Below are 259,704 nucleotides of genomic sequence, written 5' to 3'. Positions count from 1 at the left end.
TTAACACCTTCAATTGTACCTGGAAGCAAACAGGCAGCCACTGCAGCTCACGAACCAGTGGTGCAACATGGGCCGCTCTAGGGGCTCCAAGAACTGCCCAGACTATCACACTCTGCACCAGTTATGGCCTCCAAATGTTCTTCAAGGGTAGCCCCATAAAGAGTGCATTGCAACAGTCCAAATGTGAGATGACCAGAGCTTGGGTGACTGAGTGCAGGGACTCCTGGTCCAGGAAAGGGCACAATCTTGCTGTTCAAGGCAGTCTGAATCTTGTACACTAATTTGCTCTGAAGTTAATCTGGAGTGAATGATGATACTTTGCTTCTTCCAGGGTTGCTTGCCATTATGAAGCCCCCACTTTATCAACCATTTTATCCAATTCTGGGAGACTATAGGTTCTAGAGTGCCTCCTTGGGCATGAAGTCAGCTAGGTGACCTTGGTCCGGTCACTCTTGTCAGCCCTAAAAAGGAGGCTGTGGCAAACTACTTCTGAAAAACATTGCCAAGAAAACTGCAGGGACAGTCTTGGTAATCACCAAGAGTCAATACTGACTTGAAGGCAACCCCCCCCCCCACACACAATCCTTGAAAACTTAATTAAAACTCCTGCCTGAAATTCATGAATAATTGCAGCATTAAAATTATTCTCAACCCTTCACAAACATTATCAGGCTTCTCTCAGGATGAAGGCTACATCCTGTGTGAGATCACATGTTATGGGCAGCAGGAAGCAAACAAAATATTACCTTGAAAAGCTAGAGAATGGCTAATAATTGTCACAGGCAGCTAACAACCCCTTTACCAAAAGAAAGAAAATTAGGATTATTTGACAATATTCTTCATTTTGCCTCCTTCTCCTCCCCTTGTCAAAAATAAAGGCATTCTCTAAATTTGTACTTAATAAAGATAAATGTATCGTGATCCCTTGCTTCTTAAGAAGAATAAATAATAACAGTCAGCATCAGCAAGAGCATTTGGCAAGGACATGAGTATTTCAATAATTAAGTCACTATCCTTTTGCTCTGAGCATGTGTCCGATTGATATTGGAAAGGAAGCAATGAGAGTCTGCCTCACATGCAGTGGTTATCTCCTGTATGTCTTTTAGGACTGATAAAACTCTGTTAAACATTGATTATAGCAAATCATCCAGAGCTTTACTAAAAAAATCAATTCTGTAAGTGCAAGCAAACCAGGAATATATAATTGAACAAATTATCAGAACAGTAATACAGAATATAGTAATTATCAGCACATGTAGAAACTCAACTTTTTCCTCTTGCTAACAAAAATAACAATAATATTGGAATGTTCGCTACTGGAAACTGAGAGGAACGCAATACAAATTGATGGATTCACAGAGCATATACTGGGAGTAGGAGATAGATTACATTAGTAATCATGAAATTTGTAATCATACAGTGGTTGTGAAAATTATGAAGTGATTTCCTTCTATTTCTGTTGCCCAAATTTGAGATAATTTGCTAGAACAAATCAGAGAAGGAGTGTTATGATAGCCTAGGGCCTTCATTCCAACAGAAAAGCCATTCTGCAATTAAACTATAACCTGTAAATGAAAATGAGAAACTTCTGATTTCTACATATCATACTCACTGAAACCACAAGTTCACATTTCTTTTCTCATTAACAGAAGAGTGATGAAGCCTCCCATTACAGACCAAAAGTATATATATGGAAAATTCTGTTATATTGATTTCAAGGTGGGTTATATTAATTCCTGAAACCACAAGTGTTCTTGGATTATAACTATCACATCAGATTTCACTGATTACTTATACCAGGGGTAGGCAACCCAAAACACTCAAAGAGCCACTTGGACTCGTTTCCCACAGAAAAGAAAACCACTGGGAGCTGCAAAACTTTTTTGATATCTGAAATGAAGATAACACTGCATATATCCTTTTTTACCTTTAATATATGTGTGTGTGTGTGTGTGTGTGTGTTTGTGTGTATGTATGTATATATATGTGTTTGTGTGTATATATATAAAATAAAGGTAAAAGATATATGCAGTGTTATCTTCATTTTAGATAAGTTTCTTTCTCTTTCCTCTCCCTCTTTCCTTTTTTCTTTCCTCTCCCCCTTCTCCCTTTCCTTTTTCTTTCCTCTCCCCCTTCTTTCTCTTTCCTCTCCTTTTCCCTTTCCTCCCTTTCTTTCTTTCCTCTGCCCTTTTTTCTTTCCTCTCCCTTTCTCTCATTCTTTCCTTTTTCTTTCCTTTCTTTCCTCTCTTCTCTTTCCTCTTTCCTCAATCTTTTTTCTTTCCTTTTTCTTTTTCCTCTCCTCTTTCTCTTTCCTTTCTCTTTCCTTTCCTCAATCTTTTTTCTTTCCTCTCTCCCCTCTCTTTCCTCTCCCTTTCTCTTTCCCTCTTTCCTTTTTTCCCTCCCTCTTTCTCTCCCTTTCTCTTTCCTCTTTCTCTCTTTCCTCTCTCTTCCTCTTTCTCAAATTTCCTCTTTCTTTTCTCTTTCCTCTTTCTCTCTTTCCTCTAACTTTCTCTCTCTCCCTCTCCTCTCTCTTTCTCTGTCTTTCTTTCCTCTTTCTCTTTCCTCTTTCTCGGGCGGGGAGGGGGAGCAGGACGGGAGGCAGCAGCTCCGGTGGTGGCCACTGCTGCATCATCAGGGTTCCCCGCTGCCATCCCGGCCTGGCTGCTGCCCCCGCTGATTCTTCAGCCGAATGGGTGTGGAGGGGGGGAGGATAGGAGGCAGCGGCACGGCAGCATCATCGGGGTTCCTCGCCACCGCCCCGGCCCGGCTGCCACCCCCGTGTCCTCAGCTGAATGGGCGTGGAGGGGGAGCAGGATGGGAGGCAGCGGCGGCACAGCAACACTGTTGGGGTTCCTCACTGCTGCCAAGGCCCAGCCACCGCCCTGCCACATCCTCAGCTGAATGGGCGGGGAGGGGGAGCAGGACGTGAGGCAGTGGCTCCGGCAGCGGCAGCATGGCAGCATCGTCAGGGTTCCTCGCCGCTGCCCCCGGCCTGACTGCCGCCCCCGCTGGGACTCCGTGCTGCCCGGCCTCGTCCTCTGCCCATCGATGGAGCCATGGTGGAGGCAGTGCCCACCTGAACCGCCTGAGGAGCAGCAGGAGGAAGGAGAGGAGGAGGGCGAGGAAGCAGCCACCCCAGCCAGGACTCCATGCTGCCCAGCCTCATCCTCCGTCCATCAATGGAGCCATTGTGGGGGCTGGTGCTGCGCGACCCCTGCCAGCCCCTCTGCCAGCCCCTCTGCTCACCCCCCCCCAGGCACCCCTCTTGCTCCGGCGCCCACCTGAACTGCCTGGGGGGCAGCAGAAAGAAGGGGAGGAGGAAGAGGAGGGCAAGGAAGCCGCTGCCGGCACTGGGGCCCAGGAGGCGGCTCTCCTCTCCTACCTTTGCTGCATCTCCTTCTTCCTTCCTGGAAGCCTGGACTCCGGTGCGCCTTCCTGGCCAGCGGGTCCAATGGTCGGGCTGGCTGGGGATTGCAGGGGCTGGTTTCCCTTGGTTCAGCAGAGCCTCCAGCGGGCTGCTCCCAGCAGGGATCCCGGGGCTTCCCCGGGCGGCTCCAAGGCCACGAGGCCCTGGACGCGCTTCTCCCAGGGGGTGGGGCACCTGGGCGCAGGGCCAATCAGGAGCCCTGCAGGAGGTAAGTCCGCCTGAGAGAGAGAGAGAAGGGAAGCGAAAGTGTCTCTCTCTCTCTACAAATGGCGGAGGAGGCTCCGGAGCCGCAGGTGATGGCTCAAAGAACCGCATGCGGCTCCAGAGTCGTGGGTTGCCAACCCGTGACTTATACTATTTCTAAGCACATCTTAATTTTAATGTAAACCTTCAGGTAATCCTTGAGTTATGACCATAATAGAGCCTGAGTAGTTTGCAATGGCCGTAAAGAGAGTCAGTCATGTAACTGATACAATTTTACCACCTTTTTGCAGTGGTGATAAAGTGACTGCCATGTCATAAAGTGACTGCAGCACCCGTAAAGGAAATCCAGGGTTTGATATGTGCTAGTTTTGCTGAAAAATGGAAATTAATGTGTTTTGGGCAAAATCATTGTAAAATGCAGTAACATGACCGTGGGATATTGCAAATGGCCATAACTATGGCCCAGTTGCTGAGGGCCCTAAGTGCATTCATGTAAGTGGGGAGGGAGAGTGACTGTTCGAACTTCAAATCTGCATGATAAGTATCCCCTTGTAGGACCACTGGAACTAAGTGACATAAATTGAGGATTACCTATACAACACTTGTGACAAAGGGCAGAAAGTGCTTACAGGAGGCAGAAGAATGGGCCAAGAACAGAATTGTGGAAAAATGGTTTTTCAGTTTGCAAACTGAAAATCACTTCCGATTGGCAGGACAGAGATAGGAGGAACATAGAGATCTCTAGGAGAAAATGTTTGGTTTGCGGTCTAAAGAATTTGCTAAAAGTTGCCAAAGATTTATGATATAAGCAGCTGCTATATGAATCTCAAGAAGGAAACCACCTAAAACCAAAGGAGACTTTCAAAACCTTGTGTGTCCTGTCATAGCTCCAACTTCTAAAGCAGAGTTTTTCAAATTTCCACTAAGATGTGAAGTCCTTCAACTCTCACAATTCCCCAGTCAGCACATCTTGAGTTGCCAAGTTTAAAAAACATAGTTCTAAAGAAATCCACCTTATAGTATTTTCAAGGAAGGTCCTCTGAATGTGTCTTGTGACAGTTTCAGCAGAAATATAACTGATATCTTTAAAAACAAATTGCTACACTTCAGGTTTCTTCAGAAGCATCTCCAACTCTGTCCTTTTGTACTTGAGTTGTAGTGTTAGATGGCAGTACATAAGGGATGGGGTTTGCATTGTAATGGTGCAACCCACATTTTGTCATTTGTTCCCCTCTTCTCCATAGGTATCCACGAACCTCATGCTCATCGTCGGTTGTTTAATATCCTTCTATGAACCAGGAGTCTCTCCTCAGAGTATGGTCAAAAAAATCAGGATGATGCCAATATGGTGTGATTTTTTTCATATGTATTGCACATCCAATACACACAAAAAGCAGGCAGAGTCTTGATTGCATTGTACCATCTGCCATCTTCTTTTTGTTTTTAACTCACACTGGCAAAAAAGGAGACTTAAGATCTGCAAAACAAAGTTGTGATTTAACACACAAAGGCAATAGATGATAACCTATTATTATCACAATAGTCAGAACTGCTATCAGGATCATTGGAAATGGACTCTACAAAACTCCCAATGGGTAAATGTCTAGTTATTCACATCCACACAATAAGCTCACATCTGGTCTTTGATACTGTTGGGGGTGTAAATCCATTGTCTCTGACTTTTCTGCACCTCGTGATGTACTAACCACCAGGAGGCAGTAGGGTGTAGTTAGAGAGTTAAGGATTGACTCCTTCCCCTTCTTTCTCAATCAGGTTGCTAAACTGAGGTTCTGCCTTTCTCCTCTTGTGTTAGTGTAGAGCAGATGCTCTTGGATTCTCCTGTTGGAATGCAGGCACTAGGCCTCTAACTATACATAAATCTTTGTTTTACAATAGTTATAAAACCTGCTTCAGTACTGATCTGATTAGGATCTACTCTCAGGACACTCACAAAAAAATGCAATGTTTCAACCTCCAACCTAACATACACAACATGAAAGCACATGGCTCAGTTGGGATTATGTTATAGCTGGGAAGAAATCTTTTTGTATTGGATCTTCCAAAAAAGGTGCTAAAGCTAGGCCAGGTGAGGGGTTTTACCTCCTGGATTGTCCCAACACTGTCTTCACTCCTGATCAGTTTGCAAATAAGAGTTGTTATCATTATCGTTCTAGCCCGACTTTGAAAAAAATCTAGAGCTCGGAAGCCAGCTCTGACCTATTAAAATGCGTTGGGTGGGCAAGCAACTGGACTTACACCAGGCCATTCTATCTTTCCTGGAGCTGCTATTTTTGTGCGCAAGCTGCATCCTGCTTATTCGTCTCACTGTGCAATGGACAAAGAGCGGGCTCTCCTTCCGTAGGATATTGTACTACAGTACATCACCGCAACACGCTACCTCCCTCCCACACACCCTTTGTCCCCGACCTGATGCAACTCCCAGGGTGTATGTGCACCCACGCGGAGACGGGAGCGCGCGCCCACACGCACTCTGTCTCTCTCACACATCATATACACACATACAAAACGCTCGGCCAATCCCTGCCCAGCCTTCGCAGCCAATGAGGCAGAGGGAAATGCAGCGGGCTGCCAAATCCGGGGTCTGTTGCTAAGGCCAAAGCAAAATGAGCGGGCGGCTCTTCCCCAACCGGGCGGGGGAGGTAAGCGTTTTCTGCAGGCGCCGCGTTGCGCCTGCCCGCTCTTTGCAAGCCCGGCGGGGCCGGGGTAGAGTCGAGATGTGCAATCCGCTTCATTTAAGTACTATAAACCCCGGCTTGTGCTGCTCGTAGCCTGGGGGGGGGGGGGGAAGACCGAGATTTTCGTATGCGGGAGACCGGGCCTCGGGAAGTTGCGGGATTCGCCAATGCTGCTGCGTCATTGCTTGAGCGGGGCCTCTGAGTATGAGCCGAGGGCCATCTGCGGCTCAAATGAGAGGATAACTTGTGAGGTGCTTGCAGTGTGACGGGCTTGGCTTAAGCTTGCAATGCAATGTCTAGGAATATAGCATTCATCCTATAATAACTAAAGGCGCTATAAAAGAAAAAAACGGAAGTGAAGAGTTGTCAGTGTCATTCGTGTACATGTAAGAAACTCACTAGCCAACGCCAAAATGGTGAAGAACATTTCTGCACCAGTAGGAGACCCACCAGAAATTGGGAGATTGCCAGCACCAGGCTAGAATACTTAACCCCCCCCCCCAAGGGCCCATCAACAGTGTTACTATTCCAAAATGTGTCAGCCTTGACATACATTGAAACTGTCATATGATGCAGCTGATTTAAGGGGGGGAAATCATTCATGGGAACAACTAAGGACCACCTAAGTCTGTTTTTAAGCATGGGCTGGGGAGGAGTTGAAGACACGGGGACTTACCAAAATAAAGAGATGAGCAGCATGAGGAAGAAGATCCCAAATAAACAGAGGGCGGAAAACAAAAAAAGGAAGCTGGAGAGGAAGAGAGAGAGAGAAAAAAATGGCTGGCAGAAGAGAAGAGGAAGGAAAACAACCTTAGAACCTAAAAAGAAAACTTAGAAGGGATCCAAGGTTACAGTCTTGCTATCACTTGATCTTAGATTTAAAAAAAAAACCTCTTACTTTAATGGACGCCTGTCTTAGACAAAATTGGGTAACTATGGGAATTTTATGACTTACGGATTTCAACTACCAGAATTCCTGAGTCAGCTGCAAGGAATTTGGGGGAGGGACCCCACAGTTTATAAAGTTGCCAGAGTTGGCCACCTTGCTCTTAGGGCTGCTTTTTGGCATTTCCTTAGTAGCAAGCATCCATCAGAGCTCTTGGATAGTTGTAAGAAATACCCTGGTGACTCAGGCACATTGATTCTCACCCAACCTTGGCTTGAGTGAGAATTTAGAACAGCGGTTCTCAACCTGTGGGTCATGACCCCATCTGGGGTCGAACGACCATTTCACGGGGGTCGCCAAACATTGCAGTCCGCCATTTTTCCTTAGCTGTGCTACTCCCTTTTATTCTATTGGCTTTTGAAAGCCAATAGAATAGACTCTCTTGAATAGAGTCTAATTCTATTGGCTTTCAAAAGCCAATAGGAATTGTCCAGGCTGTCTCTGCCCTGCTGAGCCCGCCAAAAGTCCCATTCTGCAAACGGTGCTGCAAGTTGTCTGCAGCGAAGGCGAGCTGTCTGGAAGTTTCCACCCCTACCTGCTGAGCAACTACTAAAAATGTAAGTAAAAGAGGGCCAGGGGTGGGAGGTGGGAGGCTGGCGGGCGCAGGGAGGGTTGCTGGCGCGCGTGGGGCCCGGCGGGTGCCTTACCTCCCTTGGGCTGGGCCAGCTGGTGGCCCAGCTGGTGGTCACCCTGCGCCGTCGCTGCCCCTTGCCAGCTACGCCTCGGCCGGCGCAGGGGGCAGCACCACGCATGCGCGGCACTCCTAGGCAGGGAAAGTCCTCGACTTACGACCGGCTGGGTAGTCCTCAACTTACGACTGGTTGAGTAGTCCTCGACTTACGACCAGTTGGGGGTTGCGACCTTAAAAAGGTTGAGAACCACTGATTTAGATGCAGTCACAAAACCAGAGGAATTTGCAGGTTACAGTAATTTTTTTTTAAAAAAGCTCAAACTGGTTGCACCATTGCAACCACCATTTTGACTTTTTTGACCACATCCTGCAGAATTCCCCACACCAAACCCTAAAGCATGAGAGATCTGAACCATGGGTGAAGTTTAAAGTCAGGGAGGAAAATGATTGATCGGATAACTTACTTGTTTTTCCTGAATGTAAAAAGATATATTCATATAAATGATGAACTCCATATAATTTTTTCCAGAATGTGACATTAAGGAGAGAACCAAACCAGCATAATAAAGATTTAGACTTCATTAGAGGCACAGCAAAGTGGCACAATGTAATTTTTGTTTCATCTTTGTCAACCATCAGGCTCCAGCTGTTTCTATTTTGATAGAAAGCGGCTATGCTGCAAAGCCGAAGCTCCAAATTTGGGGTACCAAATATAGTCCCATAATATGCAAAAGACAGGTATGTTTTTGAACTGCTCTGTGTTGCTGAATATTTCACATTAATTATTGCTTGGCATTGCTTTATACATAGGAAGTAAGGTGAAGGATTGGGAACAAAAATGGAAAGTTGACATTGGTTCAGGTTTCAGGTATTACACAGAAAGCCTATGGGCCTTTGTTACACTCAATTTATTTACTAAATTTAGATTAGCACGAGTAATCTGCATTTATGCAAATCTAAGTTGAAAAATAACTTCGAAAGTGGGAGGCAAAATCAAAAATAACAATTTATCAAAACCTGATAGAGGAACCAAAAGTGATGGATTGGAATAATCGTGACTAAGAAGGTGGATCTAGAACTTTATCAGGATGGACATGAAAACTACACAGGTGGACTGAAGAATGACCAGTCACAAGGTAGAGTCATGACAACAGGTCATATACCAGTCTAGGCCTTGACCAGCCAGAAGTGGAAGAATACTTTGATCTGAAGGAATATTTGTACTCAGGGTTGAACTGTAGAGTCCTTGGTGCTCTCTTAACTTGTTTTTTTTGCAAATGTTTCATTACCAAAAAGAACTACCAGATTCTCTCCTACCAACACTGATAGGGTAACCACTAATATATAATAAGAGAGCAAATCCCTCTCCATATTAGCACTAGTGATGTTACATAGTTTGGTAATGAAACATCTACAAGAAAACAACAAAGCTTAGAGAGTACCAAGGACCCTGCAATACTTTAATCTTTAATACTTTAAGTCCAAACAAGATACCAAGTTCTAACTTAAGGGCTCCTCAATCTTGGGGGGGAAATCAATACTGAACCTGGGTTTTGATTCTCTTGCTGCTTTGTCTGTCCTGGATTCTTCAACTGTTTGGCCAGACCATCTGGTTAGAACCTATAATTTATGGATGAAGATTCTTGTTAAAACTAAACATTTGTTCTGAGTACTTTAGCATAAGTACTTGGTTTCTTTCTCTTTCCCTGTTGCTTGCCCTTATTTGATTTATGAACAAAAGTACAGATAGTTTAAAGATAGTGATTTTTCTTGTGGTTGCTAAAACCATACACTTGCTGCAACATACTTCTATAACTCAAGCAGTTGCTAAAATGGTTGGAAAAAATAGAAATGTTTTCCTAAACATTAAATTGCTATTTCCTAAACTGTAAGCCCACTTAAAGATTCAAAATCCCAGCATCTCTGGAGAGTTCTGTGAATGCTGTCCAGCCTGATTCCAGATAGCATACCTAGTTACAATAATATATTGTGCTGAGAACATTTCCTATGCTTCTGCTTCTCCCTACTCTTAATATAGTTCATCTTTGGCCACATAATTGGAGTTTGGCATGACCATCTTGGAATTGTGGCATAAAAAACATAGGGGTGATCAGTCCAAAAATCAACAGGTCCTAGAAATTTGGTTAAAACCAAAATGCACAAATAGTTTGTGCTGAGTCTCTGTATCAACAGAGGCACAGATTTGGGAGAGGGTTCTCCTGATCAGAAAAAAGGAGAAAGGTAAGATGATGATGGAGAGCAGTTGGGGACCAGGGAGTTGTAGGAGTAGAAAAAGTGAAAGAGCCATCTTATTAATTTGCCTTTTGGGAAATGTGTTCTTCATGCTTGGCTATGCTCATTCTGACAGCCATTTTGTGGGCGGACCTAGAACACTTGTTGTAAACACCAAATGGGTTCACCACCCAAAAAAGAATGACTGCCCCTTGTAGAAAAGAGGAATGTCTTTTCTCACCAATCCTTCATTGTCAGTGTTGGAAATATGTTAGTACTGCAGAGAAGTCTGTTTTTGCAAGAACAGATTGATGGAGGGTGGAAAGAGAGGCGAGCAAACTGAAAGCTGGATCTGGTGAGATTGCTATAGTTATTCTGGCCCTCATAGCCTTAATTTCTCCATAGAGGAGACAGCTTCTACAACTCTGATCAGGACCATCTGGAAACATTTGGATTGCATTAATTAAGCCATTAAATAACTAAGAGCCTAAGATTTTGTTTTTACATATTTTATGAATTCTTGTATATCATCTCTAGATGTTGAGATCTCAGTCTGTGTTCTGCTTTGAATAGATTTTAGGACATATCTTTCCACAACAGGCTATACCATGGCTAGCAAAAACCATGATTTACAAAATTAACTAGTTGGTTAGGTTTCATAATCTACTGAACTAAACTCTAATCAGACAAGCTATATTCACATGACATCCTGATGAATTGAGCCACAAAGTCAACCACATTATATCTTATTATGTTGCACAAATACAGCTTTATTGTATTGCCCCTACTTCTCTAATGCTACAAAAAAAAAACAAAATGACAAAGATACAGATTTAAGATTTTTGAAATACATCCTTTTCATGAAGGATGACCCACATGGATTTTTACTAAGCTGATGGATTTCAATCATTGAAACCTTGTGCCAAAGAGTAGATAGAGACCACAATATATTGCTGAGAAAATGCATTCCTCTTCAGCTGCTGTAAAGAATGCACCAGAAAACTCAGAGACAAAAGGAAAAACCAACAAATGGAAAACGAGGTCATTGTCCTAGTTTATACAGTATTTTTCCTTCAGTTGCACCAGTGCTTCATGTTACAGTATTTTTTTCCTCAAAATACAGCAGCTACAAGATACAAATCAGAAATCATACCTACTGCAAGAGAATAGGGCAATCGGATTTCACAAAAATACAGGTAGTCCTTGACTTAACAGCCATTTGTTTAGTGATTGTTCAAAGTTACAACAGCACTGGAAAAAAGTGACTTAGGACTGTTGCAGCATCCCCATGACCTGACAAGTAAAGTCAATGGGGAAACCAGATTCACATAATAACCATGTTACTAACTTAACAACTGTAGTGATTTACTTAATAACTGTAGCAACAAAGGTCATAAAATAAGGCAAAACTTATTTAGCAATTCTGAGTTCAATTGTAGTCGTAAGTCAAAGACTACCTATATTTGTGGGGGGGGGGGGAAGCAGGAAACAGTAGTTGGCTGCAAATAAATATGCATCAGTAATATGAAGTGGCTGCAAAAAAGGCAAATACAATTTTAGGTTGCATCAACAGATGGTAGTCTTCAACTTACTGTTTGTTTAATGACCAAAGTTACAATTGGCAATAAAAAAAGGAAACCAGTCCTTACACTTACAACCATCGAGGTATCTCCGTGCTCACATTATCAAAATTTGGGTGCTTAGCAACCAATATATTAGCAGTTGCAATATCCTGGGGTCATGCGATCATCATTTTTGACCTTCCCAGCTGGCTTCCAATAAGCAAAGTCAACAGGGGAAGCCAGAGTTGCTTAATGATTGCATGGTTCACTTAACAAACTACGTGATTTGCTTAAGAACTGTGGAAAGAAAGGGGGTGAAATCAGCCGCAACTCACTTAACAATTGCCTTGCATAGTTATGGGAATTCTGGACCTAATTATGGATGAGCTCTAGTATCCATATCACTGTATTCTATGTTGTTCAAACATGACCTTGACAATTGAGGCAGACACTAGATTTTAAGAAGGATTCCGTCAACACAGAAGGAGTGAAGGAACTGGGACTGTTTTGCCTTCTGAAGAAAAGATTGAAGGATGGGGTATGATAATACCCTTCAAAGATCATAGGGAAGGTGGTTAAAACCGCTGCAGGACATCCAATAATAAATTTTAGTCATAGGAAGGGAGTCTATGTGAGTGATAGGGAAAACATCTTAACAGTAACTGCTGTTGTGCAGTGTAGATAGTTGTCCAGAGAAATGGTGTGCTCTTCCCCTTCACTTGATGTCTTCAACAGCAGCTAAACTCCTATGCTCAATCTGAATGAAAGTGGATCTGTTCACTGTCTTCCATTTTCATTCATGATGATTTCCTAACAGTCTTCTGCCCGTTGGTTGAGGACCATTCATTTCATGTCCTCTGAACTTATCAGTGTCACCAAATGCACGCAGTCCATTTTTACCTGATGTACCCATCCAGATTAGGGCCCTTCCGGTTCCTTTGCACGAAACTTTAGAGCAGTGATGGCGAACCTTTTAGAGACCGAGTGCCCAAACCACAACCCCAAACCCACTTATTTATCACAAAGTGCCAGGGCACGCAAAAATGGGCCACCATACTGAAGGTGCAAAAACGGCCGTGCCGTGGGGTGCAGATACAAGGCGCTGCACCATGCAAGAATGGGGCAGGGCTAGTGAGTATCATGCAGGCACTAGCCCCACCCCAATTGCAGCACATGCATGCTCGCGGCCCCGTGCACGCATGCACGCATGTAAAATGCTTCCCCCTCCCTTTTCTTCCAGTCCACCAATCAACAATGGTTGGTGACCTCTGTTCTACCACCTCTACTCGATTGCTAGTTGGCCACTTCGCCTCCTTTGTGCTGGGCGGGGCTCCTGCTCCGTGCAGTAGTGGTACCCTGATGCACCTGCTGCTGGCGGCGGTGGCACATGTGCCAACAGAGAGGGCTCTGAGTGCCGCCTCTGGCACACGTGCCATAGGTTCGCCACCACTGCTTTAGAGTCGGACCAAGGGGTTGTTTTTTTTTACTGTTTCTTTGCTTAAAGGTTAGTGGATGAATTGATTCCTGTACTAAACTTATAAATCCTTACAAAACAAAGCATCTAAAGTCTGAGAATTAATCAGAAAATTCAGCACTGACATAAGGGAGAAGAGAAAATGGAGAAGGGACAGAATGTCAGCCCTTTGAGATAGCCCAGAGAAGAAACTAAACCCATGAGTACTAATACTGTCTTTAGTGTAAGATTAAAGTCTGAAGGCACTTCCCCCTCTCCCCTGCCTTTATGTTCCAGAGAATTAGGGAGGGTCCTGTCTAAGATGATTTCTCCACCCCATCTCTGCTTTGGACTCAGATTTTGTTTATCAGACCGTTTGTTTAGGCTGAGTTCTTTCTCCTGTTTCCCAAGGTTATTTTCACAGACCATTACACAGAAGCAGAGGAGGGAAAAAGTCTCTTAAGATTGCTCAGGTTTATTCAAAGAGTTTCACCATCTGTTGCAGAGTTTCTTAATCTTTTTCCAACAGGGTCAGGTGGAAAGTTGGTGCTGGAAAAAATAAGAAGCCATGATAGAACAATCCAACCTAGCAGGTGATGCTGAATCTTCTTCCTCCCTTTTTCTGTAGATATCTCCTCTACCCATCTCTCTTCCTGATTCTTTCTCCATAAACGTAATCCTGGACTCACAACCATTTATTTAGCAACCATTAGAAGTTACAACAGGACTGAAAAAATTGACTTACAACTAGTCCCTGCACTTTTGACTTGTTGCAGGATCTCTGTGATTTGTGTGCTTGGCAATCAGCAGGTGTTTATGATGGCTGCAGCATTCTGTGGTCATGAATATCACCATTTGTGTCTTTTCCAGCCAGCTACCAACAAGCCAACCAATAAGGGAAGCTGGATTTGCTAACGATTGCCTGATTTACTTAACAACTGCAGCAAAAAAGGTCATAAAATTGGGCATGATCCACTGGACAACTTGAATAAAATTAATCTGAAAGAAGGTTTGAAGAGGAAAGTAGCATGGATCAAAGAAGAGGATCCTATATTTTAGGAAAATACACTTTTATAGAGGTTCATGGTGATCCATAGTCATCAGGTCATGGTTGTCCGAAGGGTGCTTTTTCAAAAGGCAACTGGACTTTGCTTTTCCTTGAAGACGTTTTGCTTCTCATCCAAGAAGAAGCTGAACTGAAGAAGCTTCTTGGATGGGAAGTGAAACGTCTTCAAGGAAAAACAAAGTCCAGTTGCCTTTTGAAAAAGCACCTTTGGGACTTTTACAAAAGAAAATATATCAAAGCAAAATAAGAATCAGTGCATCTGAAATGGATACTTCCTAATAGGAAGAAAACAATCTGTCAGAGACACTTTAAATTGGTTCCTACATTGACAAGGTTGCTGGACTTGATGGCCTTAAAATAAAATCAAATTCTTTGATTTTATGAGTTTGAGAGAGAAAAATTCAAACCAGCTTTGCTCAATTAGAATACCAAAGACCTGATATGTTACGATTAGCATTTGATAAACAATGACACAATCTGGTTGTCTTTTCTGAGGAAAGTGGCACCTCAAATACATCAGCAATTCTATTCACAACATAATTGCTGTTTATTGGCTTTGCCTTATAAAGGTTTCTTATTCTTGCTTACACAAGGCATCTTACATAATTTGAACTTCTTTTATTTGAGGTGGGGGAATGTACAAAGCCATGCTGGGTTTTCTCACAGATTGCAAAAGCGGATACTGTCCAGACTTTTTTCCTACTTGTTTGCATCTTTCTTCTGAATCAGCTTGAAAGACAGAATGAAAAGCCAGCTGTAGGAATAATAAGCATGCTGCAGTAAAAGTAATGCACGTGCAGTGATGCGTAAGAGCACTTTTCCTCTTTTCTTCCTGCACAAAACAATTACTCATTCTGAATGGCTGCAGCAAGATTAAAAGAGCAAAAAAGAAAGGGGAATTAATTTGTCTCTCTCTGGCTGTGTTCACACAACATGATTAACCCAGTTAATCATATTCTGAGTTTGCACAATACATTGAAAAGTAAACAAATTAAATAGGTTGGATTTCCAACCAAGGTACACCCCAAGAGAAGAATAAAACATTTACCAACGGGATTTACAAATTAATTTGTTTGGTTTTTCACTACTACTGACCTGGTTAAGGACATACTCTCTTGTTTTCACTGCTCTTGGGCAGATTTTGTTCAAGAGAGAACAAAATTAACTCATTTGTGGAATAGATCCAATGGCCGAGTCCATCTGTCATATTTCCTTCTTCAGGAGCACTGTGAAGGGTGAGCAGCCTGTGGTCTTGGGACCATATGTAGGTCTTGGCTTAATTTAGCGTGCCTCGTAGTATAATTTCAAGCATCCTTCCCAGATTGCTGATAGGAATGATTAATTCTTTGGCCAGCAGCCTGCCATTTAAGGAAAAAAAAAAGGAAAATGTAGGAAAGGAAGAAAAAAGTTGGTGTCTGGAGAAATTGAAAAGGTGTGGTGATGTCAGATACTTTGGTATTGTTCTCTACCAATTGCTTACCTGCTTCCCATTATCAAGGGAGGTGGCTTATCCACAGATTTTTTTTTGTGAGAATGGAACTTTTTTTTAAAATGGAAAATAAGGTGATCCATTACTGAAAATTGATTCTCAGGTAATAGGCAAGACTGAGTTACTGGGACAGTTTTGGGTCAAGAGCTTGAAATAAGGAGAGAGTGTTAATCCAAATCTTTTTGGGCACAGAAACTAATCAAGAATCAGCCTAATTAGCAGGCAAAAAGCATACAGTACAGGTAGTCCTTAACTTACGAGCACAATTGGGACCAAAATTTCTGTTGTTAAGTAAGGCAGTTATTAAGTGAGTTGTAGGCAATTTTACAATCTGTTTTGCCATGGTTGTTAAGTGAATCTGGATTCCCCCATTGACTTTGCTTGTTGGCAGATGGCTGAGAAGGTTGCAAATGGCAATCGTGATCCCGGGAACCTGCAGTCATCGTAAATACATGCCAGTTGCCAATCACACCACCGTGGGAATACTGCGACAGTGAGGACCAGTTGTAAGTGACTTGTTTCAGTGCTGTTGTAACTTTGAATGGTCACTAAATGAATGGTTGTAAGTTGTGGACAGCCTGTAGCCCCATCACCCAGGCTCAAATCAGATGGAAGTAGAAAGAGTATAATACTAGTTTTCAGCTGTCTTCAGATTTGCAGACCCAGTGGCTGCTGCACTGGGTCAAAATGGCCACATAGGAGCAGACTGCTTCCTGAGGAGAGCTGGTTCTGTTGTGTCCAGTTAGAAGATGTGTCACCTCTTGCCTTGTGAGTGGTCATTTCACCATGTACCTTCTGGCTTGATTGACTGAATTGGACACATCTGATGGTTCCTTGGTGACTCCAAAGAGAGGACCTTGGCAGAGTTTCTCCAGCTGATGTCTCTCAGCTCTCCCTTAGAAGGCTGGAAGAGGTGAAGCTCTCAAGTGGGTGTGGGAGAGGAACTGTGATGAATCATCATCATGATAACATGGCTGTATTTAATAAATGGCTTTTGTAAATGCAAGAAAGGAGGAGAGAGATGCAGAATGTCTTGACACAGATTTGCTTGAAGCTGAGTGGCAAAGATTTAACTGTTTCTCCTCAGGCTAAAATTATTTCTCAGTTTCCCAGAAGACGGAGCTGTTGCCTAGCAACTAGCAAGGTAGAAGTTCCTTTCTCTGGGCCTAGTTAAGAAGGATGGCCCTGCTTCGTGGTCCAGAGGAGAAAGTTGCTTTATTGCGGGGGGGGGGACCCAATGGGATGGGGGAAGGGGAATAGAAAGTGATGTTGTTCTTATTGGAAGGTGTATTCTGGAGTGGACCATGAATAAAATACAGGGGTGCAAAAATGAGCACCTGCTTATATCTTATATTCTTTATATTGAAATAATAACAGCAAATGAAGCATAGCATTGTGAAATCACCAAGATGTTAACCCATTTTTTTGTTTATCTTTCTGAAAAATTAGCTGAGAAAGGGTCAGAAAGACTTCCATGGGGCTGTCTTCAAAAATTATTGGGCCAGCTTAAGAGCTTTCCTCAGGGACCCAGGGAGCAGAGCTAAAGTTCAGATACATTCACGTGACTGCAATTTGTTCTTCCGATAGATAAATAAAACTTTGAAGCTGGCAAGAGAGACAAATAAACATATAGAGAAATAAAAAAGCAAGCAAGATTTATATGAATGGAACTAGATCTTTGGGAAGCATCTTCTATCACATTTTTAAAGCTGAGCAGCAAAACCTAGTGACCTTTTACATGAACTTGAAGTTATTGTCAGCTAGTAAGGAGGCTATATAAAGACCAGAATAAAACAGGCAATGGAATCCCCTGTGACAGGCTATGGAAGTGAAAGTTAGAGCATGATAGAAAGAGTATTGATGCTTTTGATCTTTGGTGTTGGAGAAGACTTCTGACAATATTGTGGCAACCAAGAAAACTAACTAATGGATCATTGAATAAATCAAGCCAGACTTCTCACTTGAGATATAAATGACCAAGTTGAGATTACCCTGTTTTAGACACATTATGTGAAGACCTAGCACTCTGGAGAAGGTTATAATGCTGGGAAGGGTGGAAAGAAAGAAGACAGCAGTAAAGTATATAGGCTCAATTATGGAGTGATAGATACATCACTGGAAAATTTGAAGGATCAGGTTTGGAACAGATGTGCTGGAGAAAATCTAAAATACTATGAGGTTGCTAAGATTCAACACCAATTTGATGGCACCTAATGAATCAATCAGTCAATCAATCTATCAAAGGAAGGCTACATAGCAATCATCTGATTGCCCTGGACTTGTTGCTAGAAAAGGAACAATTAAATTTTGGCATGATCCTAATTAAAAATTGCAGTGTAGTAACTCATAGATGATAGATTTAGTGTAACCTGCACAACAAAACCAGCATTCTGCATGTGCAAATATCTTCAGCTATATTTTCCAGGATCTTTTATAAACTGGGAGTGCAGTGGAAAACAGATTATCCAAGTCAAAGTAGCATATAAATGAATGTGCTAATGGTGGAGTGCATGCTAGATGGGCAGGACTTGACTTTTGCAAGCATATATGTTGTTGCTCACATACATATCCAATCAATACTAACAATACTATCCACCATATTGTGGGTCATTGCACTATAAATTACAAATTACAAATGGTAAGCATGTTACCCTGAAAGCTGTGCAGCACTTTTTAATTATATTGTTAGGATGCATCCTAATAATCTTAGTTGCTTCGGCTGCCCTTTCTGATTACCTCCCCTGCCTCAAATTCTCTACATCACTCAGCTTCTGATGTACCTTGCAACCTTGACCATATAAGGAGGCATTTCTCTGGGCTGAATTCTCTCTCTCCCTCCGCCTCGCTGTGCCCTGGTCAACACTGGAGTTTGGAGGATTGCCTGCAATCTGATCCCAACAGTGATGTTGGTTTGGTATGCTTAATGTTAAGGCTTCTAATGTTTGCAAGAGAAAAAGCTTTCACAACTTTCTGTTCTGCTGCTGGTATAACAATGCAGTTAAAAATGTGCATATATCGGGTTTCAAAAACAAATCAATTGATGGCTGTAATGGGATTGTAGATCTTACTAACCAAGAAAGTGGTTGAGCTGAAATGCATTTGGCTGCCCTTTTGAAGTCTGTAAGCTTCGTCAGGGCAGCCAAATGCACTTCACTGTCTTTGGTATAGAACCGAGGATGGGTTTGTGCTCATTTTAATAATTCTTCCTTCTATGGGAACATAATGGGAAAACTTTGTTTCACTGTCACCTCCCTTTCTCATCTCTCTGGAAAGCATTATGGAGAGATGGGGAAAGAAAAAAAATAGGAGAATGGACTGGAATCAAGCTTAGCTGGGCCACCTTATTTTTACTGATAAGCCTGTACTTTTTCTTTTTATTCCCAACTGGAGCCACTCCTGGTGTGAGGACAAATTTGTCTGGAGGAAAAGTTGGAGAAGGTTTTAATATTCCTTCTTCCCCTTTCAATCAATGAAGCACTCCACTGAATATTTGTTCATTTAATGCCTATATTATTTTTACAAATGTGGCAAACCTATCCAACACCACCCTCCTCCTATTTTCCCTACAACAACCCTGTGAGGTGAGTTGGCTGAGAGAGAGGGACTGACCCAAGGTCACCGAACTGGCTTTCATGGCTAAGACGGGACTAGAACTCACGATCTCCCACTTTCTAGCCTAGTGCCTTAACCTACTCCTAGATCATACCAGCTCTCTTTGTTCCAAATTTCTTAGGATTTGATCTCATGTCTACCAAATGGGGCCCGGGATTTGTATGCAGCCCCTGGATTGCCATGCCTCCAGAAGTTTAATCAGTCCATTCATTTCACAAAGCATACTATGAGAATAAAACCAAGCCCCTTAGGAATACCTAGACTAGAGGGAGATGTTTAAAGGACAAAAAGTGCAGATTCAAGAGGCTGCGAGTGATGTTTATTAAGGAAATGTGCTCTGATACATATTTATATATACTTCCTTCTTTAATATATTTATTTTCTCCCTTCCTCCACCTTTTTTCCTCTTTGTACTTTGTACATTTTCATATTTTTATTAATTTATTTTAATTTTTTTATCTTTGTACTTTTAAACTTCAATAAAGTTATTATTAAAGAAAGGAAATATGTTTTGATAAAATACGTGCTCGAACCTTGTTGCCACTTCCTTAACATCCTTAACAAAGAAGATTAGAGGGCTGGAGACTAAAACATGTGACAAACAGTTGCAGGAATTGGATGTACCTAGTCTAGCGAAAAGAAGGACTAGGGATGGCATGATAGCAATGTTCCAATATTTGAGGGGCTGTCACAAAGAAGAGGGGGGGGTCAACCTATTTTCCAAAGCACCAGAAGGCAAGACAGAAATGATGGATGAAAACTAATCAAGGAGAGAAGCAACCTGGAACTAAGCAGAAATTTCCTGACAGTGAGAACAATCAACCAGTGGAACGGCTTGTCTTCAGACGTTGTAGGTGCTCCATTGCTGGAGGCTTTTAAGAAAAGATTGGACAGCCACTTGTCTGGAATGGTATAGGGAAGTGATGGCGAACCTTTTAGAGACTGCCCAAAAACTGGCCCCGCCCCTGCTCCACCCTCTGCCCCGCTTGCCCGCAGTTCCACTCATCGCCTCCAGGGCTTGCCGCAGATCGCCCAAGCAGCCCAGCAGCGCCATGACGGCCACGCCCTCTGCCCATGCCCCACAGCATCAACGGGGCATGAGGGCATTGTCTACACTGCCTTGGCTGCGCTGCTCCACGTGGGCCTAGCTCGGGGATGACTCTCCTCCAGGGGGGCTGCTGGTGAGGAGGGGGGCGTGGGGGAAGGCAAGGCTGGGGCAATGGCACGTGTGACCACAGAGCGCTCCGAGTGCCGCCTCTGGCACCCGTGCCATAGGTTCGCCACCACTGGTAGAGGGTCTCCTCTTTGAGCAGGGGGTTAGACTAGAAGACCTCCACGGTCCCTTCCAACTCTATTATTCTGTTATAGTTTATTAACTCAAAGATGTGATTTATTGGGAGACTGCTATTAGGAAAAAGTCCGGCTTCTTTAAAGTGGCATCAAGTCCTTTCTGAAATACCTTTTCTGCTTTGGCTCCAGTTAGCCCGCATGGGTATGGAGTAACAGTGACATCATCAAGCAGACTTTGCAATTACCTTTTTGCATCCCAGGATCTGATGCAAGTATGTAGATCACAGTGTTCACATGATGACATTGTCATTCATGTATAGCCAATTTCCTCCCTTTCCCGAAAAAAGGCATATGAGCTCTACTCTCCACCCAGTCATAAATTGGAAGAAGTTACATGGGCATAATATTTGCCATTCCCACTGCTGATTCCTATCCTGCCTCCTTTGCTCCTGTGTCTGATAACTCCTCTGACTGGTGCTGTGTCTGATTATGTGTATCCAAAACGTGATAAGCAAAATGACTGTTTAACTACTGCAGCTTTGTAGCCCTCCCTCTTTCATAGTCACTAGCAAGTGGAGAAAACTTTGCTAATGACAGGACTGGATCAAAAATGGGGTCAGTCTAGTTGCTTGCCCATCTCTTGGCCCCTCCTCTTACACCCCATTTTGTTATCACCAAGTATCTTTAAAAAACAAAAGAAAAACCAGACCAGACTCCTAAAGGTGGCTATTTCACAAGCAGCATTTTCATTTAGGGCTTCTCTTTTTTCCCTTATATGGGAAACTTCCAGATTTCTTCACGTTTTGTTCATGAGACAGTTGGATCATTTGGGGGAGGGGTCTTGGTCAAATTCTTTTAATATTATATTAGTTTGTTAATGCTACTTCCTTGTTGCCCCCCCCCATTTATTGTTATGCTATTTCAAGCTCCAACAAATAGTTTTCCTTACATTTACATACAGCAGTTGCAAAATGGTGGTGGTAAACGTTTGAGTTTAACATTTTTGTTTTAACTAAGAGGTAACTGTGAGCCACCCAGAGTTACCCTATGGTAAGATGAGCGGCCAATAAATTTTATAAATAAATAAAAATAAATAAATCTCAGTTTAAGGGGGGAATTCTTCTAAACTAACTGGAGGTGTTTGTGGGGAAAGACCAATCCTGTTAAGAAAAGATGCTCAGCGATCTTTTCCTCTTTTCTTACGTTCTGAAAAAGAAAATAAATACTGAACTTGCATGATTTTTTTTTTTAAAAAAATAGTAACATCATGTAGAGGTTTTAGAGTTTTATTTGGACGCCTGATTACAATGATGCCTTTACGAAATGGAATATATGGGAGATTTTAAATGCCCATTTTCTATACCCGACTTATGTATCTAAAAAGGTCTTTATTTCTTGGTGGCCTCTTCAGGCTTCTTGGCATCTGATGGAGGGATCTGGGCATGGGCTTCGAAAGTGACTGGGATTGTGATCTCTGCAGACTGAATGGCTGGTTTGGGCAAGGGCGCCTCTACTGTCAGCAGGCCATCTGGGGAAAGCGATGATCGGACCACGGATGCGTCAATGCCAGGAGGCAACCTGTGAAAGGAAAAGAACATCAGAATGGTCTGGGAGGCTTATGAGGTTCATCAAAATGACATCATAGGGCTGTTTTCTTCCTCTGAATTGGGCATCTGTTGCTGAATGACCCTTTCCCACAATCAGCAGAACCGGTATAGAGAGATACCAGCAAATTATTGTTTGGCAACTTCTGGAAGTCCTTTGGTTTCCTATCCCCCTGGTAAATCTTGACTGTAAAAGAACCTCCAGATTGCCCTTCTTTTCAACAAGCTATATTCAGGATAGTTTGAAAGTGGCTAGTAATAATCCTGAGGAGTTCAAGATACCAAAGACTAGGATTAAAAATAATTGCCTGTCTTAAACTATAGGTAGCCCTTGACTTCACAACCATTCATTTAGCAACCATTCAAAGTTATAGTGGCCCTGACAAAAGTCACTTATACCTGATCCTCACGCTTGGCAAAATTTGGGAGCTTGGTTGAAATGTCCCGGGGTCATGTGATTGCAATTTATGACTTTCCCAGCCAGATTCTGACAGGCAAACTCAATATAACAAATGTATGATTCACTTAACAGCTGCACTTGACAACTATGACAAAAAAGATCTTAAAATCAGGTGCAACTCACTTAACAACTGCCTTGCTTGGCAACAGAAATTTTGGTCCCAATTATGGTCAAAGATGAGGATTACTTGAATAGCAGATTATGTAGCAGTGCAAATCCCTTCATCCCCACTCCTCATATAAGGGAAGTAAGGAAGATGTTCTTCTCTTAAATTGAACAGGGAAATATAAAGAATCGACACGCTCTGGTCTCCTTTGATTAAACAAGGTCATCCATTGGAACGCTAGAAGTGTTTCTCCTCTCTAGTGATGTCTGTCTTCTGGAATTTGGCTCCCCCTGTGATTTGGATGGCCTCCATTCAATTTTTTTTAGAAGAGCTGTGAAGACCTGGCTCTTCACCCATACCTTTGGCAAAAGAGAGCAAGACCTCTCGCTTCATCGCACTTGCCTTCTTTTACCTTTTTTATCTTGTATCGATTTTCTTGTAAGATTTTGTTTGATTGTTGTTTTGCTACTTCTCTCCTCCTCCTTGTTTTGCATAGGTTTTAACTACGCTGCAAACTATAATTTCATAGGGCACACGGGTCCAGAAACACCTCCCATTAGACATTGAGAAAGGTAGGAAGAGGTATGGTATTAGATGCCTTCTAGAAATCTGATACATTCCAGCAATGCCCTGATCTATGGTCCCCAACCTTTTTGACTTGGTGGCCCAGCCAGGCGGGGAGAGGGGATGGTTCTGTGTGAGTGGTAGGTGCGTGCACAAGTGCGCACAGCTCCACTTGTACAGCCCAGTTTCGAACAGGCTGCAGACCACTAATGGCTGCGACCCATAGGGAACCATCTTCTATGGTCAGGGATAATGGGGCTTGGAGTCCTATGAGATCTGGAAGGCCACTGATAACCCACATTCTCTCTAAAGATCTCCACTTGATATTATGTCGGTATTTTACAACATTTGAAGTATTAGATAGGATAATGTAACTATCTGGTATTATATTTCCTCCTGTTGAGAATCATGATAAAAGAAAGGAAAAAATAAAACTGCCTATATAATGATCCCTTTATAAAATACTGCATGTGTGGTTGATGTATTAAGTGAGCACAATTCTGTTCACTCTGCTATAGAAATACAAGAAGTAAAAGAAGTTTCAGACAGGGATATGCAAAATGTTTAAGGGCCATTCTCTCATGGAGAGGAAGGAAACCAAGGTTGCAGGCTTATTTCTTTGCACAGCTGGGGAGGTACATTTAGAAGACGCAAGAGAGGGTGTAAAGCAGGGGTATCCAACCTTGGCAACTTAAAGACTTGTGGAATTCTGGGAGTTGAAGTCCACAGGTCTTAAAAGTTGCCAAGGTTGGACACCCCTGGTATAAAGCATAACTTTTCCTGGCTTTCTGCACACCCAGAAACCTTTCAGTTCAGCTGCAAGCAGATATTTATTCAGCAATAGCAATTAGTAATAGCACTTAGACTTACTGTATATACCACTTTGCAGTGCTTTACAGCCTTTCTCTAAGCGATTTACAGAGCCAGCATATTGTCTAGGTCCTCATTTTATCAACCTTGGAAGGATGGAAGGTTGAGTCAACCCTGAGCTGGTGAGAATCGAACTGCTGGCAGTTGGCAGAATTAGCTTGCAATACCACATTCTAACCACAGCCTCACCATGGCTCCTGTATTCTCTGTATTCAGAGAACATAATGGAGAGGCAAATTCTGTGTTTGCTATTGCTTCCATCTTTCTAGCATGCAGGGATCATCTGGAGAGTCATAACATCTACTTACGTGTATTTCCTTGTGAAACATCTGGAAATGAATCCGTGTTCATCTTGTCTTTCTTCATGCTTGCCTGGAAAAGAAAATACCTCTGTGACAGAACCATCCATGCTTTCCAATTTAAAAAATGAATAGATTTATGTAGTCCATTTTAGACTACAAAGACTATTCTGCATAGTTCATGTAGACTGTTCTGAAAAAGGCCTATAAGACTGACTTCCCAACCCGTGGCCTGTGGTGGCCAGTCACTCCCAGCTGCTTCCAGGACATGCCTGCAAATAGCTATTGGAGGTAGTAGCTTTCCCCTTCTTTTGTTTTTCCCAACAAAAATTAGTTTAATTTTATATAGTTATTATTCAGAGGAGTACAATTAAGCAAAATTGTGCCTTAATTTTAGTAATTTTGTGTGTAATGGTGTTGGGTAAGACTCCTCCACTTAAAAAAAAGGTTAAAATAAATGAAAATTTAAATGCATAAATGTCTTCTTGGAAGAGTATGAGCAGAAGGTTCCTTGCTGAATTTGGGGAGAATTCTTTGGAAGAGTCAGAAGCTGTAGTCACAGTACAGGTAATCTTCAACTAATTAGCAACCACAATTTGGATCAGAATTTCCATTGTTAAGCAGGGCGGTTAAGGGAGTGATGCCCAATTTTACAACCTTTTTGCCACTTTTTAAAACCAAATTCACTGTGGTTGTTAAGTGAATTATATGGTCATTAAGCAAATCCGGCTTTCTCCATTGTCAGAGGCTAGCTGGGAAGGTCACAAATGGTGATCACATAAGCAGAAGACATACATGCAACCATTGTAAATGCATGCCAGTTGCCAAGAGTCTAAATTTTGATTTCCTGACCAAAGAGATGCTGCAACAGATGTAAGTATGGGGACCTGTTGTGAGTCAATTTTTCCAGTGCCATTGTAATTTTGAAGGATTGCAAGTCAAGGACTACCTATACATTCATCTTGCCTTCAAAGAATCAGTCAAGGTCCTGCTGATTGAACTGTTATTTTTTTTCTCTTTCTGCATGACTGCTGCTGAATCATCAACAGCAGTTTTATCTACAGACCATAATAGGCTTGTTTTAAAGCCCAAAAGTATTTTAGAAGGTTGTTTTCAGGTCACTTGGCTACTCTTGCTACCATATAATCAAAAAGGACAACTATACAGTTCTCTTGGCAACAGATAAAGTACTTTGTCATAGTCTACTTCTGAGATATTTTTCAACTTCCAAGTATAGCATCTGGATTACTGGGTGGTCTCCCATCCTATCACCAAACAGGTCTTTTCCCATTTATCTATTCAAGATCAGCCAAAGACAGCTACGGGCTGCCTCTGGTTCATATAAGAATTGATGTACTGTGGCTTAAAAACAATAAAGAATGCTTGTAGTAACTATAGTGCAAGAATTGTAACTAACATAGAGGATGATTGATTGGACAGGGATGTCAATGGGAGGTGGAATTTAAAAAATCAAGATAGCAGCCATGATCACATGATCAAAGCCTCACCCCTGTTTTACATGTATCATGTCTGGTGGAGTTTTAAAAAGGGGCAGGGCTTCCATTGCACAATTGTAGCCACCATCTTGATATTTTGACAACCTCCCCAGATCAAAAATTCAACATGGCTGCTGTCATTACATGATTGAAGCCCTGCCCCTTTTGAACAAGGCACATTGCATTGGTTGCTTCAATCACATGATAATAGACTCTGCCTTAATTTTTTTGACACCCCGCCCCCCCCCCTCCGAAAGCCTCGCTTGGTAAGCAATTACTTTTATAAGCATTGAGACAAAAATGTGTCTATGATGTGATTAAATGACTACACTGCTTGGCTAACTTGGTCTTGTAATCTTTTGAAACTCTTTGAGTCAGCGCACTTTAGCAAAAAGCGAGAAATATATTTTTTTTTTTGCCTTAGAGAATGATTTAAATGTGCATGTTGAGTCCAAGAGACCTATGTTATAGGGAAGTTGGATAGTATACTTCAAAAAAGTCTATCTGGAACCTAATCAGGTCCCTTGATTTTAATCAAGCATGGAATAGGCCAGCTGCAATCCAGCTGGCAATGGAGATAGGGAAGTGAAGTTTCCCAGCTATGCAATTTCTTTGTTTGCTTCCTCTGCTCTCAATCACCTTTGTTCTTTTTATCTCTGCTCGTAGACAGAAGAGTGGCATTGCACAACTGCTTCTGACAGAACCACCTCTACAAAAGATCCTGCTATATGAACCATATTTGTCTTTAAGATGCAAAACTATTTGTTGATCCTGCTACAATAGACTAAATCAATGTCAGAAGTCCCCAGTTTTTAAAACAGGACCAATAGACTTTAAACTCGCTAAGCTTGGGCCAGTTTGTTATTTGTTTTGTTCCCTGACTTAGTGCGTGTTGAGTCTACCAAACTCTTTGGCTGGTTTATTGATTGGTTGTATTGTGGACAGAAAAATGAGATAGTTCAGTACTAAATTCATAGTGTTGTACAGACCACCATAGAATTTGGTATTAGATAGCCAGCTGGGTGACCTTGGGCCAGTTCTTCATTCTCAGACCTTGGAGAAGAAAGCAAAGCACTTTTGAAAAACCTTGCCAAGAAAACTGCTGTTGCCTCTAGTCAAGGCTGACTTCAAAAACACACAGACACAAAAACAAAAACTTTTCAAGGCTCATAGACCCGGAAGCCATTACATTAATTTAAATGGATTTGCACTGTATTTTGCTCAGCTATGATGATCTATGTTTCTGCTTATATAGTTGATAGGCTAATATAAAGCCCTGTTTTCCATAATTTCAACAATGTTGTTATGGTCAACCCAAGGCTGCAATCTCCACTGAAGTCCCAAAGAAGTCCCATAAATGTCTTAAAATCAGCAATAACAGCAGCCCCATTCTCTCCCCCTCTTTTTTCTTCCACTTTCTAGAGGCCTCTTGGAAAAACTAAATTTTAAGGGGCAGATGTGGGCCATTCAGCATTTTCTGAGTGCAGGAAAAGACGATGTTGTCCACCATCACCTCCTAGGCCATTTCCAGAGTGTTTTCCACCTGCAATCCAAAACTTATTTTCTGACCCAAGAGGGGGTCTCCAGTGCTTTGATTCATTCTACCAGCAGCCCAAACTCTGATTGGCTGCAGTGCCTGGCATTTCCCCCTCCCCTTGGTCACTGCCCTGCACAGCTGTTTCAACCTGGGCTTGTGGGCTGCTCAGTTTATTGCTGGTTGACAGTTGTGGATTTTTAAGTAACCTTGCAGCTGATCCAGTAATGTCCTAGTAAATCAATGAATCTAACTCAAACCAGGCTTAGAAGCATGTGCACCATTCAACTTTGATGTCTCTCTTTTGATTTCTGCCCAGGATGGGTGAAGCGTGTTTCTCTTTTGTCTGGCAGTCGAGTCATGGCAATTGAACTTCTTTTCCTGTTGGTTTGAAATGTTTTTGCTGCTTATCCAAGTACCTTCTTCAGCCTGAGCAAGTTGGTTAGGGAAACTCCGTACTCACTGTGTCCTCCAGGGAGGTTTCATTTCTCACCTAATCTGGATAGACTCCTTAGGTGAGTAGATAGTCATTGGGATGTAAATGTTCCAACTCCTAAATCCTTTACCTAGGTGGGTTGTTAAGTTTGGCCTCCCTCACATTCCCTGTCAAAAGTAGGATTTTTCTACTTTGCTTTCTATGAAGCTGAATTTTCAGTTCTTCATTGCTATCAAGTTTCCATGGAGCCAACAGGGAACACCTTGTTTGCTTTGAATTGGGAGCTATAGTGCTACAAATCTGGGGGGGAGGGGAGAGAGAGAGAGAGAGAGAGAGAGAGAGAGAGAGAGAGAGAGAGAGAGAGAGAGAGAGAGAGAGAGAAGACCAATAGCAGTATCAAAGGAGCTAGTGTGAAAATAGGCGTGAAAATATGTGTACAAACATCTGAGAAAGCAAAGAAAAAGCACAGGGATTGGTGAGATGGGAACAGTCCCTAAAAGGAAAAGATGGACACGGGTAGATTGACCCACCCAGGACCCAGCCAGCAAGGATGGAAAGAGCCAGCCCCAAAGGATTGACCTAGCAGGTCTTCTAGTAAATGCAGGTAATCATGTGTGTCCCAGGATAATGTTGCAGGATCCAATCTGAGTTGGTCACTGGAACCAAAGGTTTATTCTTGCAAGCTTTTGGGCTTGTGCTACAGCCCATCGCCAGGGAACTCCGCTCTCTTCCTGATATGTGCGCTACGGTCTTCTAGTGGCAATAATCTGAGCACAGGTTGCCCCCATTGTCAAGTTGGATTGGAAGGTCTGAAGTTGGCTGGAAGAATAGTCAGAAGCAACTGGGGAGAGAAGCAGCTTACAGGTAGTCCTTGACTCACAACCATTCATTTAGCGACCATTCAAAGTTACGATGGCACTGAAAAAAGTGAGTTACGACCAGTCCTCACACTTATGGCAGGTGCAATGATCCAGATGCTTAGCAAATGGCTTGCACTTACAACAGTTGCAATGTCCTACAGTCACATGATCTCCGTTTGCGACCTTCCCAGCCACTTCTCTCAAGCAAAGCAAATGGGTAAACCAGCAGGGAAGGTTGAAAGTCGCAAATACACAAGATGCCTCGCTTAATGACTGCAGTGATTTGCTTAATTACTGCAGCAAAAAAGTCCTAAAATCAGGTGCAGTCACACGATGCCTCACGTTTTTAATAAAGCAATATCGTGAAATTAAAATGCGATCTTTTTATAGCACAAAAACCTACTGGAGCCAGAGAATGGAGCTTCTTCATTATGTCCTGTTAAAAGCATGTTGAGCACTCGAAGAGCCTTCTGTACAATCCCGTAATAAGTCTCTTGTGACCGGTCTAGCAAAAGTTGTTGATGAGGCTTTCTAAGAAAAAGGACTGCTGGCTTCAATTGACTAAAACCTTAAACCAGTCCTCAAAAAGGCTCATTGATTGATTGGTTCATTTACAGCTCATTTTTTTTCCCCATTTGAAATACCTTATCTGAATGCACATTTTTGCTTGACCAAACTTGGAGACTGCTGCTGTATTTCAAGTATTAACGATTTTTTTTATACCTCATGCAATTTTAGTATCTATATTATTTAAAAAATAACAAATCCTATTTCTAAAGGATGGGTCAATACAAAATGCTCCAATAAAGTTTATCTTTATAGGAAAAAAGCTAACAAGGTGTGAAAACTTTAAAAGGATAGAATTTAAGAAGTAAATAGGGCAAAGGAGTAGAGCCTGCGTGGTATAAGGCAGTTGTATTCTTTCAGATTTCTTTCAATATAAATTCCATAAATAAAATAAATAAAAAAATAAATATAGGTGTGAGGGGTCCTTGGTGCTCTCTGACCTTGGTTGTTTTCTTGCAGACATTTCATTAGCACTGACGATGTTAGCTAGTTTGGGTAACGAAACGTCTGCAAGAAAACACCAAACTCAGAGAGCACCAAGGACCCCTCATTTCAATCCTGAGATACAAATATTCTCCTTTACATATTGGTGTTTATAAGTGAGATGTTAATAACTACACTATCAAAGGAGAAATATTTTTAAATGAATGGATTAAGTGGTTAAAGACAGATGATTAATCAGCTCAACATCTTCTCATAGTCAATAATCCTACAAACAATGGAACCTCCACACTGGGAGGCTGTTTATCTCAACTATCATTTATGAAGTGTAAACCTCTGAGCACTCCTCCTTACGCGCCCCAAAGCACTGCACCAACCATTAATGACCTTAGAATTTGGCTCAAAATCACTGGTCTGTGCTGCGGGAACAGCTGAAGAACTGATTTGGAGAAGGGAGATGTTTGAGAGACCTCAAGAGAAGCTACTCACCAGTGATTTCTACTACACCATCCTTTGTCTTCACCATCAACTCTTCCGGTGCAAAGTGGTTGACATCCAATGCCACTTTCCAGCTATCTGAAGTCTGCCGGATCTCAGAGATTCCACTGCTCAGCTGGCGGTTCAAAGCCCGGTTGTAGGCAGGGTTGGCCGCTGGTGAGCTGACGACGGGAGTAGCAGCCACCGGCTCTGGACTTGAGCTGATCAGAGGTCGTACGTAACCTGGCCAGCTGGTGGTGGTCCCTGCAGACCACTTGTACCAGTCCTCAGGAATCAGTGGCATCCCAAAAGACTGGTCCAAGAGCCTGCTGCCTCTGTACCAGTCCCAGCTGGGGCTGCGTAGAAAAGTGAAAGGCACTTGACGTTCCGACATGTCCAGTTCCAGAGGCGTCCTAAAACTCTCTGCCCAGATCTGGAGTGTGAAGATCTACTCCCTCTAGCTGGCCCTTATCAACACACAGCTAGCTATTTTGGGACAAGAATCCCAGTTCTCTATTAATGGAAATTACGCTTGGCTGGAGGAAGTTGATGAATATTACACAGGTCTCAATGACATTCCCCCTGTGCATTTGTCATCCTCTGTGCTCTCGGTTGGGGAGGGGAGCAAGGAGGGAGGGAGGGGGAAAGGAGAACCATTCCCATTGCAGCACTGCAGGGGCCCAAATTCCAATCTTGCCTTTTTGACCTCAGCAGCCTGAAAATAAAGTAAGAATAACTAAAATAATTATTGGAGTACAGCAAAAATTACCCCATCTTCCTTACAAAACTGGAACTTTCAGGACAGAGTGACCTGGGTTGTTTATTTTCACCCAGTCTCCTTTTTAATATACTTTTTTTTAAGCATATAAAACAAATATCTGAGCTATGTGCATGCTAAAATGTGCATAAAACTGGTGAAATGAAATGTTTTTTAAATTTCAAAAACAAAATCAGTAGGGATTACTCTGGGGAAAGGAAAGGAAAGGAAAGGAAAGGAGGAAGGAAGGAAGGAAGGAAGGAAGGAAGGAAGGAAGGAAGGAAGGAAGGAAGGAAGGAAGGAAGGAAGGTAGGAAAGAAGGAAGGAAGGAAAACTTTGCATTGCAGGTTGGGACAACCACCAGAAAGGCTCTGCTTTACTTTTCGTGACCAAATAGGCCTCCATCTAATACAGAAATCTATAGCGGAAGATCTTTAGCTCCAGGAAAAGTGACATGAGAGGAAAATTTCCCAAATATCCCATTCCCAGCAAGCTAAAAGCAGCAACTTTTATAACTGTGTTAGTAAAGATTCATACACTAATGCATACCCAATAGCTCCTAAATAATTTGCTACTGAGTGCTTGGACTTTTTCTCTGATGCTTGTCAGTCAGGCTTGTTGCCTTCTAATTAAAGGGGTTAAAACATAACAGTAGATAACAACAACAACAACAATAATGTTGATGATGGTAATAAAGTTGGAAGGGACCTTGGAGGTCATCTAGTCCAACCCCCTGCTCAGGCAGGAAACCTTATACCATTTCAAATGACTGTCCAGTCTCTTCTTAAAAACTTCCAGTGTTGGAACATTCACAGCTTCTGGAGGCAGGTTGTTCCACTGATTAATTGTTCTAACTGTCAGGAAGTTTCTCCTTAGTTCTAGGTTGCTTCTCTCTTTAATTACTAGTTTCCATCTGTTGCTTCTTGTCCTGCCTTCAGGGTGCTTTAGAGAAAAGCTTGACTCCCTCTTCTTTGTGGCAGCCCCTGAGATATTGGAAGACTGCTATCATGTTCCCCCTCGTCCTTCTCTTCATTAAATTAGACATACCCAATTCCAGCAACCATTCCTTATATATTTTAGCCTCCAGTCCCCTAATCATCTTTGTTGCTCTTCTCTGTACTCTTTCTAGAGTCTCAACATCTTTTTTACATCATGGTGACCAAAACTGGATGCAGTATTCCAAGTGTGGCCTTACCAAGGCATTGTAAAGTGGTATTAACACTTCACGTGATCTTGATTCTATCCCTCTGTTAATGCAACCTAGCACTGTGTTGGCTTTTTTGGCAGCTGCAGCACACTGCTGGCTCATATTTAAGTGATTGTCCACTAGGGCTCCGAGATCCCTTTCACAGTTACTACTGTTGAGCAAGGTACCACCTACACTATACCTGTGCATTTGGTTTTTCTTTCCCCATATTACTTAACATTCATTCTCTCAAGCAATGCTGGTTCTGAGAATAACCCAGCATAATTTGGGACAGAATTCAATTCTGAATTATTAACTACTAGTTGATGGTCAGTTGTCTTCATGAATTATGACTTTGCTGAACACATTTTAGCACCTGGATTAGAAAAGTCTGAATGTCACCCTCTTTTGATCTAATTAAGATTTGGGACATAATCCAGCAATCTCTTCCACAAGCATCAAAGAAATGAATGGGAATCAGGGCCAGCCCTAACATTTGGCTGAAGAAAGCAGCTTCGTTGGGCCAGAAGGTCTTATGTGACATGAAAGAGTAGCACATTTGAGCCCTTTATTTATCATTGTGTTCTTTTTTTAATGCCAAAGTGGTCAGAAGTGCTTGTGAGATCTTGTGTTTCATATATCCAAATTAATTGCTTGGTTCTAGGCCCTGAATTGTGAATACTGTAGTTGTAAATGGAAAAGTGTCATCCATTGCTCTGCCATTGGGAGCCAGTCTCTTACTGCTTATTTCGTTTGACCCATGACTTAAAAAAGCACTCAACTGATAACCCCATAGCTCATTTCTTTCAGACTGTGCCCTCTCTGCTATTTTTCATAAGGTTCCAAGCACTTCATTTCAGACTTGTCCCTGAATAGCTATGATACATTCATGAAGCATTGCCAAATGATAAGTAGAGTCAGATCTAAGTGAAGAGCAAATAACTATTGAAGATGGGGCTGGCCCTACCATTAAGCAGGTCAAGGCAGCTGTCTCAAGTAGCAGATACTATGCTGAGATGTGAGATGTTTGACAATTGAGCTGGGGTGCCAAGTAGATGGCCCTGGATCTGCAGCCATTCCATGTCTGGTCATGTTTAGTCAACATCTCTCCTGATGAATTGTTGGACTAGGGAGTCAAGGGTGGTGACTTGTCTTTCCCTGAGCAGTAAAAGGTCTTGAGGCTCTGGAGGGAGATGAAGATCTTTCACGCCTTCCTAGTGACTATGAGTCATCAAATGGAAAGCAGCCACTTCAGAGGGAAGAGACCCACCTTATCTAGCCAAGATTGTCCCTAGATGATCCAATGGCCTTTCTGGCACATTCTACATTTTTGACTGTAAAGAATGACTTAGCCTGGTGGTTAATAATATAGTCCATTACCTCCCAATCCCTAAAGGGAAAACTTTCTAGAGTAGGTATGTCAAACTGCCAGCCCATGCCGAAACCACACCCACCCATTGCCGGCAATGGGAAAAAAGTCGTGATATGTCACGCGACGTCATGTGATGGTCACGAGTTTGACATACCTGTTCTAGAGAAATAGACTAATTGAGAGGGAGGTGGTTTGTAATCGAAATAATTTGTATTTGACTGCAAGGAGGGAATAAAACACCTGGGGATTGCCTTCAGGTCAGAAATATAATAGCTGGTTACCCTTGATGAGACAGAGAAGGCAGATAAAAATGTGGGGACAACCGATTTCTATCCTCTACTTCCATACTGGAACAAAGTTATTCCATGCTTTTTTTTTAAAGTGATTTATTAGATTTGATTCTCCTTCATAAAATATATTCCCACAACATCCATCCCTTCCTGTTTCATTGTTTTTCATCCACTAAAGCCAACAAATGAGAGATTAGGAAGGGGGAGGAAGCATTATTTTGAGTTTGGGGGACAGGGGTTGAAATAATTCTTTGCCATTCTAGGTTATTAGATTTGCTGCCCTAAATGAAAAAAAAAAAATTCTGTGTTGAGACCACTGGCCACGGTCTACTGTCCCCCTTACAAGGTCATAATTGCTTAATTCCCATTGACAGCAGTTGTCTTTCTGTACCCTGTTCTTCCACTCCACCTTCTCTACTCCAACAACATTGCCTTGTGTACTTGCATAATTGCAACTTAAACCCATCTAAATCCCTCATCCTACTTTCCCTTTATGCTCTTTTGGCAGGGCAGTATAAAAGAGCTTTTAAAGAGCTCATGTTTAATTAAGGATTGGTTTCCTAGAATTTATATCCATCTAGCAACTTTGTCTTTTTATCCACCTATCCTGATGCATCTATCTATCCATCTATCTACCTATCTGGCAGCTGCATCAACATAATTCCAAGATACATACGTATATGGAGAAAAAAAGAAATATAGAAAATACAGAAAAAATCTCCCTGATATTGTAAAGGGGAAAAATAAATTACAAAAATTCTTTCTTTCTTTCTTTCTTTCTTTCTTTCTTTCTTTCTTTCTTTCTTTCTTTCTTTCTTTCTTTCTTTCTTTCTTTCTTTCTTTCTTTCTTTCTTCTTTCTTTCCTCTCTCTCTCTCTTTTTCTCCCCTGCATGATGAACGCTTGTGAGATGAGTCCTCTTGTGTTAGAGATTATCCTGCAGCTGGAGTGAACTGTGAGTCACTAGTGGACAGGGAGCCAATTTTCCGTGCTTGGTTGCTGATGGTGTTAATATATTCTGGGGAGCAGCTGCTGAGGGGCATACAAATGACATACTGATTTATAAATTCATTTTCCTTAAGCTGCTTTTTTGTTGTTGAAAAAGAGTGGGCATGCTTGATCCCTCCAGGTCTAATACAAAAAACAAATAGCCAGTTCCCAAGCAAATTTTTACAGATTATGATGTAACAAAACAATTGATGGGTTTTTCTGTGACCAGTTGAGACTCCTAATAAATTGAGTAGAGAATCCATTTCATTCTCTAGTTCTCTACTCTTTCAGTTTCTCTTTCATGCAACTATCAGTATTTTCCATCCCATGAAGAATACATGCGCGTACACACACACACACAGAGGCAGATGACATGGAAGATTTACACTTTTTTCCTCTACAAATGAAGAAGTATTTATAACCACCATAATTTAACAGAAATCAGTATGATAGCCAAAGGAGGATAGAATCATAGACTTGTAAGGACGCATTTTGAACAGTAACTCCAATCTCCTTTAAAGCACCTGTTTCACCTCCCCAATGAAGGAAAATCCATATGTCTATAACTGAATGCAGTATTGAACTGCTCTTTTGGTTTTCCCTCTGATATTGAACTGGGGTCTGCTTTCCTTTCTTTTAAATCCATTACAGGTAGTCCTTGTTTGGTGACTACCTCATTCAGTAACTATTTGCAGTTCCGACAGTGATGAAAAAGTAACTTTACCACCAATTTTTTCATTTACAGTCTTCACAGGTCTATAAAACAAAGGAAACCTGAAGTAAAATTGTAAGCACAGATGTGGTTTCACTTGGTGATTACTTTGCTTAATGACCAAGTTGTCAGTTGCAATTGTGCCCACTAAATGAGTACCTGTATTCTCTCCCCTACACATTAGAAAAGAGGTTCTTGGCTTTCTTATGTGTGCTTTCAAGTATTTAATGTGTTTGAAGAGTATTAATATATCTCATCTCAGTCTTTTCAAGACTAAACATTCCCATTCTCTCAGTTTCTCTTTGTTACCTTTATTTTCCACCTCCAGTAATTGTTATTGCCCTTCTCTGAGTATGTCTTAATGGGATGCTAAAAACTGGGTACAATTCTCCAGGTGGGTCCAACTAAGGTAGAGTAAAGTGGCACCACTATTTCCCGTGGTTTAGAAATTATGCTACCTTTGATATAGTATAAAATTGCTGGGAATTATTTGAAGCCACATCACACCATTGGCTCACCTTCAGCTTGCCACCAATATTCCAAGTTTTTTTTTTCTATCCAAAGAGCATTACCAAACCCATTATTACTGATTCTATATCGGGACCTTTCATTTTTCTTTCCTAAAGGTGATGAAGCTTGAATTTCACTCTGTTAAATTTCATTTTGTTATGTTCAGTCCATTTCTCTTGCATATTGATTGACTTGAATTTTATTTCCGTCTTCTAAAATATTAGTTTTCCTTCCCCATTTTGTGTTGTCTGCCGAATTGATTAGTATTCCTCCCGTTTCTTCAATTAATAACAACATCGAAGACTACAGAAATTAAGCCCTAGCCTTCTAGCACTCCAATCATTCCAGTTTGATGAGAAACCATTAATTAGCATTCACTTAATAGGATTCTCAAATCAGCTGTGTTTCCACTTAATTGTCATGCCATCCAGCTTACTAAATAGAACATTGCCGGGCATTTTATCAAATATTTTGCTGAAATTGAGTACCTTTTTCTAATTATATTAAAGCACAGGGAAGCAGGCCCTGATAATGTTTCCTGCTGCAAACCCATCATGTTTTCATCCCATGAATGAGATTACCTCACCTCCTTATTCCAGCATTGTCCAAAGACAGGCTTGAGGTGTGCAAACACTGTTAAGGTTTGTCACCTGTAACCTAAAAAATGTCAGAATTAATTTCCACAGAATCAGTGAAAAAAAGATAGCACATCTGGCCGTTATAAAAATAGTGAATATCTGGAGACAGATAGGCCCACTCAGGAGCAGAAACCAAGCAGTCTACTTAGTGAGGGTGGGAAGGAAAACTCAGCGCAAGAGAATTTGAATGCTGTTTCTGTAGATGCAGGTAATCCCCGACTTACAATTACCAAATACCTGAATTTTGAGCGCATGACTGTGGGGAATGCTGTGATGGTTGTAAATGTGAGGACTGATTCTAAGTACTTTTTTTTCATGTTGTTGTAACTTCAAATAGTCAGTAAACTGTTAAGAACAGAATCAAAGGCAATTAAATAAGGCTGTGATTGTAGGTAGTCTTTAGCCTTCTGAAAATGGACTTCAACTTGTAGAGCAAGGCTAAGTTCAAAGCATCTTTGAAGATGGCAAATAGCATCCCTCTGATCTCACTAGGCAGATCCTATCTTCCATGCAGCACCATCTGATTCCCACTAGGCTTTAAAGCAGATTAGAAAGTTGATTATGTCATGGACAGACTAGAGAAACCAGCATGATTTTGGGGGGAGAGAAAGTAGATGCAGCAGCAACAGCTGCTTACATGCAAAACAACTTCCAGCACATACCGGTATGTAGAAAGCGTAGACTTCATCTCCTCCTGCTGGCCAGATGTGCACACAGTAACAGAGTGTGTTCTGTTTTTCAAAAGCCAATTCTCTATTCAAAGGCAACTGCTGGAATGGGTTAGATTTGCTACATCTACCTGTCCAATCCAGGAATACTCTTTTGAGATTGGAGCTGAGCTGGCAGTCCTTTCATACACAAATTCATCCCTAGTTGTACCAATTAAGTTTTCCACTTCAGTTTCACTCCCCAGTTTACATGAGGGGGGGGGGAATCCCTCTTGTTAAGCCTACTAATTTATTGCTAACCTGTTGCGGGACATGGCAAGAGCTAGCCTGAGAGCTGATCTTATTTTTATTTACATATATATTTTCCCTCACTGCAGTACTCAATTTTTAGCCCATTACTGGATTTGAAAAACATGACCAATTAACACACCTTAATACAGCTTCTCACAACCTAACAATTTTCTGATATATTAGAACCAGATGCCTAAATAAATTTATGTGAAAGTTCCAAGCTTATTGTGTTGCACAAATGTATCTATGTCTTTATCACCTCTAGTTTATCTTGCTGCATGAATTCTGCCATAATATCTTGCACTTTTCCAGGTGTTCCCTCTAATATGAGAATGGTGATACAGTTGGGCACGTGGAGGAGATAAGCAAGCAGTCTCTAGTCACTGGCATCCTAGTACTCTATATTTGTGCTTTTTCCTACAGAAATCTCCCACCCACCAGTGAAAAAATTGTATCCTCTCTTTATAGAGAACATGGTACAGTGCAGCAGTGAATTCATTCTTGTGTTTAGCCCAACATTTTGTGTCAGCCGAGAATCAGCTGAGTACTGCACATCCAAGAAACATCTCTGCAAGAAGGGCAGGAGGACAATGGTTTGAATTTTTAAAACCTTGCCCACGTAGAAAGGTGACGAAGTCATGACATCACCACAGGGGCATGTGAGATCTTTAACCAATTTCTTTTTTTTAATTGTACTTTTAGAGATGTATATGACCTATTGGGAAGTTATTTGACTTCCTTCTTGGCTGCCAAATACAGTGTAGAAGTCCTTTTAAGTTTTTAATCAACTTTAATTAAATCACCTCTCATTTATTTTATTATGCTTCCAACACTGATGTGCCAAAAACCCTCTTTTCTATATGAAAGAAATACTATAGCAAATGTCATTTCAAGCCAGAACTGAATAGCAAATTTAGGACAATTGAAAGAAAGGAATTTTCCATCCAATCTTTAATATATCAAACTAACAGCCGTAAGATGTATCGAGTATTGGATTAGTTAACTTTGAAATAGTAGTAGATAAATTCATAAAACGTGTTTGACTATTAGTGGCTATTCCTTATATTGACTGAACCCTTTGCTGTGCTGAGGCAGTATGTTTGAGCTTCAAATGCTTCAACTCATTAGGCCTTCTCTGGCATCTTCAAAAACATCTGAATGGCCCCCTTTGGCCACTGTATGCTGAGCTAAGTGGACTTTTGCTCTGATTTTGTAGGATCCTCTGTCCTCATTAGTATGAATGTGATGAAACTTCTATCTTCCAGAATGCATGGCGGTAATGGTCTCCTAGAAGACAACTGAGTTGGTGGATATTTAAGTGGATTCATGAAGTTTTTTTCTCACATTTTAGATACAAAAAATGTAGCCAAATTCCCCTTCTGTGAAAAGAAGTGAAGAAGGATGATACATTCCTATGTGATTAGGCCTCATTTTTCAGAGTCTTCTCACTATCTTTCCATCACCAGTCTGAGTGAGGGCATAAAGTCTTTGTTAAATAAGCTTGTGGATTGCTCAGTGATAGCGTGATTGCCTCTTTTTTCCAGTTAAACTTGGTATCTTTAATTTTCACCTTGAGTATTGTCTGCTTCTAAACTATTCTTAAAAAACAAAAAAAAAGGCTATTTTGTAGTTCTTATTCTTATTTTTTTTTTTGCTTGTTCAGTGTCACTTTGAATTTGAGCTTTCTCTACTGGGGACAATGTGAATGTGATCAATCTTTCATATAATTTCCTCCTGATTATTTTCATTCACTCTGATGAGAAGCAATTGTTTTCAATTATTATTTCTTTGAACAAGGAGAAAGTATTAAAGAAATTTTCATGGACATGATGTTACTTACTGTATGAGAATAAAAAGTCTCTGTAATTGCAAAATTATCTTTATTTTTGTGATGTGTCTTCTTCCTGTTTTATAAAAAGTTCACTTGAGGCTTTTTTAAATCAGATCAGGAAGGAGGGGCACTTTGGGAGACTTCGAAACAGCACAGATAGGGTCACTGAAAACAAATGTTCTGCTTTTACATAACTCAATAAAACAAGATTTTTTAAAAATGAAAACGGGAAGAAAAATTTGGGAATCAAGTGTTTTTTGGTAGTGTTACCATGAATATATTTAATAATTCCACCTATATACAAGGGGGGGGGGCAAAATATGTATTCAGAGCTGTATGAAATTAATGTGAACTGAGCTGATGGCTAGACAAGATATCAACTATCAGGGGTTCAACTAGACAAGAATACCTATCAATGTTTTCCTTTGTCCAAAGAAGTATAATTTATCTGAAAAATCTGTCGCTATCCCTTCACTTTTTTGAAAGTGAAGGGATAGCCACAGTCTGAATTCATTTTGGAGTTGAAGCAGAGATGTGATATCTTAAAAGTTTAGTGACTGAGTCACCCGAAATTACTCAACTTAAATATTCTGATAAATAATGTGCCACAGATGTTGAAACAATGTCAAAAGATGTTCAAATGGAGTGGCTTATTTATAGGTTTTGTTGTAGAAATAATTTATATGTTTAAAGATGTCTTATAATCCTGACCAAAAGCAGTCTTTAAAGAGAGATATTTATGCAAACAATTTTATAATTGCAGTTGAAAATTATTCATTATGTAAAATACCTTCCTTTTTCATTTGGGATAAATCCAAGTCCTACTATAAAATGTTTGAAGTATGAAATCTGAGATATATGCTGCATTTAGGAAGCTAAATACTTGAAGTAGAAAGATATTTTTTCCCAAGAGGCTTCTACAAACAATTCAGAAGTGAAAGCTATTCAGTAAAGCTTGCTTGGAAACAACAACTACAACAAAAAAGTTATTAAACTTTTATTTTCATTTTTCAATGATACTTTTGTTTATCCCAGGACTCTGATGTAAACAATTTTTTTTGTTTTTGTTTTTTAATGCGAAGGCTTTATTATTTGGTTGTTATTTGAAATGAAAAAGCAACATTCTTTCCCAATATTTAATATTTTCCCCTACTTTTTAGAAATTCACAATCTGCTAGAGGTGTTTTAATTTTGATTAATAAAACTTCAAAATGTGTAATGGGACAGAAATAAGTGATCAAGAAGGATATTTTTAATATTGGTAAATGAATGATTTAATAATAACTATTCTGCTTTTATTAATTACTATGGCCTTATGTTCGATATATGCTAGATCAGTGGTTCTCAACCTGTAGGTCGGGACCCCATTTGGGGTCAAACGACCATTTCACGGGGGTCGCCAAACCACGCTGTCCGCCATTTTTTCCCTTTTCCCCAGCTGTCCTACTCCCTCTTATTGGTGGCCACACCCACTTGGGGGTCACCACAACATGGGGAACTGTATTATGGGGTCACGGCATTAGAAAGGTTAAGAACCACTGTGCTAGATGGTCCAGATGTTCTACATTGAATTTTTTGAATATATATTTTTTAATTTAGCTGTGGATCAGAGATTTTAGAGATTTTGTTAGACTGTAATTCTATTCAAACTAAATTTAATTCCTGTACATGGAGAGCATTAGAAGATATTAAAATGTAAGGGTTTGCCTTCTTCACAGCAATAATATATATCTGTATATATATTCCAAATTACATCAGATTTGTTCTAAACTTGATTATTTTTAGAAGCATGATTCTTAGTTAATCAAATAGATGATTATAGGTTCTGTTAAAATATCCAATCATGGTCCAATAACTTTATCAATTATTATGAGAAAAGAATCTTACTTTTGGAAGATAGTATTTAAAACATTTTATAAAAGAGATGAAACTTTAAAAAACATTTCTTAAATGTGAATCTCTCGATTTTAATGGGGGTTTGGGAAGATTTTTAGGCATGTATTTAAAGGAATATTTTCATTGATGTATTATTGTATTATGTGATGGAAAATGAAATTAAACAGGAACAATAAAAAACTAAGCAGGAATGTTTGAAAATAAATTAAGGAACTTTTAATTTATGCTATGCTTATATAAAGTGTTTATCTGTCAGGAATAATTCCTTTTATCTCTCAATTGGAACAATAATGCACTTGATACAGAATATTAACTGAATTGCATAATAAAAAGATACTGAGAACGAGGGGAAAGATCTGGTATAATAAATTATTGTTCTCTTGTCTGAAACAACAAGAAAAATTTCTAGTATTAAGGATGCTCAGCCATAATTACACAGAAGAAAGTTAATTAAAATAGCTCTTATCTACGATTACCCATGGCCACATTGTTTAGCTAACAGTCTTAATTTCTACATGAAATAAAAGATGTTATTAATCCAGGCAAAACAGGAAAAGTTCCTGGTCCCTGATTGTTATGGTATTGGTTTTCCAAAAAGCCATTAAAACCTGGCTCCTCTAGATGCAGGGCTTTTCAACCTTTTCAGATTGTGCCACTTTTAGGACATGACAATATTTGACTACCATTGTCTCGACCTAGCAGCCCTGCGGCTCCTGAGGACTCTCTCACAATAAGTCCTGAGCTGCGCTGCTTTGGCTCGTTCCCTCCCCCTGCTACATATAAGGAACGGTTGCGAGAATTGGGTATGTCTAGTTTAACGAAGAGAAGGACAAGGGGGGACATGATAGCAGTATTCCAATATCTCAGGGGCTGCCATAAAGAAGAGGGAATTAAGCTATTTTCCAAAGCACCTGAAGGCAGGACAAGAAGCAACGGGTGGAAACTAATCAAGGAGAGAAGCAACCTAGAACTAAGGAGAAACTTCCTGACAGTGAGAACAATTAATCAGTGGAACAGCTTGCCTCCAGAAGCAGTAAATGCTCCAACACTGGAAGTTTTTAAGAAGAGACTGGACAGCCATTTGTCCGAAATGGTGTAGGGTTTCCTGCCCGAGCAGGGGGTTGGACTAGATGACCTCCAAGGTCCCTTCCAACTTTACTACTATTATTATTATTATTATTTGGCTAAGCTGGGCAGGGTCACATACCACCTGCCAAGGGCCAATGTACCACCAGTGGTACATGTACCACTGGTTGAAAAGCCCTGCTCTAGAGAGCCTTGGAATAAATTAGTGATGAGTGAAACTCTCCTACTGTGGATGTGGATATATATAGTAGGTAGTCCTTGACTTATGACCATTCTTTTAGTAATGGTTGAAAGTTACAGTGCACTGAAAAAAGTGACTTACTAGATCAGTGGTGGCAAACCTATGGCATGCATGCCAGAGGCGGTACTCAGAGCCCTCTCTGTGGGCACATGAACCATGCCCCAGAGATGGCAACCATCCCTCTTCAACTAGCTGCCCGATAACTCGCTAAAGTCTCATGTGGCCGGATACATCCCAGCACGGCTGGTTTCTTCCGTTCCGTCCCTCCTGGCTTCGCATGCTCTCCTTTTCCCATGGACAACCCACTGCATCGCCTCCTCAGCTGTCAGTCAGCCGTCCAGCTCAGAGGCAGCTTCTCTGAACTGCTGGCGGCAGGCTGCAGAGCCCCACAGTGCGCCGGTCAAGGGGCCGGCAGGCTGTGGCTGCTGATGGACACTGTCAGCCCCCATGCACTCGTTGCCCTCTGGGCTGACGGTATCAGGCAGCAGCCGCCCCGGCCCCTGCTTCACCTTGCCCTGTGACAATAGCACCCCCGCCCTGTCTCGCCTTGCCTCACCCTGCAGGAAGAGCCTCCTGCCCACCACCCCACCTGCCAGAGACCCCCTGGATCTCCAACCCTGCCTGGCCCCCACAGGCGTCCCTCCCCCACGAGCAACATTGAGTGACCACGCCTACATTGGCCACACCCACCCAGTCTACCATGACCACCGCAGCCACACCCACCCAGTGGGCCATGCCCACCTAGCACCCAGTGATAAATAAGTGGGTTTTGGGTTGCAGTTTGGGCACTCGGTCTCTAAAAGGTTCGCCATCACTGTACTAGGTGATCATATGATCACCATCTGTGACCTTTCCAGCTGGCTTCTAACAAGCAAAAATGTGCTTAATGACCGCATGATTTGCTTGGCAAGAAAAATCATAAAATCAGGCATGACTCACTTGCCAACTGCCTTGCATAGCAACAGAAATTCTAGTCCCAAATGTGGTTGTAAGTTGAGGACTACCTATAATGATTTTTTGGGTCAGTTGCTTTGTTTTCATTTGTTTCATTAGTTTTATTTTAAGGGTGTGATTTTTCTTATTGTGACATACTTAAAGTCAAGTTAGATTGACTATAAATAAATATTTTTACTTTTATTGGAAGCTTATAAAAATGAGTTTTGATAATTTTTCCTAACTTCTTCTAACAAGGTCTATGTAACTGGTACTTGCTTGCTAATTCTGCAAATAATTATCCAATTTCCTTGTTAAATATATTTCGTTAAATGCCAAAATTTTGATTCTGAACCCAGACTACAGACAAAATTATCTTTGTTTGCACAATATAATATCGTAAAATGCTAACATGACTCAAATAGACCAGCAGATATTTTAGATATACTTCTAAAAAAATTGGAATCTGTAGCTGGCAGCCTAGTTGGACATACAAAGGTTATTTGATATTGTGCAGTGGAAATTTCTGCAGCTGATGTTGGCCCAGTATGGATTTATTGATAATTGTTTTCAATTAAAAAGGGTATCAGTTATTAAAATAGCAAATAAGTGAAAACTTTCCTTCCTTCACAAAACAGGGGTTTCAACTCTCTGCACAGAAAGAAAGAGGTAATTCTCTGCACAGAAAGAAAAGGTAACGAACAAGCATTTAGTGTCCTGAAAATTACTTTATATTGGTCTCTCATTTGAAAGTAGAGTAGTTGTTGGAATTCTTGTGTTGTAACTTTCACTTTCCTTCTAATAAACGTGTTTTCACGTTCCACCTTTTCAAAGCAGCCAGCTTCCAGCTCCTTTGGCAGCTCCTTCCATTGTAAAATATGTGCAAGAATCATAAAAAGATTTTACCATCGACTTAGATATATAGAGAAATATCATTTGCAAGTAAAACTAAAGTTCTCATAGGAATTCATATGTTGTAAACTCTACTAATAAATATTAATAACTAAAGGGTAGGAGATTTCCTCTTTGGAGTAACTAGTTCTTGTCTAAACTCCAGGCAATAATATTAATCAAAGCTCTTAGATTTGTTTTATTGTTATGTCTGTTTCAGACTGCAGTGAAGAAGTCCTTTTTAAAATAAAATGTGGTATTCTAATCCTTCATCCAAGATTATCACAAATAGAATTTTCCTCATATTTTTAATATTTTGTTTTGACCTCATCAAGGATCAGAGACGTCCATGAAGTGGGAAGAAATGAGGGAATGAGTATTGTGCTATTGTGATTCAAGCTTTAGTCCTTCTGTAAATGCATGGTGACATCATACACGCATATAATATGAGCAGATGTTAGATTATGATGGTGCAACATTCCTTTCATCATTTTGATAAAAGAATTGGAACCTGCAATAAAGGATATACTTTTATTGAGGATCTGCCTTCTCTCCATCCTCTTATATTTAATTTGATATTGAGACTATTGTTCAGGCAATAGAAAACCCTGCACCAATTATTATTCCATACTGATATCTTATTGTTACGAAAGTTGTGTATCAGAATTCATTAATGCAGTAAAAAAAAGTTTGGAAAGTTAATAAGTTACTCATTTAGCTGAATTAAATATAAAGAGTTTATACACTTCCTATAAACTCTTAAGATATTTATGGAAATTTTACTTGCTGTTTAGATTTGTTTAAATATTTCAGAAGAAATATTCTTAAATTTTTTCTTAGCTTGCAGATATAAATGTTTGAACATGCTTAAATATTCCAACAGATTAATATTGATATAGAAATTTGGTTTAAAAAACCCACAACCCTCAGTGAGTTTACTGGACAGCCAGCATACTCATTTGTCTAGCACAGTGGTTCTCAACCTGTGGGTCGGGACCCCATTTGGGGTTGAACGACCATTTCATGGGGGTCACCAAACAATGCAGTCCGCCATTTTTTCCCCTTTTCCTTAGCTGTGCTACTCCCTTTTATTCTATTGGCTTTTGAAAGCCAATAGAATAGACTCTCTTGAATAGAGTCTAATTCTATTGGCTTTCAAAAGCCAATAGGAATTGTCCAGGCTGTCTCTGCCCTGCTGAGCCCGCCAAAAGTCCCCTTCTGCAAATGGTGCTGCACCAGTTGAGTAGTCCTCGACTTACGACCGGTTGAGTAGTCCTCGACGTACGACCGGTTTGGGGTCAAGGCATTAAAAAGGTTGAGAACCACTGGTCTAGCAGTAGTTGGGAAACATATGCACACACACGTACATATGTCATTGGCTCTTAATGAATGTTGGATATTACTCAATGTTGATTCAGCCTTTCATTCTTCCGAGGTCAATAAAATGAGGACCCAGATTGTTAGGGGCAATATGCTGACTCTAAGCAGAGAGGGCTGTAAAGTGGTATACAAGTCTAAGTGCTATTGCTACTACTACCTGCCACTGACTGCAAAGGACTTCTCATTGCAAAGTCTCAGGTTCCACTCCCCATTCTATATCTTTATGGGTGCCTTCCAGGATTTTGGGGAGGAATTCTTTGCACACATATCTGGATATACATTTGAGTAAAGAGTTCCTGGAAATAGTCTTTGGCAATGAGTCAGGCCACTGAGCGCAGTTTTGCCTACAGTGACTAGCAGCGGCTCCTCAGTTGCAGATCATGGTTGTTTCCTAGCTCTTTCTTCAATCAATGCTACTGAACGTTGGGCTTTTCTATGCAAAGTATGGTTTCTCCCACTGACTTATGGCTTTTTGTTGACATTGTCCCATTGCTGAGCAAGGACTCTATTTCATCACAGAGATTCCATTACAATATAGATATTGTACATTTTATTATAATTGAACCAGATCATTGAATCTACAGCTTAACTCACAATCTAGAAAGAGAGAGAGAGAGAGGAAGAGAGAGATTTTCTACAACATATTTTGTTCCTGTTTGCTATTTCTTGCAGAGACCGCCAATGAATGCTAGGAAGACTGAACATTTTCCCTGATAAACCATCTTTTTCTATTCATTACTGCTGGCTGGGCTTTGTTGTTATAGAAAGTAGAAAACCAGAGAGAATGCACTGCACTGTGGTTGCAGTCCTTGTTAACTTGGTTTAGAAACTGCTGCCCATTAATCAATGTTTAATATTGTCATATTGGCTATAGAGTGCCAACCCACACAAAGGCCGTGTGTGATTTAATGGGAGAGGTTTTGACCAAACTCCTTGTCTGCCCTCCTTTCCCAAGCACTTATAAAAAAATTCAGAATATAAATTGTTGAATGCTAATGGGGGATTGTTCCGCAAACAGAGAAGCCTCAAGTCATATTTTTTTAAAAAATGGAGCCTGCTATTCCTTTCATCTTGTCAACTGAACCAGACTTTCTTTTATGTTATAATTGTGCCTGGCAGTGCTTGATCTCGATAATCCTAGGGGTACTTGGTGTACCACTTAAAAACAGAGATAAACAGAAGTTTTCCTTCAAAACATTTTCAAACTCAGACTGACTAAACAGGTTCAAAATGATAAAGGTTTCAGTGCCAGAGGAAGAACTATTTGGCCAAAATATATTGTCCATTGTCAATCTATCTACCATCCCCATCCCCCAATATTACTACATTGAATTTCAAAATACTATTTTGGAGACTAAAATTTAGCTATTAAAAGTCAAGGGCTCAGATTTGGAGGGTCTGAGCCTAAAAAAACTGGAGGATGATAACAGACTATAAATTTGTATGACAAAAATTCTTTCAAAATGTTTACCTTATTTTGGCTTTGGAATGGCCATAGGACAGAATTAATTGCTCCAGTTTCTACAGGAGCAACTTCTGGAGAGAAACCTTAAAACTAAATGGGATGATTTGCAGATTTCATATTTATGAAACAGAGAAAATCTAACCAATAGAGCAGTGTTTTTCAACCTCAACAGCTTTGAGCTTCAACAACTTTAAAATGTGTGGGCTTCAACTTCCAGAATTTCCAGCAGGCTGTCTGGGAAATTCTGAGAGTCAAAGTTCACATACCTTAAAGTTTCTGAGATTGAGAAGTGCAATAAAAATGCTTCCACAGATGTGCTTGACCCATCATTTTATTTTTATTATGCTAACAAAGGATCGACCAATATTTCTGTTCCTCTATCCTGCATGTCTTCAGCTATTTTAATATTCAATTTGTCAGATTACTAGTCCTCATTATGTCTATTTTTAGAGCTATCCTTTGACTTGATAGAAAAGGTTCTTCAGAGATTTCAGAGGCTTGTCAAGGAAATCCTATAGATGCATATTTCTTCCCCCCCCCCATGGTAACTAATGCCTTACAAACCTCTGGGCCATGACCCACAAGTGGGCTGTGATGTGTTTGCATCCGGGCCATGGAAACAGGCGAGCATCCCCACACGCGAGCAGTGGGCGAGCGCATGCATGTACACTCCATTTCCGTGAGCAATAGGTGCCCATGCACACTACTGGTGCAAATGGAGCTGCGCAGATGCACACACTTGCTGGCCGCTCACGCAGAATCATCCCCTCTCTCCCTCTGCCCCCGCTGGTCCGCAAGACTGGAAAGGTTGGGGAACTCTGCCTTACAACTTGGCATGATCAGGGACAGGTTAAGTTAATCACTTGGGAAGGTGCACTTTATGCCCATATGTGCATTTTGCATTAAAGCTATTATTTGTATACTGTAAACTTGACTGAGTTTTGACATGGTTTGCAAGGAAGGTATCTGGTTGTGCCATCCTGCTAAATTACATTAGAGCCAATTCCAGGACAGCTCACCTGTACAACTACCATAGCAATTCTCAGTCTCTCCCTCTCTCTTCTGGTTTTGTTTAGCTGATTGAAGAACTTGTCATCCAAGTTCAACAGCTTGACGTGTGTAGATTAATATTCATACAAAGTGCTTGTCTTATACTACATCAGGCTGATAGTCCGCCATTTCCAACAACCCTTGGGCTTTTCAGCCAGCCTTTTGTTATGGGGCAGATAGTATCACATGTCAGTTCATACTATTTGTCCAGCTAGCTCTTCATTGTTTGCTCTCAGCAACAGTTCTCCAAAGTATTAGGAAGAGAAAAGTCAAGAACTATCACTTGGACCTTTTCAACAAATACACCTGAAATCAAATTGGTTTCTGCAGATGGCAGCATCTATCAGGAGGTGCTTGGCATCTGTTATTGTTGGCCATATCAACAATTTCAGGGTGTAGCAATTAGGCTGTGGCTTGTTTCAGGCCCACAGAGGTGGATCCTCTTTTAAAAACTGAAAATCCAGTATTCATCTCTGCATCCTTCCTTCCTTCCTTCCTTCCTTCCTTCCTTCCTTCCTTCCTTCCTTCCTTCCTTCCTTCCTTCCTTCCTTCCTTCCTTCCCCATACATCCACCTCAATTTGTGACAGCTATCAGAGTTCTTCTTCCCCGATAAATATGACAGAATTATCCCACCCATCTCCTTTTTGTCCAAATAAATTAAACCCCAAACTTCAGTTGATACCAAAATTGAAATAAATATCTGCAAGAAATAAATTAAAAAGTCAACCCCAAGGAAGAATCTTCTGTGAGCTGTTTGTTAGGAAAATAAGAACAAGAAATTAAAAATGTCCCCTCCCCCGCTTTTCTTCCTTTTCCAGCATCCAAAGTTCTTTGCTGGAATTGAAATTTGTTCATTTGTTCTATTTATCTTATGGAATCGTAGGTGCGTTAATCCTCTGGAAAATTCTTTCTACCTTTTACTGGTAGAAATTAAATTTAAAGAATGCAATGAGAGTAATGTGCCTCTCCTCCATGTAAACAGCCATATATTTGGGTCCTTGCCAGGAAAGACTTGATCCACACCAAAATGTCACATCCTATTTGAGTTTTTTATCCTATCTGTTGCATTTCCGAAAGTGGCTTCGTGGTTTTCCCTGGAGCACATGGGTCCTGCCTACAGAATTTCTGACTCCCCACATAAGGTTTGGGCCCAAATTCATCAGGCCCTTGCCCACGGGACGCATCTAGCATCTCCAGGAATGCCAGGATGAGTCCCTGAAGGGACCAGAGAAATGACGAAGACAAGCCCTAGTGGAGGAATTAAGCTGGGCCATGCCTGGAAAAAGGGGAGGGAGACAGGATTGGAGAGAAAGCTGAACCAGCTCATTCCTCAAAGTGGCTGGCAGGAATTGCTCAAAATCCAGTGCTCTCAGAACTGCTTCGGCTGTTGTAGCTTGGACTGCGGCTCTGGGTGCGAGTCCGGCTCCTGCTGCTGCTGTAGCTGTCATAGCTGCGACTGCGGCTGCGACTGTAGGAGTAGCTGGTAAGTGAGCTGGAAGAGGAAGGGCTGGGTCGGTAGTAGGGGATTGGACGCTTCCGAGCACTGGGAGAAGAAAAAGAAAGAGAGTCTCATACCCTGGCAATAAAATCATCATAATAATATATGCAGTGAATGGAACTGAAGGAGGGAGGCGTTGGCTTTAGCACAGAGGACAGCTTTAAAACTTGTAACAGAAGGATTATTTTTTTTTAATGTAATGCAAAAAGCTGTGGAAAAGATGATCCAAAGCTCTTATTCTAATCCTAAATGTTCTTAACTAAAATGGTTAAAAAAAACCTCCCAGAACTGCTAGGTTGAAATCTGTATGTTTGTGATGTTTAAAAAATAAAATTCAAAAGCTGTGCTTGTTATCATGTTTTCATTTATAGCAAGTTCCTACAAAAAGAGTGCAAAAGAGACAGACTGAAAACATCCTCACCAATTGACAAAAGTTACTAATGCACAGCACTGATGATCATAATTTTAACCTTGAATTCTTAGAAGTGTTTTGTCAAGTCTACTCACTTCCTATTTATTTTTTAAATTGAAATTTCTTTTCTAAAAGACAGTCAGATGGGATATACAGTAAATAAATATGATAATATGTAGGAGTCTTCTAACAGGAGTTTTAAATGTTCAATTCATAATTTATTTATTTTTTAATGCAAACAATGGAAAATAGAATTTGCAGCCATTTAAGATTAAACTAGAGAATTTCCAGATTTGTTCCTTTTTATCTGGTGTGATCAGAGTAAGTGGAATTGTAACTCCTCCTAAATACTTCCTCTTATTAAACTGGACCCTTCAGTGCTAAAGCTGCAGCCCCACCAGTAGTTAGTCCTGGATTAGCCAGCTAAAACAACCAAATGTGAAAGAATTAATAATGTTTGTGATTTGCTGGAGACACTGGAGAATTAAAGCTGTAAGAAAACAGAGGTTAGATGTTAGTTAGAAGCAGACTTTTTCCTGGAAGCAGCACTGCCTCACTCTAAAGAAGTGTTATTTCCTGGCCAAAAGCCCACCCATAATTCTCCATAGAATTAAAGTCCCAGGAGACACAGTAGACTAACTATAAATATTGACTCCATCCCAAGCCAGGATATATATAATTTAAATATTATAATTTCAAGCCTGTTTGTAACTCTTAGAAATGTTATGGGAGCAATTTTCTTCTAGTTTCTTCCCAGAACATTATGAGAGGAATAAATAAAATACAGGAAATTCTCAGCCTCATATTTGCATCTGTCCTGTGGTAGATGTAAAGAGAATATTAATTTGTGCTGAAAGAATCACTGATCTAAACCATGGGATCTTGAATAAAGGCTCAGTAGAAACAATTGGGAGTATCCTGGATCAAGCATGCCATGACTGCATTGAATAAAGCAAATGAGTGAATGGACTGTATACTGAATATATTGTTAGATTGGTGGTGTGTATTTACATTCACAACCCTTCTCTGGATGTTGATGTTTGTGTGAAACTACCTTCAGTCACTCCAATAAATCTTCAGATTCCTCCAGTTTCAGATAACCTGACACATGGCACCTCAGAGTAATTCTGAACTTTTTAGAATCCGCTTGAATTTCCATTAGTTTTCTGCGTGGCGGGCCAGATTAGATATCTCTACTGAGGGTATACAAAGAATATCTTTATTCTGGATGTATCAAAGATTTCCACTAAATCTAGGCTTACAATGTTGTTATGCTGCACAATGTTGAGAAATAATATATCTCTCTTGGACTGGACCCAAATTAATGACTAATCAATGCTGCAAGATGAGGCCAAATTGCTTAGGCAGACTTGATGTATATTAAATCGCTCCCAATTTCAGGGTGATAGGAAATCAATTAGGTTTTTGCTGAACATAGATTTAGGCCTAAGGAACTCATCTGATGCCCTGGAAATGCTTGGTGTATTATAGTGATTAAGGTATCAGGCTAGAAACCAGGAGACTATGAGTTTTAGTCCCGCCTTAAATACGAAGCCCTCTGGATGACCTTGGGCCAGTCATATCCTCTCAACCCTAGGAAGAATGGCAAGCGACTTCTGAAATCTTTCCAAGAAAACTTCAGAAACTAATCCAGGCAATCGCCAAATGTCAGTACTGACTCAAAGGCACATATGTATCATCTTCAGCAATAGACATTTGTTAGAGAGTATTTTTCATATGAAAAAGGAGTGGAAGAGAAAATAATTCTTTATACCACTTCAAAACTTACCTCTCTTTGCAATGTTTTGCCCTCACTGACTATGAAAATAAACCAGTCAAGGATCATGGAATCAGCATTATGTCATGGTGGCAGATTTAATTTGACATGTGATGAAATCACACAGCCTGATCAGAAGGAGGGCATGTTTCCTATTCTTTGAAATTCAAAACATTTCACCCTTTTGACAAATTGTCACTATAGCATGGAGACAGAGAAATTTCCCAGGGGGCAATTTTTAGAATATTTGAAAAATGTAGCCCTTTTTTTCATCCAGTCCTCTAATTTTAGAGGACAAGGAAAAAGTCCCATTCTTCCCATCTGCAGCCAGATAAACTTCTCCTGATGTCGAAACGTGAAGGTGAAGCAATACCCTGTGGAGAACATGAAATGTGTGAGGAAGATAGGAGGGACTAGAAAGAAACCAGCCACTTTCATCAAAACCAAGCCCATCTATAATTTTCTCATGCTATTAGATACCAATCAAAGCAACACTTGAACTATTAGATGTGCCCATCATCCTAGCTTCATTATTAATGAGAGAGAGAGAGAGAGAGAGAGAGAGAGAGAGAGAGAGAGAGAGAGAGAGAGAGAGAGAGAGAGAGAAACAGAAGTGGTAAAGCATAGCTCTACAAATCTTCACAAAGTGATGGATTCAAGGACACACAGCAGATTTCTGATGGAAGGGAATGTTACCATGGTAACCCAGCCCTGCAGCTATGGGCTTCACTTGAAGTTTTTTCAGGAAGAACCTTGAAAGAGGATGGAAAAGGAGAAATTTGCATCTTTAACTGAGAGGGGAGCAAAGCAGAAGACAGTAAGAATGTGGGGGAATTGGTAGGTAAAGGGAATTACATTTGCACAAGAATAATGGACACGATAGAGCTCAGTTGTCTTTTAGATTTTACTAAAGGTTTTCATCAATTTATGAAGTTGAACCATCACTCCTTCCAATATTGAGTTTGAGGGAGTAGTGATTATTAAGGAAGTAATAAGAAAGTGGCTTTTAAAAATTTTGCATTGTAAGGGGTCATGTTTGCAGAAATAAGTAAACTTCTGAATCAAAATATTTATTTGTAAATAAAAATATAAATAAATTTATTTACGTCTATTTATATGCTACCCATCTGCCCGATAAGTCGACTCTGGCCAGCTTATATTATTTGATTAGAAAAACTCCCAAATTCCTTGATAATAACCTATGACAGTGGTGGCAAACCTATGGCACTCAGAGCCCTCTCTATGGGCATGCGCCATGCCCCAGAGATGGCAACCGTCCCTCTTCAACCAGCCGCCCACTAACTCGCCGATGTCCCACATGTCCGGATGCATCCCAGCATGGCTGGTTTCCCTCCCTCCCGTCCCATCCCTCCTGGCCTTGCATGCTCTCCTTTTCCTGGGCACGACCCACTGTATTGCCTCCTCAGCTGTCAGCTGTCCATCCAGCTCAGAGGCAGCTTCTCTGAACTACTGGTGGTGGGCTGCGAAGCCCCAGAGTGCGCCAGTTGAGGGGCTGGAAGGCTGTGGCTGCTGGCGGACATCATCAGCCCCCATGTGCTCACTAGCCTCACCTCGCCTTACCTCACCTCGCCTCACCCTGCAGGACGAGCCCACCTTGGCCACACCCTCCCAGTCTGCCATGACCACCACAGCCATGCCCACCCAGTGGGCCATGTCCACTGGCACCCGGTGATAAATAAGTTGGTTTTGGGTTACAGTTTGGGCACTCAGTCCCTAAAAGGTTCGCCATCACTGACCTATGAGTTTATAAAGTGCTGGTGGCAACTAGGAAGAAGAGGCAGAGGGGAGGGAAGTTAATTTTAAGGCACACTTCCCCAGTCTGATGCCCTCCAACTACGCTGGAGTAAAAACCCATTATCCTAGTCACACTGATTTTCAGTCAGATAGATCTGGAATAATCTGAGTTTGGAAAGGCAACTAAAGGAATTACATCAAACCAATATTCTGAATGAATGAATTAGCTTTACATTTAACTCATGGTTTGCTTCTGTGTAACTTGAAAAAAACCCAAAAGAAACTGGAAGGAAGAAGGAAAAAGCAGACTGACTGACTCTCTTAATAACCATCTTGGGAATATGGGCCCCCGAATATGTTTCCTATGTATTTTCTACAGAGAAATGCAACTGACAGGTTAATGCAGGAAGTCACGGTCTGTCAGACATTTCAGACTAAAGCTATTAAGGCAATGTTTCTCAGCCTTAGCTGCTTGAAAATGTGTGGACTTTTTTTTTTTTTAAGGAATAGAGAACTTAGTACAGGTAGTCCTCGACTTACAACCATTCATTTAGCAATTGCTCAAAGTTACAACAAAACTGAAAAAAAGTGATGTACAACTGGTTCTCATACTTATGATCACTGCACTATCCCCAAAAATCACATCATCCAAATTCAGGCACTTAGCAACCATTATGTATTTACAAGGTTTGTAGAGTGCTGGGGTCATGTGATTGCAATTTGTGACCTTACCAGCCAACTTCCAACAAAGCACAGTCAATGGGGGAAGCTGGATTTGCTTAACAACTGTGTGATTCACTTAATAATTCTTGCAGAAAGGATCATCCAATCAGCATAACTCTCTTAACAACTGCCCTGTTTAACAACAAAAAAATCTGGTTGCAATTGTGGTTATAAGTCAAGAACTATCTGTAAGCCAGGCAAAGCAAAAGCTTTTCTAGACAAAGAACTTAGTAAACATGCAGGAACAACACTTGGACTCAAATACATGTGCAAATTGTGAACATGGTCAGGTTTGAGGCTCACTGCTCTTTGCAATTAGACATTATAGCAGAAGCAAGTTCTAGATAAGAGTGAAAAAAGATGAGACCCTAGTTGTCTCTTCTGCTGGAAACTCTAACATCCTTTACCCCAATAGATGTCTGAATGTATCTCAAGCCCCCAATGCCTTCTCCTCTTCCCCTTTAGATGCTTATGTTTCCAAGCTATATTTCAGAGATGAAAAGATTTCAAATGCTAAATAATTTAAATAAAATGTTTCCCTTAATGCCAATATTATCTGTATAGGCACGTTATCAAAATGTTATACAAATTTCTGAAATTATAAGATGGTAACTTTCAGCTAAATTTCACATCTTTCCTTGTTTAGTCTCAATACTAGTTGAACTTTAATTCTGAAACCACTCCCAAGATTTATTTTGGAAACTCTTTCAATTTTATTTATTTATTTATCAAATTTCTATACTGCCTATCTCACCGAAGTGACTAGGTGGTTTTCAAACAATATTTTATTAATGCTGAGATATTATTCTGGCTTTTCTTTTATAATGATTTTATTCTGTAGAATCTTCCCCAAACACACAGAGATGAATTTGCCAGATGCAAATTTCTTGGCTTAATTGTACTAGTTCCCGTTATTAATGACAACTTTCTTCAACATAGGCTGGTTTTTATATAACTGCGACTGTAAGTACAATGTTTTCAGATGTATGTATTGTTCTTTAGCTGCAAACATTAGATTGAAGAATATTAATGTTATCAATCTTTTAGAATACTTTTCACTATGAAGCAGATCATGTAAACCTGTTTCCAGTGGAATTTGTCAGTGCTAGGTATATGCTGCATTGTTACCTCTAGAAATGTAGAAATTTGGATATTACAAATCAAGGATTTTTTAAATCACTAGATAGAACCATATTTCTGAACATTTTAGAGAATGCCTTAATTATTCTGAAATCAGTTTGTATTGGTACACTTTGGATGTTCTCAGATCAGCAGTTATCTGCCATGAACTCTACAAGCATATTATTTCATTTTTCAAATTTTTATTCTACATTTTGTTTGAAAAACAATTCTACGAAACTCAAAAGCTTTTTTTCAAGATCTGCTGTAAATAACAAATTTTGTCCCACGTGTTCAGGGGCTTATCATAGGAATGGAGAATCTAATATTTACCTAGTGATTCTTCTAGGCTCCATGAAACTTGGAGAATCACGCCTTCTCTTTCTGATGGGGGAGTAGCTGCGGGAACGTCGTCGGGCACGGGTTGTTTCTGTGTCACTATGACGTGTTCGTGGCTCATTGTCCTTCTCTCTAGTTGTTGAAAAAAAACCCACATTTAAATGCTACTTCTATACATATTTTACGACACTCTGGACTTGAGGAGTTCAGGTTATGAGATTGTGGTCAGCCTGTGCTATGCACTGTAGGTGAAATAATAATCAAGTTCCCACCAGGTCTAGAAACAAATCCACACTATAACACAGATATAACACTTATTTTACACGTTTACATCTCTCCTTGCTTATAAAATATTAATGTTACACTGCACTGCAGAAGGCAAATATTCAACTATTGCTGGAATTGAAAAAAGCAATTTATTTCTGAATGTCAAAAACAAAACAAAACCAACCTCCCCAACCTTCCAATATTTTTTTAAAAAGCAGCATCTTTAATAGATTTTAATCCTCAATAGACCCAGCGAAAATGGTACAAAAGAGTGTGCAAGTTTGGAACTCTTTAAAATCTTCATAATTTCTGGACTGCAGAAATAAAGGAACTGAGCAAGTGCTTTGGTGCTGTAGAATTTAATAAATTTAATTTAATTATCTGAGTTTCGTTACATGACAATTCACTGAGTTTTGTTACACCACAATCCATCCAATGCGCCTCTAATTCACTCTAGAGCCATTGTTCCTTTTCCCTGCATTGTGCTTACAGCCTGATGGAAAGTAGGAGGCCAGATTCGCAAGGAGGAGGGGGGTGCATTCCAGAGGGGTAAGAGGCAACTCAGTTCAGATAGTTTATGTGAGAGAAAAAGGGCAAAGACAGCCCCTTACTAATAGTACTCAGAGTATATGCTTGATGTAGATAGTAGGGTGATTCAGTTTGGCAAGATTCTGTGTATAGGTGTGGAACAATAAAGAAGTCTGCTTGGTTTTGAGGCCTGACACAGCCCTTAATTTCCAGAACAGCAGCAGGATCTCTTCTTAATGGACCCTAACTCACACTGGATGACCATGCAACTCACCAGGAAGGGCTCTGTTAAACTGCAATTACCATTACTTTCTCCATTCTGCAAACTGAGAGGAACAGGGCACAGCAGACCAAATATATTTATATTCTGAACCAAGTAATATGTGTACAGGTATTAACTATGGCTTGGAAGCAGCATCATAAAGAGTCCTGTATTTGTTCCTCAGCGTGTTGTGTATGCATAATTGCTAAAAGCAGAGTTGACTTTCTCACCATTTTATATACTTCAAATCATAGTACGACCAAAGAAGTTTTAAAATCAATGAAAAGGTATGCATTAAAAATGCCCCTAAAGTTTATTTATTTATTTATTTATGAGACTTATATACCGCTTTAAGTGCAAGCACTCTCTAAGCGGTGTACACTAGTAAGCAATGTATATATATATTTACATTGCCCCCAACAATCTGGGTCCTCATTTTACCTACCTCGGAAGGTTGGAAGGCTGAGTCAACCTTGAGCCGGTGAGATTTGAACCGCTGACCTGCTGAACACAGTCAGCTAAAGTGGCCTCAATCAGAATAGAGCTGGAAGGGATCTTGGAGATCTTCTAGTCCAATCCCCTGCTCAAGCAGGAAACCCTATACCATTTCAGACAAGTGACTGTCTCCAGACCTTTAGTCATCTTAGTTACTCTTCTTTACACTTTTTTTTCAAAGTCTCAACATCTTTTTTATAATGTGGTGACCAAACTGGATGCAGTATTCCAGGTGTGGTCTTAGTAAGGCTTTATAAAGCTGTATTAATATTTCATGTGATTTTGATTCTATGCCTCTGTTATACAACCAAGGATTGTATTAGCTACTTTGGCTGCTGTCGCACAATGCTGGCTCATATTTAAGTGATCGTCCACTAGGACTCCCAAGGTCCCTCTCACAGTTACTGTTTTTGAGCCAGGTTTCACCTAACCTATACATATACCTTTGGTTTTTCCTTCCTAAGTGTAAAAATCTTGCTTTTCTCCACATTAAATTCCATGTTGTTGGATAGGGCCCATTGTTCAAGTGTGTCAAGATCTGTTTGGATCCTTAGCTTGTCTTCTGGAATGTTGGCTATTCCTGCCAGCTTAGTGTCATCTGAAAATTTGATGAGTTCCCCTTTTATTCCCTCATCTAAGTCATTGATGAAGATATTGAAGAGTACTGAGCCTAAGACGGAACCTTGTGGTACTCCACTGCTTGTAGATGTAGACCATTAGGGATGACTCATTGAGTATAATTTGTCAAATCCATCTGATGGTGATGCTGTCTATCCCACATTTTTCTAGCTTACCAAGAAGTAGGTTGTGGTCTATTTTGTCGAATGCCTTGCTGAAGTCTAAATATACTACGGTATGTCCACAGCATTTCGCTGGCCTATTAATTTAGTTACTTTGTCAAAGAATGAAATAAGATTGGCTTGGCATTAACTGTTTTTAACAAACCCATGCTGGTTTTTAGTTATAACTTTATAACTAGAACTATCACCTTCCCCCCCACCCCCACGCAGCCTCCATACCTGCTGCTTGTTGTTTTTTTCTGTGATCCGGATCGAGTCCTGCTACGTCCAGCTCTCTTCTCCCGAGATCGGGATCGTGATTTTGATGGAGACCGGCTGGAGCTCCAGGAACTGCTTCGAGATACACTCCTCCTTCGTACAGAGTTGTGCCTGGAATGTTTGGCTGAAGTCGGAGAACAACTATGTGGTCTTCCCCGGTGGTGCCTCTCTTTTGTCCTAAAAGATGCACTGGGTTAAGATTTAAATGACCTCATGTTCAGATCCATGCAAAGGTACAGATACAAAATATGTTACCTTGTAAGGCCTAGGAACAGCCTGCTGGATTAGAATACAGATCTATCTAATTCAGTTCCCACTTCCTGTAGTGGCCATAACAGCCCTGACTTGCACCCTCAGCTGTTTATAAGTTTTCACCCATTGAATATGGAAGTTCAATTTTGTTATGGTCAAAAGCAGTTGATAACCTGGTTTAGTTATTCAGTATATTACTCCAGTGCATTATTCTTGCATATTTTTTTCAGATACTGCACTGGAGTAATATACTGAATAACTAAACCAGGTTATCAACTGCTTTTGACCATTGAACTTCCATATGTCAACAAAAAAAGACACTGCTATTTAGATCTATTTTCCCTAATCTGGTGGCTTCAGATATGTTGGGATACCAACATCCCAAGATTTTCAATAGAAAATGTTGGTTGTTGGAGTCTCAACACATCTGGAAAGTACCAATTTAGAAAATTGGCATTAGATTTGTTTTAGAAGAGATGCAAACCCAAATACAGATATCTTATTATCTGTACATGCCATTTGCTTCACTCCACTTTGCTTTCCAAAGAACTGATATGAATTCTACTAACTTTGTGAACAGAATGGGATATCTTATTTAAATAAAACCCTTAGGTTATTATATGGTCATTAGAATAATCACTCAATGGCTGCTGAATACTATTGTGGATTTCTTTCCCACGAAAGGAAAAGCCTGTTGTGAAATTCTCTATCAATTTCTTCCATAGAAAGACATGAGTTGTCATGTCAGAAACAGATATGGGAAGAAGATGGACAATAGGGCCTGTGAACAGCCACTTCCTTTTTTGATTCTGCCTGTTTTCTTGATCTAAAGGTTATTTAAACCTGGTCAATAACCAGAGTAAAGCACATTGATTTTGAATAGGCACCCTTCAGATGGCTATAAAAGCTTTGGAAAAATTAATGGAAGAGAGACTTGTAGAAGTCACTTATGACATTGCAGTGTTCTCAGGATGGATATGTTTGCAGGATATACTGTAAACTATTGGTCACACAGTCAGCCAGATGTTTAGACTGCATTTGACATTTTTGTCCACTAATGACATGGTATAGGCAGATGTTGTTTAATAATGTTGGAGATATTGTTGAAGGATGAAAGCTTATTATTATTAATATTATTATTGATCATTGCACAGTCAGCCAGATGTTCAGACTGGGTTTGGCATTTTTGTCTACCTATCGAGTCCAAGGACCTGGGATAGGCAGATGTGGATGTTTGATGGTGCTAAAGATATTGTCACAGGATGGAAGCTATTCCAAGTAAAGCTGCCTTTGGAACTGACTAATGGTGAATTTGTCAATGCCAATGGTGTTCAAATGGTGCTCCAGTTGTTTTGGGATTGCACCCAAGGTGCCTATTACTATTGCTTGCCTTTGCTTGCTTGCCTTTGCCACAGTCATTCTATTTCTATATGTAAGTCTTTGTATTTTATCTTCTCCAGTTCTTTCTCTTCTCTTCTATATATTATTGTTATTATTTAAGATTTAATTTGCAGTTCAATTCACAGTCTGGGACTGGTAAAATCTTAACAGTTCAAATCCTAACCAAGGATATTATTGTTGTTGTTGTTGTTATTTCAGAGAAAATGAACTAGTGAATATGTTGGATAGAGAGGATGGAAGTGAAGAAGCCTGTCATCTTGTTTGTGGTCGTGTTGGAAATTTCTCACTGGCAGATGAAAACATAGGATAGTCAAAAATGTTAGGAGGTATGATAGCGATATACATATCACCAAATAAGGGGACAAAGAGCATACATATTTATATAAAAGTGCACATACTAATTTGTTTGAATAGATTTAAATATGGAAAGAATGAATTCTGTCACACCATCATTCATTCCATTGTGCCACCTAAGGCACTGTAAAGCCAACTCACATCTCTCCATTGATCTCATTAATGGCTCTTTATAAGGGTATTTTATCATGGTACCAGAATTAGAGAGAGATGGAATTAAGAGTTGAGAGAGCTCTAAAATGAATACGATGTAAGAACAACAAAAAAGAGGATACCTAATGAAAAACAGAGTGAGGAAAAGGCAGTCGAGCAATCTAATTTTCTTTTGATAATTAAGCAGTTGATGTCAATGACAGTTGACACATTTTTTAGACCTGTGTTAAGCTTTCATGTTGGAATTAAATTCTAACAAAAAGGGAAAGTTCCTTTATAAAGCTATTCCTGTTCAGTTTTGGGGTGAACAGAGCTGTTTCCATCAGCAGGATGTAGAACAGAATTTTATGTTAAGTGACATCTGGTGTGCGAAGGACAGGAAGAAAACAGAATATTTCAAGATTTACAGCATACCTATGCTTTCTGGGGAACTTTTTATCTTAGGATGGCTGAGATATATCCCACTATAGATGCAGGATATTATCTGCTAGTGGTAGTACTTGATTATTAACAATTTAAATCTATCTTACTGTGGTGATGGACTGATCAGGTGACCCATATGTCTTGACAATCTGCTGTCCAAAAACTCATTGAGAGACATTGCAAATCTCTTCTTTGTTTTCATTATTCTTTTTCTTTAAACCAGGCTTGTTCTGGCCATTGCTCTGAATAATGTAGTGTCTTTGAAAACAGGATATACTTTACATAAATTCCTTTCAAAAGCAATTTTAAAAAGTTTAAGAACTGTAATCAATCTTCAAGTTTTTTTTTTCCAAAACAGATGGTCTTTTATTTTTGGGGTCTGGAGTACACAAAGCCCATTTTTGCAAATTTCTTCTGACTCCAGGAATGTGACTTACACAACAAACATTTGCCAGGCCACATGGATAACTCAAAATGTTTGCCGTCAAAAGCTACCTATTTGCTATTGAGATACAGCTAAACTCAATCCCAGATAGAATCTAATCCAAGGAGGTATTCCTGACTACAGAGTTGGATGCTTGAATCGAACTATTCATTCATGCACTGAACTAGTTATACATGCACCACAATTTTGGCTCTTACGTTTTCAGATGTACCCTGTGGTTCTTTTCTGCCCCGGTTGCTGCGTGGTATTGATGTGAATAGGTAGACCCTTCTGAGTCACTGCTATATCCTGTATGGCTGACCGACCAGGATGATTCCTTGCTTGCAGAGGTTTTGGCCCTGCGACGCCCTTTGCGCTTGTGTTTTGATGTGGATCTGGTGTGGCGCCTGTGGGAGGGTTTGTCTCCTCCAGAGCATCTCCCTGGGGATGTGGACCTCCGGGCGGTCTTGGCCCCATGTTTGTTCCCCCTGCTTTCTTTGGCGTGGAGCGATAGGGTTTCGGTCTTTATGTGCCCTTTGGCTGAAGGCGACAGGGAACCTAACCTCTGGCAGAATGAAAAAAAGGGAGCGAGCAGGAGGGGGGAAAAGAAAGAAAAAAAAGGAGAGGAGAGGTTTTTAAAAGAAACCCCCCACCAACAAGGAAAGCTGCAGTTCACAACGGCAATGCACAATGATTGAATAAGGCAGGCTACACAGAAACTACTCTGCACCTCGATCCCCTGTTCAATCTCTCGTCCTTAAACAACGCAGCTCATGCAAATCTCTGGCATGCAAAACAAAAAATGAACCAAAACCAAATGAAAATAGGAGGGAAAGTTCAATCAGGAGGAGGGAATCACCTTGGAAAAATGAAATTACATGATATATAATTTTTTGTAATGATTTTAAATGATATTTAAAAAGAGAGAAAGGGGAGGATGTGGATGAGGGAATATTATGGGATGAAGAAAGGATTAGAAACAGGGGTCCAAGTGTTCGGTTGGATTAAAAAAAATAATTTATTTGTTGGTAGCCAATCAAGGAGTAGAAGAGAAGACAGAAGCATGAGAAGGAACATGGTGGTGTAAATGATGGAAGGGGAAGGGGATGGTAGGGGGAAAAACAAATTTTAAACAAAAAGGAAACTCCACAAATGTCATCAGTACTGAAAATAAACAAAGAAAAGTTTCTGAACCCTTCCTGGGTTTTGAACTTTGTGCAGAGTCTCCACCAGCGTTCTATTCTCTTTTATTTCTCTTTAAATTTCACTTTATAATACTTTTGTTAAATTACCACTTTTTTAAAGTCCCTCTTGGTTAACGTCCACTTACCAAGAAAGTGGCATTTCCTCCTTTAGTAGGTAAGGTATGAAGAGAAGGGAAAAGTTGGGCAATATAAGTGAATCATTAGATTGACAAAAATGCAAGAGAGAAAGAGAGAGAAAGAAAGAGAAGAAGAGAGAGAAAGAGAGAAGAAAAATAAAAAAACAAAACCACCTTTGTCTCCTAGGGCCTTGCAGCAAACAATTAGGGAAAGGAGGGAAACAATCTCTTCATTCCTCTCTCTGGGTAAATTGACAACACTGGACTTCTGTTTGGCTCTTTTTTAAAACAAAAAACCCACCAAGTCTTTGTGCGTTGACCTTCTTCTCACTGAGAAGCAATGACAACATGGGGTAATGAGGATTTATAATAGATCTTTGGAGAGTTGAATATGGTTGGTGTCTTCCTAGCACAACCCAACCAATAATGCGGTTTCCATCCAGATTTGGAGTCTGAGAAATTTGTAACCCCCAGACTTGAAGCAGGAAGCCCACCTTCATCTTTGTCTACTGAAAATTTGAAGCAGTTTCTCTCCTTATCCTGACAGTTCATTCTGTCTCTGACTCTGAGCAACCAGGTCCCCTAATTCAGAACTCCTCCTGTCTCAAAAACCATGCAGACAGGGAATAGTGAAAATTGTGCATTGAAAGAATGCCATACTGGTGACATCCATTCAACTCTGCCATTAGCTTTGGTTATCACCCGATGTATTTTGAGAAATGTTTCAGAAGAACAGCAGTGTTCCTTCATTTCTCCCTTTCATCTAATCTAGTTCTGTTGTAGGTTGATGGATTCTCCTTTCTTTAGCAGAGGAAAATCTTTCCCTTCACTACTGCATTACCCCTTTTAACTTTAGTCATTGGAAAATTAGCCATGGATTTGTATGGAAACACGTACTTTAGGAGATGGACTTTCCCCCCCACAAATAAAAAGGTATATAGCCATAGCAGATATTTCTCAAATGTCATTTTTGTTCTAAGAAATATTGTGATACAGAAAAGCTTAATATGGATTCCGTGCTATTTCAGAATTCTATCACTATGAATAATGCATTAAGACAGAAGAAGCTAGGCTGACAGAGATCATTACCAAAGGTCATGGACCAGCATAAACAGAGATCATTAGGTTCTCTGTACTTCAAGCATTTATAAGCTTTTTACCAATGTTACATAGTATTTTTTCCTAGGAAACCCTGATTATTGTAATTTCCCATGAATCTTCAGTCTCACCCTTCATAGAACAGTTTCAAAAATCCCCTCATTAGAATAAAAGGCTGTACCAATGTAAATTTTCCTTGAACAATTGAATGGCAGAATGCAACTGGATCAGATAACAAATCTGTTTTCCTAAAATAGCTTAATGGTTTGTTCAAATTCTTTGAACAAGCAAGGTAAGGTATCGCCTAAATTTATGAATCCCTGATGAACTTTGCCTCAGTCATGTTAAGCTGGGTAGGTTTACAAACATCAATTTGCTTGATTATAATGATTAAATACACTGTGCAATGCCTTATTCCCATTAAAACAAAGCCTTATTTTCCATGTTTCTGGTTAGTTTTTCCAGCCAGCGAAATGAAAATAGTAATAAGCTTAACATAGTGCCTTCCCTAAAACGGCCGTGCTGGATGAGGAAAATGAATGTTGCAGTTCAGCACATCTGGAGGGCATCAGGTTAGGCAAGGCTGATCTATAGCTATCATGCTGCCGATAGGAACCATTTAGGGCTTCTCTTGGCCAGAAAAGGCCTTCACATTATTATCAAGGTTATTTTAAAATGGAATTAAAAACAAGTGTGTGGCTTAGTACTACAACCATATATCACAGATTATCTGAAAATGTCTCAACTAACATGGCATCCTATGATGAAGTTCTATCTCTGAGTTATTCTTAAAGAAGTTCAAAATAATAGGCACCACTGGGCACTATTTGACTCTGAAGAGTCTGGTATTATGGTTAAGGAGCCAGACCAGAAACAAGGAGACTGTGCATTCTAGCCCTGCCCTAGGCATGGAAGTATACTAGTTGACTTGGGCCAATCATTCTCTTTCAGCCCAACTCACCTATCAGGATAGTGGTTGTGAGGGAAATAGGAGAAGTAGTAATATATATATATCATCTTGAGTTATACAAAGACAGGTGGGATATATAGTATCTCAAATGAATAAATACATTTCCCACTTCTGAAGCCTGCCAGATGCCCTTGGACAAGTATATTGTTCAGGCTAAATTTGATAAATAAAGATGTTTACAAATAAGACCTTGTTCAGAAGTGATGGCTAGCGGGTGACTCTCTGGTGGGCAATCAAAGAGAATCTTAAGGATGACTGTGAGGTGAACAGTGAAGGAATGAGGCATATTACAAAGACTGCAATTGTTCACTATCTAGTAACCAATATAGACACAGACAAAATGATTGCAGGTAAAAGAATAATTACAAGGAAATGTAGTTTCCAAGATGTTTGGCATTTATCCTAAAAATGGATGTTATTATATTTCCCAAGATCCAAAGCTGGGATGTTATGTTGTGGGGATAAAGCCCCAGGAAAGCAATGAGGCAGAACTACTGAGGTCTGTAGTACTGTCAAAGCATTATGAATTTTGCATATTCATATTTAATCATAAAGCAGAAAATTATGAACTTAATGCTTTTTTGTTTTTCTTACAGTAAGAGAACTGAGAACTGAAAACAGCAATGGACAAAATGGCTTTAAAGGATTCTGCTTTACGAAGTGCTACATATTTACAACAAAAACAAGGAATGCTACCTATTGCCAAGAGTTTCTACTTGGTATTTTAGGGTCAGGAATAATTACTTTTAACTCAAAAGAGGCTCTATTTTGCATCTGGTAGGAATTCCAGGATCAGGTGGGAAGTTGAAAAAATATTTTGGAAAAAGCCATAGCAATCCATTTCTGTAATGCTAACAAGAAACTGCATGGGTGCTGTCACCAGACATTGATCTTGACTCAAGGGCATCTTTTCTTTTTTATATTTTTCCTCAAAAAGGACTTGCTTTTTAAGGCTTCAGAAAGCTAAAGTTTGGGAAATAGCTTGAGAATATCACCTGTCCAAAAACAAAAAATCCAGGCCACCAAATCTTTAGCTTTTTTGGCTGAGGATGTAGGCACAATAGACCAGTGCTTTTTTCTTTAAAAAAAAAAAAGGTGCCGTAACTGACACACCTCATACAACCTGCCTTGCTTACCCTACAAGGTCCCATCCAAAAAAGGTGCCGGAACTCTGTTCTGGGCGTTCTATGAGAAAAAAAGCCCTGCAATAGACTATGGGCAACACCTGGAGAAATCTCAGAAGCTGGATATGGGAATATGGAGAAACTCTGGGTCAAAAGGAAGGAAGGGACTTCTCCATGTGTTTCTGTGATAAGCACAACTTCTGTAGTGGAGAAAACTGCTAAACTCAGTGAAACTCTGGGGACACACAGAGAGAAATTCAGTGCACTTTTTGCAAAATCTTCAAATATATTAATATCTAAGATCCGTGATCATGTAGACTTGAGTTCATCATACTGAACTCAAAACATTTTTGGCACAGGACTTGTAATGTGTGGTTTTAAAGTCACATTAAATGTGAATGTATATATTACATTTTAAAAAATCTTTAAGGAATGAGGACTCTTTTGATTCTTTCTTCATGTTCTACCAATATTAAAATTCTATGTGATGCTAATGCAACTCTGTCATCTCAGATAGTCTAACCTAATCTGGTGAGCTGCAGATACGTTGATGGGGTATAACTCTGAGCATGGACTTGCTAGAACGTAGTACATTTTTGGAAAATATCAGGTTTGAAGTTCTTAAGTCAAAAGATTATTTGTGTAGTCCTTCAACATTTCACTGATCGAAATAAGGAACCACATTCATGTATTTGAAACTCTTTCACAAAGAACTTCCTTACTCATAAAGCGTTACTGCAGTTTATCCTTGGTATAGCAATATTATCAATTTTTCCTTTCTCCTTTTCTTTTATTCTTGTTTAACTTTCTAGTGAAACATTTAGATTTAATTCATAGTATATCTTTAACTGATGATTGCTAAAAATGTCCTTAAAGATCTTCAGTAAGGGAGAGACTGATCCTCTGAATAATTGGTTCCATTGTCAATGATTTTATCTTCAATAGTTTTCTGTTACTATAACTGTAATTTTCCTTCTGTAGCTTAAACCCCCTCCTCAAATCTACCTCAAGGAACAAGTTTCTATTTCTTGGTGATAGTCCTTCAAGAATCTGTACAGCAGTATTTCTCAACCTTGGCAACTTGAAGACGGGTGGATTTTGGCTGGAGAATTCTGGAAGTTGAAGTCCACACATCTTCAAGTTGCCAAGGTTGGAAAACACTGCAGTAGAGCATTAACATATGCACAGTCGCTGTTTTTTCACTAAGCTAAGTATGCCCTGTCCCTTTAATCTTTACTTGTTTCCACATCCTTTGCTATCTGCTTTGAATTCGCTGAACAATAAATGATAAATAATAATTGCAAATGGATCTTAGTAATACTGAAGAATTATAAAATATATATACTATGGATCTTGCTGGAAGCAAATTTAAATATTTCATTACCAGTTGATCTCTGATGGAACAAGTGCTGCTAATTATGACAGGCTACCATTTGTCCTTTCCTTAAAAAAAAAAACATCTACAGTGGGTGATGAGATATTTGAAGGGTCTCTTCCATCATTCTTTAATTAAACTTGTAAACCAAACCTGTTTATGATGTTCAGTGGTGTAAAACTACTCCAAAAAACAGCAGGAATAATGCTTCCATTTTCTAAAATGTCCTGCCATAGATACATTATGCTTATTAAAAATTAAAGGAAGATAGAAGATACTTTTCCCTACTTTTTCAGAGTTAACTTGTAACAATCTTGGGAAAGGGATTGGAACTTTAAAAATTGTAACACAGTTTGCATGCATCTATGAAAAGGAAAAATATCCTCTAACTAATCCCAAAAGAAAAACTGGGTAATGATTTGATAACTGGAACATTGGGAAAGGATTGAAAAGCATTTAGCAAGCTTGTCAGGATGTGAAAGGATTCTTTTTCTCTTGGACTCTGTGAATTTCAATCACCTGAATTTTATTCCATTGGCAAAAACATGTATGTCATGTCTCAAAGTAGGTTGCAGGGTTGGCTGTAAGATGGGCAGCTATATGAATGTTTTAAACCAATCAATTAATAAGGTCAAAATGGCCTCCCAAATGGCAGTGGTTGCAAAAGGACATGTCTAAATGTTGCCTTTTGCTTTTGGGTTGCTGGATCCTAAGGAGCTCTGCTGATTAACATCAGGGGGCTGGTCAATGGCAATCCTGCTGAAGGGGTTTGGCCTGGGCTCAGCTGGTGGCCAATCTATTTTTTCCAAGCATGCCCAACTAAACCTCAAGAGAGTTAGCAATCCTTCTAAAATGTATATACCTACCAGTGAGGCACGCTATGAAGGCTTCAGCATGAACAAGAAAACAAAAGGAAATCAGTATATGTCATTCTGACAAGTTAGCATTTCCACCACCAAACTAGCATCACCATGAGCTCAGGCAACAGTCTTTAACTCCCTCAAATTGTTAAGTACATACTGGAATCAGGGTGTTGATTGTGAAAACAATCTGATTCAGGCAGAAGATGCAGAGATGATATAGTTGTTTTCTACCTACAAAGTATGCACTTTGACTTATTAGTATTAGATTAAATAATATTTTTTCCATGATAGATTTGGCTTGTACTCTGCTCCAGCAGGATTACATTTGTCAAATCATGGTGGAAAAACTGATCAAGTGGTGAGCAGACTGTTCTTTCTGTTCCACATTCTAATATGAATTAACTAGACAATTGTGATAATATATCCATCCCTTCTAAGCCCTATTTCATTATACAGGGCTTTGTCCTCAAATCGTTTTTGTGCTCAGTTGTGACATGCCTGGATTTTCTCTGACATGCATGGGAGAATCCCAATACTGCAAGCAGTTCCAATCTTTCTGTGCTTCTTAGACTGAGTTGCTGTTTTGATAGACTGCAAATTGCTTTATGCTTGCTTGATAAAAAGAGCTTATTAAAAGATTGTGCTTGTGTGTTTATGAATGTGTGCATTAAATCAGAGGAGCATCATTGGAGGAGTGGTCTCCATACCAATGACCTATCTTGTAGGAACTTCTAACAATCCTTTACCTTCTGGACATTTCTTGGTAAAAGTCAGACTTGCTTCATGGTCCCTGCAATAAACTGTATAAGATGGAAAAGCAAGGAGAGTCTGATTTGAACCATGGCAGGCAAGCAAATGATGCCAGCCTTGAATAACTTGGGAAGAGCCCTATAGAGCTACTGTTCATATAGCTGAGGATAAGGACTGAGGAATCCTTGTTTAGATATCAGAACACAGGGGGCAAAATGGTATAGCAAAAAGGATGGAGGATTATGCTCTGGAGTAGGTTGAGGACCAATCCTACCAGTTGCCTTACCTTAATCTTTCCCAATCCAGTACCCTCCAGATATGTTGGGCCTCCACCAAAGCTAAATCCAGAGGACATTAGGTTGGGGAAGGCTGCTTTATCCCTAAGCAAAGCTAAGGAGGAGAAAAACCTGAATACAGTATACAAAAGGATGACCAAGTAAATTTTACAGAAGAAGAAAAATGGATATAATTTTTAGTAATTTTTTTAAGGTAATTGGCTATGGAATGGGCATAGAAGGGCCCCAAAAAATATATCCAAATCCTTATTGATTATGGACCTTTATAATGAGTTATTCTGCTGAATGAGAAGAGTTTAAAGTCCAGAGGATCATTTAGATCAAGAACTTTTAGAACTGGTTATCTTTTTCTCCATTTTCAAGACTATTTTTAAAAACTTTGTATGTTTTAGGGTTCATCATGCCCCTTTTCTTGCTTTTCTTAAGATAATCCAAAATATATGGGACAGAGGTGGGGAGATGCTGAGGAAAGGACAGATGTTTTCCTAGCTTGGCCACATAGGAATGAGTGGGGGAGCAAACCATCAGAGAAGCTGCCTTCCTACACTGTTTGACAATGACTTCCCAAGAAGAAAAAAGGCATCTGAAGGCTTATTTTGTTATAAACATTCCTGAAAGTTGCATCAGAGTCAGATCTAACCAATGGAGTCACTTCAAAACAGTGTTATTCTAGTCATACACTGATATTTATCTTATTCTTCTGTTTTTTAATTTCTTTTAATGTTCCATGAAGTGATGTCCTAGGAAGTCTAGCCCAACTTGGAACCTCATCAGGAGCCACCATTTTAAATACAAATAACTGTTTGTGGCAAACTGAAAAATGTATACAGTCAGTCCTCATTTAGCAACTACCTTGTTTAACAGCCATCTGCAGTTATGATGGTGACAAAAAAGTAACTTTATGACCAATCCTCACATTTACAACCTTCCCAGTCTGTAGAACAAAGGAAAGCAGAAGTAACATATTCATGATTTCATTTAATGACCACTTCAGTTGTTGTTGCCAATTGTGGTCACTAAACAAGGACTACCTGTATTGTAATTCATTATCAATCCCTGTCTAGGTGATATCTTAGGGTTATTAAGGTTGTTAAGGTTATTCTTGCTTCTCTTGAAACTGATGCTTTGGTGTAAATAGAAAACTTTGTTCCTGAATTGTGTATACAAAGTTGTGATTACTACTGTATATTTGGAATTATCTTTTTCACAGTTTCTGCAAAGTCAGTAACTACTAAATCAGTACATAAGTACAATGATGAGGATTCTATGGATAGTCCTTATTTAAAGATTCTTTAATGGGGATCATTAAATGACTTATTTTTAATCAGCCATATTAAAAATCATACTTAAACCACACAGAGAAAATCAAATCAGCTGACATAATTATACCATTTATGAAAACAAACACAAGATCGAAGAGCTGAAAACACACAGAAATGCATTCTAACAATATAACAATATTTTTAAAAAAAGAAAGAAAGAAAAAACACGGGGAAAAAGAAAAGCATGGTTTTGTAGCTATTTAAAAAAAATACAATGAAAATTGTACAGAGCCACCAAAAAGAGACAAGCGTAAGGAGAGAGAAAGAAGGAGAGAAAGAATGAAAGAGAGATACAGAGAGAGAGAGAAATAGAAAGACAGAAAAATAACATTTAATCAAACTACGGTGCTTTTCAACAGGCTGATCTGTAGAAGTGAACGTGCGGAGGGAGAAAAATACCTACCTTCTGTTTGATCAGGAATGCAATAATAAAAAAAGAAACAATAATCTCCACATTTGGAGGGCAGAATGGGAAAAAGACAATGACTCTTTAGTAATGCACTTCAGACCCCTTTGCTTTGCTCTGAGTTTTCTTTTGACTCAGCTTTTCTTTTTTTTTCTTACTTTTTTTTGATCCATCAAGGTAAACATATTTTTTGCTATCTATATACTGGCATATTTACTAATTGTCTAAATAGCACAGCCATTGGGAAATAAAATTTTAAAAAGTTACTATGTAACATTTAAAAATTTTAAAGGAAAAAAAAAGTCCCAACAGCATGCAAGAAAAGCAGCAGATGAAAGCAGAAAATGTCAAGATTTAAAGTTTTCTTTGTAATGGGGAATAGGCCAAAAGTGACCTCCTTCAAAAGATGGAGGCATTATATAAGGTGACCATGAGGGAAAGATATAACAGTGGAGGGAGGGAGAAATGGGAGGGCAGTGTATGAACTGAAAGAAAGAGCTATAAAAGAGGCCCACTAGTGTGAAAAGTTGACATAAACATTGAAAGACTCTCTTTAAAAGGGAAGTCAATGTCTTTTTGAGTTTAATAGAGTTTTAATCCTATATCTACCTCTCAAGTTGTTTTAATTGGTTTTCCAAAGAGAATTGCATGATTTGGGGATAGGTAAGCAGCAATACTGCTGGTTTTATCAGCCATAAGTTGAAACTGTATCAAAAATATCAGCTCAGAGAAGATGGTATTCTACCAAGGATGGATAAAGAATGGCACTTGTGTCATAATACAGGGCTGCAGTAGGTTTCCTCAACTACCTCCACCCTTTTCCACTTATGGTTACAGTTCTCCCCAACTCCTATTCTCCTGTAGCTGGTGTTTGGAGACATACCGAATGTGGAGGTAGTCACTCAGGGCACAGGCAGCTTGCAATCTTTAATGATGTGTTGTGGGCTATATTTTATAAAGTGGGTGGAGTCAGAATAAAGAAAGCGCTGGGCAGAACAAAAACTAGTTTTGAATTTGCTTAGTGTTACCTTAATAAACATTAAATTCAACATGGTTAATATGATTGTTTGGAATATCAAAGTATGCCTCTCTGGTTTAGAGGCAAAAGAATTCTTAATTTCTATATCTCTAAAAGCAAGAGATCAGGATAGGGAATTTTATAATTAGCCCAATGATCAGGTAAAGGAAGGTAATTCAGATTCTGAATTTTCCTGATAATTTTATTGGAATATATTTGGATTCAAAAGTTTTTGATTTTATTGTAACTTTTTCAAATCTGCCTTTTATCTTAAAAGAATCACTGGAACAGCTTAACAGATCTTTCCATTTGGCAAAAGCTAAAATTTAAGTAAAGTTTAATTGAACATATTTTTTTTAACAATGTATGTAATTGTCTTCCCTTTTAAACATGAAATCTAAGAGACCAAAATGTTTAAGAGTCATAAATAAGTATAGAAAGATATCTGTGCATTTCTTAATTGGCTGGAGGGTTCTACAGTAACACATATACATGTGTACACACACGCATATATATATTTCTAGATTCATATAGATAGCGCTCTCTCTCTCTCTCTCTCTCTCTCTCTCTCTCTCTCTCTCTCTCTCTCTGTGTGTGTGTGTGTGTGTGTGTATAAGCTTTATAATACCACATTTCAAACTGGGGGCTAAAGCAGTTTCAGATTAAAAATAAAAATAAAGACTTTTAGAAATTAATTGGCCATTGATGTTAACAAGATGAAAATATGAAGTAGGACAATAAGGGCTTTTTTTTGGAATCTTTAAAACTGGTTATTTTTTTTTAAATCTCTTTTAAATCAACATTTTCCAAACTTCAGAGATGTGAAACATATTAACTGATTACATATTAGGATTTGAGCCAGTTTCGCTAACTTGGATTCATCCAGATATTATTGGTTATTTCTTCTGAAATTAAGCCATTATCTTGGATCTCTGCATTAATAGGGAGCTGACATTGGTGAAAAAAAATCATTTGGTCCAATGAAACTGATGCTGTAATAGCAATTCAGGCAGATAGTAAAATCAGGTGGCCTCTGCTGAGGTTTCCAAAGCCCATTTTGTTCTCTAATTGAAATGAGTAATGGAATAAATACAACTATGTGTTCTTATGTGTACATGCATGCATGTTTTGTACATGGAAAGAAGAAAAATAAAAATGATAAGAATAACAACAAGCAAATGTGTCAGAAAGTGGATGTGATATATCTGAGACACAAAATAGAGGTAAGGCTTATGACCAAGAAAAAAGAATGGGTAAGCTAAGCAGAAATAGAGAGCCCTATTTAATTCTCTGTGAAGATGACTTGCAGGGGCTTGCTTTAATAAACCATAAACAATTGGGAAGATCAGGGGCTGATTCCATGCTGGAACATGATGAACCAGCGGTTGTGATCAGCTCAAAACCTGAATACCCCTCAGCCAGAAATGAGATCTCAGTATATATGGCTCAGTACAGCTAAATGCCTCTTGGAGAGACAGCTAGCAGAAAATTGTCTAATGCTTGATTCTGTCCTTAAGGTCAGAGTCTCAGCTTCTAATAGAGCAGTAGTGTCATCTAATGCAACAATCTCATTAGCCAGGGTTGGGTCGAAACAAGTTGTAAGTAGAAGTTTGACAATGAATAGGGTGCATTTCATCTGAAATCATTTGAGCTAAGACATCTGAGGGGACGTGTATATTCACCTTGATTTGTAAAACATCTGAGGTTAATTGAGCTAAGACTTCTTTCTATCATTCTGAAAATGTAATGGCCTTTCCTTCCATCTCGATGGTGCCTGAAATTTTACTGCCAGTAAAATTTACTTAAACGCTGGATTACTTCAGTAATCAATCACTCATTGAGTGAAACTCATTGGATGATTCTGGGCCTGTTATTACCTCTCAATCTAATTTATATCAAAATCTTTCTAAGACTATAATATGTTTGCATATATGCGAACTATGTCTTCTGTCATAAGATTCTTAGGGGAACGCAAATAGCTGGGAATCTGTTGGGAATCCTTTACCACTGGTCATATTGGGTAGAGGTGGTGGATTGGAATTCAACAACAGCTGAAAGACTACAGATTTCCTATTCCTGCTACAGATTATTTTCTTTTCTCCAAGAATGATAGATAAGTTACAATATAAGTAATGAACAATCAGCAATGCTACTAATACTTAGAGACAAAAAGTAGTCTGTCAAACAAGATCATTATATTTATTAGTATTATTTTAAGTGATTTGTATATCCTCTTTCCATTACATATTTCCAATTGTTGAGGAATTTTAAAAAATAAAGCATAACTGAAAAACCTGTAGTTTCCTGTAACTATCTTTTGCAAAGTCAGTTTTCAAAGTTTTCAGATCACTTATGAAATATTTGGACCAGAGGCAACCATGAAGATGAAAAAAGAGTGGATACTACTTGACTAGCAATGGTTCTATAATGGTCTTTTGAATTTTTTGATCTGGGAGAAGAGCAAATTTATCATTTATTTCCAACCATGTTGGGTTGGGTTTAGATAATATTCTTATGACAGGGTAGGAGAAGGAGTGGCAGAACCTGGAGGTGGAATTAAAAGAGAGATCAGCCTAGAATCCTTATATAGGCACAAATGAATTAAGTCCAACCTCTTTTGAATTCCATTGACCTGAGAAGATTAATGTGAGGGGCAAAAGAGTAGGTCCACTTCTGCTGGTTAATGACTGCAATGAAGTTATTTGAATTTGAGATTAAGTCCATTCATGAAGGTCCAATTAAACTAATTTATTGCTAATCACACTAATGCACAATAATCTTTTTAGTTAATGGTTAACATCTGCTTGGGGTTAGCTAAGAGTCAATGGAATTCAAGGGAGGTTGGGCTTAGTTCACTTGTGCCTGTGTAGGGATTCTAGGCTTATCCTTCTTTTAACCCTCCTCCCCCCTAGCCAGGTTCTGCCACTCTTTTTCGTTCAGAAAAGTCCACCAACAAGCAAGCAATTTTCCCAGGAAGCTATAGGTGAAAGCGTCATGGAGAGATCTTCCTTTCATTGACTATTTAGAAAGAAGGATATATGATCAAGAATGAATCATCTTCCTATTTACAGTACAGATAATCTTGCGCCTTATTTTTTTCCCCAGTGACAATTCTTTAGTTTTTAATTTATTATTATTACTATTAAAATGTCTCAATAGTGACAGGAACCACTGCCCTCTCACTAGATTAACATAAAACCCAGCATCTTTGGCTATGTTTGACAGCAAAAAAAAAACAAAAAAACAAAAAACAAGCCAACGTGGACAATACTTTCAAAATAGGAAGATGCCTTATACAGTTCATCGAATTCAGCATTATTTGTCCTAAATGGACTTTCTTTCTCCTGCTACCTTCCAAAGATGATGAATGACAACTCCCTGTTTTTGGCCACTTAGCCATGGAATTTTATGAGTTGTAATTCAATACATTTAGAGGTTACAGAAGGATAATCTGTGGTGGCTGGGGAATTCTAGGAATTGAAATCCACAAGTGGCCAAGTTTGAGAAACACAGATATATACTTAGTGGCTTTTGAGGGGTTTAAGCAGTTACAGACTGTCTTTGGGGATCTTCCGTAAACAAAGAATATGCTCTGTCCCACTGATTTAAGGAATGTTCCTATCCTCAAAGGGGCTTGTGGATAAAAGTTAACAATCTCTGCAGTTGCCAGAAATCATGAACAGGCCATGAAAGAAGGTGATAAAGGTGTGTGTGCATTTTGTTTGTGTATTTGTGTGCAAGAGAGAAAGAAAGAGAAAAAGAGAAATGAGATTTAGAATGTTTTGCACTTACAACACCCCAGCTTTTTGAACTGAAAAGATTTGCCAGCAAATTTTCCCCCTCATTCCTAATCTTAACTGAAAACCTGAGAAACAGCTCATTTCTCCCCACGGTTTCATTTTTTGCCCCTTCATAGTGCACAGGTATATGAAGTTGCTTGGACTTAGATTGCTGGATTGTAATTGTCATAGCAGAATAATGGTTATGGGGAATCTCACTCTGAATCAACGGAGCCTTTGCCATCCATCATATCCTGAGCAAAGTGTCCAAAAGAGAGCAAGGGAGAAGTGAAAGGAGGGGACAAGGCTGCTTTGGAAAGGAGGAATAGGAGAGGCACAAATCATGGTAAAAACAAAAGCATCCATACCTCCTGTTTCTTCTCCGACAGGGTGCCATGGCTATGGCGGCCATTCTGGGCACTGCCCTTGTGCCCATTTTGGTGAGGCGTGGCTGATCGGCTGTGGCCAGTGCAAGATGAGGATGGGCTGTGGCTGGATCTGTGGCTGCTGGCCCTTTGACCGTCTTCTCTGTATTTGGGGCTCAGTCTGTGGACAAAAGGGAAGGCAGAGGAACCGTCTAACCTTGTAAGTCATACTGAAGGCAGATAGCAGAGAGAAGGTTGCTGTTTATGACAACAGGTCAGAGATGCAAAATGTGACTTTCCTTTTCCCCCTGAACACATATGTGTGAGGGGAGGGGAGGGGTATGAGAGTTTGAGATTTTAAAAATATGAATTGTATTAATCTTATTTTGTGATTTATTCTTTTTATATATTACCTTTCTCAGCCTGATGGAAAGCCATGTTGCTTTGATGCTCTGATTAAATCAGTTACAAGCCACCCACAGATTGCAAAATGAAAAAAAAAGAATATTTGGAGGGGTTTGCATGCAGCCTGGGTGTTCTATTGCCTACCCCTGAATCAGAGGAAGTCTACTTGTGGAAAAGCTATACAGAAAATGGAACCTTATTGTCCTTACCAGTGGTATATAAGACCACTTTCCCCAGTCTAATGTCTTCCTCATATGGGAATTACTGCATTAGGTATTATCTTCAAACAGCCATATTTACAAGATTTGAATCCAGTGCTCTCTCCTATTTGCTGACAACTTCTTACCAAGTAATGTTAATACTACAGCTCAGTATCCTTAACTGAACAGCAGCCATATTTTAATTCAATGTTGCAAAACAGTTTGTGTCAAATTTCATTTCCAGTCTTTTAGAGATGTGTGTGCTTATACAGATTTAGTTAAAGTTAGGAAGGATTTTCAGGGGCTGCCTTGAATAGAATAAACTCTATTCAGTTGCATTCCTCTTTCATGCTCCAGCCCTTTAGAAGAACTTGGAAAAAAAAAAAACACCTGGCTCATCAAGCAGACTCTGGACCATAGCAATTTGTGAACCTATTGGAATATTAAGGGTTTTTTTTAATTTCCCACTACTATTTTTAGTTTTTATTGTGCATCACCTTGAATTACTTGAGGATTAGGCGGCCTTAGAAATTGACTAAATGAAATCATAAATAATATTGCATCTCCACTAAAAATGTGCCAGATCAGGCTTAACCACAGCTTACCTGCCTGTGGATTTGCAGTCACTGTATTCCGAGGAAAGGGAAGGGCTCCGAGAACTACAGCTGCTACGTCTGTGGGAGCGACGAGGAGATAGTTCACTGTGAGATCTGTAAGAAGGCAGTAAGAAGCAGAAGCATAAGAAAGCTAAGCAGAAAACAGTGATGGGATATTCTCTCATGGGATGAGCAAGGTTACACTCGAAATTATGGATTGTTCTGCCCCTCAAGTGCTGCTGGCTAACTCTCTGGTTTTCACTGCAGTGGTGGGAAAGGAGGAAGGGAAGAAAAGAAGAGTTTGACCAACTGCAAGGTTACTGGACTCAGTTACAATGCTGATGGGTGCAAAGACTCGAATGACCACGTTAAGGATAGATTGTCATCGATAACATCCAGTTATGTTGTGTTAGGAGTCAAAAACAGTTTGATTGCACATAATCAACCAACAAATCAATCAATCAATCAATCAAACCTGCCCTGTCAAGTTCTGCTGTTGAACTTGTTGTCTTATTGCAGGGAAAGGCAAGCTGTTTAAAATTGGATGCCACTGGGCAATCTCATTTTATGGTCAAAATATTGCAAGAGTTCTTAGCACTCTCACCCTAAAATTTCATATGAACTTATAGGAATGTGCTGGGATACTAGGAGATTTGGCAGGTGGGCAAGATTCAGATCATTTTTAATTTTTTTTTTGTCCTTATTCATTTCAATCTGGGGATTCTCTGGATGTTAGCTGGGGTGCTCCAATTCCTATCAACTTGCTTTCACAGACATTTTATTGGAAAATATTGAAATGCTTGTAATGAAATTCTTATGAAAATATGGATATTTAAATGTTGGAAAAGAAAAGGAGGTACAAAGAAAACACAATATTCAACAGCAAAACCTACAAAGACATTGGACTTTTGTTCAGAGGCTTCTGAACAACAACAGAGGGGAAAAAAAATTCAGAATCAGATTCTCTTCAAGGTCCTCAGCCAACAAGAAGGCAGGAGGGGCAATAGCCTGAGCCTCCTTATGACAGTGTTCCAAACCTAGATTTGAAAATTTACTTTTTTCAAAAGAACTTTCATATATATATGCAATTTCACCTTTACTTCTTCTAGAGACTTTGCTGCACTATCAGTGATGCTTCTTGTCACTCTTAGAAGCTACATATACAAACATACAGACACACGCGCACACACACACACACACACACACACACACAGACGTGAGTAGCATTTCAGAGGAAAGAATGTCTTTCTTTAAAGCTGCATCATTTAAACTCCCATGGCATTTTTCTGCTTGTGCAGTTGGCAGCAAATAGCATCTCATCCTATGAGAATCTCTTGCAACCTCAGTGGCTATTCTCTAAGGCAGTCATTCAACCTCAGCAACTTTAAGATGTCTGGATTTCACCTCCCAAAATTCTCTGGGGCTGAAGGCCCAGTTTCTTCAAGCTCCACTGAGTACAGTGACCTCAGAGCAGAACGTTTTAAGACGCTCATTTTCCTGCAGATTTCAGAGTTCCTCCTGAAACTTTTGCATCTTTCCCCCTTATTAGTAATGAAGGAAACTCAATTAGGAAAAATAGCTTGAGGTAACTGAGAAATAAAGGGTTTTTTTTCTTGGACTGAATGTGTTTCCCCATCCAGACCCAGTAAAATTATCATTCAAAAAGAATCTCAGTACTTCTGTGTGCAAATGCACAGACTGGTCGTAAAGTTATTTTTTCATCACCCTAATAACTATGAACAGTTGTTAAAACAAGGCAGTCATTAAATGACGAGTACCTATAAAACCAGTGAGGTGATGTGGAGGTGGCTGTTGGTTACCAAATTAAACCATTCTCTGGGTTTGCAGAATCCAATGAACCATGAATTAACCAAACTTGCTGAGTTCACACAGTAAGCGATGTTACACAAAAGAAACCTAACCAAAATGTGCAACTGACATGATCAAGAGTCTTTCAAGAACCCAGTCTGAGTCTATTTTGAAAATGATTGTTTAGATACAGCCTGTTATATTGTAAACAAGATTTTTGTAAGTTACTGCCCTTACCTTACAGAACATCTTCCCCCAAGCAATTCGGCAGGCCTCCACCCTTTTAGCCTTTGGCATTTTATCCAGACCTGGCTCTTTACCCAGGCGCTGGGATAGAATAGAATAAATAGAATGAAATGTTGGAGCTGGCTGTACAGCTTTCCAAAGGAATGATTAGAGCACCAGGGTTTTGTTTTATTTTATGGCTGTGTTTTATAGTTATTGGGTTTTACTGCTGTTGTGAGCCGCCTGGACTTGTTTAACATGAGCAGGCATACAAATCTTTTAAATAAGAGCTCTCTACCTGCTTCCCAGGTTGTAAATCTAAAATTATTTCTGATATTTATAGGTTTCTACTGTAAATCAAGGGAGAAAAGGCAAGCATTCACTAGACACAGGATCAAAAGGCAATGTTAAGGCCCAAGAAGTCATTCATTGCCTATTCTGAATTAAAAACTTTCCCACAGGGGTGGGTGGTGGGTGGGGATTAAATCAGATTCAGCAAAATGTTCAGAATGATCTCTCTATTCCCAACTCAATTTTAATTCCCTTCAGCTCCACAAATTTATCAACAGTTTTTATCTCAGTTACTCAGAAGTATTACTTTAATCAGGGATAAGGCAACCTGGAGCTCATGTTGGTGCTTTTCAAGACTTCTGCTCTATTTGATCTTTTAAAAGAGAAATGGAGAATTATTGTTGCAGATAATCCAGCTTTTCCCAACTTGCTTATTGCAAATGTATTAGGACCGTAATTCCCAATTTTTGTGGATATTTGTTGTTTTCTGTTTATACTTTTAAATTGTTTTTAACATTATTTTAACTCTCCAGAGATGCAACAAACATAGGCAACCTTATACGTTTGATAAATTAATAATCCCATGCTGGCAAATGATTTCTGAAGGATGCTAGGTTAGGAAGGGCTGATGGTTTTATCAGTAACTTGACAACTGCCTGGACAAGTTCCTGCAGGTTTTTTTTTAGCAAGGTTTTCAGAGGTTGTTTGCTTTCTTCTTCCTAGGGCTGAGAGAGAGTAAGTGACTGGTCCAAGGTCACCCAGTTGGCTTTGTGCCTAAGGCAGGACTAAAGCTCATAGTTTCTAGCCTGATGTCATAACCACTACCTTAAGCTGGCTCTCCTATAGTTAATGTAAACAGTCAACAGGCATTACCTTGCAGTCAATCTATGATGAATTTAGGCCTGGCCAACAAAGCAAATGCCCCAGATTAATTACCCGCCCCTCCCCAATGTAAAATCAAGTGACAGAATTTATTCCACCTTCTGATGAATTCCTCCATCTCAGATCTACTTCATAGATCACTGCCAGTGGGATGTAACACATATCACTGGTAGATTCTCTGCCAACATTAGAAAGATGTTTTCTAAAGCAACAGTTTGAAGCAGAGACTGAAATGCTTAGGAGACTTTTCAGCCATTTCTTGCCCTGCTCCATGTATTGATCTCACTCCCTTTTGTGATCTGGCAACTTCCATTAAGCTCTATTCCAGTATCAAAATCAGCACTGCGACATCTGCTAATGCTACATACTTGGAAACAACACAAGCAACAACCTAACAGGAAGAAAAATAAATTACCGATGAATCAAAATTGTTTAAATCAGAGGTTTATAGAAACATTAAAATTATATGATTTTAAAGGATCTTAAAAGAAGTATTTTCCTCCTTCCTGATATATAGGAAAGAGCGCTCCTCTTGAATGAAGGATTCCCCCTACATTGGAGAAAATGCTTCTTCTCAAGTGTGACATTTCCACTTCCTTCTTTTTTTTTCCACAGGAAGGAATGTTTTTTATTAAGTGAGAAAAAGATAGCAGCTTTATATCATACTTATCACCCAGATGAATTTTGTAGACTCTAACATCCTAACCTACCTGCTCTCTAGCTCCAGAAATTCATAAGCATTGCAGACTGACAATTGAAACCTCACCTTTTTCTATCTTTGTTTTTTTCTTTCCTTTTGCTCTTGGGACTTCTGGACCTATAAGATAGCAGAAAACTAAATATTCAGGTCAAAAAGAAAGGAGCAAAAGGGAGCACAGGTAAGTAAAATAAACAGAAGGAGCAGCCATGTGGTCAGGCCTATTGAATAATTTAGAGATAGTATCATCCCCTGATATCTTTTTTCCTCATTTATCAAATGTCTCCCCTCCCCTAGCTTATTTTTATCCTAAATCTCAACCTTTATGAAACTACACTTCTCATTGCTCTGCATATGCAGACCTTTTATGTTGCTGAAATGAATGGGGATGTGGGGACTGTCAAGGAAGGCTGTGTGGGCATAATATGTGACATGCAATTCTTCTATTATGGTTAGGTTGCTGTGGAACTACTATTATGGATTTTTTATTGGGATATCAAGATCAGATTTCTTGACCAGTTCCTATCACATCACCTGAAGATGCCTTTCTGCCAAGTGAAGTATTTTCTCATTGCTACCAAGCTTTTGAATTTTTCACTAAGATGGTAGGTGACCTACAACCAGTGGTGTGCTAGCACTGGCTTGTAACTGCTCAGGAGAGCCAATTATTAAATTTTGGGACATTTTGCAAGCTGGCTGAAAGTAGAATTGAGTTATGACATCTAGTGAACCATAGCATAGTCACAGATATAGAGCTGGCAGAACTGGTTGTTATACAGTTATCAGCACACCACTGCTTATAGCTCTAATGCAATATTTGCTATAGTTCCTAGCCCATTTCAAAGCAATCTATATGGATATGCCAGGCTATTTTAAGCCCTCACAGGAAAAATGGTTAAATAATGTTCAAATAATTATGTTTAAATATTGTCCTCAAATTGCAAGCAATTTATTGTCTATCTTGCTAATTATAAATCAGGCAGTAGCATCTACTTGACCTTGACTAAATTCAAAAGCTAAACAGGATTAGAGCTGGTTACCACTTGAACAGAAGACCAGCAAAAAACTGGAAAAATCTCCCAGAGGAAGGCACCAACCAATCTCTCTGGTGTTATTGCCAAGAATACATGGTTTTTCCATGTAATCACCAGGAACAGTCTTGATTAGGGCCAGAATTAACATCTATGGGCAAAGAAAGGAAAGGGATGCTAGCCCTGGAGTGAGAAGCAGTGAAAACCAGAAGGGAGAGAAAGCTATACCGTTCGCCCTCACCTGTGCCTCCTCTTCTTATGAGATCCAGATCCAGACCTGATGGGCAACCAACCAGAGGAAAACAAAGGGAAAGGAAAGGGAGAGGGACACATTGTTTGAAACAGAGGATTAACAGCACCACCAAATATTAACTGGAATGTTTAAAATCTTTTTTCTCTATATGGTATTCCATCATAAGACAATATTGTTATGACAAAAATGGAATCCAAGGTAGAGACTGTGTAAGTGTGGCAACATTGACTCTTAATGACTGAATTTTTTACAGGAAGCTTTAGCCTTCACTCAGAAGGGTGTATCATTTAATTGTGTTATGTAACTATTTCTCTCTGTGTGTTTGTCTGTGTGTGGGGGGATGAGTGTGTGTGTGGGGGGGGAGAGAGAGAGACAAAGAGAGAGGAAGGAAGGAAGGAAGGAAGGAAGGAAGGAAGGAAGGAAGGAAGGAAGGAAGGAAGGAAGGAAGGAAGGAAGGAAGGAAATTGCACACACTATCTCATGCCAAATGACCTGTTTTTCATTGACCAAAATCTAATAAACTGAAATTCAATCAGTGGCCAAAATCTCAAAAGATCCTATTAAAATAGACACACATCTTGCAAGCTTTGGCTATCTTGTAATGTTTTACTCTTTTTCCCTTATACTGTGAAATAACTATATATTTTTTTTACATAGGGTGGTCATTTGTCTATGGAGATTCTCATTCATTCAGGCCATGGTTGTCCCATGGTTGTCCTTTTCAAAAGGCAACTGGACTTTGGTTTTTTTTCCCCTTGAAGACGTTCTGCTTCTTATCCAAGAAGCTTCTTCAGTTCTGAAGAAGCTTTTAAAGAACTTCTTGGATGAGAAGTGAAACGTCTTCAAAACAAAAAAACCCACCCCAAAGTCCAGTTGCCTTTTGAAAAACCACTTTTGGGAGAGTGGTCATTTGTTTCCTTAATATTATCAGCCCTTCAATCTATTCCTGCCTTCCCTAATCTAGTGTTTTCTGGGTAACTTACTGCATCTTCTAGAGCAATGTTTCTCAATCTTGAAAATTTTAAGGCATGTGGACTTCAACTCCCAGAATTCCACAGCCAGCAATGCTGGCTGTGGAATTCTGGGAGTTGAAGTCCACATGCCTTAAAATTGTCAAGGTTGAGAAACACTGTTCTAGAGATACTTTCCCAAACTGTTAGGAAGGCTCCCATCAGGAACTTATCTGAGTTTTTGGTATCAGTGGCTCCTTTAGCTGTTTTAGCTGTCGGGAGGCTGAATCAGTATCTTCTTAGTGGATTTGCTCCAGCATTGAGTTACAGCATTTCTTCAAAACAGGGATACATCATTTCTTCCAATAAATCCTTCATGTATTTTTCTAAACTCAACATTGTATAAAATTTCTTGTGTATAGTTTAATTGTGTATAAGTGTCCATGTATGTGTGTATACACACACATACACACAACACATAAGCACAGAGTCATTCTCCAAATCCCATCGCAGTTCAATATGACCAAGAAACCAAATCCAAAGTGTGACTATTAGAAAGGGAATGTTTTGACAATCTGGACTGAAACCCAAGCTTTATGAATGCCATAAAAGCATTGAAAAGAATAAAAGCATTTTAAAAAACATGAAAGTATAAAAACATGTTATAGCTGGTCCTTGGCTTATGACCATACATTTAGTGGTCAAGATTATGACGGCACTGAAGAAAGTGGTCAAGATTAAGATGGCACTTATGACCATCACAGTGTCCTCACAGTCACATGATTGTGATTTGGGCGCTTGGCAACCAATATGCATTTATGACAACTGCAGCATCTTAAAGTCACATGATCTCTGTGATCTTTTTAGCCAGCTTCCAACAAGCAAAGTCAAGGGAGGAAGTGGTAAAAAAAAAGTTTGTAAAATCAGGTGTGGTCACATGATAACCCAATGACCACATGGCTTAGTGACAGAAGTTCCAGTCCCAATTGTGGTCATAAGTCAAGGACTACCTGCACCATAATTTGAATGGGAGTGAATTTTGTTTTTTTTTACTGCCATCTGTGGTAGCCAAAGATCAGAAGTCCTTTTATTTTCACATTAACAAATTTCATTTAAAGGCATAAATTTTCATGATTTACAGCACAATGCATCAGATGCACAGAGTGGCTAAACTCAGTGGTGGGATTCAAATATGCGAATAACCAGTTCTCTGTGTGGATACCACTTCTGGAAGTCCCTTCTGGGCCTGGGCAACAAAAAAATTAGCTACCGGTTCTGCCAAAGTGATGCGAACCAGCTGGATCCCACCACTGGCTAAACTGCTGTAGATTTTATGCTGGGTTGAGGGAGGAAGGAGAAGACAGGCCTGTTGTACAGATACAGGTTACACATTAGATAGTCAAGTTACCAATATATGATAAATTCATCTGGCTTTTTAAAGTTTAGGAAAGAAGACAAAAACTTTCTCTGTAATATTTATAAAGTACAAACAATTCTATCTATATCCTAGTCTGACAAAGTTCTTTGAAAACAAGAAGAATGCTTGCTAATTTGGCTAAACTGGAAATCTGTTCTCAAAAACACACAATGTAAATGGGATGGATTTGTTTTGGCCGCTTAATCCCTAATGGTGTCAACTCTGGAGTAACTGGATACACTGATCTGTCTAGCGCAGAGTTTCTTAATATCAGCAACTTTCCTATGTTTGGATTTCAACTTGCAGACTTCCCCAGCCAGCTGAGAAATTCTGGGAATTGAAGTCCACACTCAAAATGGCTGACATTAAAAAGTAATGACTGGCATTAAAAATTCCAGGCTAGCCAATGTTTCCTTTGCTATCCTCAATCTTGGTTGGAGAAAAAACTGTATGTGTTGACTATGTTCCTTTTCACTGAAAATACATGAGAATAGGCTTAGCCAGATTACCTGTCTCTCCTGTGTTTTTTTCCACTTTTCTTCTTCTTCTCCTTCCGAACTGGGGAAGAACTACCCCCACTGTAAGTAATAACATGTATCAGATGTTAGTTAGTAAAAGGTAGGAAGGAAGAAACGCAGGCAGGGGCTGATTAAGTCTTATGTAACCCCAATATCCTGAGTGGGTGGAAAAGCTGGAGTTTTGGAAAATCAGAAAATGCAGGGAAAGACCCACTCTCTTTTTCAGTCTGTGTCTCATGTATGTGTTGCATTCATTGCATCAGTATTGGATTTTTTGTAAGTTCTGAGCAGGATTTCTCAACTGTGAACTTCATTTCCCAGAAATCCCCCGCCAGGTTGGTTCTGAGTACAAAGAATAAGAAGCATGTTCTATAAAGTGCTTCCTCTCTTTTAAGAATATATTTTGGTATTATACCTGCCAGAATGCCCAGTCATCATGGGAGTTTCAGTTCCAAGGCAGCAAGAAGGGCATCAGGTTGGAGTACATGAATGATCATACACGCATGAATACACACAATAACAGAACCTCATAGATGTACACCTATATAATCCCATGCAAGGGGGTTTCTTAATAAATCCCAGCTATGGATATCTGATCTGAGCTACAAAATTCTGCATCAGTGGAGTCTGGGTTGGTGGATTATTGAAAAGGCAAGATGGCAGAGTGTCACAATGCAAGTCCTACCTCTTCTGTATATGCAGATGTACATGCAAAATAGACAGGCCTTGTATTGCCATGCATCTTCTGCCGTTTCACTTTTTTAGACACACACATGCCACCATGGCCCTGGACAACCATTAGGTCACTGATGGCGAACCTATGTGTATCAAAGGTGACATGCCATGACATTTTTAGAGACACATGAGTGTTCATCCACACCCAACAACTATTCTCAAAAACACACTATGTTCTTGTGTGCTTTTCAGAGACTGCGGAGACCTCGGGAGAATGGGGTGTGCTCTTGCATAGCCTATGGGCCCTCTGGAAGTCACACAAAACGGCCATATTTTTGTATGGCCTTCAGACCCTCCAGAAATCATGTGAGAACAGGGTGTGCTCTCAGATGGTTTGGGGAAGCTGCAGAGCCTGTGAAAGAGCATTCTCTAATGCTGAAGGTATCACATGACTCAGGGTAGCTTCATATAGGCTAGCAAAGAACTACAACCATAACTCCTTGCTGACACCTAGTGGCCATCTGAAATTGTGCAATCCAGATCTGTTAAATCTATTCCCATCTCTATGGTATGACTATTAAAATTTCCTTCCAGAATTTTAGGATAGCGCCATTACCTTAAGCATGTAATTTTGAATATATCTGTATTGTTGGCTAGATATCATCTCTGGATACTTAATGCTTTTGCAACTGCCATTAGCAATTGGAAAATTTCACCATTCAAAGGATTTGGGGGAAGGGGAAAAAGGTAGGCGGGAGAAGATTTATTTAAACTAAGATTCCAGTCCTAGTTCTACCTGGATACCTAATCTGTAAGGGAAAATAACATATAAGAACTCTTTTGTAAGCATCTCATTAAAGGTCATGCACTTCTAGGAAATGCTTTCCCCATTCAAGAGGAATAGGATTTGCACTTTCCTCTGAAAGTGTTCTGGTTTTTGCAAAAGATAAATAAATAGCTTCACAAAAGTTGAGAGCCAGTGTATAGTCATATGTAGGTATGTTTTCCACAGGGACAAGAAAATTAAAGGTTACAAATTATAGGATATCAATTTAAACCAAAGGGCCAGATTAATCAGTAAAAGATTTCTCAGTTAGTTTTAAAACCTCTGAAAGAGCCAGGAGCAAAGAATTTTGGACAAGATTTTCACATCCAGGATTCAGATTGCTGGGGAAAAAAGCATAACATCAATTCTGTAGTCCTCCCCCCCCCAAAAAAAAACCCCGGAGACTCACCTACGCTCTGATCCAGGTTTCCTTTTTTTGCTGAGGTTGCAAAACAGAAACAGACAAAGCACACATTAAGGAAAATCTCTTCAAAAAGAGAATTTGGGAAAGGGGCCAGCTTCTAAAATTGAGTTTATCATAAGAGAGGAATTTCTCTTTCTCTCACCATCCCCACAGGTTCTATTTATAAACTTTCTGCATGTTCTGTCATCCTGCATGAGCTCTGAATAAACCCATGAAGCAACATCCCCAACTTTCTGGGTTGGGGGCCTGGCTTAGGGGGAGGGGGGATGGTTTTGTGCAAGGGACAGGTGTGTGCACCAACCTCCACTGCTCACGTGAGTCAGGCTGTGCACATGGACCTGCTGGCCCGCCATTCACACAGCTCAGTTGCAAATAGGCCATAGCCCAATAGTGGACTGTAGCCCACAGGTTGGGGACCCCCGATCTAAAAAAATCTCAGATTTCCTGAAGAAGTTATTAGTTCACATTGAGGTGAAAAAAAAAATAGGTTTCAGAAACTGTGGATCCTGTTTGAAAGAGATCTTCAGAGATACATAAGGATTTTGCAGCATTGCTAATTGACGAAGCATAAAACATTGAAAAGCAAAGTAGCCAATCATATTTTAGTCTAATATTTGTATGAACCCAACCAATTATTCAATTTTCGACACAGCATGTTGTGCAAATGCAGGAAATTGGACTAAAATCATGGGTTTCAATTATCCATGGGAAAGTGCAACATATAAACATAGCCAACCTAAAAGACTTTAGTTATTTAATTATTTAATATCTTACATGTTTCTCCAAGAAGCTCAAGAAATTCTAACTATTCACTGAAGACCACTTTATAAGCCCACCACACTAGAAATCAGAATGTCAGATCTGATATTCTTGCCCACAATTGGGACCAGACTTTCTATTGCTAGCAAGGTAGTTAAGTGAGTTGTGCCTGATTGTACGACCTTTTTGCCACAGTTGATAAGTAAATCACTGCAGTTGTTAAGTGAAACACATAGTTATTAAGCAAATTCATCTTCCCCATTGATTTTGCTTGTCAGAAGCCATCTGGGAAGGTTATAAATGTTGATTACATGACCCAGGATACTGCAAGCATTGTAAATACATGCCAGATGCCAAGTGCCTGAATTTGGATAAGGTGACTGTGAGGATGTTGTTATGGCCATAAGTGCAGAGACCAATCATAACTTTTTTCAGTGCCATTCAAGCAGTCGCTAAAACTGTATTCATGTATTTGTATGTTATCTAGAGCAGGCTCAGTAATTGAGGCAGCTTATAAATTGATTCAAAAAAATAAATAAATGTGTATCTGCTAAATAGGAACAGGAGAAAGATAGGGCTATGGAAACAAAGTCCTTCCACCAGAATGAAATTCTTTGTAAATTTGATCTTTCCCTGTCACTTTATCTGCATGTGTTGGCCATTGCTGTATATTGCAGCACTCAGAACTTGTCACTAATGGAAGGCTTAGTGCCATCTAGTGCTGGAAGGGAGATATAAGAAGAGGGAAGCTACCCTGCCAAAAACGTAAGGGAAACATGATGCTTAGTCTTCCTCTAGATTCCTCAGATCAGATCTATATTTCATCCAGTTGAAGATCAGTCAGCTACCACTATAATTTCTTTCCTTGCCCATGGTTCAAGGTAGTTTCTTTTTAAACAATAGTTATTTGTGGATGCACTTAATATTGCTTTTGTATGGTTAGCACTAGGAGTGAGCATTTATCAGATCATTCATTGGGAGGTTATAGTTTGAAGGAACATCATACAGCAAGTGTTATAAGTGCTCAAGAGGGGCATTAAAACGCCTAAGAATTTAGGAACCTATGGAAATTACATTTTGCAAATCTTCCTGAAAATTGCCTTAATCTGCATTTGACTAGTTAATGTGTAAATCGGGACATGATTATTTGTCACATTTTACATTTCCCAACCATTGGAGAAAGAGAAGAAGATAATTAAGCTGTTGAAATAGTTAAAATAGTTGTTCAAATGTGGGAGAACAAAAATGGCACACATCACTGCTAAAAATGATCCATGTCTTTTTAACATCCCCAGAGAGACCTGAAGGGGGGATTTTAATTGAAATCTGCTGTCCTGGCCCCCCTCCTTCCATTTTGCCACTTTTTCCTCACTTCACGCTGGGTCAATATATTTTTTTCTCCATTGTTTTTGTTCTTTGAAGCCAGTAACCCAATATAATGGAATGTGTATAGAAACCCCACTAATTTGTGGTATTACATTCTAGCTTTCCTGCACAGAATGAAAAGTGTCCATCGATTCAATCATTTCAAATTCTGAAACATCATATTTCTGGACAGAGCCTCCCTGTGAGAATTGAGGCCAGCAGGACTAAGGCAAAAAGTCAAGATGATGGTTGCAACTGTGTAATCAAATCCATCAACTTTTTTGACACTCTCCCCTGTGATATCCTGCTTGAGGCAGCTGCTCCCAGTGTTGGTCCTGAAGGCTCTGCCAATTCCTATAAAATATCTTAGTCCACCTGCAGGGCAGCCATTTTGTTTTTGTCAAAAGAGACATTCTTTTAAGTGATTATTTACTGGGCTCACCAAAATGGCTAGACAGATCTAGTTGGCTTGGCAGACACCAAACAAGCAAGACCCATAGAAGAAGCAGAATGAGTAGCAGATACAGCCAGATAGTTTTACCACCCCATATCTCCTCCTTTTAAGTGCTTCTCACTCGGTCTAAAAAAACCTTGTCCCTCAAAACAGTCGTTCTCCAAAGAGAAGAGCACACTTAAGCAGAGAACTTGGAAGGTTGATGGGAAGAAGAAAAGGAACTTGGTGCTCCTGCTCCTTGGTCTACTTTGCCTCTCACAGCTGGCTGTAGTTCATTTAGAGCCTGGAGATAATATTGACAGAGCTGGATAGCCACTCATATTTAAAAAGATCTGTGATAGAGGAGCAAGCTGGTCTGCACATTAGGTGGGAGAAACTGAAGATGTCATTTGTGCTTGTAATATCCTCAGCATCTCATTTTGATCCATTTCATTCTAATGTATGGGATCTCAGCCTTAATTACATCCTAAAGATCAGGGACAGCCCCATTGCTGCCTAAAAATGTCCAAGAATTGGGGAAATTCTTCCGGATGGCAAGCAAAACTGAGAAAATATGCAAAAATGAAATGTGGTGACATGATAGTAGTAGTGTTCCAATATTTGAGGGCCTGCCACAAATAAGAGAGGCCAACTTATTCTCCAAAATACCTGAAGGAAGGACAAGAGGCAATGGATAGAAACTAATTAAGGAGAGAATCAACCTAGAACTAAGGAGAAATTTCCTGACAGTGGGAACAATTAACCAGTGTTAATTGGCTTGCCTCCAGAAGTTGTGGGCGCTCCATCACTGGAGGTTTTTAAGAAGAGATTGGACAACCACTTTTCTGGAATGGTAGAGGGTCTGCTTGGGCAGGAGGTTGGACTGGAGGGCTTCCTGGGTCCCTTCTAACTCTTTATTCTGTTATTCTTTCTATGATCATGTATATCCATTCCATCAAGCCCAAAGAAAGTCCAGAATGATATAGGATCTCCTGTCATGACAGGGAATTGGATTAAAAGATCTCTAAGGTCCTTTCCACCCTTATTATTCTATTCTATTCTATTCTATTCTATTCTATTCTATTCTATTCTTCTTTTTTATTATTACCGTATTTTCCGCCGTATAAGACGACTTTCTAAACCAGTGGTTCTCAACCTTTTTAATGCCGCGACTCCTTCCACGATTCCAGTATTTTTGCTTCATGTAGAGCTTCGTTATATATTTCCAACAATATTGGTTCTATAATCTCACTCATATTTTATAAATGGGAGGCCGTCCGGTCCTGGTCTCTTATTATTCTTAAGTCTTAAAATTGCCCCTCTCAATTCTTCTCTGTTTAGTATTGCCCTTTTTCCCTCCTCTAGTGGTATAATCCCTTCTTCCAACAAATAGGTCCCTTCCACCCTTATTATTCTATTCTATTCTATTCTATTCTATTCTATTCTATTCTATTCTATTCTATTCTATTCTATTCTATTTCTAATTATTTCCTCATGTGTTTGTATCATGATCTAATGGAGTGAGATGCTTCACTGCAGCTTTCCTGCATCTGCAATCCCAACACATCTGGAAGTCAACAGCTGGATGAAGGATGAAAACATTTTGGAAACAAAGATGATAGGCTCTCTGGTTCTGTAGGTAATCTCTTAGTCTTCATGCACAACTGCTCCTGTTGCCATACCTTCCTTCTTTAATGGATGTGAATCATCTAGTGCAAAGAACATCATGCCCAATTGTATAGGGAGCTCCCTAAAGTCCAGCTCACTCTCTCACAAGGCAACAAGGCCATGTAATCATTTGGCAGCATCTTCACAGAGGCCTAACCATTGTCAGATGCTACTGATACAAGAGGATTTGCTCTCTGAAGCAAGGGTGAAATGGTGTCCACCCTCCCCATTCCATTTACTGAAGGCCATTTCACTGATAAGTGAGCCCTAATGAATTTGTATAAAAGGAAATTTAGATTTATACCTTGTTTATCAGGCACAAACTCAAGGCTCTGGCAACTGAGTAGCATTTTTGCCTAAAGCTGAGGGCAGCAAGCTAGTTTAGGAGATAAAGGCTCTGTTCTCAATAGACAGAACAGCTTGGGAAGATAAACATCATCTAGACAGCTCATTCCTGTTGTCCCCTAGCATTTATACCTCAAGTAATTGCTTCTCTTTGCTTCTGTATAGCCACAAAAAATGGTTGAGGGTGGACAGCTCAGGCAGGGAGAGAGAAACCAAGTGCCCTTTCAGGGGGCCTACAAGAAAACTTTTCCAAGTCCTTCACAATCTTCAGCCACTTGGTGGTCTTCCTACTCCAGAATATATGTTTTTAATTGAAAACATTTTATTTGGCATAGTCGGGGGGGGGGGCTTCCTATCAGTTTTGATACAGTTTCTAATTCAAAACATATATTACAATTAAAATTTAAAAAGCGTTTTAAAACAATTAAAACAGTAAAAAGCATTAAAACAGTAAAAACCTTAAAAAGTCTAACCTGAAGTACATACAAAAGCAAGGCATCTGGCCTGTTAACAATTTACCCAGGAGACATGGCCCTTGACACATGTGGTGTCCCAGGCTCACCAGCATAGCCAGGTTTTTAGTGCTTTACAGAAGCCTAACAGAGTTGGAGCCATCCTAATCTCCAAAGGGAGGCTGTTCCACAGAGCAGGGGCCACTGCAGAAAAAGCTTGCCTTTTAGTCCTTGTCAGTTGACATTCTTTGGCTGACAGGATCATGTGATGTGAGAAGAACCTGAAGAGATGCTGCTTAAGGAATGGTCAGGTAAGAGAGGACAGAGCCCGAAGCTACATAATGGGTAGAGAAAGAGGTTCAGAAGGGATTCTCCCTAACTTCTCAGGCTCTAAAAGAGATAGCAGGAGATTTGTACTTTCAGGCATGCAAGTTTTTGTTAATATAGCTTTATAATAAAGTAGAATTAGCTCATCTGGTCGTGTTTCCTGTCTGGTTTACTTGGGAAGATTGACGATAGATAAAATAATGAATCAGCCAACATTTCTAGCTAAGTAGGGAGTCTTTTTGCCAGATTCAGACTCTAAACCCTCCCTAACTTCCCTAACCCATGCTCTCAAAATGCTTTAACCTTTGCAATTATGACTTCCCTAATGTGTAGATCCCTGAGACGTTGTAGCCCATTGTATCTGGAGAGTATCAGGTCAGAAAAGGCTATCAAATCATTGATTCATCTAGCCCAGTGATTCTCAACCTGTGGTCTGTGGACCCCTGGGGGGCCACAATGCCATCACAGGGGTCAGGGAAGGCTTGAAGAAATGTTATGATTTAAATATTGAGTTATATCTTGGGGATCCATGGCCATGGTCTATGGTCACAAAAGGTATTTAAAAGGGTCTGTGGTGGAGAAAAGGTTGAGAACCACTGATCTAGACTGTAGTCTGTTTTACTTAATACAATCCTGGGTTGTATAAACAAAGGCATAGAATCAAGATCACGCAAAGTATTAGTACCACTTTATAAAACCATAGTAAGACCACATCTGGAACACTGCAACCAATTTTGGTCACCATATTAAAAAAAAGATGTTGAGACTTTGGAAAAAATTCAGAGAAAAGCAACTAAAATGATCAAAGGCCTGAAGACTAAAGCATATGAAGAACGGCTGCAGGACTTGGGTTTGGCTAGTCTAAAGAAAAGAAGAAACAGGGGCAACGTGATAGCAGTATTCCAGTATTTGAGGGGCTGTCACAAAGAAGAGAGCATCAAACTATTCTCCAAAGCACCAGAGGGCAGGACAAGAAACAATGGTTGGAAACTGACCAAAGAGAGAAGCAACCTGGAATTAAGGAGAAACTTCCTAACAGTGAGGACAATTAACCAGTGGAATAGCTTGCCGTCAGAAATTGTGGGTGTTCCATCACTGAAGGTTTTTAAGAAGAGACTAGAGTAGACAGTCACTTCTCTGAAATGGTATAGGTTCTCCTGCTTGAGCAGGGGCTGGGCTAGAAGACCTCCAAGGTACCTTCCAGCTCTATTCTATTCTATTCTATTCTATTCTATTCTATTCTATTCTATTCTATTCTATTCTATTCTATTCTATTCTACTTGACAGCAGTATAAGATTATTTTTGATGCAAAAATGCAAACAAGCAATAGATGGTAACACAGAGACACAGAAAACTCTCTTTCCTGCCATCTAAGGGTCATTCTGATTATTTCAGTCTAGATCTGGAAGCCCTAAGTGTAGACATAACTAGAAATGTCAGGAATCACACATCGAATTTTTTGCATAAATGCATAAATGAAGCAGCTGGATTAGATAGCCCCTAATTCAAGTTATATACTTCCAGACATCAGTTCCAATAGAGAGACTCACCGGTTTCGTCGGTGACCTGATTTTTTCTTCTTTTTCTTTTTTGGTGGTGGAGAGGTGGAGCTACTAGATTGTCTCTTCAGCCTAAGGAAGAAGTAAATAGAAGACACTCAGTCATTTCTTTAACAATTTCTCACAGCAGGAGAGAAGATATGTCTGAATCTGAATTGCACCACTTTACAGTGTATAGTAAGCGGTTCCACTCAAGACTAAATACTCATCTATATAACCACCAATTTATTTCTTGACATGCTTATTGGTTTTATTTTCATATGCAAATCAATGATCCTTATGTGATCCTTTCCCCACACTACAACTGTAATTCCAGGGCTCAATTATGGTTGTAACTTGAAGACTATGGTTAGAATACAGTATTGCAAGCTAATTCTGCCCATAGGCAGGAGTTCACTCCTGACTGGCTCAAGATTGACTCAGTCTTCCATCCTTCTGAGGTCAATAAATGAGGACCCAGATTGTTGGGGCAATATGCTGACTCTGTAAACCAGGCATGTCAAACTCACGATGTATCACGACTTTTCCCCCATTGCCGGCAATGGGGTGGGCGCGGTTTCAGCATGATGCATCCAACCCGTGGGCCAGCAGTTTGACATGCCTGCTGTAAACCATTCAGAGAGTGCTGTAAAGCATTAAGGCACAGTGTATAAGTCTAAATGCTATTGCTATTGCTATCTTTGCCACTATTATTTCCAGCCAGAGGAGATGCTTGTACATTTTGTGTGTGTGTGTGTGTGTGCAATTGTGGGAGTGTTTGTGTATATCTATGGGTGACAGCAGGGCTTTTTTTGTCACAGAACGTCCAGAACGGAGTTCCAGCACCTTTTTTGGATGGAACCTTGTAGGGTAGGCAAGGCGGGTTGTAAGATATGTGTGAGTTCTGGCACCCTTTTTTTTTTTTTTTTTTTTTTACAAAAAAAGCACTGGGTGACAGTGACAACAGCATTTTTATAGTATTCTGTCTGGGTGACACAGATAGAAATTAAAACCATAAAATAGAGAGATGGAAAATGAAGGTAAGATTAAAAGCAAATTAAAAGAGCAGTGAAAGTAAGCCACGAATAATAGTATCGAGGGATCTACAGCACTTATAAATAAAAATGAGTCCCTTTACAGGGAGTACAGATATGATAACTTCATTTATTTCACAAAAAGGGTCTTGTGTGGCTGAAGTGCATATTTCTTCATATCATCATGAGGCATAAATCAGAAAATGACATGAATTAAATGGAAAGCTGTAAGCCTCAGAATTGTCAGGGCCTTTTCCATGCAGAATTAACTGCCGGGTAAAATGATTGGTCCTTACAATTGCTGAACACAGAATCCTAGAATTATACATTGGATTCACGCAACACTTTGCAGTAAGTCCTAAAGGATAAAGGGAAATAAAACACAAGTACAGTATTCACAGCATATTATTCAAAATCCCTTTGTATAGCTTTATGCAATGGTCTTTTTTGCGCGACATTCTAATTCATGACTGAGTTGCCATAATATCCTGAATCGCAAAATGTTCAACTTCATTTTAGCATAATTTGAATGGGAAAGGCCTTCAAAGATCATATGTTTTAACCCCTGCCAATTACTAACTAATCACTGCAGCATCCTGGGGATTATTTGATCATCCAGCCTGAAGACTCAATAGCAAAGGTGAGGCTGGGGCCATCTCATTTGCTGGAAAGTTAAACTATTTTGTCTTGTAATTTGCTATGAAATGTTTGGGAGCAAAAAGTAGCCAATTGATTGTGTAAGCAATTCTTTTTTTAAAACTAGAAAAGGAGAGGGGAAAAGACCAAGGAAGGAAAAGGGTTGATGTTTGGGAGGAGAGAAGAGAAAAAGAAAAAGAAAAAGAAAAGAAAAATCAGATGTAGTATTGAGGAAATTCCAGAAGCATCTGTAGGTTTGATCAAAAACTGTGGTGACCACAGTAGTGTGATGCAAATAGATAGATATACGATTATAGACAGATGACAGAACTTCAGTTGCACCATAATCTTGGTTTTTTTCACCACACCTTGCAGACATCCCTGATAAATTCTCTTAAATTCATCAATCTGTGATAACGAAAAGAACTCTTAAATAATTAGTATAGAAAGTAGATATCAATGGCTTGAAGTTATATTTTGGCTACATTTGTACAATTTATTCCCCATTCAAGTTCTTTGGCATTGGAAGCCTGCCTCTAAAGCATATCAGAGATATATAAATATTATCCCCTTTAGCTGTGTACAACATGTGGACCTGACCTGGTTAAAAATCTAGCAGCCATATTTATATGAATCTTCATTCATTTCTTTTTGGTCTTAGCATGTTGTGCAAACCCAGCTTGTTTAGTTCATTTATGTTCATTGTTATATAATCAGATTATTCTTATAGTGTGGAGCCACCTGCACAGTATGTAAATTAATGTGGCCTTTGGGGGGTTAATCAGCCCATTGCAGTGTAGATCCCTGAGTCTGAAAACTTTGACACAGAACTGATAATAATAAAAAAAAAATGTTTTGGCCAGGGAGGAAGATTTTCTTCCCCAGTTTAAAATAAATAGTGGTATCCTACTGGAGAGATGCATAAAAATAGCACATCTGGGTATTCTGCGCATGAATGGACAGTCCAGAGAAAAAGGATAAAATATGATTGAGAATTTAGAGGGTTTTATCTTGACACATGAGACATCTATTTGTGGGGATAAAAAGTCAAGATGGCAGCTATAGTGTCAGGGAATTGTGCAGCAAGTATCCAAATGAAGTCAGAGATGCTGACATGAACTTGTAGTTTCATATAAATAAATATATATTTACATCTATATTTACAGTAAACAAGATAGTCAGGCTAACAGGAGCATCATGAGGTAAATCACAGAGCATACAGGGCACAAAGAAAAAGACGGGAAAAAGGGCAACTCCCCCTTCACATCCACAGAAACCAATCACAGCACAGATTGCAACCCACAAGAGCCAGCACTCTCCAATCAATCAACTATAACTATGTTCTGGCTCATTGCAAAACCCACTGCTCCAGCTACTAAATTTAAACATCTTTAACATATAGCCACACAAAGACCACCCCCTTTGCACATGTGTGTGGCATCAATCTTGTTAGAGAATTTTAATTTCTCTATTGGTGAAAAAATAAATCAGAAGCTCTCACAGTTGACTGCATTTAGCTGATTCAAAATAACTTCTTTATATTTATATAAACATATTTACAATACCATGCATTCTTCTTTACAGCAACATAGCACAAATGAAGACTTCTTAGAGAGATACGGAGACAGACCTGAGACTAAAAATTCAGCTTCTAACTCAATACCTTTTTACACAGACTCAGTAGCACTTTCTTCACATTGGCTGACTGAGTTACCACATGACTCTTCCTGCTCATGAATATTCCAACACTCCTCCCTTCATGACAGGAAGAGACATCAGACCTATTGACTTAATACATTCTCCATAATGAACACCACCCAATGGTTTAGCCATCATGTCTGCCAAATTATCCTCAGAAGAACAATGATGTAAACTAATCAATTTTCCTTTTATAGCTTCCCTGACATTACAATACTTAATGTCCACATGTTTACTTCTGTTCTTCACCCTGTCACCAGTTGCCATTTTTATACAGGCAGCATTGTCTTCAAATACCTTTACAGATTCTTTTACATTAATATTTAAATCTTGCAACAACTGTATATCATTATTTGGCAATACCTTTTTCTTATATACCCACTTACAACCCACAGCTTTGGTTCTCTGTGGCAAAGTCACTGATTTAAATACTTCATGGTCTCCCATGGATTTCATCTCTTTATCCATGGCCTCCTTCCATCTTTCTTGTTCAGCTTTTGGTAATTCCAACACTTCTTTATAACTTCTTGGCTCATACCACACATTGCAAACCTTTACTTTGCTGGCAGAATACCTGTCAGGTGGAATTCCTTTGTTACATCGCTCTGACCTACATGGTATTAACTGCTCCTGTGTCTCAAGTCTATCTGGCTTCATGTCTTGTTCAGCCTCTCCTCCCTGAACATTGACATCTTCAATAATCATTTTTCCATCATTAGATGAGTTATTGTCATTAAATAGATCACCGTCATTAAATGGGACATACCCAGAATTTGCATTAATTCTGTCCCAATTTTGTTCTGCAAAATTAGCAGACTTGAAATTACAATTCTTTTACTTCCATCGCTAAAGCGATATCCTTTTGACCCTGGCTCATAGCCCACAAGCCTGAGCTTTCTTGCCTTTTGCTGTCCCTTTCTTCTGATTGCTTTTAGAATATGTACCCATGCAGTACTTTCAAAAATTCTCAAATGTGCCAGTGATGGCTTTCTCCCATATAGAATAGCATATGGAGTATTATTAATGAAGGAACTCCACAGCCTGTTAACTATATAATTGGCAGTCAATATAGCTTCTCCCCAATATGACCTGCTCATACGAGAATCTTCTAATAATGAATCTTTCATTGTTTGCAAAACACTATTCCTTCTTTCAGCTACACTGTTCTCTGCTGCTGTGTAAGGATTTGTACGTCTGTGTCTTATCCCCAACTGCCCCAACCATTGTTGGAATTTAGTTGACATAAATTCAGTACCTCTGTCAGTTTGTAACTGACACACACCTTCTCTCTACAAAACTTACCCACTGTTTGAATTGTTGTAGCACCTCTGTCTTTGCTCTAAACAAATAGCAAAAACTATACCTGCTATAATCATCAACAATTACCAGTGCATATTTTGCTCCTCCCAAACTGGCTTGCATAGGTCCCACCAGATCTGCATGGACCAGCTCTAGAACTCTTTTTGTTTGTCTTGTGCTATATTTACTAACTGGGAATGCTTTTGACTTTGATGCTTTGCATACTGCACAGTCCAAATATGTTTTGCATCCCTTCAAATTTAATCCTTCTGCAAACTCTTGCATTTGCTGCAAAACTTTAAAGCTTGCATGGCCAAGTCTTCTATGTAGAAGATGAACACACAAATCATGCTCTGCAATATTCTTAAATATATGGGAACACTGAACCTTTTGTCCCTGCAATACATATACATTATCTTCCTTTATGCCTTCTGCACAAATATTCCCATTCCTTTTGATGAGACACTTCCCATTTACAAAAATGACCTCAAAACCTTGTTTGTCTAAATTAGACACACTTAACAAATTATGTTCCATCTCAGGTACACAAAGCACATTGGTAAACTTTGATTCCAAATATGGAATTTTTACATCGCCTCTTCCGATGACTTTTGCTTTCTGGCCATTTGCCAAAGCCACAGTTTCTTGTGCTACTGGAACAAATCTGCAAAATAATTCAGAGTCATTAACAATTTTTTGACTTGCCCCACTATCTATTAGCTACTTGTCTCTGTTATTGCTATAGCAAACTTTTGCAACACCAAAATATTCCTTTTGCAAATCAGTCCTTTTTTCTTGCACAAATGTCCTTTGCTGCAAACAGTTCCTCTGCAAACAGTTCTTTTTCAGATGGTTGTTTGCTCCACAAATGTAGCAATTCTTTTCTTGCTTAGCTCTCTGCCTGCAAAATGTTTCTTCTTCGGAGACTTGCAGTCTGGACTCCCTCCTCAGGAATTTCACCTCCTCCTGGCTGCTTCTAAAATGGCACTTTTCTTCTTCATTAAGCAAACATGCCTTTAAAGCCTCAAAATTTAAGTCTTGCTCTTCTTTACACTCAAATATGGCAGAAACTGGATCCCAGGTTTTATCTAAACTGTTCAACACCAATAAAACCTTCTGGGACTCAGGGAATTTAATCCCACGTTGTTCTAAGTCCAAAAATAAACTTTGCATTTTATTTAAATGCTGTTCCACAGATTCACCTGGTTGCAAACAGGTCCTGTAAAGTTTTCTTGACAATTGCACTATATTGCATGCAGAAACATTCATGTGCACAGCTCTCAACTTCAACCAAATCTCCTTTGCAGTCTTTAAATTTGCAACATTTAGAAATTGTTCATCATCTAAATTCTAGATGAGATAAGCCATTGCTTGATCATGACTCTTCTGATCAGCAGCTGCAAATATTTGTGGTGGATTTTCTACAATATACCACAGCTCTTTAGCTTTCAGCAAACATTCCATTTTTGCAGCCCACACAATGTAATTCTTCTGGCCCAAATGAGGCACACAGCTTTCCTTAAATTCCATTGCAGCCATTCTACTTATTCTGCCATGTTCTTATACTTTCTAAACACAGGCAATTTCTTCCAGCTTTAAATTACAATGCAGTCCTTAGTAAGCTCTGGGCCCAGAACCTGTTAGAGAATTTTAATTTCTCTATTGGTGAAAAAAATAAATCAGAAGTTCTCACAGTTGACTACATTTAGCTGATTCAAAATAACTTCTTTATATTTATATAAACATATTTACAATACCATACATTCTTCTTTACAGCAACATAGCACAAATGAAGACTTCTTACAGAGAGATACAGAGACAGACCTGAGACTGAAAATTCAGCTTCTAACTCAATACCTTTTTATACAGACTCAGTAGCACTTTCTTCACATTGGCTGACTGAGTTACCACATGACTCTTCCTGCTCATGAATATTCCAACAAATGTACATAGAAAAGGTGTGCAGCTTTAACTGTAGCTGCCATCTTGATTTTTTTTTTACTTTCCCCCTCTAAGGACACTACCACTGCTACAGCTATCATCTTGTCTTTTGATGGATTTTACTTGAAACCAAATACATCCAACTCCTTTAACCTTTCATCCCAGGAAATAAATAATTAGCAAATCTGGTCACATGGAGTTGTATAGAAATCTGGCCCTGAATAAAGATAAGGAGATAAATAAGAAATTTTATCAGTTCCAAAATTACAAAAAACTTTGTCTCCCAAAGTCAAAAATTCCAACTTACAGCTGAAATCTAAGCTTTTATCTTAGCTAGAATTGTGAAGTCATTGGTGGATGTGTGGGCTTATCCAAAGAGAAGTAGTATTTACCATAATAAGATTTTCTGCATTTGTCAGGAAGTTGGTATTTTATTTCAAAATTTCACTGAAAAGCTTCTCTTCCTAGAAAATTGGCCCAGCTGCTGAATCTATTTCCTTGGCTTGCTCATTTTAACATCTAAGTCAGGGGTGTCAAACTGCCAGCTCACGGGCCAGTTTCATCATACCAGAGCCGCACCCACCCATTGCCGGCAATGGCGAAAAAGCTCCGATACATCGCGTGATGTCATGTGACATCGCGAGTTTGACATGCCTGATCTAAGTAATCATTTGTTCATGGCATAGGAATTGTTCTTTTTTATCTTTTTGGGTGTTATTATTTGGCAGATTAAAATCCATAGTTGCCATTTGAAATGAACCAACAGTAAAGCTCTTATTTGTAAGATTAAGATTCATGTGCTAAAAGGACTCTGATTAAACTTCATAGAATACTAAAATCTTGCTAGAAACTCAAAATAGAGTTTCCCTTGGAGCCACAGCTGATATCCATGACACTCACCTGTATTCCTGGTGATTGCTGTCATATTGGTAACACTCAGTTGCACAGTCACACTGCAATGGGCAACCTTCTTCATACTCTGCATATTGTATGGCATATTCTTCTCCGTCTACCATATGGTGATTTTCTATCACTCTGTCCAAGAAAAAAGAGAAAAACAGTCATTCAGAGCTTACCAATATATCTAGTATTATGGGGAAAGCCCCATTCTGAATATGATTTCATTCATGCTTGCACCAGGATTCTTTGTGTGTTTGACTGCACATTGTAAAACAATCGACAAAACTAATATTATTTCTATATGCCACAATCATATTAAAACTTCTTTTCTGTAATGTTTTGTCAGTATGTGTGTATATATGGCTGATATATACATACATACATATCCATTTAAATTATAAGGGAAAATGGAGTAATTGAGCAAAATTTCAATCTTCAGCAAGTTTGCAGGGGTTAATAAATTCCTAGTTCAGATTAATTCCACACATACAGGTAATCCTTGATTTACAACCACAATTGAGACCAAATTTTCTGTGCTAAATGAGTCAGTTGTTAGGTGAATTTTGCCCCATTTTATGACCTTTCTTGCCACAGTTGTTATGTGAATCACTACAGTCGTTAAGTTAGTAACATGGTTATTAAATGAACCTGGCTTCCCTATTGACTTTGCTTATGAGAAGTTCGCAAAAGGTGATCACAGGACCCCAGGACACTGCAACTTCATTAATATGAATCAGTTGCCAAGCGCTTGAATTTTGATCATGTGACCATGGGGATGCCGCTTTGAAACAATCAGCTTGAATGATCTCTTTTTGTGTCCCAATTGAAGTTTGCCTTAATGAATGTAATATTTGTTGTATTTGGCATATGCAGTTTCTGCACATTTATAAAAACAGTGCAGTAATCATTTTAAACTGAGGAAAAGAACTCAGCTAAAGAGAATGGTCAGGGAGACTAAAAATTCCCCATCAGTTTTTATTATCTGGAGAAAGACTGAGGAAGAGGCAGACAGTTCATCTGGTCTTATATTTCTTACTAAAGTGAAATATATTAAATTATTATTTTTAAGTTACTATAATTCATTCTAAATTTGCATATATAAATTAGCATCTTATTATAAATTAGCACTCGCCAATCTTATACACTACAGTACAAAGACCAGCATTGTCCAAAGATCTCCTGTGACAGCATGCAGTTGCCTGGAGCTCTCTGCTATCATGTCACATTTATACCCAGCCTGACATATTGTTTTTTCTAGCTGACCCTGACAGTACAGGCAGTGTAGAAAACAGGGACAGCTATTGAGCTGGTAAGAGCAAGATGAAAAGGTTGGGATTTTAAAGAGAATTCTTATGAGAAGGAGAAATAAAATCTAATGGTTAGCAGACCAATATGAATTCTAGAACGGACTTTTCAAGACAGCCCAGGGCAAAAATTTTGATGTGATCAGAAGTGAGGAGAAATCTCAAGATGCACTGAAGGAAAGAAAATATTGACATAGGAAAAGACAGCTAACTTGTGGGAAGTCAGGAGAGAGACTATATCCTGCCCCCTCAGAAAAATAATATCAACCAAAATAATTAACCTCCTTATTTATCTCTAAGTGATTGATTGATTAATTATACATTATTAAGTCATTTTTTTACCACGTAGACTTTTTCCAGGAAGATCTATAACAATCTATAAGAGAATAAGAGAATAACAGAGTTGAAAGGGACCTCTACCATTCCAGACAAGTGGCTGTCCAGTCTCTTCTTAAAAGTCTCCAGTGATGGAGCACCAATAACTTCTGAAGGCAAGCCATTCCACTGGTTAATAGTTCTCACTGTCAGGAAATTTCTCCTTAGTTCTAGGTTGCTTAGTTCTAGGTTTCCATCCATTGTTTCTTGTCCTGTTTTCTGGTGCTTTGGAAAATAGGTTGACCCTCTCTTTTTTCCTCAGATATTGGAATACTGCTATCAGGTCGCCCCTAGTCCTTCTTTTCACAAGACTAGACATACCCAATTCCTGCAACTGTTCTTCATATGTTTTAGCTCCATCCTCCTAATCATCTTGGTTGCTCTTCTCTACACTCTTTCTTGAGTCTCAACATCTTTTTTATAATATGGTGACCAAAACTGGATGCAATATTCAAAGTTTGATCTTACTAAGGCTTTATAAGTGGTACTATCCTACTTATCTCTAAATATGGAGAGGGAAAGGAATGTAAAAGTAGAAGAATTCTTATTTAGTGAAGAAAATTCTAAGACTGAAAACTTTTATTTTGTTTGGTTGCTTAGCTAAGTTGCAAAGTTGCTTAAAATGAACCTTACCTTGTTTTGCTATATTAATAAGAGAAAAATCACAAAAATGACTTAACTGCTGCATCTTGGATCAAATCCACAACTGCCAAAGCCCTCATAACATTTCTGTAAATACAATTTATAATCCAGATGATGTTTTAAATCAGGGAATTTGGCTTTAGTTTGCTAAATTATTTCTTGGATTAGGTAGAATGGGAAGTGGAATCCCTTTAATTGTATTTATTTATTAGAAAAATTAACCCATGTGTTGTCAATAAGAGTAAATTCTTTACTGAGAGCTATCTGTCAATTCAAAAAGTATTGAATCAGTATGCAAGCAATGCCTCCTCACCAACAAAAAAATCCATCATGGACAAAATAGAGAAAATCACTGTAATAACATTTGGAAATGTCACCCCCCCCCCTCTGCCTTTGTCTCTGCTTTTTCAGAAACAGCATATAATTACAATATTATGGCTGACTAATGTTTTTTGGAGGTGGAATTCTCCAGCCTTCTCTTGGAAAGGAGTCAGGAGGGGAAAATTGCAGCAAGAGTAGTACAGCCCAACAGATACTGCCTGGGAGATATTAATCTCTGCTGTTGAAGAAGATTAACCTGATTATAAGCCAAGTGAATAATTGGCTGTTGTAAAGGAAATGAACCCCAGGATGTTTTGGGGAGAGATATTAGTGGGCTGGAGAAATTTAAAAAAGGAGCGTAGCTTTTCGATGGGTAAAAAGATTACTCATAGTTTTCTTCATGGATAAAAGATAAAGTATCCTTTCAGTCAAAGTTTGTCCTTTGGTAAGTTCATGGACATATCCATGCATTCTTCTGGTTAACAGCACAACCTTCTTTATCTATAGTTATTGGACAGCAAAATCTCTAAAAAAAACAGTACTCATGAGCTTCTGTTCATGATTGTTTCATGGCAGAGGACTGAGGAGGGGGTTGTACCTCTGTGTATCCTAAGGCTCAGAATGAACTAAGGCTTGCGACAAAAGTAAAAAATAATAAAAAAAACTTCTTTCAACATGTAAAAAACAAGAAAAAGGTTAAGGAAAGGATTGGTCCATAAGTGGGAGAAAGTGGAATTAAGGTGACAGGCAACAGGGAGAAAGCAGAACTATTTAATTTGTTTTTTGCATCCGTCTTTACACAAAGGGAAAAAACAGTCCAACCCAACAAAAACAGTACCGTAAAAAACAGAATAGAAACACGTTAAGATAGGCAAGAAAATGGTAAGTGAGTACCTGTCCACCCTAGACAAGTTCAAATCACCAGGACCAGATGGATTACACGCCAAGGTTCTGAAGGAACTGGCAGATGTGATCTCAGAACCACTGAACTATATTTTTCAAAGATCCTGGACCACTGGGGGACTACCAGAGGACTGGAAAAGAGCTGATGTAGTTCCCATCTTCAAAAAGAAAAAAAAAACAGATCCAGGAAACTACAGACCTATCAGCCTGACCTCAATAGCTGGGAAGGTTCTGGAAAAGATAATCAAGCAACGCATCAATGAACACCCAGAGGCAAACAAAGTCATAACCAAACGCCAACATGTTTGTCAAGAACAGTTCATGCCAGACAAATCATATTGCATTTTTTGACAAGGTGACAAAATTAGTGGATCAGAGGAATGCTGTGGATATAATTTACTTGGACTTCAGTAAGGCATTTGATAAAGTAGATCACAACCTACTACTCGATAAGATAGAAAAATGTGGGTTAGGCAGCATCATCATCAGATGGATTCATAACTGGTTGACCAACCACACTCAATGTGTAGTCCTCAATGGAACTGCATCTACATGGAGGGAAATGTGCATTGGGGTGCCCCAGGGCTTTGTTTTGGGTCTAGTGCTCTTCAATATCTTCATCAATGGTTTGGATGAGGGGATAGATAGGGAACTCATCAAATTTTCAGGTGATACCAAGCTGGCAGGAATAGCCAACATTCCAGAAGATAGGCTTAAGATACAGAAAGATCTTGATGGAGTTGAACATTGGGCACTATCTAACAAAATAAAATTCAACGATGAAAAAAGTAAGGTTCTACAGTTAGGCAAGAAAAACCAAATGCACAGGTACAGTATGGTGGTACCTGGCTCAGTAGTAGTAACTGTGAGAGGGATCTTGGAATCCTAATGGACAATCACTTAAATATGAGCCAGCATTGTGCTGCAGCTGCCAAAACAGCCAACATAGTACTAGGCTGCATTAACAGAGGGATAGAATCAAGATCATGTGAAGTGTTGATACCACTTTACAATGCCTTGGTAAGGCCACACTTGGCATACCGCATCCAGTTTTGTCACCACGATGTAAACAAGATGTTGAGACTCTAGAAAGAGTGCAGAGAAGAGCAACAAAAATGATCAAGGGACTGGAGGCTGAAACATATAAAGAACATTTGCTGGAATTGGATATGTCTAGTTTAATGAAGAGAAGGACTAGACATGACATGAAAGCAGTGTTCCAATATCTCATGGGTTGCCACAAAGAAGGGGGAGTCAGGCTATTTTCCAAAGCACTGAAGGCAAGACAAGAAGCAATGGATGGAAACTAACCAAAGAGAGAAGCAACCTAGAACTAAGGAGAAATTTCCTGACAGAACAATTAATCAATGGAACAACCTGCCTCCAGAAGTTGTGAGTGTTCCAACACTGGAAGTTTTTAAGAAAAGATTGGCCAACCATTTGTCGGAAATGGTATGGGGTTTCCTTCTCGAGCAGGGGGTTGACTAGAAGACCTCCAAGGTCCCTTCCAACTCTGTTATTCTATTCTATTCTATTCTATTCTATTCTATTCTATTCTAGCTGCTTTTCATGTGGCAGAAGAACCTTTTAGATTGTGGTTGAAATGACACTTTTGGAGGTCTCAAGGGAGCCTGAGATGCAAATGCAGCCTGTCCTTGCTAATCTATAGTTTAAGTTATGTGTAATAAGCATCATTTGGGTTTACATAACATTCTTATCCTTTGACCCATAAACTAATTATCACATTAACCTACCAAAGCTAACCAAGGCCAGCAGCAACCATCTTTTGTTGTACAAATGAAATGTGTTATGCAGATGCTGCCAGCAGAACCTTAGCTAACCTAATTAATCTTATTACATAAACACAGCTAGGTAGTCCTTACTTGAAATAAGGAATTATATCTGCAGCAAGATCATGATTACAAGCAAAGCAGATGAAGGCTGCTAAAAAAAGAAACTGGTCTAAACCTTGAAAGCTAAGGCTTAGGACTCCTTTGGCATCTTTTGTCTCCATTCTGAGCATTATGCCTGTTTTTCTCCTTCCCTTCCTCAGGACCATGGCTTATTTATCTCTCTTGCCCCAAATGGCCAGCCCTAATAAAGTCTCCATATTAATAAATTAACCTTATTCCTGGCCTGAAAATCTTTCTGATTTCTCTCTTGGCTTCCCTGTTGGCTGTCCTGGCTGATGGCTGTACATTAATGTGCAATTCATTGCTGGGCAATGTGTAGTACAGGAGTTCAATCAATCGATCAAAATAGAGCTGGAAGGGACCTTGGAGGTCTTCCAGTCCAATCCACAAGCAGGAGACCCTATACCATTTCAGACAAGTGACTATCCAGTCTCTTCTTAAAACATCCATTGATGAAGCACCCACAATTTCTGAAGGCAAGCTGTTCCATTGGTTAATTGTCCTCACTGTTAGGAAGTTTCTCCTTAATTGCAGGTTGCTTCTCCCCTTCTCTTCCATTGTTTCTTATCTTGCCTTCTGGTGCTTTGGAAAATGAAGTAACCCCCTCAAATACTGAAATACTGCTGTTGTGTCATCCCTAGTCCTTCTCTTTTCCAGACTAGCCAAACTCAAATCATGCAACCTTTCTTCATATGTTTTAGTCTCCAGATCTTTATTTTAGGAGAAGCCTCCAGTTCAGGAGAAGTAAACCCCTTAACAATGAAAAGGGTTGTGCAGGGGACAGACCACCATCTTTGTCATCCATTAGGAAATAACTCCAGAGATGCAGAAAAGAAAATTGCAGTGCAGTTCACAGCATGTTGTATCCTCCTTTTCATAAATTGATGCCTTTTTGATGACAAGCAGCAAATAGACTGGTTAACTAGCCAATGACAGCAGGGGTGGTTGGTCATTTGATAGAAAAAGACTTCTTTAGTTGGGATGATGAATTTAGCCTGAATTGAATTAGCTTTGACACAATCTATCCACGGTATAGGAAGAGTACTTCAGAAACCAAGGGTTAGCTTAACAGAGAGCAATCTCTTTGCAGGCTTGCCCAGCCATTAACCTTTTCTAGTGATCAAGATGAATATTGAACTTAATGAGCTATCTGTTGAATGCTCAGTCAAGTACATATAACTGAATTCATAGGTTCATGAAATTACAAATATTGGGACAAAATAAAACAATGATGTACCAAAGACCAGGGGAAGATAAAAGTACAACTGCTGGATAAAAGAGTTGGCCAGGACATAAATTTCCATGATGAAGAGCTGGCTAAGAACAGCCAAATCCCTTTCTAATAGTCTTCTCCATTAGTCAATGGAACAATATTTCATGATAAAAACAGCTGGTCAGAATCAACACTTTTAGAATATAAAACAGGAGACAAAAAGGAACTGTGCTTGCCTATTTTTGGGTGTGGTTGTGTGAGAAGTATAAAACCTTCTCTGATCCATACCTTGCAATTTTATTTGCTGTTTTTTACCTGCTACGTCTCTGCTATCTTCTCAACTCAGCAATCTTTCTAGAGTTAGAAGATAACTTTTCCCAACTATCTGATGACTAATTTAGATAATTCTCCTGCTAATATTAGTTGGGAAAATCATGTTCATCAGCAATGAATGCCTTTAATTAGTTGTGCTGGAAATGAGGAATGTACTAAAGGGACAACTATATTCAAGCTGCGATTCAATAAACCTGTGCAATAGTTGTACTATATTGAGAAACTGTTACTTTCTGGGCTGATTGAACTGGCTAAGGATAAAGTTCCTGAGAAAAAGGGAAAAGGTTGCCTATGATTTCTCCCTTTAAGATGCACTTCTGAGATTATTGTGGAAACCCCCATCTGAACTGGACAGAACCATAAAGGGGCTACATTGGGGGAGGGGGGGAGAGAAAACTGTGTTTCCTAATAAGTATATAAAGACAGGAGAGGTTCTTACAATCATCTTCCTCTGCCTGCATTGTGGTTTCATGGACAAAAATTTAAATATTTTTAGTCCAGTATTTTGGAATATGGTTCCTTTTGAATGGCCATATTGGATAGTAATTGAGAATAATCAGCAGCACTCTAATTACCTGATATTTGGGGCACACTGGTCCTGATATTTTTATGGCATTGGTGGTGGTTATATCTTAAATAAACTGGGTAAAATGGTGTACAGGCTAATTGTGAGCACCAGAACTCTTCCTGTGAAGGCTTGTATTATTTGTAAAAGAGCAACAGTAAATGATAAATTTTTAACTGACTGCCATGGGATTTGCTGTTTTCTTCAGCAGAGAGCTTCCCCCCTCCCACAAACAGTGGGTAGAAAAAAAGAATACTGGATAGAAAGTCCCGTTCATCCTTCTTGCTGGCATGCTAAGTTTCTACATGCAAGGATTTGGGGACAATTAGACTCTTTTGAATCTGCTCCACAGACCTGGAGAAAGAGAAGCCAAGATGATGTGATTGCATAGCAATTTCTCCATACTCACATATGCCGTCCGTGTTGATCTTCACGGGTGAGAACACCCTCTTTTTCCATCAACATTTGCCGGAAGGTGCCAACCTTCTGCCGGATATCCTCTTCAGAATACCTGTCAGAAGGAAGGAAGGAAGGAAGGAAGGAAGGAAGGAAGGAAGGAAGGAAGGAAGGAAGGAAGGAAGGAAGGAAGGAAGGAAGGAAGATGGGAAGCACATCAGCAATGTTCAGAGTTTGCCCTCCTCCATCTTTCCTTTACTAAAGGAACCCCCTCCAAATCACATCAACCATCTTTACTTTTTTGACACCTCCCTTCCCCCAAGGACACTCCAGCTAAGGATAATTAGCATCTTGGAAAGTGGACATCTTTTCCCATTTCCCCATATTAATTCAGTAACAGAAGACTTTTCTATGTTGGCTTGCAGAAGCCACACACCAAAAGGAAACTGCACTAATGGCCTCATTCTCCTTGGTCTACTGCAGCATCTTGTCCTTGATGCTATAAAGTGCTGGGCACACCATCTGCGATTGGTCTCCACAGCAGAGCCTCAGTTGTGCACAGAGAGTCCAGGAATTAGGATATCAATAATTCTTATTCATCTAACTTCAAAGAATATAAAGCAACACATTTGGGAGTTCAGTAGTGACTCAACAACATGGAACAGACCTCACAGACATACAAGGAGGAAATTAGAAAGGGATAGATACTGAAATAATTGATGTGTGCTTTCACGCAAATTGGAAAATGGTCCTTATTTCAAACTGCAGCTTTGCCTTTGGAATGGTACTTGTTGCGTTACATAAACAGCTCAGATCAAATAATTTGTCATTGTGGCAGGAATGGCACCTATATCCACAACAGCCAATTTGGAGATAGTGCACCTCCAATCTTCTTAGCATTGACTGTAACCACCCAATATACTTTATTCACTGGCCATCCCTTTTATCTTCCCAGCAACTTCCTACCAGCCTGTCCTCTGTTCATCTCTTAACCTTCCTACTGCCCTTCATCTTCAATGGCATGTTTTTCAGCAATTATAAAACAAATTGAATGCTTTATTCAATTTAGCACAGAATGGCAAAAGAGGAGATGTAACTTAGAGAAACAATTAACAGACCAAACTCCATAATGCCTCTGAACTATATTCCAATGAATGGAATCAGACATGAATCAGAAATTTCCCTCTTCAAAATTTCATCTACTTTCCCCTATATTCTGATGCCAGTATCTATCTGGCAAATCACTGACTGTCTTCACACTTTACTCTTAGCCTTAATGTGCTTTATTTAGTTTTTACTTAGTGTGATGTGTGAAGCCAGTCACCATGCCTTATTTAACAAATCCTATTTAAATTAAACCAGGATTCAAAGCAATGTATGCGACCAGCCACTGACCTGATTTCTTTGTGCATCTATGCTTCAGAAAGTCCATGGAACAGTGGTTCCTAAACTGGGGGGTAATTACTCCCAAGGTGGTAATTTGGGCATATCCTAATTGTACAAATAGTACAATTTGTAATTGCTGCCTTGTGAACTGAGAGTTGAATTTGGGACTGCCACTGTTAAGATAACTGTAAAATAACAGATTCTGCATTTTTTTTGTGAGGTTAATGACATTATTTGAGACTGGAAAAAGGGTAATTGGGTCAAACAGTTTAAGAACCATTCCCCTTGAAGTTAAATACCCAAATATGGAGTGGGTTTACTTCTCCATCTCCATAACAGAGGTGTTGTGCATGTTTCTACTGCTTTGTTGAATTATTTATTATTTATGTATTGGGGGGATGTTTTCCATGTAGCTAGCCACCCAGAGTCACTTAGCAAGTGGGCAGCCATAAACACTGAATAAATATAAAAAAATTGCATGAATAGTTAAAGTATGACATAAGCTCTAAATTCTATGCAGGTCAAAGGGTCTTTCCCCACGACTGAATTAAAAAGCTTTTTACTCTTGAATGGGCAGAAGACAATCCCAGATTAAATTTGCTATTCCCCTTACAGTCGGTATCTTGCTTCTATTGTTCCTCTCCCCAGTCAGAGCAAATCTTGACCCTGCAGACTCTTCAATTAATAGTTAGGAATTGAATCTCTGTATTCAGGGGCAAGGATGTCTTTATCTACTTCTCTGAAGCATTCATCTGTTTTAAGTTGAAAAGGGTTCTTCTCTCCAGAGTATAAGCTAACAGTGTTTAAGAGATTTTATATTGTACACCACAAGGCTGTTGTTAGGCTTTGCTCAAATAAGTGGGAAAATGCTACTTTGATATCATCACAGCTTATAACCATTTATCTCACTCATGGGTTGAGGACAAGATGAAAGCCATGTAAAAGGGGAAAATAAGAATGATTGCCGAATTATTTGGACTTGTAAATAATTAACTGTAATGTACGATGCTGTTACTCTGCTATTCTGCTATTCTGCTCTGCTATTGTATCAGGATAAAAAAACAACCCTCTCTTTAGGAAAGATAGGAGAAATGAAAATGAAAGCAAATGGAAAGTAATATCCCTACATCACATTTAATCAGGTCTGATGAAGATCTGGCAAAGTGTTTCTCAAACTTAGCAACTTTAGGCTGGCTAGGGGATTCTGGGAGTTAAAGTCCACACAACTTAACACTGCCAAGGTTGAGAAACAGTGATGTAGTAGCTGTTTTTTGTACACTCCCCTGTTGACTTTGGATAGTGTAATCCTTAGTTTTGTTTGTTGTCACTTAATGCGTTCTGTGAAGTTAACTCATTAATAATTGTGAAGTTACAATTATTTAATTGTATAAGGTAGTGTGTGAACCCAGAAAATAAATTCAGAAACCAGGTTAATTATGTTATCAATCAATCAATCAGAATACAGCTGGAAGGGACCTTGGAGGTTTTGTAGTTCACCCTCCTGCTCAAGCAGGAGTCCCTATACCATTTCAGACAGGTCCAGTCTCTTCTTAAAAACTTCCAGTGATGAAGCACCCACAACTTCTGGAGGCAAGCTGTTCCACTGGTTAATTGTTCTCACTGTTAGGAGGTTTCTTCTTAATTCCAGGTTGCTTCTCTCCTTGATTAGTTTCCATCCATTGTTTCTGTTATGTGACATGCCAAGTTATGTTAATCCAGTTTATAATTCAATGAAACTTTGGAGTCTGTCTTCTCCTGAAATAGAACACACGTGGGCAAACTTTTCATTGCTAAATACAGCACTTAATATTTGTTGTTGTGTGCATGCAGGGCTGAGTGCATGTGAAGACCATAGCAGATGAAGCAAATGTGAGCCATGGTTTATCCCTGGACATATTTAGATAGTTTGAAATTCCTGCCTATGGCACTTTGTATGCTTTTTGAATTATAGTAATTTCCTGGCTCTCCTTGTGTTCCTTATCAGAGACTAGCCACATGGCCTAACCATAATTTTATTTGTAAACCACCTAGAACAGTGGTTCTCAACCTTTCTAATGCCGTGACCCCATAATACAGTTCCCCATGTTGTGGTGACCCCCAAGTGGGTGTGGCCACCAATAAGAGGGAGTAGGACAGCTAGGGAAAAGGGAAAAAAATGGCGGACAGCGTGGGTTGGTGACCCCCGTGAAATGGCCGTTCGACCCCAAATGGGGTCCCGACCCACAGGTTGAGAACCACTGACCTAGAAGCACCCAAAGGTGCTTTTCAAAAGGCAAATGGACTTTCTTTGTATTTTCTTTGAAGATGTTTCACTTCTCATCCAAGAAGCTTCTTCAGTTCTGACTGAATGGTGGGGAGTGGAGGGATTTATATTATTTGTGGTCATCTGATTGTTAGCACTCTGAAGGTTGGTGATTAGCATTCTGAGAGGGTTGAGGTCACCTGGGGATTTATCTGTACATTCAGGGTCACCTGAATCAGAGTGCAAATAGATGTGGAGCTTTCTTGGAATTGCTGAAAGGACTGTGTTGTAGACAGGAGATAGGTGGTATCATATCCCTCCCCCTCTGTTGAGAGAGGGCTTTTCAATTTTAACATAGATGGCCTCTTTTACTCCTAGACGCCTAGAAGCACTTAAGTGTGATGGACAGTATAAAAATAAATAAAATTTATCAGGCATCTTTGTTTATATTTGTACCACATGTACATGCAAATGTGTAGCACATCCTTTTGACTGGCAATGAAGTATGAAGACAACCTTTCTTTATATATATATTATATATATTCAACGGCACTCACAGATTTATTTGCTTCCTCTTCTATCTTGTACAAGAAGAAATAGACCTATCCCAAAAATTGATTTGATTGAATTGAATTATAAATTCAGTCAGGTAAATAAAAATACATTTAAGGAAATAAGATAGAAAATGATGCTTCAGATATCCTACCAATTGGGAAATGGGGAAATCAAACCAAAGCAGGCAGCTTGTTTCTGCTATTAAGATGGGGGGGAAAAGCTTGTGTAGGCTCTTATAGATGGTGCAGCTGCCATCAAAGCCCTGATGAATATTTCATGGCTTCCTTGCTTAGTTTTTCAATAATAGAACAGTTGACTTTGGGTTGGTGTTCAACTCTTCCCCACCTCTGTCAGCAGCCTTTTCTCTGCCTTGTGTATTTTTTATTGGTCGCCCTTATCCTCTCTTCATGAAAGAGGGTGTAGCCGGGTGCAAAACAGTTCCCCTTTTTCCACATAGTTCTCACCCTCTACACACAGGTGAGACACATATGCCAAACTAGATGTAAGAGATCATTGCAGTGCAGATGATGATGGTGATACTGGATGTATTGTAATGCATATTTGTATCTATATAAAATTATATAGTTCTATGTTTATCATATTTTATGTATTTTGATATTTTTATGGTGGGGGTGATAGTTTTAGTTTCTCTGCTATGGTCTTTCAGTTCTTACTCATCACATGCAGGTGAGACACCTATGCCAAACCAGATGTAAGGGATCACTGTAGTGCAGATGATGATGATGGTGATGATGACAATACTGGATATATATAGTTCACATTTTTATCTGCATAAAGCTTTATAGTTTTCTGTTTTTCATACTTTTCTGGTGGGGTTGCTAGTTTTAGTTACTCTGCTATGGTTTTTCAGTTTATCACTTTAGGGCAGGGGAAGCAATGTGCTTTAGGCAGCCTTTCCAATGTCATTGGATTCCAGCTTTCTTCACTACTGCCCAGGTAGCAAAACCTGATGGGAACTGGAATTCAGTCTTTGGAGAATCATTCATTACACAGCTGTACTCATTTGAGCTGTATTTTGTTTATTATAGAGCAGTGTTTTTTAACCTCGGCTAATTTAAGATGTGTGGACTTCACCTCACAGAATTCTGCCTGTGGAAGTTGCCAGGTTTGAAAAACCACTGTTCTAAAGGGAAGCCTGTGAACTGAGCTTCAAGCTAATTGTCTCTTTTGCTTTCTTCCCAGAAAGAAATTGAAATGGCCTCCTTACAGAAGGTTCCAATTAGCCGGTGTAGTGAATAAAAGTGTAAACATTTTCTTGACAGACAAATCAAGGTTACCCTAATTCTTCAGAGAGCAGCCAGCAAGATGCCACCTGGCGTGAGAGGCAGTGGAAAGGTTAGACAAAGAGTGGAAGAGAACACAGATATAACACAATCGAGAAAAAGAACCATCAGTTAGCAGATGATCTTATAAATGGGTGTCAGGTTTTAACGTTGTTGTTTATTACATGGCAACTTAGCCCAAGTGACCAGAAACCTGGGAAGAAGACTCTTCCAAAAGACTCTTCCTGCACTAATGTTGTTACCTAGTTTGTTTAACTAAATGTCTGCAAGAAAACAACCAAACTCAGAGAGAACCAAGAACCCTTCAGACTCTTCCTTATTGTCAGCCCTACAAGGCAGACATGAAAAAAACCAGTATCAGGACCAATTTTATGCTAACTATAAAAGTGAAACAACCTACAAAAAACATTGCCTAGAAAACTTTAGAGTCTTCTTCAGGAAGTCACCAGGAGTCTTTACTGACTTGAAGGCAAACACAATCTTGCAAATCTGAATGGGTTCCCCTTCTTCTATCTTCATTTGAATTAAGGAGGGGCTTATCTGAGATATTTTCTTAAGTTATTTTCTTGGCCTGGGCTCAAGACTCTCTTATCTGATTGTTGACTTGATATTGGCTTTTCTTCCTGTCCTTCAAGGCCATTCTCTATCTCCTCCACACTTTTTGAACTCATTAATGAGGGTGAGAAATTCTTTTTATTATGTCTAAGATTCTCTATTTATCTCAGTGTTTTTCAACCTTGGCAATTTTAGAATGTGTGGACTTCAACATCTATAATTCTCCAGGCAGCAAGCTGGCTGAAGAATTCTGGAGTTGAAGTCCCCACATCTTAATTTTGCCAAGGTTGAAAAACACCCCAGCTGCATGGGCTTGACAACCAGTTCAGAGCACATAGCAATGTAGCAGCTATATCATCATAAAACATTTATTGCTTAAATTCCAAAGGGAATAGCTTTCTCCTGTTGCCTGCCTCCAGCCCTTAGTGCAGTGGTACTCTATCTCTGAATAGAGAGGTTCAACTTAAGAATCATTGCTAGTAACCATTGAGAGGTGCAACCTTGATGAATCAGTTTTCTTGACTTATTTCTCTCTTTCAGGATGGTTTTAATGAGAGAGAAAAAGATCCATTATTCACAGCACATGATTAGAATAAATAGCAGCTCTGCCTTCCATAGGTCTTCCTTCCCCATGATTATCCTATCTATTCCCACTGTGACCATGCTAGCTCTCTGAAGTAGCTCACTGGGAAGATACCCACAACATGAAAAACTGTCTCTTGGTTTTGAGATATTACAAAAGAATTGTCAGATGAAAGGGAGCTGGTGAGGCAAGCAAGAGAGAGAGAAAAGCAAGAAATAACTGGCTCGTTAAATCATTGCCTTTGAAATATACATTAAAATTCAGCACCTCAAAGGGGTGGGGGGGGGGGGTGGGGAGGAGAAAGAAAGCAGCTATAAACCAAGATATCCATCCTACGAATTCCTAAGCTTCATAACAAGTGAGGATGTTTCAAAGTAGCCTGCTTTTAAAGTTGATGTGGGAAGTGTAACTTTGGTGTAAGAACTGAGGAAGACAACTTTGATGGAGTTATGCAGGTTTTGTTATCTGGGCAAAAGGGCCTGAAACATTTTTAAAGTTCAGATCAACAAGCTAACGTTCAGAAGCTGACTAAGGCAGACACTTCTTTAATTCACTGGAGTATAAGGAGAGAGAGGAAATACAGCATAATCACATTTGGAAGATTCTGTTCTTATAATCCAATAAAAGTAATTTTAACTTTCATATGGAGATGATTTCTTGATCTAGCTTACCTAGTGGGGCTGACCTGCGTTCACATTTTTCATTTGCCAGGTATTGTGAAACTTGTAAGTAGGGATGGGACTTTGCAGATTGCAATACTATATGACCAACCTGCTTCATGTCCATTATGTGTTACCACCATAATGTGCAGGCTCCATTGTGGTTGTAATTCAAGGACTACCTGTATACTGTTCACTATAACTTGTGGTCCTGGTAGTTGAATGAATGCCCCCTTACTTTTGTGTAATAGTTACTAATCTGCAGAGCCACCTCTGCTTTCCCATCTGTAGGCCATTTGCATTTACTTTTCCTGTTATACACACCCCTTTTCTCAATCAGTCTTAGTATTTGCTTTAGTAAGTTCAAAGGACTGGACTGAGGCTGCCTCTGGACATTGGCATGTCCTTGAGTACACCAGAGTGTAGCTCAACTCACACTAGCAGATGGAATACTGCCTTTGATGCACAGTTTTACATGAACATAGAGTAACAGAGTTGGAAGGGAACTTGGAGGTCTTCTAGTCCAACCCCCTGCTTGTGCAGGAGACCCTATACCAGGGGTGGGGAACTTTGGCTCTTTTATGCCAGCATGGATGGCTCAGGAATTCTGGGAGTTGAGGTCCACAAGGCATAAAAGAGCCAAGGTTCCCCACCCCTGCCCTATACCATTTCAGACAAATGGTTGTCCAGTCTCTTCTTAAAACCCTCCAGTGGTGGGGCACCCACAACTTCTGAAGGTAAGCCATTCTACTGGTTCATTGTTCTTACCCTTAGGAAATTTCTCCTTAGTTCTAGGTTGCTTCTCTCCTTGATTAGCTTCCATCCATTGCTTCTTGTCTTGCTTTCTGATGCTTTGAAAAATAGGCTGACCCTCTTTGTTAGAATATATTGACCCAATTCCTGCAACCGTTCTTCATGTGTTTTAGCCTCCAGCTCCCTAATCATCTTTGTTGCTCTTCTCTGCACTCTTTCTGTGGGAAAGAGTTTTGTGGGAAGTGGGGGAAAACTTGTCTGTATGACTGCAGCTGCTTTTCAAATGATCTGGTAGCAACCCCAACTTCATTCCCTCATGTACTTCCCCCTTGCAGAAGGTCAAATTTCTTTTCTAACATTCTTTTGTTGACATAGGATTTATTCATTTATTTCATTTATATACTACCCATTTCACTCTGAAAAATGATTCTGGGTGACAATTAAAATCATAAATATTAAAAATATTAAAATACACAATGTGCGAAGACAGTGGAAGTGGGCAAAACTGTCATTATCGTGTCCGCCAAAGGAGGACAATTTCCATCTCTGCTGTTGCTAAGCAAAATGCCAAGTCCGTTTCCTTGAAGAATGCCAATAACTATGGCAACAGTCTTACACCTTTGCCTATGATGGTTGTAATATAAACAGTGCTGAGAATGGGGACAAAATCCCCATTGTCAAGAAGCAACATCCAACAGAGTGATGCCAATGTGCCAACACTATGTGGCAGGAGAGGTTAGCCAGAAAACAATTAACTTCTTTTCTTCAGGAACTAAAGAGCTGATTCCTCCCTCATCATTATTATTTGCTGTTGAGATCAGCAATGTTTTCAATCCTGGTCACCATCCCATGTCCTCTCCAAAACTGCCCAAGTTATCTTGTTTTTTAATTTAAAATGTCTTTTGCTTTATTATGCACAGTGCTCAGAGTCACTTTGTGAGATGGGCGGCTATACAAATATGATAAAATAAATAAATAGTTCGAATTTTGGTGTAAAAGGCTGACGCTTTGTGATACCTTATGTGAAATTGTGGTGTACCTCTCATGAGGTCTCAAAAAGATGTGGCAGTTCTCATGAGTGATCTACTAAAATTTCTCCTTTTTGTGGGAAACCACAACCACCTGACACAAACAGCAATTGGCTACAGTGGTGCTAGCTTTGATATCTACTTTCTTGTGTGATGTACCTCTTCCTGGCAGCACCAGGCAGCAGTGCTAACTATCCTATTGTATGCTAGTGAGACCTGGACAGTATACAGGAGGCATGTTAGGCAACTGAACTACTTCCACATGACTTGCCTTCGTAGAATTCTGAGGATCCGGTGGCAGGATAAGATACCAGACACAGATGTCCTCTCCAGAGCAGGCCTATCATCAGTTTACACTCTGTTGATGAAAGCCCAGATGCGCTGGGCAGGCCATGTTGTAAGGATGCCAGATCATCGCATCCCTAAATGGCTCTTCTATGGTGAGCTGTCTCAAGGAAAGCGATCGCATGGGGGACAAAAGAAGCGATACAAAGACACGTTGAAAGCCTCACTTAAGTCCCTGGATATTAACACCATCTCTTGGGAACTTCTGGCGCATGATCGACCGACATGGCGCACCTTGGTGTACCAGGTTTGCCAGACATATGAACACAGAAGGACAATCTTGGCACAAGAAAAGCGAGCACTCCGCAAAGCCAGAGCTGCAAATGCTGAAGTAACAGTGTCTACATTTCTTTGTTCAGTATGTGGCAGAACATTCCGTGCTAACATCGGTCTTATTAGCCACCTATGGACACATCGTTGATGGCCCATAACCCACAAGATGTCAAGGTCTTCATCAAAATCGATGGACGAACAACACCTCTTCCTGAATAGAATCCAATCCATTGCCTTTCCTCTGCTGATACTAGCCTCAGATCAATCTAGGAGAGCTTTGCTACTATTTAGGAGAGCTTGGTACTCTGTTCTCCAGAGTCTCAGGCAGAAAAGGTTAAGAACCCAAAACCTTTTACATTGGCTAATCTATGCTTCCATTTTAATCATACTTTTCACTCCAAAAGGCTCTCAGAATGACTTATTTACAATCAAAGATGGACAAGGGTGAAACAATTCCTGTCTATATTTCATTGTTTAAAAGCCATAACATGAAAGGATAAAGAGAAATGTTGGGTTGGGAAAGAGAAAAAAAGATCCAGGTACCACTTTATAAAGTTAAATGTTAAAGTTAATATTCAGGCCTGCTAATAATTCCAGTGGGAGAAAAATCCATCTGATCACTGAAATAAACCATGCAGCAGCCCGCATGGTTTTGTGCAGACCTTGGTGTGTACATGTGTCACCACTCTTGCAGGAACTGCATTGGTTGCTGATTTGCTTCCAGATGCAATTCAAGGTGCTGGTTGTCACCTTTAGAGCCCTTCGTGGCTTGGGACCAGATTTTCTGAGGAACCGTCTCTTGTCAGTCACATCTACCCAACCCACTAGAGCGGGGAGGCAAGGAACGTTGCGAGTCCCATCCCCTAAAGAGATACCATCTGGTGGGACCCAGAAGAAGGGCCTTCTCCGTGGTGGCTCCCTCTCTCTGGATCATCATTCCCAAGAGATTAGACTGGCTCCCACTCTGACACTCTTTCGGAAGGCCCTGAAGACCTGGCTCTGCCAGTAGGCCTGGGGAACCCAGAGTGGGATGGAGCCTAATAAATGGCTAGTTTGAATGTGTGTTGTCGCTGGTGTGTGGAGGGGGTGGGGGGTTATTATATTATTATTATTATTATTATTATTATTATTATTATATGGTGTTTTATATCCATGTCTTGAGTTGCCATGTGCAAGTAGGCGGCAATATAAATTTTCTAAATAAATAAACAAACAAATAAGTAAATAAATAAAATGATTTCAATGATCAGAGGGTTATTTTTTCCATTCAAATTACTAAGAATTTCATTTAACAAAGATATCAACTCTACCATCCCTCATTAAAGCTCCCTTCCTTGACTTTTAGCAATAGGATCTGAAAAAAAAAAAGCAAAAGAAGTTTTCTTTTAGGCAAATAAAACTCTCAACAGCCTGAAATCTATAGCCAATCTAATAGACTGTGCTATTGTGATTAACCCAGCCTTAGATGGAGCTTTGCTGTCTTCCCCATTGCAATCAGCTCCAAACCTACACTGGTAGATTGTCTTAATGAACACAGTGATTAATCCAGCCTCAGATGGAGTTCTATATAGAGTCAGGCCTGAGAGATTAAAAATAACCAAGAGTTACCCATTGGATAGTGAAAGATCCAGCTGACCGAGGTAAATATTTGCCATTGCACATTATTCATACCAACAATGTACTTGATGACAGGATGTCAAAAGATTGTGGCATATGGGAGGCAACAGATGGCCACTCTTCTTATTAGTCCCTTTATGTTTTATTTATTTATTTGCAGATGGAGATGATCAGGGAAAAAAATCTGGAAAGGACAGCTTTGAATTATAAACAAGGAAGAGAATCTGTGACTCTCAGTAGGAAGGAGACACAGAGCACTACCAGTTAAATAAACTAATTTATAGTTCTTGGATGCAAGCATATTCATCAGGGAAGTCCTCCAGAGTTGCTTCTTTAATGCTTTGGGATGTCATCTGATTAATTCTGAATTGCTCTGATCATGACCTGCAGTATGTCCTGTTGAAAATAGGCCATTTTTTCTGTAAATTCAAGATTTTATAGGAGATATATAAACAGCTGTAACTTTACATTTCTGACACAATTACAGGTAGTCATCGACTTAAAATGGGTTGTTTATAGACCATTTGAAGTTCCAACGGATCCCAATAAAGCTACTTACAACATGATTTGAAGTTCCGATGGTCAGCCACACCTTGCAGTCACATGATTGTATTTTGGGTGTTCAGCAAGTATTCATGGCTGTTTACAGCGTCTTGCAATTTACATTTTTGCTGAAAAGCAGCATTTTTTTGTTTTCACATGGCTGCAATTTACAACATTTTGCTGAAAACCAGCTTTTATTTCCAGTTACCAGCAAAAAATACCCATAGTGAACTATGGGTTGGCCTAATACTGCAGCATTCATTTAACGACCATGGTGTTTGCTTAACAACTGCTGCAAAAAAAGATTGTAAAATTGGGCACGGTCATATGATGACTAGCTTAATGACTGTCATAATTTACAACCATAATTGTGAGTTCATTTAAGGTCATAAATCAAGGACTACTTTCCGATCAATAGCGTGATGGTATGCCAAACAGCCATACAGATAGGTTTTTGGGGTTTTTTTTGTTTTTGTTTTTTGCAAAAGTATACAGAAGGAAAGATTTTCCTGCATTCCAACTATTTGTGAGAGATGGGTAGGACAATGATATGCATTGTATATCCAGGCAAAAACTGTGAAGCATTTCAGACACAGATGCAAGGAGCATCCTTCACTTTTGTTAAGACAGTATTTGCATCACTATTTCTACCCGGGGAACACTGTAGGGATGCCATTAAATAAATAACGAATAGATTGTCCTACAGAGCATTGGGAAGAAGGAATTGTGGAATCAGAGGTGTTTCAGGAGTGTAGAAGAAAGTTGTTGGGCACAGCCAAGCGAGAGGAGGAGCATGCCATGATGCCCATAAAATCATGGGGCTTTGAAAGCGGGGCTATGGCTGTCATGTGCACTTTTCTCATCCCCTTGAAGATAGCCATGTACAGAATTAGGATGACTAGAAAGCAGTTAATGCAAAATGTCAGATTCCTTTTATGTTTTTCTCAAAAGAAACTAGAAAAGTTGATGGGAAATAAAAAAGAAAGAAAGCCCCCATAAGCAATAATGTTACAAGATGCTTGGAAATCATAACCTATAACCTTCTACCCTGTATTCCTTGGTTCTCTTTGCCTTCCCTTTATTCATTTGTTGGTTTATTCATAAGATGCATATGGGTGCCCAACTCGCATAATCATGTCCAAACTCAGGTAATTATATATACCGAATAATTATAGGTAATAAACCAATCAAGAACAAAAACATAACCAACAAATCACACTACATGTTGCTGCAATAAACACAACAAGCATTTGGTTTCCTAGAGGTTAGGTTCATCTCTTATTCTGGTTCAACATCTGGAGGAATTTTTTCAAAAGACTAACAAGGTACGGTACTTTCATTCAAAGCATTTCCAGTTATTTCTGTACAGGTAGTCCTCAACTTATGACCACAATTGAGACCAAAATTGTTGTTGCTAAGCAAGACATTTGCTAAGTGAGTTTTGCCCCATTTTATGACCTTTCTTGCCACAGCTATTAAATGAATCGCTACAGTTGTTATGTTAATAACATGGTTGTTAAGTGAATCTGCTTCCCCATTGATTATGCTTGTCAGAAGGTCACAAAATGGAATCCCATGACTCTGGGACACTGCCGTCATCATAAATATGAGTCAGTTGCCAAGCATCTCAATTTTGATCGTGTGACCACGGGGATGTTGCAATGGTCGTAAGTGTGAAAATGGTCATAAGTGACTTTTTCCAGTGCAGCTGTAGCTCTGAACAGTCACTAAATGAACTTTTGTAAGTCAACGACTACCTGTATTTTGGATTTTCCCCATTCACCTATGTACTGCCCAATTATATTAGTGAATAAAATAGCATTAGGGGAAAAAATATTGACATAGGATGCACTGAAAAGTGGAGGTTCTGCAAATCAATGTTCTATATATAGGCTTCCTGGAGTCTTGAAAACATGGAGGAAACATTTAAGCATCGCATATATTAACATTATTTTATTCCAATTCTTTTGCAAATTGTATTTGGAGAAAATCTATGTGTTTTTATGCATCACTTTGCCTAAGAAGCATAATCTTGCACATAGCTTATCCAAGTTTTTATGTCAGTTACCATCAGTATGTTTTTAGTTTTCGGTAATATATTCTGATTTTTTTTTCAAGGTTTAATATATTGTTTCATACAAACTTGGGGAATGAAGAATAAAGGATGCTGGCAGATATGTACATTGTTGCCACTTGGACCGGACAAAATTTGCATTTTGCATTGTTCATCAAACAATTAACTTAAATGGGGGAATCGTGGACAGATATTGGCAATGATAATGTCATATCTAGATATAAAGGTTCTACTAAACTGATGACTTTTCAAATATATCACTAATCTGTTTAAAAATCCTGATCAATTAGTTGATTAGTTAGGAGCCTCTAACCAAATATATGTCCTTTTTGGGTATACATTTTCTTTTTTCTTATAATGCTATCTTTTTGCTGAGAGCAAGAGAAGACAGGCCTTCTTCTGGGCTTCTGCCCAGGAAGTGAATCTGATAGACTTGAGCTCTTAAGACAGTTGTTGCTGCTAGTTAAATCTGAGTCACAAACCAGCTGGATTTGTTAGAAGCAGCTGCTTCCTTTAGGAGGGCAGAAATTCTAAGTCATACCCTTCCAGTGGCCTTCTGCTCCCCTGTGACGCATAGATCCCTTGGTGCACCAGTAGTAAAAAACAGAAAAGCTTAAGCACAATTGAAATGGAAGACAGCACTGCCTGAGGATCTGTCTTTCCAACGTTAAGAACAAAACCCCTCTCTTCCCCTAACTGGTTTTTCTTCTCAAAGATGCAGGAAATCCATCACTCAAGTGGATGATGCCCTGCAGCAAGTCTGAACTATACAGATTCATGTTCAGGTTGATTTAATCTGAATAGCAGATCAGCCAGTAATCAGAGTATACCTTTTCCCTACAATTTTGGGGATTATGCAAGTCTGTGGTAGACTAGTGGGTAAATTATAATATTTGAGATTTCATGTGATGGGAAGAACTGCATTTTTTACTACTCTCCTGCAGAAAAAAAAAAGCTGAGGTCTCAGTGTGTAGAAAACCAACACCTAGAACTAAGGAGAAACTTCCTGACAGTTAGAACAATTAACCAATGCAACAACCTGCCTCCAGAAGTGATGAATGCTCCAACACTGGAAGTTTTTAAGAAGAGACTGGACAGCCATCTGTCCGAAATGGTGTAGGGTTTCCTGCCTGAGCAGGGGGTTGGACTCGATAACCTCCAAGGTCCCTTCCAACTTTATTATTATTATTATTATTATTATTATTATTATTATTATTATTATTATTATCATTATTATTATCATTATTATTATCATCATTATCATTATTATCTAAGCAAAGATGCTTCCCCTTCACATACTGGTTTTTTACACAGATGAATTAGATGTGTATGTATGCACTTGCAATACAGTTACCTTAGATGAAAATATTGTTGTTTTTTAAAAAGCAATCTCTCACTTCCTATTAACTGTTACAACAGCTATATATCTGGGCATGCATCTTCATTTTACAGTTCTTTGAACTTTAGGCTTTTCATATGACAATCTTTATTGTTTATTAAAATATTCTCTGCAAAACCTGTGGCTGGTTTCAGGTAACCTGCTAAAATAAACTTGGCTTGGCCTTTATGGCTTATGACTTATAATTATTGAATGTGCCAAATGTGGCCTATTCAATGCACAATTTTTATTTATTTATGTATGTATTTATTAGAGCGGTGCAGTAGCCTAATCATGAAGATGCTCGCCTTCCACTTGGAAGGTTGAGAGTTCAATCCTAGGTAGTGGCAGATGTTTCTTTCCTAAAACGCAAAGAAAAAAACATCTGCTGTGAACTCCAGGTGGCATCCTGAAGGGCATCCAGTCAGTAAATGCTCAGCTCTGTCCAGTTACTCCAACTCTACCCCAAATAAAGGGATTACAAGATCGTAGAAAGGGAGTTTTTTATTTTATGTATCTTTTAAATTTGTTTGCTGCCTATTTTGCTGCGTGATCACTCTGCTATTGAGTTGTTATTATTACATTATGCTTGGATGTGGTGTATAAACTTAGTTTGTATGTATGACAGATGCAGAAGCAAAAAGGGACAGAATTTGAGAGGGGGGCGGAAAGGCAGAACATCCAAAAGGAACTCAATTGGTCAAACTCTCCTAGAGACAGTTCCCCAGCATGGCAGAGCGGTTGTGTTAACCATGATGCTTTTTTCCAGTGTAAACAATATGGGTATATGATACCCGTTCTTGAAAGGCCACAGCAAACAACCAGAAACAAGGCCAGAGTATTCTCAGAATCAGATGGAAACCATTACATCATTGAACAGAAGAAGGCATGGGAATTTGATCCTTAATTTCAGTATAACTAGGGCTTCCATTTAATATACAGCAATCATTGGAATACTTTCACAATAACTTCTTTACTTTTTCAGCAATATATCTACTTATTAAAAGTTCTTGAACCTGTTTATCTGCTTCCAGTTTGTCATGAGAAGCCTGAGAGGGTAGATCTCTCAGGCTTCTCATGACATAGCTATTGTACGAACCTGGATACTAGGTCAAACAAGCACTCACTCAACCAATAGCACTTGTGATGTTATCCAGTTTGGGTAATGAAACATCTGCAAGAAAACAACCAAACTCCGGAGCACCATGGACCCCTCACTCACTCAACCCTCACTTACCCTTGTTCTTCCATCATCTCCTGCAGCTCCATGCACTTCAGCTCCACCCGCCGTTTCCTCTCATGGTCCAGGATCTCTCGGTGTGCCTTCTTCACCAAGCCAGATTCTACCAGTCGCACTTCCTCTTCTGGTTTGTGCCAAGTGCCTGAGGCACTGGGCTGGGGGAAGCCATTGGATGCCTCCTGGGGTGAAGGCATCTTGGTGCCGTTGTTATAGACAGACATGTAAACTGGGTGGTCTTTGGTGGTTCAGGCTGAAAACTAGGAAGAGAGGAAAAGCACATATTTATTTTTTTATTCTGGAAGGGGGAAAAAAATTCCTCTGAACAATTTACTATTAAAATTAACATTGGCAGATAATTTCATTGGGATCACACTCTGATTGTGTTCACTCAACACGCTTAATTGACGAATTATTGATAACTGACTTAATTTCAGAATATCAAAAATACATTGAATCGTGAACAAGTTAGTTTTATACAACATGCTAAGCCACAAATAACCCAAGCATAGTATGTAGATTCAACAACAACTGTTAACTAAGCTGATTATATTGAATTCACATAGCCAAAACGCTTTTAAGGTGCGAAAGAGAGGCAATAATTATGATGAGTTGAAGTCCATGTATCTTTAAGCTACCAAGGTTGGGAAATATTGCTCTATGATATATTTTCGATGAATAAATATCCTATCTGTTATACAGATAAAATATGCTTCACTAATAATTATTCAGATAAGATTCTTGCTCCCAGGAACAGACACGAGTTAGTAGTCCTTGAGTTACAACAGTTTATTTAGTGACCATTCAAAGTTACAATGGCACTGAAAAAGTGACATGACCCTTTTTTTTATGATGGTTGCAACATCCTGTAGTTCATATTTATGACAGTTGCAGTCTCCCGGGGCCATGTGATTACCTTTTGTGACCTTCTGACAAGCAACATCAAGGGGGAAGCCAGATTCACTTCACAACCATATTACTAACAACTGCAGCGATTTATTTAACAGCTGTGGCAAGAAAGGTTGTTAAATGGGGCAAAACTCACCTAACAACTGTCTCACTTGGCAACAGAAATTTTGGGCTCAGTTATGGTCGTAAGTTGAGGACTACATGTACACACTTAGTATGCTTCATGTAGAAGAAAAGAAAATCAGAGACACATGAAATTAGGGAGCTAAGAAATGGGCATCGCAATCAGTTCATTAAAACATCCTCAAATGTACATGCTAGTAGATGCTAAAAAATAGCATCTGAGAATCAGTTGTTATTGAAACATTAAGTGATCCTTGAGTGTCTACTTAAACAAAAGATCTGCTTAGGGCACACATGCCATATTTTAATAATAATAATACAGTTGGAAGGGACCTTGGAGGTCATTGAGTCCAACCCCCTGCTCAGGCAGGAAACCCTACACCATTTCGGACAAATGGCTATCCAGTCTCTTCTTAAAAACTTCCAGTGTTGGAGCATTCACTGCTTCTGGAGGCAGGTCATTCCACTTGTTAATTGTTCTAACTGTCAGGCAATTTCTCCTTAGTTCTAGGTTGCTTGTCTCCTTGACTAGTTTCCATCCGTTGCTTCTTGTCCTGCCTTCAAGTGCTTTGGAGAATAGCTTGACTCCCTCTTCTTTGTGGCAGGCCCTGAGATATTGGAACACCGCTAACATGTCACCCCTTGTCCTTCTATTCATTAAACTAGACATATCCAATTCCAGCAACCGTTCCTTATATGTTTTAGCCTCCAGTCCCCTAATCATCTTTGTTGCTCTTCTCTGTACTCTTTCTAGAGTCTCAACATCTTTTTTACGTCATGGTGACCAAAACTGGATGTAGTATTCCAAGTGTGGCCTTACCAAGGCATTGTAAAGTGGTATTAATACTTCACGTAATCTTGATTCTATCCCTCTGTTAATGGAGCCTAGCACTGTGTTGGTCTTTTTGGCAGCTGCAGTACACTGCTGGCTCATATTTAAGTGATTGTCCACTAGGACTCTGAGATCCCTCTCACAGTTACTACTATTGAGCAAGGTAACACATATACTGTACCTTTTGAGGGACACCATGGAAATGGCCCATGGAATCTCATACATTTACTACTATAGAGATTCAAAAAAGGGTTCCCAATGCCACATTCAACCCTGGGAAAGCTTGATATCTGAATGATTCATGTATTATTTTGCTCTCAAGCCATTAAGACTGCTTTTCTCACTCTAATGCCCTCCAGTGTGTTACCCTTTAATCTCTAGGAGATGATAGAATCTCAAATCTAACATATGAAAGTCATCAGTTTAAGGAAGGCTGCGTTAGTCACTTTAAAATTAAAGCATAGCGCTCTCATCCTGAAACTGACACTGGGAAACATAGCCAACAAAAGAAACTGGTATAAAGTGCATGAGATAAATCAGAGTGTTTGAATTTCAGAATCAGAATTTGATTTCATTGTAGAGAATAATACTGAATGAAGGAAAGCAAGCAGAGCGAGATTTTACTGATTAGAATTACTCAGTGTTATTGCAAGTCATCAAACAGAAACTCACATCTTCAAAACTGCTATATATCAGTAACCCAAACCAGGCAATGTCGATTACTATATATCGCATTTTGTCAAAATCTGATTGCCAGATTTCAGCTCTTGTCAATTTGAACAGTTGCAAAAGCTTTGCATGACAAAGAAGACTGATAAAAAGACACATCTACTTTTAAAAATTAATTTATTCCAGCTCCTACTTTCTTTTATCTTATCCAGTCAAGAAGTTTATTTCCAGCTTAATAAAAATCAGCAATACAGCTAAGGAAGGGAGGAGGATGGCACCCAAGAACCACTGAGAAAGTATATGCAATATCATGATGCATACAGTGCTGTGAACTAATATAAACAACATTGTTTTAAACAGGTTTAAACCGTGCATTGATGACCTCAAGAGAGATTGATGAACTGTGATTCTCACAATTTCTAAGCCAGCTGAAGGTCAGTAAAGGATCCAAAACCTGGAAACCACATCTCTAACCCAACCAGATTGGGAAATATGATGGTTCTTTCTGTTGTAGGGGAGTAGGTTCCCAGGATACCCACAGCAACAATTACCAGCTTCACTGATGGGAATAATAATAGTAATAATAATAATAATAATAGTAATAATGGGAAGACAAAGCACTACATGGCCAATACATTAAAAAAATAGCTGGGAAAGTAGATAATAACAAGACCTGGCAATGGCTAAGAGCAGGAAAATTGAAGAAAGAGACCGAGGGACTAATTCTGGCTGCACAAGACCAAGCCTTAAGGACAAATGCATATAAAGTCAAAACTGAGAAGACAGCAACAGACAATAAGTGCCGCCTATGCAAAGAAGCTGAAGAAACAGTGGACCACCTGGTAAGCTGTTGCAAGAAGATTGCACAGACTGACTACAAGCAGCGGCATGACGAAGTAGCAACAATGTGCATTGGAAGGTCTGCAAAAAATATCATTTGCCTGTAAGCAAAAACTGGTGGGATCATAAAATAAAGTCATAGAAAATGATAAAATTAAACTGCTCTGGGACTTCAGAATTCAAACAGACAAGCACCTGCAACATAACACCCCAGACTTAACAATTGTCGATAACAAAGACAAAAAAGTCTGGATAGTGGACGTGGCAGTGCCTGGAGACAGCAGAATAGACGAGAAAGAACTGGAGAAGATAACAAAATACAAAGACCTACAAATAGAAATAGAAAGACTGTGGCAAAGCAAGCAAGGGTAGTACCAATAGTCATAGGCTCCTTGGGTGCAATCCCAAAACAACTGGAGCACCACTTGAACACCATTGGCATTGACAAATTTGCTATTACTCAATTGCAAAAGGCGGCCTTATTAGGAACTGCTTCCATCCTGCGACGATACCTGTAATACCATCAAACATCCACATCTGCCTATCCCAGGTCCTGGGTAAGGACTCGATAGGTAGACAAAATGCCAAATCCAGTCTGAACATCTGGCTGACTGTGCAATGATTAATAATAATAATAATAATAATGTTGGAAGGGACCTTGGAGGTCATCGAGTCCAACCCCCTGCTCAGGCAGGAAACCATACACCATTTCAGACAAATGGCTGTCCAGTCTCTTCTTAAAAACTTCCAGTGTTGGAGCATTCACCACTTCTGGAGGCAGGTTGTTCCACTGGTTAATTGTTCTAACTGTCAGGAAGTTTCTCCTTAGTTCTAAGTTGCTTCTCTCCTTGATTAGTTTCCATCCGTTGCCTCTTGTCCTGCCTTCAGACTCTTTGGAGAATAGTGAGTATGAGTGAACTAAGAATGAAAGCTAGGGTAAAGCTGCCTCGTTTTGCTCCTCCCTACTGACCATCAACCTTTAGAGGTAGTCTAGACAAGAAGCACCAACCATAAGGAATAACCCTACCTTTATTGTAAGGCAGACATGTCAAACACAAGACCCGGGGGCTGGATGCGGCCCGCGAAGTGGTTTCATGTGGCCCACGAAGCCATTCTGGAAACAGTGAGGGAACGCCCCTTGCTGCCTTGGCCCTGGCCCAGGCCAGCCAGGAGCCAATGTACAATTTTGTGATGGCCATCTATGCTGAAACGCATTCAGTCTTAGCTCCACAAGGCCATCTGGAAACAGCGAGGAACCAGAAGAACCTTGAGCAGCAGCCTTGAGGAAGTGGGGCTGGGCTTGGTGCCATGGGTGCTCAAGGGCCAGGCTGGGCATTTGACCTCTGCTGCCCAGGGCTCCGGGCAGCCCGCACCACCAACCCCCCCCCTGCATGGCCTGAGAGGAACATTGAGGCTCCTCCAGTGGACCATGCCTTGGCACTTGCCCCGGTCCCACCCCCTTCTGCCAGAGACCCTCAGATCTGTCCCATTCCTGCCAGGCCCGCACAGACACCCTTGACGAGAATGATGTAGAGCTGGCCATGCCCACCCAGTAGGCCATACCCACTCCATCCACGCCCACCCAGTAGGCTGCACCCACCCTGGCCACACCCACCCAGCCCCCTGAGGGCAACCGCAATGCTGATGCGGCCCTCAATGAAATTGAGTTTGACACCTCTGTTGTAAGGTAAAAGGAAGTATTTTACTTCACTAATTGTTGCCAACTCTAGGGGGCGGTGCTCAGCTCCATTTCAAGGCCATTGAGCCAGCACTATCCAAAGACATTTCTTCAGTCATGTGGCCAGCATGACATCATCGAGCTCTGTTACCTTCCCACCAAGTGGTACCTATTTATCTATTTGCATTTGTATACTTTTAAACTGCTAGGTTGGCAGAAGCTGTGGGAGGATGTGAGCTCACACCATCACATGGCACTCAGATCTTGAACCTGGGCTGCCGGCTTTCCAGCCGACAAGCCTAGTGTCTTAACCACTGAGCCACCATGTGGCCCCAAGTAAGGTAACAGAAACTTGCAAGTCTAAAAGTACACCTCCCCCCCCCGACAATCTTGTAGTCCAAGAAACTAGGGAGGGTCCCTTTTGAAATTTTGCCATGTCCCCATTTTTTTCTGTATGCTCAGCTGTCTCTTATGTGTTCATTGCTTAATCTGCTCCTCTTTCTCTTCTGTCTCTTAAGAACATCCTCACAGACCTTTACACTGTGAGAAGCATTAACCAGCAATGTGTGAAGATAGAGCTCAATATAGTGACACTCACCCCATGGCTATAAGGGAGAAGGGTGGTGGTGGCTTTGTAGAGTTGCATTTTTGTAGGGGATTGGATCACCAAACAATACTTTGGTGATATGTTGTATCGAAAACTGCAGTCTCAGCCAATTGCTTTTAACAAAGGACCATGCTAAGAATCAGAGGTCTATCAGAAAATTGCCAGGTCTTCTCAACCCATGCTAGGGTTATATTTCTGAGGAAAAGGAAAATAAGAAAATCTGCAGATTCAAGCAAATTTGGGGTGGGGTGGGGAATATTTACACAGTGTGCTCTTTTGCTTTTTCAAAATTAGTATTATTTTGGTAGGTACTGGCTACCAATACAATTAGTCTGTGACATACAGCCATTCATTTAAAGACCATTCAAAGTGACAATGGAACTGGAAACAGTGACTTACAACTGGTCCTCACACTTATGACCATCACAGCATCACCAGTCATGTGATCAGAATTTGGGGACTTGGCAACAGGCATGCATTTATGATGGTTGTGGCCAGTGCTTTTTTTCTAAAAAAAAAAAAAAAAAAGTGGTGGAACTCACACACGTCATACAACCTGCCTTGCCTACCCTACAAGGTTCCATCCAAAAAATGTATCGGAACTCTGTTCTGGGTGTTCTATAAGAAAAAAAGCCCTGATTGTAGCATTCCAGGGTTATGTGATTGCCATTTGCAACTTCATTAGCTGGCTTCCAGCAATCAAAGTCAATGGGGGAAGCTGGATTCATTTAACAACTACAGTAATTTACTTAACTGTGGGGGAAAAAGATTGTAAAATCAGGGGTGATCCACTTAACAAGCACCTTGCTTAGCAATGGAAATTCTGGTCCCAACTGTGGTCATAACTCAAGGACTACCTGTATGTGCTAAAATTTTTACTCTCTGCTTCCACATATGTTTAACTTGTGTAATTGCAAATAAACCCAAACCAGCCAAAATCCCAACAAGTCTTCAGTGACCCTCTTTGAAGAGAGCAAGACAGCTGGACAAGTTACATGACCCTGGAATTTCTTTCCTCATCTGAAGAAGCAAAGTGAGCATAACCATGAATAGTTTAGTGTTATCTTCATCCATTTAGTTTCTATTAATTTCTAATCTAACAGGGCTCTGCAAGATAGGTTGCCTTGGTATCTTCCCTCAATAGAGCAGAAATTGTGAGATTAAACTTAATATTTTTTTTGAGCTTATTGCAATTCACCACTTCAGATCTTTTTTTTTATTGAAAATTTTTAAAATTTTACAAAAAAAAAAGTTCCCTTCCCCAAACCCTCCCAACCCACCCCAACCCTCCCCCAACCTTCCCAGAATTGAATACAGGCTTAATTAAAATTTAAAAGAAAAAATTTTAAACACAAATGAACCATATACAAATTTGGTTACAATAATTAAACAAATTATAAAATACTTTAACACCAATACTTAAAAAACAGAAAGAGAAAAAGAAAAGAAACAACAAGAAGAAGAAAAGAAAAAAGAAAAAAAAATTAGAAAGAGAAAAAAAATATCTAAAAAATATCTTAAACTTTAAATATAAATTATTCAAAAGCTAAATAATATTTTTATATCATACTTGTATTGTATAAAATTTATCCATCTTTTCCATACCAAAAGGTACTTCTCTTGTGATTGATCTTTCAAAAAAGCCGAAATCTTTGCCATTTCCGCTAAATAGGAAACTTTAAGAAACCATTCTTGCAAAGTAGGCAAAGATTCCTTCTTCCAGCATTGCCCTACTAACAACCTAGCCGCTGTAATTAGATTTAACATTAATATAGTTTCTTTACTGTCACAGTCGGAAACAATACCCAACAAAAACAATTGTGGAGTAAATTTTATCCTTCTTTTAAAAATTCTTTGAATATTCCACCATATCTTAATCCCAAAAGCTTTTATATTTTTGCATAACCACCAAATATGATAATAAGTAGCATCCAACAACCACATCTCCAACATTTAGGCTGCAAGTTTGAATACATACGAGACATTTTTTGTGGATCAAGGTGCCATCTGTAAAACATTTTATAAAAGTTTTCCCGTAAGTTTTGGGCTTGTGTAAATTTAACATTCCTCACCCAAATAATCTCCCAAGTATCTAATGGAACCGATTCATTAAAGTTTTGTGCCCATTTAACCATACAATCTTTAACTAGTTCTGCTTCTGAATCCAGTTCCACTAACACCCCATAAATTCTTTTGATATGGCTTCGTCTTTGATCTTTTATTTGTTTTAACAAATTCTCATCCTCTCTAAGCAAACCCACCTTACAATCTATCTTCCATCTTTCCAATAATTGTCTATACTGAAACCATGAAAAAATAATATTTTCTTGTGTTAAATCTTCCATGGATTTTAATTGCCAATTTTTACCATCCCATCTAAGTAATTGTATATAAGAAATACTATCCATCTTAACTCCTCTTCTTACCCCTTCTATCGCATGCCATGGAATAGCCCATAATGGGATTCTTGAATCACTTCTATAATATTTCTTCCAAACCCAAAGTAAGGAAGTTCTTAAAATATGAGACTTAAAAACCCTGTCAACCTTCTTATTAAAAATTAAATAGGCATGCCATCCAAAAAGTAAATCCCATCCCTCCAGGAGGAGTACATCTACATTTGTTAAGTTAACCCAATCACTAATTAATGTTAACACCACAGCATCATAATACAATTTCAGATTCAGTACCTTGAGCCCACCTCTCTCACGAATATCTTGTATAATTTTAAGTTTTACTCTTGGTTTTTTCCCTGCCCAAATAAATTTGTTGATACCTTTCTGCCATTCATTTAAATTAACCTCATTCTTTAGAATAGGTATCATTTGAAATAAAAAGAGAAACTTTGGCAAAACATTCATTTTAATCGCTGCAATTCTCCCCAAATAGGGACAATTGTAGCTTCTTCCAATTTCCCAAATCCTTTTGTATTTTAACCCACAGCCTTTCATAATTATTTTTATACAGTTTTGCATTAGAAGCAGACAAGATAACCCCCAGATATTTTACCTTATTAACAACCTCAAAATCTGTCAACCTAACTAGAGTCTCCTTATCCAAATTAGTCATATTTTTAAGCAATATTTTAGTCTTATTGTTATTAATTTTAAAACCCGAAACTTGTCCATACTGATGTATCAGTTGTAACAGTTCAATTACAGAATAAGTTGGTTGAGATAAAGTAACAACCAAGTCATCTGCAAAAGCCCTTGATTTATATTCTTTTTTATTGACTTCTATTCCTTTTATTTTCTGTGATTCCCGAATTTTAATCAGCAAAATTTCCAAAGTTAAAACAAACAGCAATGGTGACAATGGACAACCCTGTCTGGTCCCCTTCTCAATTGAAAACACCTCTGACAAACCTCCATTAACTATAAGTTGTGCCGTTTGTTTTTGATAAATAACACGAAGAGCTTGTAAAATTTTTTCTCCAAAATTCATTTCCTCAATTAATCTTAACATAAATTGCCAGTTTAACTGATCAAAAGCTTTTTCAGCATCTAAAAATATCAATCCTGCAGAAACTTGGTTGTTTTTATCCAAATATTCTATTAAGTTAATAATTTGTCTAACATTATTCTTCATATACCTTCCAATTATAAAACCCGTTTGATCCATATGTATTAATTGTTTTAACACCCTCATAAGTCTATTAGCTAGAATTTTCGAAAAAATCTTATAATCTACATTCAAAAGAGATATGGGTCTATAATTATTTGGTAATGTGAGATCTTGGTCTTCTTTCGGAATCAAAGATATGAAAGCTCTGCCCCATGACAAGGGGGTCTCTAAACCCTGTAATATATTGTTAAAAAGTTCTCTTAAAGATTGTTTCAACTCTTCTACCAAGGTTTTGTAATAAATAGATGTCAGTCCGTCAGTACCCGGTGCTTTACCTAATTTTAGTTCTTTAATTACTGTCTCAATTTCCTCAGTGGTAATCAAATCGTTAATTTCTTGTTTCTGATCTTCTGTTAATTTAGGGAAGTGAGCATCTTGTATATATTTATCTATATCTAAAGCCTGTACTTTCATTCCCATATATAATTTTTTATAATAGTCTAAAAAAGATTTCTTAATCAGCTCCTTCTGATATACCACTTTACCATTATAATTTATTTTATCTATAATCCTCAATCTCTGCTTCTTTCGCAATTGATAAGCCAACCATCTCCCTGGTTTGTACCACTTCAGATCTTTGTCTGCAATCCCTTTGTTGCACAGAGCTGAGCTATGGGAGTTGAAGTCCACAGGTCTTAAAGTTGCCAAGGTTCGGGACCCCTGCATTAGACATCAGAACTTTCCTGCTGGCTGATATTCAATGGGAACAAATGAGGAGTGGGACCTTTTCCATTATGGGTTCATCGCTGTACAGTTTCTAATATCACACAAATATCAGGCTGCTTAAAAGAAACCCAGAGAAGCCATACTGAGATCATGTGTTCTATGTTATCACATATTTGCAGTTAGCTTGCTTTTTCTTTTAGCGAAAGAATGAAGGTGAGAAGATTTCAAAAGCTGAGATTCAAAGGAAGAATTTTCTCATTCAATAGTCTTGGAGCTGTGGAACGCGGCTAGCAGTTGTTTTGCGTCTGTAGCAGCTGTGACAAGATTCAGAATGTTCTGTACAGAGTAGAGCCATGCACAAACGTACCCTAATCTGCTTCAAGCCAAGGGCTAGTGCAGGCTATGTCAATTAAAGAACCCAAGCAAGGAAAACAAAAGCCAAGCAGAAAGACATTAAGCTGGAAAGGCTGCCTCTTGTCTCTGAACTTTATCAACATTCTTCTCAGTAGTCAGAAACTATGACTGGGTTTCTGGTTTGGAAGCACAGGAGGTTGAGATCCTTCTGGGAATTTTGCTTTGATGTTTTATGAGCTTTTTATTATGGGAGTTGTAATTGCTTGCATTGCTCGCATACATGATGCTCCTTGTTCCTACTCTTTCCTTTTGACCAGTGATTCTCAACCTTTCTAATGCCGTGACCCCATAATACAGTTCCCCATGTTGTGGTGACCCCCAAGTGGGTGTGGCCACCAATAAGAGGGAGTAGGACAGCTAGGGAAAAGGGAAAAAATGGCGGACAGCATGGTTTGGCGACCCCCGTGAAATGGTCATTCGACCCCAAATGGGGTCCTGACCCACAGGTTGAGAACCACTGCTTTTGACTGTGTGGAAGACAAGATGCTTCCTTTTCCTTGCTTCCACAGAACAAAAGATGCTAATTTGCCAGCTCAGTCATTCACCTTGCAACGCACAGCATTGCAAATATCCAGCAAATACTCAGGAAGACAGGAGTGTAAGACAAAGAAAGGATATTGGAATAAAAATGAATGAATGAATGAATGAATGAATGAATGAATGAATGACACTCTGCACCAAAAGATATAGTATAGTTAGGGAGAACTTAGAATAACAAAGTTGGAAGGGACCTTGGAGGTCTTCTAGTTGAAGACCCTGCTTAAGCAGGAGACCCTATATATAAATGGCTGCCCAATCTCTTCCTGTAAACCTCTAGTGATGGAGCATCCACAACGTCTGGAGGCAAGCCTTTTCACTGATTGTTTTCACTGACAGGAAATTTCTTCTTAATTCTAGGTTGGATCTCTCTTTGATAATCTTCCATCCGTTACTTCTTGTCCTGCCCTTAAGTTCTTTAGAGAATTAGTCAAGAAATAAGAGCCTCAAAAAAGCATCATCACAATGCAGTGAAGGAGTGATTCATCAGAAAGTGAAGATATTAAGCTAGAAGTCTTTTTTAAGTCTGCAATATTGTTTTATCAGTCGCATTCTTGTGCAGAAATCTTAATCTCTACCAGAGACTTGATTTGTAACTTTTGATTATTTCTTGAATATATGAGCTAAGTATATGAGTTAGCCAATAGAAAGGATAGGCAGCCAGTCAAAAATAGTGGCTAGTCTTTACAAAAAGCAGCAATTTCTCCCAAGCTGCCCCTACCATTAGCGCATAAGGATGGTTCCCAGAACGCCAGATGTAACTCATCTTTTTGTCTCTATAAGCCAGGGGTCTTCAAACTTGGCCTTTTTATGACTTGTGGACTTCAACTCCCAGAATTCCTCAGCCAGCATGCCTGGCTGAGGAATTCTGGGAGTTGAAGTCCACAAGTCATAAAAGGGTCAAGTTTGAAGACCCCTGCTATAAGCCATGCAGAAACAAGAACCCTGCAAGAAAAAATCATTGTCCTTTTTGAATCTGCTATGGCTTCCTTAATGCTGCTTTTTATGAGTTTTAATTGAAATTCACTCAGGGAGCTTTCCAATTCATAGGCTATTATTAGAGGCATGGTGTGACACCAATCTCATCATTTATTTTTATTTTGTATTTACCAATCATATTTCTACACCACTTATCTCACCTAAGTGACTCTGGGCTGTTTATAATAAGAAGGAATTATGAAGAACAGAAAGGGATTTGGAATCAGCAATGATCAGGGAGGTAGGGTAGTTACATTCTTATAACATAGTAGACTAGGTTCAGGTACTTTCTAGGAAAATTTAGCTATTGTATGAGCACTTTGTCTGATTGGGCAACCATGTAAAATCATAATCGGACTGCGCACAGCAAGTGAAACTAGATATTCTAACTCACCACAGTCAACTTCTCGCAGAACAACTCATCATGGGCAACTCACCACAGGACAACTTGCTGTGGGACAATTCAACAATTCAATGTAATTATTTGAAATAATTAAAAAAATATTTTAATTTTTGTCATTCACTTTTCATTTTGTCCCTCCTTTGGCATCCTTTGTTTAATGATTCTATTCCACCATTTCTTCGATATTAGTGTAACTCTTGTCCCACAACGAGTTGTCCCATGGCGAGTTGGCTGTGCAAATTGTCCCATGGTGAGTTGGCCATGATGAGTTGGCCACAGCAAGATGGCAGGGGCAAGTTGGCCATGGTGAGCTGTCATAGACCCTAATCAGGGCTATCAGTGTGTTTGTGACCTTACTCACTTTGCAGCCCCTGTCCCCATTCCCTGGGATGATCATGCCCAGGAATTGTGAAAATAGTGTTCCAACTAGTTTGACACAAGGAAAGCCAGAATCTAGTCATTGCCCCCTTTTACAAGGGGCATTTAATCTGCTTCCTTGATGGATTCTGAGTTCTGGCAGAGGAATAAAGAAACCTTTCTAAAAATTAGATGTTTCTGTAGCAAGGAAGATTAATTGGAGATGAGAAGAGCCTTCTGAAATGTGAGATTTAGCCTCCTCTGCAACCCCACCATGAGCCAGGGAAAGCTATTCTGTTAATGAGCTAATAACTCCAGGGGGCATTGCTTATTTGTTGCAGAGACTTGGTGAATCTAACTCCAAACACAAGACATCAGAACCATTTTCTCAGTATTGCTGCATGGAAATGCACCTTGTTCTCCAAAATACTAAATCAGCCTTCCTTCAGCAGGAACCCTGCAGAAATGTTCAATTATAGCTCCATGCCAGATCATCACAGTGATGGGATACATATTCCAACACTTCTGGAAGGCACTGGATTGAGAAAGCTGGATTAGATGTTTCTGTAGGCAGATGGTAAGCAGACTTCAGATTTGATGGACTGTTTTGTTTGTTTTTAACCAAATCCTAAAAACCACCAACCACAAACAGGTGCAAAATACCAGTTCAGAATCCTTTCCCACAAAAATCTACTCATGCCTTTCCTTTCAAGCATTCTGTCTACAACTAATATCTTTAGATGGTGGTGATGATGTTTTTAACTCATCAGATGAAAGACATGGTCAGGAATCTTGGCCAGCTGGTGCACCACTTATAAGCCTGCCTAAACCAGGATGCCCTGAATATAATATATCATAACTTCAGCATCTTAATTATCACTTTGCTAGACTACTGTCTCACAGTTTGTCAGTTTCTTAGAAACTGCATCTGGTATAAAATGTAACAGCTAGTCTATTGGTGGGACAAACACATTATTGCAGCATTTAGTTAATACCAATATGGAAGTCATTACTCTCAGGCCTAAATCAAAGTTTTGATTATTATCTATACAGAATACAAAGCCCTAGAAGAGTAAAACTGGGGTAGAGTTAGGTTGTCAGAAATGCCTTTGCTTGTCTCCTCCTAGTATAGAGGGAGGACCTCTGGGTCATAACTCCTCAAGAGGCAAATGGAGTGTGGGCCAGAATGCAACTGCTTTCAAGTCTAGCTGTAAGGACTCCAACAGCTTCCTATGGAAGTACATCTGAGTCCATTATTCCTGGGATTTGGTAAGACTGTTGAAAGTGTCCCATTTAGATATGCTTTGAATGATATTGTGCAATACTATCTTATTTAGATCTGTTTAGACTTTGGTTTTCACTCTGCTCTGTTATATCATTCAGAGTCTCAATTGATTTACAAATATTGGAAATAAATACATGTTTTGCTCATCCCCCACAGAGATTTTGGAGAAGCTTTTCCTAACCAAATGCTTCCCAGATGTATAGAGACTGCAGCTTCCAAATTTCCAAGGCCTGGCAATAGTGGTTAAAACTTCTGGAGATCCAGCACTATCACCAGGTTGGGAAAGATTTCTTTTCCTTGCCAATCAGATTTCTTTTCCTTGCCAATCAAATATAACTATTTCCCCCTCCCACCTCTGTCCCACTTTATATTTTGTTAGAGCATTTATTTTTAAAAACAGTATTTCCCAAAATTGGGTAACGATACACAAACCCACTACTCAATACCAACAGGGGCATTTAAATTGACTTGACTATTTCACTTACAGAGGACTTTCTGATAAGTGATTTTGGGTAATGAAGGAAAAGGTTTGGGAAGAAAATTAAATCAACATCATTCTTTTGTTTTGAAGTTGGAGCTGTCTGCTCATTAAAGATTTTTTTAGTTGATTGATCACCTGTCTTCAGGCTGATTAATTAAGTAAATTTAAATCAACATATCCATTATTAAAGCTTCACTGGAGCTGCCTTTTACTGATTTTAAAGGGACTATGAAATGACTTTCAGTTTAAGAAGGGAAGCATGCATATACAGTAACAAGGTCATCCTTAAAATATATATACCTTACTCACCGTTTCAGAAATACACTAATATTAAAATAGCTTCCAGGGACAAACAAGCATGCTCTTAAGCCTTGGCCCAACAAAATCATTCTCACTGATGAATTAACTAACACTAACTTTTGTTTAATCTGCAGATTATTTCACTGTTGCACTTCATTGTGTCACAATATTTAACCTGAAAGAAGAGGAAATGGTACCCATCTGACCATTCAGATACATGGGGGGAGAGGAGAGATAGAAAATTAAAGAATATTTCTCCGTGGATCTAGTATGGTGTCAGAAAAGAGTAAACCTAGTAGTCCTAGTTCAGTGATTCTCAACCCTGGCAACTTTTAGATGTGTGGACTTCAATTCCCAGAATGCTGCCTAGAGAATTCTGGGAGTTGAAGTCCACACATCTCAGTGTTGCCAAGGTTGAGAAACACTGACCTATATAGATATACAGGTAGCCCTTGATTTACAACAGTTTGCTTAGTGACTGTTCAAAGTTACAAGGGCACTGAAAAAAGTGACATGACCATTTTTCACACTCATGACCATTGCAGCATCCCCAAGGTCATGTGATTTACATTTGGATGATTGAGAACTGACTCACATTTATGATGGTTAAGTGTCCTGGGGTCAGGTGACTTTCGCAACCTTCTAACAAGCAAAGTCAATGGGGAAACTAGATTCATTTAACAACGGTGTTACTAACTTAACAACTGCACTGATTCACTTAGCAAATGTGGGAAGGAAAATCATAAAATGGGGCAAAACTCACTTAATAAATTTCTCACTTAGCCACATAAATTTGGGGCACAATTGTGATCATAAGTTGAGGACTACCTGTAGAAGCTGACACCTGATGAATTAAGGAGAAATCTTGGCTGAGAAAGATACATAATGGGCTTGATGGACATATTTATAGGCTGAGGAAATGGTAGAAGCTCTCTTAAGACAAGCAGAGAAGAACTTGATACTTTATTTTGCACCCCTCTTATTTTGGGTTCTAATATTTAAAGTCCGGAGCAAGAAATTAAAATATGAATCTTTACATTAACTGTCAAACCCCAAATTCCTATGATTGTAACAATATTCACGAAAATGACTACAACCTGGAAAACTTGTGAAATCAGGTTCCCATAGCATTATATAACTGACCAAAGTAATGGCACTAAGGAAAGTAATTTCACTCTTAAAAAAACCTTCCATTTTTGCAGGTGTCCAACAGGATGAAGTCAAAAGAGTCAAGACGGAGACTACAACTGCACAATAAAAAAGGATCAAAGCTTTGACTGTGTAGTTGTAACCACTATTTTGCATCAACACATGTAAAGAAGGTAGGGGCGTTGATGTGTGGTTGTGACTACCACCCTGACATTTTTGACTTTCCTGTGAGCCTTCCCTTCCCCCTCAAATATACATACTTAAAAATACTCTAAATTCATAAAAATAACACCACAGTATCTTTAGACAAACTTAAACATTTGACCTGTAGCAATAAGGGGTAGACAAAATTCTCACACATTGTTAAATGATAGCAAAGGGCCAATTATCTCTGTTCACCTTCTGCTATTCTTGTCTTCCAGATTTTTCCTTCCTTTTGCATTTGCTGTCATGCACAATTCTTCTTCTGTCCCCCAGGAAGAAGGCAGACATAACTCAGCTGGAGAAGTAATGAGAATCCAGGACCTGACAAATAATCCCAGGGAGCTGGATGTACAGAGGCAGATTGTATAATGGCATACAGTATGTAGTGTTCTCTAATTTCAGTCAAGAAGAAAAGAGCTCAGTCAGTGACATCTGAAGCTCTGGATAAATCTCCAGATTGTAGAGTTGGGAGTCTAATTTATTGCTTTTTCTGGTTGGCTTCATCCTGTAATTTACTCTTCCCAGTTTGCAATAGTGGTTAAAGCACCATGCTAGAAACCAGAAGGTCATGAGTTTTATTTATTTATTTATTTATTTATTTGTGGGACTTATATACCGCTTTAAGTGCAAGCACTCTCTAAGCGGTGTACACCAGTAAGCAATGTATATATATATTTACATTGCCCCCAACAATCTGGGTCCTCATTTTACCTACCCTGGAAGGATGGAAGGCTGAGTCAACCATGAGCTGGTGAGATTTGAACCGCTGACCTGCTGAACACAGTCAGCTAAAGTGGCCTGCAGTACTGCACTCTAACTGCTGCGCCACCAGTTTTGGTTCTGATTAAGGCACAAAACCAGCTAGGTGACCTTAGACCAATTCCTCTCGGCCCCAGAAAGCAAGCATATTATTTGTTCATTCATTCATTCATTCATTCATTCATTCATTCATTCATTCATTCATTCATTCATTGTATTAGCCTCCCATCTCCAATGGACTGATGGACTGTTACTGAAGTCCAAGTAAATTATGTCCACAGCATTCCTCTGATTCACTAATTTTGTCACTTGGTCAAAGAATGCAGTAAGATTTGTCTGGCATGATCTATTTTTGACAAACCCATGTTGGCTTTTAGTAATGTCTTTGTTTGCCTCTAGGTGTTCGTTGATTTGTTGTTTGATTATCTTTTCCAGGATTTTCCCAGGTATTGAGGTCAGGCTGATAGGTTTGTAATTTCCTGGGTCCATTTTTTTATATACTTATATCTTTCATTTTTCCTGCCTAAATGTAAAACTTTGTTTTTCTCCACATTAAAACTCATTTTGTTGGATAGGGCCCATTGTTCCAGTTTGTCAAGATCTTTTTGGATCCTGAGCTTGTCTTCTGGGGTGTTGGCTATTCCTGCCAGTTTAGTGTCATCTGCAAATTTGGTGAGTTCCCCCTTCTATTCCCTCATCTAAGTCATTGATGAAGAGTACTGGTCTAAGACGGAGCCTTGTGGTACCCCACTGCTTACTTCTCTCTATGTAGATGTAGTACCATTGAAGACTATTTGTTGAGTACGGTTTTCAACCAGCTACAAATCCATCTGGTCATGATGTTGTCTATGCCATCTTTTTCTAGCTTACCAAGCAGTAGATTGTGGTCTACTTTCTCGAATAACTGATCAGTTTTTATAATATTGCAATATTGTTCTTCCAATTAACTTCTTTGCTTATTTTCTCTTTTTAATTTTTATTTTCTGATCCTCTACATAAAATTTAAACTTTTTCAACCATATTTTAGTTGAAGAAGAATTACAAGAAGAATTGCTAGGAAGATTCTTAAAATTTAACTTCTGTTGTTTATGTGCTTTTTTTTGTTATATCAATTATGAAATCCCTAAAATGCTATCATTTGTAAAATGTTGTCAACTAGAGCAGGGCTTTTCAACCTTTTCACCCATTGTACCATTTTAGGATATGGCAACATCCGAGTACCACCAGTCGCCTAGCAAGGTGTCAAAAACTTGATGACCAAAAAAAAAAAAAAAGGAAAAAAGTGATGAAGTACAGGTAGTCCTCGACTTACAACAGTTCGCTTAGTGACTGTTCGAAGTTACAATGGCACTGAAAAAAGTGTCCCCCAAACCAGAACTGAGCAAGACACCTGTCTGCCTGCCTGGCAGTGCTCTTCCTCCTCTCTGAGGTTTTCATTGTTGTGAGCATTTCTGTTGAGGATTGGCACTGGGGTTGGGGTGGGGGGTATTTGATTTTTATTCCCCTCGTCTGCTGGGTGGTTGCAGCAGTTTTTGGTCACTTCACATGACCCTGGGACACTGTGACTGTCATAAATATGAATCAGTTGCCAAGCATCTGAATGTAAATCACAAGATCCTGGAGATGCGGCAACATTCCAGCTGATCGGCACTTCTTCTGGGCTCAGCAGAAGTGCCAGGATCAGCGCCGAGCTCCAGCTGGAGCCTGGCACTGATCCTGGTGCTTCCACTGAGCCCTGACAGCCCCGAAGAAGCACTGATCCTGGCGCTTCTGCTGAGCCAACAGCCCTGCAGCTCCAGTCATCTCTCGCTCAGGCTTGTGCAGTGCTGCCACTGGTTCAGCTCATTCCCCTCTCCTGCTACCACTTTTCTAGGATGGTCGCATACTATCTGCCAGGTGCCAATGTACCACAGGTGGTACCCGTACCACTGGCTGAAAAGCCTTGAACTAGAGATCACCTTTGCATGTCAGCAAATTACCTACTTGCAGGTGTATAAATCAATTAAAGAAATAAATAACAGAACAGAACAGAATAGAATAGAGCTGGAAGGGACCTTGGAGATCTTCTAGTCCAGCCCTCTGCTCAAGCAGGAGAACTTATACCATCTCAGACAAGTGACTGTCTTGTCTCTTCTTAAAAACTTTCTGTGATGGAGTGCCCACAATTTCTGAAGGCAAGCTATTCCACTGATTAATTATCCTCACTCTTAATTCCAGGTTGCTTCTCTCTTTGATCAATTTCCAACCATTGTTTGTTATCCTGCCCTCTGGTGCTTTGGAAAATAGTTTGACCCCCCTCCCTCTTTGTGGCAGCCCCACAAATACTGGAATACAGCAATCATGTCACCCCTATTTCTTCTTTTCTTTAGACTAGCCAAACCCAAGTCCTGCAGCTGTTCTTCATATGTTTTAGTCTCCAGGCCTTTGATCATCTTAGCTGTTCATCTCTGAACTTTTTCCAAGGTCTCAACATCTTTTTTGTAGTATGGTGACCAAAATTGGTCGCAGTATTCCAGGTGTGGTCTCACTAGGGTTTTATAAAACGGTAGTAATATTTTGCATGATCTTGATTCTGTTCATATAACCTAGGATTGTGTTAGCTTTTTTGGCTGACTACTACTACATTTTCCTTATCAAGTGCAAACGCAGTTATATGCAAGGTATTCAAGAATGCCCAGTGCTTTTCAAAGATACATTCTAAGAAAATGGCTTGCTTCAAAATATTTTTAAAAATTATTCCACAACCCTGAAGTTAATAGCTGCTCTCTGCTTCTCAGCAGATATCCTGCCTGCATTGAAACCTTCAGGGATCTAGTGAATATCCAACATTTAGAAAAGATAATTTTGGGGAATAACTCATTTGAATGCTTGTAGGAGGGCATCTATTTCCCAAAGATTTGCAGACTTGCAGGGAAGAAAATTTTCTGTTTTCACACACAGAGCACTCTACGAGTTCTCTTGTAATTCTAGAACAATCATTCTTATCTCCTGCTGGAGCCACCTCAGTAAGTGGCTGATTGCTTAATTATATTCTGTCCTCCCTTCTTTTTGTGAGTTGATAGCAGTCTAAAGATATGCATAGTCAAAGCTGAGGCCAACAGGGTTAGACAGCTGTATTTATGTTTCTACTTGGTGTTTGAGTGCTTCTTCAGAATTAGCTGAAAATTAGAAATGCATTAGCCAGCATATGTCCCCAGCTTGTAGTATGCCACCAACATGGATGAGTTTGCCAGAAGTCACATGCACAGGATGCCACTCAGATGGATAATTCAGGGTGGGGAAATGACCCTTGGGTGTGGCTTCCAGAGCCCTTCCCAAAAGTAATCAAATCCAGCTTTTTCATACGATGGAGGCAAGGATGATTAAATCAGAAGGGACTATCATAATTCCTCAATTGATTCACTTAATTTTATTTAAATGTAACCATTTATGTAAATGTAACCACCCACCCACTTTTCACTAGATTTACATAACACATCAAAAGCAACTAATCTTGGATCAATAAAACACAACTGATATTTGCAAAATAAGCCATTATACAAAGTAATAGAGTGGGAAGGGATCTTGGAAATTTTATAGTCCAATCCCTTGCTCAAGCAGGAGACCCTATACTATTGTATGGCTGTCCAATCTCTTCTTAAAAACCTCCAGTGATGTCTAAGCATACCTTAGCATGGCTCAATATGGTGCCTTACCTCACACAACACACTCAAGACAATAGCTGGCACCACCTAGCTATCCCCCATTTTAACTTACACTAGTCTGATCTGCCTGCCCAGTCCCTGTGTAACCTTCTTTCCTCCTCTATACTTTTATCTGGTTTATTTGCATGTGTACCACATCAGGTGCTGAGTTGCTAGGGGACATTCAGGGGAAAGGTAGCAGTTGCTAAGTGCCCAAGGAACAAACATAGTGACCAGGATGCTGAGAAATAATTCAGTCAATTACCTCAGTCTTCCCTCAAGCAAACTGGTTGAGAGATAACCACTGCTGAGGAACAGCAAGAAGAGACTCACCATTCATGGAATTTGGCTAACCCTTGGTCTCAGAACTTACAGAATTGCCATAGAAAGTCAACAATTATAGGTACCTTTCCCATTAATCCCAGATTTGTTTTTTTCCTCTTTTACAACAAGTTCAGCTAAATATCACTGCTGGTGGGGAAACTTAATTCACCTATTTCCTGGAAAGTGCCAGTTCTTCCTTCCATTACATTTTTTTTACACATCACCCTACTTAATATGTATCCCAAACATATTTATGTTTGTCTTCCACCATTTCAGTTCTTCCTATGATGCTCCCACACATCTTCAGTTTCCTAGAGCATCTCCTGTTGCCATGGCACCCGAGAAGACTCACTTTTCTCTCTCCACATCTTGCCTGAACTAGGCCTGGTGGAATGGAAGGGTGCCCTGGTCACCTGGGCAACCAACCTGATATATCCCACCCCACTGGATGATGCATTACCTTAGCAACCCACCTGCTGTTTGTCCACCCACCTGTTTATTCCTCATCTTCTCATCCTATATAGCAGGTGGGCATAATTCTGATTTTGAAAGAACTTCAAATTCCAACATTGCCCCCAGAAACAAAAGGGTGGCTTTGGGGAGGCCCCAGAGGCAAAATGGCAGCTCAGTTGCTAGAAACAAATACTTAGCACTGCACTCAGCTTAAGAAAATTTCCACAACCATCAACAAAATCAGATATCAGTTTAGGCACTTAGTTGTGCACAGAGCATCAAACTGGGTGCAAAGCTATTTAGACCAAGTGTCCTTGACCAATATTGCCATAGCTTAACAAAGGATGAAGAAGTTTAACATTTAAAGGAAAGCAAGAACAAAGGCCAAGTTGATAGAAGCTGGAAGGAATTTTTTTTAAAAGATTTTATTCATAATACAATTAAAACAACAATGGACAAACATGACATTCCAGAATGAATTTAGAAGCTGGAAGGAATTTTGTCATACATGAATGGGGAATGAATTGGGGAACTGGAGGATCGGGTGTTTTGTTTTATAAATTAGTGTAAGCCTGTTTAAGATTGGACTCTTCTGGGGTTGAGTTTCCCATGTTACAAAGGAAGAAAACATGTCACTGATTTTCAGCAGTTGTAGGTGAGGGAAGTGGGTCAGAAAAGCTGCCATGACCCTATAACTGAGACCCGCCCCTTTTTTGCATGCATCAAATATGTGATGCACATAAAAGGGGGTGAGGCTTCAATCACATTACCACAGTAAACAACTTGATTTTTTTATTTGCGCCTTGGTTCTCCTGGGGGAGGGGATATGGGTGGCTATATAAAAGAAAATAATTGGCTACATGATGTCCAAGACCCTCAAGTTGCCCATTTTGCAGGCCATCTAGAATAAAATGGACAGCCTACAGTTCCCAGCACTCATTTTTTGGCTCCAGGACCTCTTAAGTTCATACCAACATGCGTTGTTACATGCAGGGCTCTTGTTAAATCTTTGCAAAGCACACCACTGTTAGAATATTTAGAGAATCCTTTCCAGAAGGCAGTAGATGGTACCTGGCTTTATATATCTTCATTTTAAAAAGGTCATCTTTTTTAGAGGTAATATAAAGGATCTCTGTGTGAACGTATTAAAATGATAGCATTATTTTCCCTTCCCAACCATCTCCTCTCCTGCTTTGTTCAACTCAGTAGCAGCACCTAATTTTCTATATCTTTAGATGGACAATGACTAATGCTACCGACCTTCTGATGGATAAAGAGATGCTGTTAGATGAGACTTCAAGTCAGGACTCCTCCCTGAGGCACTCCATTGGGCAGGGTAAGGTTGGATCATTTCTGACTGCTTCCATTGCATCCCTCAGGGTAAAATATTTTCAAGCGTTGGCAAAAGTGATAAGCTTCCATACTGGTCAATGTATAAAATGTGATTCTACATGCACATTTATATCCCTTGGATATTCAATCTGTTTGCTTAGCAACCAAACTGAAGAATCCAAGCTGTTTATAGGACTCTGGTACTGAACTATTTTACTATCAATAATTATAATTACTGGTAATTACTGGTTAGCAAGACCTTGGTATTTGCTAGAAAGCTATGTCTTCCAGTCCTAGATATTCCGAAGTTCTCATAAATCCAGAGTTTAGAGAAAGAAATCTTTCAAACTCATACTGAGATTTTGTTTTTGTTTTTAATTGCTTCATTTATTCTAAGAGAAAACAGAGTTCAGAAGCTTAATCCTGACGTGTCATCTTTCAAATTAAGGCTTTTTAGAATCTAATATATCAAGAATTGGCAAACTAATAGTATTTCTTCAGAACAGAATATAATCTTGTTGGAATATGGTATGAGTGCTTGGCCCCTCCCAACAGGAATATATTCTTATATACTTATCTATATCCTACCTTTATTATTTTTTATAAATAACTCAAAGTGGTAAACATATCTAATACTCCTTCCTCCTCCCATTTTCCCCAGAACAGCAACTTTGTGAAGTGAGTTGGGTTGAGAGGGAGTGACTGGCCCAAAGTCACCCAGCCTGCTTTCATCCCTAAGGCAGGATTAGCACACCCAGAATCCCAGTTTCTACACTAGTGCATTAACATCTAGATGAAACTGGCTCCATTGTCTTGTGATGTGTGGAAGTACAATCTCATATTTTCCTTCCTCAATCCCTTTGAGTCAGTTGAATCCTTTCTTCTACCCCTGTAGGAATCAAGGAGTTGTACCAGAATCAACAACTCTGCGATATCATCCTGGTGGCTGATGGAAGAAGGTTCCCATGCCACAGGTAGACAACTGTTGTCAATAAATGAATTAAAATCTCCTGTACAGTGTCTGCAAAAGAGTTTGTTTACAGTTTCTGTTTCTGGTTTTCTGGCTTATCCTCAAGGTGATTGAATTTTTAAAAACTTCTCTTGGCAGTCAAAGGGAATATGTTAACTGCTGATACTGTTCATTTCTTACACAACATTCTGTTATTTTGAAGCTTCTGTAACTGTCCATGTCTCTGAAACTGAAAAAAAAAACTAAATAAGAGGAGTTCCTGTGTGATTTTTTCCCCCTTTGGAATTTAATCTAAATTTAGGAAATGAGACGGAAATGGGGAGCACTGCAGATCACTAAAAAAAAGGTTGACCATTGAAAGTTAGGATATTTATGTGGACATACTTTTTGATCACTTCCTCTTTAATGTGAAAATAGCACATTGCACCAGTGAGAATTTCAAAGTTCTCTTCTTTGAAGTATGTTTAGTCTTCTATAATCTACTTGAATAAAAACTAGTAAAATAATGTTTGGCACAAGTAATAACTGACGATGTATTTAGGAGGAACTCATGGTTGATGTTGAAATGAAGATGAAGACCCTGTGCTCTTCAGATGTTGATAGATTCTGATTGTTGTGATACCCTGGCCGCAATATTTAGAAGAGTTGGAACTCAAACAACATCCAGATAATCATTGGCTTCGCCTATTTGTTAGAGGATCTATCCACAAAGACTCCACCAAAATTCATGATAATAGAACTATATAGGGAATGTAAAGCAGATTAGGCCTATACTGAATGCAATTACTGTTCCATCTAGCTTATGATAGCCTGCAACTTAGATCAATTAGAAGGTCTCTATCTGCTGAGTCTTTCTTAACCCTGCTTTTTGAAATCTTGTGAATTAAGATCTTTGTGAATTAAGCTAGAACAATTTTCTTGCAGAGAGTGTGCGTTTTTCCACAATCATTATCTCCTTCTCTTTCTTCGTGGTTGCTTCCCTTTCAGAATACTCTTAGCTTCTGTCAGCCTCTACTTCCAGCGCATGTTCACCAGCACCTTCAAGGAATCACGGGAAGGAGAAATTGTGCTTATGGACTTATCTGCCACTTGCCTCCAGAGCCTCCTGGATTATGTCTACACTGGGGAATTGCTGCTTCTTGGGGAAGAGGCAGAAGAACTGTTCACTGCAGCCAGTAGACTTCAGATTACTTCTGCACTAGACATTATCACCAGGTATTGGAAGAAAGGTCTTACATATCTCAGTGGAGATGGTGATATTTTTATAGTCCTTAAGATCTTGTTTCTAATGTGTCCCAGATAAATAATTCCACATGAAACCCTGGTTCTGGATATTGCCCAGAAATACCAGAATTTTGGTAACTTCTGGAAGTATTGAGTACCATACATATAATCCTTTGTGTTATTGGCCAAACTAGCTGGCACTGAGGAGAACTGAAACCCAAAATTTCTGGACGATACTAGCTTGACTACTCTAGGATGCCATTAGAGTCTGTTTAATTGCTATTTTCCCTATGTCATGACAAAATCACACCATTTTGCTCCCATTAAGATCTGTAGGCATCTGTGTTTCCATTGCTAAAGTTTCTATCAATCACATCCAATACCTCTTATAGATTTTCCTAATTTCTCTTCCTTTTAATTTATCATTTTTATTTAAATGATATGTGCACTGCCCTCTGAGTTTCAGAATTACTTAGAGAAATACAATACAATACAATACAATAAAAACTAATCTAATCAGAATATAACAAGCAATTACACAAAATGAGACAGAGTGTGTTCATTTTTACCAAAGTCTATTATGTCTCCTTTCTGGCTCTTTATAGATTTCTCAAAGAAAGGATTTCCATGGAGAATTGTTTGGAGCTTTATGTGCTGGCATATTCCCACAATCACCGGCCTCTACTCCACTCAACATCAAGTTACATTGCTTTTCACTTTGAGCATCTCTCAGAGCTTCCTGCTTTCTTGTACTTGGATGTTACTATCCTGATTACCATTATTGCTTCAGAAATCCTGGCAGTGGACTCAGAACTGATTGTGTACAGAGCTGTGCGCCGCTGGGTCACCTATAATCTTGCTGAGCGTCTCCCAAAGTTTGCAGCACTTATGGATTATGTTCGCCTTCCCCTCTTGACCCCAGAGGAACTTGCTGAGGTCCGGGCTCAAACGGAAGAATTTTATGAGTGTGTGCGTCTCCCTTGGGAGGAGCTTAGTGTGGAAGAAAGGTTGTGGGCAAGTAGAGGGCTGAGGCATGGCATGTATCATGAAGGAATGGTGTGTGTGGGTCTCCCAAAATGGAGTGAAGTGAATTTTGAGGATGAGAAGTTGGATTCTCATGTGCATTTCTTTGACCCTTCCATTGATCAATGGGATCAGCTCCCTGACCTGAAATCAGTGACATCTCCCAGTTGTACCTCCATGGGCCATAAACTCTACATAGCTGGTGGGCAGCATTTAGATGGCTCATATTCTGACAACCTGCTTGTATATGATACTCTTGGGGGCTGCTGGTCTCAGCTCCCCTCCATGTCTACACGTCGAGCTTGGCACGCTTTCCTCGTATGCAAGAAAAAGCTATACGTTGCTGGTGGCTGGGATGCTACAGGGACGTTGATAAGTGCAGAGACATATGACTTGGAGCAAGAAGAATGGATGACCATCTCTAGCCTTCCTTTTGCACTGTCATATTTTGCTTCCACAGCTCTCAGGAGCAAACTATATCTCATTGGTGGAGAGATGGGTGACTCTGATTTGCCAGTTCCCCACAAGGGATTCCTGGTTTATGATGTCATATCAGGAGCCTGGTCCCAGATCCCTACAGCCTTAGAATTTTATGAAGCCAGTGCCATCACACTGGGCAACAACATCTTTGTGGTTGGTGGGCTCTCTGGAGAGGATGCTCAAGGAATCCGTCACTTCACCCAGCATTGTATTTGCTTGCTCAGAGATGGTACAACCAATCATAGCATCTCTGTCCCATTGCTCCCCATAGCCATCTCTTATCCTGGTGTTGCCTGCTGGAGGAAGAGGATATATGTCTTTGGAGGAGACAGCAACAACCGTTATTCCAGTATTATCCTTTACTGGGAGCCAGGCCAAAACACCTGGACCCAGTGCTCAGCAAGCCTACCTGATCCTAATTATGGGGCATTTGGGTTTGGCTGCATACCACTTAAGGTGCCTCGAAAACATATCCTCAGCATCTTTCATAGGGGATCTGCCACAGCAGTAACAGAGCATGCAACGTGCAGTTAAGTACGCTACATGGCATCCTACCTACTTGGCAACCATTGCTGCTACTTTTCATGAATGAACTAATATTTAAAAGGAGAGATCAGAAGGCAAATATTTGATGGTTATCTTAGATCACAGTATTAATTCAGACTTCCTCTGTGGCCAATCAAATTGGCTTCTCCCACTTGACTAGAACAAGTCATTTTGATTCTCATCTTTCCTTTCTATCTCCTGGATTTCTCCAACTCTTTGCCTTTGCAGCTCAACATTTTGTACATCTTGCCTCAATTCTCTGAGTAAGTTTTCTTCTATCTCGGTCAAACTGACATTCCAATTATTGCAGGATGTGGAAAATCAAGGCAACTGCTGAAAATTGGGATGTTTTGTATTGTCTGCTTTATAAATATTCTCTGAACTGCAGAATTTCAGCCAACAATTAGAAGCTCAACAGCAGTCCCTAACTGCACTTCAGTCCGTTTATATATCAAGCTCCAAAATTGTGTACAGACTGCATTAGAATCTCTGGACCAGCTTATATTCCACTTCCTGGTGCTTTTTTTTTTTTTTGCTTTAGGCATTTTAGTTCACCATATGAAATATTATATGAAAGTTCTACATCACCCAGTAAAGAGAAGGTTCTAGGCCTTTCTGGGGTTCTTTCACCCAGGGAATGATCCAAAGGCAACATAAAATTGTGTCAAAGAAGAAAGATTTTTAAAAGGAAATCATTTAAGGCTATGGGAAATGCACACAGAATACGGAAAGCAACAGGGCTAAAATGGCCAAGTAGCAAAGAAGAAACAGGAGATGGCAGAGTATGTGATTTTTATACCTAGAGCCACATACAGTGCTGAGTCTGCTGACAGAGAAAGTTTATATAGGGAGAAGAAAAAGACTGGATCAATCACCATGCAAAAGGATGGAGCCAGGCAAGGTGCCAACTCTTAAAACAACATAGCTTTTGAACAGAAGCACTATATCTGACAGCTGATTGCCCCTGTGATGTCTCTGCTTCCTTTACTATAACCAACAGCTACTGACTATCTTTTATGATAGTCATCTTGGAAAAGAGAATTTTGACACATACTTTCCCATCTTCTAACATAGGAGATGACAAGCAGCTGCAACTGTTCCTTTAATCCATGCTGTCTGCTCCTTTCCCATATCTAGGGAAGGAGGCAGAGGGACCAAATTTAAAGTTATGCATTCAATACACAGGTGGCATAGAAACAATTCTGATCTGTGCTAGTTTTTGAATCTCTTTGGCTGTTTGTGGGCTTGTAGAATATTGGCCCAAAGATCAATCTGCATTTGCAGAACTATTTACTTGTTTCCCTGTGGTTGTTTTGTGACAGGTAAACTAGCCCAGAGATCTAGGCTGACACTTTCTGCAGCAAGGTATTACCTGACAGCATTATAACATGCTGATCTAACTTTAGTTATGTGTGGTCAACTTAAAAAAGACTCCAAATACAAGTAGTAGAACCAAAATAGATGCTAGCTATGACTGGATATTCATTGATCTAGAACTGTATTAAAACTGTTCTGAAATATGTTTTGGTCTTTTTTTTTTTCCTCTAGATTTAGGAGGGATAAAAGTGCCTGATATTAGAATCCTTGTTATTCCATATAATTATAACAGTGTTTTGCTCTTTTGTTCTTAGAAGTTCATATGGATTCTCTCCCAACGCCCATCCCCACACACCCCCACATTGCTATTTGTGCACTTCAGCGAAGCAATATGTGACATAAGCATATACTTGATTTCAATACAATTATTTCTGCTGGATGCTTTGCTAATTTGCAGAGCTTGGATCCTGGTAACATATGAAAAGGGAATCAGATCCATTTCGCATGTATTTTTATTTATTTATTAGATTTTTCTCCTACATTCGTTATTTCATAAGTAACTCAAGGCAGCAAATATACACAATATCCTTCCTTCTCCTCCTTTCCCCACAACTACAACCCTATGAAGTGAGTTAGGCTGAGAGAGAGCAGCTGGCTCAAAGTTATCCAGTCGGCTTTCATGGCTCAGGCAGGACTAGAACTCACAGTCTCCTGGTTTGACAGATTTAACTCTTATAAACAAATAATCAAATTCACCTCAAATTCATTCTCTGAATGAATTCTGTGTGGTTGAAGGCCCTAATTTAATAGGCCCTAAAGAAGAATGAATGGGTTCAAAAAGCATTGGAGTCCTCCTAATAGCCTTTTGAGAACTACTTTGGCTGTGATGTCCTCACATCCAATCCTAGGTCAATAATACCGTACTAAGAAGGTTCACTTGCACTAAATGCAAACCCACCACCAACTCATCACTATTGTTTTTTGTAGCACATTATCAATATTGTATTATATCTCTGCATGTGAAGGTAAAGACAAAAGTAGATTGAAAGAGCTTGAATTAGCTGTGGAGATTTTCCAAGCTAATCTGGGAAAGCTGAACACTCTATCCCACAATTTTCTCCATTGTTGTCCAGTGCCAGACATAAATGAGAACACTGAAAATGTTTTCTGGGTCACTTTGCAGGAGATTCTCTCTTAAGGTTTTTTTTTTCTCCTAATTTTATGCATGTTTACAGGTCCCTAAGCCTGTCATTTCCCTCTTCTGTAAGTGTCAGGCACTGTTTTAGCTACGTAGATGACATTCAAGCCCAAATTCTGGAAATAGAGACGATTTAATGCAGTAGAATTCATAAGGAGAGGAATGCAGGCGGGAGTGAATCAGAGCATGAAGAAACCCACCCGCCCTTAATGGGAAAGTAAATAACATCCATCCAAGCTCTGTTATTTCCCATGGGATGCACCCATAAATGCAGGCGTATCTGGCTGTATATCCTCTCTGTATTCTGCCTAACTAGTCAACCAAATAGGATGGGATGAGAGGAGATAGCTTGGGTCCAGTTGCCTTGGAAACAGCAACATTTCTCTTATCACAGTTCTTCAATTAGTTCTGTAGACTTTTTTGGGGGGGGATCACACATATACAGTATTATTTCTTTTCTAACTCAACGTTGAGTCAAGCAGAACCGTTCCTCCTTCTGTTTCTTACAAAACTTTAAGCGCTCACCTCTCAGAAGGTGGGATACATCCCTGCTTGGATAGATTTCAGTGAGCCAAGTCCTAGTTCTGTTCCCTAAAAGGAAAAAATTGAGGTGTTTCTGCCTGATACTTTGAAATCTATGAAAAGGAAGAGCAGAAAGTATAAATTCTCCCAAGCTTCACATATTGCCCTAAAATTGAAAATTCAAAAAATGGGATCTAGATTTCTTGGACAGGCTTTAAGTTCTGCATTTCCTCCTCCAGAAAGACTGTTATTCCTTATACTGTAGTGATCAAAGAAAACAATATAAGTGGAAGAGGGATAAATCTGCAGCATTTAGAAAAGTAGAAGACGTTGCCCACTGATCCTTCTGGACAAATCTCTGGGGACGACACAGGATTTATTCTATACTACAAAAGATGCAAAAATCTTAAAGCTTCCCAAGCTAGCCTATAGCCTGGATTTTCAAGTACCAATTGGATCTTGGACTAAAGGCAAGAACTGAAGGCTGGGAATTTGTGGTACAGTATTAAATTTAGGTTTTATGTAAAGGCCAAAACCGGCTTCTCAACTTGATGTTAGCAAGATCTACTTCATTAGCTTGGGAGCTGCCACAATGAAACCTTTTCATACACCAACACCTTTAGTGACTCCAAAAACAAAACAAAAAGAGGCACAGTATACTATTAACTATTAACAGTATGCTATTAACTCTTTAAAAAAATACTGCAAAATATTGTGCTACACAGAGCCTTTTCACTTTGGCTATTTAGCTGGGCCATTTTTCATTAACCAACATTCAGTTTTATTACTGGGTTGATATGTAACATATATTTTCAAGATCATACTTAAGAAGATATAATCTAAGAAACCTATTCCATTAAAGGCTGCCTGAGTCCAGCTTTTCCTTTTCATTACTCTCTTTTTTAGAAAACACAGTCTTTTTTTCATTTATCTATTTCCTTTCCTTTTCTTCTCTCTTTTCCCTTGCAGAATCCTTCTTGCTTGCTTGTAGACCATCATAAGGAGATGGTCAGACCTGGCACTCCTCCTTGGTCACCACCCTCCAATCTACCTCCTGTGGCCAAGCTTTACCTCCCTGATGACAGTGCCTGGCCACTAACAGCACCCACCATCAACAGCAGGCAGGGGTTTTTAGGGCTCCTAGAATTGGCACCAATTCTGTCATTTGGTTAACCAGGCCTACCTCTTGATAGATCTGCTTGTTGAATCACCAGGATGTTCATCTTCTCAGGGTTTCTTGAGCTTCAGGCTGGATGCCAATGCTTGCCGGACAGTATCCCCAACATTAACCAAGTATTGTTGCAGGCCACAGAATGTCATCTGCAGACTACATGTACAGTAGCCAGGAGCTGAATGTTGGAGTAATGGTTTATAGCAGGGATCTCCAAACTTGGCAACTTTAAGATTTGTGGACTTCATCTCCCAGAATTCCCCAGCCAGCCTTCAATTCTGGGAATTCAAGTCCATAAATCTTAAAGTTGCCAAGTTTGGAGATCCCTGGTCTAAAGCCTCAATAGCAAAACCAGCATAGTTGAATTAGTAATAAGATAATGAACCTGCATTCTGTCTAGATCGGGGTAGGCAACTTTGGCTCTTATATGACTCGTGGACATCAACTCCTGGCTCAGGAATTCTGGGAGTTGAAGTCCACAAATCATAAAAGAGCCAAGGTTGCCTACCCCTGGTCTAGATGGACCTAGATTGGTGTGATTTTAAGTACTGGTTTGCAGAGTGAAAGAGAGGTTTCCATGAAGGTGTTCCTAATACACTTTTTAACTAAGCACATATTCACTTTCTTCTTTTTCTGATGTATGTGTGAGTGTACTCGTTCCATTATTTTCTCTGGGAAGCTACTGACTCACCATTATTTTAACTTGATTTGTATTTTTTTCCTAATTTTAGTTACATTAATGCTTTAAGCAATGAGAGATCAAGTAGTGAATGAAATTACCTGATAATGCTTGGTATAGCCAATTTAATTGAACCACATGATACCACAGAGTACAGAGAAGCTGATTTTGAAGCCATTCTACCAGTTTCAAGAATCCCATGGCTAAAGCAAACAATCCAGATTAACAAAGTTATTATTTAGTCCATTAGGTAGCCAGGGCCCCTATTTTACAAAGGAACAGTATAATCTGTTGGAGGGACAGACCTTTCCATGGTTTAAAGATGAAACATCTAAGAAGAGGAAGGACATGGAAGTTATCCACATACAATGAACATCTGGACAACAATTCCAGTCCTCAGGCAGGGGGATCACAGTCCTGTGCAATATATCATAAAATGCACTTATTTTCAATTATAATCATAGGGATTCCAAGGGTATATCAATACATCTAAATTAATCAATGCTAATTTTATACAAATCTGAACTTTTTTATCAGCTTGTTTGGGTAATGTTCAAATGACCATTCTAAAATAGATGCAAGCAGATTGAAATTAATCCTCAGGAGGTAAATGAAGACATATTAAAAGTGCCAGAGGTTATTGATGTATCTGATAGAATCCAGACATGAACTCATAAGTGAGTGAAATTTATTTCAAACACATTTAAAGGTAGTCCTCAAATTACAACCACAATGGACCCTGCCCATTATGGTTATAACTTGTAATGGTCATAAATCAGTTCACCCATGTGACCAAGCCAATTTTTATGAACTTTTTTGTTATGATCGTTAAACAAACCCAGTGGTTGTAAAGCAGGGGTCTTCAAACTTGGCCCTTTTATGACTTGTGGACTTCTCCCAGAATTCCTCAGCCAGTGTACCTGGTTGAGGAATTCTGGGAATTGAAGTCCACAAGTCATAAAAGGGCCAAGTTTGAAGACTCCTGTTGTAAACTGAAGCCTGGTTTGCTATGGGTTGGTTTTGCTAAAAACCGGAAGTAAATGCCGGTTTTTCGCAAAACCATTGCAAAATGTGGTCACATGACTGCAGGATGCTGCAAATGGCTGTAAATGCAGCCTGGTTGCGGATTGCCTGAAGTGCAGTCACATGAACATGGAGGAGCAACTGTTAAAAGTTTGAATCCAGGTTATAAGTACCCTCTAGGTAGGTCCATTGTAATTTCAAAAACTTGCTGAGTGGCTGGGCATGAGTTAAGGATGACCACCTCTCCACCCACTTAACACTGCTCTTCGCACACAATACAATCAACAGGAGGGGAAAACCCTATAAAACGAAAGACCAATAAAAGATACAATAACATTAGCTTAGAATAGAACTCTATCAGAGAGTTCTACGAAGTGTCCCTAAAGTTAGTGCAATTAAAAAAAAATATTTTAAACTATCCTAAGACTTTTGGGATATTCTATAGATTAGAAATCAGTTTAATCACTGCTTACTGATCTATTTTCTAACCATCTTCCACATCCTAGTGGGCATCTTATCTTTTGTGCTATTAGACTCAATTCCAGCCTGCCAGATCTTATAAAGCTTTGGCAGCAGAGTTTGTTCCCCAGTCTGGACAACTTGCTTTGATATCAGAGATGTCACTGAAGTCTCCGCCTGCTGCCATAGAACTTCACTCTGCCTCACTGGTGCTTTTTTATTTCTTTAAATCTCATACCATGTTTAGATTCAAAGAGGCGGTGCAAGTAGCACAAAGGTGATGAAGACCAATCCATTTCTCAAGAGGATTTTGTTCATCTTTGAAACTCTTTAATGGAGCACCAAAGAGAAAGGGCTGTCCCTAGATTCATGTATGATTTGATCAGACATTGAGTGTTGGGTCTAGTTTTGGGCAGGAGAATTCAGTCAGAATGGAACAAATGCAGAGAAGGTGAATGAAGATGATCAAGAGGTTTAGAAATTAGGTCTTGTGAAGAAAGTTTAAAGGATCTAAATATATTTTCTCTTGGGAAGAGAAGCTAAGTATGGGCGGTGAAGGAAGAATATGACTGCTTCTCAGTTCCACCACTTCTAATTCTTCATGGTGCAATGGACTTCATTTTACCTGGGTAGTTTGTTAGCTACTGTTTCTTTAAATGTTTAAATGCTCATGCCATGGGCACCTTCTCCTTTCTCAGCCTCATTTTATTGTTTTCTAGATTCCCATTAGGATCTTCTCCAATTACTCTTGCTTTTGCATTGTCAGTAGTGCAATGTTTTCTCTAAATTTATCATTGCCTTCTCTCATGCAGCAGGCAATTCTTTGTTTCATGACTACAATAATCATCCCTGTCAATTTTTAAGTGTAGAAGATAAAAATCTGTACACTTCAGCTTCTTCTCTACTTATTTGCATTGCATCGGCATTGCCTTTAACAGTTTTTTTTTAAAAAAATATTGATCAGTAAAAATGTCACATAAAAGTAGGTCATATGTCTGTTCTCTATTATTCCTGTGTTTGGGACACAGAAAAATAGATTTAGATTACAGGAAGATAGATTCTGACTGAATGTTAGAAAAAAAAATCCTAAGAGTAGTTTGATAGTAAAATCTAAAACCCAGAGAGGTGGATGGGCCACCATTCATTGGACACATCCAAGCACAGGCTGGACAACCCTCTGTAGATGTGCATTAATGCTGATTATTGAATTGAGCAGGCAGTTGGGTTGGTGGGCTAAACAGCCTTCCAACTTTATGATTAGAACTTGTTTTCTAGTATCTACAATAGTAAACTTAAGATGATGTTCAGATCACATGAATCGAAAAGTCTAATATCTGGAAACCCTATATCAAATATGATGTTGCCATAAAAACAACAACACCTTCCCACTGGCATTTAAATTGCTTTTACTAAGTAATTTGACCTTTACTCTACAGAAGCCCTATTCAATCCTTATACAGTTATTACATCCTTAGATTGAATTCAATATAGATTTACAAGAACCATTGTCATGCCCCCTCTAATGCTTTACTGAAATTGAATCTCTTTCTATAATGGCTTGCATACAAATGTGCTGTCTAGTTGAAATTATATTTGGGGAATAATTCCTTTGTCCAGCTTGTTCTTATTGACAAATTCCACAGTTCCTGGAATAAAGTCATATCAAATACTTTCTTCTGGGACCTCTCAACTCAATAGACATTTATTTTTATCTCAAGTCTCTTGATATAGTCAAAACTTGGCTCAAAAACAGTAACTGTGAGAGGGACCTGGGAGTCCTAGTGGACAATCATTTAAATATGACCCAGCAGTGGCAGCGGTCAAAAAAACTAATACAATCCTTGGTTATATAAACAGAGGCATGGAATCAAAATCACATGAAGTATTAGTACCACTTTATAAATCCTTAGTAAGACTACACCTGGAATACTGCATCCAGTATTGGCACCACATTACAAAAAAGATATTGTGACTTTGGAAGAGCAACTAAGATGATTAAGAGCCTGGAGACTAAAATATATGAAGAAATGTTGCAGGAATTGGGTATGGCCAGTTTAGAGAAAAGAAGGACCATGGGGGACATGATAGTAGTATTCCAGTATTTGAGGGACTGCCACAAAGAAAAGGGAGTCAACTTATTTTCCAAAGCACCAGAAGGCAAGACAAGAAGCAATGGAAGCAAACTAATCAAGGAGAGAAGCAATCTAGAACTAAGGAGGAATTTTCTAATAGTGATAACAATTAAGCAGTGGAATAGCTTGCCTTCCAAAGCTGTAGGTACTTCATCACTGGAGGTTTTTAAGAAGAGACTGGACAGCCACTTGTCTGAAATAGTATGTCTTCTGCTTGAACAGGGGGTTGGACTAGAAGACCTCCAAGGTCCCTTCCAGCTCTATTCTGATTTATTGATATTGCCATAATTTTAAAGAGATAGAATAGAATAGAGCTGGAAGGGACCTTGGAGGTCTTCTAGTCCAACCCCCTGCTCAAGCAGGAGAACCTATACCATCTCAGACAAGTGACTGTCTAGCCTCTTCTTAAAAATCTCCAGTGATGAAGTGCCCACGATCTCTGGAGGCAAACTGTTCCACTGGTTAATTGTCCTCACTGTCAGGAACTTTCTCCTTAATTCCAGGTTGCTTCTCTCTTTGATCAGTTTGAAGCCATTGTTTCTTGTCCTTCCCTCTGGTGCTTTGGTGAATAACATCACCCCCTCTTCTTTGTGGCAGTCCCTCAAATACTGGAATACTGCTATCACATCTCCCCTATTTCTTCTTCTAGCCAAACCCAAATCCTGCAACCATTGTTCGTATGTTTTAGCCTCCAAGCCTTTGATCATCTTAGTTGGCCTTCTCTGAATTTTTTCCAAACTCTCAACATCTTTTTTGTGATATGGTGACCAAAATTGGCTGTAGTATGGTCTTACTAGGGTTTTATAAAGCAGTACTAATACTTCACATGATTTTGATTCTGTGCCTCTTGTTTATACAACCCAGGATTATATTAGCTTTTTTGGTTGCTGCTGCACACTCCTGGCTCATAGTCAAGTGATCGTCCACTAGGATTCCAAGATCCTTCTCACAGTTACTGTTTTTAAGCCAGGTTTTGCCCAATCTATACTTGTACCTTTGATTTTTTGTCCTGCCTAAATGTAAAACTTTGCTTTTCTCCACATTGAAACTCATTTTGTTGGATAGGGCCCATTGTTCAAGTTTGTCAAGATCTTTTTGGATCCTGAGCTTGTCTTCTGGGGTGTTGGCTACTCCTGTCAGTTTGGTGTCATCTACAAATTTGATGAGTTCCCCTTCAATTCCCTCATCTAAGTCATTTATGAAAATATTGAAGAATACTGGGCTTAAAATGGAATCTTGTGGTACCCCACTGCTTACTTCTCTCCATGTGGATATAGTGTCATTGAGAACTACTCATTGAGTACGGTTTGCCAGCCAACTGCAGATCCATCTGGTGGTGATGTTGTCTATTCCACCTTTTTCTAGCTTATCAAGGAGTAGGTTGTGGTCTACCTTGTCAATGGCTTACTGAAATCTAAGTATACTACGTCCACAGCGTTTCGCTGGTTTACTAGTTTAGTCACTTTATTGAAGAATGAAATAAGATTGGTTTTAACAAACCTGTGCTGGCTACTAGTTATAACTTTGTTTGCTTCTAGTTGTTCACAGATCTGTTTTTTTATTATCTTTTTTAGGATCTTCCCAGGTATTGATGTTAAACGGATTGGTCTGTAGTTTCCTGGGTCCTTTTTTTCCCCTTTCTTGAAGATGGGAACCACATCAGCCCTTTTCCAATCCTCAGGTACTTCCCTGGTGCTCCAGGATTTATGAAAGATGTGGTGCAATGGTTCTGCGATAACATCTGCCAGCTCCTTCAGAACTCTGGAATGTAATCTGTTGGGTCCCGGTAATTTATACTCATCAAGGTCGGATAGGTGTTAGAATAGAATAGAATAGAATAGAATAGAATGGAATGGAATGGAATGGAATGGAATGGAATGGAATGGAACGGAACGGAACGGAACGGAATGGAATGGAACAGAACAGAACAGAACAGAACAGAATAGAATAGAATAGAATAGAGCTGGAAGGGAACCTGGGGGTCTTCTAGTCTTCTAGTCCAGCCCCTTGCTCAAGCAGGAGAACCTACACCATCTCAGACAGGTGATTGTCTAGTCTTCTTTAAAAAATCTCCAGTGATGGAGCACCCACAATTTCTGGGGGTAAGCTGTTCCACTGGTTGATTGTCCTCATTGTCAGGAAGTTTCTCCTTAATTCCAGGTTACTTCTCTCCTTGATCAGTTTCCAACCATTGTTTCTCGTCCTTCCTTCTGGTACTCTGGTGAACAACCTGACACCTTTTGCCTTGTGGTAGCCCCTCAGATACTGGAACACTCTCTATCATGTCTCCCCTATTTCTTCTTTTTTCTTTAGACTATCCAAACGCAAGTCTCTTACCATTTTCTTGCTTATTTTAATTTTGGTTTCTAGTTTGTCTTTTGTAGTGGATTTTGATATGTTGGGCTATAGTTTCTTTTTTGTAGTTTCCCATAGAGAAAGGCACTTAATACACTTAAAGTTTGTGGAAGGACAGTTAAATAATATACTCTGTTTAGATAATTACTACTTGTATTTGGAAGTAGTCACTGAAACAATAGCTCACATTCTCCTGAACTGCCCATTACATCTGGATTGTAAATTTGTTCTGATGTATCACTTTTTGTCACATATACATGCTGGCCTAAATCTGAGATTGTATACCTCTTCTTAACAGACACTTCCCTAAATTTTCCAAGTTGCTAAATGCTGTCATCAGAAGATTTAAATTTAATTTAGCCTGGCTTACTTGGTTCTTTAGGGAACTATAAAGAAAACTACTCAATGCTATTGTCTCTATTATTGCTCTTTGTATACAGATATACTTTTTATTTCAGATAAAAATGTTTATTTGATACATTTATTTGGTTTTACTGTATTTTACTGGTGATGTTATTCCCATTGGTTCCCATTTATTAGTCTTACAAATACATACATTGTTTTTTCCTTCTAATTTGTTCATTGGCCATAGATTTATAACTAATAAAACTCTTTCTGCCTCCTGTTCTTGATTTATCTTTGTGTCCTTTGCAACTCTGAAGATGCCTTTTTTAAAAGTCAAGACAAATTCAGGGAAGAGATGCCTACTAATTAGGGCTGCACAGAAACCCAGATCCAAGGGACAAAATGTGGTCCCAAGTGTGTGTTGGTGTATGCATAACACCTGTTGAGAACATCTTAAAACAAATCTGTTTTTTAAATAATTTGAAGGTTGCTGCTCTTAGCTCTCTGTGCAGCCACACACTCTCCAACGCCTCTTTTCCCTATGAATCCAAATTATTGCACAGCCCTACTATTCATGATGACTCATTGTGGTATCCATCAACTTAATCTTGGTCCAGAAGCTTCTTGCTATTGCATTCTGGTTGCACGGATGTTAGTGAGAGAGTCATCTTCTCAAGGCCTGCCATTAGCTACTCTGGAAAATAGGCTGCTGGATTCCATTGATTCTGGATTTGGTCAAGCATTGCCCTATTTGTTCATTTCTTGCAGATTCATGCCCATGAAAGGAAAAAAATATTAAAGCTGATTTTGGGAAAACATGCAAGAAATACCCAGAAAACAAGAATATCCATAAATGGCATCTCCAGGGGGAAAGGGTGACACATAAAAAAGAGGCAGAGCTTGCACTGGGATGCTTTGTCCACCAATTGGCCAATTTTGACCACCTCGCCCTTTAGATGCCAGTGACATGCACTAAACATAGCAACATACCAGGATCAAACTCATACTTATTAATTTAAACATGTAATTTTAGACAATACTATATTTAAAATGTTTGTATTTCCAAGCCTGACAGAAAAGACTAGGGCCAGGTGGACACCATATCTCCAACTGCTCAATCTGCTATCCAGATGCCAAAATTGAAGAGTGATGTCCAAGTGTTTGTGTTCTCTTTCTTATAGTCTTTACATTTTAATTAGCCTCAGATAGAGTAGAGGGCATTTCAAAGAGATGTTGACCTTAAGAACTCTTCCTCTCTTCTCCATAGCACCCATGACCACTCTACTCTGAACATATGAAGAGACCAAATTGTGAGCTACTAAAATGCAATTAAGTTTGTGGACTATGGAACACCAACCCTTGTTTATTTTTGAACTCACTGGCCTTCCTCAACCTTCCGTTGCCAGGTTATAACATTAATTTGGACAGCTGTCAGATGGGGAGGAAGGAATCAAAGAAAATAGCAGGGCTACCATATTCCGTTTGTACTTTTCCCTATTATTAGAATGTCTTATATATTTAGAGTACAATGGAAGGAGATTGAATAACACGAATAATGATATGGGATATAATAAAAGCACCAACAGTTAAGTGCCCTATAACACAAAAGGTACAGATGGGGTATAGGTGAGTAAGGTGGAGAGTAAGGGCCAGAGAATTGCAAAGCACAGCAAAGACAGTCACACTATAAATAGCTTGTAAACTGCTTGGTGTGCACAAATTTGCTAGTATTTTGGACCACAGAGGCCCAATAATGAAAGATAGCTCTTTTGCAAGCTTAGGAGAGGAGAGGATTTTTTCTCTCTCTCACAGCTGAGTTAGTGTTATCGATCAGTCCTTGAGACAACAAAAATCTATTCTGGAATAAAAATTTGCTGCCCCATTGCCAGCTCCTTAACCTGCCAGGTAAGCTACTTCCCAAAGGCGTTTCCTTATTTACTGTATGCAGAACAGGTTAAGGAAAGAGATCTTTTTTCCTTCCCAACTAATATCAGCAGGAAAGGAAAACATTAAAATACCACTCCTTTTATCCAAGGATGATGATGGAGAAGAGGCAAATTCGGATGAATGGCTAGACCAGCAGGTTTAGTGATCTGCTAGAACTCATTCCACGTTTTGTCTACCTAACAGTGCTGGAGGAAGCTATGGTGAAGCTGGAGGGTTGGCTTATGCTGCCTGCTTGCACCTGTCAGCTATTATTCAGACTGCTTTTGAATATGGGTTGAGTGCTCTTCTGAAAGACTGGAATACCTAAGTTTAAAAATAGTCTGACAAACAGGAGATGATGAACAACCAGGTGCTGTCTATGGGGGAAGTTTCCCTCCAGCTGCCCTGTGGTGACTCTACCACACAGAGAGTGCCACCTCTTAGTTAGGCAGATTCTAACTAAGGGCTCCAAACTGGGGTTGAACTCAGAGACCTGACAAAAGTTGGGAGAAAGCCTGGTTAAAAAGACCCATACTCTCCCACTGCCCAAACCAGAACAGGCCTTAAGGAATGCGACAAGCCCACTCCAGCCTAAAGAGGCTAGTAGAGTCGGGGGCAAGCCTCAGAAGGCAGGAAATGAAAACATAACAGAAATAAAATGAACAAAGAACTGGAGATATCAGCAAGGGGGGAAAAAAACAGAATTGATTCGGGCACCAAAAAAATTCCTGCTCTTTTTTTTTTCCTAATGGTCCAATTTAATGAAAGAAATTTTGCTTTCAGTTTTCTTTTCAAAAGAAAAGTGAGATTTAGATCCTGGAGTGTGGGAGAGAAAGTGGGATATTCTCACCCTTGCAACAAACCTCAATTTTGTGGGGAGGAGGTTATCCTTTCTTCTGAAAGCCTGTTACATCATCATTTCTAATCTATGGCAATTTAAATTGTGCAAATGATGCAACTTGCGAAGAATGGCATAAAATCAGTGTGGATTCCAGTGCCTTGTTCAGACTATCTTGGATGCAAATCACTATTATTTTGGGGAGACATATGAATAGAAATTTGATCTATTGCATATGAATTCTGCTGAATGGGAGCTCATTAAATTAAGATTTAATTGTACTTAGTTATGAACTGGCCAAGGAGAAATGAATCTGTATTTCATCCTTCCAATCCAGAGGTGAGGTATATATGTATCTTACCCATGATCTGCAGCTCTCTTAGCTTTCTGTTCTTCAGTTCAACTCTAAGAAAAGATAGCATGAGGGAACTCTTAAATGTGGCAGGTTAGGAATTTATGCTATTGTTGCTGCTATAACTGCCTGTAACCGTTCCTGGAGAAGTGAAGGAAGGAACAGGACCATTACTGAAAAAGATTCCTCAGTTCAGGAAATGGACAAAATGTGAGAAAAAGACTTGGAGTAACTCTACCATTATTATGCTTGGTATAAGTTGATCTGAAGAATTAATTTGCCAGGCTTTCGAGATTCTCTTATCCTGTTAACAATAAAGACAACCTAAGAGAGTCTTGCTTCCTTTTCTCGTTTGTCAGGCTCGAAGACCTTACACTGCCGGCAGCATCTGGGATGGAGAAAACAAGAGAGAGAGGGCAATGCCTGCCACACCCTTTTTGTTTATACATTGGCAGGAAGCGCATGTGCAAGAAGGATGGAATGTATGCCTGGATGCTGCCCCACCATCATCCCAATTTTGTCTCTTCCCCTGGATGCTGCTGAGAATTCTTGATCTTGACAACTTGTTGAAGAAACTCTGACAAATCTGAAGAATTATTTTGAAAGCCCATTTATTCCTGGCCCTAATTCTCAAGCATCACTAAAAAGTAGAAATGCAGAACACCAGAATTCATTTGCCAACAATCAAACCATCAATAAGAAAGTAGCAAGAGGAATTTCCTGTGGTAGCATAATTAAGAAGGTCATGCCCCTCTGATCAGATTGCCAAAGACAACCAAAGTAGATTAGCAAAATATGTAGGAAGCAGGATGAAGAGAAGGGGTGGTCCTTTAAGTATTGTCATTCAAACCTGTTAAAGCAGCAAATCCCAGCCTGATGCCTCTGCAGTCCAACCTTTCCATAGGGCTTTTATTTGAGCAGCTGGACTTTCAACCAGGACTCTCAATTGTGATCAGAAACAGACAGGAAGCCAGTGAAGTTATAATCAAATCTCATTAACCCAATAAAACATGCATGAAAGACGAATAAATATGAATCTCAGTAAATGATCTTTTGGAGACACTATATATGCATTCTCTAAAGCTTAGCAGAGATTTCAGAGGATTAAATGGCTCTGAAAAGAGATTAGATGAATCTGTGGAGGAGAAAAGGTCATTTGGTGGCTATTAGTCATCATAAACTGCATAAAGATGTTACAGGCTGCAGGATTCTCATTCATAGTTCCAGCCACACTCTTTCCCATCCTTCCCAACTTAGCCAGCATGTTGTGATTATTGAATATAATCAATTGTCATTGGGTTCTTTGGCATATTTTCTTTCCCTTAAAAAAGGTCACTTTTGAAAATCTTGCTTTCCCCTCAAACCTGATGCATGGCTAGTGCTATACTAGAAGGTAAGGACACCCACCTGCACTATATAATATTGTGGTTAAAACAGTCAAGATACAGGAAGGTTTCCAACTGGACACCCAAAGTGGAATTTCCCTTCCTCTTCTCCACACTTTGCCCATGTCTTGCAAGAGCTGGGCAGAAGGACGGAAGGGCTAAGTAGGGAAGGAATTGACTTCTGAGACAACAGTCACTGCAACGCTGCTGTCATGACCTTCATCATGTCCGCCACTGGATTGGCTACAAATGGAGCCAGGAAGGTTTGGGCCATGCAGCTGAATCTGAGTCCATTGAGGCCTTGGTAGCTCCTCAGAGTCCTCTTCTCACTCTCCTCTTTCCTGCTTGTGAAGAAAGTTGAGAGAGGAATAGATTATCAGATGGCCAGGGGACACCTTCTAAGGTGATGGGGAGCAACTGTGTTGTGAAATGGCTAGTAAAAATGTTTATTGCATGCTCAAAAGAGGCCTCTAAAAGAGCTGAGTGCCTTCTGCAAATATCAAAATGCACTGTTCTTTTTATACCCACCATGTTTAAATCTGGCACTTCTTTCTCTCACCTTTTCAATCGTGCAATAGACTTTTTAGTCTACAATTCTTGGTTTGGGCAACCAGCTTTCCATGCCATCAGGAGAAGGAGATAACAAAAACCAAAACAAAGGGAGACAGATAACAAAAAACAGACTGTTGTTTTTCCTAGTGTTGTGAACAGAGGTAGTATATGGACATAATAAATGTCATGCTTATGGTACACGGTGTTAGTATCCAAAGCAAGAATAGAATCCCATTCATTTAGAGTGGTTCAGAACCCCTTTAAATTCTTAAAAATGGTTGAAGACCCACCCCAAAAGCTTTGGTTTATTGTGGGTTATAGCTTTCAATATTTACTGTATTAGAAATTAAAACTGAGAAATTGTAAAATTATTTATTTGAATTTAGACTCCCCAAGTGGATCCCTTAGGATCCCCAGACCACACTATGAGAATTGCTGATTTAGAGGAATGTAGGGGCACTGTTATAAAGCCATCCCCTAGGTATATTTCAGTTATAGAGGTAATAGTATGGCTGACAAAATTTTCTTTCTCATTCCCATACAACAAGCTAAAGATTACCAAACCTATAGCTTTGCTTTGTTCATGGTTCTTCTGCAGTAGGCTTGGCAAGCCTGTTGATCACTGCAGTTGAGCATGTGAATAAAAGATACTTTGGTTCCAAATGCTTTGGTTCCTTATTAACCTAAATCAAGGGCATTTTTCTCAAAACAGTTTGTTGACATTAGTGATATTTCAGTTCCCACATTTGCTTACCATTATCTACTTTTTTACAATTAAGTTTTTTTTAATATAAAGGATAGGCATATCAGACAGAAATCACAAGATGCCAAGGAAAGGGGCTATGAGCATGTTACTGTTCGTCAATAATCAATTGCCTACCTTGCCCTGTTACTAACTATGCCCGCTTATATTGAATAGGATATAAAAAGAAAGTGAATATTTACAGAAGATAAAAAACACCTGCTAAGCTCTGTTTACAAAACAAATGAATTCTCAATCTGCTAATGTTCCATTCTACCAGCAAAGAACAACAATAAAGCAATTGTCTCATTTTCATTGTGGACTGCAAGATTGTATTCGAGTTCCTTCCAACATTTTCAACTATATATTCAGCTACTGAATTAAGCAGTATGGTGGCCTAGTGGTGAAGCTTTCCACTTAGAAGGTTGAGAGTTCAATCCTAGGTAACAGCAGAAGTTTCTCTCCCAGGACGCAAAAAAAAAAAATATCTGCTGGTGTGTGGCATCAGGAAGGGCATCCGGCCAGTAAATACTCAGCTCCATTAAGTCACCCCAACTCTGCCCCAAATTAAGGGATTACAGGTTCGTAAAAAGGGAGTTAATCAACTACTGAATATTAGACAAATATGCTATGAATCATTGCCTTCAACCTCTATGATTTCTGAATTTCAAAGTTAAAGCAAGTGAGATGGGAAAACTGGTTTTCACATAGTCAGTGATTTAAAGATCTGATTGTTGCAAAAACAAAGGACAAATGGAAACCATCTCTCTTGTGCAAAACAGGGGACCAGCCACCTCGTAATATAGTACGGGAGGTGCAAATAGATTTAAAATTGTTTCTCTACATACAGCTCATTCTGAAAACACCACAGCCACTAGAGATTTTTCGTTATGGTTTTTCAAATGTTCTTGAATAAAGAAAATAACATTTACTAGTTTTTGGATTGCTGTTGAGGTTGCTTATTTGGTTCTAGCCCTCCCTATGAAATGAAGTCAGTATGATTGGGGCAGTTTATAAATATTGTAAATAAATAAATAAAATTTAGTACTCTGGGTGATGCAGAAAAACTAAAGACATAAACACAGCTAAAAATACTAAATCAGACAGCCCAGACTAAAATGATCAAATAACAATGTCAACAAAACAAAAAAACAAACAGGAGCCATTAAACAAATAACATATATCAACTCCAGACCTGGGACAAAAGCCCCATGTTTTCAAAACTTTGCTTTACTTTCTTAGGAGGGAGAGCACTGTCCTTAATATCTGGAGGAAGCTGTTCCATACATTGAACTATGCATTAATCAAAATATTATTTGCACAACATTCTAAGCCACAAAAACTAATCAAGGTTAACATTAACCAATGTTAGCATATTGTGTCAAATCATCTGCTCAGTTTTAAAGTGACCAGTTTAACTATGTTCAGTCAATAGAGTCTTGGAAAAGGCCCAAATCAGAATACCTGATCCCCAAGAAAGTTGAAGAAAACTAAAATAGTATTCTACAAGGATTAACTATTATTTATCTTACTTAATGGTGGTTAGAAAGGTTTGGGATGTAATCTCTGCTGGCCTTATGGCCGAAATATATGTATGATGATGATGCAATTATGCATCAGTCCTGGGACCAAGCCCCAATGTTTGGATGCGTACGCAATAAATCGTATTTTACAGTTTTGCTTAATGTGAAAATTCTGTGGGTGTTCATCCAATCAATTGAAGTTTATTCAATAATGTATAGCTAAGCATATTATAGATTAATGTAGTGTGTGAGCCCAGTCACTGCATAAATTTGCATGGGATTACTGCATCAGAAGAAGGGTATGTGGTCCCTCCCCATATCTTGGATGCTTGGCTCCAGTGCATTCCACTAATCAGTGCGAGATGATCACATCAGCTGCTACATTTCTCTCCAAGGCTTGGTGGTAAATCACAGCTCTCCAAATACTTGATTCATATGTAGAACCTGACTGGTCTTGGAAGATTCTCAGACACATTCATCTAGATTAGAGTTCATTGCAGGAAACTATGATCTCTCTAATGCAAGAGTTGATTGCCCACTGCAGGACAATTTCAGAAGCTTCATGCTCCAGATTTTAAACCCTAAGCATCACCTCCTGCCCTTTTGTATTAACAGATACAAGGCCATTTGGGTGGCTGAGATATATTTACATAACTTTCCTCTCTAACTGGGAACTACTCATTTCTGCCTTGTCAGCTTCAGTTCTTGCATTAGCTGTCAAACATAATTTACATTTAGGTCCTACTAATTTTCCTCCCATGACAGTTAACAGAGCCAACTGAAAATCTTTTTTATGGTAATTTTGACTTTTTGCAAAGGTGCTCAGGGAGTCAGATGTAAATCAAATAAATCAGAGTTGGCATTTTGGGGCCAAAGGCCACACTTAGACTTTTACTGGTGTCCTGAGGGCTGCATTTCAAAGATGAGAGGAGGCCAAGATGAAGTCTAAATTTAATTTATATCATTTAATTAAATACAGTGGATATGAATAATCCCTATGCATTTGATATTTTCCCCTTTCCATCACATTAAAAATACTATTTAGCAGCAACTCTGGAAGGATCTATAAGTTATATACAAGGCTTTGGGGAACCATACACAAATCCCAGGGCCTCAGGCTGTGACCCCTAAAATAAATTAATAAAAAGATGTACATTAAAAAAAATATTAAAAGACTAGACTAGCAGATGCTTTGTTTTTCCCTGTTTAGGACTTTCTGAGGAACATCTATCCAACTATTGCAACCAATTTTGGTTACCTTATCACAAAAAAGATGCTGAGTGTTTGGGAAAAAAATCAGAGAAGAGGAACTAAGATGATCAAAGGCCCGGAGACTCAAACATACAAAGAACGGCTATGGGACTTGGGTTTGGCTAGTTTAAAGAAAAGAGGAAATAGGGGAGACATGATAGCAGTGTTCCAGTATCTGAGGGGCTGCCACGAAGAAGAGGGGGTTTACATTATTTACCAAAGCACCAGAGGGCAGGAGAAGAAACAATGGTTGGAAACTGATCAAAGAGAGAAGCAACCTGGAATTAAAGAGAAACTTCCGGACAGTGAGGACAATCAACCAGTGGAACAGTTAGCCTCCAGAAATCGTGGGCACTCCATCACTGGAGATTTTTAAGAAGAGATTTGACATTCACCTGTCTGAGATGGTATAGGTTCTCCTGCTTGAACAGGGGGCTGGACTAGAAGACCTCCAAGGTTCCTTCCAGCTCTATTCTATTCTATTCTATTCTATTCTATTCTATTCTATTCTATTCTATTCTATTCTATTCTATTCTATTCTATTCTAAGATGATGGAACAGGCATCTCTTTTCAATGATTCAGCAAAGATTTCAGATATTACAGAGATCACGTTCTTTAAAAAAAAAAAAAAAGCAACATGGTCCTCCTTAGACCAGTGTTTCTCAACCTCAGCAACTTAAAATGTGTGAACTTCAACTCCTGGAATTCCCTGGAATTGAAGCCCATACATCTTAGTTGCTGAGGTTGAGAAACACTGCCTTAGACCACGAGCCCTCATCCTGAGAGGCTAATGTCATGCAATTTGCCACTGAGTAAATGGGCACGGGAACAAAGCTTCACAGATGCTAGTCAGCTATCTGATGTTGACTTTACAACAACTTTGGATTCTTCCCCTTGAATATAAGTTGGACCTACATGGCAAAAACCTGCCCCGACTCAGTTGTGGCAAGTTTTTGTCATACTGTATTTGATAGCCACCCAAAGTCGGGATGGAGTTAGATAGCCCATAAATCAAACAAACACACAAATACCAAAAAAGAGAATATTTGTATCTCTCTGATAGCACTAATAATGTTACCTTGCTTAAGTAATGAAACATCTGCAAGAAAACAAAGAGCACCAAGGTCCCCTCAAACACACAAATAACTTTAAAAGAGAGGAAAAGTACAATGAAAAGATATAGGCCAGAACACTTAAACATTCATCTACTTTTTATATTAAAACAAAAGGCCTGATTTACCATTCCCAACTATTAGTCAGATCAGAATGTCATTATTTTTTACGCTTTCCTGAATTTCATAATACAGTTGGCGTGTATTTCCACAGGCAGACACATTCAAACAAAAATTATGTAGTTCCCAATAGAACAGTGTTTCTCAACCTTGACAATTTTAAGGCATGTGGACTTCAACTCCCAGAATTCCACAGCCAGCAATGCCTTAAAATTGTCAAGGTTGAGAAACACTGCAATAGAAGCTAGTGCAAGTTTTAATCTTATTTTTTAATGTACAGTTTGATTTAAAAACAAGATGGAACAAATTTATGAATGAATATGAGCAATGTAGATAAAGACTGGACTGCAACATTTTTCCTGAGTGGAAATTTTCAAGTTACAATGTTCTTTGGCTCTTTTGTGTTCCATTACTTGATTTTGGAGTCTTGCCCAATGAAACAGTTGCCTCAGTAGACAGAAGAAAATAATTTTTCAAGGGCAGCACCTGAATTATGGAGCTCTTTCATAAGGAAAGGACTACTCTGCCTTGCTTTCTGCAATGGCTGAAATATATGTGTTTCACTCAGGCCAATTCAGGATAACAAATGCTCCAGGACTGGATAGTTTTCTCTGGAGCAGGGGTCCCAGCTTTTGAGCCACGGCCCACTACCTGGCCGTGGCCTATTTGGAATTGGGACATGTGAGTGGCTGCTGAAGCGCTCATCTGTGCATGCAGCTCAATTTGCACAAGTGGCAGGCCAGTGGGCAATTGGGTGCATATTGACCCAGCACTCGTGCAAGTCAAGCTGCTTTCATGGGCGCTGGCTTGCCACTTGTGCAAGGGCTGCATGCATGCGTGCATGCCAGCCCGCTGCTCACACAGCCGAATTCCCCTCTCCCGCCCCCAGATAGGCTGCCAAGCTGCAAAGGTTGCGGACTGTTTCTCTAGAGCAATGTTTCTCAACCTCAGCAGCTTTAAGTTGTGTGGACTTCAATTCCCAGCCAGCATCCTTAAAATTGCTGAAGTTGAGAAATGCTATAGACCACCTTTTCAAGATGAACTTTTCAAGATGATTTTTGTATTTTATGATCTTGTTAGAGGAGGAGTGGTGACTTTATTGATTTTTATTTAATTCTTTCAATAGAAGATTAATTTTGGCATTTATTTTTACACTGCACTGGGTGCCTTTGGGAGGAAGGGCAGCATAAGACAAAAATGAACAAATAAAACAATAAGAAACAAACAGCAATCTTATTTGGGACAAGAATCCTGACTACAGTGCCTTATGCCTTCATCAGCACCCAGCTAGACTACTGCAGCATCCTCTACATAGGAACACTCAAAAACTTTAGTTGGGGCAAAATACAGGGGCCCAGGTACTCAAAGGAGTTTACTAGTAGACCTTGCATTGGCTTCCTATCAGTTTCCAGGTGCAATTTAAAGTGTTGGATTGAACCTATAACAACATGGCTTGTCATTGGATTACTGGCAAGATGCATCTCCCTACTACATTTGTACTGGAGAAGCCGCTGATTGTCCCCCATTTCTAGAAAGTCAAGGGGCAGACCCTCCAAAATGGCCTCTTATTGGAGGTCTGGTTGTCTTCAATGTTTTCTTTCTTTTAAAAAAACTGAAGACAGGGCCTTTGGGGCCAGACACTACATATGGTATTTGGTTTTATTTTATGTTTTCATACTGCTATTGTATAATCCTTATTTCATGAGCCATCAAGAATCCTCCAACCACAACATGATATTGACTTAATAAAACCATAGCAAAATGATAATATTGTGAACAGCAATAATATAATAAAATTGGAAAGGACATTGGAGGTCTTCTAGTCCAACCCCCTGCTCTGACAGGAAATCCTTTACTATTTCAGACAAATAGTTGCCCAGTCTCTTCTTTAAAATCTCCATGTTGGAGCTTCCATAAGTTCTGAATATGCCTGAATGGCAAACATTCAGGATATAAGGAGATGTGAGAAACTTGTGTAAATTTTGCAACATCAAATGAGATACTGTAGATCCACTTTTCCAAAATAAGTGGAAGAAGGGGTTCAAGATATATCACTGTTCAGCAGGAATCAAAATTACCCATACTAATCTAACCAATTAACTGCTGTCAAGAATAAATTTGAGTTATCTTAGTATCATTATTCTCTATTTTAATTGTAGACCCAGAGAAATACATTATTTTCAAAGGGGGAGAAATCATATAGGATAGACAGACCATGTTAACTGTATACAGATTATTTTTTCGTTGTTCTTTCAACAATTTTTTTCTTTCACTGCTTTAAACACCCACATAACCAGTACAAACTGAGATTGACACTGATAGTAAAGAAATGAGCATGTACACCAATGATTCCAGCATTTCCACCATCACTCTTAAATACTGTTTATCTCTAGTTCCAAAATGAGACACTAAAATGTATGCATGCAAGCATTCCAATAACAACATTTGGCAACTGGAGATGGCATGTTTTTCCAAATTCCTTTCATCTGTTTCAAAGTCTGCTAGAATAGAATGGCGAGCTGAGCAATGACATTTGGAAGAAAGAGTGATTTCTTGAGAGAATTGAAGAACCACATGCTGCTTGACCTTGCAATCTGGCAGTTCTTCCCTTTACTTCAATTATTTTTATGTCACTGAGCCCCTTTCCTGTTAATGTTGCAGAGTGTGTACAGACAAGCTGTCTAAAACATTGATAGATGGGAAGTTCAACAGAACACAGGCAAAAGTTTTCTCAATCTATAGCAGATCTTTTCTAATCTGGATTTAGGTCTACAGCAGTGGTTCTCAACCTGTGGGTCGGGACCCCATTTGGGGTCGAACGACCATTTCACGGGGCTCAGCAGGGCAGAGACAGCCTGTACAATTCCTATTGGCTTTTGAAAGCCAATAGAATAGACTCTCTTGAATAGAGTCTAATTCTATTGGCTTTCAAAAGCCAATAGGAATTGTCCAGGCTGTCTCTGCCCTGCTGAGCCCGCCAAAAGTCCCATTCTGCAAATGGTGCTGCACCAGTTGAGTATCCTCAACTTACGACTGGTTGAGTAGTCCTCAACTTACGACCGGTTGGGGGTCGTGGCATTAAAAAGATTGAGAACCACTGGTTTACAGTATAGTGGAAAATCACAGTTTCAGGTACCAGACCTGACCAACTCCAGATTTTCAGTCTTCTATAAAAGCATGGATGTTACATGGATGGAACAAGTTTGATCTAGTATCCCCTGTTTTCATCTTCCATACATTGCTCAGAACTGTTGAGGGTCATTGTTGAGTCCGTGGCGGGAAACAGACACGAGAAGCAGTTGAAGTTCTCAGTTTTCTTTATTCTGCGTTCAGCTTACAAATAGATGGCTTCTGCAGCTCCCAAAACCTCCCAACTTCTTATATAGACATTTCCCGGGTAAATGCGATACTTTTCCCGCGCCAGCACCCGCGCATGCGCACGGCGCTGGCGACAGCCTGTCTGGTCCCGGGCAGCTTTGCACCTGCCCGGGACTGCCTGCAAACGCCCGAGCCGTTTGCAAGGCTCGGGACATAACACCCCTTTCCCCCGGGCTAAAACTACTACCAACATATAATCATTTATTTTATGCAGTGTTCTGCTTCTCAGTGCTCCTATCGTTACCTGGCTTTTGTTTAGCCAGCAATGTTATGTAATCCTCTAAGTATTTAGGAGACTTCTTTGCTCTCTGTGACCTTCTCAGCTCTGGGTTACTAGCATGAGTTCCCTGACTGGAGGGAGATGTGAGCCTGTTCTCCTTATTTTGCCTTGGTGCCTTCCAAGGACTGTGCCCCGCTGCCTGGCCTGCTTGCTCACCCACCGGGCTCGTCAGGCCAGGGCTTCTGTCACTTTGTGACCTGGTTGACCTGCCTAGCTGTAGACCCTCGGGCCCCTTGAAGTGATAGCCACTGCTGGGCGTCTCTGTTGAACCTCCTAGGTCCATCCAAGACCTGTCAGGAGGCTGTCCATTCCCTGAACCCCGTTCTGTGTCCGGGCTTGTGTGGGTTTCTGTACTTTCCCAAAACTCAGTTACTCCCTGATTTGGGCTAGAGGTGTTGTAGTCGGGACTTGGTTCCTCGACCACCTCCCTGTATGTTTGACCCCCTGTAGGATTTGGGGTAAGGTCAGGCCAACCTTGGGGATTGTGTGCCAGCTCTCTTGCGGGGAATGATTTGTTGGGATGCCCCCGGGTATCCTCCGTGACTGGAGTGCTGTGTGATGTGTGTGGAAAGTGAGTATGCCCCCGGGGTGACTCCCTGGCTGGAGTAGGCGTGGATGCCTGGTAATTAGGTAGGCTCATAGAATTCTTGTTCGGAGCTCTCGCGGAACCCTGGGATGGGCCGTTTGTAGCTCCATCAGTGGAGATGGGCAGCAGCTCGTGCCCTTCCCTTTGCTCCAAAGGGTCCCCCTCCCCCCCTGGAAAAGACCCAGGAGTCTCATCTGAAAAGTCCCGCCGAGGGCGGAGTTGGTCGATGTGCCGACGCAGGACACGACCGTTGTCCAGGGCTACCTCATAGGAGAGAGGACCTGTGACCCTGGAAATAGAAGCGGGGACCCATGTATGACCAGGCCCGTAATTGCGAGCCCAAACCGGGGCACCCACAAGTAGTTGTCTAGGTGCCCTAGGATGTGAGGTAGGATGAAGGCAGTCTGTCCGGATGCAACCGGTCAAGTTTAGTAGTAAGTTGACGCCCCCAACGAAGTTCAGCTGGGCTTCTCCCTGTAGAAGTGAACGGTGTGGTGCGATAAGAAAGGAGAAAGTCAGCCAACCTGTGATGCCAGTCCCCGTAGGTGAGTCTTTTCAATGCGTCCTTTGTGATGCGCACCATACGTTCAGCCATACCGTTGGTGGACGGGTGGAAGGGTGCAGACGTGGCATGACGAATCATGTTTGCCTGTAAGAAAGCTTGGAATTCGGAGGAAGTGAATTGAGGGCCGTTGTCGGACACAATGACATCTGGCAGCCCGTGTGCAGCAAAAATCCCCATCAGTACCTGAATAGTCTTTGTAGTGGTGGTGGATGAGACAGGTACAACCTCAAGCCATTTCGAATGGCTGTCAACAAAGACCAAGAAGAACTGGCCCTGAAAGGGCCCAGCGTAGTCAATGTGCACCCTAGACCATGGGGACTGCGTTTCCTCCCATCTATGCATGGGAGCTTGGGGCATCTCTGGGCGAGATCGTTGGCACAGGTGGCATGCATGCACCTTAGCCTCAATATCTTTATCTAAACCAGGCCACCACAAGTGGCTGCGCGCAAGGGCCTTCATACGAACAATGCCAGGATGACCCTCGTGGAGGGATTCTAAGACCCTAGTCCTCATTGAGGTGGGAATGACAACTCTGTTTCCCCAAAGCAGACAACCCTGAGAAAGGGACAGCTCGTTCCTTTTGGACCAGAAACTCTGAAACTCAGGACTAGGGCAGTGCTCAGGCCAACCAGACAAAACCCAGGAACGGACACGTGAAAGTGTGTGATCTGTACCTGATTCAGCGGCAACATCCCTGGCACTAAGAGGGAGCTCGGGCAAGGCTTGGATTGATAGAATGTTGACAGCTGGCGCAGGGTCAGCTTCTACTATTGGCAGAGGCAATCTACTGAGGCCATCAGCATGGCCCATTTCTTTTCCAGGCTTGTGGAGTAAGGAAAAATCATATGCAGACAAAAAGATAGACCACCTAAGCATTCTAGGGGAAATGATTTGGGGAGTCTGCTTACGTGTGGTAAACAGTCCCAGCAGAGGCTTATGGTCAGTGAAGACCGTGAAGTGCCTGCCATATAGAAAGTCATGGAATTTTTTAATTCCAGCAACAACAGCCAGAGCCTCCCTGTCTATCTGAGCGTAGTTGCGCTCAGCAGAAGACAATGTTCTGGAGTAATATGCAACAGGAACCTGAGTTCCATCAGACCTGAGGTGGCTCAGGACAGCTCCAACCCCGTAAGGGGACGCATCACAAGCGATGCACACAGGAAGGGACTCGTTGAAATGTGCAAGTACACTGTTAGAAGTGAGCAAAGCCTTGACTTTGTTAAAACAACCCTCATGCGTTTGTGACCACTGCCACACTGCTTGCTTGTCTAGTAGCCTGTGAAGAGGCTCAGCTACACTAGCTTTTTGTGGAAGAAAAGAATTGTAGAAATTCAGGAGGCCCAGGAAGGCCTGAAGTTCGGCCTTGGACTTTGGCCTAGGTGCTTCTAAAATAGCAGTCAGTTTGGATTCAGCAGGGTGAATCCCAGCAGCATCAATTTTGAACCCCAGAAATTCAGTAGAAGGCACCCCAATCTTGCATTTGTCTTTTTTGAGCTTGAGGCCTGATTTCCTGAATCTTAACAGAACAGCCCTTAGCCTTTCAGCTAGAATGTGTGTGGAGTCTCCTGCAATTAAGACATCATCAAAGTAGGGGCAAACCCCCGGTATGCCCCGCAGTGTGTTTTCCATTACGCTTTGGAAAATCCCAGGAGCGACATTCACTCCAAACTGCAGCCTTTTTACCTTAAAGGCTCCCCTGTGGGTCACAATAGTCTGAGCTATAGCAGCATCATCATCAACAGGCAGCTGTTGATACGCTTGAGCTAGGTCAAGCTTTGCAAAAACGCGCCCCCCCTTGAGGGAGGCCAGAATATGACTGACCACAGGAACAGGATAGGCATGTTGCTGCAATGCCTTATTAAGAGTGCATTTGTAATCAGCACAAATGCGAATGTCCCCATTTGCCTTTAGAGGCGTGACAATGGGGGTCTCCCAAGGGCTGGAATCAACAGGTTCTAGGATTCCCTGTTGGATTAGTTTGTCTAACTCAGTGTCAATTTACTCTTTAAAGCAAAAGGGACCCTTCTTGCTTTAATTCTAATGGGAGTGACAGTGGGGTCTAGCTTTAAGGACACAGGGGTCCTTTGAATGTGCCCAGCTGGGGGCTGAAAACATCTGCAAATTCTTTGCAGACTTCCTGTAGGTCGAGTGTTTGTAAGCTGTTGAGTCCTGTGACGTGTATCCCCAGGGCCTCAAACCAATCGAGTCCTATGAGACTCGTTCGTTCACCCCCTACTACTAATAAGTCTAGTGGACCTTCAAAACTCTTGTATTGCACGTTAAGGGTGGCCTCCCCCTTAACACACACTCTTGAATTTTGAAAATCTGTTAACACAATGTCAGAAGGCCTTAACTTGGCCTGAGTTCCACTACCGGAACAAATCTTCCTAAATGTATGCAAGGAGATAATTGAAAAGGCAGACCCTGTGTCTAGTTCCATAGATAATGGAACCCCTTGTAGCTTCACCTTGAGTGACAGCTTTTTCTTAATTGGCTTGTGTGTGCCTGTCCTAAGGATGCTTCTTCGCGAAGCGCAAAACCCTACCCTATTCTGGCTGGGGAATCTGGTACCTTTCAGGCGCAGTTCTTCCTGAGGTTGTACCTTTCGTCGGCCCAGACACACAGCTGCAATGTGTCCTTGTTTGCCGCATGCCCGGCAGGTAGCGGAGCGGAACTTGCAGTCGGTTCTCCTGTGGCGACCTCCACAGCCGATGCACTTGAGCGGAGCTGGAGAGCTTCCCTTCTGTTTTTCTTCCTTCGTGGGGTGGAGACGGTCGACTTCCTCGTCCGGATCCTCCTCGGAGTTTCTTTGGGCGTCTTCCTGGTGCACGGATGCAACCTCTGGACTGTTTCTGATCGGCCGCATGTTCTTGACAGCGCCGCCTGCTGCTTCTTCTGCGGTGACTTCCCTTAAGGCATCTTGGTAGGACAATTCTTCTTTAGCGAAAAGTCTCTGTTGTAGATCTCGATGCCTTAACCCGCACACGAATCGGTCCCTCAGTCGTTCTTCGAGGTCTTTGAACTCGCAGTGCTTGGCGGCCTTCCGTAATGCGGCGATGAATTCTTTGGCCGACTCACCGGGCCGTTGATCCCTCTGCTCGAAGGTGTGGCGCCATGCGATGACGGACATCTTGGGGTGGAAGTGCTCCTTCAGTAGCTTCTTCAGATCTGCGTAGCTTACAGACTCTACTGGAACAGGTGCTGCAAGTTTTCTGCGATGTCGAAGGCGTCTTGACCGCAAACACAAAGCAGGGTGGCAGCCTTCAAGCTCTCTTCCCTCACTTGGTTTGCCTTGAAGTAGTTCTCCATCCTGGCTACGTATGACTCCCACCGCTCTGGATGTGAGACGTCGAATTCCGAAAGCCTTCCGATTTTTGCCATCTTCAGGAGACGGGTCTATCAGCCAGCCTACCCCCGAATGTGCACTGGATTGACGGGTAGCTGCCGAGTCGACGCCGTTCCGCCGCTCAGGACTCACTTGGGTAAGCTTACACTTCTTCCTTTCCAGGCGGTGTAAGGCGATCCCACCTTCGCCGCCAGTGTTGAGTCCGTGGCGGGAAACAGTCACGAGAAGCAGTTGAAGTTCTCAGTTTTCTTTATTCTGCGTTCAGCTTACAAGTAGATGGCTTCTGCAGCTCCCAAAACCTCCCAACTTCTTATATAGACATTTCCCGGGTAAATGCGATACTTTTCCCGTGCCAGCACCCGCGCATGCACACGGCGCTGGCGACAGCCTGTCTGGTCCCGGGCAGCTTTGCACCTGCCCGGGACTGCCTGCAAACGCCCGAGCCGTTTGCAAGGCTCGGGACATAACAGTCATCATCTGAAGACTGGGCAATGATATGACCAGTAGGCTGATGAAATCCAAGTATTGGTCTCCCCTAATGGTGGAAAACAAGGGAAGTCTCACTCTGGAGGATTGTGTATTGATAGCTAAGATTTGCTTTAAAGCATTTTAATCAATGCTTCTCTGTACTGTACAAACCCAGGATATAATGTTGAATAAACTTGAGTGTGCCCTCTTATCTTTTGTATCTGTACCATTTTTGTTGGAGAGTTGCTTGCATAAAACAAAAAAAAATGCTAGTGCTGTCATTTCTCATGTCCCAGTCATGTGTTAAAAATGCACCCCTGGTAGGACATGGATATATATGTACACATGTATGTACACTGAGACAACCTATTCGTTGTGCCATTTCTTAAGCTTTAGAATTTTTTGAAGAGAAAACCTTATATTAAAAGAACCACCAGCTCCCTGGAGAACAGAATATGACAGGCTAAATCATTCTCTTCAAATCTGGTGTCTCTCCAAATGCAGAACTGCAGCTCCCATTATTCCCAGACATGTGGGTTAATGGCTGGCTGATAAATCTGAAAGCTGTCATTTCAAATCAAATTGAATCAAACCAAATTAAATCTTTATTACTGTCATAGACCAAGCATAAAGCTGTCATCTGATAGAATTAGTAAAGGCTCCTGGATTAAATGAACACACAGCAGGTAATAACGAATTTTCAGCCACAAGAAGGCAGCTTGTATCATGATCTTTTATACAATGCAGTTATACATCTGTCCAGGAATGTTCATGGGGTAAACTCTAAAATGTCAAGCCTGTAGCCACAACAGTGTGATCTGCTTGTTTTTCATATATGGACATAAAAAATATAGGCAGACTTTGATCACGCCGTCTTAGCTGCCTGCTTGCCTTCTTTTACCATGCCTATGGACACCTTTGCTCCTGTCACTATTTTGGTTGGTGTACAGATATCATCCTTGGAGGACCTTTACAGTTACAGTCCATTCTTGGGACCAATTGTTCTCGTTCAAAACTTCTTCTGAGATGCAGGATAGCTCAAAACATAATGTGTTTTATTGCCACCCCTCTTTATAGCAATAATCCCCAGTTCTCAAATTATTTTGCAATCTAAAACAGAAAATCTCACGTATATCTCTGTCCATTCCTGGAAGTAGAACAGCAACACTAAAATATGAAATAACTGTTAATTGCACTAATTAATTGCATTAATTTTGGAAGTGCTAATTCAATAGCATAGATCCTTGGTGCTCTCTGAGTTTGATGGTTTTCACTACCAAACTAGATAACATCATAAATAGAGATTTTTTTAAAGGCTGATTCTGTATTCCCTCTTTGTCTATTACTCTACCAGCTTCTTGTCTAACCTCAAGTCCCTTCTTTCTGCTTTTATTTCCAGGCCCACATGTACAGAGCACAGGCCCTTAGGCATTCCTCTCGTAGGATCTAGTTAGCAAGGTGCTAGGCTTTGCTAACCCCTAACATGTATTTCTTGTAAATAAATCTCCCTTCTGTTAATAAATATGAAAACTGCTTCTCTAATCATTGTTCAAGTCAGATTTCTGCTCCGGGGAATACTCAGATACACACACAGAATGCTTCAACCTCCAACACATGACATTCAAAAGACATCAGCTGCTTAAGACAGCTACCTCCTTTATCTAATGCTTGGGCCGATTCTTGCTAGGCAGGACTGCTCATTTCCTCCTGTGGAGTGATAAGCCATCTGCCAGCTCCATGTTGTCATGGTTGTTGTTTTTGCAAAGAGTTATCTAGCTTATCAGCTGCAGATTTCTTTTAACTCAGAAAACAGGAAGAAGACACGAACAAGCTGAAAAGCAAGTGGCTCCTACAGCCATAGGCTGAGGTGGAATCTAAGAGACTTGATAACCCACCACTTGCTTTTATTAACATCAGTGCACCCGCCAATCTCATTGTATTATCTTTCTTTGTCGCTGATTAACAAAGCAGGCATTGGGAGCACGGCTAGGCATGGCACTAAAGTTATGTAATAAATTTAGCCAGAAAATGGTAGCATGTTGCTAATATAGGACATGGAGAGGAGATTGTGCGTCCTGTTCTGAGCATTTGAAAGGATGGTGAGGATAATCAACCAATGCTGAAGATGAGGTGGCAGTGGGGTGGGGAATCATTGTCCATATGAACCTATAGAAATAATAATAATAATAATAATAATAATAATAATAATAATAATAATAATAATAATAATAATAATAGATCTTAAAATCCAAACTCAATGGAGGAAATACCATAAAGGCAATCAACACCTGGGCAATCCCAGTCATTAGGTACACAGCTGGAATAGTGGACTTGACTCAAGCAGAACTAAAAGCAATGGATAGGCAGACCAGAAAAATAATGACAATGAATCATGCCCTTCATCCACGCAGTGACATTGATAGACTTTATCTACCAAGGCAAATAGGTGGGTGTGGAATGCTACAAGTACATCAGATGTTTGAAGAAGAAAAAATGGCTTTGGAAGAATATCTGAAGAACAATGATGAAGATGCACTGAAATTAGTATATCAGGAAGGCTTACTAACTACTGGAGAGACCAAACTGGCCTACAAGAAATACCAAATGAAGAACAGAATAGAGGCATGGGAAGACAAAGCACTACATGGCCAATACATGAAAAAAATAGCTGGGAAAGCAGATAATAATAAAACCTGGCAATGGCTAAGAGCAGGAAAATTGAAGAAAGAGACCGAGGGACTATTCTGGCTGCACAAGACCAAGCCTTAAGGACAAATGCATACAAAGTCCAAATTGAGAAGACAGCAACAGACAGTAAGTGCCGCCTATGCAAAGAAGCTGAAGAAACAGTGGACCACTTGGTAAGCTGTTGCAAGAAGATTGCACAAACTGATTACAAGCAGCGGCATGACAAAGTAGCAACAATGGTGCATTGGAAGATCTGCAAAAAAATATCATTTGCCTGTAAGCAAAAACTGGTGGGATCATAAAATAGAGAAAGTCATAGACAATGATAAAATTAAACTGCTCTGGGACTTCAGAATTCAAACAGACAAGCACCTGCAACATAACACCCCAGACTTAACAATTGTCGATAAGAAAGACAAAAAAGTCTGGATAGTGGACGTGGCAGTGCCTGGAGATAGCAGAATAGAAGAGCAAGAACTGGAGAAGATAACAAAATACAAAGACCTACAAATAGAAATAGAAAGACTGTAGCAAAAGCAAGCAAGGGTAGTACCAATAGTCAGAGGCTCCTTGGGTGCAATCCCAAAACAACTGGAGCACCACTTGAACACAATTGGCATTGACAAATTCGCTATTAGTCAATTGCAAAAGGCGGCCTTATTAGGAACTGCTTCCATCCTGCGACGATATCTGTAATACCATCACACATCCACATCTGCCTATCCCAGGTCCTGGGTAAGGACTCGATAGGTAGACAAAATGCCAAATCCAGTCTGAACATCTGGCTGACTGTGCAATGATCGATAATAATAATAATAGTTGGAAGGGACCTTGGAGGTCATCTAGTTCAGTGGTGGCGAACCTATGGCACGGGTGCCAGAAGCAGCACTCAGAGCCCTCTCTGTGGGCACATGTGCCGTTGCCCCAGTCTTGCTTCCCCCCACGACCCCCTCCTCTCCAGCAGCCCTCCTGAAGGAGAGTCACTCCCGAGCATGGCCCATATGGAACAGTGCAGCCAAGGACATGGCAGCCAGGCAGCATAGACAAGACTCTGCCCTCACACCCCATCATGCAGTTGATGCTGCAGGGTGCAGGCAGAGGATGTGGCCGCCATAGCACTGCTGGGCTGCCTGGACGATCTGCAGTGGGCCCTGGAGGCGGTGAGTGGTCCTGTGGGCAGGTGGGGCGGGGATGGAGGGCAGAGTGGGATGGGGCAGGAGGGGTGGAGTGGGGGCAGGGCCAGTTTTTGGGCACTTGGTCTCTAAAAGGTTTGCCATTACTGATCTAGTCCAACCAATGTCTATGGAGATTCTCAGTCATCTGGGTCATGGTTATCCCAAAGATGCTTTTTTTAAGGTCAGAACTGGAGAAGCATCTAGGATGAGAAGCGAAACATCTTCAAGGAAAAACAAAGTTTGCTTGCCTATAGAAAGCCATTCCATCATGTGGACAGAATGATAAATAAAAGTGTGCCTTTAAATCAGAAGTAGGCAAATTTGACAATCTAATAAACATATTCGGAGCTTTCTGAATTGATAAAGACACTGACACAAAAATTCTCTAGAGAGAACTGGTTTAAAGATAAAATACAGGTAATCCTCCACTTACAATAGACCTCCCCGGAGCTATTTATGACCCAGTCCTGAAGTTTTGATGCTTGTTCCCCCACCACCAATGGTCATGTAATTGCATTTTGGGGGCTTAGCAATGGGCCCACATTTATGGCCATTTGCAATGTCCTGCAGTCATATGACCACAATTTTATGACCAGCATTTTTTTGATGAAAATTAACATTTACTTCCAGTTTCTTGCAAAAAACACCCATTGAGTATAATGGGTTTGCTTAACAGCCACCACCCAAAAAGGTGATAAAATTGGGTGTGATCACAGCATGATCTACTTAACACTGTCATGACTAATGACCATAATTCCAGGCTCAATTATGATAATAAGTTGAGGACCACCTGCATTTGCTTTAAAACATCCCCTTCAATTTGTTCGCTATCAGCTCAAATCCCCTGGGGCTTTTAAGGTGGCAGATATGCCCACTTTCAAACAAGGCACAGGGCATTTTAATTTCTACAAACACCTACTGTCTGGCAGGATCAACCAGAACCGCTCAAGAATAGCCTCAGGCTGTAACTTTATTGTTTATCACCTATGTTACAAGAATCTCACCAGTTGGCTTTGAGAACAACTAGGTAAGGCTTCATGAATTTGGGGGGAGGCTTGACCCCCTCCTTCCAGCCTAGCTGGCAATTTCCCAACACTTACAGGGCCTAAATAGAACCAGGGCATAACTGGAAACACAGATGATGCCAGAGTCTGGCACTCTGCAGCATGCCAGCTTCCCATTTAATTTTGCTTTATATTTAAAACAAATATTAAAAATAAATGTAGGCGGAGAAGAAAGTTGGGCAGGAAGCAGAGAAGAAGGCTGCAGCCACAAAAGTGTCTAACTGAATGCCATTTCTCTACCTCTGCTTTATACTATATCCTGCCTATTAATACGGTTTCCTGTACCAATTACATTACAATTAACTTTTATTAATTTACTTAGTGTTTCCAGAGCTTTGTGCTCCAAAGGATTCTAAGAAAAATGGAGTGAGGAGTTAAAATCACCACTGCAAAAAGTGGCCAGGAGGCCAAACACCCCAACAATGTTGGGCAATGGATTAGTAAATTGATTTCTACTGGTCTTCTGATAAAGAGGAAGAAGGGAACCTGGCATTCTAAGAGCAACTATCGACCTCTCATTGTTTGCAGTATCTTGGGAACTAAGCTTGCTGCAAGGTGGAAAAAGAAAGAAAAAGACTTGGTGGTTTAGAAAGAAGAAACACAGCTTTTAACATTTCTGCCATTTTGCATCATTCCATGAACTCTGTCTTTTCAACACAAAATAGGACAACTTCTGAATTTAGATAATCTTTAGTTTGATACCAGATCACTTCAAAACTCTCCATCTCTAAAAACATTTCCAGAGACTTTAAAAATGGTTGATGTAGGCTGTAAATACTAGAAGTGTGCAAATCCTTCAAGATCCAATTTCAGTGGCAAAGTCCATTCAATCCTATTCAATCAACAATAATGATTCTTAGAGGGTGGTTTGTTCTACTGATTTGAATGGTTACTGTATCAATAGCAATAGTGCTTAGAGTTATATACTGCTTCACAGTGCATTACAGCCTTCTCTAAGTGGTTTACAGAGTCAGCATATGGCCCCCAACAATCTGGGTCCTCAGTTTACTGACCTCAGAAGGATGGTAGTCTGAGTCAACCTTGAGCTGGTGAGAATTGAACTGCCGAATGACTGGCAGCTGGCAGTCAGTCAGCAGAAGTAGCCTACCGTACTGCATTCTAACCACTGTGCCACCATGGCTTTTAATGAAATATATATATACAGTAAATGTCCATTGATGCTAAAAGTCCATTCGATCACAAAATCAGTTCAAAAGCACTTGATTCATATTGATACTTTCAACTGTCCCAAAGGTGCTTTTTCAAGAGGCAACTGGACTTCCTTGTTTTCCTTTGAAGAAGTTTTGCTTCTCATCCAAGAAGCTTGACATTCTGAACTGAAGAAGCTTCTTAGATGAGAAGTGAAACATCTTCAAAGAAAAATAACAGTTGCCTCTTGAAAAAGAACCTTTGGACAACCATGACCTGGATGACTGAGACTCTCCATAGACGTACTTTCAACTTATCCAGCAATTTTATTTGAAAATTTCATTTAAAAGGGTAACTAAATTAAATTATCTTCTAGCCTAAAGAGAAATTAGGTTGGAAGCAAAACTGTGGCCTTTGGCATCATTTCTATTTCCAAGTATGTCACTGGATTTCACATAGACCTGTGTGAAGGTCAGACACATTGTTAGAAAATAAAACTGGTAAATAAGAGCCATAGGAGCCATTAGAAGTATGGTGGCACAGTGGCTAGAATGCAACATTGCAGGCAAATTCTGCCTATAGCCAGGAGTTTGATACTGACAGGCTCAAGGTTGACTCAATTTTCCATCCTTCCAAAGTCGATAAAACGAGGACCCAGATTGTTGGAGGCGATATCCTCACATTTGTAAACCCTCATAGAGTGCTGTAAAATATGTACTATGAAGCGGTATGTAACTCTAAATGTTATTGCTATTGCTAGATGCAACCCAATTTTTGTTTAGAAGCAGATTCATCTGTACTTCAAAAGATATATTTGGGGAAGAGGGTCTAGACTCTTTGCCACTAATATCCTCAGCATTTTCATTTCTGATCTCTAGCCAAAATCATTACATATTAATCCACTGGGTTGAAATTTTGCAAAGTGCCACCTTTGACTCATTTGATAAACAAATCTACTCTTAAAAAACTTTTTGTAGCTGATTCTCATTACACATTAGCTCTTGGACTCATTCCCATTTTGACACCTAACTATGTCAGGAGAATTTGTCATACCAAGGCAACAGAGGAAGCTAAAACTCAACTACTGCAAAATGTTGTAGATGGGGCTGCCCTTGAAGACCATTAAGAAGCTTCAACTAGTCCAGAATACAGTAGCACACACAGTAACACACATGCCTCAGTATGTCATGTGACACCTCCTGCTCCCTGAGCTGCACTGATTATCAGTTTGTTTCCAGGTAGGATTCAAAATGTTGATTATCACCTGCAAAGCCCTATATGGCAAAAAGCCTGGTTCTTTGAGAAACCACCTATTTCTCATGATGTCTGCACAACTAATTTCACATGACAGGATTGGTCTGTTGCGGGTTCCTTCAATCAAACAATGTTATCTATCAGGAGCCAGAAGCATCCTTCTCTACCACAATGCCTACTTCCCAGAATGAGTTTCCCCCTGAGATCCAGACAGCTCCCATCCTGATGATCTAGAGAGCCATAAAAACCTAATTGTTCATTCAGGCTTTGACTAGGGTGGCTGGATATTATAGTATGTTTGGATTGTGGTAGGCAAACATTCAACGGGAACAGCTTTATGTTTCTCCTTCATAGACAGAAATTGCACCAGCTGTTCTTTTAGGAGAGCCACAAGTAAAAGATAAAATTTCAGCCCAAACTGAACTCCTAGTGGTTTCATAAACAGCATCTTTTTAAAAGATTTTTATCCCACTTTTTCATATTTATTATTTATAATTAATGAAAGTTACAATCTACAGTATATAATAAATATTCATTGCAAAAGGCAGCTTTACGGAACAGCTTACATGCTTTGACAATACCTCTAATGCCATAAAACATCCACATCTACCTATCCCAGGTCCTTGGGAAGGACTCAATAAATGGATAAAAATGCCAAATCCAGGCTGAATGTCTGACTTGACTGTGCGACAAATCATAATAAATAATTTATTATTTATCCCTTGTTTCAGCAACATGAAACCAGATCACCATACCTTCTTCTGAGATGTTTCTTTGACTTCCCAATTTAGCCTAATGCTCTGAAATTTCTCCCATCAAGTACTAATCAAGTCCACTCATGCTTAGATCAACCAAGGACAACTAGCTACTAAAAGCCAAGACAGAAAAAGGTGTGTGTGGGGGGACACTATTCAAAGGATGTTTCCCAGAAAGAAACTTGTAGTGGCATTATTTTACAGCTTACTCCAGAAGATGGTAGAGGACAGGAAGACCTGGAGGAACGTTGTCCATGGGGTTGCGATGGGTTGGACACGACTTCGCAATTAACAACAACAACAAAGGGTCATGTAGTTGAACCTTTATGTATATATTCAGTCGTTCACCACTCAATTATTTATTGCTGAAGATTTTTGGAAAGGAATTCAAGCTTTGGGTGACTCTTAGGTTCCATTAAAAAGCTCAGGTGCATATCCACACAACTGAGAAGTAACTTTATGCAAGAATGAGAATAGTTTCAATGTTTTCCACATCTACCTTTCTTCTTAAACTTGAAACCCTGACTTATCTAATCATGGATGAATGAACTGTCTCAGTTTCCAACTCTAGAAACAGCTTATACAACGGGGTGGTTGGGGAGGGGGGGGTGGATTCTTATTTGTAAAACTTTTGAAAAATTTCAATAAAAAAAAAAAAAAAAAAAAAACAGCTTATACATTAAGACTCATAACAAGGCTCCAAGGATATTGTGATTGTTTAGTATCTCGGAATGTTACAATGTCCGTCAGCAAGGTTGATCGTGAATATGGATTGTGGGTCAGATACTATTATTTTTTTTACCCTATGCAGCATAAAAGGACCCCTGCAGTTACTGTAATTTCATCTGGTTTTGTTTTCGGTAGCATTCCATAAGTTGACATGAATGGAGCCACAACTAGCAGAGCAACAATTATGGTGCAGATAGAAGATCAAAAAGAAGCACCAACAACCACAAAACCTCAACAATATTTTCTTTTCCCCTCTTAATATTACTTATGCACACATGTATTATTAAAATATTGCCTTTTCACTGCAAAAAAAATTTTTTTGATGTGATGCACTGTATCATTGTTTCAAGATAATGTGGGGAAAATATTTTCCTAACTTGCAGATCTGCAGATCTACACCTGAAAAAAACATATTAAAATAATATTGAGGTTATTTGTTCATATCAGCTTCAGAATGCCTTTTCCCAGTAATAATTCATCAATTCTTGACAAGCACTCTACCAAAGGAATCTTGAGATTATCATATTCATGGCTGTATCAAAATGCTTTCTTTCCACAGTGTTTTATCAATGTTCAACATGCATTACAAGAAAAAAATACATGGAAAAATGATGAAGAAATGGCAAGCTGAGATAAAATGGAAAGTTGAAGCAAACCACTTCTGAAATTAATTCTAAAAGTTCTAATAAACAGGAACACAAGAGCAATAGACGAGAAAGAAACCAACAATAAATCAGATGGAAAATGCCAAATTCTACTGAAAAACTAATGTATTGTCAGGCATAGAACCATAAAGTTCAAAGGATCCCTCCAAATCCTTATAATTCCTTAAACTCTTTGCTCTCAGGATGCTTTCGCAACTTTTATAAATGATATAGGACCCATAATAATATTTGTTTGTATATTTATCAATATTTATTGTGTAAAAAATTAAAATGGATGCATTCATAAAATATGTATTTCTTGAATGATGTAAAAATAACATTATCAAACCCATTAGAAGTTAACATAAATTTAAAAAATTTCATGAGCAAACCTGCATTTATTAACATTTTTTTAAAATTAGAAGAATGTTATTGTTTTTAATTTTTGCAAATACATATGTTCAGTGTCTGGCCAATCATTTTGATGTTGATCCCCCTAAGAGGGTCTTGGGGGATCCCCACATGTCCTCAGACCATATGTTAAGAAAAGAATATTTGTGGCTCAGGGCTGGGGATTGCAATATATTGCAAAGTTGGACTTTGGGATTCTTGTTCCCTGTTTAAATACAAGTGTCTTGCCCTCTCAGTGTTATTGGGAGTGTTCTTGGTAGTTCCTTGATTAGGCTGTTGTTTACTGTTTTAAGGTTTACCTTATTCCCTTCTAGGTGATGATGTTACCTAGTTGGATAACAAAACATCTGCAAGAAAGCAACCAAGCTCAGAGAGCACCAAGGATTCATTTGTTAAGGAACACAGATATAGCCCAAACCTCAAGTCCATTTCTACAGCGTTTTTAATAAGCAACCACTCTTCTCTCTTGAAACCTCTAAAGCAGTGTTTCTCAAACTTGACAATTTTAAGGCACGTGGACTTCAACTCCCAGAATTCCACAACCAGCATTAAAAAGAGATTCTTCCCCTTCTTCAGAGACAGCGTATTTCCCTGTCATATGACTCATAGTGTCAAGCAGTTTTTCTTTAAATTTAGTCCAGGGGTGAATAACCATACAATATGGTACCTGAGACTTGCACTTAATTAGGGCAGAGATGGGGTATCAGTGGAGAATCAATAATACAAAAGAGACAGAGATGCATTGCATGTGAACCTCCAAACCTGTCTTTCCTGTATTTATTATATATATATATATATATATATATATAAATGGAATGAATAAAGCGCGTTCACCAGGAGAGTTTAAAGTTAAAATACTTCAATTAAAGTATTTTACTATATTAAAAGGTTGCCAAGCTTTCGTTGGGAAAACTCCCCAACATCTTCAGGGCTGAGAGACCGTTTCTAACAAGGTGATTCAAACGGGTTCCATAGACGTCTGCACGTGGTTCCTAGACTGTGCTAGCATTCCCTGCTGAACAGCTGATAGGTGGGGGGGGGAATCGGAGTAAAGATTTCTTCTGTCGTTCTCTCGAGCACTTTTGTTCACATTTCCGTCGACCTCAGGGGGTATTGTTAAAGTTATGTTCCGCCCTCTCCCGGCAGTATTGGCTCTCGTTGCAGTGGGGGGGTTTAGTTTGATGTCATTGTGTATCCTACCATGGAGGCGGGGCTTCATCGGCTGCAATTTAACATCTTTCCTCTGCTGCGTGCTCCCATATTTATCTTCGCTCGCATAATATAGTAAATATAGTATATTTAAAATAGTACTATTTTAATATAGTAAAAATACTGTAATTGAAGTATTTTAACTTTAAACTCTCCTGGTGAACGCGCTTTATTCATTCCATTTATAATTATGCCCGGGAGTCGCATTTTCACCATCATTATTGAATATATATATATATATATATATATATATATATATATATATATATGTGTGTGTGTGTGTGTGTGTGTGTGTGTGTGTGTGTGTGTGTATGTATGTATGTATGTATGTATGTATCTATGTATGTATGTACGTACGTACGTACGTACGTATGTACGTATGTATGTATAGGAAAGTTGGCTTTTTTCCCTTTGACTCTTTGCAATCTTTTAGGCCTATTTTAAAGTTTACACCACAGTTGTGTGTGTTTCCTGCCTCCATCTGACATCACTGTTTATAGTGATGTCACAGCAGTTTCCAGAGTTGTAAGCAAGCAGGAGGACTCATTTTTTTTATTAAACTTAGCTCTTCCATATTAGTTCAGAATCAGTATTCACACACCTCACTTATGTTAATTTACCTTAATTTAAGGCTAATATCACATGAGTGAAACTTGCTATCTTGAATTTAGCTAGCTTTCTGTGTGCTTTGGATGCTGAACAAAGCCAGCCCATTTGGATACTGTATAGTTCCATATATTAGGGAACTACCCAAATCGTGGATTAAAACAATATTCAAGTTAAATTATGTTGTGTGAATATAGCCAATTTGTGCTATAATTACCCTCAGGCTTCTGAGCATATTTATTTATTTATTGGCAATCTTTCTATTCTGCTTTTTATAGATAGCAATCCCAAAGTCACTGATCCCAAAATAGCCATCATTTTTTCTCTCTTCAGCCCATTAGGACACAATACATCTCTTTCCATTTTGTTGATCCTCATGTTCTGTGACTTAATTTCTTGATAGCGACTCAAAACAGCTTCTTCTCTTTTTGTTTTCTTTTCTGGTTTATCTTTTGCCTTTGCCTTTTGCAGACAGACATATTTTGCTATGCCTCAGTGGAAGGTAGGAAAGCACCCTTCTACCACCTGGAATAAAGCTACCCAAGAGCTGTTCACCTAATTCCCTCTTCCTTTTGCCTCTCATTTCAGCCCAGTGCAGAAACAGAGCTTGGTGGATTCTATTTTTAAAGCTTAGAAATTGAGATGTGCTCATAAACACACAGTGGGGAAAATATACGCTTTCCCTGCAGTTGAAAACACAGTTATACAATCCTGCACTTAGACTGGCATTCTATTGCATTTTGAACAATTAAAACAAAGGTGGGGGTTTATTTCATATTCAGCATTAATTGCAATCACTTTTGATATAGCCAGAAATTGAGACCTGCAATTGGATATAATTTGACTGCCTATTTTGTTCTCTTTTTTACAATACAATCTTTTGCAATGCCAAAGATAGGTAATTTGCAATATTTTCATTTCTAAAATAAATTCAAGATGGAAACCTGTCCAAGATGACTGCTTCTCATGAGCGCACGCACTTTGCTTTCATTCACTGGAAGAAAAAATATATCATATAGGATTGAATTGGCATTGTGTGCAATGAAACTTCTATCCCAAATTAATATCTATATGGTATCCCCTAAGTTTACATGTGCAAATCTGAGGCAAGGGAGGAATTGGTTAGTTATGAATGTGGCTATATTCACGCAACACATTTAATCAGGTCAACAATATTCCAAGCAAGTACAATTGCACCACACATTAAGCTCAACATGTTCCATGAACCCAGCAAATTCAATTAATTTATTATAGATACAGAAAAATGAATTAATTCAGTGATTCAGTTAAGCATGCTTTCTGAATACGGTACTCTTATCTATCTATCTATCTATCTATCTATCTATCTATCTATCTATCTGTCATCTACTACTGTATAGCTGTGCAGTGCTTCAGAGCACATGGAACAAAGGCATTACAGAACACATGGAGATACTCACATAGTATCTGTCAGCAATTCTTTAAAGCAGCTGCATCTTCTCTTAGATGTCTCTATAGCTGCAGAATGACTTTGGGAAATGACCATTTGGATTAATGAGCTGCAGACAGATGTTATGTATGCTCCATGTGCATCATGGGGGAATACCCAAAAGAATTATTTTGAGAGAGTGCAAGTCCTAAATTACCTAATTCTCAGAAAAGAGCCATCAAAGGGAGGCATTGAAGAGATAGCCAGCAAAGGAATACTCCATTCTCCCTCCTCATACATAAGGCATGTTGGCCAGCACAGGTCAAGAACAACAATAAAATGGGGAAAATTGTATTATCCCCTTGTTTATTAGCCTAAATTAGGTGAGTTTGTCAGTTCCCTTATTTTCCAGCAAAGACAGAGAGAGAGAGAAAGAAAGGAGACCACTTGGAATACTGCATCCAGTTTTAATCACCACGAGGTAAAAAAGGTGTTGAGACTATAGAACAGACATGTCAAACTCACGACATCACATGACGTCACGCAACATATCGGGAGAGTTTTGCTATTGACTGCAATGGGGTGGGTGTGGCTTCCGCATGATGTGTCCAGCCCGCGGGCTGGCAGTTTGACACCCCTGCTCTAGAAAGAGTACAGAGAAGAGCAACAAAGATGATCAGGGGACTGGACGCTAAAATATATAAGGAACAGTTGCTGGAATTGGGTACGTCTAGTTTAATGAAGAGAAGGAAGAGGGGGGACATGATAGCAATGTTCCAATATCTCAGGGGCTGCCACAAAGAAGAGGGAGTCAAGCTATTCTCCAAAGCGCCTGAAGGCAGGACAAGAAGCAATGGATGGAAACTAATCAAGGAGAGAAGCAACCTAGAACTAAGGGGAAACTTCCTGACAGTTAGAACATTTAACCAGTGGAACAACCTGCCTCCAGAAGCGGTGAATGCTACAACACTGGAAGTTTTTAAGAAGAGACTGGACAGCCATTTGTCTGAAATGGTATAGGGTTTCCTGCCTGAACAGGGGGTTGGACTAGATGACCTCCAAGGTCCCTTCCAACTTTATTATTATTACTACTACTACTACTACTACTACTACTACTACTACTACTACTAAGTTATTATTGTTATTATTATTATTATTCAGGTAGCCCTTTTCTTACAGCCATTGTTTAGTGACCGTTTGAAGTTAAAATGACACTGAAAAAAAATGACTTACTACTTATCCTCACACAAGGTCACATGTACAAAATTCGACTGTTTGGCAATGAACCTGTATTTACAATGGTTGCATCATCCTAGGATCACATGAACATTCTTTGGGAACTTCCTAGTTGTGGAGGCAGATTCACTTAATGACCATTGCAGTGATTCACTTAACAATCATGGCAGTGATTCACTTAACAATCATAAAAGGTTGTAAAACTGGGCACAGCTCACTTAACAACTACCTCGTTCAGCAATGGAAACTCTGGTCTCAATGTGGTTTTAAGTCAAGGACTACCTGTATAGCCTTCAGTAAAGAGTCAGTCTCCAGAATATTGGGCTTCCGTTGAGCTTGTCAGCTAGTAGTTCAGATTCTTCTAGAGCAGTGGCTCCCAACCTTTTCTATACCCCGCACCCCTAGAATGCTTGTGATATATTCTCTCACTCTTACAAAAGTTCAAAATAATGCCAACCAATTATACATATACACTATAATTTTGAAAACCCAAGTTTTTGCACCCCACAGGATGCGAGCATCTCTGGTTGGGAAACCCTGTTCTAGAGAATGTTAGCATGCAATAAACCTATATTTATTTGAACCACCTTGATTCCTGATTTCCTGTACTTGACAATGATTTTAGATGGAATCCATAGTTATAGTGTTTCCAAATCACAGGCAGAAAATAATAGTTCCACTTAATTCTGCATTGGTCAGATCCTATTGCAAATTGATAGATTGGATTTTTGAAGAAAGTTTGAGGGAAACTGGAATAGACTTTAGAAAATGGCAGTAAAGATGATCAAGAACTAGAAATTAACTCCTATGAGCAAAGAATGAAGGAATGAGTTATATTTAATCTTGAGAAAAGAGAAATGGAACTTCTAGTGAGACTGCTACGATAAGATAAACATCTCTCTCACAGCAAAACTGTGCCAAAATCTCCCTGGAGAAAGAAGAGATCCTGAGATAGCCCATGTGTCCCAGAGAGCAACTCCTCCTTCCATTATGTATTCAAGATGAACAGTGATTAATATTTATATGTTACTTATATGTAAGGGTGTAGGTCTATACCAGTGGTTCTCAACCTGTGGGTCAGGACCCCATTTGGGGTCAAATGACCATTTCATGGGGGTCGCCAAACAAGGCTGTCCGCCATTTTTCCCCCTTTTCTTTGGCCACGCCCCTGGCACCCGGTGATGTATAAGTGGTTGGAGGTCACCACAACATGGGTAACTGTATTATGGGGTCAAGGCATTAGAAAGGTTGAGAACCACTGGTCTATACATATGTTGTATTAAGGTGACCAACTTTTTTACAATAAAAAGGAGGACACAAATAAATTGAAGAAAAAAAATATCGTAAATAAAAGAAACATTTTATTAATTGCAACAATAATACAGACAACTTGCATGTGCAAAGTTTGCCAGCCAGGTGTTTTGGTGCACTCAGCAGCAATTCCTATTGGCTTTCGAAAGCCAATAGTGGGAGTAGCACAGCTCATGCAAAAGTTGAAAAAAAACCATCCAAAAAAGGTGCAGGAACGCCGTTCTGAGTGTTCTATGAGGGAAAAAAAAAGCCCTGCAGATTAGTCTTCAAATATCAAAAAGGAGGACATGAAGGAGGACACTTTTTGAGGGAGGACAGAACTTACAAAAGGAGGACTGTCCTCCCTAAAGGAGGACGGTTGGTCACCTTAGTTGTATATAGTATGTTTAAATGTGTGTTATGTATGTGTATACTTTGAGAGCAAGCAACTAAATTGTGCCCACAGTAAAAAATGACAATAAAGGTTATCTAACTATCTATTTTTGTGAATAGACTGCAGGAATCAATATTTTACAATTGGCTTCTGAGTTGAGTGAATGGAAGTCAACGGAGGAACCATCTTTGCTCACTCAAAAATAAGGCCTTTTTAAGGACATAAAACTTGACTAAATTTCATTTCTTAACCACTTTGGATATATTTCATTGCCTTTGAAATATTAAAATCCTTCAGAAGGACAAATTATACTGAACTCAATGAGTGCGTCACCTCCCATCAGAAAGAATTTTTAAATACAATTTTAAAGTTTTTTTAAAAATATAACTTTTTGGATTAAGCAGAAAAATGATTCTTACAGTATTTTGGAAAGTTATCAACAGATTCAAGGTCCAGATGGACTTGGAATTATAATTTTGAATTAAGTGGAAGAATTCTTCCTGTGAATTTTAAATTAATTAGAAGAATCCTTTCTGTAGGAAATGGTAATGGTTTGGGGTTCTTTAAGCAGAAATGTGATAATGGGACCTTGAAGATTTTACACTAGAGAGAGCTAGAGGATAATAAATTTGTCTTGTTAATAAAGAATGGAGCAAAAACTTTGATGGATATTTTTGAATATTGGTCTTTGAAATTATTTGATATGATAGATGATGTGTTAATGAAGTTACAAAAGAACAAGCTACACTGGATACGTTTGCAATTAATTTGAATGTGGATTTAAATATGACAAGCAATGAGAAGGACATGGAGAAAAATTTACTGGATATACAAACGAAACCAGGTGTTGTTTCATTTCTTAAAGAAGATGTATAATTACTAAGCCAGAAAAGTGATTTTCCTGGATGTACAAGAGAGATCTTTTAAAGTCATGAAGGGATTTTTGAGAAGTGACCAAAAAAAAAAAAAAAAAGACAAATTTTACTTACTGGATGTACAAAAAAGCCCCATTAAAGTTTTGAAAATTTTGTCTTGGGACAAAAAAAAAAAAAAAAGATGAACAGAAATCAAGCTTTAGAACTTTGTTTGAAGGAGTTAAAATTAAAATAGTTAAAAGTACAGGAAAGGACTATAGGCTTATTCCATCAAGGTTTTGGATTCTGTTTTTAGTTAAGAGATTAATTATGAGGGGAAGAAAATATATATATTGTATGAAATGATGGTGATGAACTAGTAAAATTGTTTTTATTTGTTAGGGTAAAGGGGGTGTTGCTTCTTTCTACCCTTTGTTTTCTCTTTTTACACTATTTTTCTTCTTATATATTTTTGTAATCTGCATTAGTTTTTATGCTTTCTGTTTAGAATCTTTAACAAAGTTATTTGGAGAAAAAAAACCCAAAGAAATGGGAGATATGACAGCATTGTTGAAATTCCTAAAAGGATATCACATAGAAGAAAGGGAAGACATGTTCTCTTTCATTCCGGAGAATAATGAAGATGTGAAATAATGGATTTAAATTACAAGAAGGCTGATTCCAGTTGAACCTTAGGAACTCTCCTTAATGTAGTTTGACATTAGAATAAATTATCAATAGAGATGGTAGATTCTGCTTTACTGGATGTATTCAAGCAGAGGTGAGACAGCCAGTTGTCACAGATGTTTAATTCCTGCATTGAGCAGGCTATTGGAATTGATGACCTGAATAGCCCTTTCCAGTTCTATGATTCTATTATTTTTAGAGGCATCTGCCGGGCGTCTGTGGAAATGGGATATACTGGATTAGAAAGACAAACAAGGCTTAGGTCTTCTTAAGTTCTGATTCATTATTTATTATGAGCTTTGATGACATTCCTTCCTAGTGCTTATATATTTAATGAATGGCTGGCTTCACACAATGCCCAATAAATAGTAAACTTGGCTTAGCAGCACATCTTTGCTAGGTTCACATCTTTTTCCAACGTGACATTCTCCACATATATGAGATTGCAACATCCAGAACTCCTCAACTAGAATAATATCCAGCTGGGAATTTTTGGAGTTGCAGTCCTGATGCTGCAGGGCAAGTTGGGATTTCCATATACCTGGTTCTGACCAAGGATGCTTCATGACAGGTTAGACACAGAAACAAACATTGCCATTTGATCAAAGTAAGCAACATCACAAACGTGAAGAGGTAGTCTTTCTGATGTGCTGAACACAAGGATAACACAACCCTTCCCAGGGAGAGTTTAAAATCAACCACCACTACTCAAAGGTGTTTCTGAAAATAAATAAAATCACTGCAAGATAACTTATATTACAGGTAGTCCTTGACTTGCAACCATTCATTTAGTAACCGTTCAAAGTTATGACACTGAAAAAAAGTGTCTTATGACTGTTTTTCAAACTGACCGTTGCAGCATCCCTATTGTTACATGATCAAAATTAGGACTGTTGGTGACTGGCTCATATTTAAGACAGTTGCAGTGTCCTGGGGTCATGTGAACACATTTGTGACCTTCTGACAAACAAAGTCAATGGGGAATCCAGATTGATTTAACAACCGTGTTTCTAATTTAATAACTACATTGATTCTCTTAACGAGAGTGGCAAGAAAGTCATAAAATGGGGCAAAACTCACTTAACAACTGCTTAGCAGTGGAAATTGTGGGCTCAGTTGTAGTCATAAGGTGAGGACTGCCTGTATCTAATAGACTTCTTGCTAGTTAAACTATTTTCACCCAGTCCCTTATTCATAGTCCATAAATAAGAACTGCCTAACATTCTGTATATTATCTTTTATATTCTAACCTTCAGAACAGAGACTACTAACATCGTAGAACCTTATAGGAACCTTTATAGCTACAGAGAGTGATAAAATGCTTCAAACACCTGGTGTTGCATTTTGCCCTTGCATTTATCTTAATTTCCTCTAAGGGTTCAAAGAAGTGCATATGGTGATGGGTTCTTGCTTTATTTTTATCCTCAATATATCCCCACTCTATGCGACAGGTTGGGCTAAGAGATAGCATGAAACTCATCATTACTATTTAAGCTCCAAAGCTGAATAAAAAAAATTGAATGTCAGTATCTCTATCACCAGTCCAGCCCTTGAATTACTGCACTATTCTGGCTCTTTAGAGACTTTGGAGCCATTATCCAATATGTGTAAGTGGATGAAGCATGTAGCAATAGCAATAGCAGTTTATACTGCTTCATAATGCTTTACAGCCCTCTCTAAGCAGTTTACAGGGTTAGCATATTTCCCCCAACAATCTGTGTCCTCATTTTACTGACCTTGGGAGTATGGAAGGCTGTATCAACCTTGAGCCAGTCAGGATCATACTGCTGGCAATCGGCAGAGTTAGCCGGCATAATGCATCTAACCACTGAGAAACTACGGCTCTATGTAATACTGCTTTCTACCCTAATTCCAGAAAGAGAAGGTCCTTGGAGGGATTGAATACATCTACACTACCAGTTCTATTATTTCAACTTTTTCCCATTCCAGTGCATGGAAAAAAGACTACAATCCCAGTGGAAGGCCACACTAGCTTCAGCAAAAGAACAAATTGCCCATTTTGCAGGCAGACTAGAAGTGACATGAGAAGCATACATAATACAATTGCCAGAGAAAGAGAAGCCACTACAGCAAAGCTGGCCTGACAATGACCCTATAGGGCTGGTAAAAGCAACAGTTGGCAGAGAGCAGCAATTTCCCTGCAGCAACTCAAGGATATTTTCTCACCAAGCACCATGCTGAAGTCGCAGATTTTCTGCTGAAACTCTGTGGAGGGGTGGGCAAGGACCAAGAAGCGGCCACAATCCTATGAAGGAAGAATAGAATAAACCAAAGGTAGACCCTGTGATGTTCAAGGGCATCCCATGATGCTTGCCAAAATTCTTTCCTGATTTAATTATTTTTAAATATTACTTAGTGATGACCACACACATACACACACACACACAATCACAAGACAAGCTGAGCAACAGAACATCATCTTTGTTTTCCAGACTGCTTCTAAGCTCCACATGGACCCCGGTGGCATTTTGAGAAAATAAATATGGTGGGAGTCTGCAGCTCAGTGTTTTCTTTGGAAGTCTGCCTGTGTAGCTCAGCTCAGCCAGCTTTATCATTCCTCTTCTTTTTGACAGATTCCTAAGTACAGGGATCAGTTTCTCAACCTATCGCTTAAGGTTATGCAGCCTGTCTACCCAATATTTGCAGTGCTTTCTCCTCCCTGGAATCTGGACCATTCAAGTCCTGGCAGGTTCAACTGAATATGCCTTTTACAGGCATTCACAGAAATAACAAATGCCTGCTAGCTGGCACAGTTTGGTTTGGACATATGGCAACTTATTCAGAAAAAAAGACCAAGGGAACTAGTGGTGGTAGGTAGCTGGAAGTCTAGAGAAGCAGTAGAAAGATGATGAATTCGTCTTCCAGTCAATGAGCTTTTAACTGGCTTACATTTAAGGAGGTGACCTTTCTCTCTTTTTTTAAAAAAACAATTTTTATTGGTTTTTTTAATTTCTTAGAACAACACATTCAGGGCACACCGTGGTGCTAGGGTAGTCAAACATCCCAAAACAAAACATATATACTTAATACAATCAATACATCGAATATTCCCTTTCTTTTTCCCTGAAATAGCATAGTATATTTAAAATTTACAATTCTAGCTTAAATTTATTCAACCTGAACCTGTTTTTAAGCTTCATTACTTTACAATACCATAATCAAATTAACTTTAAATAAGAACATTTTCAATTCAAATATCCCTTCCACGTATGTTCTACTTTCCTAGTTTTATCAAGATCTTATTTACTTCTTCTTCCATTAATCTCCTTTATTTAGAATAAAATGTTAATCCATTCTGTACCTATCCAATCCATCAATTAATCCATCTCTTCAAGCTAGAAAGATAATACCATACCTTAAATCATGTCATTCCATTAAACAGAATTCAGGTCTCCAGTTAATTATCATAATTTTCATAGAAATAAATCTTACATTCTAAAAGGAGCATTCTTAATATTCTAAATTGTCTTTAATCCATTATATAAAAATATCTCATTTTTAAGCAAAAATATTAATCTATCCTAAACACGTCTAAATGTATATATTTATCAATCTATTCTATACATATCTAATCCTTCAAATAATCGATCTCTTTGAGCTGACAAATTAATATCAAACCTTCAATCATTTCAATCCATTAAATAGAGTTTAAATTTCAACCAGTTAATTATCATAGCTAAACATCCATGTTATAAAACAAACAAGTCATCTTAATTAATTAACATTCAATTAATTATTAATTCACTCCAACTCTAAAACATCATTTTACTTCAAACTCATAATCTCAGTCTTTATATCAGTCCATAGTTCTGGGTTGCCTTTAATCCAAGTTAAGAAATTTTAATTTTCATTTTTTAGTCTTATTCTAGCTTTCCTCTTCTGCCAGGTAGGTTTCCATAACAAGGCTTCCTTTCCAGATGATGGGTCTCTTTTTGTTGCTTGTAGTGTCACTTGCCTCGATGCAGGCCATCTTGATCTGTAATTTGGTCCACTATTTCTCTTGTCCACAGGGCCTCATTGTTTCAAAAGTTCAAAATTCAGAGGAGGTGACCTTTCTCTTAATGTGAATAATAAACTGCTGATTTATATCTTCCCGTTATATTTAGGGGGAAAGTTCCTCCAGTGGTACCAGAACAACAAACGTATGGCACTAGACCCAGCTCAGCAAGTTTATAAAAGCTGTTCCTTGCTAGGATAGTCTTTGCCAACTAGTACATTTCAATCTATATATTTCAAAATATATAGAGAGAGAGTTTCCTCTTGAGCCCTTCATGCTCCAAACTAGAGCAAAAAAATTTTCTTGGCAGCTGGTGCAAAAACTATGGAAAAATAAGCTCTAATCAAAGATCTGGTTGACAAGAGTGGAAGGAGTTTCTAGGGCAGTTGGAAAATTTTGGAATATCTGAAGGCGGGAGAAAATAAATTTTTCACTGGATAGTTACCAAAAAAGTCCTTACAAACAGGAACAGTTGGCATTGTCATCACAACATGTTCCATTCAAAGACAATAATCTCAGTTGGGAAAAGAATAGGCAGAGAGGCTATTCTTTCTTTTTTCTTTTTCACTGTGCTTCTCACCTTTAATTTCAGACACTGCTTGTCAAGGGAAATATAATTAAACTCAAAACCTTTCAGATTGGCAGCTGAGCTTGTGCAAACACAAAAGAGATAAGAGCCTTATGTTTCTTTTTTCTTTCTTTCAAAAGACAGACACACTTAGAGAGATGAGATTGTTACGAACCAGTGCGTTCCTCCCCGTGCTTTATGTTGCAACCTCCAAAATGAAATTAGCCTTGAAATTAATCTGCTCCTCAAGATATACTGCCAAGAGGTCGATTCTGCTCCTTAAAATTCTCCAGGTATTTTTAGGGATTTCCCCATAATTAGAAATTGCTAGATGATAGGTAGCTAAATGTGTGAGCAGGGGTTACTGGTTTGCACATAGATCTAAGCCATGGCTTGTTCAACTATATTTTGATGAGCAACCATTGGTTAGGTTCTCAAAATGTGCCTTACAAACTGGATCTGTACCACCCACTAAGCCAATGCCAGACACAGCCCATGATGATTTGATGTGATGTATGATTCCAACCATCCCAAAGGAAGATGTTTTATGTTTAGGTTAGAAGGGATTGGAGAGTATAGCTGTATCCCTGTAACACATTTAATGTAGTTATTGCAGTAGCCCAATTTTATTGTGTGAGTTCAGAAAATGAGATAATTCTGTAGTCAGGTGAAGTGTATTGTGTGTTAAAATCACCCACAGAGTGCCTTTAAATCTTACAGAATATTTTCCTTTCCTCCCCTCAGTGGTTCCAAAACTTCCTCTGCTTCAAAATAAAATGTAGCTCCAGAAGTATTTCTTTACTTAGGTTTTGCAGAGAATAAGTGGATTTGCACAAAATTGATCTTGATGGGAGGCGTGCAATTACAAAAGGACCCCACATATTTCCATGTCAATTCTTGGTCAAGGGCAGATGGGCTGTTGGCCTCTCAGATATCAAACTGATGCAACTCTCGGTACCTCAGCTGAAAGCCATGGCTTTGTCGGGAAGTTATTAATCATTCATACATAATAAGCACTGCCTTTGCTATCTTGAACTTCTTCATTCTGAGAAGAAAGGTGCTTAAAAATACAATTCTGATAATTTTAGAGATGAGGAGGCTGAGAACCAAGTTACATCGGGAGAGAATGAATAGTGAAAGAACTGAAGAAGCTTCTTGGATGAGAAGTGAAACATTTCCAAGGAAAAAACCAAGAAAGTCCAGTTGTCTTTTGAGAAAGCACCTGGATGATTGAGAATCTGCTGGCATGTCCTCCTCCTCCTCCTCCCCCCCCCCCATAGTCAAAACTGTCTGGGGCTTACTGTAAAATTCACTAAAACGCAATTGAAATTAAAACCTATGCAGTGAAATAAAATAAAATACAAAATAAAGACGCCATGCAAACTAGGCAGCAGTAACATAGTCAATTAAAATCTAAATTAATATGAATTAAAATAAAATTTAAAATGAATCTTTTAAAATGATAAAGCCTAGAATTATTAAAATTAAAAAGCCTAAAATAATTTATTCATACTTAGCATGTCAAAGTGAAATTTGTGTGCACTAATAATCTATTGTGATCATCATCATCCAAAGCATAGAACCTACAGTGGTAGACATATCTGTGTCATCTTTTCTTTTCCTGCCTTCCCACCTCTGACAAAACTCTTTCTGACCTTCCCCACTGGATATGCCATGTTTTCTGTCCTGCTACAGACATAATACTATCCAAGCTTTTCTAAATCTGGAAAATATTGATGAATTCTTACACATGGTGACACATGGATAAGCTGTTGGCTGCCTCCCTCTCCCTCTCCATCCATAAAAATTTGCTTCTTGTATGGAGTGGATCCAATTTATCTTGCCAAAGAAGTATGGGGAGAACTCAATGCATCTCTACGGCACTGGAACACATTTGCATCACTGGTTTAATAGCTATTCTCTACATCCAAAGAGCCTGTGGTTTTCAAGATGGGGGAAAATGCTAGATTTGTCCACAGTCTGCTCACCTCTTCTGTAAGATACAATTCTAAAAATGTTTGATGAAAAAAGCAAGCATTTGTTGGCTGAAAAACCTGATGAAAAAGTAAAGGGCAGATTGGCTGGAAACTCTTCCAGCCCTACACATTGGTGGGGGAAAAGCTTTCAGTATATGTTTTGATGTAGATGTCTTTAACGTTGGATGCATAGAGGACCTTTGAATTTAAGTATCCCATCTCCTTCAACCTGAGGTCAGAGAGGAGTATTAATAAGTCTTTTCCTCACCATTGACCCAGCTATAAATCAAGAATTAAATTCTATGGATGTCTGTTCTGATGCTCAGGGGCTGTATGGGGCTTTAACCCAAGTAAGTGCAGGGCAGCTATCCCAATATCCACAACCCCTATCATATTCAGCTATACTGTACTGTTTTAAGACAATGGACACTGTATTCTAAGATAACAGAAAGGGTTTGACAAATTCTGAGATACTTTACTTAGAGGGATGGGATTTACTTTATGGGTGGCATGCCTATTTAATATTTAATAAAAAAATAGATTGGGCTTTTAAATCTCATATTTTAAGAATTTCTTTACTTAGGATTTGGAGAAAATATTATAAAAGTGATTTTAAAGTACCATTATGGGCTATACCTTGGCATGCGATAGAAGGAATAAAAAGAGGGGTTAAAATGGATATGGTGTCTTATAGACAGTTACTTAAATGGGATGGACAAAACTGGCAATTAAAATCACGGGAAGAGTTAGCACAAGAAAATTTTACTTATTCTTGGTTCCAATATAGGCAATTATTAGATAGATGGAAGATGGATTGTAAGGTGGGTTTTCTTAGAGAAGATGAAAACCTTATTAAGCAACTGAAGGATCAAAGACAAACCCACATTAAGAGAATTTATGGGGTTTTAGTTGAATTGGACTCAGAAACGGAACTAATTAAAGATTGTATGATTAGATGGGCGCAGAATTTTGGTGAGCCAGTTTCATTGGACACCTGGGAAACTATTTGGGTGAGAAATGTCAAATTTACTCAAGCACAGAACTTAAGGGAGAATTTTTATAAAATGTTTTATAGATGGCACCTTGATCCACAAAAAATGTCTTATATGTATCCTGACGTGCAACCCAAATGTTGGAGATGTGGTTATAAGGAGGCTTCTTATTATCATATTTGGTGGTCATGCAGAGAGATAAAAGCATTTTGGATTAAAATATGGTGGAATATCCAGAGAATTTTTAGAAGGAGGGTAAAATTTACTCCGCAATTATTTTTGTTAGGTATTGTTACAGATTGTGATACAAAGGAGGTTGTATTGATGTTAAACTTGATCACAGCCGCTAGGCTGTTAGTAGGACAATACTGGAAGAAGGAATCTTTGCCTACATTGCAGGAATGGTTTCTTAAAGTAGCTTATCTGGCAGAAATGGCAAAGATTTCGGCTTTCTTAAAGCAACAAACGCAAGAGAAGTTTTTTGCTGTTTGGGATAAATGGATAAAATTTATACAATTTAGATTGGGTATACAAAAATATTATATAGTTTTTTCATAAGTTTTATTTTCATATATATTATAGATAATTTTTTATATATATAAATATAAAGTTTTTAATTTAATTTTTATTTTTATTTTTTAAGCCTATATTCTGCTCTGGGAAGCTCAGGGGGGGGGGGAAGGGAGGGTTTTTTGTTTTTGTTTTTGTTTTTTTTTTTTTTGGGAGGGCTGGGGGATCGGGTTTTTTTTTTTTTTATTTAATATATGTATTGTTTAGTTTTATTTTTCTGTATATGTTGTCTCTTGTTTTGTATTATTTTTCCTTTTTTGTAAAATTTATAAAACTTTCAATAAAAAAAAATAAAAAAAATAAAAAAAAAAAAAGATAACAGAAAGGGATCAGGTTAGGAAAAACTGTAGGCTCTGATTGACCAAAGCATTTTTTGCTACAAGCTTTGCAATGTAGCTGATATCTGTTGATCCATTTGAGAGACAGCCTGAGGCTAAAGTACAGCATCTTCTAAATCAGTTTGTGGAAAGACTGGGAATAGCTTGATTTGGAGTTTATTCTCCAAATAATTAATATTTATTATTATTTGACTTTGAAAATAAAGCAAACAAGTTAAGCAATTTAAATTAAATTTATATGTCTCTCATCTTGTGGTTCAAGGCAACTCTGGGCAGCTATCCTTTATTTATAACCTTGTTTCTCAGCCTTGGCAATTTTAAGAGTGTGGATTTCAACTCCCAGGATTCCCCACTGCTATAAATCCAATGTATAGAGTAGCCTGCTTCAACCCATCCAGCTTAAGGACCAGGAGTTGTAGGGAGGGGGAGGAACCAAACTGAACCACTGCTTCAGTGGTTCAAGGTTGACTCAGCCTGCCATCCTTCTGAGGTTGGTAAAATGGGGATCCAGATTGTTGGCAATATGCTGACATTTGTAAACTGCTTAGAGCAGAGGTCCCCAACCTTGGCCCTTTTATGACTTGTGGACTTCAAATCCCAGAATTCCTCAGCCAGCATGCCTAGCTGAGGAATTCTGGGAGTTGAAGTCCACAAGTCATAAAAGGGCCAAGGTTGGGAACCCCTGACTTAGAGCAGGGGTCTTCAAACTTGGCCCTTTTATGACTTGTGGACTTCAACTCCCAGAATTCCTCAGCTAGGCACGCTGGCTGAGGAATTCTGGGAGTTGAAGTCCACAAGTCATAAAAGGGCCAAGTTTGAAAACCCCTGGCTTAGATAGTACCGTAAAACATTAGGGAATGGTATGTAAGTCTAAGTGCTATTGCTATTAGAATTTTACAACCCATTTTGGGGTTTTAAAAGAAAGTTGGGGGGTTCAGCATCTCTATATCCAATCTTTCCTTATATATTTTATTCTGCATAATTAAGACACAATCATAAATTATTATTATTGCTGAGGTCTTTAGCCATTATTATCTTCCTTTTTCAGGGATGGGCAGATTTATGTTCATTGAGAATCATGGCTGGAACAAAACAAAAGAGGGTAGAATAATTTCACAGACTTTAGATATGTGCAAAAGTCACAATACATCTTATTGCTCTAGTTTGAGAGGAGGAAGAGAAACAGAGATTGTAGAGTGGTAAATAAAACTGAGGAGGATAATTGCTAAACAAGTGAGGAGGCATTGAGAGATATAACAATATAACAAATATAACAATATTTCTATTGTTTTAACAGCTCCAGCTCACCTTCTGCTGGCTCAAACTCTGGCTAATAAGTTGTTAGCAAGGAAGGGAGAGAAGCAACTATGTTTCCTATCAGGCTGATTAGCCCCCATTGCTGGTTGCTAAGCAACATGGTTGAAGGTTCATCCAGTTATCTCCAAAGGGGCTTAGGAGTCCAAATGAGGGGCAAGGAAGAAATGGAAGAAGAAATAGAAATGCTTGTTTGAGTGTGTATGTGGATGTGTGCACATGCACAAAGTTGCTAAGCAACAAGACTTCTTGACTTTCTACTGAAGAATCAACAGCAATGTGTTTCAGAAAAGGAAGGAGGGGTAAATATAGGAAGGACTTAATTTATAAAGGATCTGCCAACTGTACATTGGGGAGAAGTGATGGCATCACAGATTCCTAGAGCTAGGTGGGGTCACTTCAACCATGCTCAGTACAGGATTCCAGATCAAAGCACCCCTGACAGATGTCTGTCCAGCATTTGCTTGGGTGCATCTAGCAAAAGAGAGTCCAGCACCTCACTGGCTAATTGCTTCCCTTGTTGAACTGCTCTTTCTAATCAATCACATTTTCCTTTATGCAATACACATCTGGAGGCTAGTTCATAAGAGGGTAGGACTTTCCTCATTTGAAAGAATGGGGATCATCAACAAGTACTCCAGTTATGCCTATTTATGAGGGACATACTATTACTACTTAGTACTATAGTACTATTACTATTAATTCTGATCCCTGATAAATTGTCCTTACAATTTGGCCTTTTCCCTTGACTTTCAGTGAGGCAAGCAACATGGATAGGCCCAAACAGATATTTTATTGTTGATCATCTATTCTACAAGAATCTCACCAGACTGTCTGCCTTCTCTCGGGAAACAGCAGCTATAAACCTAAGGGTTTGATCTCAGATGTTTCCCCCCCCAAACATACTCTAAGCTGGAACGTCTTCCTGGCAGGGTCTCCTCCCCTTCAGCCAGTGTTTCCATCACAGACCTGGCATAAAAATCATTAGCATGCTGGCTGGGAATAAGAAGAGTTGTTCTACAACACATGAAGGATAATACTCTAGAGAATTAGTTGGAGAGGTGAGATTATTCTGATCCTTAGAGAATTGTACTAGCTTCAAGCAGGCTTTCAGGCAAAATAAAAAATGATGAGCATTACCTTTAAAGACCAAACTAGCTTAGGTCCAGGTTTCCTGAGATAATATCCTACATTGCATGATTCCTGTCCTGTCTATGGAGATTCTCAGTCATACAGGTCATGGTTGATCCAAAGGTTCTTTTTTCAAAAGGCAGCTGGACTTTCTTTGTTTTTGCTTGAAGAAATTTCACTTCTCATTGAAGAAACTTCTTCAGTTCTGAAGGGATTGACTGAAGAAATTTCTTGGATGAGAAGTGAAACATCTTCAGGCAAAAACAGAGAAAGTCCAGCTGCCTTTTTAAAAAGCATCTTTGGGATTGCATGATTCCTACATTTCACATCTTCGGGTTCCAGGTCATCTGAGATATTAATTTGAGATTGGGTCTTCTCACTTGTGGATCCTGGCTGTGGAACATATTCCTAGTAAATAACAATCACCTACCAGCCTACCTTCTTTAGAGGCCTTAAAATGATCTGTCAAGACCCAGTGTTACAGCCTGACTTTTTATCATCTTTAGTTTTAAATGTTTTTTTTAAAAAGAGTCTTTTTAATTTTAATCTATTTCTTTTTAATGTAATCTAGTGGTTTCCATTTTATTGTAAAACATGTTGAGCCATTTAGAAAAGCAGCAGAGAAACAGTGTAAGAAACAAATTATAGAAGCAATAGCTGTTAAGGAACAATATTGTTGCCCTTGCTAATGGCATTTTCTACCTTTAAGGAAGCTTATATATCTCTCCACATTTCTATGTCCACAACAAAAATTAAAGAGGTCCTTTCTGGAAAGATCTCCTGAGAGATACAGTATGCCCCACCTGTTAGAGTAGTGAACATGATCCACAGGTGAGTAGAGATGCAGGAATTTTTCCACAGAATCCTTTGTTTTTCTCCATACAGGTAGAGATAAAGTATCTGCATTATGTAACCTCTGTGCTAGGAGGTGGCATATCTCAAAATCATGGAATCCAAGACAAAGGAGAAAGATTTTGCCCAGCTTATGAATATATTAGGCAGCACTTCAGATCACCTGGAGCATAAAACAGCCTTGCTGGGTTATATCGTGTATCATATAGTAGCCAGCTAGACACAGGGAGAGTAGAGCAATAATCCTCTTATAGTATGCCTCCCCAGTGGCTGGCTTTCAAAGGCATGCAGCTCTTAATTCTGGAATTAAAGTACAATTATCAAGACTAGTGGCCATAAATAAATTTATTGCCTGTGAATTTCTTTATTTTTTTACCTTATTTATTTAGGATAGATCTATCATTGCCATTCCGCCCTATAGACCTTTGGCTTCATTATGGTATCTGGGCAGGAAATGTGATCGTTTTCTTTCTCTCAAGCATCCTAAGTGCTCTCTAAATCTGGAATAATAGTGAACTTCACAGCACTAGCTCTTTACAGTGCTGTGAGCCTTCATTTTAAAGTTGTATATACATTCTCTCAAAATTCACTTTTTATACAATACACCAACCATTTATACTTCAGGTGAATTCCTACTAAGTTATTTTGAGTCATGCATTAAACCTAAACTTATGGCATCTTTTTTAAAAAGCCCATTTTGATACCTCCCCCTCCTATCCCTCCAGGGACACTTACAAAAATTCTCTAAATGGCAGAATATAGTGTCTGCTACTCAGCTCCTAATCCATATACCATTATGCTTCTTATCAAGATAGAAGTCAGACTTTCATTACTAGGATTGCTCAAAAACAACAAAATAACCAACTTTGCATCTTTAAAAGCAGTACCCAAAATGATACATTTTGTTATCTCTTTTCATTAAAATTTTCCAGGTTTTCTTAGTTTTATCTATATTATTGATTTGGAAGAGCCTAAAGAACAAATAGAAATGGATAGCCCAGTGGTGGCGAACCTATGGCATGGGTGCCAGAGGTGGCACTCAGAGCCCTCTCTGTGGACACGTGTGCCGTCGCCCCAGTCCTAGGCCTTCAGCTGGGTTTTATAAAACCTTTTCACTTTAGGTCTCTGCCGCCATGTGCAAAAAAAAAAAAAAAGTCCAATCAATCAGTCAATTTCAACTTCTCACGGGAAAAAAAGATCTTGCAAAGTTGGAATTGATTGATTGAACTTTTTAGTCCCACCCAGTCTGCCATTACCACTGCAGCCACGCCCAGCCAATGGGCCACATCCACCCAATGGCCCATACCCACCCAATGGCCCATATCCACCTGACACCTGCCGATGCATAAGTGGGTTTTGGGTTGCAGTTTGGGCACTCGTCTCTAAAAGGTTCGCCATCACTGGGATAGCCTATGCATTCTTTACAGTAATTCTTCTTCAGAACTGCCTTCCATAATTTTGCACTCTCCAGATGTTTTGGACTATAACTGATGTTATGCTTGACCTTCTCACCAATGAAAATTAAGATCTAAATACAATTTAATTAAACAATAATTGATTATTCACCACTTTGGAAGGATTCTTGAAATTCACACCAGAGGAAGATGAACTTACTTTTGGTGATATTGAGACATATCAGAGGATCCTTGTTGCATATTATTGAAGATTGTCTTCCTTCTCAGGGAATAAAAAGATGATCTGAGAGGGAAATTAAGGCTCAGCCCAGTCCTAAAAAGCAGTGGAGACTCAATTGATTCCAAGTATAATTAGACTTGTCTAAAGAGCTTAGAACAAGATTCTGTTTGAATAATGACCGACAAATGAGTTAAAGCTCATCTTGTGAACAAAAACTTTACAAAAACTGGTCTGATGATTTAGCTTAGATTGAGCTCTGGGAAGTTTAAAAGCTTTCAGTTCCATCCTGAAATTGAAAATATCTGTTTACCAACTTTCTACTGACATTTTACAATCCATCGCCACTTATCTTGTAGAATTTGTTATTCTTAATCCTAAAATTCATTTGATGGTATGTTGTAGCTTTACCTCAGGGAAATCTAGGAGTCAGCCCTATCGTCATTTAAGTAGCCTGACACTATTATAATCTGTTTTCAAGCAAGGAATCTGCTTCTAAATTCTTGGTCTTACTGAAAAAGCCCAGTACCATCCAGCCTTTCTTTCTTCCATGGAAAGTTATGCCTTAGGAATTGAGTGGTTTCTCTTAAATCAGAGCTAAAATTCCTGCCAACAGCTTTCAACCACGTAAAGCATTGTTGAATTACAACTGCCTGAGACGTTCTTGCTCAGCGTTGCTTTGGAACTGTCCATGGTCCTGACTGTTTGCCTGAAAGTTCCCCTGGGATTCTAACCAGAAAAGACCGTGAGACAATGCATACCCAGCCAATACTCCCTCCCTTTGCAGGGATTCAGTTCTGTTGCTTGATGACCACTTACTCAGGACAGCAACATTTATCTCATACATCTTTAATGAGCCATCCACCAAACTTAAATGTGTGATAACCAAGAAGTAAAGACAGCTTTTTAAAAAAAGGTAAAGATTTTTCCTGTCCAGTCATGTCCAACTGTAGGGGGTAGTACTCATCTCTGTTTCTGAGCCGAGGGAGGCAGTATTGTCCAAAGATGCTTCTGTGTCATGTGGCCAGTATGACTATATGCCAAAGTACACAGGATGCTGTTACCTTCCCTCTGAAGTGGTACTTATTTATCTACTTATATTTGCATGCATATTTTTGTCCTAATTGGTATCTGGGTCAGAAACAACATGTGGATGATAGGGTGAGCAAAAGCAAATTGAATTGTCACTCAGAACTCTCAGAAGAAATCCCCCACACAAGAATGTATAAAGTCTGGCCTTTTAGTAAAATAAAGCTTTTTTTCTCTGGTGTGATCACAAAGTAGAAAAAGTTGTAGAGATGCAAGTTAGCATCCACCTTATTGGCATTTCCAAAAACAAGATTGACTTCCAGGTTTGATGCCAGATGCAAAAGACAATTTTATAATTATGTGTGCCTCATACTGAGGTACAAAACATATATCAATGGAATCACATTCATAGACACAAATTCTTTATCAGAAATTGTCTAAGTCTCCTTATAGTGGTTATTTTCCCTCTACCAATATAATAAGTCATCTCCTTGAAGATTTTTCTCTTTTAGCACAGTTGGCTGGTAGCCCAACAGCTAAATCTTTTCTCAACATTCCCCACATTGCTAGTTCAAGATTTGCCCGAGGCTGACAACGAAAACATTTTTCTCTTTTTTATTCATTCTGTATCCTCTGACCTGAGTGCCTCTCCTTCAAAGTTCTAAATTAACTGGATAATATCTCAAATACATTTCACAAGTGAAGCAGGAGCAACTTGCTGTTAGGATGGAGTGAAATTGGTATTTTTGTTTCATAGTTCTATTTTCAGGGATCTAAAGAAGAGAAAGAGATATTCTAAGATGGAAGAAAAATCATGGAAAGGAACAGAACTATCACTGCTTAATGCAATAGCTTTTGGGTGCTAGAACAGATGGCATATGATTCCCAAACTCTTCCTTTTTCATCCCTGGAATGCATTTCTTTAGTGACAAGAGAACTGAAAAAGCTGCTTGGATGAGAAGCAAAATGTCTTCAAGGAAAAACAAAGTCCAGTTGCATTTTGAAAAAGCACTTTTGGGACAATCATAATGTAGTTCTCCACTTAATACAAAAATAAGAAAAAAAGGTGTTTTATACTTTATACTAGGATCAACATATCAAATTCCTTATTTAAAAAATCTGACCCCCACAAAAAGTTGAAAAAAATATCCTAAATTTTGGTATTATCCTCTCTATTGACATCAGATCTGATCATGTTCCTTGCAATGCTCAGAGGCATTTTAAAGGACTTCAACACTGGAGGTTTTTAAGGAAGAAATTGAACAATTAGTCTGAAATGGTGCAGAGTTTCCTGCCTGAGTAGGGGTTTGGACTAGAAGACCTCTAAGGTCCCTTCCAATTCTGTTATTCTGTTATTAAAGGAAAGTTTTCTCACAACCACCTCATTTTAATTTTTTTAATTTATTTATTAAATGTTTATGTTGCCCATCTCCTCTACAAAGTGACTTGTGACAAAACATTTTTCCATCTTTGCCCTATCCTTGATGAAAGGCTAGGCGTCACAATATATTAAATCCTATTCAGGTCAACAAAGCGCAACAGCTGTGTTCATATAAAACATTACATTCAAAAACATCATTTTAAGACTTAATAGTAATAGTAATAGTAGTAAAGTTGGAAGGGACCTTGGAGGTCATCTAGTCCAATAATGTTATTGCTTACTTCATATGACCTGCTAATACTATCAAACCCTCTTTATCACATATTATGTGAAATCCACAAATAATGTAAATTCATTTACACCAGTCATACCTGGGGGATATGTCAACAAAGCAACAATATTTTTTTTCTTACAATCCCCTATCAATGTGTCACAATATCACTCCATTTTTTGTTCCAAGGCATTGTATCCCCTCCTTGGTGCCATCTAGATGTATAGTTTCAGCATCCAAAATTCCTTAACTAGCATGGTCATTGATGAGAATTCTGGGAATTGGAGTCCATATATATGGAAATTTTCAAAGCTTCTAGGAACTTTGGAGTTGAAAATGGTCAATATCATACTACACCAGGAGGCACATCAGTAAACCTCCCACCATAGTGATGTCATCCACCATTTTCTGAATGCAACCAATGCACTATTGGTTCTTTGTGATCAGCCCTGTGGAAACAATTTGCTCTATTTTCATACACTGCTGCAGCATTTTGAACTTTCCATACATTTGAATCTTCTTTTTCACTTGTGTTCATAATGCAAGTTGATAATAAAATTCTGAATGGTTTGGTTCCTTCAATTTTATTAGACATCAAAAATGATATTTCATAAATAATCAGATGTCAGACACAACTGCTGTCATGGTTCCGCCAGACAGTGTAAATAAGGATGTCATTGGTGTAAATAAGGATGTCATTGGTGAAAATAAGAATGTCATCAAGAGATATGCTACATATCTTCTACCAAACATATATTTACATATAAACTATAAAAGAGGCTTTCAAGTAATAAAACCTAATCACGCATTGCCACACGTGAAAGATCATAATGCATAAGCTGTAAAATATTTTCAAATACTACACACAATTGCACTTAATCATCAAATATTACTAGGGAGGTTATACCATTATGTAGGAACTATTTCAAAATACTTACTCAGTTGCATGCCCATATCCCAAAATCTGCCAATTACTAAAGAGAATCATATGTGACTTTTAAAATAAATTAAAATATTAAATACTATTATAGAGCAATGCTGGATAAGGTCAACATTTTAAATACTCTTCCAAACAGTACAGAGAAAACAGGTTTAAAAACTGTCTAATACTAGATCCAATATGGAAGCATTTAATGTAAGTGTAACTTTTTAGAATAAGGGTTTTTAAAATAAGGGTTTTAAAAGAAGTTTTCTGAAGGGTAAAAGGAATAGCATACATTAATTTCCGACAACATGAATAAGCTGCCACCTATTATGTCAACCAATCCCTGGAACAGTTTTGCAAATGTTATTAAAAGGTTTCCCTTTCAATTTTAAAGATATTACAGTGATGGAGGGAGAGAGAGAAGGCATTAAAGTATGCAAAACAGTCGAAGCATGGGCCTCAGCAAACTTACTGATAATTGATTCGGTATTAGGCCATTTTAGAATGCACAAGTCCATCTTGGAAATGACAACACCACATTTAAATTATAAGTGAAGAATCTGTACAGCTCTAATACTCATAGAAAAAGAAAGATGACACTTATGCAAAATTGGTTGTCAGTTTTAATGAAGAACAGTGCAGAGGAGGCCAAAAAATCCAACCTCTTTCATGCTTGGAAAACTGATCAAGGGCCAGCAAAATCTGACTCCCCTTTGAGTCTGAACAAAATAATTGAAACTAGTTTGGAAAAGGGCTGTCTCTGGGTTTATACGCTTGCTTTGGATGTACCCCACATCAGCTTGCCATGAGACTGGAACATGCACTCCACTGTATTTCCATATATCTGCAGATTCAAAGCTTTGTCATTGCAGAACAAGAAACACAATTCTCTAAGAATGCTACAAGGGCAGGCAAGGGGCAGCAATCCTACTTTTCATTATGCAACCCTCTCTCCACCAACCTGCAGTTGTCTGGCTTGTCACACATCAAATTAATCCCTTCAGGAAGGAATTACCCCCATGGAGCTTTTCTAATAATGAAGTTACTATCACAATAAACAGAAATTCTGCCCTTGAGAAGCTGTTAGATATCCCCCAACCCACCCCCATTCCCCTGGGAATTTCATGGAGAAAATTAAGAAATCATTTGGCTCCAGCTGTAGTGCATAGTGACTGAGTGATGAATTGTTCCTCCTGATCAGTTTTTTAATGTATAGTATAAAGCTCTAATCTCAGATTTACACATTGGATTCTATTGAGATGCTTCTGAATTTTTTTGAAGACCAACAATGATAGTACCATCATGGGAGTCTAGAGGGGAGTAAGAGGAGAGGGAGGGTGATGAGACTTGCATGACAACATTATGCTGTGACTTACCTACTTGCATTAATACTGATGAATGCAATGCCATTCAGAAACAAAATGGTGAAATTTATGTGATTATGTCTTTGCTTGAAGGAACCAAACAATGTTGACATTGCTGCTACAGATGCCACTAGCTACCACTCCAGAAAGATTGGTTTTGTTAGACAAGAGCTACTAAGCAAAGACTGAGCATTGGGTTTGCAGATGTCCCTGAAGAAAATATCACAGACACAGCAGATGCTTTTTTCTATGGCAACAGGGATGCCCATTGCAGCTCTTTAGTTGATCACATAAGGATCAGCTTGAGCAGACTGGAGGACCATATAATCTAATGCATTCTCTCCCAAAGGTGGCCGACACATCACTGAATAATTCTGTGAAATTTATAAGCAGAACCCAATGGAATCAACTCAGTCCATTTCTTATCCCCAGGAACCTAGATTCGGTTTCATTCTGAGCAAGTAAGCCCATGAGTTCTAGTAACTCAGCATCTTTCTAATATGATGGCTACACCTCTTTCGTAACCCCCAATCAGTGTGACTGTTGTTATGCTGCCTGGCAATTATGGGGAAATGAAGTCTTCAATTCCCCGTGTTGAAGACAAGGTTGCCCTTTCTTTACCCTGTGAGAGTCTGCTTAATCCAGTTTTAAAACTACTGGTTTCATGAATGTCACAACTTTCCATAGCAAAATAAATTTCTTAAATATTAGTTGTGCAGAATGTACATTTGTGGGAGGAGGAGACTGTAGTTTTTATGCAAAGCATTTTGTCCATCATTTTGACTGGGTGTGCCTGATGTTCTTTCCAGGGATTGTGAAATAATTAGAATAGCTTCACTGGAACAGACCAGAGCTCATCTACAGTAAGTAGTGCAGCAATTTGATGGCGACAGTATCTCATTTATTCTGTGTGAAAAACATGTCAATTCCTGCTTGACCCAGTTCAATAGATAGCAACTGTTCACATTATAAAAATGAGCTCGTCCCTCAGTCAGTTCAGGTCCCTTCATGTGCCAGTGAAATGACTGAGTCAGTTGTGACCTTGCATTGATTAAAATGACCATAAAGAAGCAATGTCTTGAGAGGCCCACTTGTGCAGGGACTCTCTAAGATTTAATCATTATTCTTGGAATGCTTAATTAAAATTCAGGTAAGCAATTTGCATGTACCAGGGATATCACTTTTTAAGAAGAGACTGGACAGCCATTTGTCTGAAATGGTACAGGGTTTCCTGCCTGAGCAGGGGGTTGGACTAGATGACCTCCAAGGTCCCTTCCAACTTTATTATTATTATTATTATTATTATTATTGTTATTACTCTCTAGATCAGTTCTTCCCAAATATTTTCCTTCATTACCCCAAAATTCAGGGGTTGGTCATATCTCCCTTCCTTCTGCGCCATTATAACTTTGGTCGTAACCCAAGGACTATCTGTATTATAAAAACAATATTACTGAATGATATTTATTTCAGCCAATTACCATTGATAATTGCACTGATTTTTGTTTTAATAGGAATACTATTCTTTACAACATTTAAGCAGACCCAAACTAATCTCTAATCAGGGGAGCAGGATCAATTTTAAAAATTGCATGTTATAACCCTAAAGTCTAACTTTTTAATTCCTTGCCCCATACTCAGAATTATATTCAGGAATTTAGATGGAAATTAGCTGGGAAGGACATTTTCATGCATGTCAAAGATTGGCTTTGTATAACAGATATAATCAGGTAATTCAAAGTATAGTAGTAGCTGCATTTGCACAATGCAGTATATAAAACCTGGTTTGTTTTACTTTTGTGAGGATGTACAGTATGTGTATGTGAGAAAGAGTGAGATGAGGATTTTTGGCAATCTTCTATATGTAAGACTGTAATTTCCCTCAACCAGTCATAACTATGTAATTTTCATGTAATTACCATCTACCTTTCCATCCACTTTCCTCCTGATGATACTCTTTCCATTTTTATTAGCATTTTTCAATGCTGTGACAGATTGGTATGATAGTATATGATGGTATGAAGTTGGTAATTTGTTGGTAATTTGAGCCTCAAGTGAGAACTCAGTGTTATTTCTTTTATTTGTTTTTCTAATTATCCATGGTATTTCCAAGAGGCTTGTCAAATAGCAAAAGTTTAAAATTATTAGTATTCATTTCAACTTCTATCTTTTTCAAAGTCTGACTTCTGCAACCTCAGAGTTATAAGAAAAACCATTGCTTGTACAATTCTAATTATTGAAAATAATATACTAGTAATAGCATCTGAATATCTTTTCCTACTCTGAATAACTTCACTACTCTACCAATTGCTAGTTTGTGATGTATTTCTTGGCTGCTGGTTCCTTTACTTTTGATAGTTGATCCTAAAAGACAGACACTATCTTTTAATGTCATTCTTTGACCAAGTGACAAAATTAGTGGACCAGAAGAATGCTGCGGATATAATTTACTTGGACTTCAATAAGGCATTTGACAAAGTAGGTCACAACCTACTACTTGATAACATAGAAAAATGTGGGTTAGACAGCATCACCACCAGATGGATTTGTAGCTGGCTGACTGGCCGTACTCAGGGTGTGGTCCTCAAGGGAACTGCATCTACATGGAGGGAAGTGTGTAGTGGGGTGCCCCAAGGCTCTGTTCTAGGCTCAGTGCTCTTCAACATCTTCCTCAACAATTTGGACAAGGGGATAGATGGGGAACTCATCAAATTTGCAGACGACACCAAGCTGGCAGGAATAGTCAACACTCCATGAAATAGGCTTAAGATACAGGAGTATCTGGACAGACTCGAACACTGGACACTATCTAACAAAATGAAATTCAATGGTGAAAAAAGCAAGGTTCTACATTTAGGCAAGAAAAACCAAATGTACAGGTATAGTATAGGTGGTACCTTGCTCAATAGTAGCAACTGTGAGAGGGATCTCGGAGTCCTAGTGGACAATCACTTATATATGAGCCAACAGTGTGCTGCAGCTGCCAAAAAAGCCAACACAGTGTTGGGCTGCATTAACAGAGGGATAGAATCAAGATCATGTGAAGTATTAATACTTTACAATGCCTTGGTAAGGCCACACTTGGAATACTGGATCCAGTTTTGGTCACCACGATGTAAAAAAGATGTTGAGACTCTAGAAAGAGTACAGAGAAGAGCAACAAAGATGATTAGGGGACTGGAGGCTAAAGCATATAAGGAACGGTTTCTGGAATTGGGTATGTCTAGTTTAATGAAGAGAAGGACAAGGGGGGGACATGATAGCAGTCTTCCAATATCTCAGGGGATGCCACAAAGAAGAGGGAGTCAACCTATTCTCCAAAGCACTTGAAGGCAGGACAAGAAGCAATGGATGGAAACTAACCAAGGAGAGAAGCAACCTAGAACTAAGGAGAAACTTCCTGACAATTAGAACAACCTGACTCCAGAAGGTGTGAATGCTTCAACACTGGAAGTTTTTAAGAAAAGACTGGACAGCTATTTGTCTGAAATGGTATAGGGTTTCCTCCCTGAGCAGGGGGTTGGACTAGATGACCTTCAAGGTCCCTTCCAACTTTTTTATTATTGTTGTTGTTGTTGTTGTCTTCATTTTTAATTCTGAGACCTGCGGTTCTTAGTTTGGTCTTCTGTGTGCTTAATAATAGTTGCATTATACTTATAGCTGTGCTCTTTGTATTTCCAATACTTGAAGATCATTTACATTTTCAGGTATCAGAGTAGGTCATCAGCACAAGACAGGTTATTGAGACTTTGTTCCTCCAATTTTAAAACCATGCCCATTTTCTTCTAATCCATCTTCCTTAGGTTAAATAAATCAGAAAGACCATATAGCCTTTCTTCATAGCCTTGCCAACCTGGAGTTAATCATTTTCACCGTGTTCCATTGAAACTATGATTTCCTGACTTGTGTCTTGGTTTTGTATAAGTACAATGAGAAGTTCTGGGAGTCCCTTTCACCTAAAGACATTCCATAGTTTGCCATGGTTGACCCAATCAAAGACCTTCCTATTTTATTTATTTATTTATTTATTAAATTTTTATGCTGTCCATTTCCCCATAAAGCAGTGGTTCTCAACCTTTCTAATGCCGCGACCCCATAATACAGTTCCCCATGTTGTGGTGACCCCCAACCACTTATACATCACCGGGTGCCAGGGGCGTGGCCAAAGAAAAGGGGGGAAAATGGCGGACAGCCTTGTTTGGCGACCCCCGTGAAATGGTCGTTCGACCCCAAATGGGGTCCCGACCCACAGGTTGAGAACCACTGCCATAAAGTGACTTTGGGCAGCTTACACATATAGGCAATGGAGCACATTCTGACTTCTTCTTGGTATTCTTTGACTTTCTCAATTATTCCACATGCATCACAATAATGTTTTGTATTTCTTGGCTATTTGTAAGACCATCTTGAACATCTGGCATTTCACTTTCCATGGCTTTAATCTGCATTGGATTATCCTAAGCATTAGTTTGCTAGCGTATAAAATTAATGATACTGGGCAATAGTTACACTCTCTACAGTATTAGGTCTCCTTTCTTTATCATAGGTATAGAGACTGACTTTTTCCAGTCTGTTGCCCACTACATCATTCTCCAGATTTGCTGTATAATTTAGTTAGAACCTTTACAGATTCTTCATCTATTACTTGGCATATTTCTGCATCAATTCCTATAGCCTTCCAATGTGGTAATGGCTACAGTACTGCTCTAACTTCATCTTCTAGAATTAGCAGTTCTTGTAAATAGGAAATCATTGATAAAATCATGTAATTTATCCCAGAATTTATCAACTGAAATGAGCTAGGAGTGTAAGGTTGCTCACAATAAAGAAACAAGGGGAAATGTTATTCAGTAATCTTTAACCCTTATTATAAAATAGCAAAATAGCACTACAATTGCTACTCATTCAATAATACAAATAAATGTATATAGGTAAGATTGTGCAATGCTTCAGATTCAATTCCAGAAAGACAGTTCGGAGCTTGTGAGAACCCAGCATCTGTCTGTAACTCTTTAAAACAGGGATGGGGAATTATGGCCCCTTTATGACCTGTGGACTTCAACTTCCAGAATTCCTGAGCTATCCATGCTGCCTCGAGAATTCTGGGAGTTGAAGTCCACAGGTCATAAAGGGGCCATAGTTCCCCACCCCTGCAAAGCAACTTGTGAAATACAGGCTAAAATCCAATGAACAAGGATGCACATTCAGTTTTGCAGCTACTAAGGTTGTTAGGCACAAAAACAGCCAGAGAAGTGATTTAACCCTGGGAAACAGGCCCCTCATCACTCAACAGGAGTGCTGATTTACCACCAGCCTATCAAGTACTTAGAAGGCGAGGGTGGGCAGCACAAACAAATTATAGCCAATGGCTTAAAAGTCAGCCATCAACACATCCCAATCAACATCTAAAAAGCCACATACAACAAGCAACATATAAATACCACACAGAGAACAGCACACACTCTGCTAGAGAGAAGTTACCTAAAGATAGGCTCCAGCACAAGTCCAAAAGCTCAAAAGAAAAAACCTCTGATCCTGGTGGCCGACTCAGATTGGATCCTGCAATATTATCCTGGGACATGTATATTCGCCTTCATTTGTAAAATTCTTAAATGTGTGGGACATGTGAAAGTTCACACTGTACAACTCTAACAATGATTCCTAAATTACCCCCTGTTGGTGGAATATTTTCCATTTCATTAGAAAGTTTTTCTTCCACTATGTGTCTTTCATTGATTATCATAATATAATGCAGGCATTGCCATTCTGGGAAGAGAGGAATTAGAATTAGAATATTGGAAGGGACCTTGTAGGCCATCTAGTCCAAACCCCCACCAAAGCAGGAGACCCTACATCATTTCTGACAGATGGCAATCCAGTCTCTTCTTGAAAACTTCCAGTGACGAAGCTCCCACAACATCTGGAGGCAAATTGTTCCATTGGTTGATTTTTCTCACTGTCAGATTACATAACTTGGCCTGTCCAGAAAATGGGAACATTAAAGAAAGAAGGCAGAAAGAGCAAGACAAGCCATTATATTCTAAAACATGTTATGTGAATAGTTACATACCCAAAAGTTATCCGACTCGTTTAGCTTGTCACAATGACATGACCTCTTCCAGCATATCCCCAGCCTGGGAAACTGCCAGAAACTTCACATATATTTAGAGACAGGGGACAAAAAAAGTCCCTGACAAAATGCTGAAATGTGAAAACCGAGACAGAGGGTGGAGACCTTTCTTGCTTAGGCATCAACTGTATGACAATGCAACACTTTAATGACAGCACCAGCAACCATCAAACCCACAGGATGCCACAACCACCTTCCTCTCTAAATCAAGCAATGGATCAAAAAATTATTAGAGCAGCGAGAACACAATCTACCTTGATCTACACTACAAGTTCAGAACTAGCAGCTTCTATAGGAAGGGCAAGAAGATCAGAACGATGAAAATAGCCTTACCTATTTTGTACCTGCACCAGCAAGTGAAGCAGAACTTGTAGTGCACTGGCAAAATGCTGTTTTCTTCGTTTCAACACCCATGGCAAAACCTCTCATCTACAAAGTTGCCTGCAGCCATGAAAATCTTTGTTCCAGCCCTCTGAAGTTGTTAGTGAATTATTATTTTTAATGTGACCGAAAGGGAAAATGATTAAAAACACAGCTGGAGTCCATCAGATTAATTATATTTAACTTTAAATGAACAGCTAAATGAAATCCTCCCTGACACACATTCCCCTTATAGTCCGGAGTATGCTCTCTCTGGGTATAAGTTGCACACCGTTAATCTAGTTTGGTGTTTCTCAGTCTCAGCAAGTCCAAGAAGGAGTTGATGAGATTGTGAAAAAAGGAGAGCTGAGAAATTTCAAGAACAAAATGCAGTATAAAAAGAGGTCTATTGGACGATGTGAAAACAAGGGTGACTTTGCAAGGATTAAAAGGCATGAAGAGGGATAGTGAATGATGTTGGTCTAAAATAGATTTAGCTATTTGTTTTATTTATTTATTTATTGTTTATTTAGTATTAAATTTATTAGCCACCCATATCGTCACAAGGTGACACTGGGTGGCTTACAAGGTTAAAAGCAATAAAACTATACAAATATGTGTACATATACATACATAAATACATACATGCATAAATGTATATACATACATACATACATATATTTACATATATACTGTAGGTAGTCCTTGACTTACAATAGCAATTTAGCCCAAATTTTCTGTTGCAAGTGAGACTTGTCCCATTTTACGTCCTTTCTTGCCACAGTCGTTAAGTGAATCACTGCAGTCGTTAAATTAGAAACATGGTTCTTAAGTGAATCTGGCTTCCCCATTGACTTTGCTTGTCAGAAGGTTAAAAAGGAGATCACATGACCCTGGGACACAGCAACCATCATAAACATGAACCTGTTGCCAAGCATCCAAATTCTGATCACGTGACCACAGGGATGTCGCAATGGTTGTGTGAAAAACAGTCATCAGTCACTTTTTCCAGTGCCATTGTAACTTCAAAAAGTCACTAAATGAACTGCTGTAAGTCAAGGACTACCTGTACATACATAAATACATACATAGGTATGCAGGAAGTTTTTCAGACAGATGTCTAATTGATTACACCTTGACATTTTTTAAACTGCTATACTGCAGTTTTACTTTTTACAATCTCTTTTGCCTTGCAGCCCCCAACTAGGGGCGTTAAGCAGGCTCAAGTCGCAACTGCGAAACATTACAAATCCAAATTTCTTTTTCTGACAAAGAATTAATTCCCAATTTAATTCTTTAATTCTTTGTCAGAAAAAGAAATTTGGATACATAGGTATATATATTTTAGCAATAAAATTATAAATTACGATAAAAAGATGGGGAGGAAACTATATTTGTTTACCTCAGACCTTAGTTTCTTTAACTTGGTGTTTCTTTTCTGCACATTGTATAACAAAACTTATGCTGAAAAGGAATATGCATAGATACAATTTGCAATTTTTTTAACCAGCTACAGAATGGCTATTGAGAAGTAAACAGACTACTTAAAAAGAAACAGGAGCCTTGTCACTATGAGAGGACTGAAAAAGCACAACCGGGTTCTAAACCACAAATCTCTTTAGAAGGGTCAGATTAAATGTATACAAGCAACCAAACCCATCCACACAAATGCTGGAACCAAGCTGCGGGATGAGAACAAAGCTAACACAAGGCAGACAGAGATCAGCTGGGAAAAGAACATTTCACAGACCCTCTTAACGGTAATGTCTTTCTTAAGCCAGTGCAAAAGAGTGGACAAAGTTTATTGAATTGTGCTCATATAACTGCGACGTCTTTAACTGACCTGATTATAAGTGTTGGTAATCCTATGAAAACCTGTTAGATGGGATCCAAAATTAAACTGTCCAACATGCCAATTAGGGCTTCTTCTAATTTGCTGCCTGTCCTGCCCATTATCGTATATAGGTTTTTAGTAAAAAAAATCTAGCAGTTACTTATTCCACCTCTCATTTCTTAAAGTGAATGTAACTTAAATGAGAAAAGTATGTCCTTTGTGATAATAATCATCAAGAAAACAAGTGTTCTCTGCATTATTGTCCCATCCCTTCCTCCCCCACCACACACACATATAGGGTCAGGCTAGCTATCTCCAATGTTGTTGTCTCCAGCAATGTTAGACTACTAAAAAGCACCAGTTTAAGCACCAGGTCACCTTGATCTGTCTTGCTCACCCGGTCCCATCTCAGGAACTCCAATATTAATCAGCTCTCCAGATTGGGAAGCTTTTTGGAGAGAATTCCATCCTGTAAATTCCATCTCTTCATTTTCATCTGGAAGAGACTCTGCTCAGGCGATGCACAGGTTGCGCTTCCCTTTTATATGGAGGTTTAATACCCAGTAAGCAAAATCTAGATCTATTTCACTTACTCCTTCACATTTGAAAAGCTAGAAGTCTAAGGATTAATTATAAGCCAGTTTAGATTGTAAAATGTTTAAGAATATTTCTTATTTTTTTTTTTAAAAAATGAAAATTAAAACAATGGTAGGGGGATATGGCTAGTGCTATTTTCTCTCTGTCTCTCCCTTTGTAATTTTATTGCTGCAAAGAGAGAATTTTGTTTGCTACAGTACTTGTTTACAAAAAAAAGAGAATAAAATCACTTGCGTACTCAGCAGCTCATAAACTACATATCACTCTTATTATCGCTATATTTTGCTATAGAGGATCATTTTGGTTTTTAGCTTTTGCTTTTGTCTTAGAGCAGGAAGAAAAAACACATTGCAATTGGGGGGGGGGATGTCAAGATCTGCAGATGTTTATTGAATGGAGTGTTATAAGGACCACGCTTTGAGAAAATGCAGAGCCAATGAAAAATATATTTAAAAGTAATTAAAATGGTTTGACTAAAAACAACTAATCCCGGCAAACTTTTCAGAAGTGGTTGGCCATTGACTTCTTTCTAGGGCTGAGAGGGAGTGATTGGCCCAAAATGACCCAGATGACTTCATGCTAAGGTGGGTCTAGAACTATGGTCTCCCTATTTCTAGTGCACTCTACCAGATTGGGTATCACATCATTTCTCCTGCTCTTACTGCTGATCTCTTGCCATCCAAAATATTCTACTGTTCATGACTGATCAGCAAATGGAACCTTTGCTCACATCACGATGTCTTATACCCCAAAGACACAAAAATGCAAGGATTTCCTTATCTATAAAAGTAAACAACAATGTATTCAACAATCAATATTTTGCTATCTTTGTAGGATGCCAAAATCTAAGCAGACCCTGCCATAACATGAGGAGGAGGAGGGGGGGGGAGGAGGAGGAAGAAGAGGAAGAAGAAGTCCAAAATATCTCACCTAAGGATCCACTCTGCTTAATGGTGATTCACCCAGGACCATCTGTAGCATGAGTGTGTGTTTGTGTGTATGTCAAATCCTGCAAAAAATATGGCATCATGCTCAAAGCCCTATCTTTTTGTATGTGCAAAGCATGTATAAAAGCGACATGCCTTCCATTGCAATGTCCTGCCCACCATCTGGTAGATTTGACATCCATACCCACACAGATGACTTGATTTTCTCACTTTCAAATTTTCCAACAGCCTAACTCTCATTTTTCAATCAGCAAGAATTGAGCAAATTCTGGATATTGGGTTTGGAGGAGAAGTCGTTTTGTTTTTTGAAAATCCCAATTCCTGCAAGCAATATACTTTTGATTTTAGCTTTGTTCTACCCCATGTAGCTAGGAATATATTATTATCATTCTTGTCAGCTATCTCTTAAAACAAGTTCTTTAGGCAAAGTAAAACAAAACAGATTAGTTTTGTATACTTAAATACTAAATTAACATCCCAAACAACCCTAAAACTAGCACAAGAATGATTAAATTCTGGCTAGTGCTTTGAAACGTAACAAGAACTAAAACCATCTCAGAACTAAAAATAGTGCAAATGTCATCAGCAACAAAGTCTTTGTAAATCAAAACTGTGTTTGCCCGTAGTTAATCGGTTCAGCTAAAGACCTAACGCCTGCATTTCTGCAATGGGATAAACTTGGTTCATTTAAACCTTGGCTTCTTTGGTAAAGGCGAATACTGTTTGATTTCAGTCTGCTTGGTGAAGTTTATGAGTCTATGTATTATTGAAACTCAGAAATTGGGTCAATTCAGTGATCAAGTTAAGTGTGTGGATGCATGCATTGAATTATACATTAGATCTTTAAACCTCCCCATTAATTTTTCAAAAGGATGTGGCTCTTAAAGGTCCAAGAGATTTTTTTTTTTTTAAAGGGCTTGTCTGTCACTGAAAAGAGAAAATGTGGGTGCCAGACAAACAATCCAAAAGAAAGCTGTCCCCAGACATGAAATGCATGTTTTGCCTCTGGTGAAAAGGAAATGGACAGTCATTAACCTTCTCAGCAGTGACATTCAGTAATTTGTTTAATTAGATTTTTTAAAGGATGGGGGAGCAAAAGCAAAGCAGGCATGGAGGGATTGAGGCTGAAGTTTCACGAATTGTGAGTTCTGAGAAACATTACAGGAAATCTAGAACTTGTTAAGAAAACACTATCTTGGTGGGAAGGTGCTGTAAATGAGAGCTTCCTTCTAACTGATGCCAGCCCAAGCTGATTGTTATAATGAGAGTTTTAGACAATGCATCTAGAAGCTGCCAACAAGGAGAAGGCTATATCTATGGGTTAATTTTATAATGGTCCAATGGACCAAGAGACACCCAATTTCAAATTATTCCTTCAGGCTCCACAAAACTTATTGACCTACTCCCTCAACCTACTTGAAGATAAATGGGCAAAACCCATGCAGATCAGCTTAAGACTATTGGGAGAGAATGAAATACAACCATGATTTTAATCACTGTCATACGCATCATCAACAACAGTTCAACACATCCTCACTGTGAACTGAAAACAGAGCCAAGAACTCTATCATCAAACTGTTTGCAGCCAAAAATATAATATAACATAATAGGAACAGGTGAGGGAGCTGAATGCTATCCTGAAAGGGAAACAAAGATATAACACTCAGCTGCTTCAAGAGGCTAATACTGTACATAAGATTTCCTTCTTGATAATTGCATTCAGACAACATGCTTAACCAAGTATCAGTATATGTACAATGAACTATGTTTTGTTAGCTTTTTATGGCTTAATGTGCTCTGCGAACTCACACCCTTTGGTTAGTTTATGGTGCAATGTATTGTACTTTTTCTGCAGAATACAGTACAATGTATTGTACAAAGTAGACACATTCAGCAGCCATCAGGTTAAAACATTTCTGTGCACTCAGTGCAATCAAAGTCTCTCCTCCTCACTTCCTCATCTGTAAAATGGGTGTGCCTCTGACTTCCCTTACAATAGGAGTGTCAAACTCGCAACATCACATGACATGCCGTGAAGTATCGTGACTTTTTTTTTCCATTGCCAGCAATGGGGTGGGCGCGGTTTCGGCCTGATGCATTCTGGCCCACAGGCCGGCAATTTGACACCCCTGCCTTACAAGGATTTTTCTGCATGTTAAAGTGATACAAAAGTTAGAAGCAGTTGTCACAATGGCCACAATGAAAAATTCCTTGCAGAAATGGGTAAATCACTACCCAGTTGTGACTATTATTGGTCCAGCCTGAATTACAGAGGACTGCAAGACCCAGTGTGGCTGGAGGAATATACAATATTCCTTTTCCGATATAATGTATACATCATCAAAAAGTGGCAATGCAATTATACAAAATGAGCCAGGAAGTTTTTGATTCAAATCCTGTCTTTGCCAGGACCTTTTTTAAAAAAGGTAATGTCTCTCTGCCTCCACATGATAGTTGCTATCAGGATTAATGGATGCAATTTGTCAGGACATGAAACAATTGCCCAGCTGGGAAAAGAGCCCATAGCTCAGTGGTACATCCTATACTTTATGTACGCTCAGTACAACTAAAGAAGGAAGTCTTGCAAGCCGATGATTCTTTCCATTATTTCACACTTTTCCCCTGGGAGCTGAAGGTAGTACATCTGAGGATTTCCCAATTTTTATTCCTAGAACCACCATGGGCTATGAGAGAGAAACCCAGTCGCTGCATGAGTGGAAGGACTTGAATCCAGTTCTCCTTCCCTGCTTCCAATTTTTAAAAACCCACCTTATCTGGTGTTCTCCAGATAGTTAAGATAACAATCCCCACAAACCAGCCATTCTGCCAGTTGTTATCTTAGCTAAGAATAATGCAAATTGTAGTCTTAATAATCAGAGGGCAACTGGTTGAGGAAAGGTAGAGTAGGACCATCCTAGAGATGAGCAAATAGTCTGTTTCCTGAGGCAGCTTGTTATTTTCAGCTATCCAAGCAATGAGGTGAGCTAGAGAACTCTCAGAGGATGTAATATCTATGTCCCTCTTTTATTTGCTGTCTCCAGCATTTAAGAATCTTGGTTTGCATACGACACTTAACCAGGTCATTTAAAAATCTAGTGGCTAAATATGCATATCATGCAAGGTGGATTTTTATTTGTTTGCCTCAGTGGTTCAATGGGTTACATGAACCAAGTCCATTGGATTATGGTTTAACATGTTGAGAAAACCCAAACTGAGGAAGTTGGTTACCAGGTTAAGTATATAACATGCTGACCCATATTAAATCCTAAGCAGGTAAAATCTCACATGCAATGTCTATGTCCACATAACATGCTTACTCATGTCCTGATTTAACTTTATGGCCAGACTGACAACAAGTATGGGAAATCAATAGCTGAATTCTCACATTTTAATCTAGTCTGCTCCGCAGATTCAACCTTAGATCTTATGCTGATGAAAGGATCTCCTTAACTTAGCTTATGTCATTTACAGGCTACTCTCTATTTCTGTATATCAGCAGATGGTTCTTTTTCATTTCTGTTCACATACTTATACAAAGTCTTACACGTTGATTGGCTGGACTGTTTGCACAATTCATACTTTCTTTTCACTTTTGCCTGGTCTTAGATGTTCTTATTATGCCTTTTCTTGCAACCACTACAGTAAACTTCTGTTTTACCGTGCAACTTTCCATGTGCCACAATGTGCCCTCTTTGCAAATAAAGAGGATTTCCCCTTAGGGCACTTTTTCACAACATTCAGACCAGAAAGCAGGAATACACTTAATCTCTACACAACATCCCTTACCAAATTCAAATCCCTTGGGAATGTTTCCAAATTATCCTTGGTGAATTATTCCAAAAAGCTACTTAATGCCCTAAAATGGACTAAGGTTCTTATCTTTCCTCTGTTGCCTTTGCAGAAATGTGATCCACCCTATAACTCAAGCTTTGGGCAGTGGAGAAAAAAACCCTTAGGAAACCTCCAGGTCATCTTCTCCTAGGGAAACATTTGTTCCTCTTTTCTTCTCCCTCAAAAAACAAAACCTTTCACTTTTTTTTTTGCTCCTGGGCTGTGGTGATCAAATAAGAGCACTGGATCTTTAGGAAAAATAACATGGAAAGATGTAAAATTCCAGGGATGTTAGGAATGTGTGTGTTCCCCTCTTGCTGAACATTAATTTCCAAAGCATATAACTATGCGCTATCTCCTTCTCTATCTCTCTCTCTCTGTGTCAATCTCTTTCTCTCTGTGTCTCTCTTTCTCTCTCTGTCTCTCTTTCTCTGTCTCTGTCTCTGTCTCTCTCTCTCTCTCTCTCTCTCTCTCTCTCTCACACACACACACACACACACACACACACACACACACACACAAAAGAAAGACCTAGCTATCTTTCCCATCTCCCCCATCCAAAAGAGAGCTGTCAAATTACTGTAAGTCAACATCCCCATCATCTCAGGGACCAATGCCTTGCTTTTAATTTCTCCACAAGAGAACTGGAGAAGAAGTGCATTCTTTGAAATCAAGCCAAGTCTCAAGAGCTTCCATGAAGCCCTTTGGGTTATTGTTTTCTTCCTTTACAAAACAAAACAAATAACGCTGAGAAAATCTGAGGGATGCTGAATCTCTCATCTGCCTCCTTCTCCCAAGAGGCATAATCGCTATCCACCTTCTGCTGTTTCCCCCTCCCCCGTCCCCTTACGAAGCTCCTATTCTTTCCACTGATCTTTGCAAAGAGAGAATACCAAGACCAATCAAACAGATACAACAGATGGGACTGCAGCCAAAAAGCCTCTTGCTAAGCTTTCCTGCACCTCCTCCTCCACCACTGCCGCGGCTCCCTTAGGCAATTGCAGGGCTTCGCGGTCTGCTGTGACCCTCGATCCAGCTCTCTCCCCACAGTCCCCATCTTCCTCCCCCTCGGCCCAGACAAACAAGGATGTCCCCCTCCACTCCTCTCCTGTTTTATCATACCTTGCTGTGGAATTCTGCGCCCTTGTGATCTTGTGTCCGTGCCAGTCACTGCAGCTGGGTTTGGCCTCGCCTCTCTCCTGCCAGCTTCTTCTCCCTTCTGGATTCCCCGGGATCTCAGTCTTCTCTGTCTTCTGCCTTTCTTCGGATTCTTGCCCCAGCTCCAGCTCCGGCTCCGACCTCTTCTCCGGCCAACCTTGCTTTTCGACAATCGCCCTGCCGTTCTCTTTCGGAGCATCCCCCAGTGAACGGCTCCTGAAGTGCTGGACAGCTCAGGACCATAGAGTCAGCGGTGGCGTGGTGCAAGACCGTCACCTGACTCCCAGCTTTCACCTTCCACAGAGCCCCCTAAAGACGAGAAGAGAAGGAAACAGGCAAGAAGCTGAAGATAAAAGCATATACGGTAATCCAGTTTTATGATGCGCTTGCCTCTACACACACACACATACACACACACACACACACACACACACACACACACACACACTTCACCGACTTGCATATATGCATTCAGAGAGAGAAAAGGAGAGGGAGATGATTTTTAAAGCAGCAAACGGAACAATATATTTTTGAAAGCAAAACTAACTGGCTTCTGTCTTTTTCAGTAGTTTTAGTATAAATAACACATAATAGTCAATGTGAGAGTGACACTAAAATGTGTACGTGAAGCGCTTCTAACCGGATATGGAACCATATGCAAAATTCTGGATGGCCACCAGAGAGGAGGAAAGAATCAAACTGTTCTGTATCCCTTTGCTGACACATCTAGTGGTTGTCTGGATTTTGCAGCCCTGATATATTAGACCTAATTTAAGGAATCAGACAAGCATCTGGACTCTCTTCTCAGAATTGCTTTCCATCATTTTCCCCTACTCTCTATAAAATATTCAATTTTATCTATTAAATTATTTATTTATGATATTTATCTGACCGCCGAAACCAACCAGATAATAGGCAGCTTACAGAATATTAAAACAAGAATGCAAAAATCAGAATAAGAATGAAATAAATTTCATTCAATAAATTTCATAAATACATAAAATAATAGCTATTTCCTGAGCCCATGAAATTTCCCAAGAACTATTTTTTTTATTTTTTATTCTCTCTTATTTATTATATTTATTCATTTACACTTAACAAAAAAACTGGATTTCTCCTGAGCAAGTTATAATTTTCATGTCATTCACTGATGGATGATTCTGTTTTGACTATATAAGGTCAGCCTTCAGACAATGAACAATGGCAATTACAGTACAGGAGTTGAATGCTGAATTCACTTTGATCAGTGTTTTATGCTTAACTGGTTGAAACTTCCTGTTTTACTGCAGATTCTGATTATACCATTGATACCTGTAAACAAGCATGAGGCTAATAAGGAACTGCCCAATATTTTTAAACCAAATGCGAAGACATCAGTAAGGAGATGCGATGAGCAAAGAGATTTCATACCATAAGAACTGTGTTGAATCAGAGCAAAATTCAATCTAGGCCAGCATCCTATTTATAATAGACACCAATTATATCCTTTAAGGAAAGCCTCTGGAGAGCAATAAGCCAATAGACAGTTTTGGTTTTATAGCCAGCCAAATGCAAGCAAGTAATAGTTAAACTACTTTTAGCTTACTTCAGGAACAAGGAATCTTTTGGTCTAGAGCACTTCTGGAATTTAGAAAATATGACAGATATACTTACAAAATAGATGCCATCAAGGTTTGCCTAGTCATAATAGTGAATTAGTGACCTCCTTCTTCAATTAGGTCTTTTAAATAAAGGAGTCCACAGGATATAGTCAAAAGATGGTGGCCACAATGGTGCATTTGAAACTAGATCCTTTTACTATGAGCACAGTGCATGTTACATACACAAACAAATAGGTCTTCAAGCATAGATCTTCTTGACTGTTTTGACTACATTCTCTGGATACCCTGTTTAAGTGAGATATTTGTGTGGCCCAAACATATCTATTGAAATAGGAGAGGCTAGTCTTCCACAGCATGTTGTCTTCCTATTTATTTTATTGAATTTGTAAATGTCAGGTGGAACAGGAAGTTATTATAGGGAAGAAGTAAGATATCTGTAATCTATTAATGTCTTCAACTGCTAGGGTCTTTGTTCCAGATTCAACATGTTACATCTGCTTCACTTATCTGGAGGTCATTGAACGAATCACATATTTTTTTAAAGAAACATCTCTGTCGACAGGACAGAATCAGACAACGGGCCAGTAAAATTTTGTTGGTGAGTTTTGGCAGCAGAAAATCACACTAAATGCATTAATAATCTCCATTCTGGCAATTGAGAACCCAGCCACTGTCCAGAATACCATGAACCTATGCACCAGGAGAATATTGGCAAGACTTACTGCCAATAATATCTCCTTCCCCATTGGCCAGACAGACAGAAGTAGGTGTGATTTGACCATAGAAATCAAGCGGCGTTTGGGAGATACATTTTGTGTGGCCAGGCCTTCATTGGAAATGTTTTTCTTTTCAATCTCTCTTTCTCACTATCTCTTTTTCTTGAAGGATCAGGCAGATGTTATGAGTCAGGACTCAGATGCTGACCCTACATGTGAAGAAGAGCAGAACCTATGTAATGTCAGCCTCAGGAAACACAAATCCAAGAACCACATGAGGCTGATCAAAAGCAGGCACTACCTGGACAGCTGGAGAATCAGATAAGGATGACATAAGACCTCCCAGCCCCTGTACCCAGTAAGTAAAGAGGAGAGTAGAACAGAGAGATTTCTTTCCAAGAAGGAAATAAATATCTTGGTTAATGACAGCTGGCTGCAAAGGCAACCCTGATCCATGTTCCTTTGCTGGAAACAACTGTCTGATCTCTGGTTCTTGTATGACAAATCATGTGGATTCTGCATCTGAAATTCTGACCTTTGGTCAGGTTGACCACTGACCCAACTCTTGGAACTTTGGACTGACTGGGACAATTTTTTATGCTATTTTTTAGGCAAGCATCAGTCAGTGACTCTGTTTTGTTTTACGTGCTCTGACTGTTGTTATCTCTTTGACCTTGAGTAAACTGTGAACTATAATAGCAACTGTGTGAGAATCAATATTTGAACCCAGTAGCAGTACAGTAGGCAAAGCAGAGCAACTGACTGAGATTTGGAGTTTCTACCCTGATAGAGTTCATCCTAGTCTATCTGAAACAAAATTTAATCCTCTGTAGATTCAATGCCTTGCTCAATTGGTCCTTTTTATAATATTCTTACAGTATATTAAATCCCCCACTGCTCACTTAAGAATGTGGGAACAGAGCTAGGTGCCTTTTGATGTGCTTTCATACATGCGGGACATCAAATAAGGAATATGCATGTGTGGACAATCTAAGAGAGTAAAGGAAATTCTATTGCAAAAGGGAGCAATAGAAATTTAAACAAGCAAGAAATTAAATGAAAACTGAAATAGCAAACAAGACTTGCACGGTTCTAGACACTACATTTTGCCAAATTCAGTATGGATTACTCCTGTGTAAAATCCTATAATAGTTTTTTTTTCAAACTTGTCAATTTCATAATATATGGATTTCAACTCTCAGAATTCTGCAGCCAGCCAGTAACACTGTTTCAAGTCAATGTGACTTACGCCCAGGTAAATGCCTATAAAATTACAACCTTCTTGTGTAGCAGAGTTTATTATTTACTATTTCAATTCCTGTGCCTTTCTACCCCTTGAGCACATGGTCATATGGTTAAGACTGAACTTTGGAAAGTGAATTGGGGACATGTGTCTTATTCATACTTATTTGGTGAATTTATAAACTGCTGTTTAGTACACAATTCCCAGGGTGTGCTATTATTCACATAATTAATCTTGCCTTTTACAAAAAGGCACCCTTCCCTGCTCACAAGCATCTCAGAGTGTAGAATTATTTTCTGAGCATTTTTCTCACCATCTCCATTCCCTCTACCTCTTTCAGGGGGGGGGGATGCTCTCATTTTTACTTTGAAACAAAAAAAAAGGACTCCTATCCTTTAATTCGAGAAAGCTGCTGGGGAAAAGGCATAGGGTTTTCTTTGCATTAATAGAACTTGAACATTGCAGCGGCGGAAGCTTGGTGCGTTGCTGCTGAGCAGTGTGGTAAATCACAGCAGATGAATTAAAATCCCCAAATAAACCAGTAAATGGCAATCATAAAACCTCCAAACATCCTAGATAAATCAGGAAGGAAAATCTTTTTCAGCAGATTTGCAGAAGGAGAGAGCTCTATTTAAGGAGGCCCTATTTCTATGAAAAAAGAGTATATCAAGATGCAGGAATGGAGAACAGAGCAATTGGAGCTCTCTGGTCAAACAAGTGATGGGTAGAAGAGCAAGTGGCAGAAAGTAGGTCACAAGTATGTCAGTATAAAGCTGAAATTGGGAGGCAGCTTTTATTACTTTTGATCCAAGGAAGAAAGTCATTGCTTTGCATGCAGAAAGCCCAAAACTGAATCTCCAGGTGACATTGGAGCCCTTCTGCCTGGATTCTGCTATAGGGTCCTGATAAACTGTAATGAGCTTTGATTGGTTTAGGGCAGTGATGATGAACCTTTTAGAGACTGAGTGCCCAAAAACCACCTCGCCCCTGTCCTATCCCCCTCTCCTGCCCGCAGGGCCACCCACCATCTCCACAGCCCACCACAGCAGATCACCCAGGCAGCCCAGCAGCATCATGGCGGCCACACCCTCTGCACCCTGCAGCATCATCTGTACGTGATGGGGCACGAGGGTGGAGTCTTGTCCCCGCTGCCTGGCTGCTATGTGCTTGGCTGCACTGCTCTGCGCAGGCTGCACCCGGGGCGACTCTCCTCTGGGGAGGCTGCTGGTGAGGAGGGGGCCACAGGGGTGGCGGGGCTGGGGCAATGGTGTGCGTGCCCACAAAGAGGGCTCTGAATGCTGCCTCTGGCACCCGTGCCATAGGTTTGCCACCACTGGTTTAGGGAGTGGTATAGCTAGGATCACTAGATTTAGCTAGCAAAAACCCACATGACCATGAGGTGGTGGCCAAGAGACAGAAAACTACCTCTTTGCTGCCATCAAATGATGGTCTGGGTTTTGCAGCTCAGACTCAATAGTTTGATCTGCTGTAATTTATAAACCATAGTTTATGGCTCAATTTGATGTCTGAACCATACTACTATGATTTGAATGAACTATGATTAAAACTGCAGTTTAGCAGGTTTCAACCTAGCCTATCTCTTTTCTACTATTTAATAGCTATTTGGATTTTAGCAGTTCAGATCTTGAAGCTCCATCTGGCTGGCTGGCTGAAGTTTATATAACAAAGCACAGTAGACCAAAATGGAGTTGGGTAAGTTGGGATTTGCATGATGTATGAATCAGGACATCATGGGGAACTATAATATAGTTTACAAGTAGGCCTTGACTTACAACATTTACTGACCATTCAAAATTGCAATGGCACTGAAAAAAATGACTTATGACCACTCCTCTCAATTAAGCCCATTGCAGCATCCCCACAGTCATGTGATCAAAATTGAGCACTTGGCAACCAGCATGTCTTTATGATAGTTGCAGCATTCCAGGCTCAAAGAATCACCATTTGCAACCTTCTTAGATGACCTCCGACAAGCAAAGTCAATGGGGGAAGACAGATTTGTTTAATGACCGGGTGATTCACTTAAAATTTGTAGTCAAAGAGGCAATATAATGATGATACCATGTGACATTCATGAAGCCACCAGAAGCACTGACCCACAGATGTCTTATTATGAATGCCTGTACTGTATATTAAATGGAGCCTAAGAGACAAGTTGGAATTGTTATTGATATCCTGACTACCCTGCTACCTGGCTTTAATTCTGGGGGATTTCAATCTTTGTCCCTTGAGAATAGATTCTGGATGAGCCCAGGGGGTTAAGGACTCTCCACCAGGCATAGACTTATCCCAGGAGATCATGGGCCCAACATATGCAGATGGTTGCACACTAGATTTTATCTTTCTTTTACAGGGAAGATTCTGGAAAAGTCGTGAGGTGGGGGAATCCAGCTACAGAAGATCCTACATAAAACAGTTGCTGTTTTATGAATATTAACTTGCAGTTAGTATTCAGGCCTGGGCATAGGATTAAAATGACATTAGCACCCTAATGAATTAGCTTTGTCAGGACCTGAATGGAGGGAATATTTTCAATCAGTTCCTCTTAGATTTCTCAGCAGCTTTCGATAGAACTGGCCATGATATTCTTCTTGACACGATTGGTACTTGCAGGTCCTGTTCTGCATTGATCCCACTCCCTTTTCAATGGGTGGTTCCAGTAAGTATGCATGGAAGAAGAGCAAAGTAAGGTTACACAGAGCCTAGCCTTTTCCCCCTTGGTACCCTTTTTTTTGGAACATCTGGTCTCCTGAGATACTTATAGATCTGGAGCTGCTTTACATCGCTCTTTTCCTTCACATTTTGAACTGAAATTTTGGAAAGTGGGTATTTTAGAATAATGCAAATATGATCAAATAAACATGCATCCTAGGATCTGTGATGGCATATAGCACTTAACAATAGTACTTAGATTTATGTACTGCTTTAAAGCATTATCTAACCAGTTTACAGAGTCAGCATGTTGCCCCAAAAATCTGGGTCCTCATTTTACCGACTTTGAATACATGGAAGGCTAAGTCAAACATGAGCTAGTTAAGACTGAACTCCTGGCAGTGGGCAGAGTGAGTCTGCAATGCTGCATTCTAAACACTGCACCACCACGACTCATTCTTCCAAAGTAGATGTAAATCTCAAAATTTTAATCTAAGAAAAAGAGGAAGATACTAAATATATGGGATGTTGTGTTAATTGTATTTTTATATTAAATTTGAGTTGAATTAAATCAAAGTTGATTGATCAGGTTGACTGTGAATCTTGCATGTCACACCAAAGCCAAAACAGACATTAAGGTGAAAAAGTTTGTCCATTCTTTTCATTTATTTGATTTTGATGCTTCTAGACTCCAACCTACTTATGTTGAATAATGGCCCTCCACAAGTAGCTCAGAAGAATAATTACTTGCCTGATTAGAGATTGCCCTAACCAAAACCAAATAATATTAATTAGCTTGGCAATGTATTATTTGGCAATGGGAATCTAAGAAAATCACTTACCAATTAAAATGACTCTAGGGTTAGGGTTAGATCTACTTAGAGTCATGGCTAAACACTATGCCTAGGGATTGATTCTTAGAGGTGTTCTAAGGAAAGAGACATTGACAACTTCATTCAAAGTTGTTTGTGAACCACAGTAATATAAATGGGAGCATCCCATTGCCAATCTTTTACTGTTGTCTGAAAGAGAAGCTGTCAACATTGCATTCCTTAGAAGACAACTAAGAACCTCTCCCTAGCACTGGTTTTTGGCCATGACTCCATGTAGACCTGTCCCTAACCCTAGCCTTAAACCTAGATTCATTTTAATTGGGAATGGGATTTTCCCATGTATTTTACTATGTTCCACAAACAACTACAAATGAAAAGCTGCCAATGTCTCTTTCCTTGGAAAACCTCTAAGAATTTATCCTCAGCATTAGTTTTTGGTCATGACTCCAAGTAGACCTAACCCTAACCCTAGGGAGAGGAAGGGGAGGGGGGAGAAGGAGAAAGAGTAAGAGCAGGAGAAGGAGATTTGGTAACCCTGCTCTAAGAAGAAGGAAAATGAATGATAGAAAGAACAAATTCTCTTCCATCAGTGCCAGATAACAGTGCCTAAGCTCACCCCACCCATTTCTAGCTGCTCTTTTTATCTTGCCAATGAAATATTCATGGGGCTTCTGCTCTGAGCAATGATTTTGCCTTCATTCTAGGTCTGCTTCTTAATAGCTTCGATAGTGCAGGCCATAAATGTAATTCGTAGGGAAAGTGGGCTGTGTGCATTGCAATTTTGAACGTGCATGGATGGAGGGCAGCAATTGTTTCTTTATATGGTACTAAACCCCATGTAAGTATGGCAATTAAAATAGGGAGCAGAGAAGAGGTTTTGCTGGTCCTTTTTTTGTTTCTGAAGTGACTCATCTCAAAAAAAAAAAAATCAGGAAGATCTGCCACAGATTTTGGCCTAGCAAATAATGTAGCATGGTTCAGCAACAACTTTCATCGTGATATCTTGACCATATTTCTCATTCAGAGACCCAAGCAAGCAGGAGGAAAGAGAAATTTTGGAGCATTGCATTTTTGAAAAAGGGCATTGCATTTATCCATCCCACCACATGGAACCACGTTGGAGATTTCCATCAATTTAATTTCGGGAGCAGGGACCTCTACTTCACTCAATATATTCTGCTTCTAGAATTTTCTAGCTTTAAAAAGAGGAGCCGGGCTTGGGAAACAGGTCTTCAGAAGCACAAGACACTCTTTATTCTTCCTTCCTTTTCCACATTTTTAAGAATTTCCCAGCAGGAATGTCCATAGGAGAGTCGGGGTCAAAAAAGTCAAAATGATACCTGGGTGCATGCACCATTGAAGGCCTTTATGTAGCATATGTTTAAAGGGGGGGAGGATTTCAACCACATGATTGTGACTGGCCATTTTGATACTTTTTTATACGTGCCTATGGATGCCCATCCTTCCAAGACAAGTTACAAAAATCAACAATAACCTGGCCCTCAAGCACATAATCTGAAGACATAAGGAAATCTGTTGGCAAAGAACTGGGGGGGGGGATAAAGGGCATGGTAGATCTCATTGTCCAGCTAATATAATCTGAATTGGATAACATACAGATTTGAACTGTCTCGCTATCTAGGCCCCTTTCTTCTCCTCTGCTAATCTTTCCTCCATTTGTCTTTCATTCCTAAATTCAAGCTTAATTTGCCCACCACCATTTTGCATGGCAAACAGGAATGATTTGGACAGGTGGTCGAGGAGGACGTTGTGGTGGCACAGTGGTTAGAATGCAGTATCACAGGCTAACTTTGCATTCCACTGCCAGGAGTTCAATCCTGACCAGCTCAAGGTTGACTCAACCTTCCATCCTTCTGAAGTCAGTAAAATAAGGACCCAGATTGTTGGGGGCAATATGCTCACTCTGTAAAGTACTTAGAGAGGGTTGTAAAGCACTGTGAAGCGGTATATAAGTCTAAATGCTATTGCTATTGCAATTGTTAAAAAAAATCAAGGTGGTGATGTAATGGTATGTGTGAATGACCTTGGGATACAGGGGGAAAACCACAGCCAAGGAAGAGATGTGGAGAGACCTGGCCAATAGAATCACCAAGAGTCCAAAACAAATGAATAGATATCATCTCATCGTTGTCATTGTCATCATAGCCCACAAAAGGAATGTGGGCATGAGAAATGTCTCAGAAGGGACTCTCCATAGTTTCTTGGGCTGTAAAGGCAAGGGGGGAGAAATGTACTCAGACTTGCAAGATTCTGTTTATCTAGCCGTACAAGAAAGTAGAATTCGTCTATCTGGTCATGCTTCCTGACTGGACTACCTCACAAGGCTGACAATAATCTTGCAAATCTTAAAGTACATTTCCCCCCTCACTTTTACAGCCAAAGAAACTAGAGGGGATCTCTTCTAAATCATTTGCCCATGCCCCTAGTTCTTCTGTGAGCTGCCATATCATAATCTATAGCATGGGTGGACAACTATTTATTTATTTATGAGACTTATATGCCGCTTTAAGTGCAAGCACTCTCTAAGCAGTGTACACCAGTAAGCAATGTATATATATATATTTACATTGCCCCCAACAATCTGGGTCCTCATTTTACCTACCCCGGAAGGATGGAAGGCTGAGTCGACCATGAGCCGGTGAGATTTGAACCGCTGACCTGCTGAACACAGTCAGCTAAAGTGGCCTGCAGTACTGCACTCTAACTGCTGCGCCACCTCCGCTCTTTATGGCCTCTTTACAGCCTGTGGACTTCAGCTCCCAGAATTCCTGAGCCAGCAGTGCTCAGTTGAAGTCCATAGGTCATAAAGGGGCCACAGTTGCCCACTCTTGATCTGTGGTGTACTTTATACATTATCTCCATTATATATTCAGTTTTCTCATGATTAGGCCCTGATTAATATTGTCAGGTTTGTATGGGCAGGATCTGCTACAGCTAATCATGAAAATGAGAGAGAATGAGAAGAGCTGAGCTTGGTAGCAGAAGGTTTAACCTTCAGATATTAAGTATGCACTGTAAGGAAAAGCTTAGCTGTGACATTTCACACTATCAGCCCACATTTCTAGTCAAGGAGAATAAAAGACCAAGTTTGGAGGCTTTTTTTTTTTTTCCTGAGGAACTGTGTTATCAAAACCCATGAGTCCAGCTACCATACTGGCAACACCATGATTGTACATATCAAAGACTGTGTGCATCATTTAATCCTAAATATTTGTAGGATGGGCATCCCACTCTGCATATACCATAAATCAGAGATATAGTTAATATACTGAATAAGTAACCTTTCTTTCCCACATCTTAGTGATTCATGCAGTTTCCTTCTCTTACTCACCAGTCCCTTTTGCTCTTGAACCTTCCTCTCCCGTTGTGTTGTTTTGAAGGCAATCCGCCAGCACATTCTTGCAAAAACAAATTGGAGCCAATTCTTAATAGCCCGTAATTAATTTTCATTTCCTTTAGTGGAGGGAGAAAAGCCAAGTTTGCTAGAGTCTTGCCTGCCATTTAGTGATTAACCTTCAGGTGAGACATCACTTAAAATAATGCAATGGGAAGGAAACTTGGGGTGAAATTATCCTCAAAGAAGGACTTATAGAATGACTAAATGACTTTCATTTCTGGCACCACTTGGGAAGACTGGAATCAGGTTACTGCTCTGCTATAAATCTTGATGGTTAATTTGGGTGTCTCACACTGCCTATTACTCTACATCAATGTTTCTTAGCCTAGACATGTGAAGGAAATGTGTGGACCAACTACCAGAATTCTAGAAAATGTGCAGAGAAGAGCAACAAGAATGATTAGGAGGTTGGAAACTAAAACATACAAAAATTGGTTAGAGGGATTGGGTATGTTAGTCTAATGAAAAGAAGGACTAGGGGAGACATGATAGCAGCGTTCCAATATTTGATGGGCTCCTACAAATATTAGGGGGTCAAACTATTTTCCAAAGCACCAAAACAGAAGACAAGAAACAATGCATGGAAACTAACCAAGGAGAGAAGTAACCTAGAACTAGGGAGAAATTTCCTAATGGTGAGAGCAATCAACCAATGGAACAACTTGCCTTCAGAAGTTGTTAGTGCTCCATCAGTGGAGGTTTTCAAAAAGAATCTGGACAATCATTTATCTGAAATGGTATAGGATCTCCTGCTCAAAGGGGGGGTTGGACTAGAAGACCTCCAAGGTTCCCTTCTAACTCTATTATTTTATATTCCATGTTCTAATTTTCAGCATTGACTTTGCTGACTGAGGAACGCTGGAGGTTAATCCTTCCATCTGGAAGTCAAGGAGGTTGAGAAATACTGCTCTGTTGTAAAATGAGGGTGCACAACGTTCATTGGTTTTAGGCCCTGTTACAAAAGTAGGCCAGGCTTCTTAAGGAATCAAATGGTGCATGAAGCCTCAGGAAAACCTGAGGCATTCTTTTTGTTCCCTAGCCTAAAGGTTTCCAACCTTTTGGGCACCAGGGACCAGTTCCATGGAGAACGGTTTTTCCATAGACCAGAGAGTGCATAGTTTTGTGTGCTGCCTGCATCCCGTGGATGAGGCTTTGCTTGTTTGTACGGACCGGTTGCTGGCATGTTGCAGCCCAGTACCGGTCCCCTGCCCTAGCCCAAAGATTTCAAACTTGGCAGTGCTTTAATCCTGCAAACCCATCTGAAATCTCCCTTCAGAAAATACCAACAGTTTCTTGGGGGCTAAAGCTAACAAGAAATTAATAGTCATATTTAGAAAACAAGTTTCAATCAAGTAATAACTGGCAGAACCTAAAATCTCATTGTAGAGAAGTACAGAGATAACATTGAAGTAAAAATGCAAGAGCAGCTTAGCCCTGAAAGAAACAGTGAGAAAGAAGTTCAAGATTGCTCCAAAGAGAGATGCAAAGAATGAATTAAGCAGTCTTCTTTCTCCATACTACCTGTCACTTCCTTGCCATCTTCTCCCATTAGTAGACTGATCATTTCCTTGACTTTTTTCTTATTTCTTACATGTTTAAAGAAACTTTTTAAATTATTTTTTGCTTTTGTTACAAGTCTTCGTTCATTCTGAGCCTTAGTTTTCTTGACTTTGTCCTTGCAGATTCAGGCTATTTGCTGGTATTCTGTTTTAGTTATATGTCCCTCTTTCCATTTTTTATATTGATATTTTTTTAATATTTTTATCTGATAAAGCAATAAGCTACCATTTTATCATAAGTACCATGAGCATTGTATGAATAGTAGATTAGAAATTTTAAAATACATACCTCCAAGCATACAATATATATATGACAGCATCCTTATAAGAATTATGGAAAGAAAAAAAAGAATTTTTTTAGACCTTTTCAAAAATTTGACAAGCTGAGTTTTGCTAATTTTAAAGAAAGCTCACTGAAGCAGATTTTTAATATGAGACAGGACTAAATATTTAAAAGGTCCCAATTTTTTATCTCAGAACTATTAGAGGACTTGGTTGGTATTTTGGTGATAAGGAAAACTGAATGCCGTATGATGGCTCCATTTACTGGAGGCTGTTTTAATCAAACTCAGAATAAGCACTGTCACCTCCAACCAATACAGTTCACAGCAGGACAGTGCAAAGAGCAGATTTGATTTTCCTAATATATCCCTGGATAGAACTTTGAGGATTTCTGACTCACAATTACTGAATTACAAATTATTATGATTATTTATGGGGGAAATGCCTGTTTTAAAACCTAAAATAAGCTGGTGAACTGAAGAAAGGTTAAGGGGGAAACACAGGCAGGAATCTGTCTCTGGAAAAAATGGTCCCTATTTGGAATTCATATCTAAATAAATTTTAGATTTAGAGTTTTTTAAAAATAAAATAAAATTGAAAAGTAGGATTTTTAGCAGATGTCATCTGGATGATGGCCCTTGGGATTCTAATCAGCCTGTAAAGAAATATAAAATTCATTTTTAATTACAGTTTTAATGCTGACAATGAGTTTCCCTTTTATTAGTGGTGCAATATTATTTGAGATTCCGAATTCAGTTTTCATAAGAGGATAGCCAAGCCAACTTACAGATGTTAACATTTATTAATTACTTCATAATATTACTATACAATGTTATTAAATTATTATAGGTTATATACATAACCTATAATAATTTAATATTATTATAAATAGGGTATCTGAGGAGCCATCTTGCCCCAATGGAATTGGCCCATCCCATTCACTCCAGCAGAAGAGGCTTGCTATGGACCCTGTCTGCCAAGGAACTTCAGCTGGCAGGGTCCAGAAGAAGAACCTTTTCTCTGTGGCCCCCACCTTTTGGAATATTCTGCAGCCCGAGATGAGATATCCCCCACACCCTCTTGGTTTTCCAGAAGGGCTTTAAAATCTGATTCTGTCGACTGGCCTAGGCCGCACTGGGACTGCTTTATGCAGGTGGTAACTGATGGGGTAGAGAAAAGATCCCGATCCCCATATCACCCATTGTCTTGGTTTTTAGTTTCTATTTAATCCTCATTAATTTTAATTGTTTTTATATTATCCTTTCATCATTTTGTAACCATGTGCGGCGGCGCCCCCATGCGTGGCACGCATGCGCGGCGGCGCCCCCTGAGGGGGGGAAATGGCGGATCGCGTTGTTTGATGACCCCCGTAAAATGGTCGTTCGACCCCAAATGGGGTTGCGACCCATAGGTTGAGAACCGCTGGTCTAGTTTAAAAGAAGGGTGTCTTGGAAGGGGGTCCCTGAAGTCAAGATGGTGAAGCGTGTAAAAAAGGGCTGTAATTACACATTGATGGCCTTCATTTTGACTTTGGGGACCCCTCACCCATAAACATCCTTTTAAAAGTCCCATTTTAAATATGAGCCAGCAGTGTGCTGCAGCTGCCAAAAAAGCCAACACAGTACTAAGGTGCATTAACAGAGGGATAGAATCAAGATCATGTGAAGTGTTAATACAACTTTATAATGCCTTGGTAAGGCCACACATGGAATACTGCATCCAGTTTTGGTCACCACGATGTAAAAAAGATGTTGAGACTCTAGAAAGAGTACAGAGAAGAGCAACAAAGATGATCAGGGGACCAGAGGCTAAAACATATAAGGAACAGTTGCTGGGATTGGGTATGTCTAGTTTAATGAAGAGAAGGACAAGGAGTGACATGATAGCAGTGTTCCAGTATCTCAGGGATTGCCACAAAGAAGAGGGAGTCAAGCTATTCTCCAAAGCCTCTGAAGGCAGGACAAGAAGCAACGGATGGAAACTAACCAAAGAGAGAAGCAATCTAGAACTAAGGAGAAATTTCCTGACAGTTAGAACAATTAACCAGTGGAACAACCTGCCTCCAGAAGTGGTGAATGATCCAACACTGGAAGTTTTTAAGAAGAGACTGGACAGCCATTTCTCTGAAATGGTATAGGATTTCCTGCCTGAGCAGGGGGTTGGACTAGATGACCTCTAAGGTACCTTCCAACTTTATCATCATCATCATCATCATCATCATTATTATTATTATCTCCTGGTACCTCTTTCCTCAAATCAATGAGAAGTAAAACTTTAATTATCTTTCATTTATATACCGTAAATGCCGGTGTATAAGACGACTTCCGCGAGCGCTGAAATCGGCGCCAAAGACGGGGGTCGTCTTATACATTGAGTCGTCTTATACGCCGGAAATACTGGTAGTTTCCGGCGTATAAGACGACGTTCTAGGAATGCGGCCCGGCTATAAAGACGGGGGTCGTCTTATACGCCGGGTCGCCTAATACGCCGGCATATACGGTACTTCATGAAAGCCTCTGAGCTAACAAAAAAATACATTTTTCCCTCATCCACTGATAATGTTCACCAGTGATGTGCTCGACTTCCACTTTTTAATACTGATAGTGCATTCAAGAGATGTTCTTAGCTGCAGTGATCTTTTTGCATTTTAGAAGATACCTGTAGTGTGATTAATGGATATCCTTCACATAAGACAGTTACTCCGTATCTTTCTCCACACGGACCTGCACTGTCATTTAATACTACAAAGAATTTGATCCAGAAAGAATTACCCGTTGTCTACCAACATACAAACACCCACAAATATTAGAAAAAGTTTTAGAAATATTTTCCTTTCCTCCCTCCCTTTCTCTCTCTCCATCCCTCTCATTCTTTCTCTCTTTCTCCTTTGTTCTCTCCCTCCCTCTCTCTATCCCATTTTCTTTCTGTTGTTCCCTTTCTTTATGTCTCCCTCTCTCTCCCTCCATCCCTCTCTTTCCTTCTCACTCCTTCCTTCTCTTTCTCGTTCTCTCCCCTGCCCTTTCTTTCACTCTTTTCCTTCCTCTAGCTTGCTCCAGCTAATGGCTTTCTAGTTTTTAGGTGATCTGGGCTAGATTCAGGTGACTCCTGTACAAATAAAATGGATAACTCAGCAAGGGCCATCGGCTTCTCTGTGGAGACTTCTCCCAGTTCTAAAACATCCTCTCAAGAATAGCAGAACAGAGCTGGAAGGAACCTTGGAGGTCTTCTAGTCCAACTCCCACTTCAAGCAGGAGACCCTGTACCATTTCAGACAAATCGCTGCCCAATCTTTTCTTAAAAACCTCCAGTGATGGAGCATTCACAGCTTCCTGAGGCAAACCAATTAACACTGATTAATTGTTCTCACTGTCAGGATATTTCTCCTTAGTTCTAGGTTGCTTCTCTCCTTCATTAGTTTCCATCTATTGCTTCTTGTCTTGCCTTCTGGTGCTTTGGAGAATAGGTTGAATCCCTCTTCTTTGTGGCAGCCCCTCAGTTATTGGAATACTATTATCATGTCATTTCTAGTCCTTCTTTTCACTAGATTAGACATACCCAATTCCTGCAACCGTTCTTCATTGTTTTAGCCTTTGGTCACCTAATCATCTTTGTTCCTCTTCTCCACACTCTTTCCAGAATCTCAACATCTTTTTTATATTGTTGCGACCAACAGAAGTACTAACACTTCTCATGATCTTGTTTCTATCCCTCTGTTAATACAACCTAGGATTGAATAGGATTGAATTAGGAACAATTTCCCATATGCCAATGACTTTTAGACATTCACAGCTTAAAACATAATTGTTTTCTGCCAATATGTGAGACATTTCTGGGCAAAGATGATTGTTTTAAAACTAATAGAGTGCTAATCTCTAGGGAGGTTAAATTCTGAGATGCTTACCCACAGAGAAATGAAATGCAACTCATACATTTCCATGTTATTAAAGGCACATAAATAACACCAACACAATATTAAAATCAGAATGTAGCAGAAACCAGCTTTGGTTCAAATATAAAATGCTCTTTTCTTCCAAGTTCAAAACTTGGAGCCATAGAGAATAGTGCAGGAGTAACCAAGTTGGCCTGTTGAAGCAAAAACAAGTTCTGTTTCACCTGTAAAAACATTCATTTATTAATCCACTTCATAAATGTTCAGGAGAGTATTTTGGGAGAAGGGAATTATATTTTTACCAATTGTTGGAAAGTAGGGAGGGAAACAAGAAATATGATGAGCATTTATAAAACAATTGTGAATCAAGGGCAGGATTTCAGGATCTTCAAGATATAAATTTAATAAAATAAACTCTTTCTCTGAAAATAGTTAGATTCCTCCCTTTTACCTGCCTTTTATCTGATGACTCTTATGTGCTGTAGGTCATCCTGGGACAACCCAATTTTGAAGACATTATGGAAGTTTTAAGCAAGAAAAGAGAACAAGAGAAAGAGAGATCTATACCACTGTTTCTCAAACCTAGCAATTTTAAGACACATGGACTTCAATGTGTATTTTCGGGCATCCATAGATGCGTGGGAGGATGATGGCAACATAAGTCTATAGAAAAACAATCCACACTAACCAAGTGCTCTATTACAGGGGTCCCCAATCCCCAGTCCGTGGACCAGTACCGGGCTGCGGCATGACAGCAACCGGTCCGCACAAACAAGCAAAGCCCCATCCATGGGATGCAGGCAGCACACAAAACCATGCATCCTCCAGTCCATGGAAAAACTTCTCTCCATGGAACTGGTCCCTGGTGTCCAAAAGGTTGGGGACCTCTGCTCTATTACCAAAGTAACAACCCAACCTCCCACAATAGGAGCTGTATAAGAACAATATTCAGAGGATACCCATGTACTTCAGCAACCCAGAACATCAGAAAAAGGAAATAGACTGCCTAGAAAGTATCTGCCAACAAAACAGATACCCACACAACTTTATCAAAATGGGCCCTACAACCTGAATCCACTACAGCACAAACAACACAAGCTATGAAAAGGTAACATTACCTTATAGCAAAAACATCTCAGAAACAACCAAGAAACTAGTATAATTACAGCATCACTGTAGCACACAAACCAATTAAAGTCCTCCAAAACATTTTAAGTAAACCAAAAGATCCAGTAGCCCAAGAAGAAGAAGAAAAATACAAATGACCTACCACACAGAGTTTAAGGACTCCAGCTATGTAGGATAGACAGGCAGAAGACTAGAAGAACACATCCATGAAGACTAATTATCAGTCAGAAGACACAATGAAAATTCCTTAATTTCACAACACATAGACTGGCAGCCCTAGTTTCAACTGGAAAAATGTGAGCTCCTAGACTAAGCTAAATCTAAAAATATTAGAGAATTCCTGGAAATGTGACATTCAAATAAATCAATAATCAATATACATATAGACACATAAAAATAAACCATATTTACTCACCATTCAAAATTGACAATATAAAACTTAAGAAGGAAGCAAAAAAGTTCAGGAAACATCCCCTCCAGCAGCCAATACCTAGATAAACTTGGATTAACATCAGACAAACAATCCAGAAGAAACAATGGTCTAATAAGGAGCTACCAAGAAGAAGACCAGGGCTTTTTTTTTTTCATAGAATGCCCAGAACGGAGTTCTGGCACCTTTTTTGGATGGAACCTTGTAGGGTAGGCAAGGTGGGTTGTATGATGTGTGTGAGTTCTGGCACCTTTTTTTTTTTTTTTTTTACAAAAAAAAGCACTGAAGAAGACTATACCCATACCAATACTTGCAGGGCAGGCTACTGTATATAAACAGAGAGCAAATCCCACACTCTTTTGTATTGATGACATTCCTAGCTGGGTAATTAAATGTCTGCTAGCAAACAACCAAGGTCAGAGAGCACCAAAGACTCTCCAGTTCAAGCTGGCTAGAGTAAGAGGAAACAACTCTCGAATGAGTCACCTTGTGGCGAGATGGGTAGAAAGCAAGCAAACAAACAAACAAATAAATATCACCATGTCTGCTTCCTTTAGGACAGACTTTCCCAACCCATCCTCCAGATGTGTGGAATTGTGACTTTGTCTATCCCAGCAAGTATTGCCCAATGACCAGAACTTTATCTGCTGCATCAAAGTTCACCCAACTGGGAGAGATCAATCTGGGGTTTTAAAAACAGAACTTGTAATAAATATTGCAGATTCTGAAGCAACCCTAGCCCCTGTTGCCAGCCCCAATTAGTAACCCAGGGCGCATCCATTCTGTGGGCTCCCAGGATGAAGAATTACTGCTTTCCTGCTGTAAGCTATAAGCAGAAATGCAACCAGCTTGGAAAGCAATCTCTTTAAATCCCTTAATTTAAATATATGTATAGAGAGTGAAACCTCACTATCATCCCAGGTGGTATGCCCAAAAATCAGAAACTCAGCTGTATAAAAACATCAGGAAATTAAGAACGCTAAAATGGAAATGCATTACAAAGTAGGTCAGCTGGCATAAAGACACACACACACACACACACACACACACACACACACACTCTTTTAAAATACAAACATCGGTTCCTTCCAAGCTTCCCTCCTACTGATATTTTTGCCTTTCCCTTCCTAGAACTCCTAAAGTGTTATTGGAATTCTTCCGTACCAAATGCTGTTCTTCCCTCAATTTCTGACATGGTTTGAATCTATTAATCATCCCTTCAGTCTGCAAGTGTAATGGACACGGCTTTTTCTCTCTTGCTCTTGCTCAGGTTCTTTCTTGTTCATATTCGTGGTATTATAAAGCAGCATCCATGCTAATGGGCAGGACAAAGATAGGTGCTTGCTTTAAGGAAGTTCAATCTATAATCTAGCAAAGGAGATATGTTCTAATGATAAAAGGGAATGGCAATGAGAACAAGAAGAATGTTATGTATTGGTTTGTTTGGCTCCTATCCTATCTTTTCTATACGAGTTCAAGTTGTCACTGAACAACTACCTTGTGGGTTAGAAATGGCTGAAAGATAAAGATAGCCAATGTTATCCAGTGATCTTTAATGACTAGATTATCTTTTTTTCAACCTTGGCAACTTTAACATGTGTAGACTTCAACTCTCAAAATTCCCCAACCAGCATGATTAAGAGCAGGGGTGTCAAACTCAATTTCACTGAGAGCCGCATCAGCATTGCGGTTGCCCTGGGGGTGTGTGTGGCCAGAGTGGGTTCAGCCTACTGGGTGGGCGTGGATGGAGAGGGTGTGGCCTACTGGGTGGGCATGGCCAGTACTACATCATTCACGTCAAGGGTGCCTATGGGGGCCTGGGCAGGAGTGGGACAGATCTGAGGGTCTCTGGCAGAAGGGGGTGGGACCAGGGCAAGTGCCAAGGCATGGTCCACTGGGGCAAGTGCCAAGATGGCCACCACAAAATTGTAAGGCCAAGGCAGTGGGGGCCGTTCCCTCACTGTTTCCAGGATGGCTTCATGGGCCACATGAAACCACCTCATTGGCCGCATCTGGCCCACAGGCCTTGTGTTTGACATGTCTGATTAAGAGGATTTAAATTTGGAGTTCCCCACTCCTTGTCCAATTGCTATAATAGCCAAGATTCTTCCATGACAGTCTGGACTTCTGGCTACCCCATGGACACATCTGTGCAGTTTTCTTGCCAATAATTCACTCCCTCACACTTCTCACACAATACTTTTTCAACATCCCAATCTACTGGGCTTTCCTTGTCCCCATCAATTATTGACATGATCAAACTCTGCTTAGTTTTCATTGTCAACTAGGTCTGCCACCCCCTATACCTAAAGGATAAGTTTACATTCTTTTTCAAGTCAAACACAACTTTTGGTGACGTGAATATTCTAATGCAGTTTTCTAGACAACAGTACAAAAGTAACTTATCATTTCCCTCTTCTGGGATTTTTTTTTCAACTTCTCAAGGTATTCTGCAGCCCTGGTAATTCTGGTGGTCTCTCAATCAAGTGCTGGCTAAATGTATTTATTATTTATTTACTGAATTGATTTGCTGCCTATCTCATAATGGATCACTCTCCTAAATCCAACTCCGCTTAACTTTTTTCAGCATACAGCAACAATGGAAATACACTGACATTTATTTCCACTCCAATCATTTAAAAATAAATTAAGAAAAAATAGCCATTGTAGCTGAAGAAAAGAGAGCTAGCGTCACACAGGTGACCTTGGAAACAATTTTAGCTCATATGGATTGGATCTTGCAATTTTAGCTTATGTCCAAAGGAGAAGACCTTTGGGTAGCTGATAAAGACCAAGCTGTAATTGATAAAGAACATGGAAGAGGGTTGAGTTAAGGATGAGGCAGAAAAAGAGAAGAGAAGTCAAGACCATGGGCAGCTTTGAAAATCCAGATTAAATGTCTCACACAGAGACACTTAATCTGGGAATGACCTTGAGGGATGAGGGCAATGATGGGATTCAAATATGTGAATCTCTGTGTGGATGCCGCTTCCAGAAGTCCATTATGGGAATGGGCAATAAAAAATTAGCTACAAGTTCTGGCAAAGTGGTGCGAACTGGCTGAATCCCACCACTGGATGAGGGAAGAATCAAACGAGGGGAGGAACCCTCAGCTACTTAGCAATCAGAGAAAGAAACTTAGGAAGGACCCACTCAAATGGATCAAATGGTTAAAAGAAACAGCAAGAGGTCTGCACTATCAGACTTGCAAGATTCTGTTAATGTAGCCTTACAATAAAGTAGAATTAGCTCATCTGGTCGCCTTTCCTGTTCAGTTTACCTGGGAAGGTTGACACAGAGAGTCTAGAAGTAACATAAGAGCAATCTCACCTCGTTTTCACCACCACCACCTTTTTTTTCTGGCCCCTTGAAGATATATTTTAGACTGCAAGCTTTCTGGAGCAAGGAATCATCTTCTGTCAACTGCCGTAAGAATGATATAAAATAACATAAAATAAAATTGAAGAATTAGAGTCCAAAAAGTTTATAGTATTTAGCAGCCAGCAGAGGGCATGTGGGCTCACACTCAGTCAGGAAGAGTTTGGCCAAGATCCTATTTATATACAGTATAGGTGGAAAGTATAGGGCAGGGATGTCAAACTGCCGGCCCATGGGCCGATGCATCAGAGCAAAACTGCACCCACCCCATTGCTGGCAATGGAAAAAAGTCACGATACGTCGTGACATGTCACATGACGTTGCGAGTCTGACACCCCTGGTATAGGGCAAAGTACATCATTCATTATTTAAAAAACTACCTTGTGTACCCAGAAGGGGGAAATGCTATTCCTAATCCTGCAAATATAAGGGAACTTTGCACAAAGCTGTTAGCTTTGATAATGTTTTTATCTATTGTTTGTCATTCGTTTAACCTGCTTGAACCTGTCCCAAGCATCCATATTTTCTCTGCTTACAAAGAAACTACTGTAGTCAAGAACTAGTGGAGCAAATTCTGATAGAAGAGAATATTTGTAGCTCAGGATTACACTATGGGTACTTTCTGAGCTTGGTAGTAATGAAATGTCTGCAAGAAAACCACCAAGCTCAGACAGCACCAAGCACCCCATGGAGCAAACGCTCCACTATGTCATTCTCATAAATCCAAATTCTAGAGTATGAAGCACACACAGATCTTGGAAAGTATAGGTAGTCCTTGACCTACAACTGTTTGTTTAGTGAGTGTTCAAAGTTAAACAGCACTTATGACTGTTGTATCATCTCCATGGTTACACGAACAAAATTCAGACGCTTGGCAACTGACATATTTATGACAGTTGCAGTGTCCTGGAGTCACTGTATTTCAACAATCTAATAAACAAAGTCAATGGGGAAGCCAGATTCACTTAATAACAGTGCTACTAAGTTAACAACTCTCACAATTACTGTTTTTAAGCCAGGTCTCGCCCAGTCTGTACTTGTAACTTTGATTTTTCCTGCCTAAATGTAAAACTTTGCTTTTCTCCACGTTAAAACTCATTTTGTTGGATAGGGCCCATTGTTCAACTTTGTCAAGATCTTTTTGAATCCTGAGCTTGTATTCTGGAGTGTTGGCTATTCCTGCCAGTTTAGTGTCATCTGCAAATTTGATGAAGATATTGAAGAGTACTGGGCCTAAGACAGAGCCTTGTGGTACCCCACTGCTTACTTCTCTCCATGTGGATGTAGTACCATTGAGAACTACTTGATGAGTATGGTTTGTCAGCCAGCTACAAATCCATCTGGTAGTGATGTTGTTTATTCCACCTTTTTCTAGCTTACCAAGCAGTAGATTGTGGTCTACTTTGTCGAATGCCTTATTGAAATCTAAATATACTATGTCTACAGCATTTCACTGGTCTACTAATTTAGTCACTTTATCAAAGAATGAAATAAGATTGGTTTGGCATGATCTGTTTTTAACAAACCCATGCTGGCTACCAGTTATAACTTTGTTTGCTACTAGTTGTTCGCAGATCTGTTTTTTTATTATCTTTTCCAGGATCTTCCCAAGTATTGATGTTAGACTTATTGGTAGTTTCCTGGGTCTGGTTTTTTCCCTTTCTTGAAGACAGGAAACCACATCAGCTCTTTTCCAATCCTCAGGTACTTCCCTGGTGCAGTTCTTGCAACTGTTCTTTATACGTTTTACCTCCAGGCCCCTAATCATCTTTGTTGCTCTTCTCTGCACTCTTTCTAGAGCAGGAGTGTCAAACTGCCAGCCTGTGGGCCGGACACGTCATCTGGAAGCCATGCCTACCCCATTGCCGGCAATGGCAAAACAGTCCCAATACATCTCGCAACGTCACATGACGTCACGACTTTGAAATGTCTGTTCTAGAGTCTTAACATCTTTTTTATAGTGTGGTGACCAAAACTGGATGCAGTATTCTAGGTGTGGTCTTACTAAGGCTTTATAGGCAGTACTAGTACCTCACGTGATCTTGATTCAATCCCTCTGTTAATGCAATTTAGGATTGCATTGGCTTTTTTTGGCTGTTGCACATACTGCTGGCTCATATTTAATTGATTGTCCACTAAGACTTCAAGATCCCTCTCACAGTTACCACTATTAAGCCAGGTTTCACCTAATCTGTATGTGTACTTTTGGTTTTTCTTGCCTAATGTAAGACTTTACTTTTCTCTATATTGAATTTCATTTTGTTTGATAGGGCCCAGTGTTCAAGTCTGTCAAGATCCATCTGGATCCTGAGCTAGTCTTCTAGGGTGTTGGCTATTCCTGCCAGTTTAGTGTCATCTGCAAATTTGATGAATTCCCCTTCTATTCCTTCATCTAAGTCATTTATGAAGTTATTGAAGAGTATTGGGCCTAAGACCGAACCTCATATCTACCCTTATGTATTAATATTTCAAGTTCATCCTGTTTGTTCCCCAAACTTTGAGCATTTGTATATAGGCATTTGAGTTCTTTATGTCTGATTCTAGGTATGCTTCCTGTATCTCCTGTTTGATGTTTGAGTTTCTCTTCCTTCCCATCGCTCCTTACCTCCTTATTTGATCTGTTTTCAAGTCTAAAAAACCCCCCTGAGTTGAGCACCCTTCTAAACTGATATAGTCCACACAGTTTAAAGCCTATATAAAACTGGTATAGCTATAGGATGATGATGAGAAGTACAGCTTATTTCTAAGACACAAGGGATTGCAATCATCCAGATCCTAAGCACTCACGTAATGCTGATATTGAGCTATGTGTATATGCCCATTCCATAATAAACACCTCCTCTCCAAAATTTGCACCATCATGACTCTGGGTTTCAGAGAGACCCATAAATGGCCTACTAAGCCATTTAGAAAAACCAAAGTGCTTCTGCTACACTGGTGCAATGTGTTAATCTTCTGGCCCCAATAGCAATAACCTGATTAGAAGAAAAGAACATGCAGAGAATCAGCAGGTAGCTTTCTCTCCTGCTTGGCTCAGAAGAACCTGAAATATATTTCTTTACTCTTGTAATGGTATAATTAGGAAAGTTTAGCCCAGAGTTAAGCAAGCTGATGGTTATATACAGCACTCAAACCTCTATTACATACACCTTGTCCATTTTGCAGCTTCTAGAGCAGTGTTTCTAACCTTGGTAACTTTAAGCATTGCTGGCTGAGGAATTCTGGGAGTTGAAGCCCTGTGGGAAGTTCATACAGCTTAAAGTTGCCAAGTCCCAAAGGTGCTTTTTCAAAAGGCAACTGGACTCTCTTGTTTTTCCTTGAAGATATTTTGCTTCTCATCCAAGAAGCTTCTTTAATTCCTGGATGAGAAGCGAAACATCTTCAAGGAAAAACAAAGAAAGTCCAGTTGCCTTTTGAAAAAGCACCAACCATGACCTGGTTCAGGGCTTTTCAACCTTTTCACCCATTGTACCACTTTTAGGATATGGCAACATCCGAGTACCACCAGTCGCCTAACAAGGTGTCAAAAACTTGATGACAAAAAAAAAGGAAAAAAGTGATAAAGTACAGGTAGTCCTCGACTTACAACAGTTTGCTTAGTGACTGTTTGAAGTTATAATGGCACTGAAAAAAGTGCCCCCCAAGGCACAGCCGAGCAAGACACTTGCCTGCCCACCCGGCCACGCTCTTCCTCCTGTCCGAGGTTTTCATTGTTGTGAGCATTTCTGTTGAGGATTGGCAGCAGAGGTGGGGTGGGGGGTGTTTGGTTTTTATTCCCCCCATCTGCTGGGTGGTTGCAGCAGGTTTTGGTCACTTCACATGACCTTGGGACACTGTGACCATCATAAATATGAACCAGTTGCCAAGCATCTGAATGTAAATCACAAGACCCTGGAGATGCTGCAACATTCCAGCTGATCGGTGCTTCTTCTGGGCTCAGCAGAAGCACCAGGATCAGTGCCGCTTTCCAGCTGATTGGTGCTTCTTCAGGGCTCAGCAGAAGCACCAGGATCAGCGCTGAGCTCCAGCTGGAGTCTGGCACTGATCCTGGTGCTTCCGCTGAGCTCTGACAGCCCTGCAGCTCCAGCCATCTCTCGCTCAGGCTTATGTAGTGCTGCCACTGGTTCAACTCATTCCCCTCCCCCACTACCACTTTTCTAAGATGGTCACGTACCACCTGCCAGGTGCCAATGTACCACAGGTGGTACCCGTACCACTGGTTGAAAAGCCCTGACCTGGATGACTGAGAATCTCCATAGATATAAAGTTGCCAAGGTTGAGAAACAGTGATCATTCTAGAACAATACAGATTAGATTAAGCAGATTTGCTTATTTCAAAATACGCTACGTCAGACTTGCTGTGTTGAGTGGCATCCCAGAGAGGGGCCCTGCCTTTCTCACCAAAGCATTTCTTCATAGTTCATTCTTGAAGTTGCCTCTTTCCTCTAATCCTGTAGTCCCAAGATCAACCTATGTTTGTTCTATTTTACCCCCAGCAACAAGGAAATTTACCTTGTGCAAAATCCTCTTCTCAACATTTCCTTAAAGATGGTGATCAATAGCCTTAGAGAAATAGAGGTGTTTAATTACCCCTCCCAAAAAAATTTTTTAAACCAACCCTTCCATCTCCTGCTGAAACACAGCATCCAGCTGGTATCTTTTATAATTCCAGACCTGTCGAATGAAGAAGTAAAGTCTCTCGGAAACTGATAGAGTCATCCATTATTTTTCCAGCAGCATCTATCTCCAAGACATCAGCCCATTAAAACACCCGCTCTCC

The 259,704-nt window shown here is 39.6% G+C and overlaps 3 protein-coding genes and 1 long non-coding RNA gene across 8 annotated transcripts; 2 read left to right on the top strand and 2 right to left on the bottom strand.

The window, feature by feature from the left end:
- Nucleotides 1-7,778: 7,778 nt before the first annotated feature.
- Nucleotides 7,779-28,348, top strand: LOC120304264. Its single transcript, XR_005555681.1, has 3 exons — nt 7,779-7,830; nt 8,544-8,642; nt 26,674-28,348. It is a non-coding gene; the product is annotated as an uncharacterized LOC120304264 (long non-coding RNA).
- Nucleotides 21,879-30,777, bottom strand: HSPB1 (heat shock protein family B (small) member 1). Its single transcript, XM_039334636.1, has 3 exons — nt 30,335-30,777; nt 24,521-24,584; nt 21,879-22,186 (listed from the first exon to the last, which is right to left on the bottom strand). The coding sequence occupies exons 1-3, from the start codon at nt 30,714-30,716 to the stop codon at nt 21,997-21,999; spliced, it is 636 nt and encodes a 211-aa protein (XP_039190570.1). The 5' UTR covers nt 30,717-30,777; the 3' UTR covers nt 21,879-21,996.
- Nucleotides 30,778-46,527: 15,750 nt separating this feature from the next.
- SRRM3 (serine/arginine repetitive matrix 3) lies at nt 46,528-234,026 on the bottom strand. 4 transcript variants are annotated; one of them, XM_039334628.1, is made up of 17 exons: nt 233,739-234,025; nt 202,744-202,822; nt 126,528-126,787; nt 110,009-110,110; nt 102,031-102,165; nt 94,535-94,615; nt 87,620-87,649; nt 85,701-85,769; nt 82,813-82,848; nt 81,610-81,660; nt 77,646-77,750; nt 76,439-76,616; nt 71,271-71,273; nt 61,967-62,313; nt 58,703-58,918; nt 56,126-56,263; nt 46,528-50,051 (listed from the first exon to the last, which is right to left on the bottom strand). In XM_039334628.1, the coding sequence occupies exons 3-17, from the start codon at nt 126,749-126,751 to the stop codon at nt 49,862-49,864; spliced, it is 1,905 nt and encodes a 634-aa protein (XP_039190562.1). In that variant the 5' UTR covers nt 126,752-126,787; nt 202,744-202,822; nt 233,739-234,025; the 3' UTR covers nt 46,528-49,861. The 4 variants fall into 4 exon arrangements, with proteins under 4 accessions (XP_039190562.1, XP_039190561.1, XP_039190564.1 ...); XM_039334627.1 differs by lacking the exon at nt 202,744-202,822; XM_039334630.1 differs by lacking the exons at nt 82,813-82,848; nt 202,744-202,822 and having other exon boundaries at nt 233,739-234,026.
- Nucleotides 146,246-154,956, top strand: LOC120304259 (kelch-like protein 12). 2 transcript variants are annotated; one of them, XM_039334632.1, is made up of 5 exons: nt 146,246-147,428; nt 149,038-149,138; nt 150,030-150,108; nt 151,092-151,319; nt 151,934-154,956. In XM_039334632.1, exons 2-5 carry the CDS (start codon nt 149,045-149,047, stop codon nt 153,363-153,365), a joined length of 1,833 nt encoding a protein of 610 aa, XP_039190566.1. In that variant the 5' UTR covers nt 146,246-147,428; nt 149,038-149,044; the 3' UTR covers nt 153,366-154,956. The 2 variants fall into 2 exon arrangements, with proteins under 2 accessions (XP_039190566.1, XP_039190565.1); XM_039334631.1 differs by having other exon boundaries at nt 146,246-147,876.
- Nucleotides 234,027-259,704: the final 25,678 nt, after the last annotated feature.

This window comes from Crotalus tigris, unplaced genomic scaffold (genome assembly GCF_016545835.1).
Source record: "Crotalus tigris isolate CLP2741 ecotype Arizona unplaced genomic scaffold, ASM1654583v1 scf7180000017632.1879674, whole genome shotgun sequence".
Classification (NCBI taxonomy): Eukaryota; Metazoa; Chordata; class Lepidosauria; order Squamata; family Viperidae; genus Crotalus; species Crotalus tigris.
The sequence above is the reverse complement of the archived record's forward strand: the minus strand, read 5'-3'. Positions and strand labels throughout refer to the sequence as shown.

Coding starts and splice junctions, on each gene's coding strand:
- HSPB1 (XM_039334636.1), bottom strand. CDS start 30,716: ATGTCGGAACGTCAAGTGCCTTTCACTTTTCTACGCAGCCCCAGCTGG. Junction 24,585..30,334: donor TGGTGTAGTAGAAATCACTG/GTGAGTAGCTTC, acceptor TTTCTTTTCCAG/GCAAGCATGAAGAAAGACAA. Junction 22,187..24,520: donor TGTTTCACAAGGAAATACAC/GTAAGTAGATGT, acceptor TTCCTTTCACAG/GTTGCCTCCTGGCATTGACG.
- SRRM3 (XM_039334628.1), bottom strand. CDS start 126,751: ATGTCTGTCTATAACAACGGCACCAAGATGCCTTCACCCCAGGAGGCA. Junction 58,919..61,966: donor CACAGGGTACATCTGAAAAC/GTAAGAGCCAAA, acceptor TGCATCTTTTAG/GACAAAAGAGAGGCACCACC. Junction 56,264..58,702: donor AAAAAAACAACAAGCAGCAG/GTATGGAGGCTG, acceptor TTCAACAACTAG/AGAGAAGGACAATGAGCCAC.
- LOC120304259 (XM_039334632.1), top strand. CDS start 149,045: ATGACTAATGCTACCGACCTTCTGATGGATAAAGAGATGCTGTTAGAT. Junction 150,109..151,091: donor AGAAGGTTCCCATGCCACAG/GTAGACAACTGT, acceptor CTTCCCTTTCAG/AATACTCTTAGCTTCTGTCA. Junction 151,320..151,933: donor GCACTAGACATTATCACCAG/GTATTGGAAGAA, acceptor GGCTCTTTATAG/ATTTCTCAAAGAAAGGATTT.